The 221,714-nt window shown below is 42.6% G+C and overlaps 3 protein-coding genes, 1 long non-coding RNA gene, 1 other non-coding gene and 1 pseudogene across 20 annotated transcripts, besides 14 other annotated features; 1 reads left to right on the top strand and 5 right to left on the bottom strand.

The window, feature by feature from the left end:
• Positions 1 to 21,438: 21,438 nt before the first annotated feature.
• On the bottom strand, positions 21,439 to 30,478 carry RPS15A (ribosomal protein S15a). 2 transcript variants are annotated; one of them, NM_001030009.2, is made up of 5 exons: positions 30,454 to 30,478; positions 29,125 to 29,262; positions 28,207 to 28,286; positions 24,882 to 24,967; positions 21,439 to 23,246 (listed from the first exon to the last, which is right to left on the bottom strand). In NM_001030009.2, exons 2-5 carry the CDS (start codon positions 29,255 to 29,257, stop codon positions 23,153 to 23,155), a joined length of 393 nt encoding a protein of 130 aa, NP_001025180.1. In that variant the 5' UTR covers positions 29,258 to 29,262; positions 30,454 to 30,478; the 3' UTR covers positions 21,439 to 23,152. The 2 variants fall into 2 exon arrangements, with proteins under 2 accessions (NP_001025180.1, NP_001010.2); NM_001019.5 differs by having other exon boundaries at positions 30,388 to 30,478.
• Positions 29,431 to 30,148: an enhancer, noted in NCBI's record as "NANOG-H3K27ac-H3K4me1 hESC enhancer chr16:18800609-18801326 (GRCh37/hg19 assembly coordinates)". NCBI's record gives its function as "activates a minimal SCP1, AML or CMV promoter by ChIP-STARR-seq in naive H9 embryonic stem cells {active_cell/tissue: H9 hESC(naive)}" and the evidence as "EXISTENCE:reporter gene assay evidence [ECO:0000049][PMID:30033119]".
• Positions 29,431 to 30,715: a biological region, named in NCBI's record as "NANOG-H3K27ac-H3K4me1 hESC enhancer GRCh37_chr16:18800609-18801326".
• Positions 30,086 to 30,715: an enhancer, noted in NCBI's record as "active region_10518". NCBI's record gives its function as "activates an Ori minimal core promoter by ATAC-STARR-seq in GM12878 lymphoblastoid cells {active_cell/tissue: GM12878}" and the evidence as "EXISTENCE:reporter gene assay evidence [ECO:0000049][PMID:35858748]".
• Positions 31,811 to 41,693, bottom strand: ARL6IP1 (ARL6 interacting reticulophagy regulator 1). 2 transcript variants are annotated; one of them, NM_001313858.1, is made up of 6 exons: positions 41,343 to 41,514; positions 38,845 to 38,978; positions 38,069 to 38,188; positions 35,608 to 35,725; positions 34,743 to 34,827; positions 31,811 to 33,514 (listed from the first exon to the last, which is right to left on the bottom strand). In NM_001313858.1, the coding sequence occupies exons 2-6, from the start codon at positions 38,925 to 38,927 to the stop codon at positions 33,396 to 33,398; spliced, it is 525 nt and encodes a 174-aa protein (NP_001300787.1). In that variant the 5' UTR covers positions 38,928 to 38,978; positions 41,343 to 41,514; the 3' UTR covers positions 31,811 to 33,395. The 2 variants fall into 2 exon arrangements, with proteins under 2 accessions (NP_001300787.1, NP_055976.1); NM_015161.3 differs by lacking the exon at positions 41,343 to 41,514 and adding an exon at positions 41,575 to 41,693 and having other exon boundaries at positions 31,813 to 33,514.
• Positions 41,197 to 41,316: an enhancer, noted in NCBI's record as "active region_10519". NCBI's record gives its function as "activates an Ori minimal core promoter by ATAC-STARR-seq in GM12878 lymphoblastoid cells {active_cell/tissue: GM12878}" and the evidence as "EXISTENCE:reporter gene assay evidence [ECO:0000049][PMID:35858748]".
• Positions 41,537 to 41,616: an enhancer, noted in NCBI's record as "active region_10520". NCBI's record gives its function as "activates an Ori minimal core promoter by ATAC-STARR-seq in GM12878 lymphoblastoid cells {active_cell/tissue: GM12878}" and the evidence as "EXISTENCE:reporter gene assay evidence [ECO:0000049][PMID:35858748]".
• Positions 41,997 to 42,236: an enhancer, noted in NCBI's record as "active region_10521". NCBI's record gives its function as "activates an Ori minimal core promoter by ATAC-STARR-seq in GM12878 lymphoblastoid cells {active_cell/tissue: GM12878}" and the evidence as "EXISTENCE:reporter gene assay evidence [ECO:0000049][PMID:35858748]".
• Positions 45,004 to 166,552, bottom strand: SMG1 (SMG1 nonsense mediated mRNA decay associated PI3K related kinase). 14 transcript variants are annotated; one of them, XM_047433794.1, is made up of 64 exons: positions 165,823 to 166,031; positions 140,131 to 140,188; positions 136,937 to 137,100; positions 136,196 to 136,351; positions 132,362 to 132,498; positions 131,007 to 131,065; positions 129,516 to 129,729; positions 125,685 to 125,810; positions 125,234 to 125,306; positions 124,214 to 124,311; positions 122,309 to 122,482; positions 119,639 to 119,863; positions 117,275 to 117,376; positions 116,268 to 116,537; positions 112,638 to 112,768; positions 112,328 to 112,489; positions 111,508 to 111,626; positions 110,945 to 111,032; positions 110,754 to 110,855; positions 109,998 to 110,138; positions 109,248 to 109,447; positions 108,667 to 108,863; positions 108,334 to 108,498; positions 106,765 to 106,919; positions 104,146 to 104,288; positions 103,794 to 103,995; positions 100,811 to 100,920; positions 99,700 to 99,847; positions 99,166 to 99,325; positions 98,314 to 98,434; positions 94,800 to 95,048; positions 93,727 to 94,011; positions 92,462 to 92,606; positions 92,211 to 92,349; positions 90,381 to 90,611; positions 90,093 to 90,270; positions 89,361 to 89,522; positions 87,960 to 88,177; positions 87,597 to 87,751; positions 85,573 to 85,795; positions 82,352 to 82,598; positions 81,709 to 81,938; positions 79,842 to 80,090; positions 78,695 to 78,833; positions 78,501 to 78,610; positions 78,158 to 78,376; positions 77,397 to 77,587; positions 76,504 to 76,676; positions 76,077 to 76,356; positions 75,036 to 75,308; positions 74,348 to 74,582; positions 73,084 to 73,310; positions 70,363 to 70,513; positions 70,070 to 70,259; positions 69,430 to 69,899; positions 68,175 to 68,312; positions 59,646 to 59,798; positions 57,435 to 57,614; positions 56,446 to 56,673; positions 55,584 to 55,795; positions 55,319 to 55,425; positions 52,092 to 52,271; positions 51,905 to 52,011; positions 45,004 to 49,790 (listed from the first exon to the last, which is right to left on the bottom strand). In XM_047433794.1, exons 2-64 carry the CDS (start codon positions 140,142 to 140,144, stop codon positions 49,713 to 49,715), a joined length of 10,908 nt encoding a protein of 3,635 aa, XP_047289750.1. In that variant the 5' UTR covers positions 140,145 to 140,188; positions 165,823 to 166,031; the 3' UTR covers positions 45,004 to 49,712. The 14 variants fall into 14 exon arrangements, with proteins under 14 accessions (XP_047289750.1, XP_047289749.1, NP_055907.3 ...); XM_047433793.1 differs by lacking the exons at positions 140,131 to 140,188; positions 165,823 to 166,031 and adding an exon at positions 166,094 to 166,552 and having other exon boundaries at positions 52,092 to 52,268; NM_015092.5 differs by lacking the exons at positions 140,131 to 140,188; positions 165,823 to 166,031 and adding an exon at positions 166,094 to 166,552.
• LOC124903799 (small nucleolar RNA U13) lies at positions 110,310 to 110,413 on the bottom strand. Its single transcript, XR_007065244.1, has one exon. It is a non-coding gene; the product is annotated as a small nucleolar RNA U13 (small nucleolar RNA).
• On the bottom strand, positions 115,037 to 116,066 carry LOC100996247 (putative uncharacterized protein encoded by LINC00269; annotated as a pseudogene).
• Positions 151,589 to 152,090: an enhancer, noted in NCBI's record as "H3K4me1 hESC enhancer chr16:18922767-18923268 (GRCh37/hg19 assembly coordinates)". NCBI's record gives its function as "activates a minimal SCP1, AML or CMV promoter by ChIP-STARR-seq in primed H9 embryonic stem cells {active_cell/tissue: H9 hESC(primed)}" and the evidence as "EXISTENCE:reporter gene assay evidence [ECO:0000049][PMID:30033119]".
• Positions 163,526 to 163,585: an enhancer, noted in NCBI's record as "active region_10522". NCBI's record gives its function as "activates an Ori minimal core promoter by ATAC-STARR-seq in GM12878 lymphoblastoid cells {active_cell/tissue: GM12878}" and the evidence as "EXISTENCE:reporter gene assay evidence [ECO:0000049][PMID:35858748]".
• Positions 165,774 to 166,363: a silencer, noted in NCBI's record as "silent region_7237". NCBI's record gives its function as "represses an Ori minimal core promoter by ATAC-STARR-seq in GM12878 lymphoblastoid cells {active_cell/tissue: GM12878}" and the evidence as "EXISTENCE:reporter gene assay evidence [ECO:0000049][PMID:35858748]".
• On the top strand, positions 166,331 to 177,360 carry SMG1-DT (SMG1 divergent transcript). The gene is made up of 2 exons (XR_001752094.2): positions 166,331 to 166,418; positions 177,000 to 177,360. It is a non-coding gene; the product is annotated as an SMG1 divergent transcript (long non-coding RNA).
• Positions 166,394 to 166,733: a silencer, noted in NCBI's record as "silent region_7238". NCBI's record gives its function as "represses an Ori minimal core promoter by ATAC-STARR-seq in GM12878 lymphoblastoid cells {active_cell/tissue: GM12878}" and the evidence as "EXISTENCE:reporter gene assay evidence [ECO:0000049][PMID:35858748]".
• Positions 166,394 to 167,031: a biological region, named in NCBI's record as "NANOG-H3K27ac-H3K4me1 hESC enhancer GRCh37_chr16:18937597-18938209".
• Positions 166,419 to 167,031: an enhancer, noted in NCBI's record as "NANOG-H3K27ac-H3K4me1 hESC enhancer chr16:18937597-18938209 (GRCh37/hg19 assembly coordinates)". NCBI's record gives its function as "activates a minimal SCP1, AML or CMV promoter by ChIP-STARR-seq in naive H9 embryonic stem cells {active_cell/tissue: H9 hESC(naive)}" and the evidence as "EXISTENCE:reporter gene assay evidence [ECO:0000049][PMID:30033119]".
• Positions 167,032 to 167,645: an enhancer, noted in NCBI's record as "NANOG-H3K27ac-H3K4me1 hESC enhancer chr16:18938210-18938823 (GRCh37/hg19 assembly coordinates)". NCBI's record gives its function as "activates a minimal SCP1, AML or CMV promoter by ChIP-STARR-seq in naive H9 embryonic stem cells {active_cell/tissue: H9 hESC(naive)}" and the evidence as "EXISTENCE:reporter gene assay evidence [ECO:0000049][PMID:30033119]".
• Positions 212,433 to 212,933: an enhancer, noted in NCBI's record as "H3K4me1 hESC enhancer chr16:18983611-18984111 (GRCh37/hg19 assembly coordinates)". NCBI's record gives its function as "activates a minimal SCP1, AML or CMV promoter by ChIP-STARR-seq in naive H9 embryonic stem cells {active_cell/tissue: H9 hESC(naive)}" and the evidence as "EXISTENCE:reporter gene assay evidence [ECO:0000049][PMID:30033119]".

Consider the following 221,714-nt stretch of genomic DNA (forward strand, 5'->3'; position numbering starts at 1 on the left):
GTAGGTGGATGGAGAGATAGACGGATGAGGTACACCAACTATTCCTGTCCTTCAGCCCTCAAATCAACTCTCTTTTGCCTCAAGACTGGCAATACTTCTACTTTCCTTCCTCCTCCGTCCGGCGTCCTCCTCTTCCCCACGGCAAGTAAATGCTGTACCCCAGCTCCAGTCTGGGCTTGCGCTCAGGGACCAATATTCCAGGACATTTGCAGTCCTACCCTGCCACCTACAGGGAGCTCTGTGGTACTGCAGAGAGGAGCCCCTATTTGACTTCGATTCAGGGCAGCGTCAAGTATCTCACCCTATTCAGAAAGAGAAAGGGTAGCACTCAGAGTGCTTGGCAAGGAGTGGGCAAAGCCCACGGGGAACTGGGGGCTGGTTTCGGCTTAGAATCTTCTTTCAAAGGGTGAAAACATTGGGCTAATTCAGGTAGGCAGAACTCAGAGCTGTTAGGTAGGGAAGGCAGGCACATCAGGGAGAGCGGGGGAGGGAAGAGGAGGGAAGAGGAGGGAAGGGGAGGGAAGGGGAGGGAAGGGGAGGGAAGGGGAGGGAGCGACCAGGAGGCGCGAAAGAGCACCCGCCTGGAGTTCACGTCCCCACTCCCCTTTCACCCCTGACCGCCCGTGCGACCTGGAACTGCTCACTTCTCCCCTCTCTAGACCTCACTTTGTTCAACTGAAACACAGGCCAGAAGATTCCTTTTTTTATTTTTTAAGACGGAGTTTCACTCTTGTGCCCCAGGCTAGAGTGCAGTGGCACGATCTTGGCTCACTGCAACCTCCGCCTCCTGGGTTCAAGCGATTCTTCTGCCTCAGCCTCCCGAGTAGCTGGGATTACAGGCGCCCGTCACCATGCCCGGCTGATTTTTGTATTTTTTTTAGTAGAGACGGGGTTTCACCACGTTGACCAGGCTGGTCCGAAACTCCTGACCTCAGGTGATCCACCCACTCCGGCCTCCCAAAGTGCTGGGATTACAGGCGTGAGCCCCCGCACCAGGCCAGAAGATTCCTTTAAATCATTCACCAAGCTTTTCCACTTATGTGCTGGCTTATGTCACTTCACAACAGACCTGTGAGGTGTGGGTCAGGTTAGGGTTATTACTTTAACAAGATAAAAATATCTGTAGGAAGGCTACAGTTGGCCCTCTGCCTCTGTGAGTTCCGCATCTATGGATTCAACCAACCGAGAATTAAAAAAATATTCAGGAAGGCTGGGCACAGTGGCTCATGCCTGTAATCCCAGCACTTTGGCAGGCTGAGGCAGGAGGATCACTTGAGGCCAGAAGATCAAGACCAGCCTGAGCAACATAGCAAGGCCCCGTCTCTATAAAATATATATATATTTTTAATCGACAACAAAAACCATCTGTACTAAACACATACAGACTCCTTTTCTTGTCATGATTCCCTAAACAATGCAGTATAGCAACTACTTACACGGCATTTACATTGTATTCATTTTTATGAGTAATCTAGAGATAATCTAATGTATACAGGAGGGCCAGGCATGGTGGCTCATGCCTGTAATCCCAGCACTTTGGGAGGTCGCGATGGGCAGAACACTTGAGGTCAGGAGTTCAAGACCAGCCTGACCAACATGGTGAAACCCCATCTCTACTAAAAATACAAAAAGTAGCCGGGCGTGGTGGCACACACCTGTAGTTCCAGCTACTCAAGAGGCTGAGGCATGAGAATCGCTTGAACCTAGCTGAGGAGGAGGTTGCAGTGAGCCAAGATTGCACTACTGCACTCCAGTCTGGGTGACAGAGGGAGACTCCATCTCAAAAATAATAATAATAAATAAAAATAAAGTATACAGCAGGATGTGCATAGTTAAATGCAAAGACTACATCATTTTATATCAGGGACTTGAGCTTCTATGGGGTTTGGTATCCATGGAAAGTCCTGGAACCAATCCCCCATGGATACCAAGGGATGACTCCATTCGGAAACTCTCAGAAAGAAAACAGAGTTGAATAAACTGGCCTCAGAAAACACAGGAGCCGGCCAGGCATGGTGGCTCACGCTTGTAATCCTAGCACTTTCGGAGGCCAAGGCGGTCAGATCACCTGAGGTCAGGAGTTTGAGACCAGCCTAGCCAAAAATGGCAAAACCCCATCTCTATTAAAAATACAAAAATGAGCTGGGCATAGTGGTGCATGCCTGTAATCCCAGCTACTCAGGAGGCTGAGGCAGGAGAATCACTTGAACCCAGGAGGCGGAGGTTGCAGTGAACCGAGATTGTGCCCTTGCACTCCAGCCTGGGTGACAGAGCTAGACTCCGTCTCTAAAAACAAAGAAAACACAGGAGCCTGGACAGCTTAGAATATCCCAGAACCCAGGAACTCTCTCAGGGTTTCCACCTCCTGACCTAAAGGCAAATTTCTACAGTGAGGCTCTGACGGGCCCGGCCTGGATTATGTGGCCACCTTAGAGGTAGAATCCTGTTACTGGCAGATGTCAAATAAAGGCTGGTATCCCCAAAAAAGGGATGCTAAGCAGCCCAAAGCAAGTATACAAGGTAACATATATGTTAATTAGCTTGATTTAGCCATTCCATGCTGTATACATATATCAAAATATCATATATACATATAATTTTTATTTGTAATTAAAAAGTAAAATGAGTCTCTTGTAGACAGAATATAATTGGCTCTTGTTTTCTCAACCCATTCAACTTGTATATTTAGCTGTCCCCATTTCACAGGCAAGAAAACTGAGTCTCAGAGGAGTTTGATATGGGTAGTGTGTCAGTCAGATTCTTGTAAGTTGGCCAGAAAGAGAAATATTCTCAGTTTACATTATGAAAGCTGGAAGGCCAAAGTCTCACCACCCAGTCAGGGCTGCCAGAGGCTGGAACATCTTCAGGTTACACTCATCACTGACAGCAGCTCTGTAATTCAGGGGACCATCCTAGCTCTGCCCTCTAGGCTCCACCAAGATGGTGACGCAGCATCTCCGGGTCTTGGCCTATTCCTCTGCTATCTCCATGCTACTCTCTATCTCATAGTTTCTGCTGACTTGTGGCTCTTGCCACGACTCAAGTTTCTGCTGACTCATAATTCCTGTCAATTCATGGCTCCTATTCACCCATAGCTTCTGCTGACTCAAAGCGTCCTCTTATAACTTTCCTTCTCTGTGTTTCTGTTTCTGCCCTCAATACTGACTACTAATCCTTTCTCTGTGTCTCGTATTCAGATTCTTCAAAAGAAAGCAACTGAATTTTTCAGTTGGTCCTCTCTATTTGTTGGATTTTTCACCTTAGGTTCAGTGTCCACTGCTGTCCAATTAGCTGAATCCTGCACGTGTAAGTTGCAAAATGGGGTTTATCAGTGTGAATAACCTCTCAGAAGGGGCAGCAATGCAAATGCAATGGGATCCTTCAAACCAAGTAAGACCAAGATTTTGAGTCAAGGTTCTCTGGTTGCAAGTGTTTCCCACCGGAGTATCTGGGTTGCCCTATCCCACAGGATCAAAAAATAATAATTAACACTGGCTGTCAAGCACCATCCTAGCCTTACACAGACTATCTCAACTAATCCTGACCCCAGTCCCAGGAGGCGGCCTCTTTAATTGTGCCCATTTCACAGAAATGAAAACTCATTTAGAAAAGGTAAATAACAGGCTCAAAGTTATACTTCTACTAAGTAAATAATTTATCTATCAATAATAGATAGTAAATAAATTATCTATCAATTATCTATCAATAATTACTTTAAGTATAAATGAATTAAATTCCCCAATTAGAAGACATAGAGTAGGTGAATCGGTTGAAAAAACAAGATCCAACTATACTCTGTCTACAGGAGGTTCACTTTACTTTTTGTTATAAATAAAAATTATGAGCCGGGCACAGTGGCTCACGCCTATAATCCCAGCACTTTGGGAGGCCGAGGTGGGCGGATCACCTGAGGTCAGGAGTTCGAGACCAGCCTGACCAGCATGGATAAACCCCATCTCTACTAAAAATACAAAATTAGCTGGGCATGGTGGTGCATGCCTGTAATCCCAGCTACTAGGGAGGCTGAAGCAGGAGAATCGCTTGAACCCAGGAGGCGGAGGTTGCAGTGGGCTGAGATCGTGCCATTGCACTCCAGCCTGGGCAACAAGAGTGAAACTCTGTCTCAAAAAATAATAATAATTATATTTATGGTGTACATGATTTTTTGATATACGCAGTGTGGAATGGCTAAATAAAGCTAATTAACATATATGTTACCTTGTATATGGATCATTTTTGTGGTTAGAACACTTTTATTAACTAGTCACAATAGACCTCTTGAACTTTTTCCTCCTGGCTAATTGAAATTTTTTATCTTTTGACCAATGTCTCCCCAACCCTCTCACAGACACCCTCACCTTGCTTCTGGTAACCACCATTCTACTCTCTACTTCAGTGAGTTCAACTTTTTTAGATTCCACATATAAGTGAGATCATGTGGTATTTGTCTTTCTGTGCCTGATTTATTTCACTTAACATAATGTCTTCCAGGTTCATCCACGTTGTCACCAATAACAAGACTTCCTTCTTTGTTTCCTTAATTTTTATGGAGATGGGTTAAGGCTGAAGAGTATATATACCACATTGGTGTATGTGTATCACATTTTCTTTATCTACTCATCCACTGATGGACACTTAGGTTGATTCTATACCTTGTCTATTGTGAATAATATTGCAGTGAACATGGGAGTGCAGATATCTCTTCAACACAATGACTCCGTTTCCTTTATTTATTTATTTATTTTTAATTTATTTATTTATTTATTTTTTGAGACAGAGTCTCACTCTGTCACCCAGACTGGAGTGCAATGGCACAATCTCAGCTCACTGCAACCTCTACCTCCAGGGTTCAAGCTATTCTTGTTCCTCAGCCTCCCGAGTAGCTGGGATTATGGGCGCGTGCCACCACGCCCAGCTAATTTTTGTATTTTTAGTAGAGAAGAGGTTTCATCATGTTCACCAGGCTGCTCTCAAACTCCTAACCTCAGGTGATCCACCCGCCTCAGCCTCCCAAAGTGCTGGGATTACAGGCGTGAGCCACTGCATCTGGCCCAGGATGGCTATTTTCAAAGAAGCAAAAAGATAACAAATGCTGGCCAAGACGTAGAGATCTTTCACTGTACTTCTGACAAAAAAAGGGTTGTTATTTGTGTGTGTGTGATTTTTCTTCCCTGAGCAGCCCAGGCAGAGCACACTGGGCCCTGTGCACTGTCCTGTTACCTTCACATTTTGTCTCCACTGACTCCAGGCCCAACCCCTACTAGAGCTGCAGCTGTGCCTGTGCCCAAAGTCAATAGACTGAAGAGCAGAAAGAGGGAGTGGACTCTTACCCCATGGCTGGCGGACATTAAGATTTATCTCTAGGCCAGGCACAGTGGCTCACACCTGTAATCCCAGCACTTTGGGAGGCCAAGGCAGGCAGATCACCTGAGGTCACGAGTTCGAGACCAGCCTGGCCGACATGGTAAAACCTCCCATTTACTAAAAATATTTTTTAAATTAGCCATTTACTAAAATATTTTTTAAATTAGGTGTGGTGGTGCATGTCTGTAGTCCCAGCTTCTTGGAAGGCTGAGGCAGGAGAATAGCTTGAACCTGGAAGGCAGAGGTTGTAGTGAGTGGAGATCGCACCACTGCACACCAGCCTGCGCAACAGAGCGAGACTCCATCTCGAAAAAAAAAAAAAAAGAAAGAAGAAAAAGATTCATCTCTAGCTTGCAAAGCCAAAGTCTGCCAACTGCCATTGAGAAGCCCCTAATCCATGAATGAGGGGCTTTAGCTTCCTTCATAGCCAGACAAGGACAGAGGAAACAGAAGAGAGGAGACGGATCAACTACCCAGAGAAGCCAGAAAACCCTCTGCCAGGGAAAATACCACTTGTAAAAATAAGAGGATTATTTGGCTGTGAAATTTGCTTAATAATTGAATAGAAAACTTATTTTGATTCCCCAGGAAAAACCCAGACATTAAGTAATGTAAATTCCTGTTCAGCCAGGAGCCAAATAAGCAGAAAATATGAATTATTAGAGTCCTCCCCAATGCCAGACCCACATTCTATTTCACAGGAAATAAACAAAGAAAAAAATTCTCTGACATGGGGATTTTTCTCTAACCAGCAAACTGTCAGAATGGGTTGGGGAGGGAACTGCCCGCATTTTCCCATCCTCCTTCCCCTCTCTCTCTCTATACCACGGCCCCTCAGAATCACTCACAGAGGACTAATCATATTCCTTGTGTCCATTTGTGAATCACTTGGATCCTCCAAGGGCTGGCGGAGGAGTGGCTCATGACCAGTCAATGTCATGAATAAGTGATCAATGTCCCAGAAGGGGGAAGCCATCAAGAAGCTGAGAATGGGCCGGGCGCGGTGGCTCACACCTGTAATCCCAGCACATCGGGAGGCCGAGGCGGGCAGATCACCTGAGGTCAGGAGTTCAAAACCAGCCTGGCCAACATGGGGAAACCCCGTCTCTACTAAAAATACAAAAATTAGCTGGGCATGGTGGCGGGCACCTGTAATCCCAGCTACTCAGGAGACTGACACAGGAGAATCGCTTGAATCTGGGAGGCGGAGGTTGCAGGGAGCCACAATCATGCCATTGGACTCCAGCCTGGGTGACAAGAGTGAAACTCTGTCTCAAAAAAGTAAAATAAAATACAATAACAAAAACAATAAATAAACAGAGAATGGGGTCAGCTCACCCAGCCGCATGTGGAAGCAGGCCAGGGCAGGATGAGGGACGGCTTGAGCAAATTTTACCTTTCACATGGTACAAAAGTGTTTTTATTTGTTCCAAGTAAATATCCAAGAGTTCAAAAAATAGTTGCAAAACATGATGTTCCCCACTCTCCTTTAAAAGTGATTAAGGCCAGGCACGTAATCCCAGCACTTTGGGATTAAGGCTCACGCCTGTAATCCCAGCACTTTGGGAGGCTGAGGCAGGCGGATCATGAGGTCAAGAGATCGAGACCATCTTGGCCAACATGGTGAAACCCCGTCTCTACTAAAAATACAAAAATTAGCTGGGTGTGGTGGCGTGCACCTGTAGTCCCAGCTACTTGGGAGGCTGAGGCAGGAGAATCATTTGAACCCAGGAGGCAGAGCTTGCAGTGAGCCGAGATCGCGCCATTGCATTCCAACTTGGGTGACAGAGCAAGACTCCATATCAAAAAAACAAAAAACAAAAAACAACAACAACAAGTGACTGATTAGCCAGGCGCAGTGGCTCATGCCTGTACTCTCAGCCTTTTGGGAGGCTGAGGCAGGATGACTGCTTGAGTCCAGGAGTTTGAGAACAGCTTGGGCAAGATGGTGAGACCTCATCTCTACAAAAAATAAAAAAAAAAATATTAAAAAATAGCTGGGCGTGGTGGCACATGCTGTGGTTCCAGCTACACAAGAAGCTGAGGTGGGAGGATCGCTTGAGCCCAGGAGGTGGAGGCTACAGTGAGCTGTGTTCTCACCACTGCCTTCCTGCCTGGGTGACAAAGCGAGAACCTGTCTCAAAAAAAATTTTTTTCATGAAAAAAACAGTGGCTGATTATACAAGCACATGTGATGTTAGAGAGTTAGCGAAAGTCCCACCTGTTTGTTTGGGTTCTGAAACTGATAGCAGCTGTTAGGATTTTCTGAACATTGATCCTGTGCCAGACACTGAACTAAACACTGAGCATGTTCACGCGTTTAATCCTCATGATAAGCCCATGAAGCCAATGCAGTGACTAAGACCGAAGCCAGGGTTTGAATCTGCCTCCTCCACACACTAGCTGTATGATCAAGTGACTTGACTTCTCTATGCCTCAGTTTCCTCTTCTATAAAATAGGTATAAAAATAGTACCCATCTTGGCTGGGAGCTGTGGCTGACGCCTATAATCCCAGCACTTTGGGAGGCTGAGGCGGGTGGATCACGAGGTCAAGAGATCAAGACCATCTTGGCTAACATGGTGAAACCCTGTCTCTACTGAAAATACAAAAATTAGCTGGTATGTGCCTGTAGTCCCAGCTACTCAGGAGGCTGAGGCAGGAGAATTGCTTGAACCCAGGAGGCAGAAGTTGCAGTGAACCCAGATTGCGCCACTGCACTCTAGCCTGGCAACAGAGCGAGACTCCATCTAAAAAAAAAAACAAAAAAACAAAAACAAATAGTACTCATCTTGTAAAACTGCTATGAAAATTATACGAGTTATATGAACAATATCTGGAACATAGTATGTGCCATAGAAGTATGGCATCATCTTTATCATCATCGTCATCATCACCACAGGCGAGATAACTGAAGCTCAAAGAAAGAAGGCTACACTATTTCCCCACAGTCCAGTTGACTCTCAGGCTCATCCTCAAGCCCTCCTTCCCCACATTCTTACGCACATGGTTGCTAGGCTGCATTCTTCAAGCCCCGTCCCTTGGATGCCTTGGGAAGTTGGAACATCACCTCTTCGCTCTGCTTTTGGAGCCATCGTGCTGGAAGGACAGCAGGCGTGGACCTCCTCTCCCTAGGCACCTACCCACCACCCGCAATGCAACCTCTTCACCTGGCACGAGGCACTCCTAGGAGCTCTCTCCAGCTTCCTCTTGCCATATTGTGTGCTTTTCGAAGAGGACGCAGACATGCAACCCCATCCCACAGCAGCCCACAACTTAAACAACAAAAGAGAACGCATCAAGCAGTGGTTTCTCCGTGTCTTTCACCACACCTGGGCACACTAACTCAGAACACATGCCCATCCACTCAGTCCCAAAGACACGACTCTTTTTTTTTTTTTTTAACTCTGTGCCTATGCTTACCCAAAGACAATACCGTTCTTCTTTCTTTTTTTTTTGTTTTAAACAAAAAAAAAAAGACAAAGTCTCGTTCTGTCGCCCAGGCTGGAGTGCAGTGGTGCCATCTCGGCTCGCTGCAGCCTCTGCATCCCTGGGCTGAAGCGATTCTCCTGCCTCAGCCTCTCGAGTAGCTGGGATTACAGGCGTGCACCACCACACCTGGCTAATTTTTGTTTTTTGTTTCTTTAGGTTTTTTATTTTTATTTATTTATTTATTTATTTTTTTCTTGAGACAGAGTCTCACTCTGTCCCCGAGGCCAGAGTGCAATGGCATGATCTCAGCTCACTGCAACCTCTGCCTCCCAGGTTCAAGCGATTCTCCTGCCTCAGCCTCCCAAGTAGCTGGGAATACAGGCATGCACCACCACGCCCAGTTTTTGTTTTGTTTGTTTTTTTTTGTTTGTTTTATTTTTTGGTATTTTTAGTAGAGACGGGGTTTCCCATGTTGACCAGGCTAGTCTTGAACTCCTGACCTCAGGTGATCCACCAGCCTCAGCCTCCAAAAAGGCTGGGATTACAGGAGCGAGCCACACAGCACCCCACCTAATTTTTGTATTTTTAGTAGAGACAGGGTTTCACCATGTTGGCCAGGCTGGTCTCGAACTCCTGATCTCAGGTGATCCACTTGCCTTGGCCTCCCAAAGTGCTGGGATTACAGGTGGGAGCCACCATGCCCAGCAAAGACTGTTCTTCCTAGTGAAGAAAGGAGACAGGAGAAAGATATCTGCTAACTCAAGATAATTTTGGTTTGCTCTTCCTCTGTGCCATTGTTCCCATTCCCGCAAACCCCATCACAAGGAGGAAAAAAAAAAAAAAAAAAAGAAAGGAAGAAAATTTTGACTGCTAGAAAGACCTTACCCAACATAAAAGCATTATGGATGCATTTGTTTACTCTAAAACTTTCTTGAAGACCTAGTATATGCCAGACACTGTGCCGAGTTCAGGACTCCACCTCTGCTGATGGAGCCCTTGTGATACAACAAAGACTTCTTGTTCTCTGAGGGTTTTTGCTATTCATGTGATTTGAATTAATAATAGTAATAACTCAACATCTCACTGGCCCACTGCCCTGCTGGCTCTCAAGGCGCTACGACTTCTGCAAAGTGCTCTCTCTTTAGGACTTTGTCCATGGTTTCCTTCATCTCTTTGAGTATATTTAAGACAGTCAATTTACACTCATTGTCGGCTGAGCATGGTGGCTCATGCCTGTAATCCCAGCACTTTGGGAGGCTGAGGCAGGCAGATCACTTGAGGTCAGAAGTTCAAGACCAGCCTGGCCAACATGGTGAAACCCTGTCTCCACTAAAAATACAAAAATTAGCTGGGCATGGTGGCGGGCATCTGTAATCCCAGTTACTTGGGAGACTGAGGCACGAGAATCACCTGAACCTGGGAGACAGAGGTTGCAGTGAGCCGAGATTATGCCACTGCACTCCAGCCTGGGTGACAGAGTGTGACTCCATCTCAAAAAAAAAAAAAAAAAAGTAATTGTCTAGCCTGGCATTGTGGTGCACACTTGTAGTTCCAGCCTACTCAGGAGGCTGAAGCAGGAGACTCACTCGAGCCCAGGAGATAGAGGCTGCAGTGAGCTATGATTGCATCACTGCACTCCAGCCTGAGTGACAGAGGGAGACCCTGTCTCTAAAAAAAAATTAAATAAATAAATTTTTTTAAAAGTCATTGCTGGGCTGGGCACAGTGGCTCACGCCTCTAATCCAGCACTTTGGGAGGCTGAGGCGGGTGGATCACGAGGTCAGGAGTTTGAGACCAGCCTCACCAACATGATGAAACCCCGTCTCTACTGAAAATGCAAAACTTAGCTGGGCGTGGTGGCGCACACCTGTAATCCCAGCTACTCAGGAGGGTGAGGCAGGAGAATCGCTTCAACCCCAGAGGCGGAGGTTGTAGTGAGCCAAGATCGTGCCATTGCACTCCAGCCTGGGCGACAGAGTGGGACTCTGTCTCAAAAAAAAAAAAAAAGTCATTGCCAGTAAGACCAATACCTGGGTTGCCACAAGGACAGTATCTAGTCATTTCTTTCTTGCCACAAATGAGTGGAACTTTATTATTTCTTTCCATGCCATGAGGGTTTTTGTTGACATTTTCAATTTATGGCAACACTGAAAATCAGATTCTCCTCCCTCCCCAGGGTCTATTGTTGCTCTCTATCGTGGGTTGCTGTGGTTTGCTTGTTTGGTAAATTTTCCAAACTATTTTTGTAAAGTCTGTATTCTTTGTGTTTCTGTTTCTGTTTTTTTTTTTGTTTTGTTTTGTTTTTTCTGTTCTGTTCTTTTTGCTTGTTTCTGTCCTTTTTGCTTGTCAGTCAGCTGGTATTTTGAGAGCTACCTAAAATGGCTGAAGCCAACAAATAAAGAAGAATAAAAGGGAAGAAACAAGAAAACAGGAGAAATAAAGAGAAAGAAAGAGAGAGAGAAAGAAGGCAGGCAGTCAGAAAGGAGAGAAAGGAAGGAAGGAGGGAAGGAAGGAAGGAAAGAAGGAAGGGAGGGAGGGAGGGAGGAAGGAAGAAAAGAAAAACACTATCCTAGTCTTTGCAAATTGGATCTGTTTGGGGCACTCTCTCAACCCTTAACCAAGCCATTTATACTCTGCCTTAGCCTTCACTTCCTGCTTGCACAGAGACTGAAGGCCAGAAAGAGATGAAAGCCCAGGGTCTTCTTAGGCCTTTTCTTTTGTTTTTGTTTTGTTTTGTTTTGAGACAGAGTCTCACTCTGTCACCCAGGCTGGAGTGCAGAGGCACAATCTCAGCTCACTGTAACCTCCACCTCCCAGGTAAAGTGATTTTCTGCCTCAGCCTCCCGGGTAGCTGTCATTACAGGTGTGTGCCACCATGCCTGGCTAATTTTTGTATTTTTAGTAAAGGCAAGATTTCACCATGTTGGCCAGGCTGGTCTCAAACTCCTGACCTCAGGTGATCCAACCACCTTGGCCTCACAAAGTTTCTTAGGCCTTTTCTGAGCATGCAACTGACTATGGGCCTGCACACAGCTTTCTTGATTTCCTGGTTTATGTGGACACTTTTAAAAGCCTCTACAGACACACATCTCTTTTTCCAAACTTTTCCTTCCCAGGCTGCCCGGTCTGTCTATTGCTTGTCCCAAGTGTTGTCCCCTGCCCCAGGGTATTGAGGCCAGTACCTATGTCTTTCAATGCTTTTGTCTAAAGCCACCTGGGAAGCCATGCCAGCCCTGAAAATGCCCTGGGTAAAAAGCTCAGAAGCCTTTCTGCTAGTCCTTGGGGAAGTTGTCAGACCTATAACCCCAAATTTATTTATTTATTTTTTAAGACGGAGTTGCCCTGTCACCCAGGCTGGAGTTCAGTGGCACGATCTTGGCTCACTGCAACCTCTGCCTCCCGGGTTCAAGTGATTCTCCTGCTTCAGCCTCCTGAGTAGCTGTGATTACAGGTGCCCACCACCATGCCCAGCTAATTTTTTGTATTTTTAGTAGAGATGGGGTTTCACCATGTTGGCCAGGTTGGTCTCAAACTCCTGACCTCGTGATTCACCTGCCTTAGCCTCCCAAAATGCTGGGATTACAGGTGTGAGCCACCACACCCAGCCTACAACCACAATTCTTTGAGAGTAAATTCTGTGTACTCCCCCTACGCTAGCAACCAGCCCCAGAAGGGCAGGCTGACATCCTCATGGTCCCTGCTGATCTGGAGTTGGGGGGATGTTACGTGAGCAAGCAAAAACGCCATCAATCACACTCTCTTATCACAGGAGAGCTTTCTTTCCTTCCTTTTTTTTGAGACGGACTTTTGCTTTCACCCAGGCTGGAGGGCAGTGGCACTATCTCGGCTCACTGCAACCTCCTCCTCCTGGGTTCAAGGGATTCTCCTGCTTCAGCCTCCCGAGTAGCTGGGATTACAGGCACATGTGCCACCATGCCCAGCTAATTTTTGTATTTTTAGTAGAGCCGGGGTTTCACCATGTTGGCCAGGCTGGTCTCGAACTCCTGACCTCAGGGGATCCACCCGCCTTTGCCTCCCAAAGTGCTGGGATTATAGGCGTGAGCCACCATGCCCAGCCTCAGAGCTTTCTTTCTCCAAATTTTCCCGTAGTAGTTGTAAGTTTGTTTGTTTCCCTTTTTAAAAACTAGAAGGCTGGGTGCGGTGGCTCAAGCCTGTAATCCCAGCACTTTGGAAGGCTGAGGCTGGTGAATTGCTTCAGCTCAGGAGTTCAAGACCAGCCTGGGCAACACTGTAAAACCCTGTCTCTACAAAAAATACAAAAATTAGCCTGGCATGGTGGCTTGCGCCCATGATCCCACCTACTCTGAGGCTGAGGCGGGAGGTCAAGGCTGCAGTGGGCTGAGATTGCACAGTGGCACTCCAGTCTGGGGGACAGAGTGAGACCCCATCTCAAAAAAATGAAAGCTAACAAAAAGCTAGATCCCAGAGTACTTCAGAAGTTGATTCTGACAGTTTTTGCCACCTTATTAGTTGTGTTGGGGGAGGGATGGAGCCCTGGAATTCCCTACTCCACCATTTTGGGCCGCACAGTACCTTTAAAGTGCTCCTCTGTCTCCGGGGAAATTCCTGCACTGTGAGTCTATAGATCCCCTAGGTGGAGGCCAGGACTTGTTTTCCCCATCTCCCTTGCAGCCAGTAACCCCCTCAGTTCCTAGCAAGATTGGCTCTCGATTTTTTTAAATGGATTTTTCTTTTATTCTTTTCTTTTTTTTTTTTTTTTTTGAGATGGAGTTTTGCTCTTATTGCTCAGGCTGGAGTGTGTACAGTGGCGCCATCTCGGCTCACTGCAACCTCCGCCTCCAGGCTTCAAGCAATTCTCCTGCCTCAGCCTCCCGAGTAGCTGGGATTACAGATGCGTGCCACCAGGCCCAGCAAATTTTTGTATTTTTAACGGAGATGGGGTTTCACCATTGTTGGCCAGGCTGGTCTCAAACTCCTGACCTCAGGTGATCCACCTGCCTCGGCCTCCCAAAGTGCTGGGATTACAGGCGTGAGCCACCACACCAGGCCAAGAGGTTTTTTTTCGTTTTTTTTGTTTTTTGTTTTTTCAAACACATTATCTGTCTCAAATAGGCTGGAGTGCAGTGGCACAAACATGACTCACTACAGCCTTGACCTCCTAGGCTCAAGCCATCCTCCCACCTCAGCCTCCTGAGTAGCTGGGACTATAGACTCATGCCACCACACCCAGCTAATTTTTTTCTTTTTTGTAGAGACAGAGTCTTGTTTCGTTACCCAGGCTGCTCTCAAACTCCGGGCTCAAGTGATCATCCCACCTCAGCCTCCCACAATGCTGGGATTACAGGTGTTAGCCACCACTCCCAGCTCTTAAAAACAGATTCACTAATGACCACAAAGGTGTTCCTGTCCACTCAGGATCTTATGTTCAGTACTGGCTCAGCACAATCTGCAGCCCTAAACATCCATTTCATAACAAACACTGTTCAGGCCCCAAAGAATGTCTCATTTCTGCCCAGCGTGGTGGCTCATGCCTGTTATCCCAGCACTTTGGGAGGCTGAGGCGGGGAGATCACCTGAGATTGGGAGTTCGAGACCAGCCTGACCAACATGGAGAAACCCTATCTTTACTAAAAATACAAAATTAACTGGGCATGGTGGCACATGCCTGTAATCCCAGCTACTCGGGAGGCTGAGGCAGAATTGCTTGAACCCGGGAAGCAGAGGTTGCAGTGAGTCGAGATCACGCCATTGCACTCCAGCCTGGGCAACAAGAGCAAAGCTCTGTCTCAAAAAAAAAAAAAAAAAAAAGCATCTCTTGTCCTAAAATCTCAAAACAAAAGGCAACTATGGCCAGGTGTGGTGGCTCACGCCTGTAATCCCAGCACTTTGGGAGGCCGAGGCAGGCAGATCAGTAGAGGTCAGGAGTTTGAGACCAGCCTGGCCAACATGGTGAAACCTCGTCTCTACTAAAAAATACAAAAATTAGCCGGGCGTGGTGGTGCGCACCTGTAATCCCAGCTACTCGGGAAGCTGAGGCAGGAGAATGGCTTGAACCAGGGAGGTGGAGGTTGCAGTAAGCTAAGATCGTGCCACTGCCACTCCAGCCTGTGCGGCAGAGCAAATGAATGAATGAATGAATGCAACTATTTTATGTCAGGAAGGTTTGTGGGTTGCAGCCGCTACCAATGTTGGAGACACCCATTGCTTCAGAGTATGCAAAGGACTTGAGTGTTGAAACACTTAAGTAAGAGGAAGCAGAAATTAATTCTTAAATTCCTCTTCTCAGGGAGGCTGAATGCAGCAGATTCTTGTATAACAAGTATCATTTCTCAGAAGTGCTGAGAGTCCATTTATCTGTTTCTCCTCATGTTCCAAATTGTGCCTCCAGACATACTCATGAGTTAGAGAGTAATATGGGTCAGGCGTGTTAGTTCATGCCTACAATCCCAGAACTTTGGGAGACTGAGGCAGGAGGATCACTTGTGGCTGACCAGCCTGGGCAACATAATGAGACCCTGTCTCTACAAAAAAAATTAAAACTTTGTTTAAATAAAAATAATAAAAATTTTTAAAAGAGACCAATATGGCTACTCACTGTAGCTGAGGAACATTTAGCCATTTAAACAATTTGTATCACTCTCTAATTTGTATATAAGATCGAGACACAAAATGTATGTTGTACTATCAGTCCTTTAGATGAGCAATTAGACTGACATTGAACACTAGAACTGGGAAAAGTTATTTAATAATAATATGCAATAAGATTTAAGTTTTCAAAATATTAAATATAAATTTTTCAGCTTTTATTTTTTATTTTTCATTTTCATGTTTTTTGAGACAGTATCTCACTCTGTCGCCCAGGCTGGAGTGCATTGGTGCGATCGCACCTCACTGAACCCTCAACCTCTCCAGGCTCAGGTGATCCTCCCACCTCAGTGGAGTATCTGGGACTACAGGTGTGTACCTCTATGCTTGGCTAATTTTTGTATTTTTTGTAGAGATCGTATTTCATCACGTTGCCCAAGCTGATCTCGAACTCCTGGGCTCAAGTGATCTGTCCACCTCAGCCTCCCAAAGTGGTAGGATTACAGGCGTGAGCCACTGCGCCCACCCAGTTTTCAGCTTTAAGCAATTTTTATTTAAAGCTTTGTAAAAATATAAAAATTAGCCAAGCGCGGTGGTGAGCACCTGTAGTCCTAGTCTCCCGAGTAGCTCGGATTACAGGCGCCTGCCACCCCACCCTGCTAATTTTTGTAGTTTTAGTAGAGACAAGGTTTCACCATATTGGCCAGGCTGGTCTGGAACTCTTGACCTCAGGTGATCCACCCGCCTCGGCCTAAAAAAAAAATTAAAAATAAATTAGGAGGATCAGTAGTGCCGTTCCCAATTATCTCATAATTTCCACCATTTTAAAGAGACAACCCTCACATCTCCCAGGTTCAAAATATCCTAAAGTATCTTCAACCTGGGTTGAGTCAGGTGCCCCACCCCGGGACTAAACGCATGTGTCAGAGGGTTTGGGGTGGGGGTGAGTATTTAAGAACCATGTGGCTGGGCACAATGGCTCACACCTATAATCCCAGCACTTTGGAAGGTAGAGGCAGGAGAATTGCTTGAGCCCAGGAGTTTGAGACCAGCCTAGGCAAAATAGTGAGGTCCCATCTCCACAAAAAATAAAAAATTAGCTAGGTGTGGTGGTACATGCCTGTAGTCCCAGCTACTGGGGAGAGTGAGGCAGGAGGATCACTTGAACCCAGGAGGTCGATTTGCACTCCAGCCTGGGTGACAGAGTGAGACCCTGTCTGGGAAAAACAAAAACATGTGGAGGGAGGGGGATACAGGCCGGTCATGGAAGACAGGCATGTTGACAGCAGAGGGTGCTACAGATAATCTCTTGACATCCCCTAACTGACAAAGAGAAGGCTAATCCCTTTTATTACTCTAGATCTCATTCTTTTCTATTCTGCCACTGAATAAGCCCTTACTAAATATCAGAGGTTGCTCTAAGCATTTGTATCAGTCAAGATACGTTAGGTTATAAAAACGCCAAATTGCAGTTGCTTAATTCACAAAAGCGTCATTTCTTGCTCTTGCTACACACCCATTGCTGGGTGGCTGGATCTCTGCATTGTCACCCTCACTCCTGTGCCAGGCAAATGAAGCAGCCGCTCTTGGGCATAATCGCCCATCACCATGGCGGAAAGAAAGAGGAGCCATATCCACTCTGATGATAGTTTCTTTTGCTGTGCAGAAGCTCTTTAGTTTAATTAGATCCCATTTGTCAATTTTGGCTTTTGTTGCCATTGCTTTTGGTGTTTTAGACATGAAGTCCTTGCCCATCCCTATGTCCTGAATGGTAATGCCTAGGTTTTCTTCTAGGGTTTTTATGGTTTCAGGTCTAACATTTAAGTCTTTAATCCATCTTGAATTAATTTTTGTATAAGGTGTAAGGAAGGGATCCAGTTTCAGCTTTCTACACATGGCTAGCCAGTTTTCCCAGCACCATGTATTAAATAGGGAATCCTTTCCCCATTTCTTGTTTTTGTCAGGTTTGTCAAAGATCTGATGGTTGTAGATATGCGGCATTATTTCTGAGGGCTCTGTTCTGTTCCACTGGTCTATATCTCTGTTTTGGTACCAGTACCATGCTGTTTTGGTGACTGTAGCCTTGTAGTATAGTTTGAAGTCAGGCAGTGTGATGCCTCCAGCTTTGTTCTTTTGGCTTAGGATTGACTTGGCAATGCGGGCTCTTTTTTGGTTCCATATGAACTTTAAAGTAGTTTTTTCCAATTCTGTGAAGAAAGTCATTGGTAGCTTGATGGGGATGGCATTGAATCTGTAAATTACCTTGGGCAGTATGGCCATTTTCATGATACTGATTCTTCCTACCCATGAGCATGGAATGTTCTTCCATTTGTTTGTATCCTCTTTTATTTCATTGAGGCAACCTACAGAATGGGAGAAAATTTTTGCAATCTACTCATCTGACAAAGGGCTAATATCCAGAATCTACAATGAACTCAAACAAATTTACAAGAAAAAAACAAACAACCCCATCGAAAAGTGGGCAAAGGATATGAACAGACACTTCTCAAAAGAAGACATCTATGCAGCCAAAAGATACATGAGGAAAATGCTCATCATCACTGGCCATCAGAGAAATGCAAATCAAAACCACAATGAGATACCATCTCACACCAGTTAGAATGGCCATCATTAAAAAGTCAGGAAACAACAGGTGCTGGAGAGGATGTGGAGAAATAGGAACACTTTTACACTGTTGGTGGGACTGTAAACTAGTTCAACCATTGTGGAAGTCAGTGTGGTGATTCCTCAGGGATCTAGAACTAGAAATACCATTTGACCCAGTGATCCCATTACTGGGTATATACCCAAAGGACTATAAATCATGCTGCTATAAAGACACATGCACACGTATGTTTATTGCGGCACCACTCACAATAGCAAAGACTTGGAACCAACCCAAATGTCCAACAATGATAGACTGGATTAAGAAAATGTGGCACATATACATCATGGAATTCTATGCAGCCATAAAAAAGGATGAGTTCATGTCCTTTGTAGGGACATGGATGAAGCTGGAAACCATCATTCTCAGTAAACTATAGCAAGGACAAAAAACCAAACACCGCATGTTCTCACTCGTAGGTGGGAACTGAACAATGAGAACACATGGACACAGGAAGGGGAACATCACACTCTGGGGACTGTTGTGGGTGGGGGGACGGGGGAGGGATAGCATTAGGAGATATACCTAATGTAAATGACGAGTTACTGGGTGCAGCACACCAACATGGCACATGTATACATATGTAACGAACCTGCACGTTGTGCACATGTACCCTAAAACTTAAAGTATAATTTTAAAAAATTAATTAAAAAAAAAAAAAAAAGAAAGAGGAGCCATAGAGGTCTCCTGCCAGCCACTAAAGGCCCCCGCCTGAAGGAGGCACTTCTGCTCCCAGCTGACTGGCCAGTTAGTCACATGGACAAGGCACTCCCACCATGTGCCAACCGGGGAGAATCTGAATATTTGGTGAACAGCTCTAATGACCACTCCAGCAGGTTACAAACATTATGTATAATCTTCACAACCACTACAGGAAATGTTACTATCATCTCTCTACTAAAGACAAGGAAACTGACGCACAGAGGCACAGCAAGTGGCCCGAGATCACACAGCAAGCAACCAGTGAAGCCACTAGATTCCAAAGCCCATTCTCTTAACCCCATTTTGTTTTTTTGTTTTCTGAGAGATGGAGTCTTGCTCTGCTGCCCAGGCTGGAGTGCAGTGGTGCAACCTCGGCTCACAGGGCGAGACTGTCTCAAGTAAAAAAAAAAAAAAAGCCAGGTGGGGGATAGGTGTAGGGGCAGAACCTGGGTGTCCTGTCCATATCTCAGCCTATTCCAAGACTGATTTTTGGGTCCACGGAATTCTGTGAATGCAACACTGTGGCAGAGGCACCTAGATTGGATTATCCATTTTTTTTCTTTTTTTTTTTTTTTTAGACGGAGTTTCACTCGTCACCCAGGCTGGAGTGCAATGGCGCAATCTCAGCTCACTGCAACCTCTGCCTCCAGGCTTCAAGCGGTTCTCTTGCCTCAGCCTCCTGAGTAGCTGGGATTACAGGCACCTGCCACCACGCCCAGCAAATTTTTGTATTTTTAGTAAAGACGGGGTTTCACCATGTTGGCCAGGCTAGTCTCAAACTCCTGACCTCAGGTGATCCACCTGCCTCAGCCTCCCAAAGTGCTGGGGTTACAGGCGTGAGCCACCGCACCCAGCCGGATTATGCTTTAAAAGGCATGCTTTCCCATAGCCGTGAGGGTCAGGGATTATTTTTTTTACAGCATAGTGCCATGCCCGTGGAGAGTCTAGATGCTGGGGATACACAGGTGACTAACAGGGTTCTTGCTGCAGGGAGGCTTAGCCCTTTAGGGATTAACAGGTTCCAATAAGGGCACAGACTGTTTGTTTGTGCACCCTTGTGTCCCGTCTGCCTAACATTGTCTGGACACTATAGACATCTAATAAACACTGGGAAAGACCAGGAAAACGCAGTACAAAACACGCTAAGGGCCTGGAGTAGGCTGAGGCTTAAAAACATTTAAATGCTCACGTGACCACTTCCTAGCCTCTTGGACAAATGGCTTTCCAATTCTGTGCCTCACCTTTTTCACCTGAACAACTGGAGCTGGGCCAGGCGCAGTGGCTCACGCCTGTAATTCCAGGACTTTGGGAGGCTGAGGCGGGCAGGTCACCTGAGGACGGGAGTTCAAGACCAGCCTGGCCAACACGGCGAAACCCTGTCTCTACTAAAATACAAAAAAAATTAGCCGGGCGTGGTGATGTGTGCTGGTAGTCCCAGCCACTCAGAAGGCTGGAGCATAAGAATCGCTTGAACTCATGCCACTGCACTCCAGCCTGGGCGACAAAACGGACTCCGTCTCAAAAAAACTGGAGCTGGTAATAGTACCCATGATGCAGGATTGCTCAGATTAAATAATATATGTAACACTCTTAGCTCCACGCCTGGCAAGCACTAACAACCATTATTAGTCTCATTAAGGCTTCCACATTTTTAGGAGAAAGATGAAGTAAAACACATGTTCCTTTTGGAGGAAGATAAATGGAAGTGACATTTAACTTGGCTCTTGGGAACATCTTTGGAGAGAAAAAGGCATTCCAGGTGGGATGAACCGTGAGCGAAGGCTGAAGCGCAGCACGTATGGAGCCCTCTGAGGATTCGGGATTGCCAAGTATGTCTTTGGCAACAACGGATTAGACTGAAAAGCCAAGTGAGATTCAGAGTTTAGGTCTCCCAGAGCTTGCTTTCTCCCTGGCCAGGAGCTCAAAGTGAACTTCCTCGCCTGGGGTGAAGTCATCCTCTCAGACGTTGGTCCAGACCTAGCTTCAAACTCTGCCTTGCCCAGAGACCTGTGTGCTCTTTCACCTGGCACTCCTGACCCTGAGGTGAGACAATAGCCTCTAAGTGAGGACACGTGGCAGGCACGAGTATAGATGTGTTGCTGAATGTAGGGGTCCTTGGCAGTGGTTCCCTGGTCTTTTGAATGACACATTTCTTTCAGCCTCTGGTCAGAGGCTCCACGGGGTCTCTCCATGAAAATGCAGGGGTGTTAAGTTTTGCATGTCTTTTTGGACAGTGCATCATATCCCTGACACCTGCAGCTCCGAGGCTGAGCAGCGGATAGGTGCTGGGTCCCTTTTACTATGAGCCAAAACCACCTAGGTAGGAATGGATGATCCAGATGCTATCACCCTCTCCCCACTCCGGGGTCTCTGCCTAGCAACAGCAGCAGTATGCTGGGAGGATGCTGGGATCACCCCACAGAAATACTTGTCTCTGAGCCAAGACATCCTGCCAGCACGAACCTAAATTGTCTTCAGACCCTCAAACCCTGGGGTCTAGTCCCACACCAAGCAGCCCTGGGTCATGTTATAAAGCCATTTACAGGATCTGAGGAACAAGGGGTAAGGTCATCCGCTTCCTTGCCAACATAAAAGAACACATGTTAAATCCATCAGCCACACCACTCCTTCTTCCCCTGTCACGTTTCTCCCACTCCTGACCACTTCAAAGGACATAGGATCCCCACAAAATGGTGACAACAAATGGAGCCATTTTCATATCCTATTTTATTTTTGAAGTCAGTGTCCAGAAAGAAACCGACGATTCACTCAATCAACATGTAAGCGACTGAGGCATCCCTACACACCAGGTTTGCAGGCTAGGGACCAGAGACACGATGGTTAAACAAGCCAGAGCCCTGTGATCCTAGGGCTTACAATGCTGGCATAAGAAAATCCTTCTGGACTCACTGTCCCCATGCTTGTGACTGTCATGTGCCAAGTGCGCTTTACACAATCTCATTTTTCCCTCAACTTGGGGATAGGTTTTGTATCATTCCCATTACAGATACGGATGCTGAGGTTACTGAGTGGAAGAGGAAACCTGAATTCTGCTGCTGGACCCCAAAACTCATGTTAATTACCCACAGCCTCCCAAACATCAGAGGCCCCAAACATGCCTCCCAACTCACTTCTCACAAATGGGGGCCGTTATCTGCCCCATCTCTAGGGCCGTTCTGTAACATTCTCAGCGACTTCCCATATCTTACAGAGGCAGGCCCTCCTTTCAGGAAGCTGATCCATGCCCCTTAATAAGGTAGCTTCTCTCCCCACTTGGCACACCACCTAGCTAGCCAAGGGCAAAGCAGAGACTAGGGGACAGGCCCCAGCACCGGGTCAGCACCCACTACCTCCTCAGTGATCAACAGTGCCCATTGCACTTCAATGGGCACCTGCAAGTGGCACCAGATTCTCTTGGAACAATTCTTAAGGCAGGGCGTGGTGGTCACACCTGTAATCCCAGCACTTTGGGAGACCAAGGCAGGCAGATCACTTGAGATCAGGAGTTCGAGACCAGCCTGGCCAACATGGTGAAACCCCACCTCTACTAAAAATACAAAAATCAGCCAGACATGGTGGCACACACCTGTAATCCCAGCTACTCAGGAGGCTGAGGCACGAGAACTACTTGAATCTGGGAAGCGGAGGTGCAGTGAGCCAAGATCATGCCACTGCACTCCAGCCTGTGTGACAGAGCGACTTTGTCTTAAAAAAAAAAAAAAAAAAAAAAAAATTCCTAGCAAGTATTTATTACAGCAGTCAGTGACAAAAGCCAGATCTAAAATCCTATCTACAGAATAATCCTAGCCAGGCAAAACAAATTCATCAAAAACTAATAGAAAATACTGAAATATAGGCCAGGTGTAATGGCTCGTGGCTGTAATCCCAGCACTTCGGGAGGCCGAGGTAGGCTGATCACTTGAGGCCCAGAACTCAAGACCAGCCTGGGCAACATGGCGAAACCCTGTCTCTACTAAAATATAAAAATTAGCCGGATGTGGCGACACACACTTGTAATCCCAGTTACTCAGGCGGCTGAGACAGGACAATCACTTGAACCCGGGAGGTGGAGGTTGCAGTGGGCCAAGATCGCGCCACTGCACTCCAGCCTGAGCAATAGAGTCAGACTCTGTCTCCAAAAAAGAAAAAAAAAAAAAAAAACTGAAATACAACTAAAATATTTAGTGTCAAATACCTGGTTTTGGCAGACAGCAGGGGTGACTGTTTCTTAGGCATACTGGTTTCATAAGAACTTTTTCCCTTGGCTGTATTAGTCACTTCAGGGAATCGCATTCACCGATAAACGAAGCAACTGCATGCTGCCGCAGAAGCTGTGGCTACACTGCTGTAAAGGCTCAAAACGACCAAGTGGAAGCACCAGAGTCCATGAGGCATTTTATTTGTAAATATATGTATTACATCCCTAGAAAAAGAATCCCAGGATTTTCCCTCCTGTGTGTTTTCGTCTTGCTTCTTCATGGTCCATGATGCCAGCTGAGGTTGTCAGTACAATGAAACTATGGAGTGGAAAAAGAAAGTGCTGGTAAGTTTAATAGTTCAACATAGTGCCTTCTAGTGCAGAAAAACATCAACACTCATCAGTGGTTAAGGGCGCTTTCCTGTGGGGCACATAGGAACTGACAGTGCCTACATGAGCTGGTGCCTCATGTAGCGTATGAGCCATGACTCCTGCAACCCAAAGAGCCAAATCCAGAGAGCCCAGCCACACAATCACACAGCCCTGACTTCTGCCTACACCATGAAACAAACTGCACTGAAAACAAAGGCTGGGAACTCCTTTAAATTTAAATGTCACTTTCTGCTCTCAGGTAAGGAGACTTGAAAGTATTCGTATAAACTTGAGTTTGAATTGTGTTTCTGCCATGTACTGTATAATAGCTAAACTATTATATGGAGACGTTCATTTGTACAATGAGTGGCTGCTTCATGAGTTACTGTGGGGATCACTGTAACAAGCATATAGTATGCAAATGTGCGGCATTAAAATCAGTATCATAATTACAAAGAGAAATGATTTTGGTGAGAATACCGTACCTGTAATACAGCAACCATGAAGTGAGAATACTTTCAACCAAGGCACCAGACGCATAATTTGGAGGGTATAAATTCTTAACCACAAAGATACACATTTACTGTGTCAGCTCATAAAGTGCTTTACCAAAATTAAATCAGGTGATAAACAGAGGAACTATTACCACTTTTACGGATGAAGAAATCAAGGCTGTGACTTGCCCAAGATCTCATGGCTTTAAAGCAGAAAAACAAGGGTTTGAACTCAGATAGGCTTTTAAGGACAAAGACTCCCAAACTAAGTTTTCCCAAAGGCCTAGGCTTAGAACTGATTCTGGCCCTCATCTGGGATCACAGGGAACTATCTGCAGTGAGCCAAAAGGGCAGACATGAAAGTGGACACGACCCCCCTTTTCTGCCAGTCTAAGCTCTCATGTGCCTCTCAGAACCTGAAGCTCAACACATGAAATGTGGCAAATAGCCAGGCACGGTGGCAGGCGCCTGTATTCCCAAATCCACAAGAGGCTGAGCGGGGAGGACTGCTCGAGGCCAAGAAGCCAAGGCTGTAGCGTGTTATGACCGCACCTGTGAACAGCCACTGCACTCCAGCCTGGGCAACAAAGTGAAACCCTGTCTCTCTCTCTTTTTTCTCGAGACAGAGTTTCACTCGTTGCCCAGGCTGGAGTGCAATGGCACAATCTCAGCTCACCGCAACCTCTCTCCCGGGTTCAAGCTATTTTCCTGCCTCAGCCTCTCAAGTAGCTGGGATCACAGGTGTGTGCCACCAGGCCTGGCTAATTTTGTATTTTAGGTAGACACGGGGTTCTCCATGTTGGTCAGGGTGGTCTCGAACTCCCAACCTCAGGTGATCCGCCTGCCTCAGCCTCCCAAAATGCTAGGATCACAGGCGTGAGCCACTGTGCCTGGCCAACCCTGTCTCTTTTTAAAGAGAGAGAAAAGAAATATGGATAACACTTGAGCTATTAGGTCAAAATGGTTAAGAGTAGACAAATTACCACTGCTTTGTTTTAAACAGAAAAAAAGAAAAAAACCCTTAAGTCAAACTGCACCACAGAAATTCTTAGCATTAACTTCTTTTAATTAAGGAAAGGCCAACTTACCCAAACTGGCGGGATGGAAGCAGATTATTCTGCCATTTTTCCAGGTCTTTGAGTTGCACGTCAAATCTGGGGCTGATCACCCCACACTATAAAATAACAACAACAACAAAAACATTCTTCACTTTACCAATAACAGAAAAACTGAGTAACACAAGATGACATTCATAAATAAACAGTCCTCCAAACCAACCAACCCAGCATTCAGATGGGTACTTATTCTGTGCACAATGCTTGACATACTTTTCAAAAAATACACCTAAGTAAGACTACGCCTGCCTAGGAGAAAAAGCAAAGGCATGCAAAGAGATGGAACAAGGCAATACATGGCAGTGTCAGGCCACTGGCGTGCTCCCTGTTGGCTGGAGAGCTGTCCAGGATGATCAGATTTTACATAGCCTAGAGATCAAGTCTCGACAAGAGAGACTACAGCCAACCCTTTCTTACATAATAAGGCTGAAATAAAATCATAGGGTCTCAAATCCTGAAGCTCTACAAATTATTAGAATATCTAAGGAACACGCTGTCCAGGCACTGAACTAAGAACGCTGCTCCCACCAATGAAGTACCGTTACATATTTCCAAGAAACAATGTCCTACAGCCCCAGACAAATTTTTCCAAACAAATCTGACAGAATGATGGAAGGCAGAAAGAGCAAAGGGCCTGCAATTATCTCATCTCGTGGCTACTGGGACATGGCAACAATGATCCTCCCAAGTAAAAGCTCGCCAAGGGCTGCCATCACTCAACTACATGCCAGCCCTAAAACACTACTGAAGAAAGTCCACTAACTGATGTCCACTAACTGAAGACCCTCTGCTCACAAAATCTGCTCTAAAATCACAGGCACACTTGAAAAACACTTCCAAAAGCAGAGATTGACCCACAGAAACTGAAAATGGGCTTGTCAGAAAGGCCCAACTGCTCTACGCCAGGAAGCCTGCTTAAGTTCTCCTACTATTACCCCATCAGCTATGCTGTGACTTGACTAACAAGGACAATCTCACGGCAGATGAAAGAAATGCAGGGATAGGAATATGGGAAAACCAGTTTTATCCAAGCAAGCTATAGTGAAAGATCTTTCCAAAGTCTGCCGCACGCTGCATCCAAGTTTTATGTTGATTCCAGCAGCAAAAATTCTTCTCATTCTGGTAGAATTAAAACAGCATACCCTCCCCCAACCCAGAAGAATCGTAAGAGGATGTGATCAAGGCCAGAATTTTAATCAATCTAGTCTTTACACACTACCTTACTTCCAAGCTCAATTTCCACGCTAAGGGTAGGTCCATGTCTTGCATGAAAGCGATGGAGGGGGACGTTCTCTTTTAAATGGGGAGAAATGAAATTCCAAGAAACCAAAAATTGTTTGCTTTGTCGAAAGTCACAGAACAGGCCAGGCGCGGTGGATCACCTGAGGTCAGGAGTCCCAGACCAGCCTGGCCAACATGGCGAAACCCCGTCTTTACCAAAGATACAAAAATTAGCCGGGCATGGTGGCACTCACCTGTAATCTCAGCTACTAGGGAGGCTGAGGCAGGAGAATCGCTTGAACCTGGGAGACAGAGGTTGCAGTAGCCAAGATCGTGCCACTGCACTCCAACCTGGGTGAGAGTGAGACTCCGTCTCAAAAAACGGGCAGAGAGCAGCAGGGCCTGCATATCAACTGTTGTAGGCTAGAATTTTTCAAACTAGCATACCACAGAACAAGGGTGCCACAAATAAGTTCCATTTACAGAATGCTCTGTTCAAATTTATTTCTCGGCTGGGCCCAGTGACTCACACCTGTAATCCCAGCACTCTGGGAGGCTGAGGTGGGAGGATCACTTGAGCCCATGAGTCCAAGACAAACCTAAGCAACATAGCGAGACCCCACCTCTACAAAAAAGTTAAAGAAAAATCAGCAGTCACAGTGGAATGCACCTGTATTCCCCAGCTACTCAGGAGGCTGAGGTGGGAGGATGGCTTGAGCTAGGGAAGCTGCAGTGAGCCAAGATGGCGCCACTGCACTCCAGCCTCAACCAGAGCAAGACTATCTCAAAAGAAATATAAATAAAAATAAATCAATCCTATTTTGAGGTGGGGTTCTAATGGCTACAACTAGAACAAAACATGACATACTGAAAATTACCCTTGCAAGTTCTTCAAATCTTAGGGAGTCTTGCCCTGTTACCCAGGCTGGAGTGCAGTGGTGCGATCTCAGCTCACTGTAACCTCCGCCTGCCAGGTTCAAGCAATTCTCCTGCCTCAGTCTCCGGAGTACCTGGGATTACAAGCGCCCGCCACTGCGCCTGGCTAGTTTTTCTATTTTTAGTAGAGACAGGGTTTCACCATGTTGGCCAGGCTTGTCTCAAACTCCTGACCTCGTGATCCGCCTGCCTCAGCCTCCCAAAGTGCTGGGATTACAGGCGTGACCCACTGTGCCCAGCTAGTTCTTCAAATCTTTAACAAATACTTCAGCAACTCACCTTCTGGGTCTCTTTCCCCCCTATCTGTTGCAATAAACACAGGGGTGTCCAAGGGAGAGAATACAGTCATGGGTTCTTAGTTTCTGTTTCTAGTTGGGCCAGTAAGGCCCCTTCCTCATCCCTCTTTTCCATTTATCACTAGAGACAGAAACTAAGTACCATGGTTTCAGGCTGCTACAAGTCTAAAACAATACAACAAAATAAGGCAGGTTGGACAAGCCTGAACTAGAGGATCTGCCTCCTTGCAAATCTGAAAGCTACAAACCTGACAGGAAGCACAGTGGACACCTCAACCAGCTTAAGACACCTGCCCCCAAAACACACGCAATCACTTAAACCACAAAGTCAGTTTTACTTGGTTAAGGTGTTGACAAGTCAAACTGAAAAGCAGCATAGACCCCAAAGACCTATGCCAGCAAAAACAGAAAAAGTATTCATATTGCTATTTAGAAAGCCCCATTTACTCAAAGATAAAGATTCCATTCAAAAAACCCAACACATCACTGAGAGGAAGGACACAGCACCTTGGACAAAAGGCTCAATGGCCTTGAGCCACCCAAGTTCAAGCCAGTGAGGTGGGTAGCGTTAACATCCAAATACCAGTACCAGCGTTGGTTTCACCCCCCATCTCTCCTGAGACAGCTTATACCCCATAAAAACACTAGGTCAACTGACATAATCCTAGCACAATCAACCCAGGAGAGCAAATGAAGTTCCATGTGTCAATTTTTAAACCTTTTTAAAGTAACTGGATAAATCAAGTATGGCACCACTACTCAGTATTTCCAAAGGCAATTACAACATTTAACGCCACAGTAAAAAATTCTTAAAGCTTTGAAATGTGTAGATCACTCGTTCTTACCTTGTTTAGCCTGCCTGTGAGGTTCACAACAATTTTCCCAGCTCTGTGGTCATCAATGATTTCAAATTCGCCAATGTAACCTACAAAAGATAACTGACTGGATTAAATAAAAGACATCAACTTGAGAGCTAAACCTCTGTGCTCTAGCCTACTCAATTCTTCACTCTCCCATCACCTCAGTGACTGCTTCTCCAAAAAGTTGGGGGGAAGACAGTTGCTCTGTATCAGAACTAATTTTTACAACCTAACATATAAGAATTGGGAGACAATACCCAAAACAATCCACCTTGCAATTCTGAAAGAAACTATTTTCCCCTTGACCCTTCCTTCACTGCTTCCCATTCCCAAAGACTACTTTGTGCCAAAGAAGTGCAATAATCCAATCTTTCCTCTCAAAGAGCTCTGAGAAGATCTCAAGAGTCCTTTCTTTCTTTTTTTTTTTTTTGAGATGGAGTCTTGCACTGTCGCCCAGGCTGGAGTGCAGTGGCCGATCTCGGCTCACTGCAACCTCCACCTGCTGGGTTCAAACAATTCTCCCTGCCTCAGCCTCCAAAGAGCTGGGACTACAGGCGCCTGCCACCACGACCGGCTGATTTTTGTTTTTGTTTTTTGTTTTTTTAGTAGAGACGGGGTTTTGCCATGTTGGCCAGGCTGGTCTCGAAATGAGCTCAGGAGTCCTTTCAATGACTTAGATTCATTTAGCTCCCAAACACCTAGCAGAGCTCCTTTTTCCAGCAGTCCTACTCTAAGTGACTCTTCAGCAGTTTCAGACTATCCCCTCCTCCACAGCCCACAGGTCAATTGCATTCGTTCTCAGGTATGACAGACATACTTTGGTCCCCCATAATTAATTTCTACAGGACTGATTTCTTAGAGAGTCTCACATGAAAACATAAAACACAGCGGCAGCAGACTTACCATGCTTCATCATCACAGTGAGAAACCGGACGATGACTTTGGAGCACGGCCTAATAAGCACCTGGCGTTTGCCTCTCTTTTCGGCATTGTTGATACTCTTGAGAGCATCTGCCAGGACATTCATGCGCACCATTGTGGCTGTTCAAGGAAGACAAAACAGGAGGTTTTACTGGCATTGCCAACATCAACAGACACCAACCATTACACTGCGGAAGTATCCTTTCCTTTCTGGCCCCACCTTGGCGAAGTTTTCTCAAGTCTAAGCAGGCTGCTTCTCCATTTCCCACCACCCAGGAAAATTCCTATTTACTACGGTTGTTGAAAACAGGTTATCGGGACGTCAGCCTGCACATTTTGAAACTCATTCATTCACTAACCACTCTTCTTCGAATCGTGCCACACACCAACGTCTGGAGATAATAAAATGTGGGACAAAATCCACTTGACACAAGACAACGTGAGAACTGGCAGAAACTGCCAGCTACCGGAAGGAAAACATCGGGTATAGTCGATCAGTGATTCAGAACAGAAGCAGAGTATCATCGGCAACATTTTCCAAATTGCTGAAAATCAGCAGATTCCATACTATTAACATTGTACTTTAAATCAGTTCACTCTCACCTACAATGAACACATCTAACTATTAAACATCCATCTTCGTGCCATTTAAAATTGCGTCCAACAGCAAGAGCCACAGTGGCAAACAGAAACATTTTACATGCTTGTCAGACTGGACTCTCTTCTAATGGGCAAGAACCGCACACTACACTGAAGTTTTGAAAGACCAAAGTGCCAATAGTAAAGAGTAGAACTTAAATTCCTTAAGTTCAAAAGTGTCTAAAGAAAAACTCTGCGGCCCAGAAGATCCAAGTTGGCACCCAGCAAACTGCCAACCCCGGCACGATGCAGCTTTTACCTGCTGGGTGGCCTCAGCCTCCCAAGCTCCCAGCGCGGCCGCAGCAGTGAGAAGCTGCACGGCCCACCAGCCCCGATGTTGCCCGCCGCCCGGGGCCAAGGCGCTGCCTCAGCACTAAAGGGAGATCCAGACGCTGCGGCCCGAACCGGAGCTACCGCCTAGCTGGGCAGTCGAAGGCTCCGGCTCCCGCCCGCGCTGCGGCCTGCACCCCACGGACCGGGATCCCCTGAGTGCACAGTCTGGGGCGCCCAGCCATGGCTCTCCTCTATGCCTGTCCAGGAACCGGCAAGGCCAGGATCCTCGGCCAAGGTGGGGACCAGCCTCCTCGCAGGACACCGAGACCGAACCTTAGATTGCAGGATGGCGCCGATGGCAGACGGATGAAATTGGAGCTCTCAGAGAGTGCTACTCACCGGCGCGGAAAGATGGCGGAAAGAGGACGGGAGGGGAGAGCGCACGGAGTTATGGGAAGCGGGAGAGCTATCGCGAGACTTTCAAAGGCCCGGCAAAAACAAGGACCGCCTAGGAGAAGGACGAGGGTGAGGGAAAGGCGGAGCCTCCTCAGGGGTTGGCAGTTGAGAGTCGATGGAATCGACCTCCCCCGGTGGGGCCTGGGAGAGGCAAGGTGAGCCGTTCGTTGGAGGTTCGTCTACATTTTTTTTTTTTTTTTGAGACAGTTTCGCTCTTGTAGCCCAGACTGGAGTGCAGTGGCGTGATCTCGGCTCACTGCAACCTGCGCCTCCCGGGTTCAAGTGATTCTCCTGCCTCAGCCTCCTGAGTAGCTGGAACTACAGAGATGCGCCACCACGCCCGGCTAATTTTTGTATTTTTAGTAGAGACGAGGTTTCCCCAAGTTGGCGAAGATGTTCTTGATCTCCTGACCTTGCGATCCGCCCGCCTCGGCCTCCGAAAGTGCTGGGATTACAGGCGGGAGCCACCGCGCGGGCCTTAATTTTTATTTTAGTTTACTTTTGATAAGGAGTCTCGCTCTGTCGCCCAGGCTGGAGTCCAGTGGCGCGATCTTGGCGCACTGCAGCCTCCGCCTCCCGGGTTCAAGCGGTTCTCCTGCCCCAGCCTCCAGAGTACCTGGGATTACAGGCGCCCGCCATCACACCCGGCTAATTTTTGTATTTTTAGTAGAGACGGGGTTTCACCATGTTGGCCAGGCTCGTCTCAAACCCCTGACATCAAGTGATCTGCCCACCTCGGCCTCCCAAAGTGTTGGGATTACAGGCGTGAGCCACCACACCCGGCTAAAAATTTTTTTTTAATTAAAAAGTTAAGTTCAGACAAAAGTCACCCAACAGTTGTTTACTGAGCACCCATGTACCAGACGCTAGCAAGGCCCTGGGGTACGAGGTGCCCACACAGGCACCATTTAGCCAGTTCTGTCCCTGCCGGTTCTTCCAGCTTCGTCCTCTCTCACACGTCAATGCCCCTGCTCATTCGTTGCATTTCCTCTTCCCTCTAGCATGGTACCTGGATATTTGCTAAATAAAACTTAAACCTTTTATTTTTGTTCTTTTTTAAAATTTTTCCTAGACAGGGTCCTGCTCTGTTGCCCAGGCTAGAGTGCAGGGGTACACTCAGCTCAATGCAACCTCAAACTCATGGACTCCAGTGAACCTCCTGCCCAGGTCTCCCAAAGTGGTGGGATTACAGGTAGGGTACCTTATAGACATCTAAGGACCACACAGGGTACTTCATTAATCAGATTCATAAATCCAATCATAAATATTATATTGGCTAAGTTATAAAGAAAGTGAGACATGAAGATTCCAGCTTTTTTTATTTTTTCCCCTTTTACACAAAACAAAGTAGAAGAAATAATACAGGATTAAAACTGCAAAAGTAGTTAATCAGTAGAATATGTATGCACACAAAAAATCCAGATAGGAAGACAGGCTTATTTACAATGAAAGTAAGGTAAAATTAACGTAGTTTTCTTATGAAATAATAAAAAAAAATCAAACATATGCTACAATGGGCACCACTGTTCACAGCAATATTAAAGAGGAGAAAACAACACTTATTTAATAGGGACAGATATACCACAAGGTACAACATCAGTGCAATAAATTCACAAAACTATATTACAGCTAGTTAATCAGTTTAAGAATTGTTCCCGTCAGTCACATTTTTTGGCCCTCAGAAGTTCATTCCTAAAGATTTCAACTACTCTAAATTTCTAGCTACCAAGAAGTTAAGAATGATTATAAGAAGCTTTCCAAGGAGTTATGAAATCTTTGTAGACCAGAGGCCAACTATCATCACCTCAAGTCTGCTCTCACCAACAGCCCTTGTATTTTTCAGGGAGAAATCTCTAGGAAAAAAGTCAGACACCAGTGTAGTCACTATCTCCCATGTCAAACCTAGGGGACTAAAATGGTCAGTATTACCATAAAATGATAATTTTGAGGTTTACCTTAAAAGGCTTATTCTGGTCTCAAAAATTAGATAAGATTATCTTCTACTGAAATGAATATTGACTAAACATAGAAGACTGCTGTCCTTTTGCCAGTCTTAGAGTGAAAGTCATAGACATGAGTCTTAACCTACTGTATACTATAGCTAATGTCAGCTGAAAATCTGAAATTAAAAGCATGCTAGAAATCCTAAATGCAATCTTTTGGAAGTCTGCTATTAAAAAGCCTTTAAGGATTTACTAACTTCGAGTCTAAGTGCAAGGGGACGAAAGCTTAAGCCTGTCAGACATTCCTTTTCTTGGACAAAAAGATCAAAGTTTCCTACAAATTGCTAAGCTTTGCACAAGGGAGAAGCCTACATGTACTAGTGCATGGAATCAGTTTCATCTTATTTCATGGGGACTCTTCTCCCACTGGAAAGAAACAGAATGAGGAATGAATCTTAATTGGTCTCTTCATCAGAAGTGGTAAACTTGGTCTCTATATTCACGAAGTCAGACAGTTTTTTAAGCAGACTGTGGAAGCAGACAGAACCAGCTTCCTGTAGCCACAGACCACTACATGGTATCTAAGCTAAAGCAAAGATGAACAATTATCCAGATTCACTTGAACTGTACTAAAGGGCAAGGTTCACCACTACAAAAAGGAAGTTGTCTAAAAGCAAGAATTCAATTAACGCTGGGTAAGAAAAGTCAAAACACTAATGAGTTGTCCATGAAGCCAACTGCTAAGAACGCGCTCAACTATACGCGACATGAAGACACTATGCACGAAGCCTTACTTGGCGAGTCTGAATTTCTATTAACTAAGGGCAGAGTGAGGGAGAACAAAGAGCTACTTCCGTAACATTTTAGTATCCAGATAGTACAGCAGAAACGGTTCCCGGGGCAATGGGTGCTGCATTAATCACACTGATTAAAGCAGATGAATCATTCGTTTTTCTTTTCTTTTTGTTTGAGAAGTTTGTTTATCTCCCTCTTGGCCATTCCAATGTACTTCAAAATGATTCCATGTTGGTTTAGTCCAGGAAGCAATAGTAAGGAAGTCACTTAAAATAAAAAAAAACCCAACATTAAGGAGGCAGCAATTAACCTGCTAAAGGTTATTACTTTTTTTTTTTTTTTTTGAGACAAAGTTTCACTTTTGTTGCCCAGGCTGGAGTGCAATGGCGCAATCTTGGCTCACCGCAACCTCCGCCTCCCAGGTTCAAGCGATTCTCCTGCCTCAGCTACCCAAGTAGCTGGGATTACAGGCATGCGCCACTACGCCTGACTAATTTTGTATTTTTAGTAGAGATGGGGTTTCTCCATGTTAGTCAGGCTGGTCTCGAACTCCCAATCTCAGGTGATCCGCCTGCTTCAGCCTCCCAGAGTGCTGGGATTACGGGCGTGAGCCACCACACCCAGCGACAAGTCTCACTCTTTTTGCCCAGGCTGGAGTGCAATGGCACAATCTCGGTTCACTGCAACCTCCACCTCCCAGGTTCAAGCGATTCTCCTGCCTCACCCTACCAAGTAGAGTAGCTGGGATTACAGGTGCCTGCCGCCACGCCTGGCTAATTTTTGTATTTTTAGTACACATGTGATTTCGCAATGTTGGCCAGGCGGTCTCCAACTCCTGACCTCAGGTGATCAGAGGTTATTACGTGTGTATGGCGGTGGTGGGTGGGGGGGGTGGTGAGTGCAGTGGTGTGATCTCAGCTCACTGTAACCTCCACCTCCTGGGTTCAGGTGATTCTCATGCCTCAGCCTCCTAGGTAGCTGGGACTACAGGTGTGTACCACCACATCCAACTAATTTTTGTATTTTTAGTAGAGACAGGGTTTCGCCATGTTGGCTAGGCTGGTCTCAAACTCCCGGCCTCAAGTGATCCACCTGCCTCAGCCTCCCAAAGTGCTGGGATTACAGGCTGAGCCACCGTGACCAGCCAGTTATTACATTTTAAAGAAGGCAGGTTCCTACATTATTAAACTCAGTAATGGGAGGAAGCAACATGAAATCAATTACTTCCACTGGGATGTATCCCCAGAAACTTCTGCTCTCATCCCCTCTTCCACCTCAGAAAATAATCATTGCTTATTTTTACCTCTTGCACATTACTTTCTACCTTGGTTATTGCATTGTTTTCACTTTCTATGAGACCATAATAATCTTTCCATATTCCCACAGTTCCTTTTCGGTGTCTAAAACTTAGGAAGTATTCAGCTGTTTACTGACGAAGTTACAGTTAAATTTCACTGGCCAGGATGTGCCTGTAGTTTTTCCTCAAAGACTTACCTATCAGGTAGGTGAGAAGCAGGTTGTGGACTTGTTGTCCCACCCAAGCAACCGCAGCAAGGGAAACGATCATGGTCATGAAGTACTAGCAATGAAAACAAGAATTTAATATCAAAACTTCATGTGACACCATAAATATATGTAATTTTTATTTGTCAATTAAAGAAGAATGTGTTTCAAAGTTCGGGAAATAATTTAGCTTTTATTATCACTTTTCTTTAAAAATTCTTAGATTTAAAAACCTATTCCATTGGATCTACTTTATAGAATTTGGATACATTTCTTCCTAGAATTACTGCAATTCTGTATGTAAATATTTTATGATATAAATTATACGATCTTTTCAGTTAATAACTTCACGGAACAGCCTCACGACGTGAAGCTTACAGATAAGAGAACAGATGAACAGATGCTTTCCTTTTTTTTTTTTTTTTTTGAGACAGAGTCTCATTCTGTCACAAAGGCTGGAGTGCAGTGGTGCAAACAGCTCACTGCGCAAACACAGCTCACTGCAGCCTCGACCTCCAGGGCTCAAGTGATCCTCAGCCTTCCATGTAGCTGGGATTATAGGCATTAGCCACTGTGCCCGGCCTAAACAGATGCTTTCTAAGTATATGTCTTTTACTATTATTTCAGTAAGAAAAATGAAACAGAAGAATTTTGTTTTATTAGAATAAAAAATTAAATGCAAAAATGTAATTTTTAACTTTAAAATGATTCAGTCTAATTAATACAGGTAAACATTTATGAATGTACTTAGGAATTAACCAATGAATAATTTTCAAATTATAGCTATTAAGACAAAAAGGCGAATTGACTCAAATCTTAAAATTTTACTGTACTTAAGTCAAAGCAAAAAAAGTACCATCTTAGGTTTTTCTTCCTTTAGTGTGAAGAGGCGTTTCCACCAACCCACAGCTCTGCGTCGAGTTTTTACTAGATTGCTGCAAATTTCATGGAATCTTTGCTGTTGTTCAGTGGTCCTAGAAAAGAAATTTGCCTTTTGCTATAAACAAATCGTTACAGTAGACAAAAACATGACACCCTGTTCAATTTAAGAGCTATCTTCTAAAGAAAATAAAAATAAAAACAATGTTTCACCATTATCTTATGTAGGTGAAAAAATCCTTCCACCATTAAGACACCTTTTATAGCACAGGAGTAAGTATTTACATAAACTATGTGTGTGAGAGAGAGAGTGTGTGTGTGTGTGCGTGTGATAAAGAAAGGATCATCTCTGGCTCTGAAGCCACATTTATTTAATGGTAGTAAAAGACTCATGACTTCTATGGGCCATAAAGAAATCAGTATAAATTTGATTTTGCTATTCCTAAATATTCTTTAGATCCTAGTAAATGCTGCACTATACCTACCAGAATCCCACCGAACAACTGTATTTGAACACTCCTTAGTAAGATACTAACTACTGGCATTTAACACATAACACCCCCAACTGGGCTTCATACATCTGATGACAAGGCAGCAATAAACAGCTCAAATCTAAATTCTTCTTTGTAAATTTATCCCTAGGGAGGGAAAATATAATCAACAAACAACACAGCAGTAAAAATCCAACAAGAGACCCTCCAAGAAAACCTTTTATATTTATAATGTTTTTCTTGGTTCTGATTTTTTTAATTGCCTTTGCACTGTCTTCGCTACACAGCTATAATGGCTGCTATTATTGCCCTGTGCTGAGGGATGTGTTGCCTTCTCTTCTCTAGCCCTCATCTCTGTAAAACTGCAGTGATAGATAAAGTACAAGGATTTCTGCTGAGCCCTGGAACTTCTTTTCAACAATGAGATGTTATTTCTTGCCCATGGTCAAGGCTAGATTGTGGCTATGCAAAAGAGTATTCTTTCTTCCTTGTAAGATCAAAAAATAAACAAAATCTGCTCTATCAATAACTGAGTCACATCACGAAACTATCAGTGGTTATTTCTGCAAACTTTCCTCTAGGAGTTATAAATTAGCAGACTGGAATGTTATCTGGCTAATAAGGCCAAGGTCAGTGATTTATTTCCTTTGCTAACTCTGTTATACTGCACATTCAGAAACTTGCCCAAAAGAGCCAACAACATTGATTCATTACTGCAAGTGAAAAACAATTTGGACAGTTCCTAACACTAATCCATTCTGCTGTTGGGGGAAACACCTTTAAATATTGTCAATTATATCATAATTTAAGCAAACTTTGAATTTGTTCTTAAAGATCCATAAGGTACACATTTAAAATTCTTATATTTACAGAATTATTTTGCAATTTGCTATCCTCTGAGATACAAACAACCAAAGGCACAAGTAGAATACTAACCAAATAAAATAAACAGCCAAGGATAGAATAGCAGCTGAGAAGAAAATATCTATTCCAACTTCTATTTTGGCTGATTATTTGAATCAAAACTCAACATGCTAGAGAAAGTTAAAATACTTTTAATATGATCCTTATCCACTTAACTATATCTGAGGAGTTCATAAGCAACCTCATGGTATAAATAGGCCGGGCACGGTGGCTCACGCCTGTAATCTCAGCACTTTGGGAGGCCGAGGCGGGCGGATCACAAGGTCAGGAGATCGAGACCATCCTGGCTAACATGGTGAAACCCCGTCTCTACTAAAAATAAAAAAAAAAAAAATTAGCCAGGTGTGGTGGTGGGCACCTGTAGTCCCAGCTACTCGGGAGGCTGAGGCAAGAGAATGGCATGAACCTGGGAGGTGGAGCATGCAGTGAGCCAAGAGCGTACTGCACTCCAGCCTGGGCAACAGAGCGAGCCTCCATCTCAAAAAAAAAAAAAAAAAAGAGAATGGTATAAATAAAATCAGCAACCCATGTGTATACAGCTTGAACCTCTTCGGAAACACTTGGTATTCACTTTGTTAACTGCCATTCCACTGCCTCAGTGTCTCAGTATCTCAGCCTTAACACAAGATCAATCTTAAAAGTCAAAATATTTCACAGTACTTTACAGGGCCTGCCACAGTAGGCATTTAATAAATAATTGCTAAATGAATGTGAATGAAAATCTGCCAGTTTCCTTTTCTGTATTCATTCAAAAATAATTTGTGAAGTTATTATACTATCCTAAATATCAATGGAAATGTAAAAATGTATATGTGCATTTACCATAAAAGAACTATGGAGTACAGAAAATTCATAGTTTATATTCAAATCAGTTACAATATTCTTCACATAAAAGCAATAAATCTAATGCTTAGGTGTCTGATGGTTAGACAATTATCTCTGCTTATTTACAGCATACTAATCACAGCCACCAAGTTCAGTAACTACACAAAAATGAGACTGCCAAATCATTATGCTACCTACCATTTATTGGAGCCAAAAATTCTAGGCGCTAGAATGGGAACAAGGTAGTCAGCCAAGCACAAAAACATAACAAAACAGGAAACGCCGGACAGAACAGATGGATCTAGATAGTAGATAATCCTGTTAAAAAAATTAATAAAGGTTAGAAAAACATAGTCATTATTATTCCTAACTAAACATGTCTAACTTAACTATTCACTTAACTATTCACCGCCTCTCAGAGATATTTGCCATTTTTCTTCTAATTTTCTCACAAGTGGCTTTCCAGAGGCTTTGTGACATGCTGATATCATAGCTGCAGTGGTTAAGTATATATCAATGGACAAAAGCTCTTTGGAGTTCTCAGCACTTTTTTAAGAGTTTAGGGAGGTGGGGGACTAGGGGAGGGATAGCATTAGGAGAAATACCTAATGTAGATGAAGGGTTGATGGGTGCAGCAAACCACCATGGCACATGTATATATACCTATGTAACAAACCTGTACATTCTACACATGTTTCCCAGAACTTAAAGTATAATAACAAAAAAAGAGTTTAAGTGTCTGGAGGACAAAAAGTTTGCGAGTCACTGATTTACTCAAGTGCTTTAGGTTACCAAGTTTACAGAAGTACTACAAATTCTGGAAACTAGAAGTGCTTATGAGAAACATTCTTTATGGGTTCTTTATGGGTTATATATTACAGAAGACTTAAGGCACTCCCACAAACAGAAGCTATATATTAAAAAGTCTTTATTAATAAGAAGCACAACCCATAGTAATCTAATAGCTCACTTACAGAAACACCAAAGAAACCACACCCATGATGGCAGGTGGAAACCAGGCTCTTTCCCATCGGAGGACTTTATCAGCCATCAGCATCACTTCTCCCCATCCTTGCAGCTGTTCTTCCAGACTTGCAGTCTCTGCAGCCTAAATACCACCGACATTTAAAGTGATCATTTTACCACTCTCAACATTTTTGTGGTTCATAGACTTCAATTATTTTAAAGCTCCAAATACAAAAAATAACCTCTTAACCAAATTGCCAATTTTAAACTAGTTGGTTTCTGAAAAACTGCAATTTCAAAGATGAAAATACAATGGGTTTTTTTGTTTTTTGTGTTTTTTTTTTTGAGACGGAGTCTCGCTCTGTCACCCAGGCTGGAGTGCAGTGGGGAGATCTCGGCTCACTGCAGCCTCCGCCTCCTGGGTTCAAGCGATTCTCCTACCTCATACTCCTGAGTAGTTGGGACTATAGGCGCCCGCCACCACGCCCGACTAATTTTTTGTAGAGACAGGGTTTCACCATGTTGGCCAGGCTGGTCTCAAACTCTGGACCTCAAGTGATCCACTCACCTCGTCTTCCCAAAGTGCTGGGATTACAGGTGTGAGCCACCAGGCCCAGCCTAAATATCCTTTAATGGTCACTTTTCTAGTCCAAGCACTGGGCTATTCTTTATATACATGATGTAACTTAATCCTTACAGAGAGCCACAAGGTAGGGATAATTAGACTCAATTTACAATTAAAGAAAGTGAGCTCAAAATGGTTTACTTTCTCAAAGTCATGCGGGGAATCGTGGCAGTGCCCAGAGTATTAATAAAATGAAATAACTTTTTTTAAGTTTGTTTATTTCAGATGGTTAGAATTGATCCGTTGTTTTTGTCATCTTATTGATTTAAACCCTTCTAAATCCATTAGGAAAGACTTTCCCTGAATAGCATTCAATTTCTAAAATAGCTCTTTGTGTAATGGAATCACTCAGATGTTGACATTCATTGGACAATTAAGGAAAACTACTTTCACCAAATTAAGGTGGCATTTTACGGTCAATATACCTCCTCAATACAGTGTTTCTTACCACTCAGGATGTCATTTTGATTATACTTCAAATTTCTCTGACTCTGAACAGCCGAAAGTGGGCCTCTAGGATGAGCTAATGTGGCAAAAGCCCTTAAAGCTGGTTTTGGTAAAGGAAGAAAAATTTAGAATAAGAAACTCAAGTGTCTCTATGTTATCAGGCTGGATGCAGTGGATCACGCCTGTAAACCCAGCACTTGGCGGGTCGGGGGGGATTGCTTGAGCCCAGGAGATCGGGACCAGCCTGGGCTGAGACCTTGTCTCTTTGTAAAAGTCATTCACTGGAAATCATGCAAATGACAGAACAAGGCACTTAATCTTAACAAAGACGCTCGCTATCTGTGCCACGCTGAGCACTAGTGTGATCTCAATATTTCTGACTTTATATTCCATGCTTAATACTAGTGAAAGAGACTACTATGTGTGGGCACTCTGCTGAGCATTCATATTTATACTTCAATTAATCTTCCTAACAACCCTTAAAAAAAGGTGTTATTACTGTCCCCATTTTACCAAGGAGGAAACAGATACAGAGGTTAACTGATCTGCATCCAAGAAATCCACGACCAAAGGCGTTGCTTTCCTTAGAGTTATATTGCTCTGCTGGAAGGAGAGTTGGGAAGCAGGAGCTCTAGCCCAGGATTTGTCATTTCAACAGGGCTTGAGCTACTTCTCTGTGCTTCAATTAATCCTCTTAAAAAGATCCACGCTGAGAACTAACTATGCTAGAAGGAGCGTGTGTTTAAAGGAACAAACCATGCATTTCTAAAAGCAAATATAAAATCACGCACAATCAAAACTGCCCTGAAGTCACGTCATTGGCCAGCGTCTGGGGTCTTGGAAGTTCAAAAGCCCCTAAGTAAATTCTTTGGTTCCGTTTTTCATTGCTGGTATGTGACCTACAGTCACCAGGGAAGGGCAACTGAGAATATGCAAGGATATTTCTCTTGTTTTTTGCCCACAAGGTGCGCTTAAATTCATAACAAATAAAAATGTGTCCGCCTATGATACCATCTCACTGCAGTTCCTTCGGATCCCTGCTTATTACTCTAAAGCTGTTTCCAGTAGTCCTGTGACCCCACCCCCGCCAGACTTCCAAATTCCAGACAAACGCCAAGACATCCCATTGTCTGTTCAGCTGGACCCCGCTCCCGGTTCCCCACGGTGAGCTCGCAGCCTCCCTGTCGTTTTAAGTTGTACCAGCTCTAAGATAAATTCTGGGCAGTAGCCCTTTGACCCTCCACCCTTGTCCAAGTTTTAGGGGGAAAAGAAGGCAGGCACATCCAGGTTAAGATCAAAGACGGGGAAAGCCGAATACGGCTGGGGCCTGAGCCGCGAAAGCGCTGGACAGGCCCCAGGAGGCCTTCTGCCCCCACCCGCACCCCAGGCTAGTGTCGCAGCCCCTCTGCCTCCCACTTCCTCCTCGACTCCTACTCGCGGTGATGAATCACGCGCCCTCCTCGCCCCGTCGCGCACCGTCCCCAGGAAAGGTAAGGGTTCGACACCCAGGAGTCACCCAAGAAGCCCGAGGGCCAGGCATCGTCGCCTGCCCAGGGAGAGAAGGGCCGGGCCCGCGGCGGGTGACAGGGACGAGGCCGCGGTGTTTGAGCCCACGGACGTCTGGAGGCCTCGCTCGGCTCCCGGGGGACAGGCAGCCAGGACTCACCAGCAGGTTGGTGCTGCGATTATCTCCCTCCGCCATCGTCTCGGGGATGCAGTCTCTACAAGCGCAGGCCACCTCCCCAACGAGTCCTCCAACCGAAACCCGCACACCAACCACAACCCGAGGGAACGCCCCGCAGGCTGCTTATATGGGTCGGCCGCCCTTCCCGACGGCCCCCGCGACGCTCGCTCCTCATTGGACAGACCGAGCTTACGCCTCAAGGAAGCCGGGCCAACCGAAGCTCAGCGCATGGCTTGAAATCGAGGTCAAAGGAGACAGAGGCAGCGCCGGGCCGAGGGGGAGGGGACACGGAGTGCCCAATCAGCGCCCAGGGACTGCGCGACGCCCCGCCCAGCGCTGTGGGAAGCGGTTCAACCGCCTCTGCAGGGGGCGCTGTCCCTCAGTGGTTCTCCGGCTCTTGCCGCTGCGGTGGCTTTGGGTCCCTCTTCGTCTGGCTTTCGCAGCCGAGGAGACTCTCTGGAAAATGGGCTACTCGAAGAGAGATGCTCCGTTGCCTCAGGCGGAGGGCGGGGACGCCGGGCCTGCGACACTTCATCTTTTCCTGGCCCCGAGGTGGCTGGGATCCGTTCCACCTTCGGCCCAGTTCCCCAGCCAGGCCCCTGAGCCGTTTAGCCCGGATTTGCGACCCGTGAGGTTTTGAGGACAAGTGAAAAGAGCTCTTTGTGTGGATTTTGCTGCAATGTTTCTCTCCTACCCAGTAGGAATGAGGCCTTAGCTTGCGCGGAAAAACCCAGGCCTGGTTTGAGAACGTGTGAAAATGCACCGCCTTCTAAGTGGCTTTATTATACGTGGATGTTTAAGTTACTTAAACTACAAGCTCCCTCTCCAAAAGGATTCTTTTTTTTTTTTTCTTTTTTTTTGAGACGGAGTCTCGCTATGTTGCCCAGCCTGGAGTGCAGTGGCGCGATCTTGCTCACTGCAAGCTCTGCCTCCCGGGTTCACGCCATTGTCCTGCCTCAGCCTTCCAAGTAGCTGGGACTACAGGCGTCCGCCAACACGCCTGGCTAATTTTTTGTATTTTTAGTAGAGACGTAGTTTCACCGTGTTAGGATGGTCTCGATCTCCTGACCTCGTGATCCGCCCGCCTCGGCCTCCCAAAGTGCTAGGATTACAGGCGTGAGCCACCGCGCCCGGCCAGAATTGTTTGTTTGTTTGTTTGAGACGAAGGAGTCTCGCGCTCCGTGGCCCCGGCTGAAGTGCAGTGGCGCGATCTCTGCTCACTGTAACCTCCATCTCCCGGGTTCAAGTGATCCTGGCGCGTCAGCCTCCCGAGTAGCTGGAATTACAGACGCCCGTCACTACGCCCGGCTAATTTTTGTATTTTAATAGAGACGGGGTTTCGCTATTTTGGCCAGGGTGGTCTGGACCTCCTGACCTCAAGATATCCGCCCGCCTTAGCCTGCCAAAGTGCTGGGATTACAGGCGTGAGCTACCGCGCCCGGCCAAAAGGATAGTTCTTGACACGACCTTTCTTCCATTAGAGGTCAAGCTAAGAAAATATGTAAACCCTCTCACAAGCAGTAGAATTCCTAGGCAGTTTAGGAACTGTGTTGAGGCACTTGTACATCTTTTCTATCCAGGATTTCAAATGCAGTAACAAGTGCTTTGATCTTTTTTTTTTTTTTTTTTTTTTTTTTTTCTTTTTTTCTTGAGACACAGCCTGGCTCTGTTGCCCAGGCTGTAGTGCAGTAGCCACCGCGCCCGGCCGATTTTTCATCGTTTGATACAAACAGAATCATGCCAAATGTCCGGATCAGATGTTTGTTTCAGGTGAATTAACTATAGTTTTAACTTCCAACCTTTTATCTTTTTTACAGGTTTTAACTTCCAATCTCATGGTCATTTGTATTCGGCCATTGAATTTAAATTTATTTTTAAAATGTTCCTTAAGTAACCACCAGGTTCTTAAATGTTCAAGGAAGTCATAAATGTGAGAGAACATAGCTGCAGACCACATACTGCCCCTAAGAGAGCTGGGCAAGGGCAGGAGCATTGTGAATTTCATGGAAGGGTGTCAATTTGCTGTGGGTCTTTCGGGGAAAGGGGAGTGAAGTATCTGAATCAGGGAGAAGCACTTGAAAAAAAGTCTTTGCAAGGGAAGCTGACTGTTCAATAAAGTGCCACTTTGGAGAATGTTGGGGTAAAGAAGTTGTAAAGGCAGGATACAGCCAGTTGACAGAGACGCTATTTGGAGAGATTTTAAAGCTATGGAGTCTGAGGAGCAGGTTCTTCTCCACGCCCCTAAAAAAAAAAAAATACAAATGGGGAGGCAGGGAAGATCCCTTGAGCCCAGGAAATAGAGGCTGCAGTGAGCTATGATTGCACCTATGCACTTAAGCTTGGGTGACAGAGCAAAAAACCTGTCTCAAAAAAAAAAAAAAAAAAAAAAGTCAAAAAGATCGAAGCAATCAGCAGCCACATAATTAGTGAATATGTTGAGCACTGGGTATGTGATCTTGCTAGACCCACAGTAATAGCCACTTCCAAAAGAGAGGGTATTTTATTAGGGTTTAAAACTGACATTTCTACTTTTGGGAAATCAGCTTTTGCTGCAGAATATGCTTCTTGTTTTCACCCAAGTTTTCCATGCACAACTTAAGACTTGTTAACACCAGCTTGTGAAATGAAGGTAGGTGAAAAAAACAGAAGCAACTGAAACAGCAGTTTCTCCACTTAGTATTTTTTGTTACTTAACAATGTATTCCCATACCTATTTCTAAATGCACAGCCCTGCTATATGGTCTCTCACTAAATTTCCGATTGGTCTAATTATTAAAAAACACCCACCCTTAACATAGCTTTCTTTAGAGCTTTGTTTTTGTCCTACAGAGACAGGATGTGATCTTTTGAAATGTGCCAGATGACTAAGCAGTTAACACAAATCTTACTAACTTCATTTAGCAGCAACAAATGCAATCTCCAAGATATAAAGCCAAGCTGGACATTTTCTATTTTTTTTCAGAGGTTTCACACTCCAAGGAATGCACCTATCTGTCAATAATGATCTACGGGAATTTTGTTTTTAAATACTGCCAAAATTAAGCTTTATAAATTGGGCCTTAACACAAAGAATTTTATCGTTGAAGTAGAATTTCTACTGCTATTCAAAAATACAACAGATGTTTGAGAATAAAATAGTTACTTTTCTGAGAATTTAGGGGTCTTTTTTGAGGTATTAGTGCTATTCAGAAAAAAAAGACTAGGCTTGGCTCGGCTTAGTGGCTCAGGCTTGTAATCCCAGCACTTTGGGAGGCTGAAGTGGGAGTGTAACTTGAGCCCAGGAGTTCGAGATCAGCCTGGGCAACATAGGGAGACCCTGTCGTTTTGTTTTTTCAAGCTACCCAGGTTCCAAAAGGTTTCAAGTTTTCCAAAATCTATTTTGACCAATAAATTCAGAACTTAAATGCTGTATCTTTTGAGACTGAACCTTTATTTTCTGAAAAACAGGTATTTCATACAATCTTTGCCATGTTAATGCAAATATGCACAAAGTAGGCATGTATTTGTTTTCCAAAAGATGCATTATGAACATTTTCAGGAAGCTGGTGTGATTTATTCAACTTTTAAATACAATCACAAAATTATATCCATCAGGAGGCATTACAACCTTTTGTACAGAAAAGCCACTATTTATACATTGTTACTAAGACAAGGAAGATTCAGTTCAACTCAACTTGCTCTTAGAATAAGGGTAAAAAGTAAATTAACAAGTAAGTGAAGTATGATGTTGTTGCCACTGACATTACAGGTGGAAATATAAGGGAAATTTAAACCAGAAAAATGACACAATAACTTTAAAGAGGAGCTGAAACTTTGTCAAAAAAAGAAAAAACTATTAGCCTGTTTTCAAAGAAAAACATTCTAAAAGTGTGCATTTCAGAACATAGAATTCTTCTAAGTTTACCATCTTCAAAAATCTTCTAAATTGTATGACACTTTTACATTAGCACAACAAACAGCTTTTTCTAAGTCTAGCCAAGTTCCCATGGAAGGCAAACGACCCTAAGTAGTTCATATTTTACAGCCCTTGAACTTATAAAGCTTTTCTCATTAAGAGTCAGTTTTACCCTTCTGTAAATAAGGATGGTGATACTGTTATCCAGGCCTAAAAAGCAGGAAGTGCAACAAACCCTTAGGGTTTCATGATACAGTGAATTTTCCCCTCCCCAACGTTTGGAAAAAATTGGGACACTTGCTAGTTCTTCCCTGTGGGAAGAATCTTTCTAATATTACCCAAATATTGAAAACAAAATCTACCTTCTTTAACCCTTGTATTAGTAATTCTACCTCCTTGGCTTATGGGGGGAAAAGTCCTAGTTTTAAATTGCTGGCATTTTACAAGCTCAACAAGATAAAAAATTGAACACTGGTTTTCATACTCTAATTTTATGTAAAACAAAGATGCTTAAATGTGCGAATAGTAAAGCATTCACTGATATTTGATGTATCTGAATAGGACTAACAGGCTAATTGTAGGTGCTTTCATATGAAAATAATTGGGAGAAAAGAAGAACCAGCTCCTTTGATTTCAGTACTGCCAAAACAAGTAAGCCCCCAGAGTTAATTACAAAAATGTAGAGGAAAATAGGCCCGGAAGACTTTGCAATTTAAAGTACTGCCTATAATACCCCAGATTAAAAAGGACCGAAGATTGCACATCAAGTCTAATATTTGGCTGTACTTGCATTGCCCTGCTCGGCATTTTTAAAAAATGGCTCTTTCCTTAAATTTCACACGTCAGAACAACCACAATTAAAAAAACAAAAAACAATGCAGATAACACCAAACATTGGACAATATTAAGAAAACTACTTACTAAGCTTAGGTAATAGAGGCAAGGGTTAAGGGCAGAAGTGATGGAAGTGTTTCTTTGTATTACAAACCCTCACCCTAAACCTGGGGTTTGGGCTCTAAAAAAGTAATTTAGGGAAGCAGATCAAGAGCCTGATTATCAGTTCTCACATGGAAATCTCAACAGATTTCAAAAGCAACTCACCACAAGTGTCAGACACAAAAGAATCTTAATAATCATCTAGCAAACTACACTAAGAACTCAATGACCAAAAATAATCAATCAAACTTCAAGACACACCAAAGCAACAGTAAAAGAGAAATAACTACACAAGCTAAGCTCTGTAGAGAAATCAACTAAAAATTAGGCAATTCTAGTAAATTAAAGACAGCAAAAAACTTAAGATTGAACTTCAATTTCCAAGGGTACTTTGAAGAGGTTGTTTGTAGGTTATTCTGTACCCCCTGATTCTTAAAGAAAGTGGAGGAGAGGGGGAGGCGACAGAGGAATGGAGGGAAAGGGGGAGGCAAGAGAGAGAAACAGGAGAGGATCCCTGGTTTTCCACAGGTATTTTATCAAAAATGTATGACTTCATAACTACAGCACTCTAACTTTTCTCAGTCTAACTGCTGAGGTCTCTTACGAAAGTTCAAATGGCAAGTCACCTTGTAGAATGACTTAACAGAGGAAGCCAAACTATACAGACCAGGGCCTTGTCCAGAGTGCAGTAAGGAGCAGGCTTTTGAAGTCATCTATTACATCTGCCTTACAACCAAACCCACTGTGTATGCCACATTATTCTTGGAGGGACCACTTTAAAACAAAAGTGATGGATAATTTACCAGAGGCACATGCTTTTGAAGTAAAGCTGTTTTTTGTTTTTGCTTGAGTAAGGTGCCAGGTACCTCTGAAGCCTGAAAACACAGGCAATAAAATTCACCTATTTATCTTCTTTACCAAAGAGAAAGCAATTTCTGAATACTATCTATAGTGCTAAACTAATGTGAACTGACTATCATTGCGATAAAAGTTTTTCCTTATGATGACAATAAAGAATGTTGCTGAAAGACTTTAATCTTGAGAGAGCAGAGGTAATGTGATGAATGTAATTTGCTCCCAGAGCCTCTAGAAAATAAAGCAGTGTGCAAAATACAATATGGCATTATTATTCCAGCTAGGTTTTTTGCGAAAATAAGGTTCCAAATGAATGAAGAAAACAAAATTTGATGCGCTAGGTTCCTTAACTTGCTATTGGACACATGGGTATTTCAAAAAAATCCACCGTGCCTACAATACTTGTTAAAGTACCAAAAAAGCACTGATACTGAAACACATTCTTTCATGGGTACTTAACGATTACAGATTAACGTGGCAATCAGAATACAAAAAAGGCCCAGAGCTATGTGGAATTTTTTCCTTAATACCTTTCAAGTTTGTCTGTGAAGACGGCAACTAGAAAGTGACCACTGTCCTAATCTCTAAAATGCAGGGAAAATGTACTCAAACAATTTTTTTTTTTATCTAGTCATTTATTTTTGACACAGAGTCTAGCTCTGTTGCCCAGGCTGGAGTGCAGTGGCACAATCTCGGCTCACTGCAAGCTCCGCCTCCTGGGTTCACGCCATTCTCCTGCCTCAGCCTCCCGAGTAGCTGGGACTACAGGCGCCCGCCACCACGCCCGGCTAATTTTTTTTGTATTTTTAGTAAAGACGGGGTTTCACCGTGTTAGCCAGGATGGTCTCGCTCTCCTAACCTCATGATCCGCCCGCCTCGGCCTCCCAAAGTGCTGGGATTACAGGCGTGAGCCACTGTGCCCAGCCAACAATTAAGATTTTAATTGTGTTCTATTTTGTATTGATACTTGATTTTAAGAACCCTATTCTAGTCTGGGTTTTTATTTTGGATCAGCAATTTAGCTTACACAGTCAGTACTGAAATGCAATGCTAAATTTAAGGAAACCTTGATCATGAATTCACTATAATGTATTACTGAATAGCAAGCTATTAAAATTGTGCAAAAAGTAAAGCACTTCACAGACTAATAACTGAACTTAATAAAAGATGTTGGTGGATCTCATTTTCACTGTTTCATGTACATGTCCTAAAATGCCAAGTAAATTAAACAACTTTTAATTTACTAAGTGTAAATTAAAAGTATCAAATGAAAAACATGAATTAAAAAAATTTCAGTCTACCTCCACCAGAACATCACTTTATTGTTAATCTATCATCAACAATGTAAAACTCTAATAGATACTCTATCTTGGTTTTTAAAAAGGTAAAAGATTACACTGGATTAGCTACTTTCTATGAAAGAAACTACAGCTATCACAGAAGAGGGAAAATTTGAATGACCTCCAAAAAAAATGCACACTATAAGCAAAAGGGAGTGTACATTAAATCAAATGTCTGTTAGATTCATTACTTTTGAATGCACAGTGACAATTCTGGAAACTGTACATGATAGAATCACAGAAATGACTTAAATAACCGGAATTACATTTTGTGTGTGATCATCAGACCTTTAAACAATCCTTGAATTTTCCATGTTATCAGAAGTTGTTAACAGCATCGAGACGGAAGTATATGAAATATAAGGACTGAAATAAAAGTGAATTTGAAAGATGGCTAATCTACTAGATTAGGTAAAGGGGGAACGGGTAAGTGGTGGGGAGGAGTAGGGAACGATGGGGTGGTTTTTTTCCCTTCATTTCAGAAGTAAGTTCTTCTACTGTAGTGTATCTGTTACATAGCTCTCCATTTTCAGTCCATTTCTGAAATTCATATCGCATAGCCTTTAGCCTTTTTCTACTTACTGGTCAACCCAACCAGTACTGTTGCCAAGCAACAAGTGTTACACGAGAATCTGAATGCATCAAATCTTCCTTGGCTGTGATTTCTTCGCGACCCCAGTTTTCTCTGTTTCTGAGTGGGGTTTGTTTTTTTCCTGGATTGTACACACAGGGTCAGGTGGAATGGAGTTCCAAATCACTCTGTGCTCCGCGGCATCCCGATTTCTTTCCGCAGCTAACCTCCCGACACGTCTGCTGCTGTTCTGTGGCAGAAAGACAATCTCCGTGTTCAGGCGGTGAGCTTGCTTTCCTTCACCCTTGACCCTGGGGTTGCAGGCCATGGTGTTGGGCGTATCCCTGAGTGCAGCTGTCCTGCGGGATTCACTTCCTAGTGCACCGAGATTTCCTAGGTTTCCTCAGAGTAAGCCCCCAGTTGCATCACCACCGACTGTGGTGTGGCTTTGGATGCCTGAGGCTGAGTTGATTCTGGTGGATGTCTGACCTCGCTTAACCAGACTCATCTACTGTCTTGCCATTCACACCCAGGCTGTCCAACCTTCATACAGCTGAGCCAAGTTATCTAGATTAGTTGCTTCCTTAATGACATAGTCAACCTGTAAAAATAGGCAGGATAGTATGTAAAGTCATTTAAAGCTTTTCAATTGTCTGCTGAATTACAATCAGCAGACAAATTATGCCAAAAGTTAAGTGCAAAGGACTCTATACTTACCCTGCTCCTGTAAGCCCCTTAATTTTCATATAAAATGTAATAACTATCAGAATAAAAAGCACAATAACCAAGTATACTTTAAAAAGAGAGCTAAGACAGTTATAAAGATATGAAAAGCACACAATCCATTAACCTACCAGAACGTTTCTTAAGTAAAAATATCCCAAACTCAGAAAATCTCTCATGGTTTTTGACAAACTTGACAAAACGGTTTCTTAAAAAAAAAAAAATTCTTGCCCAAGAAGAGTTCAAGTCTAGGTCCTATACAAGAATATAATAGTGTTTAAAAGAAAAAAAAAATTCCTTGCTGATGTTAAAATTGAATTACGGATGCCAAACCATGGAAGAACAGGATATTCAGTCTCTTAATTTTTATCCCACAGGAAAAAAATGTACATTTATAATGAAGACATCAAGAGGATACCTCTCTTGACCAAATGATCTAGCTTATCACCACCAAAGATGGCACAAACTGACATGTGTCTCTTGATGTAAAATACTGAGAAAGAAACATCACTGATGTTGCATTCCTTCCAAAAAAAATCTTGAATGAATTGAATTATGAGGAAAATATCAGACAAATATAAATGGAGGCACATTCTGTAAACCAACTAATCTAGACAAACCAAAAATATCAACGGAAGAGAAGAGGGAAAGGCTCAGGAACTGTTCTAGATATTAAAGCAGATCAAGAAGTAGGACAAGGATGGACAGTCCCTGACTCACAGTGGATCTGAATGACCATTTTTTACCTCACCATGGGTTTATCGGGGTATTAAATGCATTTTAGACTTATGGATTTATTGGGATGTCACTCCATAAGGGGAGGACCATCTATCTATACACAAAATGCATGATGATCCTTGACTAGATCTTGAAGGTCGGAGGAACAGGGGGTTCAGAGAGGAGGAATAAGCAATAAAGGATATTTTGAGATAATTGGAGAAATCTGAATGTGGACTGAATGTCAGATAATAGTATTACAACAATGTTAAGTTTCCTGAGTTGACAATTATGTAGTAGCTACAGTATTATAGTATTTTGTTCAAGAGACACATGGTGAAGTTTAGGCATGAAGTGCTAAGATGTCTGCAAAGAACCCTCAAATTGTTCAGAAAAACTGTGTGTGCATACACACACAGAACAATGAAACATGGGAAATTGTTAACTGGTGAGTCTAGGTAAAACGTTTATGGGCATTCCTATAACTTTTCTGTAGCTTTATTCTCAAATTTATATATTCAATATTAGTAAGACTAATGAAAAAATTTCAGAATAATGACTTCAGACAAATGTCCCGATACCCAAAGATGCTTTACAAACATAGGTTGAGTATCCCTTATCCAAAATGCTTGGGACCTGTAGTTTTAGATTTTGGATTCTTTGAGATTTTGGAATATATACATGTATATAATGAGGAACTTGGTGGTGGGATGCAAGTCTACACACAGAATCCACTTATGCCTTATTATACACATAGCCTGAAGGTAATTTTATACATTTTCAGTGATTTTGTGCATGAAACAGGTTCTGACTAGATTTTCACTACTGGGATCCATCACCAGGTCAGGCATGGAACTTTTCACTTATGGCATCATGTCAACTCTCAAAATGCTTCGGATTTGGAGCATATGAGTTTCTAATTAGGGATGCTCCACTCATACTACACCTGCAACCCAAAGGGTCCTTGGCATTTCATTTGAAACCTTCAACAGTCTTCTTTAAATGGAAACTAACTGTAGTCTGGTGGAGGAGGATCGGACTTATATTTGGGTTAAAACAGGGCTAGGGGAAAGGAAAGTGCTCATAGGGAAGGGTCAGAGTAAAATGGTGACTACTTGACGACGCCAGAGCTGTGTTACTCAAAATCTTCTGAATCCTGAAAACACATTTAAGTTCCTTGATGAACTATTAAGGAAATCGATGAGAGGGATCTTTATACACCTCTACTTTTCCAGCAGCATTAAAATGTGTAGCCCAAGTTTAAAACACGGTCACCTGTTCAGCAACTGACATCCTCCTATTCGGATCAACATCTCGGCCCTCTAACTTGGCTTTCACTCTCTTCCACACACTCACTGCATAGGAGTTTCTCTCTTGCACCGCTATGAAGCAACAAAAACATACGTAAGTCAAACCGTCATTTTATATAAAAATTTAAGGCATCTTTATTCTAACTAATTACCTTTCCCAGTTTTAGGGTCTCTGACTGCCTTTTTAGGACTACAAGCAACACTCTTGCCAGTTCCTGGAACGGTGCTTGGTGGAGTATCAGCTGATGTAGCAAGATTTTTTTGGATCAGCTTTCTAGCATTCTGTGACATGACATCAGGCTGAGTCTTCTGGCCAGTGTTACTCCGGACTGCTACAGAGAAAGAGTTGGTGGCTCAATTTACATGTAAACAGAACATGGAGGGGGCAGAGTGGAGCAAGCACGGGATAGGTGGTAGTGGTTGATACCCCAATTAAATAATCAACTATAAATCCTTATCCTTGGACACAGCAATTGTCTTCCTAAAAATGTAGCCTAAAAACAGCCAGACATTCAGGTATGAATTTGTACAATTATGTTTACTAGGCTTGTGGCATCAAAAACCATAAATAACAGCCAGGCATGATGGCTCACGCCTGTAATCCCAGCACTTTGGGGAGGCTGAAGTGGGCGGATCAGTTGAGGTCAGGAATTTATTAAATTCAATAAAAGTGAAATATAAACATTAATTTACCAAAATATACAATGGTAATATGATATTTTGGGTATCCACGTGTTAATCTTTGTGAACTATTTTATATATATATACATATATATACACACACATATATATACATATATATACACATATATATACATACACACATATATATACACATATATATACACATATACACACACACACACATATATATATACACACACATTTACTATACTTCAGGTTCTAGGGTACATGTGCACAACATGCAGGTTTGTTGCATATGTATACATGTGCCATGTTGGTGTGCTGCACCCATTAACTCTTCATTTACATTAGGTATATCTCCTAATGCTATCCCTCTCCTGTCCCCCCACCCACAACAAGCCCCGGTGTGAGATGTTCCCCTTCCTGTGTCCAAGTGTTCTCATTGTTCAATTCCCACCTATGAGTGAGAACATGCGGTGTTTGGTTTTTTGTCCCTGCGATAGTTTGCTGAGAATGATGGTTTCCAGCTTCATCCATGTCCCTACAAAGGACATGAACTCATCCTTTTTTATGGCTGCATAGTATTCCATGGTGTATATGTGCCACATTTTCTTAATCCAGTCTATCATTGTTGGACATTTGGGTTGGTTCCAAGTCTTTGCTATTGTGAGTAGTGCCGCAATAAACATACGTGTGCATGTGTCTTTATAGCAGCATGATTTATAGTCCTTTGGGTATATACCCAGTAATGGGATGGCTGGGTCAAATGGTATTTCTAGTTCTAGATCCCTGAGGAATCACCACACTGACTTCCACAATGGTTAAACTAGTTTACAGTCCCACCAACAGTGTAAAAGTGTTCCTATTTCTCCACATCCTCTCCAGCACCTGTTGTTTCCTGACTTTTTAATGATGGCCATTCTAACTGGTGTGAGATGGTATCTCATTGTGGTTTTGATTTGCATTTCTCTGATGGCCAGTGATGATGAGCATTTTTTCATGTGTCTGTTGGCTGCATAAATGTCTTCTTTTGAGAAGTGTCTGTTTATATCCTTCGCCCACTTTTTGATGGGGTTGTTTTTTTCTTGTAAATTTGAGTTCTTTGTAGATTCTGGATATTAGACTTTTGTCAGATGAGTAGATTGCAAAAATTTTCTCCCATTCTGTAGGTTGCCTGTTCACTCTGATGGTAGTTTCTTTTGCTGTGCAGAAGCTCTTTAGTTTAATTAGATTCCATTTTTCAATTTTGGCTTTTGTTGCCATTGCTTTTGGTGTTTTAGACATGGAGTCCTTGCCCATGCCTATGTCCTGAATGGTATTGCCTAGGTTTTCTTCTAGGGTTTTTATGGTTTTAGGTCTAACATTTAAGTCTTTAATCCATCTTGAATTAATTCAAGCCTAGCCAACATGGCAAAATCCTGTCTCTATAAAAATACAAAAATTAGCAGGGCGTGGTGGCAGGTTCTTGTAATTCCAGCTACTGGGGAGGTTGAGGCAGGAGAATCCCCTGAACCCAGAAGGCGGAAGTTGCAGTGAGCCAAGATTGCGCCACTGCACTCCAGCCTGGGCGACTGAGTGAGACTCATCTCAAAAAAAAAAAAAAAAATTAAATTAAATTAAAAAAAAATAAAATAAAATAAAAATAAATAAGAAAATAAAAAATAAAAATAAATTGGCCATTAAGTCATTTTTAAAAAGATTATTTAATGACTGAAAAATTATTAACTGGAAAGGCAACAAAAATTACATTTGCATAATCATCCCAATGTGTTTGTGTATGTGTACATATGCACAGCAAGTAAATCAACAAATGCAGAGTGGTTTCTGCCTCTATTTGGAATGGAACTACAAATTCTTCATTTGTATTAAGTATTTTCCTATGTTTCTCTGATATATATATATATTTTTTTTAGCCAGGCATGGTGGCGAGCACCTGTAATCCAAGCTACTCAGGAAGCTGAGGCAGGAGAATTGCTTGAATCTGGGGGGTGGAGGTTACAGTGAGCCGCAACTGTGCCACTGCACTCCAGCCTGGGCGACAAGAGACAGTTTTGAGACTCCGCCTCAAACAAAAATAAAAACAATTTTTTTAAAGAAAACTATTCAAATTAGCAAAGCATTTTTACTCTCTCACGAGTTGTTTCATTTTTTTGAGACAGAGTCTTGCTCTGTCACCCAGCCTGGAGTGCAGTGGCGTGATCTTGGCTCACCGTAACCTCCACCTCCCGGGTTCAAGCAATTCTCCTGCCTCAGCCTCCTGAGTAGCTGGGACTACAAGCATCTGGCACCACACCCAGCTAATTTTTTTTGTATTTTTAGTAGAGACAAGGTTTCACCATGTTGGCCCGACTGGTCTCAAACACCTGACCTTAGGTGATCCACCTGGCTCAGCCTCCCAAAGTGCTGGGATTATGGGTGTGAGCCACCTCGCCCGGCCTTTTTTTTTTTTTTTTTTTTAATAGCTGTTTATTTATTTATTTTTAAAGAGACAGGGTCTTGAACTCCTGGCCTTAGACAATCCTCCCACCTTGGCCTTCAAGTAGCTGAGATTACAGGTGTGAGCCATCGTGCCTGGCTTACGAGTATTTTTAAGGATAAGCTAAAATCTGTTCAGTTTAAGATTATAGAATGACAGGCCTTAAGTGTTTAATATTAGACAGTTATGTATAATTAAACATCTTAGCATCTATGTGTAACATTAACAACAGATCAAGACTCAGGACTCTTCTCCTACCTGCAGCGAAGGATGGCTGATAAGTAGCAGATGACGTTGGACTCGAACATTCATTTGTTGCATCGGTGACTAAGGGTGATGCAAAACTCACTAAATTATTATAGATACTGAAATACAAAATAAAATGGCTTATTTACGAAATGTTTTACCTGATACTACTTATAAAAATATGAACAAAACTGAAAAATTAAATCAAGAGATAAACTTCTTATACCAGTAGTTTTGTACTTATGTTTTATAAATTCTGACCAGAAGGCATTCTTACCTCTGACTTTGTGTTTTCAGTTCTTTCAAGGTGGGAGTGATTTCCTGGAGCATTTCAACGTGTTCTTGACTTCGAACCTGACCCATAGCCTGGACTAATGTAAATAGAACTGTTTGAATGTTGTCTTGCCATGATTTATATTCACCCAAAAACTGCCTAACACTGTTCTCATAGGGAACATCTTCACCATCTGCCAGAGCAGCTTCTTCATCCTAGAATTGATAAATTAATGATTAAGAAAAATAGTTTTAGTATCAGTAATTACTCTCAAGACAGTCACCTAGTGATTAAGTAACAAATGTTTCAAATATGAGTGTGTTTAAACTGCTTAGTTCAACTCCATTTTTATAGGAACTTTGTTTCCACCATCAAATAAAAATTCAAAGTAAAAGTAAATTCTAAAATTAAATTATTTACTGTTTGTAATGATGAAGTAATAGCCTTTTCTGGAGGCTTAGTTTTCTTACTTACTAGACTATGTACAACACTGGAGGGAAGAGACAACATTTCATTCATTTTGGAGGCAAACTGTATGGGTTTGTTGGTATAGCTAAGAAAGAGAAAGACAAGCTGGATATCTGAATGCTCAGACTAGGTTCATATCTTGGTTTTATTACAAGTTATATCACAATAAAGGAATCTAATTAAGCCTTAGCTTCTCTGTGTATGAAATTCAAACTACTACTACTGGCTTTAAAAAATAGTTGATGAAAACACAAGTTAACTCAGTTACAAACAAATTGGAAGATGTGATGAGATAAATTGTTATTTACAAAATGTCACTGTTTTTCCTATAAATAAAACTACTTGTAAATTTTATAACAGAGGGAGAGTAAATGTGTGTTCATGGTATTAGTCTTACCTTAGCCATAGCTTTCAAGAGATGTTTGACATCTCCAAGCTGTCGGTTATGACCAGTGAGCACAGTCTTTATATTATCAACCAGATTCTGAATTGTTTCACAGACCGTTTCTATCTGCTGCTCTTTCTCTGTCTGAATTGCCCTCTGAGTAGACATATCCTGGGTCAACTGTTTGTGTGCTGACAAAAGCCATTCAGAGCTGCCAATAGGATGTTCAAGACCAGTGTCCTAAATAGAACAAGCATTTGTTTGACTTCGAGTATCAGCTGAAATAATGAGTTCTTTCTTCATTAACATCATCAAAAGATATTAGTAACTCAAGCTGACACAAAGAGAACCTCCATTGCTAAGTCATGAATTAATTACCTACAAGTTACTTAACAATAATCTCAATAATCTATGAAATATAGATGAAGATTTTTACTTTTCTGCATAATCATGCAGGCTTTAAATGCTTAAAGTTTAAGACCTGAGAAATACATTCGGAATCACAAAGATGACTGGCAATCCAGGTCCCTAAATTCTAAATAACTCTTCGAGATGAAATGTGAACTTCCTAACATACAGCTTTAAGCTTTCTGACAAAATATAAACGTCAAACTTACCAACTTGCTATTTCTGGCCTTCACTAACCTTTCCAGCATTCATCTTCCATAAGCCCTCTTTCTCCTGCTCTATTTTCAGTGCATTGGAATCATTTGCTACATATCGTCTTTCTCCTCCCTTCTAAACTTTCATAGTATTTTGGTTGTAGCTATGAGGATCCTTTACACTTCCTCATTTTTTATATTTTTAAACATATAATATGTTTCGGGGCGGGGGGGGGGGCGCTAAGAAAATAATTTAATCATCACTGTCCCCCCGCCCCCCTAACAACCTCTTACATACAGTATATGCTCAACGAATGTAATCGGAATGTATATATTAAATTGATTTTAATAGTATAACACTAGCCTTATTTAATCAAGTTTCTTTCCACCAAGACTCACCACTCTCTGTAATAAACGAAGCTCTAACTCAGACACTGAACTGTTAAACTGTGATGCAAACGAACACATCTGCTGACATCGCTTGATTAGTTCAAATAACGCCGCATCCAGGTTTAAGGCTTCTGCAGTTCTTGTTCGTAAACTTTCAAAATGAATGATATTGCTGCAGAGAAATGTGACCTGTAAAGACAGAAATGGAACCACAAGAGGAGATGGGAGGAAGGTGGGAAAGGGAGGTGGCAATTAATAACATGAAAAAATACTACTTCCTCATTTTGAGAATTCAGGACCAGAATTGGTCCTGAAAATGTTTGGGAAATAGACCAAAACCTTATAAAGGCTGTAAATAAATGTACATTTATACTGACACTGTTAGGTCTGAGATGGCCAAAAGCACTGACAAACAATTAGGTAAATTTATCTTCTACATTACTGTTTTTACATAGAATATTTACTCCACAATAAAGCTGTTATATTCAGCTGCAATTTGTGTTACAGCCACAATTCAGAAGACACTTCTGTCAGAATGTTCCCCTTCTGCTTCTATTCTTGCCTAACTTATCTGGCAGTATTAAGCTCATTTTAAAGGTATGATTAATATTGTGGTTAGTTTTTTTGTTTTTTCCCTTTGAGACAAGGTCTCCCCTGTTGCCCAGGCTGGAGTATAGTGGCTTAATTATGGCTCACTGTAGCCTTAAACTCCTGGGCTCAAGCAATCCTACCGCCTTAGTCTCCCAGGTAGCTAGTCTCCCAGCTGGGACCAGAGGTGCGTGCCACCATGCCTAGCTAAAAAAAAAAAAAAAATTTATTGGCCAGGTGTGGTGGCTCACACCTGTAATCCCAGCACTTTGGGAGGCTGAGGCCAGCGGATCACCTGAGGTCAGGAGTTCGAAACTAACCTGGCCAACATGGTGAAACCCCGTCTCTACTAAAAATACAAAAAACTTAGCTGGGCATGGTGGCGGGTGCCTGTAATCCCAGCTACTTGGGAGGCTGAGGCAGGAGAATCACTTGAACTCGGGAGGCAGAGGTTGCAGTGAGCCAAGATCACGCCACTGCACTACAGCCTGGGCAACAAGAGCAAAACTCCGTCTCAAAAAAAACAAAAAAAATTTTTTTTTTGGTAGAGACAGTGTCTTGCTATGTTGCCCAGGCTGGTTTCAAACTCCTAGCTTCAAGCCATCCTCCCGCCTCAGACTTCTGAGCAGCTAGAGCTAAAGGGACATACCACCATGCCCAGCTATGATACATTCTTAAATAGTTCTTAATAGGTATATACTGAAAAATTTATAGATAAAATTATGCACTATTTGGGATTTCTATTAAATATGGATAGAAAGGAGGATTAGGGAGTATGGGTGAAATAAGATAAGACTTAAGTTGATCATTATTAAGCACTGGCGACAGGTATGAAGTATGAGTATCATGTATTAGTCCAATTTTGTACTTAGTTGAAAATGTCCGTAATAGTTTTTTTGGTTCTCCTCCCCCTGCCCAATCCACAGCCTCTTGACAGGGCACAAGGTCCTTTTTTTTTTTTTTTTGAGACAGAGTCTTGCTCTGTCACCCAGGCTGGAATTCAGTGGCACGATCTTGGATCACTGGAACCTCTGGCTCCCAGGTTCAAGCGATTCCCCTGCCTCAGACTCCTGAGCAGTTGGGACTACAGGTACCCACCACCACACCCAGCTAATTTTTTTGTATTTTTAGCAGAGACGGGGTTTCACCATATTGGTCACGCTGGTCTTGAACTCCTGACCTTGTGATCCACCCACCTCAGCCTCCCAAAGTGCTGGGATTACAGGCGTAAGCCACGGCGCCTGGCCAACAGGGCACAAGGTCTTAAGACGTTTTATTGTCATGTGGAAAAAATAATATTCCAAGTACCTTTCCAAATCTTTGGATCACTTTAGTTGTATAAAAGAGACCCAGAGAACCTTAAACAGATATGAATTTAAGACCTCTTTATTTTTCAACAGAGGCTGAATTTATTTAATTAATATTTAAATGAGAGGCAGTAAAGGCCAAGGAAATAACCTGCTGTGGGTTCAACTTAAGGCATGTCCTGAAAGGCCCATCCGTCCCTCCTCCCAGGGCTGTGAGCCAGAACGTGGGCTCTCAAGCTCCCCTAGTTACCCCACATATAACTTCCAGCTACTCATCTAATCCTGTAAAAGTGAATACAAAGATGGTGCATGTAAGTCACAATACCTGACTTGCTCTTTGGCTCTCTTTAAGGACAAGATTTCTTCTTTCAGCTATCGTTGCTTCAAAATCTTGTAGTACAGGGGCCAATGCAGGGTTGGCACCACCTGCCCACTTGAGTCGCTGTTCAATACTTGATTCAAGTGCAGCTAGCTTCTCCTATAAAAGCCAGCAGAATCTTGGTGAAGGTATATGACATTCTCTACTTCCTATTTGTGGAGTATTTTATATAACACAATAAAGATTCAAAAGAACCAGGGTGGACACATGTAATTTAGAAAACAAAAGTTTTAACAATCACCTTTTGGAATTAACCTTGATTTCACTTTGAACATTTAAGGCCAAACATGTATGGAGAGAGAGGCAAGAACTGGCTTTCAGTTTATTATCTTAAAACGTACAGAAGGAAGTTTCACTTTCATTTTAAAATAAAATGATCTTTAAAAAATAAAAAATATGCTACACCAAATTCTTTTTTTTTTCTTTTGAGACGGAGTCTCACTCTGTCACCCAGGCTGGAGTTGCAGTGGTGCAATCTCAGCTCACTGCAACCTCTGTCACCTGGGTTCAAGCGATTCTCCTGCCTCAGCCTCCCGAGTAGCTGGGACTACAGGCACCTGCCATCGTGCCTGGCTAATTTTTGTAGTTTTAGTAAAGACGGAGTTTTACCATCTTGGCCAGGCTGGTCTTGAACTCCTGACCTCATGATCCACCCGCCTCGGCCTCCCAAAGTGCTGGGATTACAGGTGTGAGCCAGCACGCCCAGCTACTATCTTGGCTCACTGCAACCCCCGCCTCCTGAGCTCAAGCCATCCTCCCACCTCAGCTTCCAAAGAAGCTGGGACAAGAGGTGCGTGCCACCATGCCCAACTAATTTTTTGTATTTTCTGTAGAGACGAGGTTTTACTATGTTGCCCAGGCTGGTCTCAAACTCCTGGCCTCAAGCAATCCACCCACCTCGGCCTCCCAAAGTGCTGGGATTATAGGCATGAACCACCATGCCTGGCCAAGTTTATGAACAATGGTAAAAATCCATCCAGATTATCATGACGAGGAAAGTTTAATGTAACAAAGTTATTTGATTATTTATTCAACATTTCAGGTGGACGCATTCACATTTTCTCTCCCCAACTCCCTCTACTTTCCTGCATGTCCATGTCTCTAAAATCATAAAGAGGAAGAGTTCATTCTTGTAAGTTGAAAACACATCTTTTCTCTGACCAATACACTGTAGAGAAAGCTTATTTCAATCTTCAAATGACTGAGCTCCAAAAAAGCTTCATTAAAAAACTTTTAAAACATCACAGAATTATACTTGATTTTATACTGCTATTAATTTACAAAAACAAAAATGTCAGTTACTACTGAGTACATGAAGTATAAAGGACAGACAATATAAAGATACACATAACTTTCATTAAGGCAAGTTTCTCTTATGTAAAAAAATAAGTAGAAGGATTATGTACATAGCTTTCAATATCCAGTCACTATAATAGTTCAGAAAAATATTCTGCTGCCTTAGGCATCACAAAATTCCATTATCTATACAACATAAGAAATGCCCATGCTTGTTAGCTACTACTAATAAACAAAATAGAACTACTTATATACATTTCACAAAACAAATTCAGTATTCAAAGTTTTTCTAATCATCAAAATTTCCTTAATGTATTAAGGCACAGTAATTATCAAATTCATTAAAAACCTGAGATATTTAGTATGTTTCTTTTTTTTTTTTTTTTTTTCTTTTTTTTTTCTTTTTTTTTTTTTTATTATACTCTCAGTTTTAGGGTACATGTGCACATTGTGCAGGTTAGTTACATATGTATACATGTGCCATGCTGGTGCGCTGCACCCACTAATGTGTCATCTAGCATTAGGTATATCTCCCAATGCTATCCCTCCCGCCTCCCCCGACCCCACCACAGTCCCCAGAGTGTGATATTCCCCTTCCTGTGTCCATGTGATCTCATTGTTCAATTCCCACCTATGAGTGAGAATATGCGGTGTTTGGTTTTTTGTTCTTGCGATAGTTTACTGAGAATGATGGTTTCCAATTTCATCCATGTCCCTACAAAGGATATGAACTCATCATTTTTTATGGCTGCATAGTATTCCATGGTGTATATGTGCCACATTTTCTTAATCCAGACTATCATTGTTGGACATTTGGGTTGGTTCCAAGTCTTTGCTATTGTGAATAGTGCCGCAATAAACATACGTGTGCATGTGTCTTTATAGCAGCATGATTTATAGTCCTTTGGGTATATACCCAGTAATGGGATGGCTGGGTCAAATGGTATTTCTAGTTCTAGATCCCTGAGGAATCGCCACACTGACTTCCACAATGGTTGAACTAGTTTACAGTCCCACCAACAGTGTAAAAGTGTTCCTATTTCTCCACATCCTCTCCAGCACCTGTTGTTTCCTGACTTTTTAATGATTGCCATTCTAACTGGTGTGAGATGATATCTCATAGTGGTTTTGATTTGCATTTCTCTGATGGCCAGTGATGATGAGCATTTTTTCATGTGTTTTTTGGCTGCATAAATGTCTTCTTTTGAGAAGTGTCTGTTCATGTCCTTCGCCCACTTTTTGATGGGGTTGTTTGTTTTTTTCTTGTAAATTTGTTTGAGTTCATTGTAGATTCTGGATATTAGCCCTTTGTCAGATGAGTAGGTTGCAAAAATTTTCTCCCATGTTGTAGGTTGCCTGTTCACTCTGATGGTAGTTTCTTTTGCTGTGCAGAAGCTCTTTAGTTTAATTAGATCCCATTTGTCAATTTTGGTTTTTGTTGCCATTGCTTTTGGTGTTTTGGACATGAAGTCCTTGCCCACACCTATGTCCTGAATGGTAATGCCTAGGTTTTCTTCTAGGGTTTTTATGGTTTTAGGTCTAACATTTAAGTCTTTAATCCATCTTGAATTGATTTTTGTATAAGGTGTAAGGAAGGGATCCAGTTTCAGCTTTCTACATATGGCTAGCCAGTTTTCCCAGCACCATTTATTAAATAGGGAATCCTTTCCCCATTTCTTGTTTTTCTCAGGTTTGTCAAAGATCAGATAGTTGTAGATATGCGGCATTATTTCTGAGGGCTCTGTTCTGTTCCATTGATCTATATCTCTGTTTTGGTACCAGTACCATGCTGTTTTGGTTACTGTAGCCTTGTAGTATAGTTTGAAGTCAGGTAGTGTGATGCCTCCAGCTTTGTTCTTTTGGCTTAGGATTGACTTGGCAATGCGGGCTCTTTTTTGGTTCCATATGAACTTTAAAGTAGTTTTTTCCAATTCTGTGAAGAAAGTCATTGGTAGCTTGATGGGGATGGCATTGAATCTGTAAATTACCTTGGGCAGTATGGCCATTTTCACGATATTGATTCTTCCTACCCATGAGCATGGAATGTTCTTCCATTTGTTTGTGTCCTCTTTTATTTCCTTGAGCAGTGGTTTGTAGTTCTCCTTGAAGAGGTCCTTCACATCCCTTGTAAGTTGGATTCCTAAGTATTTTATTCTCTTTGAAGCAATTGTGAATGGGAGTTCACCCATGATTTGGCTCTCTGTTTGTCTGTTGTTGGTGTATAAGAATGCTTGTGATTTTTGTACATTGATTTTGTATCCTGAGACTTTGCTGAAGTTGCTTATCAGCTTAAGGAGATTTTGCGCTGAGATGATGGGGTTTTCTAGATAAACAATCATGTCGTCTGCAAACAGGGACAATTTGACTTCCTCTTTTCCTAATTGAATACCCTTTATTTCCTTCTCCTGCCTGATTGCCCTGGCCAGAACTTCCAACACTATGTTGAATAGGAGCGGTGAGAGAGGGCATCCCTGTCTTGTGCCAGTTTTCAAAGGGAATGCTTCCAGTTTTTGCCCATTCAGTATGATATTGGCTGTGGGTTTGTCATAGATAGCTCTTATTATTTTGAAATACGTCCCATCAATACCTAATTTATTGAGAGTTTTTAGCATGAAGGGTTGTTGAATTTTGTCAAAGGCTTTTTCTGCATCTATTGAGATAATCATGTGGTTTTTGTCTTTGGCTCTGTTTATATGCTGGATTACATTTATTGATTTGCGTATATTGAACCAGCCTTGCATCCCAGGGATGAAGCCCACTTGATCATGGTGGATAAGCTTTTTGATGTGCTGCTGGATTCGGTTTGCCAGTATTTTATTGAGGATTTTTGCATCAATGTTCATCAAGGATATTGGTCTAAAATTCTCTTTTTTGGTTGTGTCTCTGCCCGGCTTTGGTATCAGAATGATGCTGGCCTCATAAAATGAGTTAGGGAGGATTCCCTCTTTTTCTATTGATTGGAATAGTTTCAGAAGGAATGGTACCAGTTCCTCCTTGTACCTCTGGTAGAATTCGGCTGTGAATCCATCTGGTCCTGGACTCTTTTTGGTTGGTAAACTATTGATTATTGCCACAATTTCAGAGCCTGTTATTGGTCTATTCAGAGATTCAACTTCTTCCTGGTTTAGTCTTGGGAGAGTGTATGTGTCGAGGAATGTATCCATTTCTTCTAGATTTTCTAGTTTATTTGCGTAGAGGTGTTTGTAGTATTCTCTGATGGTAGTTTGTATTTCTGTGGGATCGGTGGTGATATCCCCTTTATCATTTTTTATTGTGTCTATTTGATTCTTCTCTCTTTTTTTCTTTATTAGTCTTGCTAGCGGTCTATCAATTTTGTTGATCCTTTCAAAAAACCAGCTCCTGGATTCATTGATTTTTTGAAGGGTTTTTTGTGTCTCTATTTCCTTCAGTTCTGCTCTGATTTTAGTTATTTCTTGCCTTCTGCTAGCTTTTGAATGTGTTTGCTCTTGCTTTTCTAGTTCTTTTAATTGTGATGTTAGGGTGTCAATTTTGGATCTTTCCTGCTTTCTCTTGTAGGCATTTAGTGCTATAAATTTCCCTCTACACACTGCTTTGAATGCGTCCCAGAGATTCTGGTATGTGGTGTCTTTGTTCTCGTTGGTTTCAAAGAACATCTTTATTTCTGCCTTCATTTCGTTATGTACCCAGTAGTCATTCAGGAGCAGGTTGTTCAGTTTCCATGTAGTTGAGCGGCTTTGAGTGAGATTCTTAATCCTGAGTTCTAGTTTGATTGCACTGTGGTCTGAGAGATAGTTTGTTATAATTTCTGTTCTTTTACATTTGCTGAGGAGAGCTTTACTTCCAACTATGTGGTCAATTTTGGAATAGGTGTGGTGTGGTGCTGAAAAAAATGTATATTCTGTTGATTTGGGGTGGAGAGTTCTGTAGATGTCTATTAGGTCTGCTTGGTGCAGAGCTGAGTTCAATTCCTGGGTATCCTTGTTGACTTTCTGTCTCGTTGATCTGTCTAATGTTGACAGTGGGGTGTTAAAGTCTCCCATTATTAATGTGTGGGAGTCTAAGTCTCTTTGTAGGTCACTGAGGACTTGCTTTATGAATCTGGGTGCTCCTGTATTGGGTGCATAAATATTTAGGATAGTTAGCTCCTCTTGTTGAATTGATCCCTTTACCATTATGTAATGGCCTTCTTTGTCTCTTTTGATCTTTGTTGGTTTGAAGTCTGTTTTATCAGAGACTAGGATTGCAACCCCTGCCTTTTTTTGTTTTCCATTTGCTTGGTAGATCTTCCTCCATCCTTTTATTTTGAGCCTATGTGTGTCTCTGCACGTGAGATGGGTTTCCTGAATACAGCACACTGATGGGTCTTGACTCTTTATCCAACTTGCCAGTCTGTGTCTTTTAATTGCAGAATTTAGTCCATTTATATTTAAAGTTAATATTGTTATGTGTGAATTTGATCCTGTCATTATGATGTTAGCTGGTGATTTTGCTCATTAGTTGATGCAGTTTCTTCCTAGTCTCGATGGTCTTTACATTTTGGCATGATTTTGCAGCGGCTGGTACCGGTTGTTCCTTTCCATGTTTAGTGCTTCCTTCAGGAGCTCTTTTAGGGCAGGCCTGGTGGTGACAAAATCTCTCAGCATTTGCTTGTCCATAAAGTATTTTATTTCTCCTTCACTTATGAAGCTTAGTTTGGCTGGATATGAAATTCTGGGTTGAAAATTCTTTTCTTTAAGAATGTTGAATATTGGCCCCCACTCTCTTCTGGCTTGTAGGGTTTCTGCCGAGAGATCCGCTGTTAGTCTGATGGGCTTTCCTTTGAGGGTAACCCGACCTTTCTCTCTGGCTGCCCTTAACATTTTTTCCTTCATTTCAACTTTGGTGAATCTGACAATTATGTGTCTTGGAGTTGCTCTTCTCGAGGAGTATCTTTGTGGCGTTCTCTGTATTTCCTGAATCTGAACGTTGGCCTGCCTTGCTAGATTGGGGAAGTTCTCCTGGATAATATCCTGCAGAGTGTTTTCCAACTTGGTTCCATTCTCCACATCACTTTCAGGTACACCAATCAGACGTAGATTTGGTCTTTTCACATAGTCCCATATTTCTTGGAGGCTTTGCTCATTTCTTTTTATTCTTTTTTCTCTAAACTTCCCTTCTCGCTTCATTTCATTCATTTCATCTTCCATTGCTGATACCCTTTCTTCCAGTTGATTGCATCGGCTCCTGAGGCTTCTGCATTCTTCACGTAGTTCTCGAGCCTTGGTTTTCAGCTCCATCAGCTCCTTTAAGCACTTCTCTGTATTGGTTATTCTAGTTATACATTCTTCTAAATTTTTTTCAAAGTTTTCAACTTCTTTGCCTTTGGTTTGAATGTCCTCCCGTAGCTCAGAGTAATTTGATCGTCTGAAGCCTTCTTCTCTCAGCTCGTCAAAATCATTCTCCATCCAGCTTTGTTCTGTTGCTAGTGAGGAACTGCGTTCCTTTGGAGGAGGAGAGGCGCTCTGCGTTTTAGAGTTTCCAGTTTTTCTGTTCTGTTTTTTCCCCATCTTTGTGGTTTTATCTACTTTTGGTCTTTGATGATGGTGATGTACAGATGGGTTTTCGGTGTAGATGTCCTTTCTGGTTGTTAGTTTTCCTTCTAACAGACAGGACCCTCAGCTGCAGGTCTGTTGGAATACCCTGCCGTGTGAGGTGTCAGTGTGCCCCTGCTGGGGGGTGCCTCCCAGTTAGGCTGCTCGGGGGTCAGGGGTCAGGGACCCACTTGAGGAGGCAGTCTGCCCGTTCTCAGATCTCCAGCTGCGTGCTGGGAGAACCACTGCTCTCTTCAAAGCTGTCAGACAGGGACACTTAAGTCTGCAGAGGTTACTGCTGTCTTTTTGTTTGTCTGTGCCCTGCCCCCAGAGGTGGAGCCTACAGAGGCAGGCAGGCCTCCTTGAGCTGTGGTGGGCTCCACCCAGTTCGAGCTTCCCGGCTGCTTTGTTTACCTAAGCAAGCCTGGGCAATGGCGGGCGCCCCTCCCCCAGCCTCGTTGCCGCCTTGCAGTTTGATCTCAGACTGCTGTGCTAGCAATCAGCGAGATTCCGTGGGCGTAGGACCCTCTGAGCCAGGTGTGGGATATAGTCTCGTGGTGCGCCGTTTCTTAAGCCGGTCTGAAAAGCGTAATATTCGGGTGGGAGTGACCCGATTTTCCAGGTACGTCCGTCACCCCTTTCTTTGACTCGGAGATATTTAGTATGTTTCTACTCCTGGTTCAAAATATACCTGTTACTATAAGATTCAGTTACCTTGGAGGGTAAGAAATAAAAAATATAGGCCGGGTGCGGTGGCTCAAGCCTGCAATCCCAGTGTTTTGGGAGGCCAAGGTGGGCAGATCACCTGAGGTCAGGAGTTTGAGACCAGCCTGGCCAGCATGGTGAAACCCCGTCTCTATAAAAATACAAAAATTAGCTGGACATGGTGGTGCGTGCCTGTAGTCCCAGCTACTTCAGAGGCTGAGGCAGGAGAATCGCTTGAACCCGAGAGGCAGAGGTTGCAGTGAGGTGAGATAGTGCCACTGCACTCCAACCTGGGCAACAAAGCGAGACTCTGTCTCCAAAATATATATATATAGGTATAAATATACCTATATATATATATTTTTATATATATTTGGTATAAATATACCAAAATATATATTTTTATATATCTTTGGTATAAATATACCAAAATATATTTTTTTATATATCTTTGGTATAAATATACCAAAATATATATTTTTAGATATATTTGGTATAAATATACCAAAATATATATTTTTATATATATTTGGTATAAATATACCAAAATATATATTTTTATATATATTTGGTATAAATATATCTAAATATATATTTTATATATATATTTGGTATAAATATACCAAAATATATATTTTTATATATCTTTGGTATAAATATATCTAAATATATATTTTATATATATTTTGGTATTTGGTATAAATATACCAAAGTATATGTTTTTATATATCTTTGGTATATATATACCTATATATATATATATATGTATAAATTAAAAGCAAAAGTGAAAAAAATTATGCTCTTCTGGCTTACAAGCCAAGGACACACAAATAGACACACTGAACAACAGAGCACTAACAATCATAGTATTGGTTATTTCTAAAAAGAAAATGCCCTGGAAGGAAGATCTGGCAAAACACACCTGAACTGTTGCAATAGAAGTTTCAATCTGGCTCAGGGTATGCAGCTTCTTTTTCATGCTGGTTAGGATAGCAGACCGTGGGGGAGGTGTGACTGACATGGCTTGTGGTCTATTGATAAGTAGATCTTCATGTTGCCACTGTTGAGAGAAAAAGAAATGTATTAAAATCAGCAGGAAAAAAGCGTTTAGATAAATAAGGGAAGGGAGGCGCAACCTAGGACTGGCGGAAGAGAAAAAAATCCCAGCTGCAGCCAATGGGAGGTAAGCAGGGAGAAGTAACAGAAAAGACACACTGAAAAAAATCACATCCAGGTGAAAGACTTCTTGAGGTAGAACATGGCTAATAAATTTCTTGGATCACTCACATGCACCATTTAAATAGTAATTCTGAAGATGTTAACTACAGTTAAGGAAATCAGAGCTTAAGGAAGTTAAGTACAAGTTTATATACCCAAGTCTCATTTGAATACAAATCCATCTCACCCCAAAGCCTGTGCTGTTATACATCCCCTAAGTAATTAAGGCCAAAACTAGGCTTCTAAAAACCATTTCCAAAATAAAGACAGATTTATTCCCAAAGCTGTTTATCACATCAATAAGGCATCAAGGAAAGAGAAACTACTTTAGAAATAAATACAGGAAGCATACCTACATATGAATGAATTCAACATTAAAAACTATATTTATGCCAGGCATGGTGGCTCACGCCTATAATCCCAGCACTTTGGGAGGCCAAGGCGGGTGGATCACCTAGGCTCGGGAGTTCGAGACCAGCCTGACCAACATGGAGAAACCCCATCTCTACTAAAAATACAAAATTAGCCAGGCGTGGTGGCACATGCCTGTAATCCCAGCTACTAGGGAGGCTGAGGAGGGAGAATCGCTTGAACCCAGGAGGCGGAGGTTGCGGTGAGCCGAGATCGCGCCATTGCACTCCAGTCTGGGCAAGAAGAGCAAAACTCCATCTCAAAAAAAAAAAAAAGCAATATTTAATACAGATCATGCTTATCATACAGCCTTGATGGAAAGAAATTCTAAGGACACAAACCATAAAGGATAAATGATCTCAACTATACAGAAGAGAAACGAAGTATCATTGGAAAGAAAGTGCCAAAATGCTATGGTGTGTTTGCATTGGGTTGCTGTGAGTTCAGGAAGTTTTAAAAAAATTTCTGTGTATTGTTTTAAATTAATTTCCCCCATTTTTCAAGTTTCCTACCTTGAGGAAAAACACATTATAAACAAAAACACTTACCTGAAACATGGCAATATGCAGCTGAACCCGCTGCAGGCTTGTCTTACAAGAAGAAATACTGGTTTCTAGCCTTCGCACCAAGTCATGCTTCTTCCAGGCAGTGTCGTAAGAACTTGCTAACACAGTTGCCCTGTTCATAACCAGCTGAGAGAACTTCCCTATCTGGATGTTATGTTCCACCGCTTTCTTACAGAGATCATCAACAGAAACTTTGCTTTCGGCACCAAAGTCCTTTGCCTCTACTTGAGCAATGATGTCTACACCCAGAGCACTGATAAAACTGCACAGTGTGAGTCCGAGGGCTTGGTTGGGTAGCCCTATCAAGAGCTGCCTCACAAAGTCAGCTGTGAATGCCTTGATAGGTTTGGCCATTTGGTCTTCACTGAAACAAGAGTTTCTAAAAAGGGTTTTCACATTGACAATCTGTACAGGCCCATTCACAGTATTCTGATCTTCAAGTGAACTTGATCCTACAAAAAGGAAAAATTTCTTGTATTTCATGAAAAAAATCAGGTAATATGCTGCTTATTTATAGTATTTAAGGTGTCATGAATGTATAATTAAATTAAGCCTACTCTATCCTGCCCCCTTCCATAGTGCTACATAGCTAAAGCTAGTATGTTTACAGGTAGAATATTACCTGACAATGTTTTAGAAAAGGTACCACAGAGCCTGAAGAACTCCTTAATAGTCTGTAGTCTTTTTAGAAAGAAAATCTCTTCTAGCACCTGCCGGTGATTATCATCATCAAAAAAATTAACTTGAGTACTCCTGGCTTCCCTTATGATGTCAATCTTTCGCCAAGCTATGGGAATTTCCATCTTGTTCAACTATGTAAATGAAAGAAAACAAAGTTCATTTCTCCACTCTTGACACAACTGAACAACTACTTTATGGCACTTGCATTATTTTTAAATCCAAGTCCACATTTACCTTTTCAACTAATAAGCTGAAAGCAGTTTCAACTTGAGCAAACATGCCATCGAATGCTACCAAAAGCATCTGGCCAGCTGACATTTTGGGTGTTTCATCAACTGAACCATTTCTCGGTTGGATTAATTCACCGTACTGAGCATGTAGTAGTCTACAGAAAAACAAAAGGAGTTAAAACCTTCGCTGAAAAGTAATGCCTTTGGTGGGAACATACAAAGTCAGTACATCTCACAGCTGCATGCTGTGAGAGTCTAGAAAGCCTTCTGGCATTAAGAAGAAGTGTTATTAGGCCGGGCGCGGTGGCTCACGCCTGTAATCCAGCACTTTGGCAGGCCGAGGTGGGCAGATCACCTGAGGTCAGGAGTTCAAGACCAGCCTGACCAACATGGAGAAACCCCGTCTCTACTAAAAATACAAAAAAATCAGCCGAGTGTGATGGTGGGCACCTGTAGTCCCAGCTACTCAGGAGGCTGAGGCTAGGAGAATCGCTTGAACCTAGGAGGCGGAGGTTGCCTAGGAGGCCAAGATCGCGCCATTACACTCCAGTCTGGGCAACAAGAGCGAAACTCCATCTCAAAAAAAAAGAAGGAATGTTATGATGATAAAATGGTATTTCATGTCAACCACAATAGGATTTCAATGATTCCAATTCGTTATTAATGACTGTTATGTGATTAAATTTTATGCAAACTTCAGTGATCAGTCTCATTTTTACACACAAAATATGAAATAATTTAAAATCCTGTATTGAAAAATGTCAGAAATCACACCATTCTAAAGCTGGCGGACCTAGTAAATTGTCAGGTATGTTCGCACTATTACTACAAGATACGATACAACCAAGTATACTTGCTATTTTGGGTATGCTTGGTTTTTATTTATGCACATTTTGAATGTAAGGTCTTCAGAAATTCACCCCTCACATTACCATTAAGACTTACATAGTGCTTATGTATCCAGGCACTATTTCTTATCACACACACACACAGAAACCATTCCAAATGGCTGGAACTATTAAGAATTTTTAAGAGAATTAAAAATGTTAAACTACCAGATAAATTTCTAATGGAAAAAGAGCTGTAAGATGGTATGAGATTTTCCTTGAGATTACCCAAAAAAAGCTTCTCTGAAACAAGGCACAGACAGGCTGCCATAGATCCAGGCACAAAGTTTGTTACCCAAAGTACACATTTAGGTAAACATTCCTCTGTATGAGGATAAGGGGAACCCAGATAAGATATTAAGAGAGATAAAATGAAGTCTGAAATTCAGTGCAAAACAAAGATGTACAGATCTAGCATTTAACTTTTTAAATACTGCTAAAAATTATATGATAAAGCTGTTCTATAAATAATCTAATATTTATGCTATTAATGATTATACTTTTTCTAGCCGGGCATGGGGGCATACGTCCATAGTCCCAGCTACTAGGGAGGCTGAGCCAGGAGAATCTCTTGAACCCGGGAGATGGAGGCTGCAGCGAGCCGAGATCGCACCATTGCACTCCAGCCTAGCGACACAGCAAGACTCCATCTCAAAAAAAAAAAAAAAAATACATATATATATATATATACACACACACGTACATATTTATGAATATATATGAATATATTTATTATTTTATGAATATAACCACTCCAAAGAAACATGAGAAACAGGAAATTTCTGAATGCAGGATAATTAACATTAAGGAATTATTGCTACTTTTTTCATGAAATAATGGCACCACAGTCAAGAAAAATAAGATTACATATATATGTATACTTTCTGCATTATTAATATTTAAGAATGAAAAAATATTTGCTTCTAAATAACTAGGGTAGTAAATTTAAACCAGACTAGCCCAGTGCAGATAATTACCAAAGGTGGTGGCAGGGGGTTCATTAGACTATTCTCTCTACAGTCTTGTATCTTTGAAATTTCCCATGGGAGGAAACGGTGCTACAATTCATTTCTACTCTCTCAATTATACTTCTTCTGTGAATTAGACATTGGAACGCCAAAGAAAAGAGGCCCTGAGTCACTAGGCACAAAGAAGCTTAGGGATTAGCTCTGAGTACAATGCATGTCTGCAGGAACTGCCCAAACTCTACAGATTCCAAAGTCAGATTGCTTTTCTGGACTAATGAGATGAAAAATACAATATCCAATTAGCTAAAACAAACTTACAATATTTAAACTAATTTAAAAGTATTCACCTGAAATGAGGTGTGTACTCTGTTAGCTAAATAAACTGTTTCAGGTGTCTCCAAGGGGTTCTACAAGATGGCTTAAAAATATCATGTTCGACTGTGTGTATGTACATGTACATAACTACAAGCACTAAAAGGATATATGTATGTATGTGACCGAACTATACACTTGCACACACACACACACACACACACACACACACAAATAAGTGCATGTATAACTAGTGAAATCTGAGTAAGCGGTGTGGACTATATCATTGTCGGTTTCATAGTGTTACTATAGATACTAACACTGAAGGAAGGATGAAGCATGCACAATACCTGCCTGCACTTTTTTTTTAAGCAACTTCTCGTGATGTATAATTATTTCAAAATAAAAAAGTTTTAAAAAGATACGTGTATGAGCATTTATAAGTAATTATACCTGCTCTAAAAACTAAAAGTAAACTTACGTTAAAGAGCTCAGAATCCCTTTCTCTGGCTGTCCCATCTCTTTTACAAGGAAACGGCACAGCCAGCATTCACTTGCCTGGCAACATCGATGTAATGAGCATGTGTTTCTTCTTCCAGTCCCATAGCTGCGTTTCTTAAGTAGGCCTGAAGAGATTCCACTAGAGTCTGCAGGGGAACGCCATCGGTGGTCTGCTCAATAAGACCGTCCAGTTCATGCAGCATACTTTCTAACGTGTATTCCCCTTTCATTAAACATCGAAGTGCTTCTGGAAATATGATTTGCCGGAAATTCGAATTCAATTCCTATAAATATATGAGAAAAAAACTTTTAATGTTTTTTGAGTTTAGCTAAGTTACACATTTGGAGACTTAGAGCCATACATTAAGAGCAAACTTATGTAACTATGCCATCAACTCATTCATGTAAGTACATCTTTTGTTTACTTTTTATTTCTACTTTTAAATATTTTCTTTTCAAATTCTATTTCATAGTCATGTGAAATTTTTCAGGAACTATTTCAAATGACTTTAAAAAGTTGTCATATAATTAAACATTCCTAGGATGATGTACCTTAAGAACAAAAAGAACTGCCCTAAAGTATGTTATATAATGTTATTAATTTTTAGGAATCATATTTCTGTAGTGATATTAGCATTGTTATTCTCTTTTTGGTTTGGTTATAAGTGGCTTCTATTTCCCTTCAAAAAAAAAAAGTCTTATCAAGGTATAATTTGCATATAATAAACTGCATGTTTAAAATATATAATTTGTTATACTTTGGTACTTGCATACACTCATGAAACTGTCACCACAATCAAGAAAATCAGCATACCGACTACCCTACAAATTTCCTCCTGACTTCTTAATCTCTCTCACTCACACTTCTCCATACCACCTCCTCCATCTCCAAGTAAACACTGATCTGCTTTTTCTCATATTATACACTCTCCATTTATAGGGGTAGAAATGTCTAGCTTTCTTTACTCAGCATAATTATTGTAAGTCATACATGTGGCTGTATGTTATCAAGGTGTCGTTCACTTTTATTGCTAAGAAGTATTCCATTATGTGGATGTACCATATTTGTCCATTTGCTTGATGAACACTTGACTTGATTCCAGTTTTTGACTATTACAAATAAAGCTGCTATAAAAATTCAAAAAAACAAAGAGCAACTGTAACCAAGTTATAGCTATAAATCTCACAATTATCTTCCTTTTAAATGACTGGTTGAGCAACATTCAAATGGGGAAGTCAAATTGCTTTCCTGGGTTAAAGAGATGAGAAAGACAATATTCAGTATCTAAAACAAACTAATATTTAAAATAAAAGTGTTCACCTGAAGTGAGGTATACACTCCATTGGCTAAGTGAACTGTCTCAGACGCTTCCATGGGGTTCGGGATATCTAAGTCCTGTGGCACCAGGTGGCACTGCTTCAGTAACTGAACCAAGCAGGTGACGTTTCCGCTCATACTGCAGAGTTCCTCCAAGAACCAGGCTCCATCCCGAGAAGTCAGATCAACCAGCTGTTCTCCAGCACTTGACGCTGCACCTTCCATCATCAGGTTACGCCTACAAGAGATAAATATCTGTACAGTGAAACTTAAATGTATAAACAAAACAAGGTAACTGGCCGGGTCAAGGCCATGCCTGTAATTCCAGCATTTTGGGAGGCCGAGGCAGGTAGATGACTTCAGGCCAGGAGTTCGAGACCAGCCTGATCAATATGGCAAAACCCCATCTCTACCAAAAAATACAAAAATTAGCCAGGTGTGGTGGCACACACCTGTAGTCCCAGCTATTAAGGAGGCTGAGGTTGCTGTGAGCCGAGATCGTGCCACTGCACTCCAGCCTCAGTGTCAAGAGTGAGACCCTGTCTCAAAACACAACCAAGATAACTAAAATCTGAAAAGCAAGTAAGCAGCTGTAACACTTGGCAAGACTAAGGAAAGTAAAAGAACATTTTAGGTTTGGGATTAAAAATAAGACACAGGAAATGGTCCAATATGAAGTTGGCTAACTTACCTTGTAAGGGTACAAAGGGCAGAAATAATAACACTTGCTAGACTCAAAGATCCTTCTTCTCCATTCTCATGAAGGAAAACTTTAATGCAACGTTCAATTTCTTTCAACTGATCTTCACAAACTGGCACAGTGACAGCTTCCTGTTTCAAGCGTTCCACTTGTCTAATAAGTCTGCTGTTGATGTCTGCTGCGTATCGCTGCAGGGTCATTTCAGTGGCAGTGATGAACTGACACACTGTTGGGGGTGGCTGGGGAGCATATTGCATTTCATATCTATAAAAATAAGGAAGAGGTGCTTGTTTATAACACAACCACCCCCAACATACAAAAGAATATTGCATTTAATCCTCAAACAAAACTTGAAGAGTAGAAATCATTATTTACATTTTACAGATAAAAATGTCTCAAGAGCTTAAGCAATTTCCTAAAAGGACTTGTTGATGACTGTGACAGAATCAACATTTGAGGCCAGGCACCACGGCTCATACCTGTAATCCTAGCACTTTGGGAGGCCAAGGCAGGAGGATCGCTTGAGCTCAGGAGTTCGAGACCAGCCTGGGCAACACGGCGAAACTCCATCTCTACAAAAAAATATAAAAATTGTTCAGGCGTGGTGACACACGCCCGTGGTCCCAGCTACTTGGGAGGCTGAAGTGGGAGGATCACCTGAGCCCAGGGAGGTCAAGGCTGCAGAATACAACTTTGCTTCCACTCCCAATAAGAAATACAATTGGCCAGGCGCAGTGGCTCACGCCTGTAATCCCAGAAATTTGGGAGGCCCAGGCAGGCAGATCACGTGGTCAGGAGTTCAAGACCAGCCTGGCCAATATAGTGAAACCCCGTCTGTACTAAAAAGACAAAAATTAGCCGGGCTTGGTGGTGTTGTAGTCCCAGCTACTCTGGAGGCTGAGGCAGAGGAATTGCTTGAACCTCAGAGACGGAGGTTGCAGTGAGCCAAGATCATGCCACCACACTCCAGCCTGGGTGACAGAACAAGACTCCGTCTCAAAAATAAAAGAAAATTAAGCACTATCAACTTACTTCCTATAGAGCTCTTGACAACGCTCTACTGTGGTGTTACAGATGAGCTCTTCCATCCAGGTCTTCCACTGTTCAATTCGATGTTTCTGAAATATGGCCTTCGGATACTGCAGGGCCACGGTTGCATAGTGATGCAGTTGCTCCAGACAGCCACGGAGCACGGAGCGCCTCTGCTGCAGGAGAGCACCAACCTCCCCCTCCAGCTGCTCGCACTGGCTAATCAAGTGGGCCTGACCAGCATTCTGCAGAAAGGCTGTTGCTGGCACGTAACTTGGAGGACCTTTTGGTAAAAGACATTATTAAACACAGTAAAACAGGGTCAAGTCAGCTGTCACTAAAAGCAAGCACAAACCAGGACCCCACACAAACACACATGACTATAAAACTCATAGTTTCACATGTGAATCTAAAATAAGTCAACCCATACCAAGGTCCATTTGTGTGCTTATCTCTTGAAGCAAGCTTGCAAGCTGTGTTGCTTCTAAATTATTGAATGCAGCCTGATAATGTGTTATCCATTGTTCAAATTCATTCAGCTTCACCTGGATTGCTTCCTGAACAGCTCTTTGCTGAGTCTGTAGTTGGGTGTGCTCAGAATACCTAATCAGGGGGACACAAACAAAATCAAAAGATTTATTGCTGTTTTCTTCCACATACTTTCCTACCCTGGAATGTGCTCACACATGGACTGTCTGGTACGCTCCTTGTTCACCTTGAGGGCCCTCCTCAAATGTCCCTTACTTCTCTGTTTTTCCTGACCCTGTGATTCCCTCAACCATGCTCATGACATTTTAATTAAAACTGCCACATCTGCCAAGTTTTAGGTTCCTTGAAGGTTAGAGACTGATGCTTGACAGATCTTTGTAATCTGAGAGCCTCACACAATGCTTGACACTTTCATATTCAACTACCCTTTTACTGAGCACCTGCTGTGTATAAGGTTCTTTCAGTTAATCATCTTATTTAATACTTAGTGAGGTAGATGAAGTAGCTGCCATTGTACAAATGAGTAAGGACTCAAGATACATAATGGTAATGAGAAAACCAAAACCCAGATTTTCTGATTCCAAGTTTTGTGTTCTAACCACTACACCCACCTATCTCCCATAATTAGTCATTCAAACATTTAAGTTAAATATAATAAAAGCAGACAATTTCAGTGAATTTTTGTTTACTAACACTTTGAAGTTGCAGTCACTGAGACAGCTTTTATCATTTATGTGATTTGTTACAATAATTCTAATCCATATTGATGTTTACATGAATATGAAAATTCTAATTAATGGCACATATTTAGAAGAATTCAACACTGTTTTAAACCTGTGTTGCAGAGTATGAGAAGGATGATCCACCCCTTCAGCTCCTTCTAGAAACTCTATTTCCTCCAGTAGTTTGCCCTGCAGTTTTTCCACATCTGTCAGTTGCTCTTGCAAGCTTAGGTATTCATCTAAGCTACCGTCCAACTTGGGAAGCACAACCAGCATCTCATCTCTATTCTTAAACCAGTTCACCTGTAAAAAGATATTACGATTAAGAAGACTCTTACAGGGCCAATTTTGAGACACAACAGTGTCAGAAGAACATTTTGCACATCCTACTTAAATCTCTACAAAACCCGAAAGGGGTGATGCGTTGCCTCCACTGTACAAAAACAACTAATGCGTTCAAGTTTACACAGGCATAAACTGACAGGCTCAATCTCATAATACCATGTATTAATAGTTGCCAATGTCACCCAGAACAAGACTGGCATCCCTGGCTACCAGATAGGGAAGGGAAGCTATCCAATTAAAGAACATTTACAGTCATCACTGGTAAACACATTTCAATAATTAAGAAATATAATTTTTTCAAATCATGAACCCACCTCTTAGGAGTGTGGAATGTAACTGTGCATGTTTGTGTGGAAGAATTACCTAATAAAAAGTTAACATCAAACTGCCATATTTAACTGCCATTTCAATATTATACATTAGTTTTGCCAAAAAAATTAGAGAAACAATTTGCCTCAACATTTTGATGAGCATGTTTACTCTATTAATAAAAAGAAGACAATGACTTATTCCGTCACTGGGCTTCACCTTAATCTCAGCTACTCTAGAAGAAAACAGGCTGCGGGTGATCTCTCGCTCCATCTCTCTCTTGCTCTGCTTGCTCTCGGCCTGCTGGCCACCTCCACCATAGACAGCACCAGCAAACCCAGCCTCGCCTCCTGCTGTCCAGTCCACCAGAGGGTCGTACACAAAGGCCTCCAGCAGCGTCAGCAGGGTCTCTCTGCCACGCCGCATAATGTGTAAAACCTGTTTTCAGGAGAGTTTTTAAAATAAGGTCTGCCACAAGTTTCATCACTAAAGTGTGGTTTTCATTCCACAGGTTTTGCTCATTTAACAAATACACTAAAAGGGAGAAGAGAAAACAGCATACCTGCTCACATGAAAGCCTAAATACACCTTCTACTCCAGTTACACCCAGTGCTGTTTCAATGTTTTGTGTCATTCGAAAAGGTACTTTCTCAGGAACTCTAAGGCTTTTACCTTGAAAAGACAAATCATTATATTTTTGCCCTTTCACCAAAAAACATTTGGCCCTCATAAATGTAAAGTCTACTTTTATATTACCTTTTTCAAAGCAAACATTGTAATCTATGTGAACAACTTCTCCAGTCGTCATATCTATAAGAACATTATCCAGATGTCTGTCTCCAAGGCCAATTATGTATCCAACCATAGACATGACTGCAGTAGATCTTGCATAAGACTAAAGGAAAGGAAATGGGGGCAGCAAGTGAAACACCATTAAGAAATTTCCCTCCAACATGGACGTGATACTATAAAATTTACAAAGCACCATTAACCTACTCCCTTATTTTAAAATAAATCAACAAATAAAAAGCATTCCTCAAGGTTGCTGCATGTGGTTATGCAGGCATACAACACTGTAGACCTGATTGGTCCTAGTTAATCAGCTATCAGGATGCTGGATTAAAAAAAACACAAACAAACAAACTTTTCTTCAGTCTTCCTAGTTTGTCCCTTTCTAAATTTTTTATTCTTTTTTTTGTTTTGTTTTGTTTGTATTTTTGGTTGAAACGGGGTTCAGTGTTGCCCAAACCAATGTTGGGCAGGCTGGTCTCAAACTCCCGACCTCAGATGATCCACCCACCACAGCTTCCAAAAGTGCTGGGATTACAGATGTGAGCCACTGTGCCTGACCTCTTTCTTTTTTTAAATTTAAATATTGATTTTATTTAAAAAAATTTTTTTCCTTCTAACTTTTAGGTTTAGAGGGACATGTGTAGGTCTTTACGTGAGTAAATTGTATGTCACTGGGGTTTGATGTACACATTATTCTGTCACCCAGGTAATGAACATAGTATCCAACAGGTATTTTTTCCTACCTCACCCTCCTCCTGCCCCCCACCCTCAAGTAGGCCCCAGTGTCTGTTGTTCCCTTCTTTGTGTCCATGTGTGCTCAATGTTTAGCTCCCACTTATAAGTGAGAACATGCGGTATTCAGTTTTCTGTTCCTGTGTTAATTTGCTTAGGATCTCCTTTTCATTTCCTCCATAACTCTTTCCCCATCCTGCCCTCGGACACAGTCATGTTCATGCCTTTATAACTGTAATATTAAACTCAAATATACGTCTCAAACTACCAAGTCTGGAGGGACAGAGGAAGGAAGGGAAGGAGGACAAACAAGATAGGCAAGAAGGTAGCAGGCAAAAGAAATACTACTACTGAGTATAGTCTAAAACAAAGCACATACCTGCGTAACTCTCCACCATTCATCAGGTGTTGTGCAAGATGACCAGAGCTCTTTGGCAAGGAGATTCGGGGGTGTGGCCTCCATTAACTCTTCCAATACTGCCTTCATTACATGAAGAGGCCAATCCCGACGGGACACATCCAGGCTAAGCCCAACTGTTTTCAAAGCAGGGCCAATTTTACTGTAATAAAGTTCACTAGGACGGGGTACAATTCCAGGATTCTGAGGAGTTTGGTAGGAATCTTGGGCCTTAAGAAAAAACAATTTTTTTAAAAAAGAAAAGATCAATTTTATATAAGGAAAAAGAGTGCCTTTTGTATGTAAAGTAGAATTTTTAAAAATGATTTTTCAGTAGCATTCTCTCATTACTCAACTAAATTTCATGTATTAATACAAAATAGCTAATTATTCTGGACTATGGATCTTTCTTATGATATATACCTTTTAATTAGGCCCATTCACTTTATTGAAAAATTGGTCTACTGTTTAATTTTCTTGAGGTTCAATTCAAAACTAAACACTCAAGTTACTTTCTTCTTTATAATACAGAATTCAGTTTTAAAATTATAGTTCATAATTTATGCACATACTTCATTCTTCACACACAACTTAATCGTTAATATAAAATTAACAACAGAAATTCAAAAACACATTACATGAGAATTTAGATAGCCCTTCTCTAATTACTATTTGAAATTACCCTTCAATAACAGTTCTGCAGTCTCCTGTGCCTAGGTTTAAAACTTGCCTCCTTTCAAACTCATGCTCTTTTCCCCTACCTACCCTTATCAAAAGCATTTTCTTTAGCTAGATGTGGGATCCTGAAGATAAGACTGTATAAAATTTATCTCAATATCCTAAGAGCTTAGTACTGTTCCTGGCATATATTAAGCACTCAGATACATGGCTAAAATATATTCTAAATTAAACTCCTAGTCTAAATCAAAGCATAAAATTCATAGATACAAAATAGGATGCCATGGTGATTAATTCCAAATTTAAAGTTGCTTCTTATTTACATACATAAAAGAACCTGGGTTTTAAAGCGATTATTTACAAATTTAATTTAAAAGCATGGTAAATCCAATAAAAACACTAAGATGTAAATTATCAAGTTACTGAGTGATGAACAACCACACATTCCCCCTCTCCAAATTTGTCTCAAGTTAAGATAAACCCAATGCCATCACTTTTGCCTCTTATATAACTATTTTTGGCTGGGTGTGGTGGCTCATGCCTGTAATCCCAACACTTAAGAAGGCTGAGGTGGGAGGAATACTTGAGCCCAGGAGTTCAAGGCTGCAATGAGCTATGATCATACCACTGCACTCTAGCCTGGACAACAGAGCAAGACCCTGTCCCTTTAAAAAACAAAACCAAAAAAAAGCAAACAACTTTATTTTTATAAAAGGTACCTCAAGGCCAGATGCGGTGGCTCATGCCTGTAATCCCAGCATTTTGGGAGGCTGAGGCGGGTGGATCACCTGAGGCCAGGAGTTCGAGACCAACCTGAGCAACATGGCAAAATCCCATCTCTACTAAAAATACAAAAATTACCCAGGTGTGGTTGTGCGCCCCCCATAGTTCCCGCTACTCGGGAGCCTGTAGCAGAATTGCTTGAACCTGGGAGGCAGAAGTTGCAGTGACCCAAAACCACACCACTGCACTCCAGCATGGGCGACAGAGCAAGACTGTGTCTCAAAAAAAAAAAAAAAAAAAAAGTACCTCAAAAATACTCTCCTAGGGACCTCAAGTCTTTTCCTTCTTTAACTGCTTATAAACATGCAAAAATGGTCCAGTAAGTCTACAAGTATTTCACATAATAACAGAGAATAGACTAATACACTGTGTAGATGATTTAATCAACCTTTTGTGCTTGTAAGGCAGCTTCCCGTTGTTGCCATCGTTTGTAAAGACCAAATAAGGGTGTGGCTCCATCTACCCACTGGATTAGTCCTGATCTTGTTCCTAGTGGTGTTACAGAATAGTGTCGAGCATGGAACCGGGGTGTTTCTTGGCGATTAATTGTAGCAAACATGGTATTCACAATAGATAGGAACTGCATTATTCTCTCATCCAGATGTAAATCCTCCAGTCCTATGAAAACAAAATTAAAATAGCTAGGATAGGTGATTAAACAGGGTTGGGAGCATACCACTCCTCTTTTTCAACTAGCAGTGGCAGTCAAAAACTGACAGTCCATGAGGCACACTGAGAGCATTAAAGAATTCTATTTTGGGACAAGATATTGGCAGTAGATATTAGCATTATTAGCTGTACCTCACTTGTCCTGCTTGTACAAGTTCATACACAAAGTGGGGGTGGAAAATCTTTCTGCACGGCATCCAATCACTGCCGTTCAAAAGCACATAAGATATAGGGCACTGCAGGCTAATAATGACATACAGAAATTCGCCTGAAATAATCTCCTACTATACACACCCACACTCACACAAAGCATTAGTAAGACTAATACTCTTCTGAAAAATGGAGGAAGTCTTAAATCCTACCTTTGAAAAGATAAGGATAGCTCTTCCCATCTGATCCAAGAAAGAGAAGTTTCTTTGGCTTGGTTTTAGTCGGTAAGATTGTGATGGTTCCGCCCACACTATGGATTGTGACAGTGTCTCTGGCTGAGACTTCCCCAGGAAGAGCAATTTCAGTGTTAGTCATGGCAGCCAACCATGGACTGATTTCTTCAAGACGCAAGATGTAACTTGCACGTTTCTGTGCTCTCTGTTGCAAACTTAGCATTATCTATATTCATAAGATGGGAGAAACAAATTTACATTACATTAGAACACTTATTTTCTTCCACATTCAATATGGCATAAAAGTAAATTTTAGGTCACGGCGGCAGCTCATGCCTGTAATCCCAGCACTTTGGGAGGCCGAGGTAGGCAGATCACTTGAGTTCAGAAGTTCAAGACCAGCCTGAGCAACATGGCAAAACCCCATCTCTACAAAGAATACAAAAGTTAGTCAGGCACAGTGGCTCGTGCCTGTAGTCCCAGATACTTGGGAAGCTAGGGCAGGAGAAGAGGATCACCTGAGCCCAGGGGGCAGAGGTTGCAGAGAGCCGAGATTACGCCACTACATGCCAGCCTGTGTGAGAGAGGGAGACCCTGTCTCAAAAACAACAACAAAACTAAATTTTAAAATCCACACAACTATCTGCTGTTCTTATTTCTACATTTAACTCAGTACTGGGATCTGGGCCATCCTGGATGGGTTAACGCTGGTGGCCGATGTGCATTACAGGATTCTTTGTTAAGACTCTTTCTTTTCCTCTGTCCAAACATGCAGTGAAATCACAGGAGATAGAAGGAAAACACTGCTGTGATCATCACCCAATTAGGGGCTTTTAGCAAACTATTAATAATTCCCCAATGTTGAGCTATGTATGCACAACACCAAAACAATCCAGTCCTTGCAATAGGTACAGCTAGCAGTCGGCTGTCAGGTCGACAAAACTTTAAAAAGCCACCTGCAAAGTTATTAACCTTAAATTACAAGAAAAAATGAGGCTCAATCTACTCTTATCAAACTGGAGTAGAGGAAATTTGGTGGATCTCTAAGAGACTTAACAAAACTGAAGAAAAGACAAAGACAAGTAAGAACATTTTTAACAGAGAAGTAACCATTTAGGTCTGACCACTTGAGGTTTGCAGAAAAGCCCTATAATACTTTCTAATAATCACAGGGAACAGACTGTATGTACAGTTGTGTTGCTACATGCAGCAAACTCAATAATATGCACCCAAATTAACAAATTCTGGACTCCGCTTCCATGTGAAAAAATGTAAAGCAATTTTTAGCAAGCTCTGTTCATAAAAAGAAAAAAACCAATTGGAAACACCCCAAGTGCCCAATGACAAAAGAATAAATTGTGGTATTTTCATATAATAGATCATTGTTTAGCTACACAAACACACACACAAAAATTGATCAATTATTTTAAAACTTAATACCAATCCAATATGGCAGTAAAAAGAAGTAGACGTACACACAATATGATCTCATTCGTAGAAGTTCAAAAACAGGCGGAAACTAAACAGTGTCATTTAGAAATGCATCTGTAAACAAAAACTATTTTTTAAAGTAGATAGTGATTAATTAAAACTCAGAAAACTGGTTGTGGGTGGGGAGATAAAATTAGGGAGAGAAGTGGGACTTCTATAAAGTTTAATTTCTTTAGGTAATTCCTTTTTTTTGAGCTGTACTATATCTAAAAGAGAGACACAGGTATTCTTAATTTTTAAAATTATTCTTTAAATGTACAAAATCATTTTAAAAATTTTCTATGATTATACACACACACACACACACGTGCGCACACAAACAGGGTTTACAGGGTTTCCTCCTATATCCTCTTCTGATTTTCTAATTTGATTTACTGAAAGGGAAACAAAGAAACAAGAAACTGGTCTTAGAACACAAGGAAACGCAGGCCGGGAGCAGTGGCTCACACCTGTAATCCCAGCACTTTGGGAGGCCGAGGAGGGTGGATCACTTGAGGCCAGGAGTTCGAGACCAGCCTGGCCAACATGGTGAAACTCCGTCTCTACTAAAAGTACAAAAATTAGCCAAGCATGGTGGTGTGTGCCTGTAATCCCAGCTACACGGGAGGCTGAGGCAGGAGAATCACTTAAACCCGGGAGGCAGAGGCAGCAGTGAGCCAAGATCGTGCCACTCACTCCAGCCTGGGCAACAGAGACTCCATCTCAAAAAAAAACAAACAAAACAAACAAACAACACCCCCCCCCCCCGCCCACCTACACACACACACACACACACACACACACACACACACACACACACACACGGAAACTCGAGTTTTGGCAAGAACACATAATAAACTTCATCCTTCTCTCACACACACACACGGAAACTCGAGTTTTGGCAAGAACACATAATAAACTTCATCCTTCATGTTAGTTTTCTTTCTTGTACTTCTAGCTATTTGCTCTGAATTTAGCACCTTGCATTTGCTAAAGTTGGCTGTACTTTTTGTTTCTACATGTATCTTTTAATAGCTTTCTCACTGCTCAAATTCAGTAAGGAAATCAGTTAGGAGCAATAAAGGTAAGAGACAGAGAAAAGAGGGAGGGAGAAGGAAAAGCTGGAGCTACAAAGTAATAAGCTCCCCCAACTAATGGTGTTATTTGCTAGAAAAGATAAAGACCTAAGAGAATATAGAATTAAGAAAACCAAAATATAAAAGATAAGGATTCTCAAATATGTGAATACACTAATCATCCCACGCAGCATATGTGGAATTGATTCCAGAACTACTTGTAAAACTTTATGTTGTTATAAGCGACTATTTTATCTGTTAGAAATACTGAATGCTCTCCTTGTGAAAAACTACATAGGCACAAAGTTAAATTTCTTATCTTTAATGAGGTAAATAAAGCAGGCAACCAATATTTAGCTCAGGGTCACAGCCCCTTCCTTGGCTAATTTCTTCATCTGTTGTTCACTGGTGTGAGCCTTCCATACATGAAAGATTGGGCACCTTTGCCGTCCATCCCCCTTTGCCCACTGATTTCCAAATTCTTAAACAGAAACACTTTTTTCTATGTTCCTTATAAGCAACTGGCCACAGGCTGCCTCCTATAGGCTTATAAAATCTCTTACATTCCAAGTAAGAAGTCCACTTATTGAAATTTCGTATCTCATGGGAACTGTGATGTGCCATTTCAGTAGCATGCTTGGGATTATTCTGTACCTCTTTAAATGGAATCCAGCTGCTCCCAGGCTTTGCAGGGTTCAATGGAGTCTTCAGTTTTTCTAGGGCATTTTCAATGGCATCACCATAGTTATCCTGAAACCATTTTTCATGAGGTGTTTCTGCAGGAGCCGCTGTGATACTCCTCACATGCTCCAAAGCAAATACGATGGGCTTCATCAAAGCTGTGTGCTTCTCCCTCATGATTGCAATTTTCTCTTCTCTGACCAAGAAGACATTTTTATTCAAAAACTTAAATGTGTACATTAAAGTTTTACACAAACATGCAACAATTTCAATATATCAATTGTTAAGTAAACAGTACCAAGGAATAAGTCTAAATAAAGCAATAACATATTCACAAAGTAAATTACTAACAAAGAATTTTTGGTTTTGTTTTTTTTTGGAGACAGAGTTTTGCTCTGTCACCAGACTGGAGTGGAGTGGTACAATCTTGGCTCACTGCAACCTCCACCTCCCGGGTTCAAGCAATTCCTCTGCCTCAGCCTCCTGAGTAGCTGCGACTACACACGCGCGACACCACGCCCAGCTAATTTTTTGTATTTTAGTAGAGATGGGGTTTCACCATGTTGGCCAGGATGGTCTCGATCTCCTGACCTCGTGATCCGCCCGCCTCAGCCTCCCAAAGTGCCAGAATTACAGGTATGAGTCACCGTGTCCAGCCAAGAATTTTTTGTTTTTTAAAAAAATGCAGCTCATAAAAGAGGCAGCTCCTCTTTTCAATGAACTAAATGATACAAGGAAAATGTGATATCAACATGCAAAAGAATGAAGCAATAACTCAAAATGGATCAAAGACCTAAACTTAAAAGCTAGAACTACAAAACTCTTAGAAGAAAACATAAGGGAAAGGTTTCATGACCCCAGACTTGGCAATGATTCCTTGGATATGGCACCAAAAGCACAGACAAATTAAATTGAGCTACATCAAAATTAAAACTTTTGTAAATCAAAAAATACTATACACTATGAAGAGAATGAAAAGACAACCCACAGAATGGCAGCAAATATTTGCAAATCATGTATCTGATAAGGGTTAGTACCCAGAATACATAGAGAACTCCTACAATTCAACAATAAAAAAACAAAAAACCCAATTAAAAAATGGGCAAAGGACTTGTAATGACATTTCTCCAAAGATAGGCAAATGGCCAATAAACACATGAAAGGAAGCTCAACATCACTAGTCATTAGGAAAATGCAAATCAAAACCACAGTGAGATACCACTTCGCATCCATCACAACAGCTATTATCAAAAAAAGAAAAGAAAAGAAGTGTTGCCAAGGATTAGGAGAAACTGGAACCCTCATGCATGGCTAGGAGGATTGTAAAATGGTGCAGCCACTGTGGAAAAGTTTGTTGGCTCCTCAGTAAGTCAGACGTAGAATTGCCATATTGCCATACGATTCAGCAAATCCACTGGATCATCCACAAAATATACATGAAATTCACAAAAAATAATAGAAAGCAGAGAGTCAAACAGATACTCATACACCAATGTTCACAGCAGCACTGTTCACAGAGCTAAAATGTAGAAGCAACCCAGCTGTCCATAAACGGATGGACAAAACGGTATAATCATACAGTATTATTCAGCGATAAAAAAATGAAATTATATCACGTTACAACATAATAAACCTTCGGGCCATTATTCTAAGTATAAAAAGCCAAACACAAAAAGATGGATAGTTTATGTTTCTACTTCTATGAGGTAGCTAAAATAGGCAAATTCATAATAGAGATGGCAAGTAGAATAGAGGTGGCCAGGAACTGAGGTGAGGGGGAAATGAAGAGATAATTTTTAATGAGTACAGAGCTTCTTCTGCTTAATATAATGAATAAGTTCTGGAAATGGACCGTGGTGATGGTTGTACAATATGGTGAATGTATTTAATGCCACTGAATTGTACACTTAAAAATTAAAATAGTAAATTTTATGTTATTTATACTTTGAAACAAAGTGGCAGCTTCACTGTCTCAGGACAAGTGTATGGAAACATACTTGCGTAAGGTGTTGTTGTTCTGGACTCTCTTCACCTCATCTTCAAGCTGCTGAATTCGTCTCAGGACATACATGTGTTGTTGCAGCAAAACTCCCAGCCAGAGCTCATCCCAGAGCACAGTGACCCTGCGCAGTTCAGCCACGAGCATCTGAACCTGCATACACAGCACACCCAAATAGCTCATCTACAAGCCTATGCACAGCACAGCTCTTCAAACACTGGACTTTGTAAGTTAAGTGTGTGCAATTGGTGCTCATTATACAATTGGAGAACCCTGACCAGTGATTGTCAATACAGATTGGCAAAAGCAATTTTTATTATTCTATAAAAAATTCTTCTACAACATGTGAGTTTCTTTGTACCTGTAATACCATGGTGGGGTTTGCAGAGGACAGCTTATCTACAATTTTGCTGTAACAATCCTGCATCATGGCTTGGTCTTCATTTAATCCACTTTTAGGTTCATCCTTATTGCTATCCTGAGATGCAGGAGGACTTCCTCCCTCACATTCAGAAACCAGCAATTCTTCTCCTTGAATATTGCCAAGTAAAGTTGGAATTGCAGTGGAAAATTTATTTCCTGTAATGAAATAGGAGAACAAGGAATATTTTGAACATTTCTCCCATGTGCATATGCTAGGTTAGGGAAAACACTGATAATCTATTTGACTCAAGAGCACTCATTGAACTCATTTGCCTTCCAGGCATAGAACTGATTAAAGATTGTGGATATTCTGCCTTTTTATAGGTTGAGCTTTCATATTTATTAATATTATAAGCTAATGGAAGATACAAAGGAGAAAGATAATGAGTGTTTAACAAATAATGTATTCTTCAAGCCAGAGTTCAAAACTTGGTATAATCCTTTTTTTTTTTTTTTTGGAAACAGGGTCTAGCTCTGTTGCCCAGGTTGGAGTACAGTGGCACAATCTCGGCTCACTGCAACCTGTCTCCTGGGTTCAAGTGATTCTTGTGCCTCAGCCTCCTGAATAGCTGGGACTACAGGTGTGTGCTACCATACCCAGCTAATTTAACAGAAACAGGGTTTCACCATGTTGTCCAGGCTGGTCTCAAACTCCTGGCCTCAAATGATCCACCCTCCTCGGCCTCCCAAAGTGCTGGTATTACAGGTGCGAGTCACTGCTCCTGGCCAAAAATTGGTATAATTCTTATCCATCAGTAACAGCTCAGTGAGCCTGGCAGAGGTACTCCATTTCTCCACGTCTTGGTGGATTACTGTCAAGGCTACAGATAATGTGTAAAGCACATGTCCTGGTGCCAGATACATAGTAGTTACTCCCTCAATAAATGCTAATTATTACTATTAAAAAACCTACAGCCGGGCACGGTGGCTCATACCTGTAATCCTATCACTTTGGGAGGCCGAGGCAAGTGGATCACGAGGTCAGGAGTTCAAGACCAGCCTGGCCAAGATGGTGAAACCCCGACTCTACTGAAAGTACAAAAATTAGCTGGGCGTGGTGGCACGCACATGTAATCCCAGCTACTCGGGAAGCTGAGGCAGAGAACTGCTTAAACCTGGGAGGCAGAGACTGCAGTGAGCTGAGATGGTGCCACTGCACTCCAGCCTGGGTGACAGAGTGAGACTCCATCTCAAAAAAAAAAAAAAAAAAAAAAAAAAAAAAAAAAAAACCCTACAAACTCTAACAACTCTGGAACATAAAGCTTAAAAACTTTGACCTCACTAAAATTATTGGCACAGTCATTTATACTCAAAGTAGCAATATTTGAATATTCCATACCTGAAGCCTGGGATTCACTACTAAGCGATATGGTACCCACTATTGCAGGATACAATATGAGATGTGGGGAATCTTGAGCCACACGGCAGAGAAGGTTACAAATACTTTGGCGCACATACACTTCAGGGTGGTTTAAGCGTGAGAAAAGTTGCGGAATAATTCCTTCAGGACAAGAAGAGAGAAAGACACTTTAAAGTTATTTAAAACTATGAAGAAACTATCAGCATCGTAGATCAAACAGATAAAACGTGATGTGTGTCGGCATTAGTACGGATTTTAAGAGTTCAAATTTCTCCCTGTGATAATAAAGAACCATACACAATAGTTCTTGATTCGCAAGTCTGGTTAAGGTTGGTTTAGATACAGAGCTGTAATCAAAGTCCAGGGCAGCTCAAAAATGTTACGGAGAAATGTATCTTCTGTGAATGCCTACAAACAAGGCAGGCACAGACAATTTTTACAGAGGGTATATAAAACCTTTTGAAAATTTTTCACCACCCTCTCCAAAACTCATTTTGTATATAAAAAGCTCCTGCCTTTCAGCTTCCCATTTCTTGGAAAGGTGGGAGGAAAAGTCCTAGTGATGTAACAAGCAGTGCAGGGTGTCCTAGGAAGTTAATCTGGCTATTCTTTTTACACATTCAAATAATAAACATAAGGAAACCACTTTTTGAAATCTTATATATCCTAGTGAGAAACTATTTTTCCTGAAACATTTTATGCAGGTCTCACCTCTCCATGGTGCAGTGGGTGTTGTCTCCAAGCCGTGCTCCAGATACTGCCGAAGCTCACCAGCATGCTTCACGAGCAACCGCAGCAGGCGCAATGTGGCCATCACAATCATGTCATCAGTGCTCTGTTCCACTCTGTGACTTAAATGCAGCCTAGGGTCATCCTCATCTAAAGGAATCTAAGAGTGAAAGATGAGGGGAATAAATAAGAAAATAACTCAGAACACTACTTTTGTTTAATAAGAAAAAGTTTCCAAAATAAATTTTCTTAGAACACTGTGCTACATACTTGACCAGCGTTGAGTTTAAGGAAAGTAAAGTATGCACTGCAAGAGAGTTTGTACAGGCTGAATATTCTATCTACAACTTTCCTCCACACTTTAATAACTCCTTCAGTTGCACTTTCATCAAGTTCTGAAAGCCATGGGCAGCTTGATATCAACTGACGCCAGATAACATCAACCATGTCATCTTCTTCGTTGTCTTCACTCTCAGTTATCTGAAGTGTTATATCTTCATCCTGAAGAAAAATTGTGCACAAAATGCTATTTTAAATACAAACTGAAAAGGGAAAAAGGTATGTAATTTGACTATCATAAAAAATTCTTCTCATATATAAAAGATAAAATTATCCCACATTTAGTGTTATACACAGTAAGTCAATGTCAGTATGCTTCTCTTTATGATATATTTACTAATATGAAGCCAGTGAAGAAGAATATAAGCATTTAGCAAAGACTAGACTTTTCTGGGGTTTCGTTGTACTTTAAATGCTTCCAAGTTACAATACAGTATTCTACCTGCAGAAATTTTTTTTTCCTTGTGACAAAGTCTCACTCTGTCACCCAGGCTGGAGTGCAATGGCACAATCATGGCTCACTGCAACCTCTCTGCCTCCCAGGTTCAAGCAATTCTCATGCCTCAGCCTCCTAAGTAGCTGAGATTACAGGTGCCCACTACCACGCCCTGCTGTTTTTTTGTGTTTTTAGTAGAGACAAGGTTTCACCATGTTGGCCAGGCTTGTCTCAAACTCCTGACCTCAGGTGATCCGCCTGCCTCGGCTTCTCAAAGTGCTGGAATTACAGGTGTGAGCCACCGCACCCAGCCTATGCCTGCAAAAAAAATAAGCACAATCTGCTCAAAAGTTTGAAGCTGAATGTACACAGAATACATATACTAAACCTCATTCTCTTCACAGTACTGTGCATGTATCAGACACCAGCTTAGGGAGAGACTTAGATACGCTGCTGTTTACAGCAAGAACTGATCGATATAGCTTAGCTTGGCAAATAAAATCCATGCCTTTGAGGACTGCAACTAAATAATATATTGCTTTGGCATTCTAGAATTGACGGAACTCTGAAGGGAGAGAGTGTGAATTATACAGATCATCTAGTCCATTTTCAACACTGGCTGCACATTAGCATCACCTAGTAAGTTTAAATACACACACACACACACGCGCACGCGCACACACGTCTCATTCAGAGTATCTGGGAGTAAGTTTCGTGCACTGGCATATTTTAAAAGCTCACAACCAAGGATTAAGAACTTACAATTTCTGATAAAAGTAATTAAAAAATAAATGTAATTTACCTAAAATGAACTTCACTTAATAACTTTTTTTTCTTTTGAGACAGTCTCACTCTGTCACCCAGACTGGAGTGCAGTAGTGTGATCTCACTGCAACATTCAAGTGGTTCACCTGCCTCAGCCTCCCGAGTAGCTGGCATTACAGGCATGCACCACCACACCCTGCTAATTTTTGTATTTTTAGTAGAGATGGGGTTTTGCCATGTTGGCCAGGCTGGTCTCGAACTCCTGACCTCAAGCGATCCACCCACCTCAGCCTCCCAAAGTGCTGGGATTACAGGTGTGAGCCACCGTGCCAGGCCAACTCACCTATTTTTAACAGGACTCTAAGGAAATGCCTTATTTTCTCAAAAGTATATTCTTCTTAGAAAAATATAACTCACTTTCATCTTAAAATGCAGAAGTTTTTATTTACAACAACAATTGGTAAGCCCCATTCAGTATTTTATCAAATATATATGATCAATTTTCTCAAAATCAATGATTTGGAGTAGCAATCTTGCCCCAAGCACCATGTTTTCCTTGCCTGAATCCCCGCCGGCCGACACACAGCCTGTCCAAGAATACCATATATTCTCTCTTTCTCTTCCTCAGTTATAGTGTCTGGAAGTAGATTCTGAACTTCAGATTTTTCTCTAGGCAGCAGACGAACACCTTCTCCCTGACTATAAAAATAAACAAGTCATCAGTATTTCAGCTACCCAAACTTTACCATATCAGCAGACATTTAAATATCTATTTATGCAATGCATAAATAAACTACACATTTAAACATACCTGGCATTGTCAACCACCTTTCTGCCCCACCTATAAGCCCAGCTGGCCAACGCTGCCCAAGATTTGGCTACTTCAGGTGCCTGTACTGAAGACAGGTGATACAACTGTCCCAAAATGAAGTCAGGTTCTCCAACTCCAATATGCACTGCCAAAATGGACAAAAAAATAATTATAATAAAAGAACTCAACAATGTTACATTCATAAATTCCTAACGACATTTCCATTAGCATTTTAGGTTTTTATCTGCAAGCAATCAAAAGTTCCAAAATATTACTGTACATAACTTGAGAAGGCACAAATATGAATTATGTTCTCTAAAAGGTTGGTATGTTGAAATGAATTCATTAGCTTCCCAAGTAAGATTATATTATCTCCTGTGGAAGACATCAATATCTTTCATGACACTGAACATTGTAAACAGTCAGGTGTCAGCTGTGCTGTAGAATGTCTTGCATTATGAATCGGACTGGCTATTTCCTCATGATCAGATTCACTTTAATCATTCTGGCAAAAATAATAAATAGGTGATGAGTATACTGTTTCATTCATACAGACTCATGAGGCAAACATCTTTATTCCCTTGTTAAAGGTGAAGACACTGCCTGCTATAGTGCATCTGACAAGATGAAGATTTATAATGACCACAAGACATATCCTTTATGAATATCAAGACTCTATCAAAATTATTAACACCAATGTAAGTAATTAAACTCTTAGGCTTCAGAACAACAAAATGAAGGTATATTCTCATGTTTCAGCAAAGAAAACCATCTCCCAAATTTTCTCTCAAATTTTAAAAACAGGGGAATTATGCCTTCCACAACAGGCACTCAAACATGGACAGAATCAACTACCCTATTTGTAAGGTATCTTTGTGTTACTAGCACTAGCACCAGAATGGGAAACTTGAATCTTTATATAGTTTCTGTGTTCCACCAATCAATAGGAACACAGGTAACTATTTTAAATCTTTGTTGCTCCTTCTATTGTGAGGTGAAATTTTTTGATATGAGGGGCAGGATCTTATTGCCAGCAAAAACATCTAAGTCCATAAAAGCAAATACCTGGGGGCAGAGTTCAGTGACTCCCAAAATGGCATTCGATCCTAAATATGTTTTAGTTATTTCCCAACAATAAAATAAACTCAACTTCCACAGATATACTTTTTATGGAAAATTATAGCCAGCATAACATTATAAACTTTAAAACAGAAAAAAATATAGCTTCTAAAATTAATATTCTAAAGCTAATAAAGCAACTCTACCTGTAGATTCACTCTCGATCCGAGGATACTCTTCTTCCATCGTATTAACAGATGGCAGTTCTATTAGAGTGAGTATGTTTTTAGACAAAGTAGAAAGACCTGTGAAGTTCTGTTGGTGCTGAGCTCTGTAAACCTGTTTCAGCTGTCCTGAAATCTCTTTCCATTCTGCCTGGATCCATTTAGCCAGTGTCAGAATTGATTTAGCAACTGCATATTCAGCTTTCACAGACTTGCAGAAAGATATGGCACAAGAACTCAACATTTCCATTGCATGTGTTGACTGGCCTACAGAAAACCACAAAGTCAGAACTTAGAACCTTTAAAAGCAAATGATGGAGGGAGGCACTTGGATTAGGAAACAAATATCAACATGGTGATGACACCACCATGTTGATGGTTTCAAACTCCTATGCTCAAGCATAGGAGGCTCCTACTGTCTTAGCCTCCCAAAGTGCTGAGATTGCAGGCATGAGCCACTATGCCTAGCCAAAATACTAAACTTTTTTTTTTTTTTTTTTTTTTGAGGCAGGGTTTCACTCTGTCACCTAGGCTGGAGTGCAGTAGCACAATCAGGGCTCACTGTAGCCTCAACTTCCCAGGCTCAAGCAATTCTCCTGCCTCAGCCCCTCAAGCAGCCGGAACTACAGGCATGTTCCACCACACCCCCCTAATTTCTTTGAATTTCAGTATAGCTGAGATTTCACTCTGTTGCCCAGGCTGGTGTCAAACTCCTAAGCTCAAACAATCCTCCCATCTTGGCCTCCCAAAGTGCTCAGATTGTAAGCATAAGCACCTGGCCCAAAATAATAAAGTTAAAAAAACATGTAAATTCAGTGACCAATGATCTCCGGAAATACTTCTTACTGTAATACATTGCAACAAAATTCTTTTGAAAGCACAGAATTATAAAGGTAAGTCAGTAATAAGCAACTTATTATTCAGGATGCAAATGTTCTGCAACAGCTGGAAATGATCAACTTTGCTATTACTACCTTATACCATACATACACAGTAACATTCATATACATGATTTTTATTATACTCATGTATTAACCATAATTAATTTTACTAACCTGCTGTATAAAGCAATTTGGTTTTTTCAATATCAAGTTCGGGCCCCCATTTTTCATCCACTTGACCTTGGGTTGATAGTTTTTTAAAATGTTGGACTAAATCCTGTGCAGTGGTGGTCTTTCCCAGCTGAACTTCACTGCACTGTGCCAGCAGTCTTGTTGCAAGGGACACATTCCCTCGTTTTCTAGCAAATTTTGCTGCTGTTAGACCTAATTCCATGAGATGGCTTCTAATTGGGACTGTTTGTTCTGAAGAGAGGAAAACGTTTTATTAGTTCCTAATTTGTCTAAACCAGACTGCATGGAAACATGGCCAAAAAATTATTCCCCAACTATCCCTCTTCTGCACCACCTCCTGAAACAAAGATAACTCATCCTCAAATCCCTAGCAGCTAGCACAGTGCTTGAGATACAATGAACAGGTTTTGCTAAATTAAATGTATACAATGAAGTAAAGTCAAGTCATTCATTTCAAGAAATTTCTTTTTAGTTTCTGAATCTTTGGCAAAAAGCCTGGGCCAACGGGTAGGGAAAGCAAGGAAGCAGGGAAGGCTAAACCATCCCCCCGCACTTCTTCTGTAAGTACTCTCTGCCCTTCCACCATTCTCCTGGTTTTCTTCCTATCTTGCTGAAGAATCCTCAGTCTCTTTCTCTTCCATCACTCATCCATTAAACACCAGTGCTCCTTGGACTCAGTCCTAGGCTCTCTACTTTTCCCACTGCATACTCTCCCTGGACATCATCATCTTTTCCTGTGTCTTCAATTACCACAGAAATGCTGACAACTGCTGAATCTTCACCCAGACCTGATATCTGAATCCCACCTGCCAACTGGTCATCTACACTCTATTTATTTCAAGAGTGCTTCCTCTAATGTCAGTCATGCCAAATGGAGCTCATTTTCCACCACCCTCCAAATCTTTTACTCCCTTTTTCCATTTTCCCCTTCTCAAGGAAGGGCACAGGATGAGCCGGCTGCCTGTGAAAGTACTTGGCCACCATCACAGACTTTACTTTCAACCCTCATGGCCCATTTGCTTTTTTCTTTCCCTACTGCCACCCTAGTTACCCTCTTTAGCAGAGACTTCAGCATAACTTAGGTCCCTTTGACCCCATTCTTATACTCTTCTAATCCATTTTCCAACTTGCAATTGAAGTGACATTACACAAGGGTAAATCTGAACATTTCACTTCCCTGCTTAAAAGCCTCTGATGACTTCTCACTGACATTCTGACAAATCCCAAACTCCTGAATTCAGCTTGTTACTGATGCCTTCCAGCATTCAATTCCAATCTCAATCTCATCCAGCGCTCCACCTCTTCCTACTCTCTCTTAGGTGAACTGAGTCAACTAAGAATCATTATTTTCTCTGGCCTGCACACGTTTTTTCTAACCAAGTCAGCCTGCCTTCTTCCTCATCTTTATCTTAACTCTCAGCTTAAATGTTACTTCCCCACAAGTCTTTTTCTGATTCCTAGGATTAAATCAGGTGCCCTCGTTATTTGCTGTTCCTTCTTATTTTTTGAGACCGGGTGTCACTCTGTCACCCAGGCTGGAGTGCAGTGGCATGATCATAGCTCGCTGCAGCCTTCATTTCCCAGGCTCATGCTATCCGCCCACCTCAGCCTCCTAAGCAGCTGGGACTATAGGCACATGCCACCACACCCAGGTGATTTTTTTTTTTTTTTTTTTTTTTTTGAAATAGAGTCTCACTCTGTTGCCCAGGCTGGAGTGCAGTGGCGTGATCTTGGCTCAATGCAAGATCCGCCTCCCTGGTTCATGCCATTCTCCTGCCTCAGCCTCCCAAGTAGCTGGGACTACAGGCACCCGCCCCCACGCCCAGCTAATTTTTTTGTATTTTTAGTAGAGATGGGGTTTCACCGTGTTATCCAGGATGGTCTCAATCTCCTGACCTCGTGATCCACCCCCCGTCAGCATCTCAAAGTGCTGGGACTACAGGCGTGAGCCACCGCGCCCAGCCCACACCCGGGTGATTTTTTAAATTCTTCTAGCAGAGACAGGGTCTTGCTATGTTGGGTCACCGTGTTTGATGTCAGTTTTCCCTGCCAGAATCTACAATCTCCTTGATCACCATTATATCACAACGTAGAGCTCAGTACCTAGTACAAAGCACATTTGATCAATACTTGCTGAATAAAGAAATAAAAATGAAGAGGCACTCCAGCCTGGGCAACAGAGTGAGATGGTCTCAAAAAAAAAAAAAAACAGGACTGGAAAGGAGATGAGGGTACTTGTGAAGCCATATTATATGACACGCTCTGTGCTAGGACTTTTATATACCTTGTCTCATCTCTTCATCTCATATAATCCTTACAAGTATCTCAAAAGTGGGGAAATCCCCATATAACTGAAGAGGAAAGCAGTTCAGAAGTTCACTGATTTGCCCTAAGGTTCCTCAATTTGCAAACATCAGGCCAATGATCCAACCCCAGGTATATTTGGCAGTGAAGGACCAGTTGAGTCACAGCTTCAAGTAACCACTCTGCAGTGGTCCCTATCTTGGCTGTTAGCTTACATTGACATTTAACACTCAAATTTACTCAGTAACACCAGCTATCATGTTTTCCACTAAAACTGCACAGCATTCTGGCAACTTTTCTATTTTAGAGCAATAAAGTAAATTGTTAGCATCCCTTTGACATATAAATATTTATACAAATAGTAATTCTCTAGCCATTCATTTGGAGTATTTAAAACTCAATATTCATAGCGCATTTTACGTGACAAAGAACTTAGGTTCAGAACACAAAAATAAGTCTTATGTCTTCATTAAAAATGGGTGAAGAATTTGAACAAACATTTGCAAACTAAAATACAAATGAAATACACTCAGCATCATTAATCAAGAAAATGTAAATAAAATTATGAGATAATCACTAATAATCACTACATATGCACCACAGTGATTAAAATTTTTTTAAGTTAAGCTACGTGACCCAACAAGGTGCATTCACTCGAGAGAAACACAAATATACGTCCACTCAAAGACTTGCACATGAATGTTGAGAGCAGGTTTATACTGAATAGCGCAATGTGAAAAAACCCCAAAATCTAGCAAAGGATGAAGGGAGAAATAAACTGGGGTATATACATACAATAGAACTCTACTCAATAATAAAAAGGATTGTATTCCTGATACATGCAATATGGGTGAACCTTAAAAATATCATGTTGAGCAAGAGAAGCCAAACACAAGAGAACATGTTGTTATGATTTCACGTACATGAAACTTTAGTAAAGACAAGTCTAATCCATAGTGACAGAAAGCAAATCAGTAACTGCTGACAGGGGCAAATGAGGAGATGATCCCAAGGGAACCTTCTGGGGTAAGACGGTGTTCTGTATCTCGATCGTATTGGTGGTCACACAAGTGAAGACATGTTAGAACTCATCAAACCATACACTTAGAATGTGTAATATAAACCTCAATAAAGCAAAATTTAAAAAAAGAACACCTTTAATTTTCTCTTACAAGAAAAAAAAACCACTTACCTTTAATTTTCTCCAACAACTGATTCTGGTACATAGTATACCTTAATGCCTGCATCCATGGCCTCACGTCATGCTGTTTACATGAACGTAAAGCTTCACTGAAGAGTGGAATAAGACAGTCCTGCCAGAGAAAAACCAAAATTACTCAACATAAAACAGGCTGTTGATATGTTTGCAGATATATAGCAAGTCTTAAGTCCAAGACTGCAATATAGTTTGGCTACTTCAGATTGATTGCAGTAGTTTTATCTATTACACTATACCCTTACATCATTTATCTTCTACTCACAAGAGGCAAGCACACAGTAAGAGAAAGCCTTTTGTTTTGAAGGGAAATCTTCTTCAGAATATTAAGTCTAATTTATCAGTATACTTAATAAAGCACATTACAAAAAAAAAAGTCACAGCACATTTACTATAAAGCAGACTGCAGAAAAACATTACAACTAATGCTTTATAATGAAGTTCTCGAAGATCATCATTCATTCAGAAGCCCCCATCTCTGGTTGAACTTTACCCCATTTAGGATGAAGAGGAGAGATCTTTGTTTGCAGCAAATCTAAAATTTACGTAATCCGCCTAAAGGAACTGTCTTTACATACACCACCTCCCACCCCGAAATTAGAAGGAAAAAACTGAGCAATTTGCCATCCTTGAGATTATCTCAGGTTCTTCCATCTGCCCCATGTACTTCTCAAATGAAAAACTGCCTGAAAACAGCATGTTAGATTTCTGGATCTACTAGCTTGCCCAGCTACAAATCCTATTTCAAAAAACTAAAAAAATAAGGTCTTTGTTCTACAGTAATGACCATTAATAGTCATAAGAGTGTGCTTGTAAAAATATACAGACCTCTGTTGAAAGTCTGTTAGAAACTGTGTTCTCCAAAGCAGATGAGCAATACAGCTGCAAGGTACTTAGAACTGGCAAAGACTGTGAAACTGTTAAAGTAGAAAGTCTCAGAGGTCCAATAGCGATGCGGGATGTTTGCTTCAAGTACTTTACCACATTTCTGAAACAAAATATTTACTGCCAATTAATAAAAATTACAATTCATAACCACTCAAAGAATAAAGCAATTGATAAGATGCTATCAAACTGACATCCAAAGTTAGGGGGCAGTAAGAGGAGCAGCCTGCTCTATAATAAAATGATATTAGCAAGTCAAGACATTTGCTTTTGGGGATTTTTACATTTTATTTCATTTCAACCTCAGTTTATGTTGGCAAGCAGCATTCATATATCATATGACTTCTACAACTAAAATGAAGCTATTAGCACTAGTATTTAGTAATCTAGTAACTCTCCTTCCAGCCCTCTTCACCCCATGTATGTTTATCACATGATATACACAATGTACATTTACCTCCGTAAGAGTAAACTTACTCAGTTATAGACTGCCACTTCTGATCTTGTTCTATCGGGTTTAAAGCAGTTGCCAAACAAACAGAACTTCTTAACAATTGAACTTCAATGGATTTCTGAAGTTCCCTCGGATCCGGACTTAACATGTTAGGAAGCAGTTTTTTCATGTCTACCAAAGTTAAATAAAACGTCATTAAGTTCATGTGCTTTTATTATAAATTTTGATTTATGTTTGGCATTATTAAAAACTAATCACCAATGAACAGCTCCTTTAATATTTAAGGCAGTTAAACACTATAAGCATTACTGAGAGCTATATAAAAATCATACTTCATACAAAATTACTGTACCTCAGACCCCTAAAAAGCAGTTGCCTTCAAAGGCCAAAAATCAGTAAGTCGAGGCCAGGCGTGGTGGCTCACGCCTGTAATCCCAGCACTTTGGGAGGCCAAGGTGGGTGGATCACGAGGTCAGGAGTTCAAGACCAGCCTGGCCAAGATGGTGAAACCCCGTCTCTACTAAAAATACAAAAAATTACCTGGGCACGGTGGCAGACACCTGTAATCCCAGCTACTCAGGAGGCTGAGGCAGGAGAATCACTTGAACTCAGAGGGCAGAGGCTGCAGTGAGCCGAGATTGCGCCACTGCACTCCAGCCTGGGCAACAGAGTGAAACTCTGTCTCAACAAAAAAGAAAATCGGTAAGTCAATCTACTATTTAAGGGGACAAATCTAGACCTGCATTAGCAAATCTTGCTCAATCCAGAATACTCATTAAACTTTTTAATAACATTTTATAAAGTGTTCTATTTGTGATAAATTAATGAGCCACATCAAGATGAAAATCAAGAAAAATATTTAGCTGAAACACTACTTTGTCCTTTATCAAACAAAATGGCTAGATAAATCTCAAAGTATTAAGGTGGTCATTTTTTTTATTTGACTTAATTTTAAGTGCTTTTCATTTCCCAAATCAAACATAAATAGGGCAGCCCTAAATTTGTTGCTTCACATGGGATTCTGCCCCCACAAAAATGTAAAATAACTTCCAGATTTTCCAGTAAAATATACTAAGCCAAACATTTTGAGCAACTTGTCCACTAAAATAACTTTAAAACTATTTTCTCAAATACCTATTTTTTCTTTTGATCCTCCAGCAAGTAGATTGATATTTTCTCCTGGTAACAATTCTAACTGCTCGGTACATTCAACAAATTTTCCAGACTCAAAGCTGCTTAATGATCTGTAATTAAAATATTGGTTAGCTTGTATTCCTATGCAGCCTGTGGAACCATTAAAAAAAAACAAACAAAAACAGAACAAATCCTAGGAAGACAGCAAAGTACACAGCATTTTTCTGACAAAATTCCTTCCACGAGGATGCCATTATTTTGGTTTTTATGTTGAAGATGTGACTACCACTTAATTAGTACTCAAATTGGAGTGGCAAACCAGAAAGTCACAGCTACAGACTTTCAGTGGAGCTGACTCGCCCCTGTGTCTCCTTCCTGTTTTCATGTGTTGCAGCCTGTTCTCTTCAGATCCTAACACACTGACAGTAGACCTCTGCAGGACAACTTTGACACCCAGTTCTCTCCAAGCTGCCAGTGAGCTCCCTGTGCAGCCTCACTCCTCACCTACAGCATGAGCCCTTGCACAGCTCTCCCAGCATCACAATCTTGTATCTCAGTCCTGGCTTCTTTCACTGCTGGCATCCCTCCGTCTCTCCCTTTTTCACCTACTTCTCTTTTTTCAAAGACTTCTTCTCTTTCATCTGCTTATATGAAAAATAATGACACCTCTGAAATTCTTTCCTGTAGTCCTGCAGCATCAATGCCAGGAAGACAGGCCTCATCCTCCCAGCTTCTATGCTGCTCCTTTCAGATCCCTTACCCTGTCCCCATTTTCATGACACGGGCTCTCCAGCCAGGAAGAAGACACTGTTTCTCACTCTCTCTCTTTTCCATCTTTGCCTGTCCCTCTCGCTGTGTAACTTCCCTTATAAATCAGCCTGAGGCCAGTGCTAGAAAGGCACATCACCTGACTTATTCTGTGCCTGATTCTACCTAGATCCGTGCAACCACTGGCTTCTCAGGGGGACCCTTGAGTACTGGGCACTGATGAACTGCTGCCAACACATTCATCATTTCTGCCATTAAAAGGTCCTAAGTCCTCTCCAGGTGGCAGGTTCCCCAAGTCCCCACTATGCTCTATAATGCCCTATGCTTTCAGCTAATGACTCAGTCCTCAGAAAAACAAACAAATAAACAAAAAAAGTAGGCTTTAATTTCCTCTACCCCTACCCCCAATCCACCATACACTGCCAAAATTCTGTCTATAGCAACTTTGACTGCTTTCCTTGAGGCAGAGAAAAGGTAAGGGCCAGTTAATCTATCAATGTTCTTTCTCCTGTTTCTTCAACCTCTGCTTTCTAGTGGCTCCTTCCCCTTGGCCAAAAGAACATAATCTCTCCAACATTTAAAATAAACATCTCATATTTCCCTCCAGCAACAGCTTCCTATCCTCGACTTCAAGAAAAACTCACTGACCAAATAACTTACCTCAAGCTTTTCATTTTCAAATGTCTCTACCACTCAATAGTATTCAATCTAGCTGCTTCTGTCTCTCTACAAAACTCTTTTTCCTTATAATCCCTAGAGCATCTGACAAGGCTGACTACTCCCATCTGGATGTCCTATATCTAGGACACTTCCCTTCTCAATGTCCCTGTATTTTTTTGAATGGCCTCCTCTTCTATTCTTTCACAAAAATGCTAAACTAGGATTCTGACCCAGGCCTGCCTTTCTCTTCACTCACTATTCTTCAGAGGCTTCTCTCTGGTTTGGTTGCTTACAAAGGCTCTAGAGTATAGAGACTGAAAAGGAAAGAGGGCCTTTTCTGTGTACTAATGATCTGCAAATCTCTCAAGCTTAGACTTTCTCCTTAGTTCCAAATCCAATTCTTAACAGCTTACCCAACAATCTCATCTGCACATTTCATTACAAATCTTAAAACATGGCTTGTTCTCTGTGTGCTCCTACTCCAGTTAATAGCATTGTTTCTCTTCCCTCTACCATTGCCCCCATAAATTAATGGTCTCCATGCTTCCATACTTGCCCCCCACCTCCAGTCTCTTCACCATAGCAGAATGAACCACCAAGTCAGATCACAACACATCTCTGTTCAAATCCCACCTGAAATTTTCAGTCTTACTAGAATAACAGCCAAAGTTCTTTTCTCAGTTCCCAGCTACTTCTCTGCCCTTATATCCTACTGTTTAAGGCACTCCTAAACACAGAGGCCTCCCAGCTATTTCCAGAATACTCCAAGCCCACCATTCTCACATCAGGTCTAGGGCCAAAGGGCATCCTGATGGGCATGCCTTGACCTTGTGTCTTCCCTCCCAAGAAGGTCAGCTTTACCTAACTGCTTTCCTTATGGCACAGAAAAGGTGAGTGAGGTTCAATTAATCCTTCTATCAATATTCTTTATCTAATCTTTGCTTTAAAAGGTTGGAATTTGTGTCTGTTTTATGTGCTGCCTGGGTCATAGTACATGCTCAGTGAAGCAATTACACATTAACCCATTTAGCAGTAGAAGGCAAGGGTATCAGACAAAGTCTAATGACCTTTATCTTCCCAGCCAAGTGTCTGCAGCAGAGTGAGTGCTCAGTTTTGAATTACAGAATAAAAGCACAGAGGAATGAAAAGAAAGTTTAATTTACAGATGTTCACAAACTGTCCTCATTAGAATAAATGTTTTTGATATATTCAGACCTCATTTAGAAACAAAGCCATCAAACATGATTCTTTCTAAAGCAGTACAAATTTTTCTTTATATTCACTCTGGCATAATCTTCAAACTGTATTAAGGTTTTAGAACAACAGGTTCTGAAAATTAATACCAAATGACTATCTCAGCAGTGTTTTCCCATTACACAAATACCTTCCCTCACCTCTGACGTCAGTTTCCTGTTGTCATTTTCATAATGGCAGTAAGTTAGATATATAACCATTTTGTATTACTACATATGACCAATTTTAATATTTTCTTGCCATAGGAAAAACATCATAGTTATTGGAAATTTGTTTTATAACTGGAAAAAGTAAGCCTTACTTTATATAGTTGAAGTCAGCTTTCAGGTTGAGGGAAGTGCTACTGGTACTCTTTTTCAAGTCATGGATAGCGTTCTGCCATTCCTGCACAGCAGCCCAATCGGCAATTGAGATGTAGCACTCACATGCTTTATTTCCTAAATAATTTATAACCTCAGGGGAAGAGTCAGTCGGTTTGGACAGCACAGTTTTTCTGGATTCACCTGAAAGTATTTTATAAAATAAGAAGAGAGAGATTCAGATCAGTTAGAAATATTTCAAAGAGCACAGAAACCTAAAAACATAAAATAAGATCATCAGTACGAAATATATTACTATAACTTTTGCTTTATTTAAAAATACTGAACGCTCACCATTCAGAGAATGTTTCGGGCTGGCACTGTTACGCCCAGCATTGGCTAAGGTGAGCACCGATTTGTCAAAGCTGGAGATGCAGCAATCAACACCTGTCATGGCACACAGGTGTTCCTGGTACTCCACAGAGGCCTTTTCAAACCTGAAAAGCAAATTGAAGCAGTCTTATTTATTTATCTACTTACTTTTTTTTTTTTTTTTTTTTTTTTTGTGATGAAGTTTTGCTCTTCTTGCCCAGGCTGGAGTGCAATGGCACTGTCTCAGCTCAATGCAACCTCTGCCTCCTGGGTACAAGCGATTTTCCCACCTCAGCCTCCTGAGTAGCTGGGAATACAGGCGCTCGCCACCATGCCCGGCTAATTTTCTTGTATTTTTAGTAGAGACGGGGTTTCACCGTGTTGGCCAGGCTGGTCTTGAACTCTTGACCTCAGGTGATCCACCTGCCTCGGCCTCCCAAAATGCTGGGATTATGGGCATGAGCCACCGCGCCTGGCCTTTACTTACTTATTTTTTGAGACAGAGTCTTACTGTCACCCAGGCTGGAGAGCAGTGGCATGATCATGGCTCGCTACAGCCTTGCCCTCCCAGGCTCATGCAATCCTCCAACCTCAGCCTCCCAAGTAGCTGGGACTATAGGCGCCCACCACCACACCTGGCTAAAACAAGGTTTTGCTATGTTGGCCAGGGTGATCTCAAACTCCTGGACTCAAGCAATCCGCTCACCTCAGTCTCCCCAAGTACTGGGATTTCAGGCGTGAACCACCGCGCCCAGCCCCAAAGGAGTCTTATTTTAAACACACATATCTCATTTCCCCCCTCCCACAAAAAATGGTGCAAGAATAAACTGAGCTAAAACAGTGAGTCGACTATGGTGGGGGGAGGTTTGATGTCTTCCTCACAACTATGAAACTAAATTTAAAAGTGGTTAAATGTTTTTAAAAAAATGTAAGACAGTATAAAAGAACTAGTGGAAAATATTGATAAGTAGCTGATGTCAGTGTGTGGAAAGGCTTTGTAGAAGGATAAAATCCAAGAAAAGATGCACAAGTAACAGATCTAGATGCATAATGCTGAAATACAACATTAAACATTAAAAACAAATTATAAATCAAGAAATTGGATAGCATCAACAATCTTAGTATTTCATAAAATTTCACAGATTAACACAGGAAAAATTGAGAGGCCACGAAGACATGATCCATGTTTTAAAAAATCACAAAAGGTCACTATATGGGGCAACTTCTACTATTAGTCATTAATAAATATAGAAATGTAAAGTACAATAACTATTTTTGCTGACGGTGGTGGCAGCATTCTTGTTTCTCAGTGACTCTCAGTATCCACAAAGATGAAGGGAAGGGGGTACTCTATTATTAAGGGTATAAACTGCAGCCACCTTTTCTGTAGAGTAGCTTAGCAATAGAATATATCATAAGACTTATGGTTTGGCAGCCTTTCTTCTAGTAAATCAGTTTATGAGAATGGATTCCAAGAAAGTAATCAGAAATATAAGCAAAGATATTAAGTGCTACGGTACATTTAGTAAAAAAAAATATCAGAAACAACCTTAATGCCCAACAGTAAGAAATATTAAATTATGGTACACTCATAAATACAAATCTTTATTAAAAATAACACTGTAGAATATTTAACATGGCAATTTTTTTTTTTTTTTTGGAGACAGAGTTTCGCTCTTGTTGCCCAGGCTGGAGGGCAGTGGCACAACCTGGGCTCACAGCAACCTCCGCCTCCCAGGTTCAACCAATTCTCCTGGCTCAGCCTCCCAAGTAGCTGGGATTACACGTATGTGCCACCACACCTCGCTAATATTTTTTGTATTTTTAGTAGAGACAGGGTTTCACCATGTTAGGCTAGTCTCAAACTCCTGACCTCAGGTGATCCACCTGCCTCAGCCTCCCAAAGTGCTGGGAATACAGATGTAAGCCACCGAACCCAGCCTAACATGGCAAATTTTTTTTTTAATATTGAGTGGGAAAAACAGATCATAAAACCATGTGCCTATGTACGCTGCTGTTTTGGTGAAGAGTGGAGAAAACGACATGAAAGAAAAAAGAATTACAAAGCATATGGATATGGAAATACAGAACTACAAAAGGACACACAACAGAAGTTACTACAAAGATATGGAAGTATGAGCAGTTCTTTTATTTTCCTAAATTCGCAAGATTTCATTAAACTAACATAAATGGACACAGAATATTATGGTACAAGCTCCTCTACCTGGAGGAAGCAATGAGTCTGAATGTAGAGTTCACAGGACTAATGAGCAAATACTCTGACAATAAAGGGTAATTTGTATCAGACTCTGAGGGGGAAGGAGCTCAACTAGGGATCAAGTTCAAAAGCATTTATAAAATAACTGACAGGTCTTGTTTTACAGTGTGATTTGCCACTAATTCTTCAGTAAGAAAGGCACTCAAGTATTGCTGCTAACTAAAGAACAAACTGAAGACGCCTCCTGGTGAAGTGATTTATAGCAAGCTTCAATGCTGAAAGCAAACAAAGCTGTTTTAAGATTTGGCTACAATGTCAGTGAGTAATACACAGAACTTAAACATAAAGTAATTCTATCACCCATTTCCTTCCCTCCAACCTACCTCCCTTCAGCCTGTTGAGCCACTGAGTTAATCCACAGAAGATTTTTTCCAACAATAGATGATGACCAGACAGCAATTCCCTGTATAGCTTCAGGACAATGAAGTTCACATAATGCTTCTACCACCATCATAATGGTTACTTCCAATTCATTCCCCTGAAAACGCATTCAGAAAAATTAGTCACCCAATACCATTAAAACATAAATCCCTATAAAATTTACAACTGATCAGTCTGTGCCTGCTTAAAGCCAAATGTATTTAACAATTATTTTCACAATTTTCACATTATTTAGCTCAGAATTCTTTAAAATGTTACATATAAAATAGCCACAAAGGGTGACTAACAGAACCTTAGCAGCACATGGATGTTTGCACCCCCACCCCAAAGTTACCCAAACATTCAACCTGTGACCTCTGTAGGAACAACACATGGAGTAAAAAGAAAGCAAAAATTAAATATAAATAAACAGGAATTAAGGAATGATTAACTTCATGTGTTTGAATACTGCTTGACATTACCTGAATTGCTAAACATTTTGTTATTTTTGGATTCCAGTTATTTATTGTGAGCCCACTTTCAAGCCAGGAATTACTCAAGCATTTGTCATACGTTATAAAAACAATTTCTCCTGGCCAAGTGCAGTAGCTCATGCCTGTAATCCCAGCACTTTGGAAGGCCGAGGTGGGCAGATCACTTGTGGTCAGGAGTTCGAGACCAGCCTGGCCAACATGGTGAAACCCTGTCTCTACTAAAAATACAAAACTTAGCCGAGTATGGTGGCGGGTGCCTGTAATCCCAGGGACTGAGGCAAGAAGAGGCTTGAACCTGAGAGGCAGAGGTTACAGTGAGCCGAGATCGCACAACTGCACTCCAGCCTGGGCGACAAAGTGAAACTGTGTCTCAAAAAATAAATAAATAAATAAATAAATAAATAAATAAATAAATAATTTATCCCATAAACAAATTTTCAGAACTACCTTTAAAGTTCTAAACTTTGCACGTAAGAAATATAGTTTTAACGTGTTCTAACATGAATATTGTTTTAACATAAACAAAAACATGAACATTATTTTAACTTCTTTTTTTTTTTTTTTTTTTTTTTTCTGAGGCGGAGTCTTGCTCTGTCGCCCAGGCTGGAGTGCAGTGGTGCGATCTCGGTTCACTGCAAGCTCCGCCTCCCGGGTTCACGCCATTCTCCTGCCTCAGCCTCCCGAGTAGCTGGGACTACAGGCGCCTGCCACCACGCCCAGCTAATTTTTTGTATTTTTAGTAGAGGCGGGGTTTCACTGTGTTAGCCAGGATGGTCTCGATCTCCTGACCTCATGATCCGCCCACCTCTGCCTCCCAAAGTGCTGGGATTACAGGCGTGAGCCACCGCGCCCGGCCTATTTTAACTTCTAACACTGTAACTCTGGCAGTTGTTGCTTTTACAAAATACAGGATCAAAACCTTTGAAAATGAATCCAAGCTTTAACTTATTTTATCCATAGATTAAATCATACCAAAGGAATTAAACCATGCTTTTCTTATTAACAGACTTAAAATGAATTTCAAACACACCACATTACCTGAGATAGGCTGGTTGTTTTCATCTCTGTAAGCAAGTCAAAGCCATGTCTCACTGTCACTGCAGGCTGGCCTGCCAACAATCCTACCCTCATGATGGAGAGTCGAATCCGCGTTAGCCAGTCCTGACAAGTTTGGCGATTGGTATAGAAAAAAGTTCTAATGACCTTTACGATAAGAGAAAGAAAAGCTCAGGACTGGTTCAATTTGTAGGTAAGGATGTCTCACCTATATATAAACCAAATACACAAGTCTACTGTGATTTCAGCTCTGCACATACTGCCAGCTGTGACCATTAAACTGCTATAAAACAACACTATCTCATGGAAACCAACCTTGGGAGGTGAAGTTAATGCATTAGCACATCCCTCGTATGCATTATACATTAATTTCTCCAGATTTTCCAGATACTGCAGAAGAAGAACAAGTCTAAGTTGGTTGTTACCATGGCCTTCATCATTGTCTGCAGTTGTCCACTGACTAACATCCTGATCAGGGTTTAATGTGTGAGCTGCGAGACTTCGAATGATACCTGAAAGCAAAGACAACATTCTGAATTTTTAAAAATCTTAAAAGTTCCTAGAATAAGTGTGAGTTTTTTATGACCAATTCACATTTATCAAGTATCCTCTGTCTACCCATCATTTAAAAATAAAAAATCCCAACATGAAAGATCTTTCATTTTAGGGGAAAGAAATATATATTTTTTCCACACAACTCCCTAAGTTTTGGGGAAAAAAAAACATATTTCCAATGCAATTATTCAATGAAAGCTTATTCTAACAAACATACCTGAAAATTATTGACTTTTTTCAAAAAAATCATATACTCTCAAATCTTTAACAAAGATTTAAGAATCCAGTATTTCTTAATAAGGCTTTGAAAGTATTCACATCACAAAGCTTGAGTGAGTTACCTTCAATTGTCTGGAAGGTGTCTTGAGCTCTGCCCAGTGGGGTTCTCAGCTTAGAAAGAACAGTGAATTGTGCAGCTTCCCATATGGCCCACTGCCAAAGGACAGCATCTGTCTTCAGGAGATTGCGTGGAATTGTTGACTGGTCACGCTTATCCAGTCTCTGGCAGCTATAGAACAGTCTTTCCAACCAATTGTCCTTCCTGGGAAAAGCAGTTTCATATTTAAAAGACAATGACAACTTCATTTTAATAATGAAAAAAAAAATGCAAGGGGAATAGGAATAAGGAACTGTAATTTTCCCTACTCCAAAAAAGGCAAAACCTATGAAATTGAGAAGCATTGTGTCCCCCCTCTCATTTTGAGGTCTTTTATAGTTAACAGGTTGAGGTACAGTGTGGAAGGATGATTAGGGTAAATGGCTTATGCCAGTCAGGAATGAAACTCACTCAATTCAACTAAGCATGTCTAGAATATCTCCACCCCCACCCCATTCCCCAAAGTGTTAATGACATCACATCAGTTAACTGTTAACCACATTTCATTACTCAATTTCAAAGCCCATTTTTGTTTCTACAGATGCTATCTTCAAAGCAATTTTCCTATTGATGAAAACTAAAATAACCCATATGAGAAGAATGTTACTTGATACTCTGCCACCCCCAAACATATTTTCTCTTCAAAACTGCATGTAAAGTCAAAAGAATCTTAAAATTATGTTTCCCAGATAAAAGAGTCAAAGAAATGCCTTACCCTGTTCTATGAGAGTTCCCATACAAAATAAAACTAATAACATCAGAGAAATCTTGGGGGTGGAATGTATTACTTGGTGCTTTACTCATGTGACTTCTTAATGCTAAAGAAATTTCTTGAATTTCTGTGTGATTGTTATTGCTGTAGACAGAAAATAAAGTTGTTATGCAAAATATTTTAGCTTAAAAGGTTAGCACATACTGTAAGTGGATTATTTACTTATTAACTCACTGGAGGTAAAAATATAGTAAAATTGAGACTTTCAAATGGATACAGAGATGTGATTACAACTTTAGATCCTTTTTTTATTCACCTCAGATGGGTAATGTGCTGACATCATAAGAGGATTTGAGGGAGGCATATCAAACATGTGAAAATAAAAACCCAATCATTATGCTTATGTATTACAAAAGGATCAAGTTTAGGCTCTTAAAGCTCCCAAATCAACTTGATCAAAAACAATAAAAGATTACTGTTTAGTTTTTCAAATATCTGAGCTACTAAGAAACATATTTTGGCACTACATGAGTTATTCTATACTAATTATTGTGAGCCTATAAAGCTCATTAAAAATTTTTAATTTTCTTGCAGACCTGCAAAATTCGATTATTTGACATCACTTCAATCACTGACAAACAGGGCCATAAAAGATGTGTCATTAATGCTCTAATAGGTGATCTGTCTTCTCCTAAAGTAGACAACCAGTAGAGGCTGTAAATATCACAGAATGTCTTTGCTCCAAAACAACTGTTATACCTTAGGACAACATCTAAAGGAATTGATTTCAACAGTTTTCCAAATGCTTGTCGAATACGAGTTCCACTGTGCACTAGTTGAACACGGCAAACATCGACACATCTATGAAAGAACGAAATAGACAAAGCAGGTGTGTTAACATTTCCAGGTTATTAGGGTTAATGTCAAAAGACATGATCTTAATTTCATACCTCTGTAAAAGATCATCTGGCAAGGAAGAGGACAGAGCATGTAGACTGCTGCATGCCTGCAGACAGATATTCACATCTTCAACGAGAGCTATTAAACATTAAAAGACAGTTACTTTCAGCTGGCCAAAAGAAATTATATCCCAGTTTGTCATAATTATCTGAATCCATTCATTCATTCAACAAAGAGTGAGTGCCTACTATAGACTAGGCACTACTCTTGTCCAGAATTCTCACTGACTGTCACATTTGTTAAAATGATACATTCAACAAAACCCACGTAATGTAACTGATGGGTCATCACACAAAACTTTTTCTGAGAGAAAATGTAAAAGTATATGCAAACTATAAACATTCACGTAAGCTTAAAAATGTGACAATCACTTCAAAACATTTTTCTAATACTAAGAATGAAAAAAAATCAAGACTGTGTATCTGTCATTAAAATGAGGATTACACATCTTCAGGTCAGGAAAACAGCTCGATTCATGACCATCTCCCATTACCAAAGACCCTTTTAAGGATTGATAAACAAAATAGAAAAAAAAAAAAAAACAGAGTCTTACTGTTGGCTAAAAGGCCTTTGCAAAATTTATGGAAAGACGGAAGAGAGAATAAAGGTGCGTATGTTTCAGACTTCTTCATTAAAACAGCTGCTTCCAAAGCCCAAGTCATTAACAGTTTCCTGAAACACAAAATATACAGTTGACTGTACATTAAAAAAAACAAAAACCAAAAAACATTAAAAGCCTAGTCTTCTTACATTGGTCTTCTCTTGGTTTTTCAAACATCTCAAACAATAAAAAATAAAAATAAAAAAATGAAACTATAGAAATTACTGTCAAAATTGTTGTGTGCCTTTTAAGAAAACCTCCCAACGCAGCATGATAATAGCAAAGAGGCCGGGTGTGGTGGCTTACCTGAGGTCAGGAGTTCAAGACCAGCCTGGCCAACAACATGGTGAAACACCATCTCTACTAAAAATACAAAAATTAGCTGGGTGTGGTGGCGGGCACCTGTAATCGCGGCTACTTGGGAGGCTGAGGCAGGAGAATTGCTTGAACCTAGGAGGCAGAGGTTGCAGTGAGCAAAACTCCGTCTCAAAAAAAAAAGCAAAGAATATTAAAAATCTATATATATTCTTCTATGAAACACTGGGGGGTGGGGGAGTGAGGTTTTTCATGTATTTCTTTTCAGAAAGAATAAGAAAGCCTAGATTAAATAATAAAACCAAATTATAAGGTGTTTGACAATAAAGAAGCTGCTCTACCTCACCTCTATAATCCACATTTTTAAAAATTTTTTGTAATCCACATTTCTTATTCTCAAATTATAAAGGCAAATTAACAAAGTTAGGAATAGTTAATACTATATAATATCTGTTACCTCGTGTCCTGGTTAAGGTTATCTTTCTTAAGTAATATTCCCAGAAGATTTAATATAATTGAGAAATGTTTCTTTGTAGCCGTAGTTACAGTGCTAATCACAGCTCCATCAAACAAAGAAGGAGAGGAAGAACTGAGGCTACTAGAGATAAAGTGATCATGCCTGAAAGACAAAGCACAGATTATCTTTTCATCTTTAATCAAAGAAAGCAAGCAAGTCCAAAGTTAAATCAACATACATCTTTAAAATCTATCCATTAAAAAAAAAAATGTTTTGTGGGGTTCTTAAGAAAAATTTGTAAATACAGTACCTGGTACAATGAGAATACAATGTGTAGAGCACAGCATACTGAATGGCAGGGAAGTGAACAGCCAGGTCACTGTGCACAATCATCAGATTCTTACTCAGAAGTGCAAAGACAGTTGGAGATAGCGCCCACATCTGATCATGTACAAAACAAAGTAAGTTTATGGCTTCTCCAAAATAAGCACAAGCATACAGAGTTTATCCTTCAAAATAGGGGTATCTGGACATTTTTAAATTAAAATTACAGACTGCAAGGGATCTAGTACACTAAACCTGGGACAAACACTTTTTTATGAAGTCAGTAAAGCCTTTGCGTGCAATATACCATCTCTATGCAATGCAGCAACTCCTCGTCTATCGCTACAGTAAGAAAACAGCCACAGGTCAGGTGTTGTGGCTCACACCTGTAATCCTAGCACTTTGGGAGGGTAAGGTGGGCAGATCACTTGAGCCCAGGAGTTTGAAACCAGCCTGGGCAACACAGCGGGACCCCATCTCTACTAAAATTACAAAAATTAGCTGGGCATGGTGGCATACACTTGTAATCCCAGCTACTCGGGAGGCTGAGGCAGGAGAATCGCTTGAACCTGGGAGGCAGAGGTTGCAGTGACCCGAGATCATACCACTGCACTCCAGCCTAGATGACAAAGTTAAGACTCTCTCTCTCAAAACAAAACAAAAAACACCAGCCACATACAAAACACAGGAATGAGAGTACCTGTGTTCCAAGAAAACTTTCTTTTTTGAGTCAGAGTCTCTTGCTCTGTTGCCCAGGCTGGAGTGCAATGGTGCGATCTTGGCTCACTGCAACCTCCACCTCCGGGGTTCAAGCAATTCTCCCTGCCTCAGTTTCCCAAGTAGCTGGGATTACAGGCGCCCATCACCATGCCCTGCTAACTTTTGTATTTTTTTAGTAGAGATAGAGTTTCACCATGTTGGCCAGGCTGGTCTTGAACTCCTGAGCTCAGGTGATCTGCCCCCCTCGGTCTCCCGAGGGATTACAGGCGTGAACCACTGCGCCCAGCCCAACGAGAACTTTCTTTACAAAAACAGGCGCTAGTGTTGTGATGGTTGTACACTTCTGTGAATATACTAAAAATCAGTGAATTATACATTTAAAATAACAAACAAAAAACAAGTGCTGGGCTGTATTTGGCCCATGGACCATAGTTTGCCGATCTCTGGTCTAAACAAAGCCCTCTGTATGTGCCTTTTGCGGAAGTAGACTGTATTTCCTCAATTTTCCATATACTGCAAATGGCAAGGTGCCCTGTTCAATAAGGAAACAAAGGCACACCCTGCCACTCTACACCTTTTCCATCCATCTTTTTCCTTTACACTGCCAAGACACTCCATTCCACCTGACTGCCCCATCCCCACCCACTTTCTCCTTATTTCTAGAGTACAGGACATAAACATCTCTGAATCTGTAAATAATGTGAATTCCTCAAAAATCAAGCTTTCGTGTTCGAAGAAGAATTTATTGTGACTTCAAACATAAGCTGTAACTGGTAATAAGCGAAGCAGCTATGGAATTATACAAGGCAATCCAATCAAACAACCCAGAGCACATGTAAGCGCAAACATCAAGTTTTACCTTTTTCCTCCTAAAAACTTTATTCCCTAATTATGTCCATTACTTTCTTTCTTTGTGTTTTTTTTCTTTTGAGACAGAGTCTGGTTCTGTCGCCCAGACTGGAGTGCAGTGGTGTGATCTCAGCTCACTGCAACCTCCACTTCCTGGGTTCAAGCAATTCTCCCAACTTAGCCTCCAAAGTAGCTAGGATTACAGGTGTGCACCACCACCCCTGGCTAATTTTTCTATTTTTAGTAGAGGCGAGGTTTCACCATGTTGGCCAGGCTGGTCTCAAACTCCTGACCACAAGTGATCAGCCCGACTTGGCCTCCCAGAGTGCTGGGTTTACAGGTGTCAGCAACCGTGCCCAGCCCACACCTATTACTTTCTATTAAAAAGAATGTTTTTCAACTCTGTGTGGTCCAATAGGAAGAAGAAATACACAAACCATAAACAATAAATACAAATCAAGAGCAGGGCCATGTCGAATTACTTAAAAAAAAAAAAAAAAAAAAGCAGGCTGGGCGCGGTGGCTCACGCCTGTAATTCCAGCACTTTGGGAGGCTGAGGCGGGTGGATCACCTGAGGTCAGGAGTTTGAGACCAGCCTGGCCAACATGGTGAAACCAAGTCTCTACTAAAAATACAAAAATTAGCCCGTCGTAGTGGTAGGTGTCTGTAATCTCAGCTGCTCGGGAGGCTGAGGCAGGAGAATTGCTGGAACCCGGGAGGCAGAGGTGGCAGTGAGCCGAGATTGCACCACTGCACTCCAGCCCAGGCGACAACAGCATGACTCTGTCTCAAAAAAAAAAAAAAAAAAAAAAAAAAAAAAAAAAGCCTTTTTTTTTTTTTTTTCCCCTAAAAGAAGGACTACGGGTTGAGTATCCCTCATTCATAATGCTTGGGACCAGAAGTGTTTCAGACTTTGTATATTTTTGGATTTGAGAATACTTGCATATATATAAAATGAGATATGTGGAGGATGGGACCCAAGTCTAAACACGAAATTCACTTATGTTTCATAGACACCTTCTATTCATAGCCTGAAGGTCATTTTATGCAATATTTTAAATAATTTTGTGCATACAACAGTTTGGACTCATCACATGAGATCAGGTGTGGGATTTTCCACTTGGGGCATCATACTGGTGCTCAAAAAGTTTCAAATTTTGGAGCATTTTAGATTTAGGATTTTCAGATTAGGGATGCTCACCAGTAAGTGTTATGAAAATACTCCAAAATCCGGCTGGGCATGGTGGTGCCCACCTGTAATCCCAGCATTTTGGGAGGCCAAGGCAGGTGGATCACCTGAGGTCAGGAGTTCACAACCAGCCCGGCTAACATGGTGAAAACCCATCTCTACTAAATACAAAAAAATTAGCCAGGCATGGTGGTGCATGCCTGTAATCCGAGCTACCTGGGAGGCTGAAACAGGAGAATCGCTTGTACCCGGGAGGCGGAGGTTGCAGCGAGCCAAGATCGCGCCATGGCACTCCAGCCTGGGCAACAAGAGTAAAACCCCATCTCCAAAAAAAAAAAAAAAGTATTCCAAAATCCAAAATCCAAAACACTTCCAGTCCCAAGTATTTCAGATAAGGAATATTCAACCTGTATGAATGTTCCTAGGGAAAAGAGACAGCCAAAATATAAGACCATGTATAAGAACTAACTTCAGTAGACAGAAAGAAAAAAGTACCAGGGGAAGAAGAAAGAGACCGCATTTTAAAACAACTACACAAATTTGAGCTGTAAGAAACACTGACATTTTCTATAAGCATGCTAGAGCAAATAGGAGAAATTCATAAGACATTTTCTAGAAAATAAAACTAATATAAAAAAACTTATCAAGATTTGTCAAGGAAAAAGAAGAAGAAAAGTTAAATATAATGCCAAGAAAACATTCCTACCAATTTTATTTATCCAGGCATGTCTTAAATATGGCTGTTTGTTACACACAGTGATTCTGCAGACATCTTGACATGACAGTGAAATACATAAATATGTAATGAGAAAAGGCTTAACTGTGGATAAAACAAAGTCATTACAATTAAAGACTCACCCCTATTAGTGAGTTTTTGGCATTTCCAATTGTAGTCAGGGCACTGAGGTCAAATATAACTACAAATTTTGCATTGTCTACATTGAACACATGATTCTTAAAAGCCTCATGTTTTATTTCAGAACAGGCCTCAGGAAGTTGTAGACTGTGTAGGAGGTTGTTTAGGGCACAAGTCATTTCTCCCAATATTAACTTATAGGCAGTCTCCAAAACAGGAATATTCTTCAAGCTGAGCACTGCTTGATAAACAGCATGGGCTACAGCAACAACCTGAAAAACAAAAAATTCAAGGAAGTGATAAATGGAAAATAAATCTTCTAAAATTATATGGAAAATAAATCACTATCTGTATTAGTGCTGACGATACAAATAAATTTAAGATCGATCAATTCACTGTCCGTAGCACTTAATATTTTAACTTTTTAAAAACCAGTCAGAAAACTGACACAGATCAGTATGCTATTTCAAGTCTATAAAGTTTTATCACAAATACAGAGTACTATAAATGAAAACTGTCAATATGAAATTTCCGAAATGGCCGTTTTTTTTTTTTTTTAAATAATCAACATCAGAAGACATATGCAAACAGCAGTTTAAGACTGGGTTTCTTAAATCTACCAGGAAAGTCTGTGGTGGATTTGACTAGGGGGTGGTTGAAAAGCCAGTCATTTTTGTTTACAAAATATACAGTACTTCTTAATTTATAACGTTATAAATGTGTCAACTTGTTTTACCCTTATGAAAATTTAAATTTATAATAAATTTATAATAAATTTAATAACAGCAAAAGATGCATAGTCTGAAAAGAGTATCTGGCACATCATTCATGAAAGTATTCAGTATGATTCTCAAGAAATACAAACTTAAAAGAACAAATACAATCACTATATTCTAAATCAAACATTTCACATTTCACTCAATTTCACTTATACAGCCTGGTAAGCAACATTAGGTCCAACTCTTCAGTGACTCAAGTTGTCAAAATTCATTATCAATGTATTACTTACCTCTTTTTCTTTATGATAACGCAAGAATAGTAGTTTAGATGATGGTATAAACAGTTTTTCTACAAATGATGATGGCAGTTTCGTATTTATCTGTTCAACAATCTAAAAGAATAAAATTTTTAAAAAATGAGCTTCTCCAATTACAAAAAGACATGGAGAAACCTTAAATGCACACTGATAAGTGAAAGAAGCCAATTGAAAAGGCTACATACTATATGACTCCAACTACATGGCATTCTGGAAAAGGCAAAACGACGGAGACAGTAAAAAGATCAGGGATTGCCATGGGCTTAAGATGGAGGGAGGGAGGAGTGGGGAGAGGGAACGAGGAAGGAGTGGGTGGAACATAAAAGATTTTTAGGGAAGTGAAACTATCCTGTATGATACTGGTAATAGGGGATACATGTCATTACACATGTTAAAGTCCATAGAATACATAACACAAAGTAAACTATAAAATTAGTTAATAATAATATATCCATATTCGCTCCTTTGTAATAAATGTACCACACTAACACAATATGTTAATGAGGGGGAAACTGTTGGGATGAAGAAGGTATATGGGAACTCATTGTTTTCTGCTCAATTTTCTGTATATCTAAAAAATAGTCTTTTAATTTAGAAAAATATATCTAAGCTATATTTTAAGGCCTTAATACTGTGACATTAAAGTGTTTAGACACCTAAATAGGACACACGTATTTTACAGTTATCATGGGCATTTTTTCACATTAGTAAAAAGAGGTGTAATTCTGGCAGAAATGCTCAGCAGAATGTCATCTAGAATTTGCTTTAAAATACTCCAGTTGGAGATGAAAGGATAGCAAAGAGGCCTAGATGAAACCAGATGGGCCATTTGTTTCTAATTATAGAAGCTGAGTGTTAAATATGTACAAATTTATTATACTATGCTCCCTATTTTTATGTGCTTCAGAATGTCCATAATAAAAGTGAGGGGAGGATATTTATGGTTAAGAAATTAAAGGAGGCCAGCCGGGCGCGGTGGCTCACGCCTGTAATCTCAGCACTTTGGGAGGCCAAGGCAGGCAGATCACGAGGTCAGGAGATCGAGACCATCCTGGCTAACATGGTGAAACCCCGTCTGTACTAAAAATACAATTGCACCACTGCACTCCAGCCTGGGCAAAAGAGCGAGACTCCGTCTCAACAAAAAAAAAAAAAAGAAATTAAAGGAGGCCAGGCATGATTGCTCACACCTGTAATCCCAGCACTTTGGGAGGGCAAGGCAGGAGGATTACTTGAGACCAAGAATTTGAGGCCAGCCTAGACAATGTAGTGAGACCCCTTCTCTCCAAAAAATACAAAGGTTAGCCAGGCATGGTGGCATGCATCTGTAGTCCCAGATAGTCGGGAGGCTGAGTGGGAAGATCACTTGAGCCCAGGAGTTTGAGGCTGCAGTGAGCTCTGATTGTACCGCTGCACTCCAACCAGGGGAATACAGCAAGATCCTGTGACAAAAAAAAAAAAAAGAAAAGAAAAGAAAAAAAAGAAAGAATCTGGTGCATAGAGCAATGTTTCCTCAAAAAACACAAGTAAAGCTACACTGAGACTAGCTATCAACCAGTAAAAATAGAGGCCTGGTAGAGTGGCTCATACCTATAATCCCAGTACTTTGGGAGGCCAAGGCAGGTGGATTGCTTGAGCCCAAGAATTCAAGACCAGCCTGGGTAACATGGCAAAACTCCATCTCTACAAAATAATACAAAAAATTAGCCAGGTGTGGTGACGCACGCCTGTAGTCCTAGCTACCTGGGGGGCTGAGGTGGGAGGATCACCTGAGCCCAAGAGGTCAAGGCTGCAGTGAGCCAAAATCATGCCACTGCACTTCATCCTGTGCAACAGAGTGAGACCCTGTCTCAAAAAAAAATTGCATTAAAAATAAAAGTAAATAGACACTAAAATGAAAGCACAGATTATAACTGATGAATGTACTCTAAGAAAATAATATAATAAAGCAAAGCCCTTATTTTTTTTTCTTTTTTGGAGACAGGGCCTTTTTTTGTCACCTTGGCTGAGTGCAGTGGCACAATCAGAGCTCTCTTCAACCTCAAGTTCCTGGGCTTAATCGATCCTCCTCCCTCAGCCTCCCGAGTAGCTAGGACTACAGGTGCACGCCACTACACCAAGCTAATTTTTGACTTTTTGTACAGATGGGGTCTCACTACATTGCCCAAGCTGTGCCAGAATTCCTGGATGCAAGCAATCCTTCTGCTTTGGCCTCCCAAAGTGCTGGGATTACAAGCATGAGCCACCATGCCCAGACAAAGCCCTTAATTTCTTACATATCGATTTAAGGGCCTGAATAAACCAACACATTAAAAAGGAAAAGAATAATTCACATACCAGCGTGAGTAAATTCAAGACTGAGATGATATAATCGGTACCACAAGTCTGGCAATTCTCCAGTTGGTCTAATCCATATGTAATGACCATGTCACAATGTATAGTCATGCTAGGATCCAAGCTGCCGAGCAAAACACCAACACACTCATTAGCAGCTGTCAACACAGCCTCAGAAAAAAACACCTGGTTTGCAGCCGTCACACATCTCATTACTCTGTACAGAACCTGTAAATGGGGAAAACAAGCAGCTTTTTAAAAAAATTCACGTGCTTCCACAAAGCAAGAAAATACTTTTTATTTAATGCAATTTCAACTGAAAATTAACTGCTTGCCTTGCCAGCAGTCTCTTAATATTCTAGTTCTCAGTAGTTGAATAATAATGATATCTTTAGTACAGTATGTAAACATGATCTTGGCTAAAAAATCCTAAAGTGCTATTATGACAGGAAATGGAATCTGCCATCCTCTATTTCCCATATACCCAACTTCGTTTCTCCCAATGTCACTAAATGGCGGAAGCTCAGAATCTTTATCATGAAATACACCACCACAACAGTAATGGTATTGACAGCATGGGAATAGCCTGCCCACACATACTACAAGCTAGCTCTTGGGCTTTTGGGAATCAATCTTTTAAAACTAAACAGACAAGTCACTTTAAGCTTATTAAAGTTTCTATCTACTGATGGTCTCTTTTGAAAGATAAGCACTCTCATGCTTACCACAAAATACCTTCAAAAATCATATTATTTCCAATACACACACAAACAAAATCCCCCACTTAACTATAATGGCCAATAATTGTGTACTAAATTTCTAATAAAATAGGGGAGAAAACAGAGCAAATGTTAAAAAATATTTCTATAATATTTAACAACCAATACATACAGGATTTTATTTAGTCTACCCATAGTTTTCATTAAAAGTATCCTTGGAGGTTAGGCACAGTGACTCATATCTATCATCCTAGCACTTTGACAGGATTAGCTGGAAGGTTCTCTTGAGTCCAGGAGTTTGAGACCAGCCATGTCAACATAACAACACCTCATCTCTACTAAATTTGTTTTTAAATTAGTTGGGCATGGTGGCTCGCACCAGTAGTCCCAACTACTTGAGAGGCTGAGGTGGGAGGATCACTTAAGCCTGGGAGGTCAAGGCTGCAGTGAGCCAAGATCGTGCCACTGCACTCCAGCGTGGGCAACAGAGACCATGTCTCCAAAAAAAAAAGGGGGGGGGCGCGGAGGGGGAAGCATTCTTGGCCATGCACAGTGGCTCATGTCTATAATCCCAACACTTTGGGAGGCTGAGGTGGGAAGACTGCTTGAGGCCAAAAGTTCAAGACCAGCCTGGGAAACACTGAGACCCCATCTCTACAAAAATAAAAAATTAGCAGGAGCTATAGTGGGAAGATCACTTGAGCCCAAGAGATAGAGACTGCACTGAGTCGTGATGGCACCACCCCACTTTAAAAAGAAAAAAAAAAAAAAAAGCTGGGTATGGTGACACTCGCTTGTAGGGCTGAGTGAGGTGGGAGGTTCATATGGGCCCAGGAGTTCAAGATTACAGTGAGCTATGATTGCTCTACTACACTCCAGCCTGGGTGACAGAGTGAGGCTCTAGCTCCAAAAAAAAATTAAATTAAATTAAATTTAAAAAAAAAAAACCACCATTCTACCATTCTCAAAGGCCTAAAAGATCCTCATAAATCAATATACACCTATCCTATAAATTATGTCCCTTTTATTTTATGTCTGAAGTAATGGCTTTTTATTTCAACTCTGTACAGTCTTCAAACAACCACCTTTTAGATATTAAAAATGAAGCAAAGATATTAAACCATTTTGAAACCATATTGGTTTAAAATACCAATATGCTGGTTTCATTTAAGTTCTGACATTTCTGCTCAAGTACGCAACTTACTAAAAATTTTATATATCTACATAATCAATATCCTATTTTATCTAGCAACGTGTTCAGCAAAAGTATATGCTCCTAAAAGCAAGTTTTATCCTAACAGTAAAATTTTCATCAGTTCGATTAAATCTTTTATGACTATATCACACATGCTTCTTTCTCCTTATTCAAAGCAGAGTACAATGCCTGGGGTTCATTTCTTGTGTCTTTTCCACTGAACCCTCATTGGATGTGCTACATACAGTGCAGCTAATGTTTGAGGCTGCTGAAGTGTGGCAAGCTAGCTACCTCATTTTTAATTTGTTTATGTTCTTTGATATCAGGCTATCAAAGAATATAAAGGTATACAAGTTTTCATATGAGTTCCATCTTATGTTCAGAGAAGATTACTTTCTGAGGCTTTTCCTATAGTGTGCTATTCGTAGTATGCTGAAAAACTAAAAGGAAACCCAATAATTTAAAAGTAAAATTATAATAAATATTATTTAAAAACGAAAGAATAAGATTTAAAAATTCAGAGTGGCCTTTTGTCATGGGAGGGTAGGGGAGTTGGATGAAAGGAGGATGAGATGTAACAGGATTCCCTACTTTTCTAGTTATTCAAGAAAACAGTCAGACAATATATACATATATACATACATACATACATGCTAAACAAATGAAGGATTAATAACAGTTCACCAGGTAAAGAGAAGCATTTACAGTGTAAAACAATTTTATTTTTGAATGACACTTGAAATGCCCAAAAGCACTTACATCTGTTACATATGCCTCAGTAATTGGAGGACCCCGAATTGGGCTGAAGCGTTCCCCAATGCTCCTCACCACAGTACTAAATACCCGGAGAAGTGCAGCCAGCTTTGGTAATGACACTGATGGAGGAGGGACATCTTCATCCACTGATTCCCCAGAGGCCACATGGCTGAGGTCCTAGATGTGAATTCACAGCATTCTTAATAAGTAGTACATTGTTTTAAATAAAAAAAAAAAAAACTCTAAAATATTTCAATCAATTCATTTTAGAATAGATTTTTAGGCTTTTAGAAAGAGAACTGTGGCCCATGAGAATATTCATGACTCTAAATATAAAAATGGGTTTTACCTAATTATTTCAAAAAGCCAACATTAAACCCAACAGACAACAAATTAAAGAAATAATCTCTTAAATCAACTCAGAAAGCTGTTAGGGAAAAATAAATTCTAGCACATATGCTCTAGTTATATGTAGGTATAAATGAAGACGGAAGCTTTTGCCACTCCTGAATTAGTTTTTGGCTAAAAATCTCATTCTAGGTATTCTTTGAGCCACTCAGCTCAACAGTAAGTCCTCCAAACCAAGAGCATGCACATGAAGAGCAAAGGGAGATTACAAGACCTGGTCTACAGATGTGTAATTGAAGAAGTACGATATATGAAAAGGACAAGATTCGCAAAAACTGGGATACTAGAACCAATGTATGCATCTACCTAAAATTAAGCAGCAAAATAACAGAAGAGAATGAGATCTTAAGGATAACAAGGGGAAGCATCTCTACAAACTAGAATGTGTGGCTTATGAGAGGTAAATCAGCTTTAAACGTGGGCTGTGAAAAAAAGACGTTCTAGGTGTGGGGGCAAAGAAAAAACAACACAGAAGCGAAACACTTCCTTGCTTTTCTAGGAAAGAGTAAACAAATCAGTACAGCTAAAGGTACTGAATTCCTGTCGACTACAAGCAGCAAAGATGAAAAAAACAAAATGAGGCTAAAATCTTTATGGGAGCCTTGATTGGTTGATCTGAATAGGGGAGAAACACAAAGAGATTCAGATAAGAGATGGCACAGAGTTAAGCCACGACAGTGGGGCCAGAAAAGCCAAGTGCCAGTAACAGAGGCTTCAGCAGCGCTCTTAAAGCTCCTATGCTATATTCGTACAGCCACAAAAGCTGGCTAAAGCCAAGGCTTGTCCTCCAAAGTACGATTCAAGATCTCCTGTACATATGTAAGAGGAAAATCTTTAGGGGCTTTTGGTGTTTTGTGTTTTTTTATAACACCACATCAATTTGCTTTAAGACTCTGAAGACCGGGAACAAAAAATAAAAATAAATAACAAAAAATGTCTTTAGAAAAATACCAGCTACCAAGAGTATGTAAAGCTTTGCGAAATACGAAGCTTGCAACGTTTCTTTTAGTCTCTCCAGTAATTCTCCTGGTAACTTAAACACATCTGAAATAAATGTTTAAAATATTGACTGGGCACGGGGGCTCACGCCTATAATCCCAGCACTTTGGGAGGCCGATGCGGGTGGATCACCTGAGGTCAGGAGTTTGAGACCAGCCTGGCCAACATGGTGAAACCCTGTCTCTACTAAAAATACAAAAATTAGCTGGGCATGGTGGCGGGCACCTGTAATTCCAGCTACTCGGGAGGCTGAGGCAGGAGAATCATTTGAACCCAGGAGGTGGAGGTTGCAGTGAGCCGAGACCGTGCCATTGCACTCCAGCCTGGGTGACAGAGCGAGACTCCATCTCAAAAAAAAAAAAAAAAATGTTTAAAATATTGCAATGGGCATGTAATTTCTGCTTAAATGTCAGGAGGTCTGAGCCATTTTAAAATAAATCTAGCACAATTTAAGATTTTTTCTTAACCAAAATTTTAAGAAACAGCTTTCTATATACTCACCTCAGCATATGCTTCCATGTCTTCCAGAAACTGACCAAGAAGAGTAGTAGAAAATGCAAGATCAGCTACCCAAAATGGCTCCAAACTCTGCAACCACCCTTGGAATCGTATAAGAAATTGTGAAAGGGTAGGGGGGAAAAAAACACCAAAAAATCCAAATTAAAAAAAAATAAGAGGCTTGTTTTAAGAGGTATCTGGTTTTCAAGCAGCATACCCTAAAACATGTCCTATATCATAAAATTAAGACTGTTAAACATGCTGATCACAATTAACCAATACCTCTTTAATTAATACCTCTTTAATTTCTGCAGAAATTAACAGGTAAATGTTATTTCCTTACTTTTTCAGTAAATTTCATATCTATATTGTCACTACACATGACTTAAGACTAAACTGCCACAATCTACCATTGGCCCAGCTAATCCCAGGGCCACATCTAACCATTAAAGGTGTATACTCATCTCCTCAGTGAAAATGAAACAGGCCACTATCACCTGAATATCCTATTTTCAAAAGTTTATTACACCATGTAAGTTACGAGAAACTATGACACTTGAAACAAACTGAAATGTGCAAATGAGCCACGTTAGTCATTCACTTAAACTCCAAAAAAATGGGAAACAAAACCATTTCTCATTTATGACAATTCTCCAAATTAACCCTGTATTTCCTTTTTTAAAAAAATTACCAGAAAAACAATAAAATGTGACAAATAACTTGGATCTTCCATTGTCCACTTCAGGGTATTGCCACTACAATATATTCTTACCATACACTTTCCTACCAGTACAAACTACAAATAACTTGGGTAAGTCCTGTCTGTACTTACTGTACCCACCTACTAGTAATTTCCTCTGAAAATACATATTTAGCTAACAAGTAATGTTCATTTACAATAAAACATTTCTCTGAATTAGTTTTCTTGCATTATTAAAGAAATGGTATTGATAGATGGTCACTGGGGGACCACTGCTCCTCCCCGACAGTATTTAAATAACTGGTATAGGCTGCAAGACTTACCAGATACCTGCTGCGTGAGCGAAGGTTTCTGAGTATGATCTATATGCCATCCAACTAATATATCAACTGTATCCTTGATGGAAACAAAGAGAGAGGGGGCCAATCATTTTAAGATATTACTGCCATTCACCTGTGGACCATTTCACAGCAAAAGATCCTAAAAGGAGCATCTATGTTCTACCTACTTGACATTCTAGAAACTTAGAAAGGGGAGAGGGGCAGGAAAATAAAAGAACTACATTTCTGACAACAATGAAATAGTTTATTTTCTTCAAATATTTTAAGGTATGAATGTCAGAAAGAAAAATGCGGTATTTAACCCTGGAACCTCAAATATCACTGATTATATTCAAAGGAGCTGAGGCATTGTTTTCCATCTGTTTCCTCAGATCCTCACACACACAACCATCCCCCTCACCCCATGATCTGAAAAGCGGAATGAGGAACTCACCCTAAAATTAGTGCTGAAAATATGAGGGTAACATCGAGCCACCAAAAGAATGCACTTAACACATTTACAAAGCAATTCTGGTGTATCCACATTTTCAAGAATAGACTGCAGGCTGGTCATTACAAGCTTAAAAATAAAAAGTTACAAACCGTGAACATTCAACAAAATAGGGAGAAAACAAGCAAATTAGGTTCATTATTTACTGACTACATAAAAAACTGAATATGAGACCAAGAAAAATAGATTCTGTAGTTTTAGTTAAAAAAAAAAAAAATTGACTTGTAAATCCCAACTACCTGGGAGGCTGAGACACAAGAATCGCTTGAACCCAGGAGGCAGAGGTTGCAGTGAGCTGAGATTGCACTGCTGCACTCCAGCCTGGACAATACAGCCAGACTCCATCTCAAAAAAAATAATAATTAATAAATAAATAAAATAAATTGAAAATATTTCACTCCACTAAGATGTTAAGCTAAAAACAAATACTGTTTTCTCTTCTTCAATGTTTGTTAATATTAGTCCTTTGACATCAGTTAACATTAGTCCTTAATAACATCTGTTTACAATATCCCTAAATGCTCTCTTTAAGATTCTACCTGTGATTAAATTTCAAATACAAAAAAGTAAAATGGATTTGGGAAACTTTTCTATAAAGTACAACAATTACTTTGCAATCCGAAATATAAAGCAAATTTTATATAATCTATGCTTTAGTATATTAGTACTTGCTTCATATTAAAATTAAAGAAGATCAGTATGGGACCACACATAAATAACATGCAGGCTCAGGTTACCATTATACATAAATTTTTAAAATAAATATAGGGCAAAAATAAAATAATAAATCATTATTTGTCATTCCATTGAAAGAATATTTATTTTGCAGCTGTTAGAAAACATTTTTCCCTAAAAAAGGAAAAGCTCTGCTTTACATAGCAATCTTATAAAAGAAATGCTAGAATCAGAAAACCATCATTTTAGGCTGGGTGCAGTGGCTCACACCTGTAACCCCAACACTTTGGGAGGACGAGGCAGGTGGATCACTTGAGGTCAGGAGTTCAAGACCAGCCTGGCCAGCATGATGAACTCCGTCTCTACTAAAAATATAAAAATTAGCAGAGCACAGTGGCACATGCCTGTAATCCCAGCTACTCAGGAGGCTGAAGCAAGAGAACTGCTTGAACCTGGGAGGCGGAGGTTGCAGTGAGCCGAGATCGTGCCACTGCCCTCCAGCTTGGACAACAGAGCAAGATTATGTCTCAAAAAAAAAGAGAAAAAGAAAACCATTATTTTGCAATAGCCAATGTTATAATCTACACAGGCACAGACTATCAATGCTAAAAATCATTTAAAAGACATCTTAGGGGTAATTACAGAAATTTGAATATAGAACACATATGTAATAAAATTCATTTACTTAGGTATGATTACAATATTCCTGTTATACAGAAGAAAAACCTTATTCTTGGGAGATGCATACTAAAACATTATGGGGTGAACTGTCATCATGTGTATGGTTTTCAGATGCTCAACAAAGTGTGTGAGAAAATAAAACTGTGGCAAAATATTAGTAACTGGTAAATCTAGGTGAAGCATATATTATGAAATTATTATCATATTTACAGGTATTTATTTAATACTGGTGCATCTATCTTTCTATGAATGTGAGAATTTTCACAAGAGCTGGGAAAATGTTCATAATTGTGCATGCAGAATAAGCCCGAGCTGGTGGCATTCTGTTTAGTTACAGGTAATTTTCTGAATCTTCCCTCAAATTTTTCTCAAACCTCTATAATCAAGGGGAAAAATGTTTTGTTTTGTTTTTTTGAGATAGGGTTGCCTATAATGGAGTGCAGTAGCTTGACCATAGCTCACTGTAGCCTCAACCTCCCAGGCACAAGCAATCCTCCTGCCTCAGCCTCCAAGTAGCTGGGACTACAGGTGCATGCCACCACGCCCGACTTATTTTTTTTTCCTTTTTTTTTTTTTTTTTAATAGAAACAGGGTTTCACCATGTTGCCCAGGCTGGTCTCAAACTCCTGGACTCAGGCGATTCACCAGCCTCAGCCTCCCACAGTGCTGGGGTTACAGGAGTGAGCCACCATGCCCAGTTAAAAATACACTTTTTATTTAAAAAAAAAAAAAAAAAAAAAAGAACATTCCTTATATTTCCTTTATATTTTTTAAACTACATACCCAAAATAAAGCATATCAAAAACAGTAAAAAAAAAAAAAAAAAAAAAAAAAAAAAAAAAAAAACCCTAATATCAGATATTCCGAACACATCAATACTATAATTTAATCACTTAAAATCTTACTCAAAACTAAATCAATGATCTTTTAGGCCAGGTGTGGTGGCTCATGACAGTAATCCCAATACTTTGGGAGGCCGAGGCAGGAGGATCACTTGAGGTCAGGAGTTCAAGACCAGCATGGCCAGCACAACGAAACCCCATCTCTATCAAAAATACAAAACTTAGCCAGGCTAGTGGCACACTCCTGTAATACCAGCTACTCGGGAGGCTGAGGCAGGAGAATCACTTGAACCTGGGAGGCAGAAGTTGCAGTGAGCCGAGATCATGCCACTGCACTCCAGGCTGGACAACAGAGCAAGACTCTGCATCAAAAAAAAAAAAAAAAAAAAAGGAATGATGTTCTAATATATTCAGATACACAAATGTGAAATAAAACTAAGTAGAGCTGGTATTCATTTACACATAATTATCTTATACCATTTGGAATAAGAATTTGGGGCACGTTAGCAAACCAAAAGGCTCAGAAAGAAGTTGTGATATTTAGTTCTTGTCTCCCTCTACAAATGTGAAGCACTCTTCTATCCAGCATTCCTAGTGGAGTTCCTATTTTCAAATTTGCAAATCATTCTGGTCCTAAGCAATCTCAAAAAAACATTTCTAAAAACCAAAGAGGAAAAAAATCCTTTTTTTTTTTTTTTGAGACAGAGTCTGGCTCTGTTGCCCAGGCAATGGTGTGATCTCGGCTCACTGCAACCTCGGCCTCCCAGGTTCAAGCGATTCTCCTGCCTCAGCCTCCTGAGTAGCTGGGACTACAGGCGCGTGCCACCATGCCTGGCTAATTTTTGTATTGTTAGTAGAGACGGGGTTTCACCATGTTGGCCTGGATGGTTTCGATCTCTTGACCTCATGATGTTTCCACCTCGGCCTCCCAAAGTGCTGGGATTATAGGCATATAGGCCACCACGCTTGGCTGAGGAAAAAAATCTTAAAACTAACTTATTTCAAATCTAACTTCAACATGTATCTTTTTTTTTTTTTTTTTTTTGAGACACAGTCTCACTCTGTTGCCCAGGCTGGAGTGCAGTGGCGTGATCTCGACTCACTGCAAGCTCCGCCTCGCAGGTTCACGGCATTCTCCTGCCTCAGTCTCCCAATTAGCTGAGACTACAGGTGCCCACCACCACGCCTGGCTAATTTTTTTTGTATTTTTAGTAGATATGGGGTTTCACTATGTTAGCCAGGATGGTCTCGATCTCCTGACCTCATTATCCGCCTGCCTCGGCCTCCCAAAGTGCTGGGATTACAGGCGTGAGCCACCGCACCTGGCGTGTAAGCCAATTTCTTAGAAGAAATCTCTCCCTCTTTCTCCACATATATGCATATATGTATGTAGCACTGATCCTTGAACAGTGTATCCTTTACTCAAACTGAGAAAGAGGAATTTTTAAAACATATTTCCTATCAGTAGATAACCCCTATTCTATGTTTCCCTTCTTCAAGCTCCCCTCCAAGGACATGTGTTAAGGGACAATTTTCTTCCCAAGTACATCATGCATTTTTCCCCCTTCATTCTTACCTGCATTACAGATGAAAAGGCTTTCTTTTCTCCTACAGTCTCTAGTGCTTTGTAGGTGGCACATAAGTAGAGGAGTTTAACTTCATCTTTTGCAGATGAGCTAAATTTGCTAAAAATCCACTTGAAGATCTTCTCAGCCTCATAGCTCAGAGAAGCACAAAGAAGGCCAAGACAGCAAGCTCCCTCCTGTCTCAACTCCTGAAGCAATTTGCTACTGTGTTTATTTTAATGCAAACAAAAAACACACACAAAAGGCTTAAGTTTTCTATGATGACACGAGTAATACATCTTACAAAAGAATGTCTTAAGTGGTTTTTTAAATTTCTATTCAAACTACATAAAAGGTTGAAATTTTCTCCACTCTAAATACTACAGTCTGTCTAGCCTGCATTGCCCTCAAGTATCTGTCTGATATTACTTTCTTTTTACAAAATCAATTATTTACAAACAGTGAGGGAAGGCCCAAAAATGCTAAATTCCATCTCAAACTGTATTAAATAACTCTCAGAAAAGGGCAGCAACAAATAATTAGATAAAACACACTATACATAACTACATTCTACATAATATCCAATATGTAATGACTATAAAATAAAAAATGGTAATAGTTAAATACAGAAACTTAAAAGGATAACAGTAATGAGTAACTCTATAAAATAAAACCATCAAAAGGCACTAAGGTTTATGACCAGCTGAGATAAATTTTGGGTACTTGCCAACACTGCAAATCTTTGGGAATCACCATAACAAGAAATGACCACACACCTCTGGAGATTCTAATAGCCAGAGAATATATGATTTGGATCCACTCTTACCCAAAGAAGGAAACTCCTTTTTACCTCTATTCTCCAAGCAGTTTCAAATTCTCTAGTTTACAAAAACTAATTTTATTCATTCATGCCTGCATCAAGAGTTTATGCCATTCCATAAGTCAAGACTCGGTTATCCAGTGAGACTAGCAAATTAAAAAAAATAAAATATTCCAGCCAGGCACAGTGGCTCATGCCTGTAATCCCAACACTTTGGGAGGCTAAGGTGGGTGGATTACCTGATGTCAGGAGTTTGAGACCAGCCTGGCCAACATGGTGAAACTGCAAGCTCCGCCTTGTCTCTACTAAAAATACAAAAATTAGCTGGCAGTGGTGGTGCACACCTGTAGTCCCAGCTACTTGGGAGGCTGAGGCAGGAGAATCACTTGAACCCGAGAGGTGGAGGTTGCAGTGAGCTGAGATCGCACCACTGCACTCCAGCCTGGGCGACAGGGTGAGACTCCGGCTCAAAAAATAAATAAAGTATTCTTTTCAAGTGGATTCCATTTGTATTCAACCGTAATTAACACATAATTAATGCAGATAAAAATGACAAGACCCACTGAAATGTCAATAGATGTTCATAAACAAAGCCAGTGGGTTTGTCTTCTTGTGTATTGTTAAGTAATTTCTAAAAATATATTTTAAAGTCATTTAAACTGAACCATTATTAGTTACTTACCTTTCATTAAGCACGTCATGTACAGCAGCCAAGATATTATCCAATTGTTTAACTAGTACCTTTAAAAGAAAACACATTTATAAAAACTTCAAATTCCTATACTTTTAAGAATAGCATTGTGTACTTTTTTACTTGTCTTCCCCTCCAAATTCTAATTCAACAGTACTTTAGTTTCTTTATTATTCCCACTCCCCAATGAGCATGTATCAGGAATGTCATGTTTCCTTTCAGACTATGAAAGAAATTCACCCACTGGAAACACAGAGCTGTGATCATCAACAAAAAAATAAACTCAAAAAGCTTGTTTTATTTACTTTGAAATCCATTTGAAAAATTGACTGATGGATGGAGGGATAGATGGAGAGACATGTGACAAGGCAGTATTTAGGGTAAAATGTTAACGACAAAAATTAGATGACGGGTTTAACAGATTCAATGTCAAATTCTTTCAACTTGCTATATATTTGAACCTTCTCATAATAAAATTTGGAAGGAGGAGAAACTTGCTTTGATCCAAGTGTCATCTGCCTCACTAGACCATTTTCATTAATTTTCTCCTGCTCATTATCAAGTTCTTTTTTTTTTTTTTCAAGATGGAGTTTCACTCTTTTTGCCCAGGCTGGAGTGCAATGGCATGATCTCAGCTCACTGCAACCTCCGTTTCCTGGGTTCAAGCGATTCTCCTGCTCAGCCTCCCATGTAGCTGGAATTACGGGCATGTGCCACCACGCCCAGCTAACTTTGTCTTTTTAGTAGAGATGGGGCTTCACTATGTTGGGCAGGCTGGTATCGAACTCCTGAACTCAGGTGATCCGCCTGCCTTGGCCTCCCAAAATGCTGGGATTACAGGCATGAGCCACCACACCTGGCCCATATCAAGTTCTTAATTGGTGTAAAGAAAGTGAAGAAAAAAATTTAACCCTTCCTATACTTTGTTACATTTCTGTTGTTGTTTTAAGAGACAAGGACTCCCTCTGTCGCCCAGGTTGACATGCAGAGGTGTGATCACATCTCACTGCAACCCTGAATTCCTGGGCTCAAGTGATTCTTCCACCTCAGCCAGGTGTAGTGGAACATGCCTGAAGTCCCAGCTACTCAGGAGGCTGCAGTGGGAGGATAGCTTGAATCCAGGAGTTTGAGACTGCAGTGAGCTATGATTGTGCCACTGCACTCCAGCCTGGGCGACAGAGCAAGATCTTGTCTTTAAGAAGAAAAAGAAATTACATATTAGAGAGCATTAAGTTCTCGATCATCATAATACAGACTTTCCCCATTCTTAAACTACTCAAGGTAGCATTACCTAGTTTATTATGGAAACACAAAAATCCTCATATTTCCAAACATACTATACTTACCAGCTTATTTTCTGGTTGCTGAATAAATTCTTTCAACTGCTTTACAGTAGCCAATCTTCGGTCTCTGTCGTCTTCCCGGGTGATCCTCCGAAGAAGATTCGACAGTCGAGACTCATCAGAATAAGACATCGATCTCTCTGTGAATATATAAACATTTTGTTGTCCATTGAGTATAAATAAGCAAAGATATTTTTAAATTTTTCAAATTAAAAATTATTTAAATAATAACTAAATTATTATGGTGGCTCATGCCTGTAATCCCAGTACTTTGGAAGGCGGGTAGATCACCTGAGTTCAGGAGTTTGAGACCAGCCTGGGCAACATGGTGAAACCCTGTCTCCACAGACATACAAAAAATTACATAAACTAGCCAGCCAAGGTGGTGTGCACCTGTAGTCCCAGCTACTCGGGAGGCTGAGGCAGGAGAATCACTGGAGCCCGTGAGGCGGAGGTTGCAGTGAGCCAAGATCACCCCATTGCACTCCAGCCTGGGTGACAGAGCAAGACCCTCTCTCAAAAATAAAATTACATCAAAAGTCACAGTCCACTGGTCAATAAAAGCTCAGGGAATATAGGTCCTATCACTCTTTTGTTCATCTCTATATTCCAGATCCCAGCAGAGTACCTGGCAAATAACAGACCCTCAAAAAAATATTTGCTGAAGGAAACAAGAAATGAATAACCCTAGGCCAACCGAACACCTCAATCCAGAGGACTGGCTGGGAGAGAAAAAAGAAAGGCCTTAGTAACAACTTTCTTTGGGTCCATTCCAAACTGTTTTCAACATGCAGGTAAAGAGCCCGGGTGTAGGTAAATTAAACAACTTCCAAGGGGTACGGATAAAGTCTCAATCAAGTAAAAACAGGATATAGGCTTCTACTTATCATCTAGGTATCCCACTGGAGGAAAGCCTCTTATTCACATTATCATCATTTCCCTGGGATGAAGTTTTCACACATTTAGTTCAACAAATGTCTAATTATCATCTACCACATGCAAGGCATGCCTCCACTAGAAAGGTAGCAAACCACAACTTTTCTCCCCTTATTTTTTAATCACAAGAACAAGCAAACAATAGTGAATACTATGAGTATAATAAAGATGCCTTTAAAAACTAGATTTTTGCTGGGCGAGGTGGCTCTTGCCTGTAATTACCCAGCACTTTGGAAGGCCAAGGCAGGCAGATCACTTGAGCCCAGGAGTTCGAGACCAGCCTGGGCAACATGGTAAAACCCCATCTCTACGAAAAATACAAAAATTAGCTGGGCATAGTGGCACATGCCTGTAATCCCAGCTACTCAGGAGGCTGAGGTGGGAGGATCGCTTTAGCCTGGGAAGCGAAGGTTGCAGTGAAATCACACTAGTGCATTCCAGCCTGGGTGACAGAGCGAGACTGTCTCAAAAAACAAAACAAAAAAAAACCTCAATTTTTGCAAAACATTTTCAACTGTGCTATTTACCATAATTAGCCAATACATACGTAAACAACAAATCACAAAGGGTCTGACAGTTTCATTTCTAAGGTATGAGAAAACATTGGTAAAAAAAGAAACCAGAAGGCTGGGCATGGTGGCTCACACCTGTAATCCCAGCACTTTGGGAGGCCGAGGAAGGCAGATCACGAGGTCAGGAGTTTAAGACCTGCCTGGCCAACGTGGTGGAACTTCGTCTCTACTGAAGATACAAAAAATTAGCCGGGCGTGGTGGCGCGCTCCTGTAATCCCAGCTACTCGGGAGGCTGAGGCAGGAGAATCATTTTAATCTGGGAGGTGGAGGCTGCAGTGAGCTGAGATTGCGCCACTGCACTCCAGCCTGGGTGACAGGGAGATACTCCATCTCATAAATAAATAAATAAATAAATAAATAAATAAATAAATACAAGGGGAACAACACACACTGGATCCTTTTGGAGGGTAGGGGGTGGGAGAAGGGAGAGGATCAAGAGAAACAACCAATGGGTACCAGGCTTAATACCTGGGTGATAAAATAATCTATACTACAAACCCTCATGACACAAGTTTACCAATGTAACAAATCTGCACTGGTATCCTGAACTTAAAAGTTAAAAAAAAAGAAACTACAATGTCTGAGAGAAGAATAGGGTTTTTACAAATCCCTAGCCCATAGAGTATTTCAATAAGGACAGATACCAAAAATGTCATCAAGTTACCAGCTGGGAAATTAGGCTCTACTTACAATTCTGTCACTAGCAAACTACATGACCCTGAGCCTTTGAAGAAGAGGAATTGTTTACTGAACTACTTTAGAGTCGCTGTTTAGCTTCTATAATATCATAAGTCTCAGGCTTCAAATACTCTATTTTAACAAACAGCATAGCCTTTGAATTCATTCCACTTGTGAAAACATAAAAAGAAATCAGTTTTTTAAAAGTTATATACCAACAATAAAAGCTACAGGCACAAAGATTTTCACCAAGATACACAAAGCACACACACAGTATTAAAAAAAAAAAAAAAAAAGTCAAAAACTAAATGTCCAAAAAGTAATTACATCTGACAAAGCCCCATAACTCAGCTTTACCGATAAATTTCTCTTTAAGGAAAAAAATTATCATTACCTCCAATCCTCTGAACTTTCTTTTTTGTTGTTGTTTTTTTGAGACAGAGTCTCGCTCTGTCGCCCAGGCTGGGGTGCAGTGGCGCGATCTAAGCTCACTGCAAGCTCCACCTCCCGGGTTCACGCCAGTCTCCTGCCTCAGCCTCCCGTGTAGCTGGGGCTACAGGCGCCCACCACCGCACCCGGCTAATTTTTTGTATTTTCAGTAGAGACAGGGTTTCACCGTGTTAGCCAGGATGGTCTCGATCTCCTGACCTCGTGATCCGCCCGTCTCAGCCTCCCAAAGTGCTGGGATTACAGGCAGGAGCCACTGCACCTGGCCAATCCTCTGAACTTCCAAGGCACTCACCTATACAGTGAGGCTACATCATAAGGCAGAAATGCTATCAGTGTATTTAACTTTAGAAAAGTGCCCACTCTAGGCAGGGCCCGGTGGCTCACGCCTGTAATGAGCACGCGTGATCACTTGAGGTCAGGAGTTCGAGACCAGCCTGGCCAACATGGTGAAACCCTGTCTCCACTAAAAATGCAAAAATCAGCTGGGTGTGGTGGCATGCACCTGTAACCCCAGCTACTTGGGAGGCTGAGGCACGAGAATCACTTGAACCTGGGAGGCGGAGGTTGCAGTGAGCAGAGATTGCAGCACTGTGCTCCAGCCTGGGTGACAGAGCAAGACTGTCTCAAAAAAATATATTGAAAACAACAACAAAAAAAAAAACCAGAAAAGTACCCACTCTAGGGGGCAGGGGGAAGGAGAGCATCAGCAAGAATAGCTTAATGGATGGTGGGTTTAATACCTAGATGATGGGATGATCTGTGCAGCCAACTACCATGGCACACGTTTACCTACATAACAAACCTGTACATCCTGCACACGTACCCTGAACTTAAAAGAGAAAAAAAAAAAAGACAGAAAAGTACCCCCTCTCTATATATATCTATATCCTCCACAGGCCCAAGAGTTCAAGGACTTGCTGTAGTAAGAGCCTACTATGCACTATACATTCAATATCCACGATAATTGGGTAAACCTTTTCTGTAAGATCTTATCCAGTCTTCTAATCTTGTTTTAAGAGGCTTCTCTTTTAAAATGTACTATAACCTTTCTAGTGGGAAATGAATGTAAACAATTTTTACCTGCACAGTAGGCTAATCAACTTATGCCTGTGCAAGGCGTTAGTAAGAGGCATCCAGAATAAGAGGAGATACAAGTCTTTGGAAGGTGTATGTGATTGGTCCCCGTTTTCCCAGCCTTACCCTGTGATTTCCTCATGTCTTTGGTGGCTAAAGCACGACTGCCATGCTGAACACTGGTGAACTCAGGGCTGGTCACATTGTTAACCCTCAGCTCTTGCCCCAACGACTTCCGACCATAAGTATTTTCCCCAGATCCTCCATTGACACTGTAGCCACCTACAAACAGCAATGTGTACGTTATTTAAATATGATTGTTCGTTTCATTCAGTCAATTTCCTGATAGCTCAGGATCTTATTACTCAATCTGCAGCTCAACCAGCCTTTGCTTCTCCTACCTTTTTCCTGTACTGTCTGCCTTGAAAATCATTTTGATTTCTTTTAATACACCTTTGAAGTTAAATTAATTTTATTTTGATCCCTTCATTGGAAAATAAGCAAAGAAATGAAAACTAAATTAAATCAAATTTTGTACCTTGTTTTAAAACTTTCTTGAAGTTTAGAGATAGTAGCCAAGAGGAACTTCAACCTTAGCTAAATATTTTTGAAAATAAAAACAAAAATAGTATTGTATCTTCCTTGTAAGAAAACTGCATTTATGAATTATGTATGGAAAAAATTTTAAATTTTAAAAATAATAAAGTGGATAAATGTCCTATGAGGTTTTCAGAAATAACACTGCATTTGTTATTCATATTTTAAATATATTAGAAGAAAGCAAGAAAGTTGGGGGTATAAGAAGGCAGGAAGGTGAGACAGGTAGGTTCAAAAAACATGCTTGTAGCAATAAGAAAATATATATACCCTTTTCGTCATTCTGTATGTCAGCGTGGACTCTGGTATCATCGTGCCTTTGCCGAGACACCACAGCTGAATTTGAAGGTTGCAGTCCATAAGAGGAAGAACCACCTCTATCTCTGGATGAAGAATATTTTAAATTATCTGGGTCGGCTGATGCACTATCAGTTCTATAAAAAGAGAAAAGTTTAAGATTAGAACTTTAAATAACATAAATAAATATTTCTTTATACAAGCCTCTCTTCTCCCAAATTTTACATTTAACCATTACTATTTAGTGTAATATGTACTATATATTATATGTAAGCACTCAGCTGTCTAATAAGAAGTCTTTCACTGGGAAGAGATTCTCAATGGATGAAATGCCAACTTTTCAGTCTCTTCTATTGTTCTAAAGACCCATTCAGAAATATGAACAACTACTGGGATTAGGGTGACTTTGCTGGTTTTACCATTGAAAGTCTCCTGTCCCAGGCAAAACAGAACAATTGGTTACTCTGGTCCAGTGTTCTCCTCACATGACTTGATAATAAGAATAATTCTTTCTAAATTCTCCCCCATGGAGAGGGTTAATCAGTCAAAAAATTTCAGCCTTTCCTGTCATAAAAATAAAAAACACTGGCAGCATGTCAGGGACGGGCAATGTCTTACCAAGTTATTTTCTAAGTACTGATTAGGTACTGTAGTATTGAAGACCCCATTGCAGATGCCTTAATTGTAAAGAGTAGCAATCAGAATTTTAAAAATTAAAAAAGAAGACATTTTAAGAAAATAAAAGGTATCAGAAATGCAATAAAGTGATATCAGAAAGTTGTAGTTCATAATCTATTTAAAATTCAGGTACTGTTTAGAATAATACCTGATGCTTATTAGTAAACAAGTAGGGTACAGCCAAGGGTAAAAGTGTGTCCTCATCTAAGTATCTGCTCTACGCTTCAACTACCTCATAAGTAAAACAGAGCTGAGTTACAAGACTTCTCATGAGTGTTACTCTTTCAGCCATCAATCATAAACTATCAAGAAAGAAGACAACAAAATAATCTATTATAGCATACGAAAAATCCAAGTAAGTTCTTCCCCTACTGATTTTCTCCTGAGAGGAACAACTTTGAGAAAAAAAAAAAAAAGAAAATCACTTCTATGATATTTACTAAAAATGCTTTCTCAACCTTTTAGAACCTGAATCTTTTAGAAAAGTTTAGGACACTGGCAAGGCCAGACACTAAGCTATTCCTCTATGCTTTGCCCCTCCCTCTATGGTGTAAAAGTGACAGCAGTGTTTGTATACTGTATATATTTCGTTTAGAGTTTATTAGTCTTTCCTTGCTTCCAAAAATACTAAACATAAAACTTAGCATGAGCTCAATCAGTTGGACACCTTGATCTGCACTTACTGCAATCACTGTTAATACAGAATGCAGACAACAGGTCCAATTAAACTTGGATATCTAACTGGTACAAGTCATTACTTATAAAGGATCTCAATCTGAAACTTCATGAAATTCAAAACCTAGCATACTAAAATGACTAAGGCTCCATAAGGAGTATCTTCTAATATTCAGAGTTCATTTATTCATAAAGCTAAGTACTTAGAACATAAGGGAAAATAAAATCTATGGAATTTCAAGAAAAATGTATGAGAATATTTTCTGAGTATACTAAGTCTATAAGCATTAAAATATTAACTCAATGGACCATAACTTTTTTAAACTAATGAAAAGACATTCCTTATGTACCTAAAAATAGCACATTTAACATGCATCTATATAAATCATAGCATACGATTACTTTCTGAAAGGAGATTGAAACATAAGAGAGCTTATAATCTTTTCTGACAGAGTTTGAACTTTATATGTATGCCACAGTAAGCTCTTATTAGATGAGCGAATAAAATAAGCACTTGACTAATTCGGAAACACAAAGATAAATGGAGTCTGCCAATATTTAAACATATCTTCACTTCCTGTTTTCATCATGTTTACTTATCTCCTATACTACCTTTACTATTAAGAGTTAAATATTTGTATCACTTTCTGGTGACACAGTAGTACCATAAGGCAGCAGAGAATACAAGTTAAAAAAAGATCTGGGCTCAAATCCCAGCTCCAGCACTGAAAAGTATGTGTGCCTTTGCACAAATTACTTGATCTCCAAGCCTTGGTTGTCTCTTGCATAAAATGAGGATGATACCTACCTAACATGCAAGGTTGTTGTGAGGCTTAAATAAGATAATGAATTATAAAGAAACGCTTAGTTTGCAGGGTATGTTAAAAGTTATTATGACCATAATACAAAATAAACTCAGTTTCCAGTCTAAAAGACAATGTACAAACAGTTCATGAGTATATGAATATAATCAAGACAAGTTTTTACAGTCAATATAGAGCAACTTAAATACTTCACTGAAGAAACCGGGTAATCTGTTGCTACCAACAATGTGTTTCCAACTACGAAGCATCTGATTTCAAACTAAACTGTAAAACCAGGAGCCGCTTCCCCGTTGGTTAGAAATAAGGTTTCTAAATCCCCTAAGTTATGAACACTGAGATTTTTTTCCCAAAAAAAATTTGTGTTTTCAGAAATATAACAAAAAAAAACTAACTGGAATAGAGCCACTGTCTCAGAAATACCTAAAAACTCCCTAGTTGCCAAATTATTTTAATACAAATTGATCAAAGCATCCCCAACCAGAACTCAGGTTGTAAGCATTCTGAACCTAAAAGCACAAAATGCTTTAGCATTTATATGAAATTTCTATTTTTATACAATCTTGACTACTTAGGTTTCAAAAAATGTCAATGTCAGGCTGTTAGCACCAACAAGATCATCCCAGTCCAATAAATAGAAAACTGTTAAAGAACGGAAATGAGCACTTAAAATGAGGCAATCAAAGCCACAAAATAGAAACTGCAGATTTGAACTCCAAGAAGCAGGCATGAATGTTAGGCTAGTTAGTTAGAAGAGCTGAAAGGGATATCATCTGCCAGAATTAGTGTCTCAATTTAGTGAAAAAAGAAAATCTATCTGTTAAGTCTAAGAATCCTAGCAATGATCCAAAAATACCTCTACAGCCCCTTTAATATTCTAAAAATATCATGGAGAGAAAAAAAAAGAAATGCATAAATTTCCCCACAACGATCAAACTGAAGTTAAAGCCTGATGTACATGCCACATGAGAGGTAAGTTTCTAAAGCTCATACCTCAAAAATCGCATACTGTATAATATGGAGCCTTTGTGATGTTTTGCATCAAGTCAATCTGTAAGACAGTAGTTACAATATTAGTGAAGACAGTGGGTTAAAACATTTGTTGTTCAAACATGGAGCAAATATCATTCATGAGTTAGGTGCCTTTAGTTGAACTATGGTCCCATTAGGGTTCATACATTAAAGCAAAAATTGAGGTGGAAAGCCACTCTGTGCCTTACAGGATAAAGAGGCTTAATGTGGCAACCAAAAAAATTTTAGTACATAAGAGAATTTAAATGTTAACTGTAACATACAAATCACATGCAAATATAGTTACCACTTATTTTAGCTACCTATTCTCAATATACAGAAAAATGCCACAAATCTAGGAGGCCATTCGTTTCAAATGACCAGAATCCTTAGACCTCACACCAACAATCCACCATGTGCTGGGGATGGTATCGCCTGACTAAATGTAGCCTTGCAGTCCATTCTTGTAAGTATTAGAGAGAAAAAGAGAGAGAGTGTCATCTCTGGAAAGTGTGAAGTCAGGGAATTCCCTACTAGGAAGTATTTCCATAAAGCACCCCAAAATGACTTGATGCAAACACCATACCTAGTGGTGTCACTGGAGTAAGCATCATATTACTTCAAATTGCTTTTACCTAGGTTTATTAAGGGATTTTGCTCTCATGGTGAGATCTAATTTATAATGGATATAAACCAGGAAATGAGATTTGCACTAAAGCCAATGAAGTAGGAATGTACTTATTCTCTAAAGTAGCAAAGATAGTCTCACTGTCACAGAGCAGTTATAGGATATGTTGCTTTCCATACTAATGGTTAATACCACTTGAAAATGATTTACCCTTCAAAAATAAATTCAAGGTTTTCCCCTGTAATGCCTCTTACCTGGATTCAAACATGCTTTAATGAGGAATAAGAGAAAGGGTGAAACTATGAATAACCCTGGGCCTTGTATCATTACATTAAAAACACTGCTCTAAATATGAGTCTATGGCTAAAATATTAATTTGAGAGGCTCAGGGAATTTATTATACAAATCTCTTCTTGCAGAGAACTTTAAGTTCAAATTTAATAGAACCATTCCATGTCAAAATTATAAATGAGTATGCATCAGTTTTGCAATACTGAAATATTAAATTAATATAATTTATCGGTAAAACTAGTTTAACTACCTCAGTATTAAGTGTCTATAATAACCAAATCTTAATTATCCATTTATGGGTGATTTGTTTCCTTTTTTGAGACAGGGTCTCACTCTGTCACCCAGGCTGGAGTGCACTGGCATGACCATAGCTCACTGCAGCCTCGACCTCATGGGTTCAGCCTCTCAAACAGCTGGGACCACAGGTGCATGCCACCCCATTTAGCTAATTTTTTATTTTTATGTTTTTTGTAGAGACAGGTGTCTGATTATGTTGCTCAGGCTGCTCTCAATTTCCTGGACTCAAGCAATCCTCCCACCTCAGCCTCCCAAAATGCTAGGATTAGAAGCATGAGTGACCACATCTGGACTGTCACCAATTTTTAACTGTCTGTCAACTAAACAGCCAATATAGACTGATAAGATATACTTAACTATTGTAAAATTGTAAAGAATTGTATCTTCACCAAGGAGAGGTCTGGCTTTTACCTGTGAATTCTGGAAGGTAATCTCTAAACTCTTGAAATGTCATACCTAATAAGAGGGTCCTGGCCAGAAGCAGTGGCTCACACCTGTAATCCCAGCACTTTGGGAGGCCAAGGCAGGTGGATCGCTTGAGGTCAGGATTTTGAGACCAGCCTGGCCAGCATGGTGAAACCTGTCTCTACTAAAAATACAAAAATTAGCCAGGCATGGTGACGGGCACCTGTAATAATCCCAGCTACTCAGGAGGCTGAGGTTTCAGTGAGCTGAGATCATGCCACTGCACTCCAGCCTGGGCAACAGAGCAAGACTATCTCCAAAAAAAAAAAGGGGGGGGTGGCGGTGGGGGGAAGGTGTCCTTGTTCATCTGGGGGTTTTAGGCCACAGCAGAGTCTAATAATGTGACTTATGGTGGGGGCTTTGAGTCACATGGATCAGCTTGACCTCCAGTGGGGCTGGAGACTAAGGTTAGCCACATGGGCATGCAACCATGGAACCCCAGTAAAAACTTTGGACATAAAAAACAGAGTGAGCTTCCCTGGTAGGCAATAATTCATGAGTATTGTCGCACACCAGTGCCACCAGGAAGGTATCATTTTTCACAACTCTACAGGGACAGGACAATTTGAAACTCCAACATTTGGAACTTCCCCGAACTCTGCCCTATGCACCTCTACCCTTGGCTCATTCTAATCTGAATCCCTAAACTGCAATAAACTCTAACCATGGGTATGAGAGCTTTCAATGAGTTCTAGTGAGTCCTCCTGGCAAATCATCCAACCTAAGAGTCGTCTTGGCCAGGCACAGTGGCTCAAGCCTGTAACCCCAGCACTTTGGGAGGCCCAGGCAGGCAGATCACTTGAGCTCAGGAGTTTGAGACCAGCCTGGCAATATGGTGAAACTGTCTCTAAAAAATATAGAAAAACTAGCCAGGCGAGGTGGTATGCGCCCATAGATCCAGCAACTCAGGTGGCTGACGTAGGAGGACTGCCTGAACCTGGGAGGGAGGAGGTCAGGGCACAGTGAGCTGTGATCATGCCACTGCACTCTCGCCTGGGTGACAGAGAGAGGCCCTGTCTCAAAAAAAAAAAAAAGAGTGGTCTTGGGAACCCCCAAACTTGCAACTAGTATTAGATGCAAGGGTCATCTTATGGACTGGACTCCCTCTTACTCTGCACTCATATTTAAAACCATTAAATATACTGTAGCTCAAAAAAAGTTGTTTGTTTGTTTTGAAACAGGGTCTCACCCTGTCGCCCAGGCTAGAGTGCAGTGGCGCAATCCGAGCTCAAGCAAACCTCCCACATCAGCCTCCCAAGTAGCTGAGACCACAGGCTTACTCCACCACGCCCAGCAACTTTTGTATTTTTTTTGTCCCATTCCCTACAACATTCCCAAAATGTTACCCAAGCTGGTCTCGCACTCCTGGGCTCAAGTGATCCACTCACCTCAGCCTCCGAAAGGGTTGGGATTACAGGCATAAGCCACTGCACCCGGCCATAAATTTTGTTTTTTAGTAACATTTCTAGCAAACATGATAAAGATTTGACTTCAGTGTTGCTTATTTTCCTTCCAAGGAACCTCTAATATTCTCTATTTTCAGACCTCCAATCAAATTAGCCAGAAGGAGCAAACGAAGCCAGTAACTCCAGGAGGGCAGTAGATCTGATTTTAACCTTTGTTTTACATGCATAATTGTCTTCAGAGAAAAGCTGAAGAAAGTACCCCCTCACATCCATGCCCCAGTGCTCCTTTTCTCTGACTTCAAGTGGGCCTCTGAAGTTGCCCACATTTCCCTCACCGGGTTTCTTTCCTTTCCAAAACATCTGTAAAACTTTCTGCACCTTCTTCCTTCTCCCACCACTACCAGTGGATGACCTTATAGATTTCTGCTTCATGAGAAGTAGAAGCCATTTGACAACACCCTCAGCAAGAGCTAACATTTTAGCTCCTAACAAGAGCTAGTGGGCAACTGATCCAAGCAGTTTACATACGTTTATCATGTCATTTCATGTTCAACACAATCCTATTAGTTATAACTTGATGACTAAGGTTTCATAACTGGCCTAAGGTTGCACAGCTTGTAAAAGGCAGAGCCAGAACTCAGACCCAGTACTGTCTAATGTTTGAGCTCTTCAACACTCCATCACTGCCTGTCATCTTCCTTCTAATATATCCACAAATTCACCTGCATCTGCACATACAGCTTTTCTTCCCATCATCTTCGCATAATGGAACAAATAAACCTCCTATCCATAGAGATCATCTGGATCTGTCTATTCCCCCCATTTTCCAAGGTATGTCTTGTCTTTTTTTTTTTTTTTTTTTTTGAGATGTAGTCTCGCTCTGTCGCGCAGGCTGAAGTGCGGTGACGTGATCTCGACTCACTGCAAGCTCCGCCTCCCGGATTCACGCCATTCTCCTGCCTCAGCCTCCCGAGTAGCTGGAACTACAGGCGCCCAACACCACGCCCGGCTAATTTTTTATATTTTTAGTAGAGACGGGGTTTCACCATGTTAGCCAGGATGGTCTCGATCTCCTGATCTCGTGATCCACCCACCTTGGCCTCCCAAAGTGCTGGGATTACAGGCTTGAGCCACCGTGCCCGGCCTGTTTCTTTTGTACGTTGCAAAATCTCCCATTTTACTACTGCTTATCACATCATCAACATATGAGCACTCTCAAAAGTCTTACTTTAAAAAAAACAAAAAACAAAAAACAAAAAATGGCCGGGCACGGCGGCTCACGCCTGTAATCCCAGCACTTTGGGAAGCGAAGGCAGGCAGATCATAAGGTCAGGAGATTGAGACCACCCTGGCCAAAATGGTGAAACCCCGTCTCTACTAAAATAGAAAAAATAAAATTACCTGCGTGTGGTGGCACGCACCTGTAGTCCCAGCTACCTGGGAGGCTGAGGCAGGGGAATCGTTTGAACCCAGGAGGCAGAGCTTGCAGTAAGCCGAGATCATGCCACTACACTCCAGTCTGGTGACAGAGCAAGACTCTGTCTCAAAAAAAAATAAAATAAAGGCCGGGTGAAGTGGCTCACGCCTGTAATCCCAGCACTTTGGGAGGCCGAGGTGGGTGGATCATGACGTCAGGAGTTCAAGACCAGCCTCGCCAATGTAGTGAAACCCCGTCTCAACTAAAAATACAAATATCAGCCAGGCGTGGTGGTGGGTGCCTGCAATCCCAGCTACTCAGGAGGCTGGGGCAGGAGAATCGCTTGAATCCGGGAGGCGGAGGCTGCAGTGAGCCGAGATTGCACCACTGCATTCCAGCCTGGGCAACAGAGAGACTCCATCTCAAAAAACAATAATAATAATAAAATAAATCTAAAAATTAAGAAAATAAGGCCGGGCACGGTGGCTTACGCCTGTAATCCCAGCACTTTGGGAGGGTGAGGCAGGCAGATCATGAGTTCAGGAGTTTGAGACCAGCCTGGGCAACATAGTGAAACCCCGTCTCTACTAAAAATACAAAAAATTAGCCGGGTATGGTGGTGGGCGCCTGTAATCCCAGCTAGTTGGGAGGCTGAAGCAGGAGAACCACTTGAACCCCGGAGGTGGAGGTTGCAGTGAGCTGAGGTCGCGCCATTGCACTCCAGACCAGGCAACAGTGTGAGACTCTGACTCAAAACAAAAAACAAAAAACAAAAAAACCCTTTAACTGCCTTTCTCCCTCTATCAATCTAATAGCCTGGACTCTTCGCAGACAAACCTGTTGAAAAATTTATCTTCCTTGCCTTCACTTACTTTTTAACCCACTTTAATCTGGGTTCCACCTGCAACACACCACTGAAGCTATTCCTACCAAGGTAGGAACTGCCACTCAAGACCTTCTTGGCTCTAAAATCCCATGAGACTTTTTCAGTTCACATTACAATTTCTCAATACCATTCTAAAGTTTATGAGTTTTTTAGTTAACTTTAATTCCAGTGACTCTTTCTACTTTATCCCAATCCAAGTATTCTCCTCCTTCTTCATTTCATTTTTTTTTTTTTTTGAGACAGACTCTGACTTTGTTGCCCAGGCTGGAGTATAGTGGTGCAATACTGGCTCACTGCAACCTCCACCTCCAGGTTCAAGTGATTCTCCTGCCTCAGCCTCCCAAGTAGCTGAGATTACAGGCCCCTGCTACCACACCCGGCTAATTTTTGTATTTTTAGTAGAGACGGGGTTTCACCATGTTGGCCAGGCTGGTCTCGAACTCCTGACCTCAAGGGATCCAGCCGCCTCGGCCTCCCAAAGTGCTGGAATTACAGGCGTGAGGCAACATGCCCGGCCCCTTCCTCACTTCTTTAACCAGCTTAGATTTCATTGTGTATCATTTCAACAACACTCTTGCCTATACCCTTAACTCTTAAGGTTTTCATCACACCCATCTGGTAAAACCCCAGTCCTGGATAAACTCAATGATCCATCAACAAGCACCATACTCCCAGGTCCTCCAGTGTTTACTTCCCATTCTATACATGCACTATCCAGACATTCCCATTCTCTTCAAATTCCAAAATATCCTATCACCTCCCCTCCCCATACACACATTCTACTTCACCAACAAAAAAAAAGGTACCAGCTGCGCACGGTGGTTCACGCCTGTAATCCCTGCACTTTAGGAGGCCAAGGCGGTGGATCACTTGAGGTCAGGAGTTGGATACCAGCCTGGCCAAAATGGTGAAACCTCATCTCTACTAAAAATACAAAAATTAGCTGGGTGTGGTGGTGCGCACCTGTAATTCCAGCTACACGGGAGACTGACACAGGAGAATCGCTTGAACCCAGGAGGTGGAGGTTGCAGTGAGCCAAGACTGCACCACTGCAATCCAGAGCCTGGGCAATAATAAGAGCGAAACTCCGTCTCGGGGTGGGGTGGGGAAGATACCATAAAATACCTGCACCTGATTCTAGACCTTACTTAGGATTCCATCTACTTCCACCTTACTGTAACTTTTCAAATACTTTCCCACTGAACTAAATCCCCCCCATAAACATGCAACACTTTCAATGTATCCCATTTAAAAATACAAAAACATATAAAAAGGAAAAACTCCATCAATCCCACATGTCCCTCCATCAAACAATCTGCCTTTACTTGCTGCAGCCAAACTAAAGTTGTCTAGACTCCTCTCTCCCATTTCTTCACTTCTTCTAGCTCCTTAACACACACTGGTCCAATTTCTGCCCCATCACTCTTGGCAAAATCCATTATGACCTCCAGGCTGCTAAATCCAAGATACAGTTCAGGCCTCAATCTGCTCATCCTTTCAGCAGCTTTCACAGGGCTGCTGAGTAGGGTTGAGCAGTTTTGCCCTGCACACAGGTGCCCTGCTGAGGAATGAGGTCGGCTGAGTGAAACTCCTTTTTTAAAAATTCTTGGCTGGCATAGTGGCTCACGCCTGTAATCCCAGCACTTTGGGAGGCTGAGGCGGATGGATCACTTGAGGTCAGGAGTTCAAGATCCGCCTGGCCAATATGACGAAACCCCGTCTATGAAAAATACAAAAATTAGCTGGGTGTGGTGGCAGGCGCCTGTAATCCCAGCTACTCAGGAGGCTGAGGCAGGAGAATCACTTGAACCCAGGAGGCGGAGGTTGCAGTGAGCCGAGACTGCGCCAATGCACTCCAGCCTGGGCAACGAGAGAAACTCCATCTCAAAAAAAAAAAAATCGTTTATGCCAACTAATTGTACACCTAAATGCACCAAGTTCATGACTTTCTCCTTGCATTTATTTATTTATTTATTTTTTAATTAGGTCTCACTCTATGTTGCCCACATTGTAGTGCAGTGTGTTATTACAGCTCACTGCAGCCTTGAACTCCTGGGCTCAAGAGATCCTCTGGTTTTAGCCTCCCCAGTAGCTAGAACTACAGGTATGGAGTGGCTCTCTGCCTTTATTTCTAACCCAAGCTAGCTTACAACCTTAAAAAGTGACCCTGCTTCGCTGGGCACAGTGGCTCTCGCCTATAATCCCAGCACTTTGGGAGGCCGAGGCGGGCGGATCATGAGGTCAGGAGTTCGAGACCAGCCTGACCAACATGGTGAAACCCTGTCTCTACCAAAAATACACAAAAACTTAGCCAGGCCTGGTGGTGCAGCGCCTGTAGTCCCAGCTACTCAGGGGGCTGAGGCAGGAGAATCATTTGAACCCGGGAGGCAGAGGTTGTAGTGAGCCAAGATCACGCCACTGCATTCCCACCTAGGCGACAGAACGAGACTCAAAAAAAAAAAAAAAAAAAAAAAAGAGACCCTACTTCAGCTCTCAATTGCATCACTTATCTTCCCCTTTTGTCAGTAAGTCCTGGAAGTACCCTAGAAACATATCATTTGGCCTGGGAAATTGCCAAGATTGAAAGGAAATATCTTACTCTATGACCTCTTTAATAGATGAAGGACAAAAAAGGCTGAAAATGTACAAAGATATGCATCCCTCCCCGACCAGTTAAATGCCAAACATAGGCCAGGCGCAGTTGATCACTCCTGTAATCCCAGCTGTTTGGGAGCCTGAGGCAGGCAGATTACCTGAGTTCAGGAGTTCAAGATCAGCCTGGCCAACATGGTGAAACCCAGTCTCTACTAAAAATACAAAAAAATTAGGCAGGCGTGGTGGTGCACATCTGTAATCCCAGCTACTCGGGAGGCTGAGGCAGGAGAATCGCTTACCCAGAGGCGGAGGTTGCAGTGAGCCGAGAGCTCACCACTACACTCCAGCCTGGAGAACAGAGTGAGACTCAGTCTCCAAAAAAAAAAAAAAGGCCAAACATAGCCCATTCCAACGAAGATTAAGAATCACTAAGAGTTACATTGCACCACTGCACTCCAGCCTAGGTAACAGAGCGAGACTCCGTCTCAAAAAAAAAAAAAAAAAAAAAAAGTTACACACTGCAGAAATCTAAAGAATCTCAAAAATAGACAGGGACTTTATAATCAAGGTAAAGGTGAAGTGATGTTTACCAATATAAGAAATGAATGGGCCAGGTGTGGTGGCTCACGCCTGTAATCCCAGCACTTTGGGAGGCCAAGGCGGGAGGATCTCAAGGTCAGGAGATCAAGACCATCCTGGCTAACACAGTGAAACCCCGTCTCTACTAGAACTACAAAAAAATTAGCCAGGCGTGGTGGCAGGCGCCTGAAGTCCCAGCTACTCGGGAGGCTGAGGTAGGAGAATGGCGTGAGCGCGGGAGGTGGAGCATGCAGTAAGCTGAGATCACGCCGCTGCACTCCAACCTGGGTGACACAGCGAGACTCCGCCTCAAAAAAAAAAAAAAGAAATGTATGCAACCATTTTTTTCAACTCCTGAAAATAGATAATAACTGTAGTTATTCTGATAAAGTTCCTTTAGCCAACAGGTTGAAGCACATTCCCAGGGAATGACATGTTTATAAGATTTTCTAACAATTACATATGTTAAATCTTCTCTTTAAAAATAATCCTGGCCAGGCACGGTGGCTCACACCTGTAATCCCAGCACTTTAGGAGGCCGAGGCAGGTGGATCACTTGACATCAAGAGTTCAAGACCAGCCTGGCCAACATGGAGAAATCCTGTCTCCACTAAAAATACAAAATTAGCCAGGTGTGGTGGTGCATGCCTGTAATCCCAGCTACTCGGGAGGCTGAGGCAGGAGAATCACTTGAACCCGGGAGGCAGAGGCTGTGGTGAGCTGAGACGGCGTCATTGCACTCCAGCCTGTGCAACAAGAGCGAAACTCCATCTCAAAAAAAGGAAAAAATAAAATAAAATAAATAAAAATAAAAATAATCCTAGGCCAAGCCAGCTGCAGTAGCTCACACCTGTAATCCCAGCTACTCAGGAGGCTGAAACAGGAGGATCACTCGAGCCCAGGAGTTTGAGACCAGCCTGGGCAACACAGTGAGACTGTGTCTCTAAAGAAAAAAATCATCATCATCATCCTAGGCCAGTCCACACAACACAGCAAGACCTCCAACTCTAAAAGAAAATGAAATAAAAAATTTTAAACGTCAATTTAATTAGAGGTCTCAAGTAATTCCAGAAGATATGGTCTCACAAATCAAATACTGAAAAAGGAAGATGCCTTTCAAGATAATCACACTATTAACTGTAGGAAAATGTATTAAATGAAGACAGCTTTTGCTAGCTGCTGAAACATACTAGTAAGAACAGGAAACGATGCTCCCACCATGCTCAGCAGTAGCCAGAAATTTACTGAGGTCTTTGTATTTAGCCTTAAGTATAAGACACCTAGGAAACTTCAAAATCATCACTTAAGCCACTTTAAACCCACAGTCTACACAAACCCTATCTTTTTCTTTTGTTACATTTTATACTAAACACACTTTAATCAGATTGACATAAGTGATTTAAAAGAAGTAACTTTTATAATTCCCTTTTACAAGAAAAAAAAAACAATGTTTCTAGATATTAAGTTCCTTAAGAGACAGCAATCATTTATTATAGATTTACAGTACTACAATTTCAAATAGTACCAGAATCTTTTTTTTTTTTCTTTGAGACAGTGGCACAATCACAGCTCACAGTAGCCTCGACCTCCTGGGCTAAGGCAATCCTCCCACCTCAGCCTCCCAAGTAGGTGGGACTAGAAACTCACGCCACCATGCCCAGCTATTTTTTTTTTTTTTTTGAGACAGAGTCTTGCTCTGTTGCCCAGGCTGGAGTGCAGTGGTGTGATCTTGGCTCACTGCAACCTCTGCCTCCTGGGTTCAAGCAATTCTCCTGCCTCAGCCTCCCAAATAGCTGGGATTACAGGCATGCACCACCATGCCCAGCTAATTTTTGTATTTTTAGTAGAGACGGAGTTTCACCAGGTTGGTCAGGCTGCTCTCGAATTTCTGATCTCGGTGATCTGACAGCCTCGGACTCCCAAAGTGCTGGGATTACAGGTGTAAGCCACCATGCCCAGCCAATTTTTTTATTTTTTGTAGAAACGAGGTCTCACTATGTTACCCAGGCTGGTCTCCAACTCCTGGGCTCAAGTGATCCACCCACCTCCCTGCCTTGGTCTCCCAAAGCACCACCATGCCCGGCCCAAAATCTTGTAATTGCTTAATACTGTATATACATTCTTATAATGATATGATATTTCCCATCTTTGCTTAGAAGATGCGTGTGGTTCTTCTCCACCCCCTCAAGTACTTAAAACTATCACATTGGCAGAATACAACCTTTCAATGTTTCTGGCATCCTCCCTCCTCCCATTAAAAAATAAAATTAAAATAAAAATATGTATATACACAGCCATACACACTACACCAGAGGGAAAAAAGCAATTCATCGTTCAACTGGTGTTCTTATAAGAATCAGTTCTTAAATTCCAACTGTGTAGTAAAAGGTAAGCAAGCTATAAGCTACCTTTTAACCTACCCTTTCTCTATATACATTCCATTTACATTGTACTTGCCCTCCAATCTATGCAAATAGTCACAAAGATTAGATTATGTTTGCTGGCTTATCATTTCAACTAGTAACAAATTCTTAAGGTGTGAATACAAGATATGGAGAAAAAATGATGATGCAGAGCTATGCTGAAATTTCTTATTGTTCAACTTGAAATAGGTTTACAGCCTAATGGGAGTACACTAGAAAATGTAGAAGGAGGGCAGGCATGGTGGCTCACACCTGTAATCCCAGCACCTTGGGAGACAGAGGTGAATGGATCACAAGGTCAGGAGTTCAAGACCAGCCTGGCCAACAAGGTGAAACCCTGTCTCTACTAAAAATACAAAAAAAAAAATTACCTGGGTGTGGTGGCACATGCCTGTAATCCTATCTACTCAGGAGGCTGAGGCAGGATAATCGCTTGAACCCGGGTGGCGGAGGTTGCAGTGAGCTGAGATCGCACCATTGCACTCCAGCCTGGGGGACAGAGCGAGACTCGTCTCAAAAAAAAAGAAAATGTAGAAAGAGAGCCACTCCACTGCGGAGCAATTAATTCTATCTCCACTAATATTTTTCTAAATATTCACTGAAACAGTTTTAAAAATAATTTCCTGAACTTTAACCCTCCCAACGTCTTCAAAAGGCAAAAATTACCCCCTCAGAGGGACACAGCTGGTAGTGCCAATACAAAAGATCTTTGTCTTCCCATTCTTAGTCCACAGCTTTTTTCATGACACCAGCCTCTCCCTAAGATAAATATCTGTGAAGGATTAACTTTTTAAAATACACACATTCTAGCTAGGCACGGGGGCTCACTTCTGTAATCCCAGAACTTTGGGAGGCTGAAGCGGATGTATCACCTGAGATCAGGAGTTTGAGACCAGCCTGGCCAACATGGTGAAACCCGTCTCTACTAAAAATACAAAAATTAGCCAGGCGTGGTGGCATGCACCTGTAATCCCAGCTACATGGGAGGCTGAGGCAGGAGAATCGCTTGAACCCGGGAGGTGGAGATTGCAGTGAGCCAAGATGGTGCCAACTGCACTCCAGCCTGGGCAACAGAGCAAGATGCCATCTCAAAAAAAAAAAAAAAAAACCATTCTTAAAAATAAAGACACTTAGAGAGGAATCTAAAACACACTGGTTCTATTTTTAACTTCACCAATGCTAAAACAGCGGGTGGATTTTTTTTTTTTTTGAAAAAGAAAAGGGAACAAATTTCACATAGGAGAATAGTTTTTGAAATCTTTGCACAACAGGGTGGCTATAGTAAATAATGATGTATTTATTTGCAAAGAGAAGACAGAGATAACAATAGCAATAATAATAATGTATTTCAAACAATTAAGAGTAAATTTCAAATGCCTCACCACAAAATATAAGTAAGCAAAGTAAGGTGATAGTATGTTAATTAGCATGATTTAATCATACTACATTACACACATATATATAAACATTACGTTGTACCCTATGTGTACAATTATGATTTTTGAATTAATATTAGAGTGGGGAGAACAATAATGATTAATTTTTACTTCTTCAGTAAGATTACAATGAAAATGTAGAGAGCACTACCATCATAGTAACTACACGATAGGCCACTTTAAATAAAAGGTATCTTTTACAAAATTTTTAGTCAATAAATTGATTACCACATACTTACGACCTATTTGCTATTAAGTGTAAGTTAATTTATAATTTTAGTATTCTCAAAAAAGGAACATATTAAAATCCTATCAATATTTCAAATAATGACAGAATTAATCATTTTTAATAGAATCCTTACTCAGGTCCTTCAAAAACAATATAAACTACGACTTCAGGTTGATTCCTTTAAATCTGACTAATGAATAAATGTTAAATCTCAAATTTCATAGTCCCAGTGCTGGAAAACCTATATTTTTATTTTTCTTCACGTTTATACAACGTTCGGACAGGCAAGAAATGTAATCAACCTTTTTAGGAAAGAATCCCAGGATTTGTTTTCTTTTCAATTAAATATATATGAATTCTGGGTGATATTGGTGATCATCTCTGGATCTTTTTACTCATCTAATGAGAAAAGGGTCTCATTATACAAAGAGGATAGTCAAAAAGCCTAATGATTTCCTCACATAAGTAGGTTTTTCTGTCTGGCAAATCTGAAGAAGTCAACGTAGAATCTGTCATTAATGCATTGAATCTGAACTTCCACTATTAAAATCAAATTAGGGCCTGGAAATTAAGTGTTAACACTTCAGACAAGAAATTCCAGGGTTTGTATCATCAGGAATATAAACCAGGGACACCCTCAAGAGGCTGAAGAGCAAGAGTCATGCACTGCTTCAGAGAATTAAATACTCCAAGATGAAAGTTAAAATTTCAAACACACGTATCACACATATACATCTTTTAACATCAGGTTGAAATGCTAAAGGGAACAGAGTAAAGGTACGTTTTTAATTAATAAATTTAAATGAGAGAAAACTTTAAATTCAAAGAGCTTCAGTAAAAAAAAAAAGAAAATGTTAGCAATGTTATCAAATGTGGACGAAAAGCTAATATATGTCACTATGTAATCCAAGACATATTCATTAGTGGAGCCTTTTTTCTAGGCTATTAATATATTAGATGCCATCCAAAAACAAATATCTAGTAAATATTAAGTTTAACAACTTCTTAAAAACCTGTAGGTTCCCAAAGACATATACATGTATGTGCAGTGAGGCCACTGCTAAGCCTCTAATAATATTCTTGTAGACTACTAAAGTTCTCTATGATGATAAAAAGGGTAATAAAAAAAAAATCTAGTGTCTCCCCTTAATAAACAAAGAATGAGCATAACTTAGGAAGTTCGGTAACAAAAACAATCTATAATTCTGGTACCAGAAATCCCTCTGAGGCTGGGCGAGGTGGTTTACGCCTGTAATCCCAGCACTTCGGGAAGCCAAGGCAGGGGGCATCACCTGAGGTCGGGAGATGAAGAACATCCTGGCTAACACAGTGAAACCCTGTCTCTACTAAAAATACAAAAAATTAGCCAGGCGAGTGGCACATGTCTGTAATCCCAGCTACTCAGGAGGCCGAGGCAGGAGAATCACTTGAACCCAGGAGGTAGAGGTTGCGTGAGCCTAGATCGTGCCCTTGCACTCCAGCCTGGGCAACAAGAGCAAAACTCCATCTCAAAAAAAAAAAAGCAACAAGTCCCTCTGAAAAAAGTTTTAAATAATAAACAAAAAAAGTCTATAATAGGTTTTTAAATAACCATAAAGTCCTACACATATTATATGAAAACCAACATAATAATAACATGAATATGAATATCAACAGGATATCCAATTCCTTTTTTGAAAAGGTCCGAAAATTAATATGAAAGAAGTAATTCAGTATGTTTAGAAATCTGTTGATTCTAGGCCAGGTGTGGTGGCTCACGCCTGTAATCCCAGGACTTTGGGATTTACAAAATGGGATTTCCTCCTCACCTAAGGTCAGGAGTTCAAGACCAGCCTGGCCAAGACGGTGAAACCCCATCTCTACTAAAAACTACAAAAATTAGCCAGGCGTGGTGGCAATCGCCTGTAATCCCAGCTACTCAGGAGGCTGAGGTAGGAGAATCACTTGAACCCAGGCGGCAGAGTTTGCAGTGAGCCAAGATCTCACCACTGCACTCCAGCCTGGATGACAAATAAAATAAAATAAAGAAATCTGTTGATTCTGGAATATTTGTGTTTCATTCCCCAATCAGCAGGCACGCAACTGACAAGAAGTGTGTTTCCCCAGGCATTCTAATGGGATGCCAGAAGGCTCAACCCAGTGCTTAAATTTTTAGTGATTACATTGCTTAAATAATGTAGACAGATACAATAGACCCAAGATAAGTCAATGTGTAAAAAGACTTTAAATATGTGCACAAGGTATTTTTCAAGATGGATAAAACATATGAATCTTAAATTACCATATTTTTTTTTTTTTTTTTCTGAGACGGAGTTTTTTTTCCTCTTGTTGCCCAGGCTGGAGTGCAATGGCATCATCTCCACTCACTGCAACGGCATCATCTCCACTCACTGCAACCTCCGCCTCCCAAGTTCAAGCAATTCTCCTGCCTCAGCCTCCTGAATAGCTGGGACTACAGGTGTGTGCCACCATGCCCAGCTAATTTTTGTATATTTTTTAGTCGAGATGGGGTTTCACCATGTTGGCCAGGATGGTCTTGATCCCTTGACCTCATGATCCGCCCACCTCGGCCTCCCAAATTGCTGAGATTACAGGTGTGAGCCACTGCACGTGGCCAAATTACCGTATTCTTTCTTCTGTAAAAAGATCTGGCCACTCCAGTCCATTACAATACTGTCCTTTTGAGCCTGCTCAGTTTGTTTAAGCCCTGCCTCAGGCTAACAGGGCTGCCATAAGAGGAACGCTTTCCCCAAAAACACATCCTACAAGAACAGTGTTGTAATCTCTGGAGTTAACACTAACTATAAAAACACAAACTTGCAGGATCTCATTTTCATGTATTTACTTGAGGAAGACACAAATATAGAGTGGATGCTATTTATTGATGCACTTAGTAGGAAAGAAGGGGATAGCAAAAGTAACAATTTTACCAGATCCATGCACATATGCAGGTTGTATTTTACTGGAGATGGCACACATAAAAATTCCAGATAGTGGTAAGGATATGAAAAAAACGTGGCAGGAATGGGTGTCATAGTGAAAAAGTCACTGCATATCTGTACCTTGACTGAGGTCATGGTTACACAGGTGTATAGATTTGTCAAAATTTACTGAATTTAAGACCTATACAGGCCAGGCGTGGTGGCTCACGCCTGTAATCCCAGCACTTTGGGAGGCCGAGGCAGGTGGATCACCTGAGGTCAGGAGTTCAAGACCAGCCTGGCCAACATGGTGAAACCCCATCTCTACTAAAAGTACAAAAACCAGCCAGGCGTGGTGGCAGGCATCTGTAATCCCAGCTACTCAGGTGGCTGAGGCAGAAGAATCACTTGAACCCGGGAGGCAGAGGTTGCAGTGAGCCGTGATCACACCATTGCACTCCAGCCTGGGGGATAAGAGCGACACTTCGTCTCAAAAAAAAAAAAAAAAAAAACCAGAAAAAAAAAAAAAACCACCACCACTTATACATACATAAATTTTATCTCAAAGAAGCACCACAATAGAATTCAAAAGAGAATTCAATCTAAAAAGGAAAAGTACACTTGATTAATACAAGATGGAAAAGAATAACATTATAGGCCAGGCACGGTGGCTCACGCCTGTAATCCCAGCACTTTGGGAGGCCAAGGTGGGCGGATCACGAGGTCAGGAGATCGAGACCATCCTGGCTAACATAGTGAAACCCCGTCTCTACCAAAAATACAAAAAATTAGCTGGGCGAGGTGGCGGGCGCCTGTAGTCCCAGCTACTCGGGAGGCTGAGGCAGGAGAATGGCGTGAACCCCGGGGGGTGGAGCCTGCAGTGAGCCGAGATCCTGCCACTGCACTCCAGCGTGGGCGACGGTGAGACTCCATCTCAAAAAAAAAAAAAAAAAAAAAAAGAATAACGTTATAAAACCAAGTATCTCTGCATGAGCAAACTCCACAAGAATTTAGTAAGTTATACTCTACATTAAAAAACACACACAAAAAAAAACACAGAATAAGGGAGCATTTCCCATACATATGAAACCACAAATTTCTGTACTCTTTACTGTTAGGCCTCTATACAAGGGGAAGTATGTTTCATTTTATAGTTCCAAAAATAAAATGGGCTCTGAAAAACTTCAAGATAGTCAAAGACAGGTAACCAAAATAATGACAACATGAAAAGATAACAAACAGCTCCTCTGAATCATCAAGGGTGGTCCAATGAAAGGAGCCTCAGGGATTTGTTTTAGGCGATTAGGATAAGGAACAAGAGTCAGGTAACAAAGGCAGAAAATCCTAAAGAATTGTAACAATTCAATGTTCCCAAAAGACACCATGGACCACACTCCATTTTATATGACACTTATATGACATTCCATACATGTGTCTAACATGAAGATTGAGCAGATAAAAAGTATCACTTTAGTAATCATCCTCAATCAACACCAGATAACAAATGAGGGGCTTTTGCTTATGGAAATTCTCACATATTGAGCTGAACACTTTTACCTTAATTAATTAATTTATTTATTTATTTATTTTTTGAGACAGAGTTTCGCTCCTGTTGCCCAGGCTGGAGTACAATGGCCCGATCTCGGCTCACCACAACCTCCATCTCCCAGGTTCAAGTGATTCTCCTGCCTCAGCCTCCCAAGTAGCTGGGATTACAGGCATATGCCACCATGCCCGGCTAATTATTGTATTTTTAGTAGACATGGGGTTTCTCCATGCTGGTCAGGCTGGTCTCTCCCGACCTCAGATGATCCACCCACCTTGCCCTCCCAAAGTGCTGGGATTACAGGTATGAGCCACCATACATACACAGCCTTATCTTAAATTGTTAAATATAAACATAATACTCAGGTCCTTAGCAGCCCCTTCTCTATATTGTTCCAATTAACTGCCTCCCACTGCGATTTCTCTTGCACATGCATGCACGCACTCTAACACACACACTCCATTTTTTTTTCAGATGGAGTCTTGCTCTTGTTGCCCAAGCTGGAGTGCAACGGCGCAATTTCAGTTCACCACAACCTTGGCCTCCTAGGTTCCAGCAATTCTCCTGCCTCAGCCTCCCGAGTAGCTGGGAATACAGGCATGCACCACCACACTCGACTAATTTTGTATTTTTAGTAGAGACGGGGTTTCTCCATGTTGGTCAGGCTAGTCTCGAACTCCCCACCTCAGGAGATCCACCCACTTCAGCCTCCCAAACTGCTGGGATTACAGGCATGAGCCACCACGCCCAGCCCACACACTTTTTCAAGAAGCAACTAGATTTAATCTTCCTAAATTGTGCCACTCTCCCGCAGCTAATATGATTCCCTAAAGTCACTCCAAATACACTTGAACTGGGCCAGGGTGGTGGCTCACGCCTGTAATCCCAGCACTTTGGGAGGCTGGGATGGGTGGATCACCTGAGGTCATGAGTTCAAGACAAGCCTGACCAACATGGTGAAACCCCGTCTCTAGTAAATACAAAAGATTAGCCGGGTGTGGTGGTGCGTGCCTGTAATCCCTAGAGCTACTTGGGAGGCTGAGGAAGGAGAACTGCTTGAACCCGGGAGGCGGAGGTTGCAGTGAGCCAAAATGGCACCATTGTGCTCCAGCCTGGGCAACAAGAGCAAAAACTCCGTCTCCAAAAACAAACAAACAAACAAACAAAGAAAAAAACACTTGAACTATGATTCAAGGCCTACAATAGGGTTCCCAACCCAGTGCTTCAGCTTCACCTCTTATTTGTATTACTCCTCAGAAGTACCCAATTTCTCTACACACTGACAATTTGCACCTGGTCTTATCCTAATTTTCTTCTATTTTGGGGGGGATTCTCCCCCAAATTCACAGTGAAAATTGTACAGACCAATTCCATCACCCTACCGCTCCATACTTAACTGTATAGCTTTCCCTCCTCTGACCCTCCAGGTTTTTGTTTTTGTTTTTGAGACAGTCTCACTCTGTCACCCAGACTGGAGTGCAATGGCATGATCTTGGCTCACTGCAACCTTCACCTCCTGGGTTCAAGCGATTCTCCTGCCTCAGCCTCCCAAGTAGCTGGGATTACAGGCACCCACCACTGCATCCAGCTAATTTTTGTATTTTTAGTAGAGACGGGGTTTCACCATGTTGGCCTGTAACCCCAGCACTTTGGGAGGTCAAGGCGGGCAGATCACCTGAGGTCAGGAGTTCAAGACCAGCCTGGCCAACCTGGCGAAACCCTGTCAATCATGCCACTGCACTCCAGCCTAAGTGACAGAGCAAGACTGTCTCAAAAAAAAAGAAAGGAAGGAAGGTATACTGAGAATTGTATCACAAAATCCACATGCTCTCCCCTTTACAAAGCCCTTTACTTTTCTCCCATAATAACTTATAGCCTCCTTGAAGACAGTGGTTTTACAAGTCATAAAAATCCTGGCCGTGGCCCAGTGCAGTAGCTTATGCCTGTAATCCCAGCACTTTGGGAGGCCAAGACAGGCATATCACTTGAGGTCAGAAGTTCGAGACCAGCCTGGTCGACATGGTGAAACCCCATCTCTACTAAAAATACAAAAATTAGCCAGGGGTAGTGGCACATGCCTGTAATCCCAGCTACTCGGGAGGCTGAGGTAGGAGAATCGCTTGAACCCAGGAGGCCGAGGTTGCAGTGAGCCAAGACTGCACCAGTGCATTTCAGCCTGGGCAACACAGTGAGACCCCATCTCTAAAAAAAAAATTTATGACCGGGCACGGTGGCTCATGCCTGTAATCCCAGCACTTTGGGAGGCTGAGGCGGGCGGATCATGACATCAGAAGATCAAGACCATCCTGGCTAACACGGTGAAACCCCATCTCTACTAAAAATACAAAAAATTAGCCAGGCATCATAGCGGGCACCTGCAATCCCAGCTACTCAGGAGGATGAGGCAGGAGAATGGCGTGAACCCGGGAAGCAGAGCTGGCAGTGAGCCGAGATTGCGCCACTGCACTCTAGCCTGGGCAACAGAGCAACACTCCGTCTCAAAAAAAAAAATGTGTGTGTGTGTGTGTATATATACACACACACACACACACACACACACACACACACACACACACAATCTCCCTAGAAGCATCAATATTTACTGAATTAGAGTATTTCATTACCTGTTATAAAAAACAAACAAACCTTCCATTATACTAATTTGTAAAGGAATCAAAACAAAAGGGGTTGGGGGGGTCCAGGCACGGTGTCTCACTCCTGTAATCCCAGCACTCTGAGAAGCCGAGGTGGGAACCTGAGGTCAGGAGTTCGGGACCAGCCTGGCCAACATGGCGAAACCCTGTCTCTAATACAAAAATTAGCCGGGCCTGGTGACATGCACCTGTAGTCCCAGCTACTCGGGAGGCTGAGGCACGTGAATCACTTAAACCCAGGAGGTGGAGGTTGTACTGAGCCAAGATCGTGCCACTGCACTCCAGCCTGGGAGACAGAGTAAAACTATGTCTTAAAAAAAAAGGCCGGGTGCAGTGGCACACACCTGTAATCCCAGCACTTTGGGAGGCCGAGGCAGGTGGATCACCTGAGGTCAGGAGTTCACGACCAGCCTGACTAACATGGTGAAACCCCGTCTCTACTAAATATAAAAAAGTTAGCCGGGTGTGGTGGCACATGCCGGTAATCTGATCTACTTAGGAGGCTGAGACAGGAAAATCGCTTGTACCTGGGAGGTGGAGGTTGCAGTGAGCCGAGATTGCACCATTGCACTCCAGCCTGGACAACAAGAGCAAAACTCCGTCTCAAAAAAAAAAAAAAAAAAGTTGGGGTGAGGTGAAGGTTCAACTTAAAGATACAATTACTAAGTGTTTCATAAGGAATGACTTATTTCATAATGGAGTAGGAGTTTGACACCAGCATGGGCAACATGGGGAGGCCCCATCTCTACAAAAAAATAAAAATAAAAAATTAGCGTGCCAAGCATGGTGGGTCACACCTGTAATCCCAGCACTTTGGGAGGCCAAGGAGGAAGGATCACTTGAGCCTAGGTATTCAAGACCAGCCCAGGCAGCATGGCAAAACCCCATCTCTACAAAAAACAAAAAAAAATAAAGTAGCTGGGGGTGGTGACATGCACGTGTGGTCCCAGCTATTGGGAGGGTGAGGTAGGAGGACTTACTGAGCCTGGGAGGTGGAGGCTGCAGTGAGCTGAGATGGTTCCACTGCACTCCAACCTGAGCAATGGAGTAAGACTCTGTTTCAGAAAAAGAGAGAGGAAGCCAGGCATGGTGGCTCACGTCTGTAATCCCAGCACTTTGGGAGGCCGAAGCCGGTGGATCACCTGAGGTCAGCAGTTCAAGACCAGCCTGGCCAACATGGTGAAATCCCATCTCCACTAAAAACACAAAAATTAGCCGGGCATAGTGGCATGTACCTGTATTCCCAGCTACTTGGGAGGCTGAGACAGGAGAATCACTTGAACCAGGAGGTGGAGGTTACAAGTGAGCTGAGATTGTGCCACTATACTCCAGCCTGGGCGACAAAGTAAAACTCTGTCTCAAAAAAAAAAAAAAAAAAGAGAGAGAGAGAGAGGAAAAATAAATAAATTAGCCTGGGACTAATTTATTAGTGGTGTGGTGGTATGCACCTGTGGTCCCAGCTACTCAGGAGGCTAAGGCGGGAGGATTCCCAGAGGAAGTCAAGGCTGCAGTGAGCAGTGATTGCACCACTGCACTCCAGCCTGGACAACAGAGCAAGAGCATATCTCAAAACAGAGGAAAGAAAAGAAAAGAAAAACATAAAAACAAACGTTCCTTTAGTTTTATTTTTCATTTTTATTTTTTAGTTTATTATGGCTGTTTTACTCTCCCCTCAAGTAAAATAGCCATACACAATTTGCTGAAATTTTCCTTAGTGTACTTTGAAATCCGTGGAACAGAACTGGAAATCACTGAATTCTATTTGACTCTAGTTCCATTTAATATTAGACTGGTGTGAAAGTAATTGCGGTTTTTGCCAAAACCGCAATTACTTTTGCACCCACCTAATAGGTATAAAATATGTAACTTCACTTAATTTTATCCTTTATGTATTTCCCCGTATTATGTACCTATGGACATCAAACTTAGTACAGACTGATAAAAGGCTGAATAGACAACTCTGGTTTCAAAAATCCAGCTTCTCACAACATCAGACATACTAGTATACAGCTTTTCTAATTTCACAACACATTTCCATTTCTTGGTCTTTCACAACAGAGAAGATGTGTGTACTTTTGAATACTTTAATCTGTCTACAATCTACCAAAATTGGAAGGTCTTTTTATTATACAGTTTCATCCTTTTAGAAGTATAGAAAGATCCTAAGTTTGGGCACAGTAAGACACTCAATATAGATCTACTACTAAACAAGTAAGACCAATTACACAATTAATGTCCTAAAACCCCGAGTGGAGAAGTAAAATCTACTTGTTTTCTGTTGACTTGAATGCCTTCTCTTCTTTGTTGAATTAATCAATCTATTTGACTCCAATGTCAAATTAATCAGTCACTTTAGAATATTAAAATGTACAATTATGAATTACACATTTAATTTTAAAACACATCATTCTGATCTCTGTCTTGATTGATACTAGAAGATTATCTTCCAAACTAAGGTGGAAAAAATGACAGACTTTAGCTATTGGCAATGATAGGTCATTTTTTTAGGGAAGAGGAGTAAAGAGGGCAACCTCCATAGGTCAGATATCCCTTTGTTCTAAGAAGCCACCACCCCTGTTTCTTCATATGAAAAAAACCAGAGGCATCCAGTGGTTCCCAAAACCTTCTCAACTTTACGCTTGAGGAACCCATAGATTTCAAATAATACAACTGACCTAAGACCACTCATTTGTTTAACCATTCTTTGAGAAGGAGTCTTGCTCTGTTGCCCAGGCTGGAGTGCAGTGGTGTGATGTCGCTCAGGACAACCTCCGCCTCTCAGGTTCAAGTGATTCTCCTGCCTCAGCCTCCCGAGTAACTGGGATTACAGGCATGCACCACCATATCCCGCTAATTTATTTATTTATTTATTTATTTTAGTAGAGACGGGGTTTCACCATGTCAGTTGGCCAGGCTGGTCTCGAATTCCTGACCTCGGGTGATCCACCCACCTCAGCCTCCCAAAGTGCTGGGATTACAGGTGTGAGCCACTGCCCCCGGCCTGCTTAACCATTCTTAAATGTCGGGTGCGGTGGCTCACACCTGTAATCTCAACACTTTGGGAGACTGAAGGTGGGCAGACTGTTTGAGTTCAGGGGTTCAAGACCAGCCTGGGCAACGTGGTGAAAACCCCATCTCTACAAAAAATACAAAAATGAGCCGGGCTGTTGGCAAGCGCCTGTAGCCCCAGCTACTTGTGGATGCTGAGGCAGGAGGCTTGAGCCTGGGAGGTCGAGACTGCAGTAAGCCAAGTATCTGTGCCACTGCACTCCAGCCTGGGTGACACAGCAAGACCCTGTTCTCAAAAAAATTTACAGAAGAGTTGACTGGGAGCACAGTGAATGAAAAGGAAGACTATAAGCCAGTGCCATATAAATGCTTACTGTTGGAGGTATGCTTCTATGGAACACGGGTTTGCTCTCTTGCCATAAGACATTCACGTATACAGCCACCTGCAACACTTCCTGTCAGTATGTGTGAAGTATCATGTGTGGTCAAAATGGACTCAACAGTCATTTTCCACACCAACTGGCAAACTAACACTAAAAGAAATCAACAAGTGTTGCTTTTTCAAAAGCCTAAATCGGCTGAGTGCGGTGACTTACACCTGTAATCCCAGCACTTCGGGAGGCCAAAGCAGGCGGATCACCTGAGTCAGGAGTCCAAGAACAGGCTGGCCAACATGGTGGAATCCCGTCTCTACTAAAAATACAAAAATTAGCTGGACGCCTGTAATCCCAGCTACTCAGGAGGCTGAGGCAGGAGAATTTTTCCTTGTAACCGGGAGGCAGAGGCTGCAGTGAGTCGAGATGACACCACTGCACTCCAGCCTGGGAGACAGAGCAAGACTCCATCTCAGGAAGGAAAAAAAAAAGGCCTACATCAAGGAAAACAGAACCAAAACACCAGGGACAAAATGGTACATAAGAGGCAAAAAAAAATTAATCAAAATTATTCAGATGAACCATAATAAATGTGCCTGCATCTGAAGATGTTCTAAACCTTCATTTAAGCAAGAAGCAAGATCAAGATCCGTTCTGTCAGTTACCTGGAGTCTGTCGTCTTTCTGAATAGGGGACAGAATCACCTCAAATTTAACTAATAAAAATTTATGACTTGGCAAACACCCCAGGTATTTTTATTGACTAACAAATCAGCTATGACAATCTTAGCAACAAATCAAGTTATGCTATGGGGTATGTCCACACTTCCCTGTTCCCTCTACAACAGGAGAAAATCAAATCTTTCCAACATCCTAACAAACTGTTACTCCCTATAACCAAATGTATATCACAGTATCGTCTACCAAGGCGTTACATCCTGAAACTTTCTTACAAAAAGCACAGCTTCAAAGAAACCTTGTAAGCTTTCTTGTAAGCTCCTCCCTTCCCCCATCGCCCCTCCCCAGAGCCAAGAAATAAAGCACTTGAAAGAAACAACATGGATAATATTTATTAATAGCTCATGTACATATTCCATAACTACATAAGCCATTTGGCTTCATACCTGTCAGCAATGAAGTCAGCTGGCCCTAGCACGTGGCTGCGACTCTTCTCTATTTATTTAGAACTACCAACTACAATTTACACTTTTCCAAAAGCTGTAGGACTATTTGGGAAGGGCACTTTATTCTTCTAAAAGGTTACTAAATTCTCTTATATACTTATACTGATCACAATACTGAAAAATAATAGAAAATCCATTGTCATTTATTTACCACCTAATTTGTTAGATGCCAGAAAATCAAATTTCACACATTTCAATAAAAAGGCAAAACTAAGCATGTCAATCATAGAAAAAAATACTTAATCAACTAATTTTATTTAAAGCACTCACAAACTCTTAAGTGGTACAAGACAAGTCAACGCTGTTTATCGAACAATATTTTTTTTTTTACGACTAAACATCTCAATTCTAGACTCAGGCACTAATTATTAAAGTCATCTAGTTATATACACCAATTCTCAACAGACACAGTATTTGGAAAGGCATATTAAATAGACTAAGATGTGTACCACCTATTAGCCAAAGATAATTTTATTGATTTTTCTAACGAGTCTTCAAATGTTACATTCTAACATCTTAGCAAATTATTTCCAAATACTGCTGGAATTACATGTAACTATCAGGAAACAAAAGGGCTTCCCAACAACTTGCGCGTTCTACATTATTTGGCCAGTTTCTGGACAATTATAACAATTGTGCTCCAAAGTAGGAGAGTTCCATGAATCAATTACCCCTAAAATATATTTCTGTATATTTAAGGAGTTCTAAGCATTGGGTTAAATTCCAAACAGACTCTGAATACAAGCATTTATTAAGAGAGATTAGAATAAATCAGTCCTAAATTAGGCACAGCTGCCCTCCCATTGATCAAAAAGACAGGAAACTACATTTATTTAAAAAGTTAATGTTCCTAATATATTCAAATCTCACTAAGCCCCAAAACGGTCTGAGATCAAATCCTCCATAAATGAGGAAATTCTCTAGACTTCTAAGTGGGTGCCCAAAGAGTTCACTCAAGTGTCCAGGTATGAATTACGATTCACCAGAGTAACCGGCCTTGCACTTAGGGAAAACTTCCATCGCCCAAGACCAGCGTGGGTCGATCCCATCAACAGTCACACAATCTCATCTCATGCTCCACTAATGAATGTTCTGCCTAGAGTCAGAGCAATGCCTTAGCTGGAGTTTTGTTTTGTTTTTTTCAATATTAACACGTGGGGGTCACAGAAAGGAACAGAGGTTAGAAGAGCTCTCACGTGGCGGCTGAAAGAGTGGGGAACCGAGAAAGTGAATGAGTAACAGGGAGGGTCCTGGACTCTCAGCATCTCCCAACTCGGGGTCAGGGGGAGGCTGTAACTGGAATGCCCCCCACCCCCACCCCCGCCTCTTTCTCACCTCCTGGTCCCGACCCCAGGCCAGTGCCACCGCCGGGAGCCCCGGGTCTCGGCTCCAGCCCCGGGCTGAACAAGCAGGGAGGGGAGGCACTTAGGCCTCGCCTCCCCGCGGCCTTCCTCCCCCAGCCGGGGCGGAGGAGACCCAGGAAGCCGCGCCCGGCTCCGAGGGGTGGAGGGCCTAGGCCGCGCCTCCCAGCCCCGCGGCCCTAGGCCTCGGCCCGCCCGAGGCGGAGCCCGGGAGGTCGGGGCGGGGTCCCGGGCCGGTCACCCACCTGGGTTGCCAGTCATTCCAGCTCCGCGGATACTTGGTGCCGCCGCCGCCGCCGCCGCTGCTCAGCCGAGACCCCGGGGCTCTGCGGCTCATTACCTTCCCCGACACGACATGGCCAAGCGCCGCCGCCCAAAGAAGCGCGAGTCGCCGCCCGAACCGGCCGCCGCCGACACCCCGCTCCGGCCCGGGGCTGAGGAGGAAGCCGAGAAGGAGGAGGAGGAGGAGGAGGAGGAGAAGGAGGAGGCGGCGGAGGGCGGGGGAAGAGGACGGCCGTTCCGGGTTCCGCCTGAGCCCGCAGCGCAGGACGAGGAGGCGGGAGCGGCGCGGTGAGAGAGAGGCGGATGAAGGGGAGGCGACGTCTTTTCCAGGGCCGTGCGCGGCCCACGTCGCCGGGGCCCCGGAGGACGAGGACGACGAGGAGCAGGCGGTGGCGGCAGCTCCTCACGCTCACACGGCCACTGCTTCCCCGCCTCCCGGCTCCGCCCGCCGCGCCGCCGCTGTCGCACGGCATGCTGGGAGCGAGGGGCGGGGTTGGCGCCCGCCGGGCCTGGGGAGAGAGGCGGGTCCTGTCGGCGGGGCGGAGCCGAGAGAGGCGGGGTCGATAGCAGGCCGCCCCGCCCCCCACGTCCCCAGGCCCTTGGGCGGCGAAGAGGTCTGGGCGTAGCGGTGACGAATCCTAAGACAGGGGATCTCCACTACTGCGGCCACACACTTTTCTCCCAAACGCTTCCCGGAAAGCACCGGAGGGCCGGGCAGTCAGGTGTAAACAGGCGTCCAATCAAGGACCTGCGGTGTGGGTGGGGGCTGGTGCCCTGCGGTGCGCGCGCACACAGGCGTGCCCTTGGATTCACGTGCGCCAGTTTTCCCACTTTCTACGGGGTGGGGTGGAAAGTGAAAATAGTAAGATCGAGAGGTGGATATCCACCTTCCCAACCTCCACCTGAAATGTGCCCATCGAGTCCTGGCACCTTTTACCATTTCTTCACAATGAAAAAAACTAAACGATGGAAGGGAAGGGAGTACCCACGATCACCAAACCCTGTCCTCTGCAATGTGAAATGTGCTTTGAAGTCCTTTCACCCTGAGGCTTGCCCGCCTTCTGCTGGTGAAAGAAGCTGGGGGCTAGGCGCGGTGGATCACGCCTGTAATCCCAGCACTTTCGGAGGCCGAGGTGGGCGGATCGTCTGAGGTGAGGAGTTCCCGACCAGCCTAGCCAACATGGAGAAACCCCGCCTCTACTAAAAATACAAAAATTAGCCGGGCATGGTGGAGGGCGCCTGTAATCCCAGCTACTTGGGAGGCTGAGGCAGGGGAATCGCTTGAACCCAGCAGGCCGAGGTTGCAGTGAGCCGAGATCAGACCATTGCAGTCCAGCCTGGACAACAAGAGTGAAACTCTGTCTCAAAAAAATAAAAGAGAGAGAGAAAGGAGGGAGGGAAGAAAAAGGAAGGAAGGAAGGGAGGAAGGAAGGAAAGGAAAGGAAAGGAAAGGAAAAAAGAAAAGAAAGAGAGAAGGCCGGGCGTGGTGGATCACGTCTGTAATCCCAGCACTTTGGGAGGCCGAGGCGGGCGGATCACGAGGTCAGGAGATCGAGACCATCCTGGCTAACACGGTGAAACCCCGTCTCTACTAAAAATACAAAAAATTAGCCGGGCGTGGTGGCGGGTGCCTGTAGTCCCAGCTACTCCTGAGGCTGAGGCAGGAGAATGGCGTGAACCCGGGAAGCGGAGCTCACAGTGAGCAGAGATGGCTCCACTGCACTCCAGCGTGGGCGACAGAGCAAGACTCTGTCTCAAAAAGAAAAAAAAAACAAAGCAGCAGCTGGGTAGAGGAGACGTACCCGACCGTCTACCCCATGACGTGTCCCATGCCCCAGGGAAAAAAGTTCCCTAAAGCATCTGATGCATAACGTGAATGCACACACGTTTTTTAAAAGTTGGGCCAGGATGCTCCTTAAACGAGTGTCTAAACCGTATCTGCATAAGGAGTCATAACCTATCATTTTATGTTGCAAAGAAAACGTCTTTATATATCGCTTGTGCAAATAAATATTGTTACCAAAAGTACTTGAAGATTACGAGGAGTTGACCCCTTCACACACATGCATATCCCCTCCACCTTGGGCTCCTTGCTTATGGCCACCAATCCCTCACTAAGGGAGGATCCTGCCAGTTCTAAATGATGGGGACTACAAAAATTACAAAAATTAGCTGGCGTGGTAGCGCGTGCCTGTGGTCCCAGGAACTCAGGAGGGTGAGGCAGGAGGATGACTTGAGTCCAGCGGGTGGAGGCTGCAGTGACCTATGATCCCGCCACTGCACTCCAGCCTGGGCTGCGGAGGGTAGGGAGGGAGGGAGGGAGGAGAAGAAAAAGAAAAGGAGGGGCACCATGGATGGCTGACTCCTGTAATCCCAGCACTTTGGGAGGCCGAGGTGGGTGGATCATTTGAGGTCAGGAGACCAGCCTGACAAACATGGTGAAACCCCATCTCTACAAAAAAATACAAAAATTAGCCAGGCATGGTGGCGCACGCCTGTAGTCCCAGCTATTCGGGGAAGCTGAGGCATGAGGATTGCTTGAACCCGGGAGCCAGAGGTTGCAGTGAGCCGAGATCATGCCACTGAACTCCAGCCTGGGTGACAGAGCAAGACTGTCTCCAAAAAAAAAAAAATCATTTAGGTGAAGTGATTCATGCCTGTAATTCCAGTGATGGGAGGCTGAGACTGGAAGATCCTTGAGCCTGGGAGTTATAGGCCAGCCTGAGCAACATAGTGAGACCCCCATCTCTACAAAAATTATTAAAATTTTTTTTCAGACACAGTTTCACTCTTGTGGCCCAGGCTGGAGTGCAATGGTGCGATCTCAGCTCACTGCAACCTCTGCCTTCCAGGTTCAAGCGAGTCTCCTGCCTTAGCCTCCCAAGTAGCTAAGATTACAGGCACATGCCACCATGCCCGGCTAATTTTGTGTAAAAATTTAAAATTTTTTTACATTAGACAAGTTAGAAATTGCTTGAGCAACTGGACACAATCTCTGGTACTACCTTTCTTTTTCTTTTTAATTTTTTTATTTTATTTTTATTATTTTTTGAGATGGAGTCTCATTCTGTTGCCCAGGCTAGAGTGCAGTGGCACAGTCTCGGCTCACTGCAAGCTCTGCCTCCCGGGTTCAAGCCATTCTCCCGCCTCAGCCTCCCGAGTAGCTGGGATTACAGGCGCCCGCCACCAAGCCCGGCTAATTTTGTTTTTTATATTTTTAGTGGAGACGGGGTTTCACCGTGTTAGGCAGGATGGTCTCAATCTCCTGACCTCGTGATCCGCCCGCCTCGGCCTCCCAAAGTGATGGGATTACAGGCGTGAGCCACCGCGCCTGGCCCTCTTTTTCTTTATTGGTCAAAATATTATCCATCTAGGCATATGGATATGGAGGCATGCCTGTGATCCCAATTACTTGGGAGGCTGAGGTGGGAGAATCGCTTGAGCCCACGAGTTTCAGGCTGTGGTGAGCCATAATGGTGCCGCTGCACTCCAGCCTGGGCAACAGGATGAGACCATTTCTTAAGGGGACGGAAAAAATCACTCTGGCTGTGGCAGATTTCCTTAGGATAGATTCCGAGAAGTGGAGTTATTGGGGAAAAGGCTGTTAATGATTTTAAGTCTTTGGATACAGACTGTTAAGTTGCTTTCCAGAAGTTTCTGCCAATGATAGTCTGATACTTTCTGTGTCCTCACACCACCCTTTGTCAACACTGAGTGTTTTTGAGGGTTAATTATTTCTATGAGAGAAGTTAAAAAAAAAAAGACAACAGAGAAATTGCTTCAGGTGGGGCATGGTGGCTCACGCCTGTAATCCCAGCACTTTGGGAGGCTGAGATGAGAGAATCACTTAAGCCTAGGAGGTGGAGGTTGCAGTGAGCCTAGATCGTGCCACTACACTCCAGCCTGGGCAACAGAGTGAGACTCCATTTCAATAAAATTAATCAAATGAATCAAACGTGAGCAACTCTCATAACTTCCAACATTTTTTTCTTCTTCCTGTTGGTGGTTCTGCCTCTCTGGTTCCATTAGGATTTCCCTACTCCATTTCAGTCATGGGAGCCGAGTTTCTGTTCCTGAAACACACCAAGCCTTTCTGGCCTCTGGATTTTTGTACTTGCTGTTCCCGCCATCTGGAATGCCTTCCCTGCATTTGTTCCCATCAGGGTTGGGACTAGCAACGTGACAGGTGATGGAGTTGCTGAGGGTGCAAAATTTAAGGAGGCACCTACTCCCAGGGTCATGCAAAAGCCAACTTTGCATTTGCACAATCCTGTGAGTAAGTCCCTCCTTAAATTTGAGGCTCTGCCGTAATCCCAGCTACTCAGGAGGCTGGGGCAGGAGAATTGCTTGAACCTGGGAGGCAGAGGTTGCAGTAGGCTGAGATCCTGCCATTGCACTCCAGCCTGGGCAACAGGGCGAGAATCCATCTAAAAAAAAAAATGAGGCTCTAGGCACCACATTTGCCCTACTCTGGCCCCTGCCCTGATTTTCCTGGCCTGTCTCATCTCCAGACAGGTTTCTTTGACGTCCCTTGCCCATAAAAGCTGGCCAGTGCCCTTTCCAGGTACTCTGTCACATACCCTATTTCTTTCCTTGGTAGTACCCAGCACCATCTGCAAGTATTGGGTTTCTTTGCATATTTAGCATCGGTCCAACCCTTAGGATATCAGCTTTGCAAGAGCAAAGGTCACATCTATCTCAGCCTACCTCCTCCATACTCAGCACACAGCACAGCACCTGACCATAGGAAGCACTCAAGAAATGGGAGGAATGAAATGGAAATTATCTAAAATAAGGATCAAGATTGATACAGAAGTATTCATCTCAGTTTTACTTATTAATAGCAAAACAAAAACAAAACACCTGGAAATTATACTAATGCTCAACAATAGGAAACTGATTAGGATGCAGTACATTCAGAGCTGAAATTTTCTGCAGCCATTACAAATTACATTTGTGAAGTTTTGTTTTTTTTTTTTTTTTTTTTGAGACAGAGTTTTGCTCTTGTTGCCCAGGCTGGAGGGCAATGTCTCGATCTCGGCTCACTGCAACCTCCACCTCCCGGGTTCAAGCGATTCTCCTGCCTCAGCTTCCCGAGTAGCTGGTATTACAGGCGTCTGCCACCATGCCCAGCTAATTTTTGTATTTTTAGTAGAGACAGGGTTTCACCATGCTGGGCAGGTTGGTCTCAAACTCCCGACCTCAGGTGATCCGCCCGCCTCCGCCTCCCAAAGTGCTGGGATTACAGGTGTAAGCCACTGTGCCCGGCCTAAAACAAAAATTTACAAAGCTAAAAGTAAGCATTCAATAAATAGGTGTTGAATGAATGAACAGAGAATGAATACTCTTAGAGTGTGGCAGTGACTCAGACAGACCAACTGAGTAAACTTTAGCCAAGACATCAAGTCTTAGCTCTAAAAATAGTGACCAACTCTACCTAATGTTTATTGAGCATTTATTTTTTATTTTATTTTATTTTATTTTATTTTGAGATGGAGTCTTGCTCTGTCGCCCAAGCTGGAGTGTAGTAGCAACATCTCGGCTCACTGCAACCTCCGCCTCCCAGGTTCAAGCAATTCTCCTGCCTCAGCCTCCCGAGCAGCTGGGACTACAGGCATGTGCCACCATGCCCAGCTAATTTTTGTGTTTTTAGTAAAGACAGGATTTCGCCATGTTGGCCAGGCTGGTCTCGAACTCCTGACCTCAGGTCATCTGCCCACCTCAGCCTCCCAAAGTGCTGGGATTACAGGCATGAGCCACGGCACTCGGCCTTTATTGAGCATTTACTAATGCAAAACCACTCAGTCAAATGATCAATATGAGTTGTTACTTCAAGGAATTCCCCCAAACCAAGCTAAGGTAGGTTTCAATGTGGCATTTTACACTTTGGGGCTGTGATACCAAGAGAAGCTAGCTCCCTGCACAAGGTCACCCAGCTGGTAGCAGGCAGGGCCAGGAAGGGAATGTCACAGGCAGAGACAGAAGGGACATTTGGCCCCAACTCCACATTCGTCAAAGGCGTCAGATTTAGACCTTTGACGTGATCGCCTAGTGAAGTTAGACCCAGAGTCCCAGAGACACTCGAACAGGAAGGAAGTCTGAAGTTAACAAACTATGTCCATTACCAGCTCACACACCTGTAGAGGCTGTGCATGGCATTCATACTTCCTAATAAATTATATTATTACCTGGTGAACATGTAATTACATCGCTTCATAGTTTGTTTCCCCTTGTGTTAAAAGTGTTCAAAACATAAAAAGGAAACAAAATATAGTACAAATTGTGAATGCTCTTTGTTATTTCTTAAATTTTTGATACACTCAGAACCTCAAAAACTGTGAGTAACGTGATCCTGTCTTAACTCCTAAAAGATCTTCCAGTAAGGATTCGAACACAAACCAACCCCAGGGTCTTTCATCACCAGGATTTTCCTAGAAATCTTCCAAACTTCCTAGAGAGACACTGTACTGACATTTATTCTCTAAGTAAACAAAAGAGAATTCTCTCTTTTGTTTTCTTTTGACCCTATGTCTGGCCCAGGATTAACCCCTATTAGGCACCAAGAATTGAGGAACTTTATTCTCAACCAGGAGACTCAACTTACATGGGTGATTTTTAAAATGCAATCTTAAAAGCAAATCCACATCATAAAGACATTAAAGCAGATTTTTCAAAAAGAAAAACAGCAGCCTTCTTGTTCCTGCTCCCAGCTAGGAAATCTTTGTCACAGGTCAGGCTCCCTCAGTAAGGGCTATTTTTATAGCGATTTTTCAAGCTGGTGCAGGAGGAATTTGGCTGAGAAACCTCATGACACATTTGAAATCTCCACTTGGGCAGTCTCAGCTTGAGGCAGGGGCCAAAATTCTATGAATCAGGGCACAAGAAGTGCTGCCCAGTGGCTCGTGCATTCTTTCAACAATAAAATAGGAAGCCGGTGATGCTCATCTTAAGCTATTTGTAACTTTTAAATTGGAGAAAACAAGAAAGTGAAATTCCCTTATGTTTGGTCCTGAGCTGCCCAAGGACTGGCATGGTGATTTTAATGGAGCTAACTCCTTTGCTTTCCCTGATTAATCCATTATTAGGAATATATGTAAATAAAATGCAAACTTATGTAAATAAAATCTCCCAACAGCAAGTTACTGCCCTCTATTGTTTATACAGTTATCATTTAACATGCTGGACGCAGTGGCTCATGCCTGTAATCCCAGCACTTTGGGAGGCTGAGGTGGGTGGCTCACCTGAGGTCAGGAGTTCAAGACCAGCCTGGCCAATATGGTGAAACCCAATCTCTACTAAAAATACAGTCTTGGCTCACTGCAACCTCTGCCTCCTGGGTTCAAGCGATTCTCCTGCCTCAGCCTCCCGAGTAGCTGGGACTACAGGCGTGATCCACTGCGCCCAGCAAGTTTAACTCTAAAGAGTTAAAGAGACTACCAAATAAGGGAAGGATAAATATTTCACTTCAGAACTTCTAGTTGAAATAGGATCATTTAGCTTCTTTGGGACACTGCTATCTATGTCTTAGCTGAAATGATTTCTTCATCCCATACCAGGGAAGCAAATGGAGGCTTATTCCATAAAGTGTTTTGTGCTGTATAATTTGAAGGTCACACTGCTTGGCATAGTGTTTTCACCATCCCCCAGGCATACCACGTCTCAGAGGACCCTCCCTGCTGGTCCCTGGAAGAGGCTTCTCAGATAAAGCAGGACTTAAGGTAGTTTTTAGATGAAGGGGAGCAGATGGCTGAGTATTACATCACCTCAGGTAAAGGAAACAGGGATATGAAAATAATAGGATTGTAGAAAAATAATAGTCTAATCTCCAAATTATCAACAAGTATTGGGGAAGTGTTTACTCCCAGCAAACATCAGGGATGGAAGGGGACTAATAAAAGCCTGGCCCTGTACTACTCAATTTAAAAGCAGATACCATCTTTTTTACCTTTGTGTCAAACTAATAACAGCCACTTACTAAGAATTTTATTTTTATTTCTTTTCTTTCCTTTCTTTCTTTTCTTTCTTTCTTTCTTTTCTCTTTTTCTCTTTCTTCTTTTTTTGATGGAGTCTAGTCCGTCACCCAGACTGGAGTGCAGTGGCACGATCTCGGCTCATTGCAACCTCCACTTCCCGGGTTCAAGCAATTCTCCTGCCTCAGCCTCCCGAGTAGCTGGGGTTACAGGTGCCTGCCGCCATACCCGGCTAATTTTGCATTTTTAGTAGAGATGGGGTTTCACTATGTTGGTCAGGTTGGTCTCGCACTCCTGACCTCAGGTGATCCACCCACCTCAGCCTCCCAAAGTGCTGGGATTACAGGCATGAGCCACTGTGCCCAGTCTCTCTCTTTTTCTTTCTTTCTTTTCTTTACTTTTTTATTTTATTTTTATTTTTTTTGAGACAGGGTCTTGCTCTATTACCCAGATTGAGTTGCAGTGCTGCAAACACAGCTCACTGCAGCTCAACCTCTTGGGCACAAGTGATTTTCTCACCTTAGCCTCCCAAGTAGCTGGGACTACAGGTGTATTCCACAACATACACTGGGCTAGTTGGATTTTTTTTTTTTTTGACGGAGTTTCACTCTTGTTACCCAGGAATGGAGTGAAATGGCGTGATCATGGCTCACTGCAACCTCTGCATCCAAGATTCAAGCAATTCTCCTGCCTCAGCCTTCCAAGTAGCTGGGATTACAGGCATGTGCCACCACACTGGCTACTTTGTATTTTAGTAGAGACAGGGTTTCTCCATGTTGGCCAGGCTAGTCTCGAACTCCTGACCTCAGGTGATCCAGTCACCTCGGTCTCCCAAAGTGCTGGGATTACAGGTGTGAGCCACCATGTCCAGCCTTTTTATTTTATTTATTAATTTTTTTTTTGAGACAGAGTCTCACTCTGTCGCCCAGGCTGGAGTGCAGTGGCACGATTTCAGCTCACTACAACCTCCACCTCCCGGGTTCAAGCGATTCTTCTGCCACAGCCTCCTGAGTAGCTGAGATTACAGGCACTTGCCACCATGCCCGGCTAATTTTTTGTATTTTTAGAAGAGAAAGGGTTTCACCATGTTGGCCAGGCTGGTCTCCATCTTCTGACCTCGTGATCTGCCCGCCTCGGCCTCCCAAAGTGCTGGGATTACAGGCGTGAGCCACCCTGCCCGCCCAGAGATGGGGTCTTTCTATGTTGCCCAGACTGATCTTGAGCTCCATGCCTTAAGCAATCCCCCCACCTCCCACAGAGGAGCTGGAGACCAGCCTGACCAACATGGTGAAACCCCGTCTCTACAAAAATGCAAAAATTAGCCAGGCATGATGGCAGGTGCCTGTAATCCCAGCTACTTGGAAGGCTGAGGTGGGAGAATCGCCTGAACCCGGAAGGTGGAGGTTATTATGAGCTGAGATCATGCCACTGCAGTCCAGCCTGGATGACAGAGCAAGACTCCATCTCACACACACAAAAAAAAAAAAAAAAAAAGAAGAAGAAGAAAAAGAAGAGAAATACACCAGCTGGGCCTGGTAACACATGCCTGTAATCCCAGGACTCTGGGAGGCCAAGGTGAGTGATCACTTGAGTCCAGAATTTCAAGACCAACCTGGGCAACATGGAGAAACCCTGTCTCTACAAAAAAAAAAAAAAAAAAAAAAAAAAATTTAGCCATGCATGGTGGTACACACCTGTAGTCCCAGCTACTCAGGATGCTGAGGTGAGAGAATTGCTTGAGCCTAGGAGGTGGAGGTTGCAGTGAGCCAAAATTGCACCACTACACTCCAGCATGAGTGATAGAGTAAGACCCTATCTTAAAAATAATAATAATAAAGAAAAGAAATAGACTTATAGCTATCTATATATATGTTATGTAATGTTATATAGATATAGGAAAAGGCTGGAAGGATATTGTGACAGTTAATTTTAATGTGTCAAATTGACTGGGGCACAGGGTGCCCAGATATTTGGTTGAACAGTATTCTGGGTGTGTCTGTGAGGATATTTTTTTTTTCATTACTTTTTGAGACGGGGTCTTGCTTTGTCAGCCAGGCTGGAGTGCAGTGGTGCAATCATGGCTCACTGCAGCCTTGACCTCTCAGGCTCCAGTGAGCTTCCTCCCTCAGCCTCAGGTGTAGCTAGGACCACAGGTGTGTGCCACCATGCCCAGCTAATTTTTTAATTTTTTGTAGAGACAAGGTCTCACTATGTTGCCCAGGCTGGTCTCAAACTCCTGGGCTCAAGCGAGTCTACTCCTTCAGATTCACAAAGTGTTGGGATTACAAGGCATGAGCCACCACACCCAGTCTGTGAGGGTATTTTTGGATGAGATTAACTTTTATTTATTTATTTGTTTGTTTTTTAAACAGAGTCTCCCTCTGTTGCCCAGGCTGGAGTGCAGTGGCATGATCTCGGCTCACTGCAACCTCCGCCTCCCGGGTTCAAATAATTCTCCTGCCTCAGCCTCCAGAGTAGCTGGGATTACAGGTGCACACCACCATGCCTGGCTAATTTTTGTATTTTCAATAGAGATGGGGTTTCACCATATTGGCCAGGCTGGTCTGAAACTCATCTCACGTGATCTGCCCACCTCAGCCTCCCAAATTGCTGGGATTACAGGCGTGAGCCACCGCACCTGGCCAATTTTTGTGTTTTTTATAGAGATGGGGTTTTGCTATATTGGCTAGGTTAGTCTCAAACTCCTGACCTCAAGTGATCCTCCTGCCTTGGCCTCCCAAAGCACCCATGTGTGCCACCACACCCGGCCCATAGTAATTCTTCAAACATCGACCAACTGGTGGTTCTTGGCTGCTGAGAAGCCAGACCGGACAATGTGTGTGCACCTGCTATTCTCCATTGGTCCCTGCAAATCTATTCTCCATCTTTCTCCATTCAGCTCTGCAACCCAGAGAGTGACCTGCATGGAGCGTGCCAGCTGAATCCCTTGTCCTGTGTCTTCTGGCTGAGTTCTACCATAGGAAACACCGCCACGTGGGAGAACAGGAAGACATTGATGTCTGGGTGCTTATTCCTAAAGCTTCCTCCCTGAGGTCACCTGGAGGTTGCTGCATCTCTCTACTGAAGGCCACAGTTCCTGTCATATGACTGTCTCCATCCAGCTGCCTTCTCTAAGTTCCAGCAACCACTGTCTCTCTCCCTTGATCTTTGAGCCTAAAGGTAATGCAGGCTCCCTGATGTTGCTAGCCCTAGGATACTGCAGCATTCTTTGTTAGTTTACTAAAACCCTCTGTAAATAACCCTTTGCTACACTTTCATCATCTTTCTTTCTTTCTTTTTTAGAGACAAGGTCTCCCTCTGTCACCCAGGCTAGGGTGCAGTGGCACAATCACGGCTCAGGACCGGTGCAAGAAGGGAAGGTTGCATTCATAAGTTAGCAAACTTCAGAAAGCTCTTTGAAAAAAAAAAAAAAAAAAGAATCTTATTACCATTTTGTTTTTGTAGAAAGCCCACTTGATAAAAGTATTAATAACACACATGAGAAAGAGCTCACAGTGTTTTCCAGAAAAAAACACTTTGATTCTATAAAAGAGGTCAGTAGACTACAATATGAAGAATCCTTCTGTTGGCTTAACTTTTAGACTATATGACAAGTTCTCTGACTATAAAGACACTGATCAAAAGAACTCAGTTTAGCACAATATCCAAAGTCCAAAGTACAAGCAATAAAAGAAGAATCAGGTAAATTAGACTACATCAAAATGTTAAACTTTTTGCCTCAAAGGACACCATCAACAGGGTGAAAAGACAAAGCATGGAATGGGAGAAAATATTTGCAAATCATATATTTGATAAAGGGTTAATATCTAGAATATATAAAGAGCTCCTACAACTCAACAACAACAACAAAAAAAAACCCAAAAATACAAACAAACAAAACCAACTCTTTTTACTTAAAAAAAGGGGCGGAAGTTTTTTGTTTGTTTTGTTTTTGTTTTGTTTTGAGACAGGGTTTCACTCTGTCGCCAAGGAGTGCAGTGGCACCATCTCAGCTCACTGAAACCTCCACCTCCTGGGTTCAAACGAAAATATTTCTTTTCGTTTCTGTTTTTGTTGTTGTTGTTGTTGTTGTTGTTATTGTTGTTGTTTTTGAGGCAGAGTTTCAGTCTTTTGCCCAGACTGGAGTGAAGTGGCGGGCGCAATCTCGGCTCACTGCAACCTCCACCCCCCTGGGTTCAAGCGATTCTCCTGCCTCAGCCTCCCGAGTAGCTGGGATTACAGGCACCCGCCACCACGCCCAGCTAATTTTTGTTATTTTTAGTAGAGACAGGGTTTTGCCATGTTGGCCAGGCTGGTCTCAAACTACTGACTTCAGGTGGTCCACTCGCCTCACCCTCCCAAAGTGCTGGGATTACAGGCGTGAGCCACGGCGCCCGGGCAACTTTGTCCATTTTCGCCAGGAAGGCTGAAAGAGTTCTGAGGTGCTGCTTGATGCTGTAGTAAATCTCTTCTCTGTTTCTGTTTGGATGAAAGGAGTATATCTATATTCATGGCGCACTTAGAAAATGTAATTTTCTCTTACAGGTAAACAAATGATGGAGGAGGGAAGCTTAAGGGACAGGAGATTATGTAGGTGATAGTTTCTGGGCCACTTCCTGTTTTAAGTACCTTTTTTATTCCCCGCTTTCCAATTTGTAAAACATTGATGTGCTCACTGACATTGGACAGGGCACTTAATCTCCCAAAACCTTCATTTGCTCATCTGCAAACTCAAGGGTTTGAGTTAGACCGTGGCTTAGTGGTTTTCCAACTTCATTTTATTTTATTGAGACAGGGTCTCACTCCATCGGCCAGGCTGGAGTGCAATGGTGCGATCTCGTCTCGCTGCAACCTCTGCCCTCTGGGTTCAAGTGATTCTCCTGCTTCAGCCTCCTGAGTAGCTGGGATTACAGCACCCGCCACCACGCCCAGCTAATTTTTTTTGTTGTTGTTTTTTGAGATGGAGTTTTGCTCTTGTTGCCCAGGCTGTAGTGCAATGGCGCGATCTCAGCTCACCGCAACCTCCACCTCCTGCCTCAAGCAATTCTCCTGCCTCAGCCTCCGGAGTAGTTGGGATTACAGGCATGTGCCACCACATCCAGCTAGTTTTGTGTTTTTAGTAGACACGGGGTTTCTCCATGTTGGTCAGGCTGGTCTCCAACTCCCGACCTCGGGTGATCCCCTCGCCTTGGCCTCCCAAAGTGCTGGAATTACAAGACTGAGCCACCGCCCAGGGCCAAACCCAGGCATTTCTGACTCCAGTTGTGCCCTCATGTCTTAAGATGTAAAATCTTCCCGGAGGTAGCACCAGAAAGTTCAGGATGCAGAGATAGCGTGGGGCCTCATGATCTTTTAAAAAATATATTGAGCATTTATTACATGCTGCACCCCGCACTTTAAATGACCTGCAAGTTTATTATTATTATTTATTTATTTATTTACTTTTTTGAGACAGAGTCTCGTTCTGTCGCCCAGGCTGGAGTGCAATGGCGCGATCTTGGCTCACTGCAAGCTCCGCCTCCCGGGTTCATGCCATTATCCTGCCTCAGCCTCCCAAGTAGTCGGGACTACAGGTGCCCGCCACCACGCCAGGCTAATTTTTTGTAGTTTTCAGTAGAGACGGGGTTTCACCGTGTTAGCCAGGTTGGTCTTAATCTCCTGACCTCGTGATCCGCCTGCCTCAGCCTCCCGAAGTGCTGGGATTACAGGCGTGAGTCACCGTGCCCGGCCCTCCTGCAACTTTAAATGACCATAAGGATGATTCATCTATCACCTGCTACCATCAGATAACTGATGGCAATAAATACCTGAGTTTGAAGATATAAATTTGAAAAGAGAGGAAATACTACTTGATTCCTAGGATCAATACTACCCTCCCCACCATTTTCAAAAATAATCTCATTCTGTGGTCTAAGAAAAATAAATAAATTATAAAATAAATCATTAACACTAATCTTTGAAACAGTATTTCCCAAATTATGTTTCTTAGAACATAGCCCCTCGAGGTATGAAAATGGGACTGGGTGTGGTGGTGCATGCCTGTAATCCCAGCACTTTGGGAGCCCAAGGTGGGAGGATAGCTTGAGCCCAGGAGTTTCAGACTAGCCTGAGCAACACAGCAAGACCTCCATAACTCCCCGCCCCTCCCCCTCAAAAGAATTAGCTGGGTGTGGTGATGAACATCTGTAGTCCCAGCTACTTGGGAGGCTGAGGTGGGAGGATCACTTGAGCCCAGGGAGTCAAGGCTGCAGTGGGCTGTGATTGCGCCACTGCACTCCAGCCTGGACAGCAGAGGGAGACTCTCTCTCAAAAAAAAAGAAAAAGAAAAAAATATATAATTTGAGCCACATATGTAATTCTAAACTTTCTAGTAGTCATATTTGAGGAAATTAAAAACAGGTGAAATTCATTTTAACAATATATTTTATCCAAAATATTATCACTTCATGTAATCAATATACAATTATTAATGAGATATTTTGCATTCTGTTTTTGATAAGCCTTGAAAGCCAGTGTGTATTTTACTTACAGCATATTTCAATACAAAGTAGCCACATTTTAAGTGCTCAGTAGCTATAAGTGCTTAGTGGCTACCATATTGGTTTCTGTTAGTCTAAAACTACCACTCTTGTTTATATGTTCTTTCTTCTAAAGAGTTTATTTTTATTTATTTATTTATTTAATTTGTGAGATGGAGTTTTGCTCTTGTGACCCAGGCTGGAGTGCAATGGCACAATCTCAGCTCACTGCAAGCTCTGCCTCCCAGGTTCAAGCAGTTCTCCTCCCTCAGCCTCCCCATTAGCTAGGATTACAGGCACCCACCACCATGCCCAGCTAATTTTTGTATTTTTAGTAGATACGGGATTTCCTCACGTTGGCCAGGCTGGTCTCAAACTCCTGACCTCAGGTGATCCACTCACCTTGGCCTCCCAAAGGAATGGGATTACAGGCATGAGCCACCGCTCCCAGCTGCTTCTAAAGAAGACCTCCCCTGAGGTCAGGAATTCGAGACCAGCCTGGCCAACATGGCGAAACCCCATCTCTACTAAAAAAATACAAAAATTGGCCGGGCGCGGGTGCTCACACCTGTAATCCTATCACTTTGGGAGGCCGAGGCGGGCAGATCACAAGGTCAGGAGATCGAGACCATTCTGGCTAACATGGTGAAACCCCATCTCTAAAAAAAAAACAAATATAGCCGGGCATGGTGGTGGGCGCCTGTAGTCCCAGCTACTTGGGAGGCTGAGGCAGGAGAATGACGTAAACCCGGGAGGCAGAGCTTGCAGTGAGCCGAGATCGCGCCACTGCACTCCAGCCTGGGTGACAGAGCAAGACTCCGTCTCAAAAAAAAAAAAAAAATTCAAAAATTAGCTGGGTGTGGTGGCAGGCACCAGTAATCCCAGCTACTTGGGAGGCTGAGGCAGGAGAATCGCTTGAGCTCGGGAGGCGGAGGTTGCAGTGAGTCGAGATTGTGCCACTGCACCCCAGCCCGGGCAACAGAGCTAGACTCCATCTCAAAAAAAAAAAAAAAAGAAAAGAAAAGAAAAGAAAGCTATTTCCCAAGTTTTGATGTGAGTAACCAGTGTGTTGGTGCCATTTACTGAGATAAGAAAGGCCTGGACAGAGGCAAATTGGAGTCAAGAGTTCTGTTTTGACCATGTTAAATCTGAGATGTGCATGAGATTGCCAAGTGCACATGTCAAGCCAGGAGTAGGGTCTATAAACATGTGGCCTAAATAGGCAAATTTGAGAATCATTGGCCTGAAGATGATACTTTAAGGATATGTGTGGAAACAATGTTACAGAAAATTGGCTCAAGGAAAAGGAAAGTTATACATTTTTAAGTGCAATTAAACAAATTTAAAAACCTAGACTCATCCCTCTTAAAGGCCCTTAAACATCCCTAGAAGCCTCCTTCAGAATCTTGAAGTGTGAACTCTTGTTCTTGGTCTTCTAATTAATCCTGCCTTAGAGTCTCAAGGGCCATTCACAAGCAAGAAGCCTTTTATCATCTCTTGTAAAAAAGAACCTGCAAGAGCTGCTTCTCCTGCTGTATTTCCATTATATCAGTGCTGTTTTCTGAGTTTTTTTTTAATTGCAGTTGTGCAATATTTAAGTCACCTTATAGTTTAAATAAGTGTTTCCAGATTTGCCTTGGGAAATAAGCAGTTGATGCTGTCTCTGTGGGAAAAAAGCTCTGAGGTATACACTTTTGGAACACAACCTGCTGCCTACAAGTTAGGAATTGCCACGTTTGGTTTTAATAAGACCCCACCCTTAACTCCAAGGAGTTTATAATGTAATAATAAACATAGTAACACCAGGGCTGGGTGTGGTGGCTCATGCCTGTAATCCCCACACTTTGGGAGGGTGAAGCAAGAGGATCACTTAAAGCCAGGAGTTCAATACCACCCTGGGCAACATAGTGAGACCCTATGTCTGCAAAACAATAAAAACAATAAATTAATTGAGCATGGTGGCACTCACCTATAGTCCCAGCTACTTGGGAGACTGAGGCAAAAGAATCATTTGAGCCCAAGAGTTCAAGGCTGCAGTAAGCTGTGATTGTGCCACTGCACTCCAGCCTGGGCAACAGAGCAAAGGCAGAAACACTAAATATTATAGCATCGATTGAGCATTGCTATGGTCTGAAAGTGTTCCCCACAGATTTCTTTCTTTCTTTCTTTCTTTCTTTCTTTCTTTCTTTCTTTCTTTCTTTCTTTCTTTCTTTCTTTCTCTTTCCTTTTTCTTCTTTCTTTCTTTCTTTCTTTCTTTCTTTCTTTCTTTCTTTCTTTCTTTCTTTCTTTCTTTCTCTCTGTGTCCCTCTTTCTTTCTTTCTCCCTCTCTCTTTCTTTCTTTCTCCCTTCCTTCCTTCCTTCCTTCCTTCCTTTTTTTTTTTTTTTTGAGACAGAGGCTCGCTCTGTCGCCCAGGCTGGAGTGCAGTGATGCGATCTCGGCTCACTGTGAGCTCCACCTCTCAGGTTCATGCCATTCTCCTGCCTCAGCCTCCCAAGTAGCTGGGACTACAGGTGTCCGCTGCCAAGCCCGGCTAATTTTTTTGTATTTTTAGTAGAGACGGGGTTTCACCGTGTTAGCCGGGATGGTCTCAGTCTCCCGTCCTCGTGATCCTCCCGCCTCGGCCTCCCAAAGTGTTGGGATTACAGGCGTGAGCCACCACACCTGGCCTTCTTTTATTTATTTATTTTTTTTGAGACAGAGTCTTGTCCTGTCGCTCAGGCTGGAGTGCAGTGGCGCAGTCTTGGCTCACTGCAGCCTCCACCTCCTGGGTTCAAGCAATTCTCCTGCTTAGCCTCCCGAGTAGCTGGGACTACAGGCACACACCACCATGCGCAGCTAATTTTTGTATTTTTAGTAGAGATGGGGTTTCACCACGTTGGCCAGGCTGGTCTCGAACTACTGACCTCAAGTGATCTGCCCGCCTTGGCCTCCCAAAGTGCTGGGATTACAAACAAGAGCCACCATGCCCTGCTTCCCACAAGTTTCTGTGTTAAAATCCTGACACTCAAGATGATGGTTTTAGGAAGCTAGGTGTTTGGGAGGTGATATGGTTTGGCTGTGTCCCCACCCAAATCTCATCTTGAATTGTAGCTCCCATAGTTCCCACGTGTTGTAGGAGAGACCCCTGGTGGGAGATAATTGAATCATGGGGGTGGTTTCCCCCATACTGCTCTTGCGATAGTGAGTAAGTCTCGAGATTTGACGATTTTATAACGGGTTGCCCCTTTTGCTTGGCTCTCATTCTCTCTTGTCTGCCGCCATATAAGACAAGCTTTTGGCCTTCCGCCATGGTTGTGAGACCTCCCCAGCCAGGTGGAACTGTGAGTCCATTAAACCTCTTTTTCTTCATAAATTACCCAGTCTAAGGTATATCTTTATCAGCAGTGTGAAAATGGACTAATACAGGAGGTGATTAGGTCACGAAGGCAGAGCCCTCATGAACAAGACTAGTGTCCTTATAAAAGAGGCACCAAGAAGCTGCCTTGTGCCTTCCACTATGTAAGGACACAACAAGAAGGTGTCGTGTTATCTGTGAACTAGGAAGTGAGCCCTCCCCAGATACCGAATCTACTGGTGCCTTGATTTTGGACTTATTCTCTAGAACTATGAGAAATAAATTCCTGTTGTTATATGCCGCCAGTTTATCCGTTTTTTTTTGTTTGTTTTTTTTTTTTGAGATGGAGTCTCACTCTGTCGCCCAGGCTGGAGTACAATGGCACAATCTCAGCTTACTGCAATCTTTGCCTCCCATGTTCAAGAGATTCTCCTGCCTCAGCCTCCTGAGTAGCTGGGACTACAGGTGTGCACCACCACACCTGGCTAATTTTTGTATTTTTAGTAGAGATAGGGTTTCACTATGTTGGCCAGGCTGGTCTCAAACTCCTGACCTCAGGTGATCTGCCCGCCTCCCAAAGTGTTGGGATTACGGGTGTGAGCCACCGCACTTGGCCACTATTTTTTTACAGCAGCATCCATGGACTGAAACAAGCATGTACCCCATGCCAGGTAGTATACATCTCAGCACTTCACAGGCAGAGCTCTAATCTTCACACATGCTTGATGGGGAGGTATTATTATTCCCATTTTACAGATTAAAATGCCAAGCTTCAGAATGATTGTGTGTATTGCTAAAGACCTGGACCCGCCTTATCTTAGACTTTTCAGCAAATGTAGTTGTTCACTAAGCCTTATTATTTATTGTGGCATGTGACTTAGCTGTCTCATTTGCTAACTCAAAGGTACAAACCCCTTCTCATTTTTTTTTCTGTCAACAACAGTTTCCAGCTTATAATGGGTACTCAAATATTTAGTGAAGGAATAAATGAGAGACACAGATATGACTACACACACACACACACAAAAATAACAGGCAACAAAGTGAGACTCCATCCTTCCAAAAAAATGTAAAAATAGCCAGGCATAGTGGCGTATGCCTGTAGTCTCAGCTACTCAGGAGGCTGAGGTGGGAGGACCACTTGAGCCCCAGAGACTGAAGCTATAGTGAGCTGTGATTGCACCACTGCGCTCCAGCCTGGGTGACAGAGAAAAGAGAGAGAGAGAGAGAAAAGCCAAAAGCCCCCAAGTGCATTGGAGGGGAAGAATTGGATCCTAAAAAAGTCCTGGGATATCATTTAATCTAGAAGTCATTACCTCGCTGGCTCTAGGGAAAACGATGGCCTCAGGAGTATTTTGTGTAATTTCCAAATTCTGCAAAATAAAGTTGTGTTAGTTCCTGGCATTTATAAATTGAGAAATTGCAAATGGAAATCCAGATTTTATTTTATTTATTTATTTATTTGCTTTACTTGAAATCTGGCAATTCTGGACCCACATTCCCAGAAGTTAACAAAGAAAGAGGGGCTGAGTAGGGGCCACGCTTAGTCCCGTTTAGGCTATTCCTTAGCTCCTGTAGGCATTGGAATTTGCGCCCTCGGGCATCAAATTTCCTTATTTTGGAAGTGAGAAAACAGAGACCCAGCATAGCAGAGTGACTTCCTCTAAGGGATCCAGGTATCCCAGCCCTAACCTCTTTCCATACCGCACTGCCCAGGATACAAAAGCATCCTAAAACTCCTGATTTGTCATGACTGCACATATGCGCACATATGTCAAAGCGAGTGTGGGTTTGGAGACTCTAGAGAAATGAACCAGCCATAAATCATTTTCAAGCTAAGGAAAAAAGACTTAAATATATGAATGGGATTAGTACAAAAGGATCTTGTCAATTAAAAAATTCCAGGACAGGCTGGGCACGGTGGTTCGCGCCTGTAATCCCAGCACTTTGGGAGGCCAAGGCGGGCGGATCACAAGGTCAGGAGTTTGAGACCAGCCTGGCCGATATGGAGAAACCCTGTCTCTACTAAAAATACAAAAATTAGCTGGGCGTGGTGGTGGGCACCTGTAGTCCCAGCTACTTGGGAGCTGAGGCAGGAGAATCCATCATGCCACTGCACTCCAGTCTGGGCAAAAGAGGGAGACTCCGTCTCACGAAAAACAAACAAACAAACAACAAACAAACAAAAAAAACCCAAGGAAAATGACATTTCTGTTGCGTTTGGTCAGAAGGCCCATTGCAATCTGGGGTTCTTATTCTACCTGTTCAGGGAAATACGAAGTCCAGATGAATGTGTATTCCAATTCTGACTCAGGCTTGGTTTCACTTTCTAAATTGCTCAGCAGGAATCTGATAAGATGCTGAGAAAAGAGTAAAAAGAAAAAATTGGAGGGTGGGGCGGGGAGAGCCAGAAATAGCTGGTTTAGGGGAGGCCTCCTGGGATTACCATGAACCAATGCAGTAATTAATAATATGAGGAACAGAATCTATCCGAATGTTAATTAAAGTGTTTCCTCCTCCCTTACTCACTCTCTCTAGGGCCCCCTGGAGGTGCTCATTGAATTTACTTTTCCCAGGCCATTCTCCGCTCCCCTAGACAGATCATCTGAGGTGGGGTGCGGGGGTTGGGCGGGAAAACAGTCTCTGTTACCAGAGAATCAGAAAAACAAAAGCTGGCCGGGCTCGGTGGCTCACGCCTGTAATCCCAGCACTTTGGGAGGCCAAGGTGGGTGGATGACCTGAGGTCAGGAGTTTGAGACTAGCTTGGCCAACATGGTGAAACCCTGTCTCTACCAAAAAATACAAAAATTAGCCAGGTGTGGTGGTGGGCACCTGTAATCCCAGCTATTCAGGAGGCAGGAGAATCACCTGAACCCAGGAGGTGGAGATTGCAGTGAGCCAAGATCGTGCCACTGCACTCCAGCCTGGGTGACAGAGCACGACTTCATCTCAAAAAAAGAAAAAGAAAAAAGAAAATAAAGCAACAACCTCTGGATCATTGATCTGTAAGTCAGACAGTTTCAGACACACATCTCAGATTGAGTTTTTGTATTCCAGGACAGGGCACCTCACATTTTAATGTGCTTAGGAGAGTCACAGGGCCAGCCAGGGTGGCTCATGCCTGTAATCTGAGCACTCTAGGAGGCTGAGGCGGGAGAATCACTTGAGCTCAGGAGTTAGAGACCAGCCTGGGTAACATATCAATACCTTGTCTCTATTAAAAATAATAATAAGGCCGGGCACAGTGGCTCACGCCTGTAATCCCAGCACTTTGAGAGGCTGAGGTGGGTGGATCACAAGGTCAGGAGTTCAAGACCAGCCTGGCCAAGATGGTGAAACCCCATCTCTACTAAAAATACAAAAAAATTAGCTGGTTATGGTGGTGGACACCTGTAATCCCAGCTACTCGGGAGGCTGAGGCAGAGAATTGCTTGAACCAGGAGGCGGAGGTTGCGGTGAGCCGAGATCATGCCATTGCACTCCAGCCTGGGTGACAGAGCAAGACTTTGTCTCAAAAAAAAAAAAAAAGGAGAGCTATTCTGCCCCCGCCGCCACCCCAACTTGTTAAAGTACAGCCTCAGATTCAGCAGCTCTGGGGCAGGGCCTGAGATTTCTTTTTGTTTTTTAAGAGTTTTTTTTTGGAGACAGTCTTGCTGTCTGTCGCCCAGCCAGGAGTGCAGTGGCATGATCTTGGCTCACACCATGCCTGGCTAATTTTTGAATTTTTGGCTGGGCGCAGTGGCTCACGCCTGTAATCTCAGCACTTTAGGAGGCTGAGGCGAGCGGATCACCTGAGGTCAGGAGTTCGAGACCAACCTGGCCAACATGGTGAAACCTTGTCTCTACTAAAAATACAAAAATTAGCCTGGCGTGATGGCAGGCGCCTGTAATCCCAGCTACTTGGGAGGCTGAGGCAAGAGAATCGCTTGAACCTGGGAGATGGAGGTTGCAGTGAGCCAAGATCGCACCATCGCCCTCCAGCCTGGGTGACAAGAGTGATGACTTTGTCTCGAAAAAAAAATGTATTTTTAGTAGAGATGGAGTTTCACCATGTTTACCAGGCTGGTCTAAAACTCCTGACCTCAAGTCATCTGCCCACCTCGGCCTCCCAAAGTGCTAGGATTACAGGCATGAGCCCCCCCACCTGGCCTGTTTTTGTGTTTTTTGAGACAAGGTCTCATTCTGTGGTTCAGTCTGGAATGCAGTGACACGATCACGGCTCACTGTAGCCACAGGCGCGCACCACCACTCCCAGCTAATTTTTTGTATTTAGAGACAGGGGTTTCACCATGTTGCCCAGGCTAGTCTCCAACTCCTGGGCTCAAGTGATCCACCTGCATAGGCCTCCCAAAGTGCTGGGATTACAGGCGTGAGCCACTGTGCCAGGCCTGAGGTTCTGCATTTCTACCGGGCACCCAGGGGATGGTGACGCTGCGCGTACTAGACCACACTGGTTCTCAAACTCTCCTGCCCACTTGAATCACCTGCGGGATGTGTAAAAACTACTGATGCCTGAGTCCTATCACCAGATTCTGATTTAATTAAGTGTGATTGAAGCCTGAGCATTAGAATTTCTCAAAGCTGCCAAAGAAATCCTAGTGTGAGGTAAAGTTTGAGATACACTGCCTTAGACTAGAGCAGTCACTCTCAAACTTTTGTGTACACAAAGTTACCTGGAGAGTTTGTTACAAAAAAACCCAAAAACCCACAAAGCAAAACAAACAAACAAAAAAACCACACAGATCGCTGGGATCCACCCTCCTGAGTTTCCGACTCATCAGGTCTGGGTAGGGCTTGAGAATCTGGCTTAGGCTATAATGCAGTGGTGCCATTATAGCTCACTGTAGCCTTGAACTCCTGGGTTCCAGTGATCCTCCTGCCTCAGCCTCCCAAAGTAGCTGAGACCACGGGCACATGCCACCATGCTAAGTTTTTATTTTTATATTTTTATTTTTTAGAAACCAGGTTTTGCTGTGTTGCCCGGGCTGGTCTCCAACTCTTGGCTTCAAGCGATCCTCCTGCCTCCCAAACTGCTGGGATTACAGGCATGAGCCAATTTTTTTTTTTTTTTTTTAGTAGAGACAGGATTTTACCTTGTTGGCAAGGGTGGTCTCACCCACCCAAGAATTTGTATTTTTAACAAAGTGTGGCTGGGCGCGGTGGCTCACGCCTGTAATCCTACCACTTTGGGAGGCCGAGGCAGGTGGATCACCTCCCCTGAGGTCGGGAGTTCGCGACCAGCCTGAGCAACATGGAGAAACCCCGTCTCTACTAAAACTACAAAATTAGCCAGACGTGGTGGTGCATGCCTGTAATCCCAGCTACTCAGGAGGCTGAGGCAGGAGAATCGCTTGAACCCGGGAGGGGGAGGTTGTGGTGAGCCGAGATCATGCCATTGCACTCCAGCCTGGGCAACAAGATCGCAACTCCGTCCCAAAAAAAAAGAAGTGTGGCTGAATCTGCCAGTTCTGGTGATCACACTTTCAGAAATACTTCCTTGGGCAGGTAAAATTATGTAATGCAGTGTTCAAAATGGGAGAACAATTATTATTATTATTATTATTATTTTGGCAGGGAGGACAGGTTCTCACTCTGTTGCCCAGGTTGAGAGTATTATAGTTCACTGCAACCTGGAACTCCTAGGCTCAAGGGATCCTCCTCCCACCTCAGCCTGCTGAGTATCTGGGACTACAGTTGCACACAACCTCACCCTGCTCTTTTGTTTTTCTCATTCCTTCTTTCTTTCTTCCTTTTTTTTTTTTTTTTTGTGACAGGGTCTTTCTCTGTCACCTAGGCTGGAGTGCAGTGGCGTGATCTCGGCTCACGCAACCTCTGCCTCCCAGATTCAAGCGATTCTCCTGCCTCCACCTCCCGAGTAGCTGGGACCACAGGTGTACATCACCATGCCCGGATAATTTTTTTGTGTGTATTTTTAGTAGAGACAGGATTTCACCTTGTTGGCAAGGCTGGTCTCAAATTCCTGAACTCAGGTGATTTGCCCACCTTGGTTTCCCAAAGTACTGGGATTACAGGCATGAACCACCACACCCAGTTTTGCCCTGCTAATTTAAAAAATGTTTTTGTAGAGATGGGGCCTCACTATGTTGCTCAGGCTGGTCTTGAACACATAGGCCTCAAGCAATCCTTCCACCTCAGCCTCCCAAAGTGTTGGGATTACAGGCATGAGCACACAGTGCCTAGCCTATTATTATTATTTTTATTGAGCAGACTCCTGAACCAGAATAGGTTCAGAGAGACTTTTTAATTTTTTTAACTGTATGATATCTCTCAGTTATGGCAGTGTAACTTGTGTCACTGAATTTCCAAAGTATACCTTTTTTTTTTAACTGTGCTTCAAATAAATAGAAAAATAGTTATAGGCTGGGTGCAGTGGCTCATACCTGTAATCCCAACACTTTGGGAGACTGAGGCAGGAGGGTCACTTGGGGCCAGGAGTTCAAGACCAACCTGGGCAACATAGCAATAACCCATCTCCAAAAAAAAAAACCAAACAAACAAACAAACAAAAAAACAAACACTAGCCAGGTGGGATGGTGTGTGCCTATAGTCCCAGCTACTGGAGAGGCTGAGACAGGAGGATCACTTGAGCCCAGGGGGTTGAGGCTGCAATGAGCCATGATCACACCACTGCACTCCAGCCTGGGTAACAGAATGAGACCCTGTCTTGTGGCTGGGTGCAGTGGCTCACGCTTGTAATCTCAGCACTTTGGGAGGCCGAGGCAGGTGGATTACAAGGTCAAGAGATCGAGACCATCCTGGCCAACATGGTGAAACCTTCTCTCTACTAAAAAAATACAAAAAATTAGCTGAGTGTGGTGGTGCGTGCCTTGTAGTCCTAGCTACTCGGGAAGCTGATGCAGCAGAATCGCCTGGACCCAGGAGGCAGAGATTACATTGAGCTGAGATTGCACCACTGCATTCCAGCCTGGCGACAGAGCGAGACTCTGTCTCAAAAATAAATAAGTAAATAAAATACAAATAAAAAAATAAAAAAAGAGACCTTGTCTCAAAAAAAGAAAAAGAGAAAGAAAAAGAAAAACTTAAAAAAGAAACACAATTATATAGATGAAAAAAAAGAACCACTTCCTGTGGGCTGATGAAGAGGTGAGGGACCTCATAGACAGCAGCTGTGTTACCAAAGGGAAGACCAAGGGGAGGCCACTGATCTTCACTTAAGAAAGTATAAATTGTCAGTGTCCAGACGCTGCATTGGCCATCCTTCTCTTGCCACCTGGGGAGAAGTGTCTACCAACTGTAGCCAGCCTGTGGTCCTCTATTTATGCCACAGGACTTGCCAGCTCTCCAATCTATCCACTCCACGTGGACAACTGCCTCCGCCATAGTTCAGGACAACTGCCACCTCTCTAGAGCAGAGGGTGATGGGGCTTGTCCTCAGAGGGTGGTGCTGATGGGAGGGTAAACTCCTGTGCCTGGGCATGCTGCAGATTTCCTAAGTTAGAACAGTGGTAGAACATCACCTTTATGTCAGTAAAATCCCATGACTCCTTTACAGTATCATGGCTTAACCACCTTAGTTTTTATCCCAAGGGTAGAAGAACTGAGCTATAGCTATAGAGACACCAAGATATGGTCCAAGGAGTAAGAATTTTCTTATGAGGGCATGGTGGCTCACACCTATAATCCTAGCATTTTGCGGCCGGGCACGGTGGCTCATGCCTGTAATCCCAGCACTTTGGGAGGCCGAGGCGGGTGGATCACGAGGTCAGAAGATCGAGACCATCCTGGCTAACACGGTGAAACCCCATCTCTACTAAAAAAATACAAAAAATTAGCCGGGCTTGGTGGCGGGTGCCAGTATTCCCAGCTACTTGGGAGGCTGAGGCAGGAGAATGGTGTGAACCCGGGAGGTGGAGCTTGCAGTGAGCCGAGATTTCACCACTGCACTCCAGCCTGGGTGACAGAGCGAGACTCCGTCTCAAAGCAAACAAACAACAAAAAAAAAAACCTAGCATTTTGGTAGGCCAAGGAGGGAGGATGGTTTGAGCCTAGGATTTTGAGACCAACCTGGGCAACATAGCAAGACCTCATCTCTACAAAAAAAAATTTTAAAAATTAGACGGGCATGGTGGTATGCACCTGCAGTCCCAGCTACTCAGGAGGCTGAGGCAGGAGGATTGCTTGAGCCCAAGAGTTCAAGGCTGCAATGAGCTATGATTGGGCCACTGTACTCCAGTCTCTACAACAGACTGAGACCTTGTTTTGTTTTGTTTTTTTTTAAGTGCCACTTAACTCAGGCTACTGGTTATGAAAATGCCCCTGAAAGAAATTAAATAGGTAAGTAAAGGAAATTTCCTGGGGGAAGATATTTATTTATTTATTTAGAGACAGGTTCTTTCTCTGTCACCCAGGCTGGAGTGCAGTGGCACAATCTCAGCTCATTGCAACCTCTGCCTCCCAGGTTCAAGCGATTCTCCTGCCTCAGCCTCCTGAATAGCTGGGATGACAGGCGTGCACCACCATGCCTGGTTAATTTTTGTATTTTTAGTAGAGCTGGGCTTTTACCATGTTGGCCAGGCTAGAAAATAAATATTTAAAAACAGCTTCTGGGCCTTACCTCTGCTTCATCTTGAAGCTTATTTGTAAATCAGCATGCTTTTTTCTTTTCTCCTTTTAAATTAACTAATTAATTAATTAATTGTTTTGAAACAGAGTTTTGCTCTTGTCTCCCAGGCTGGAGTGCAATGGTGCAATCTTGGCTGACTGCAATCTCCACCTCCTGAGTTTTAAGTGATTCTCCCGCCTCAGCCTCCCGAGTAGCTGCGATTACAGGCACCCACCACCACGCCCAGCTAATTTTTATATTTTCAGTAGAGATGGGGTTTTCTCCATTTTGGCCAGGCTGGTCTCGAACTCCTGACCTCAGGTGATCCACCTGCCTCGGCCTCCCAAAGTGCTGGATCACAGGCATGAGCCACTGTGCCTGGCCATCTTTTCTCCCTTTCTAAATGCAAAATGTGAAGTAAAAACTGGAGAAAACATTACGCTGATTCAGAAATAACTTTTTGGAGCAACAAGCTTGGTCTCTTTAGGGACATTCCTGACATTGAACATTCTCCCATCTGGCTCCCATAAGAATATATATATATATATATTTTTAAGAGACAGAGTCTTGCTCTGTCACCCAGCCTGAGTGCAGTGGCACAATCATAGCTCACTGCAGCCTCGAACTCCTGGGCTCAGGCGATCCTACCACCTTAGTCTCCCAAGTAGCTGGGACTACAGGTAAATGCCACCCTGCCCGGCTAATAGGTAGGATTTTTAAATAGCCCTTGAGATGTGGGAAGGCAACTACCATTTATTTATTTATTTATTTAGAGACACAGTTTTCACTCTGTCGCCCAGGCTGCAGTGCAGTGGCGTGATATCGGCTCACTGCAACCTCCACCTCCCAGGTTCAAGCGATTCTCCTGCCTCAGCCTCCTGAGTAGCTGGGATTACAAGCGTGCGCCACCATGCCCAGCTAATTTTTGTATTTTTAGTAGAGACCGGGTTTCACCACGTTGTCCAGACTGGTCTTGAGCTCCTGACCTTGGGTGATCCCAAGGTCCCGCCTTGGCCTCCCAAAGTGCTGGGATTACAGGCCTGAGGCACTGCGCCCCCGCAACTACCATTTATTAAGCACCTGCTATAGGTCAGGCATTCCACAAACCTCTTTGTGTTCATTAACTCATGTATTGCAGTAGGAAGCTCTGTTATCATTGGGATTATGGCTTGTCTGGAATATTTTCTTAGAGTTTGCAAAAATATTTTCTAAAGCAAAACAGTCTATTCAGATAAAGCATTCCCACAGAGAAAATTATGCAGATATTAAAGAATCCTGTAGGGCTGAGAGTGTATGCAGGTCATTAAGCCTTAAAAACTTTCTGGACCTCTTAGGCTGGCCATTAAAACTCCTGGTGAGAGCTGGTTATTTAATTAGGCTACAAACAAAATTTCAGCAATTGCTTCTAAATGGTTTTTCCAGCCCTGGAGGGAACCCAGGCAGGATTGGTGTGTGGTAAGGCTAATTTTTGCCTCCTGGCAGTTTTTAAATATTGCTTTCTTTTGTTTTGTTACATGTAGACCATAAATTATATAGCAAAACACCACCATATATTAGGCAAGGGACCAATTTTGTTTTCTCTCTAAAATACATGTCAAACATTGGCCTTCAAAATGACTAGGTTTGCTCATTTTCTTTTTTTTTTCTTTTTTTTGAGACAGGGTCTTGCTCTGTCATTCAGCCTGGAGTGCAGTGGTACGATATAGGCTCACTGCAGTCTCAACCTCCTGGGCTCAAGCAATCCTCCCACTTCAGCCTCCCAAGTAGCTGGGACTACAGGCACATGCCACCACACCTGGCTAATTTTTTTTTTTTCCCCCGAGAGAGTCTGGCTCTGTTGCCCAGGCTGGAATGCACTGCAACTTCCGCCTCTCAGGTTCAAATGATTCTCCTGCCTCAGCCTCCTGAGTACCTGGGACTATAGGTGCGTGCCACCATGTCTGGCTAATTTTTGTATTTTTAGTAGAGATGGGGTTTCACCATGTCGGCCAGGCTGGTCTCAAACTCCTGACCTCAGGTGATCCACCTGCCTCGGCCTCCCAAAATGTTGGGATTACAGGAATGAGCCACCATGGCCGATCCTAGCTAATTTTTTAGGAAACTTTTTTGTAGAGATGGGGTTTCGCCATGTTGCCCAGGCTGGTCTCAAACTCCTGAGATCAAGTGATACCATTTGCCTTGGCCTCTAAAAGTGATGGGATTACAGGCGTGAGCCACTGCGTCAGGCTGCTTTGCTCATTTAATAAATATGTTTTAAGGTACCTACTATATGCAATGGTGAATAAAATAGACATACTCCTTACCCTCAAGGAGCTTCAGAGCTGGCACAAGAAAGAGATAACTGCAAGTAAGTCAATGTATAACCCAAAGCTGTGTTATGAACTTGTCTCTGTGTTGCATATGTACAATCCCAATTGTGTATGTGAGAGAAAATATCTAGGGTATCATTTATAGTGGAAGTCCAAGGAAAATGACATTAGCTGGGTCTTAGGGGATGAGGAAGAAGGGGCTAGATGGAGATTTGGTGAGGGGGAAAAGATTATCAGCTATTATAGAAGCAAAGGTCCCTCAGCCAGGTGTGGTGGCTCACACCTGTAATCCCAGCACTTTGGGAGGCTGAGGTGGGTGGATCACGAGGTCAGGAGTTCAAGACCAGCCTGGCCAACATGGTGAAACACCATCTCTACTAAAAATACAAAAATTAGCTGGGCGTGGTGGTGCATTCCTGTACTCCCAGCTACTAGGGAGGCTGAGCCAGGAGAATTGCTTGAATCAGGACCCTGGAGGCAGAGGTTGCAGTGAGCTGAGATCATGCCACTGCACCCCAGCCTGGGTTACAGAGTGAGACTCCATCTCAAAAAAAAGGGTCCCTGAAGTGTGAAAGAATGTGGCAACATCTGAGAGCAGAAAGAAGAGTGAGGTGGCTCACGCCTGTAATCCCAGCACTTTGGGAGGCCGAGGCGGGCAGATCACTTGAGGTTAGGAGTTCGAGACCAGCCCGGCCAGTGTGGTGAAACCCCGTCTCTACTAAAAATATAAAAATTAGCCAGGTGTGGTGGTGGGCACCTGTAATCCCAGCTACTTGGGAGGCTGAGGCAGGAGAATCACTTGAACCCAGGAGGTGGAGTTTGCTGTGAGCCGAGATTGCACCACTGCACTCCAGCCTGGGCAACAGAGTGAGACTCTGTAACAAAATAAAATAAAATAAAGTGAGGCAGGAGAGAGGGAGTAATAGGGTTCTACAAATAAATGGAACCAATAGTTACACACAGCGGACCCTTGAACAACACGGCTTTGAACTGAGCAGGTGTCCACTTCTATGTGGATTTGCTTCCACCTCTGCTACCCCTAATGAAGCAGCCTTAATGTCTGGGGTGACACCCAAGGTTCTTGGTCTCATGGCCATAGAGATCAAGGACTTGAACACATACAAAAGGTGAGGTTTAGAGTAGAAATTTAATAGGTGAAAGAAAGAGAATAGCTCCCTGCTACAGAGAGGGGTCCTGGAAAAATGGGTTGCTGAAGCTCAGTGAATCGCAAGGGTTTTTACAGATGAGCTAGTGGGAGGCGGTATTTGATCTACACAGGGCACGGAAAACTGGTTAGGACCAGGTGTGCCGTATGCATAGGGCTTGAATCTCTGGCAGCCCCCACTTCAATTGTTTATTATGCAGGTGTATCCTCTGCCTGAGCTACTCCATGTTGCTTATTTCTTTCACACTGCGCATGTGCTAACAAAAAAGGGAAGGTGGAGCCTCCATGGTGGACCTGCCTGGCCCCAGGTCGTCTTTTCTATCCATGCAGCTGCCCCCACGGTGGACCTGCCTGGCCCCGGGTCGTCCTTTCTATCCATGCAGCTGCCCCCACGGTGGACCTGCCTGGCCCCGGGTCGTCCTTTCTATCCATGCAGCTGCCCCCACGGTGGACCTGCCTGGCCCCGGGTCGTCCTTTCTATCCATGCAGCTGCCCCCACGGTGGACCTGCCTGGCCCCGGGTCGTCCTTTCTATTCATGCAGCTGCCGGCATTCCCCCGTGCAAGCTTCCAGTTTCCCTATCTATGTTTGCAGCCTGATCTTTCAGGCTGCTCCTTTTTAGAAAGTGATTTCTTGGGCTTTTTTTTTTTGTTAGAAGGGAAGTTCTACTGAGGACTCTCTTGCCGTCATTGTCTGCCTAAATAATTTCTTTCTATCTCCTGTATCACTAAGACAGCGAGACCATCCCCTCCTCTTCCACCTCCTCTCAGCCTCCTCAATGTGAAGACAAGGAGGTGAAGACTTTTGTTGTTTTGAGACGGAGTCTTGCTCTGTAGCCCAGGCTGGAGTACAGTGGCACAATTTTGGCTCACTGCAAGCTCCACCTCCTGGGTTCAAGCAATTCTCCTGTCTCAGCCTCCCACTTGAACCCAGGACGTGGAGATTGTAGTGAGCTGAGATCACACCACTGCACTCCAGCCTGGGCAATAGAGTGAGACTCAGTCTCAAAAACAAACAAACAAAACAAAACAAAGCATGCATTAATTGGCTTTAGGTTATCAGTAAGGCTTCTGGTCAATAGTAGTCTATTAGTAGTTAAGTTATGGGGGAGTCAAAAGTTATATGGGAGGCTGGGCATGGTGGCTCACCCCTGCAATCACAGATTTTGGGAGGCTGAGGTGGGAGGATTACTTGAGCCCAAGAGGTTGAGGCCATGGTGTGCTGTGATTGTGCCAATGCACTCTAGCCTTGTTGACAGAGTAAAATTCTCTCTTTCTCTCTCTCAAAAAATAAAAAAGTTTTGGCCAGGCACGGTGGCTCACGCCTGTAATCCCAACAGTTTGGGAGCCGAGGCGGGCAGATCACCTGAGGTCAGGAGTTCAAGACCAACCTGACCAACCCAGAGAAACCCCATCTCTACTAAAAATACAAAAATTAGCTGGGCATGGTGGTGTGTGCCTGTAATCTCAACTGCTTGGGAGGCTGAGGCAGGAGAATCGCTTGAACTCGGGTGACAGAGGTTGCAGTGAGCCGAGATCGCGCCATTGTACTCCAGCCTGGGCAACAGAGCAACACTCCATCTCAAAAAAACAAACAAACAAAAAACATGGGCATGGTGGCCAGCACTTGTGAGGCTGAGGCACAAAGATCACTTGAACGTGGGAGGCAGAGGTTGCAGTGTGCCGAGATCATGCCACTGCACTCCAGCCTGGGTGACAGAGGGAGACTCTAGCTTGAAATTATGTCTTCAGGGATTCTAGCCACAGTTAGACTTGGCTGAAAGAGGCAGGTGCAAGTGAGCAGCAGCCATCCCCCAAGGCCACTGTGGTTAGATGTGGCAATAGACACAGATACCTGTGGGCTCCAGTTTGTCCTTGCTGTCCTCTGCATCTAGCTCTTCTCCTGACTTCTGACCCTGATGACCAACACAGCCCCAGGCCCACCACCAGGTGCTTGGTGGTAGTAGCTACATACAGGCACAGGTTACCATAGAGCGTTCCCTTGGCCATCCTCTTTCAGTGACTAAATGTGCCTGGCTACTCAGATGGACTGGCCAGTACCTCCTCTGAGCCTCCAACTTTCCTCCTAGTCTGTCCCTTCCCCAGCTTCTCCTATGATTCTGTAAGGTCTAATTCCTAGAGTAACTCTCTTATCCCATAGCTCATAGTATTTCTGCATTGAGCCCTGACTGCTGCAATGAACCAGGCTACGCAGACCATGGTGAAGGCCAAGAGAAGCTACTGAAGATCTCTGAGTTAGGTAGTTGGCTTATATCTGTGGGTGCGGCTCCCTTAACTATAGCCAGGTTCAAGATTCTGAACAGAATAGTGTGCTGTGTGGAAAAAATTGCTGTTGGACTGTTTTCCAAATCCCCACAGCTGGTTCCTGCTGTGTTCCCATCTTGTGGGCAAGTAGTTATTAGGATCTTGTCTCAGTCCAGACAAGAGGAAGTGTTTGTGTTGTCATCTGAGAGCCCAAAACAGACTCCTCTTGATTAAGATGGACCCTGCCGGGTGCAGTGGCTCACGCCTGTAATCCCAGCACTTTAGGAGGCGAGGCGGGCAGATCCCGAGGTCAGGAGTTTGAGACCAGCCTGACCAACATGGGGAAAACCCGTCCCTACTAAAAATACAAAAATTAGCTGGGCATGGTGGGGCGTGCCTGTAATCCCAGCTACAGGAGGCTGAAGCAGGAGAATGGCATGTGGCGTGAATTCAGGAGGTGGAGGTTGCAGTGAGCTGAGATTGTGCCACTGCACTCCAGCCTGGGTGACAGAGCAAGACTCCATCTAAGAAAAAAAAAAAAAAAGATGGACTTTAAGGTTAAGGAAACAAAAATTACCTACAGGTCACGGGTTTAGGTATTGGCTGGCATGAATTCCTTCCTAAATTCCTAAATTCCTATGGCTGCAAGAATAACTACACTCTTGCTAAGCTCCCTCACAATAGGAGATGTCAAGGCAAATTATCATACCCCTCCTAACTTTGATTTATACCCAGACTGCTACAACTCTGATTGGACAGAGGACTGACCTTATAGACATTGTCTTCTGATGAGCAACTGCAGACCTTAAGCAGTTTCAGCCGGCTTATAGAGACTGCACACAAACTGTCTTTGTGTCCTATAGCTCACCTTTTGACACAGAGAGCCAAATTCCACCTCATTTTATTGCTAAAACCCCACCCCAATGTGAACATGGGATGTATGTTACACATATGTTTACCCATTGTGCATGTACTTAATTCCCCTCATAAATATGCGTAGTCTTTTCCCCAAACCTGCTGAATATGTATGATTCCATTGTGTAATACAGGCCCTGTAAGGCATAAAACCCAGCCTGCCCTTTCTCCCGTCAAAGAGAGAGCAGCTTCCACACATTCAGGAGACTGTCTCTTCCTGGTTTGTGAACTGATGTCACCAAATACAACTCTCCTGTTACTTAGTCATCTTGGTGGTCTTTGGATGACAGTATCTAACACTTAGAAGGGTTCATGAACAAGAGAACAAACTCCAGTCTTTTGTGGCTATTTATAGTCAACAGCTCAGCTTTGTGGCAGGCACAGGAACAGATTAAGTGAGTTGACTTTCAGACTGAGAGCAGCTCAAAATCTACCATCCATCAGGAAGTGTGTGCAGTAATCCAGGGATAAATACATGTAATTTGCCAAAAGAGGCAGTGGGTGCTATACTTGGAATCAATGTGAAGGTTTTAGAAATATACAGATGCTTGAATTCTGCTGCAACTCATTTAAATCTGGATTTCTGAGGGTGAGGCCTAGACATCTCTACTTTTTTTTTTTTTTTTGAGAAGGAGTCTTGCTTTGTTGACCAGGCTTGAGTGCAGTGGCGCAATCTTGGCTTCCTGTAACCTCTGCCTCCCGGGTTCAAGCGATTCTCCTGCTTCAGCCTCCCGAATAGCTAAGACTACAGGTGCCCGCCACCACGCCCGGCTAATTTTTTGTATTTTTAGTAGAGACAGGGTTTCACCATGTTAGCCAGGATGGTCTCTATCTGCTGACCTCGTGATCCGCTCGCCTTGGCCTCCCAAAGTGCTGGGATTACATGTGTGAGCCACCATGCCCAGCATCACTACTTTTTTTAGTCCAATTTATCAATTTTTTTTTCTTATCTTTTCTGGGACAGGGTCCTGCTCTGTTACCCAGGCTGTAGTGCAGTGGTGCAATCACGGCTCACTGTATCTCAACCTCCTTGGCTAAAGTGATCCTTCTCACTCAGCCTTCCTAGTAGCTGGGACTACAGGTGCATGCCACCGTGCTTGGCTAATTTTTGTATTTTTTGTAGAGATTTGTTTTGCCATGTTGCCCAGGCTGGTCTCAAACTCCTTGGGCTCAAGCAAGACTCCCAAAGTGCTGGAATTACAGGCACGAGCCACTTGCACCCAGCCCTATTTTTTTCTTTTGTCATTTGTGTTTTGGTGTCATATCTAAGACGGCTTTGCTTCACCCAAAGTTACAAAGATTTACTCCTATATTGTCTTCTATGCATCACATTTTAGCTGTTACATTACTGTTTAGTTCTTGAGACAAATGTTCATTAATAAAATCCAAATATATTACTATAAAAACTGTACCTAAGGCTGGGTGCGGTGGCTCACGCCTGTAATCCCAGCACTTTGGGAAGCCGAGGCGGTGGATCACGAGGTCAGGAGATCAAGACCATCATGACTAACATGGGGAAACCCCATCTCTACTAAAAATACCAAAAATTAGCCAGGCATGGTGGCACGTGCCTGTAGTCCCAGCTACTTGGGAGGCTGAGGCAGGAGAATCACTTGAACCCGGGAGGCAGAGATAGCAGTGAGCTGAGATTTGCCACGGCACTCCAGCCTGGGCGACAGAGCGAGACTCCATCTAAAAAAAAAAAAATTAGCCAGGCATGGTGGCGCATGCCTGTAATCCCAGCTACTCAGGAGGCTAAGGCAGGAGAATTGCTTGAACCCAGGAAGCAGAGGTTGTGGTGAACTGAGATTGTGTCATTGCACTCCAGCCTGGGCAACAAGAGCAAAACTCCATCTCAAAACAAACAAACAAACAAAAAACAAAAACAAAAAAAACTGTACCTAAGAAGGGTCATGTCCCTTCTCTCCAAAGGATGCATCTTGTTGGAGGGTCAAAACACACCAGCATTTATCATCACTGCTAGCTGAGGGCCCCAGAGGCAGTCTAGGGCAGTGGTTAAGGGAGCAGATGCCACAGTCAGTTTTCCTAGATCAGCAGTTGGCAGACTTTCTGTACAGGAATGTCTTAGTCTGTTTGTGTTGCTATAAAGGAATACCTGAGACTGGTAATTTGTAAAGAAAAGAGCGTATTTGGCTCATGATTGTGCTGGCTGGAAGACTAGCCATTTGGTGAGAGCCTCAGGCTTCTTCTACTCATGGTGGAAGGGAAAGGGGAGCTCCTGTGTGCAGAGATTACATGGAGAGAGAGAAAGCAAGAGAGAGATGGAGGGTGCAGGCTCTTTTTATTTTTTATTTTTACTTTTATTCTTTTTTTTTGAGACAGGGTCTCAGTCTGTCACCCAGGATGGAGTGCAGTGGTGTGATCACAGTTCACTGCATCCTTGAACTCCTAGGTAGCTGGGACTATTGGTGTGCCACCATGTCCAGTTAATTAAAAAAAAAAATTGTATACAAAAAAAAGGAGCAAGATGGAATCAACTATATCAGATTTTTCTCCCTGTCATAATTTTTGCAAAGGTGATCTCACTGCTGCAGTCCTTCCATTGTCTCCTGCCTGGACACTCAAACCCACAGCACAGTCCCTGCTTTTATTCTCACCCATCCTCTCTCTAGAACTCCAGTTCTGCCCACACAGTGGCTGACTCGCCATCTCTACCTGGACATCCACAGGCCCTGGGACTCAGTGGGTCCCAGACCTAATGGTCATCTCCTTCTTCCCTCCTGCAGCTCCTTGCCTGGTTTCCTGACCCAGGATCCTCCCAGTGACCATCTAGAACCTGGGAATCAGCCTGCCTCCTCCTTCTCATGCTCCCGGACCTATGATCAATCAGTAAGTCCTGTCGGTTCCACCTCCATGTTCTGGCAAATCCATGCCTTCCTCTGCTCCTTTTCTGGGTCACGCCTTCCTTGCAGCAATAGCCCTGGATCTGGTCCAGTTGCCTTCAGTCCGGCCTCCTCCAAAGCTGCCAGGGGACATTTCGTGTTCCCAAACAACTTATTTCTGACCAGGAGCCTCCCTTGCCTAAGAGCATCTCGGTTACCTTCACGTAGAGTAAACTTATGAGAAGAGGCTTTCGTTTTTTTTGAGACAGAGTCTCAGTCTGTCACCCAGTCTGGAGTGTGGTGGCATGATCTCGCCTCACTGCTACCTCCCTTTCCCAGGTTCAAGAGATTCTCATGCCTCAGTCTCCTGAGTAGCTGTGATTACAGGTGCCCGTCACCAAGCCTGAGCAATTTTTGTTTTTTTAGTAGAGACAGGGTTTCACCATGTTGGTCAGGCTGGTCTCCAACTCCTGACCTCAAGTGATCTGCCTGCCTCGGCCTCCCAAAGTGCTGGGATTACAGGCGTCAGCCACTGCACCCGGCTAAGAAGGAGCTTTTTGGAAGCCCCCAGATCTGGTCTCTGCCCACTTTTCCACCTCTAACTACAGATCCAGCCTGCCCAAGCAGGGTGACACCTAGCTCCCAGAACTCGAGGGCACACCCCGCTCACCCAGCTGTACTCTGCCAGGCATTCCTTTCCTCTTTCCCTCACCTACTTGGCAGACGAGCTTCTCTTCAAGTCCCAGCAAGTCTGTGTCTTTGTGGTGAAGCCACTTAATCCCCCACGTACTGATGGCTCTGGGCTCGTTTTTACAAGAATGAAATTTGCTTGTCATTTCCCTGACCCCTCGTGTAAATTCTTTGAAGGCATATATATATATATATATATATATATATATATATATATATATATAAAATTATTTTTTTTTAGGTAACTTTTGTCTTCTTAGAATGCTTGGCACTTGGCAAATATCAACATGTAAATATTCGTTGAGCAAATAAATGTTTGCTAAGGAAATGAGCTGTATCAGGGCTGGATTACCCAATAGAGTTTAGGGCCAGTAGCAAAACAGGGGAGACCCCCAAATTATTTAGAAATAATTTGATATTTAATAGTTGGATAAAAGCATTGAAGCATCATAATGAGAAAATGAGAATTTTGGAGGATGTCTTTACATTCCTTTCACTGCTTTGTTTGTTTGAGGCAGGGTCCCACTCTGTCACCCAGGATGGAGTACAGTGGTGTGATCGTGGTTCACTGCAGCCTCAACCTCCGAGGCTCAAGTGATCCTCCCGTCTCAGACTCCCAAGTAGCTGTGCACCACCATGCCAAACTGGTTTTTTATATTTTCTAGAGATGGGGTCTCACTATGTTGCTGGTCTCAAATCCCTGAGCTCCAGTGATCCTCTTGCTTCAGCCTCCCAAAGTGCTGGGATTACAGGAGTGAGACCCTGGGCGCAGCCAATTTTATATATATATGTATATATATACATATATATACACGTATTTATATATGTATATATACACATATATATACATATATACATATATACATGTATATATACATATATACACGTATATGTACATATATACGTATATATACACATATATACGTATATATATATGTTTGTTTGTTTTGTTTTGTTTTGTTTTGTTTTGTTTTGTTTTGTAGAGACGGCATTCACTATGTTGTCCAGGGTGGTAACTCCTGGACTCAAGTATTCTGCCGGCCTCGGGCTTCCAAAGTGCTGAGATTACAGGCATGAGCCACTGCACCTGGCCTCTTCTTGATTTATTTACCTTTATTTATTTGTATTTATTTATTTATTTTTAGATGGAGTTTTGCTCTTGTTGCCCAGGCTGAAGTGCCATGGTGTGATCTCGGCTCACTGCAACCTCTGCCTCCTGGGTTCAAGCGATTCTCCTGCCTCAGCCTCCCAAATAGCTGGGATTACAGGCATGCGCCACAAGGCCCAGCTAATTTTGTATTTTTAGTAGAGATGGGGATTCCCTATGTTGGTCAGGTTGGTCTGGAACTCCTGACCTCAGGTAATCCGCCCGCCTCTGCCTCCCAAATTGCTGGGATTACAGGCGTGATCACCGTGCCCAGCCTTTACCTTTATTTTTCAAGCTGAATTATACTATTGTTTTTTAAATAGCAGACTTTAAAAAGAGCAATTTTACAGAAACAGCAGGTTTACAGACAATTGAGCAGAAAGTCCAGGAAGTTCCCAGATATTACTTTCACCCCCCTTCCTTTAGTTTCCCCATTATTGACATCTTGCATTGGTGTGGCACACCTGTTAAAATTGATGAACCAAATTGATACATTATTATTAATTATAGGTAATCGTTTACATTAGGGTTCACTCTTGGTGTTGTACATTCTATGTTTTTCTTTTCTTCTTTTTTTTTTTTTTTTGAGATGGAGCGTCACTCTTGTTGCCCAGCCTGGAGTGCAATGGCGTGATCTCGCCTCACCGTAACCTCCACCTCCTGGGTTCAAGCTATTCTCCAGCCTCAGCCTCCCAAGTAGCTGGGATTACAGGCATGTGCCACCACGCCTGGCTAATCTTGTATTTTTAGTAGAGACGGGGTTTCACCATGTTGGCCAGGCTGGTCTCGAACTCCTGACCTCGGGTGATCCACCTGCCTCGTCCTCTGAAAGTGCTGGGATTACAGGCGTGAGCCACCATGCCCAGCTGATCCCTATTTTTCTAGGGGTGAACATCTGTGGGTAGGGTTTGGCTGACACATCTGCAGTGCCACTAAGAATGGCAAGTTTCTTTATTAGCTTCTCAGTATCAGCTCTGGCCTGAGATTCATGGTCTGGTCATTCAGACCAATGCTCCGAAGTCCCATAAAGAAGCAAAAACCAGGTTAGGTGTATTGGCTCTTGCCTGTAATCCCAGCACATTGGGAGGCTGAGGCAGGAAGCTCTCTTGAGCCCAGGAGTTGGAGACCAGCCTGGGCAACATAGTAAGACTCTGTCTCAATAAAAAAAAAAAGAAAAAATTAAAAAATTAGCTGGGTGTGGGCCGGGCACGGTGGCTCACGCCTGTAATCCTAGCACTTTGAGAGGCCGAGGTGGGTGGATCATCTGAGGTCAGGAGTTCGAGACCAGCCTGACCAACATGGAGAAACTCCATCTCTACTAAAAATACAAAAAAAAAAAAAAATTGCCAGGCCTTGGAGGGGCACCTGTAATCCCAGCTACTTGGAAGGCTGAAGCAGGAGAATCACTTGAACCCAGGAGACGGAGGTTGCGGTGAGCTGAGATTGCGCCATTGCACTCCAGCCTGGGCAACAAGAGCGAAACACCGTCTCAAAAAAAAAAAAAAATTAGCTGGGTGTGGTGGCACGTGCCTGTCATTTCAGCTACTCAGGAGGATGAGGCAGAAGGGTCTCTTGAACCTGGGAAACTGAGGCTGCAGTGAGCCAAGATTGCGCCACTGGACTCCAGTCTGGACAACAACAGAGACCCTGTCTCAAAAAGCAAAACAAAACAAACACAAAGCAGGCCGGGTGCGGTGGCTCACGCCTGTAATCCCAGCTACTCAGGAGGCTGAGGCAAGAGAATCACTTGAACCCGGGAGATGGAGGTTGCAGTGAGCCGAGATTGCGCCATTGCACTCCAGCCTGGGGAAAAAGAGTGAAACTCCGTCTCAAAACAAACAGACAAACAAACAAACAAACAAACAAACAAACAGCAAAAACAAGGCAGATGAGAACTGTTATGTAAAAGCCAAGGGCTCTGGTCTGTGAGCATCCCGTTTCCTGTCTTTGCATCCTGCAGATTAAAAAGGCCCTTCTGCTTCTCGTAAATCCCAAAGTCACATCACTCAACACAGTTGTCAGGTTGCGACTGGTTGAAATGCGGACAGGATTTAAGACTTTGAAAATAGACAGAGATGGACACATCAGAAAGAACAGAAAGACCCGGGGACATCCTGCATCTCTGCAGATTGAAGGTATCTCATGTGTATAAATTAATACAAATATATGACTTGCTCACACAGCCAGGGCTGGGACTCAACCCCTGGGACTGCTGGGAAACTTCTTTTTATTTTTTCTTTTTTTTTTGAGATGGAGTCTCGCTCTGTCGTCCAGGCTGGAGTGCAGTGATGCGATCTCGGCTCACTGCAAGCTCCGCCTCCCGGGTTCATGCCATTCTCCTGCCTCAGCCTCCTGAGTAGCTGGGACTACAGGCACCCGCCACCACGCCTGGCTAATTTTTTGTATTTTTAGTAGAGACAGGGTTTCACTGTGTTAGCCAGGATAGTCTCGAACTCCTGACCTCGTGATCCGCCCAACTTGGCCTCCCAAAGTGCTGGGATTACAGACGTGAGCCACTGTGCCTGGCCACTTTTTCTTTTTTTTGAGACAGAGTCTCGCCCTGTCGCCCAGGCTGGAGTGTAGTGGTGCAATCTTGGCTCACTGCAACCTCCACCTCCCAGGTTCAAGCAATTCTCCTGCCTCAGCCTCCTGTGTAGCTGGGATTAGAGGCCACCACACCTGGCTAATTTTTGTATTTTTAGTAGAGACAGGGTTTCACCATGTTGGACAGGCTGGTCTCGAACTCCTGACCTTAAGTGATCGGCCCACCTTAGCCCCGCAAAGTGCTGGGATTACAGACGTAAGCTACCGTGCTCTGCCAATTTCTGGGAAACTTCTGCAGTACAATATTGCCACCTGGAATTTAGTCCCTTAGTATGTGTCTCCCTTAGTATGTGTCTGCCAGGGCAGTTTCCACACTAGAGCGAAACAATTTATTTGTCCGTCTCCCCATTCCCACCCCCACCCCCAACTCCCACTTTAGGATACAAACTCTAGGGGCCAGGCATGGTGGCTTATTCCTGTAATCCCAGCACCTTGGCAGAATCACTCGAGCCCAGGAGTTTGAGACCATCCTGGACAATACAGCGAGACCCCATCTCTATAAAACATTTAAAAATTGGCCAGACATGGTGACACGCACTTGTAGTCGCAGCTACTTGGGAGGCTGAGATGGGACGAGGCTGCACTGAGTCAAGATTGCATTACTGCACTCCAGCCTAGGTGACAGAGCCAGCCCCCATCTTAAAAAAATTAACCAGGTGTTACGGTGTGTACCTGCAATCCCAGCTACTCAGGAGCCTGAGGCCAGAGGATTGCTTGAGTCCAGCAGTTGGAGGCTGCATTGAGCTGTGATCATGCTACTGCACCCATAAGGGCAGGAATTTTTTCTTTTCTTTTTAACTGAGGTGAAATTCACATTACATAAACTGTACAATTCAGGACATTCACAATGTCAAACAGTCATCACCTCTATCTAGCTCCAAAATGTTTTCATCACCCCAAAGAAGACCTCATACCCATTAAGCAGCCATTCTCCATTCTCCCCTCCACCTCCACTGGCAACCACCAATCTATTCTCTGTCTGTGGATTTGCCTATTCTGGACATTTCATATAAATGAAATCACCCAATTTGCGACTTTTTGTGTCTACCTTCTTTCACTTAGCATTAAAGCTTTTGTGGTTCATCTACATTATAGCATGTAGCAGCACTTTATTTATTTATTTATTTATTTTTGAGATGAAGTTTTGCTCTTGTTGCCCAGGCTAGAGTGCAATGGTGCGATCTCGGCTCACCACAACCTCTGCCTCCCGGGTTCAAGCAATTCTCCTGCCTCAGCCACCCAAGTAGCTGGGATTACAGGTGCACACCACCACATCTGGCTAATTTTTGTATTTTTAGTAGAGATGGAGTTTCTCCATGCTGGTCAGGCTGATCTCCAACTCCCTACCTCAGGTGATCTGCCTGCCTTGGCCTCCCAAAGTGCTGAGATTACAGGCATGAGCCATCATGCCTGGCCTCTTTTTTATGGCTGAATAATGTTCCGTTGCACAAATAACCCACATTTTGTTCATTTACTTATTTATTTTTTGAGACAGAGTCTTGCTCTGTTGCTAGGCTGGAGTGCAATGGTGCAATCTCGGCTCACTGAAACCTCTGCCTCACCAGTTCAAGTGATTCTCTTGCCTCAGCCTCCCAAGTAGCTGGGATTACAGGTGTGAGCCACCACACCTGGCTAATTTTTGTATTTTTAAAATTTATTTTATCTTTTTTCTTTTGAGACGGAGTTTCACTCTTGTTGCCCAGGCTGGAGTGCAATGGTGTGATCTCAGCTCACCGCAATCTCCGCCTCCTGGGTTCAGGTGATTCTCCTGCCTCAGCCTCCCAAGTAGCTGGGATTACAGACATGCACCACTACGCCTGGCTAATTTTGTATTTTTAGTAGAGACAGGGTTTCTCCATGTTGGTCAGGTTGGTTTTGAACTCCCGACCTCAGGCGATCCGCCTGTCTCAGCCTCCCAAAGTGCTGGGATTACAAGCGTGAGCCACTGCGCCCGGCCTAATTTTTGTATTTTTATTAGAGATGTGGTTTCGCCATGTTGGCCAGGCTGGTCTCCAACTCCTGATCTCAAATGGTCCTCCTGCCTTGGCCTCCCAAATTGCTGGGATTACAGGCGTGAGCCACTGCACCAGGCTCATTTTTCCATTCTCTTTTTTTTTGAGACAGAGTCTTGTTGCTCTGTCACCCAGGCTGGAGTGCAGTGGCATGATCTCGGCTCACTGCAACCTCCGCCTCCCGGGTTCAAGCAATTCTCCTGCCTCAGCCTCCCAAATAGCTGGAATTACAGGTGCATGCCACCATGCCTGACTAATTTATGTATTTTTTTAAGTAAAGGCGGAGTTTCACCATATTGGCCAGGTTGGTCTCGAACTCCTGACCTTGCGATCCACCCACCTTGATTCCCAAAGTGTTGGGATTACAGGCGTGAGCTACCGTGCCCGGCCATTCATTCATTCTTTGATGAACATTTGGATTGATGCTACCTCTTGGTGATTGTGAATATGATAGGGATTCTTGTTCACTCCTTTTCCAGTGCCTAGAACTATGCTAACCTGAAGAATGAAAGGGGGGCCAGGTGTTATTCATTTCTGTCTTCCCCAGAACACAATGAGACCAAAGGATGAAGTGGGCAGAAAGTCAACAGTCAACAGTAAAACCCAATGTGAGGGATGAAGGGAGGAAGGACCTGAATGGGAGAAAAGCTATTTTCTATCTTTTGTACATGAAAAAGTGAATCGCAATGGCTACAGAGACATATTTATATACCCAGATCTGAAAATGTTATTTGTCATCAGACCACAAAGGCAAAATGATGCATTGATATGTTGAGAGATTCACGGCAAATCACAACTGGGCAGAAATGACAGGGCGAGCACCAGGGAGAGAGGCATTGAAATCCAATTGCTTCCCTGCAAACGACTTCATTAAATTGTCCAGATTACTAGGAGCCTACTGCAAAAAAATGCAAAGGGCAAGTGGAGTAATTTCTTTTTGACTGTTGATGCAATTTGGAAGAAATTAAATAGCAATTAAGTTTGTTTACTTAGGAGGAGATAGAGTGTGAACACCCCGCGGGGGCCCCCCCTGTCAGCCTTTGGAAAATAAAACGGCTTTTGGTTCGGGATGGTTCCCTGGGGACCGCCCTGTTCCTTAGCGAGTTTGGCTACTTCGGCGCGCCCTCTGGTGGCCACGTGTGGAAGGTCTGGCAATTGTGCTTTGTTCCCCATCAGAGAAGGGGGTGGCTTCAGCCACAACAGTGTGGATCTGCAAATTAATTCACATTTAAACTGCAAAGCCTGACTCAGCATGTGCTACTTAGGGGTGCAGGAAGAGCTATATAGATGAAGTGATTTTTTAAATTAAAATTATAACATTAATTATGATTATGATTATGATTTTATTTTATTTTTTTGAGAAAGCGTTTCACTCTGTTGCCTAGGCTGGAATGCAGTGGCATGATCTCGGCTCACTGCAACATCCGCCTCTGGAGTACAAGCGATTCTCCTGTCTCAGCCTCCTGAGTAGCTGGGATTACAAGAACCCGCCACCACACCAGCTAATTTTTGTATTTTTGGTAGAGACAGGGTTTCGCCATGTTTGCCAGGCTGGTCTCGAACTCCTGGCCTCAAGTGATTCATCTGCCTTGGCCTCCCAATGTGTTGGGATTAGAGGCATGAGCCACAGCACCCGGCTACTCCAAAATATCTTTAAGACCCCACAGGAAGAAATAGAAGATAACCATCTTCTATTCATAAGAGTAGAATAGCCTCTATTCATGTTCATAAGAAACCTGATCCCATGAGCCAGTTGCCTCCCACCAGGTCCCACCTCCAACAGTGGGGATTACATTTCAACATGAGATTTGGGCAGGGCGTCCAAACCCTGTCAAGCAGCTTTATTCATAATTGCCAAAACTTGATATCAACCAACATGTCCTTTAGTAGGTGAAGGAGGTTTTACTTCTCATACCACGCCTGACACCAAATGAGAGGTTTTTTTTCCCTTTTGACATCAAATATGTGGTGTCTGTTTTTTTGAAACAGGGTCTTGCTCTGTCAACCAGGCTGGAGTGCAGTGACATAAATGCGGCCCACTGAAGCCTTGACCTCCCAGACTCAAATGATCCTCCCACCTCAGCCTCCTAAGTAGGTGGGACTACAGGTGTGCGTCACCATGTTTGGCTATTTTTGTTGTTGTTGTTGTTGTTGAGACAGAGTCTCGCTCTATTTCCCAGGCTAGTGTGCAATGATGTGATCTTGGCTCACTGCAACCTCTGCCCCCCAGGTTCAAGTGATTCTCCTGCCTCAGCCTCCTGAGCACCTGGGACTACAGGCATGCGCCACCATGCCTGGCTAATTTTTGTATTTTTAGTAGAGACAGGGTTTTACCATGTTGGCCAGGCTGGTCTCGAACTCCTGACTTCAGGTGATCTGCCCACCTCAGCCTCCTGAAGTGCTGGGATTACAGGCGTAAGCCACCGCTCCCAGTTGCTATTTTTTTTTTTGAGATGTAATCTTGCTCTGTCACCATGCTGGAGTACAGTGGCGTGATCTCAGCTCACTGCAACCTCCGTCTCCCGGGTTCAAGTGATTCTCCTGCCACAGCCTCCTGAGTAACTGGGACTAAAGGCGTGCACCACCCACACCCAGCTAATTTTTGTATTTTTAGTAGAGAGGGGGTTTCACCGTGTTGGCCAGGATGGTCTTCATCTCTTGACCTTGTGATCTGCCCGCCTTGGCCTCCCGAAGTGCTGGGATTACAGGTGTGAGCCACCTTGCCCGGCCTCCGGCCCTAATTTTAAAAAAATTCTTAGTAGAGATGAGATCTGGCCATGTTGCCCAGGTTGGTCTTGAACTCCTGAGCTCAGCCAATCCATCCATCTCAGCATCTCAAAGGGCTGGGATTATGGGCGTGAGCCACCGCATGCTGCCATTATGTGATGTTTTTTCTAACACCACCCCTCCAATGCTGACAACAGCTTCCCAAAACAAGCTTTCTGAGTCAGATAAGGAAGTTTCTGAGAGATCCTCCTAATGCTTCAGAAAAGAGCATCAGAAACACAGGGTTTAATACAATCATTCTTCGTTTATGAACGTTTGTGTTACTTGTTGAAGGAAGAGCCATAGCAGACAATGTTGGTTGGATCACCTGATATTATTCAGAACCTCATTCTAGAGTCTAGAAAACCAGATCTTCACTTTTCCAGACTTTCTTGCATCTCTGGATGGCCATAATGCCAACTTCTGCTGGTTTTGTCCTTAAACCTTTTTTATTGTCTTGAACAGGGATATGATGTTTGGAGATGTGGCAGCCATCTTGTAACCATGAGGACAAAAACTCTATATGCTATGAATGTCATTAGGGCTCAGAAAACAATACCCCAAAAATATGGTGCTTTGTCCTTTTTACTGATCTAAAGAAGCAGCCTCGAGGTCCCTCTGTGACCTTCACTCACCTCCTTGTCTTTCTGATCCTCTTTCCTGAAGCAACAGGAGGGACTCTGTCCTTATCTAAGAACACTTATCTCCAAAGAAATGCAATTGTCTAAGACACCTTCCCTAGGAATCTCATCAAGTAACCAGAAGAGACTGGGAGTCGTCACCACATCCAGACTTTTCATCTGTTCTTCTGAGGGCAGCTCTAAGGGATTACCTGGAGGACTTTTACCTGCATAATAAGCCAATATTTGTTCCTGTGCAGTTCCACCCCTCACCTGGTACATCAAACCTGTCTGTCTCATCCAGCTTGCAAAGAGAATCACTTTCAAAATAATATCTGTCTCCAGGTCCATACATCTCTCCTATGAAGAGAGTTTTTTTTTTTTTTTTTTTTGAGACAGAGTCTTGCTTTGTCATCCAGGCTGGAGTGCAGTGGCACAAACTCGGCTCACTGCAACCTCTGCCTCCTGGGTTCAAGTGAATCTCCTGCCTCCGCCTCCCGAGTAGCTGAGATTACAGGCATGCGCCACCATGACTGGCTAATTTTTGTATTTTTAGTAAAGACGGGGTTTTGCCATGTTGGCCAGGCTGATCTTGAACTCCTGATCTGCCCGCCTCAGCCTCCCAAAGTGCTGGGATTGCGGGCATGAGCCACCGTGCCCGGCCATGAAGAGAATATTTAATTTTCAACCACCTGGTCTCTCTTCGAGTCTCATGCTTTGTGTATGGCTCATGTGTTCATAGGCACATGAATAAATTGTGGATCCTTTTTTCTTCATTGATCTGCTTTTGTCAATTTATTATGGAGCAAATGGGCTCGCTTCCTGATGTGCACAGAAGCCAATAACTACAGCACTGGCTTTTGAAAAAATGAAAAAGGTTTTATTGCAAAATCAGCCAGCAAGGAGACAGGAGTCAGGCTCAAATCTGTCTCCTCTATTTGGGGCCTGGGGCAAGTTTTAATGGACCAGAGGGCAAAGGAAAGGATTTGAAAATGTCGGCTTGGCAGAGTCTGATTGGAGGACTTCAAATTTGACCATTTACGAGGCCGGGCGCGGTGGCTCACGCCTGTAATCCCAGCACTTTGGGAGGCCGAGACGGGTGGATCACGAGGTCAGGAGATCGAGACCATCCTGGCTAACGTGGTGAAGCCCTGTCTCTACTAAAAATACAAAAAATTAGCCAGGCGTGGTGGCGGGCACCTGTAGTCCCAGCTACTCGGGAGGCTGAGGCAGGAGAATGGCATGAACCCGGGAGGCGGAGCTTTCAGTGAGCCGAGATTGCGCCTCTGCACTCCAGCCTGGGCGACAGAGCAAGACCCCGTTTCCAAAAAAAAAAAATTTGACCATTTACAATAAGGTATGTTGAGGCAGATCCTAGCCCTGGATCTTTCAGGCCAAGGGACCCCTCACTTCTGAAATAGTCCAGCATTCAGGTTTTGATCATGTCTTCATCTTCTTGGATCTGAGGGGAAGAATGTTTTTTTCTGGATGTTATCAGAGGTCAAAGCTTTTGAGATGGAGTCTGACTCTGTCACCCAGACTGGAGTACAGTGGTGAGATCTCGGCTCACTGCAACCTCTGCCTCCCGGGTTCCAGCGATTCTCCTGCCTCAGCCTCCTGAGCAGCTGGGATTACAGGTGCCTGCCACCACGCCCGGCTAATTTTTGTATTTTTAGTAGAGATGGGGTTTCATCGTGTTAGCTAGGATGGTCTCGATCTCCTGACCTCATGTTCCGCCCACCTCTGCCTCCCAAAGTGCTGGGATTACAGACGTGAGCCACCGTGCCTGGCCTGGATATTCTCTTAATTGCAAACGAAAACATTCCTAATACAAGCTTCTTATAAGAATTTATTTATTTTATTTTTTTGAGATGAAGTCTTGCTCTTGTTGCCCAGGCTGGAGTGCAGTGGCATGATCTTAGCTTACTGCAACCTCTGCCTTGCAGGTTCAAGCAATTCTCCTGCCTCAGCCTCCTGAGTAGCTGGGACTACAGGCAGGCGCCACCACACCCGGCTAATTTTTGTATTTTTAGTAGAGACAGGGTTTCACCATACTGGCCAGGCAAGTCTTGAACTTCTGACTTTGTGATCCCCTCCGGCCTCCCAAAGTGCCAGGATTACAGGTGTGAGCCATCACACCCAGCCCTCTTAGAAGAATTTATACACATTATTATAATTACTTTTTTTTTTTTTTTTGCAATCACTGAACACTTTTTCCTAATGAGGAAGAAGAAAGAAACCTTTACTCAGAATCTATGCCACAGAACTTAGTACTTTGTTAGTTAGGGATTCTCTTGGGAGAAGATATCCCGGTAGGAGCAAGGCTTAGCACTCTACAGCAACTGCTTATTTATTTATTTATTTATTTATTTATTTATGGAGACAGGGTCTCATTCTGTCACCCAGGCTGGAGTGCAGTGACATGATCTCAGCTCACTGTAGCCTTCACCTCCCGGGTGCAAGCGATTCTCCTGCCTCAGCCTCTGGAGTAGCTGGAACTACAGGCACACACCACCATGCCCAGCTAATTTTCGTATGTTTAGTAGAGACGGGGTTTCTCTATGTTGGCAAGGCTGGTCTGGAACTCCTGACCTCAAGTGATCTGCCTGCCTTGGCCTCCCAAAGTGCTGGAATTTACAGGTGTGAGCCACCGCACCCGGTCTGAATGCTTTATTTTATTCTTTTATTTATTTATTTATTTATTTATTTATTTATTTATTTATTTATTTTTCCTTTGAGACGGAGTCTTGCTCTGTTGCCCAGGCTGGAGTGCAGTGGTGCGATCTTGGCTTACTGCAAGCTCTGCCTCCCAGGTTCACACCATTCTCCTGCCTCAGCCTCCCGAGTAAGCTGGGACTACAGGCACCCACCATCATGCCCAGCTAATTTTTTTGTATTTTTATTAGAGACAGGGTTTCACTGTGTTAGCCAGGATGGTCTCGATCTCCTGAGTTGGTGATCTGTCCTCCATGGCCTCCCAAAGTGCTGGGATTACAAGCGTGAGCCACCACGCCCAGCCACTTTATTCTTATAGACGTACTAGCACCCACACAGATGTCTTCTACTCATGCGGTAACATATATGGGAAAATTCTAGAATCCTCCACGAAAATGTCTCCCAAACATGATTAAAAATATGAACACTGGATGGTTGTGGTGGCTCATGCTTGTAATACAAGCATTTTGGGAGGTGGAGGCAGAAGGATTGATTGAACCCAGAAGCTTGAGACCAGCCTGGGCAACAAATTAAGACCCTGTGTATATAGAGTTTTTTATTTTTTATTTTTTTATTAGCCAAGTGTTGTGGTATGTACCTGTAGTCCCAGCTACTCAAGAGGCTGAGGTGGGAGGATCACTGGAATCCAGAAGGTTGAGGCTGCAGTGAGCTATGATCAGCACTGTACTCCAGCCTGGGTGACAGAGTGAGACCTTGTCTGAAAAAAACAATTTTGCAAAAATGTGGATGGTGCTACAGTTCATAACTAATTTAGGAATTGCTCCAAAAAGCACAGGAAGACAGAGAAAGAGACTGAACAACAATGAAATCTGTTAGCTTTGTCGCCTACTGCTGTTGCCAGTCATTTTCTGCTGCCTGTACTGGAAAGTAGAAAGCCAGGACACAGAGAAGGAATAAGAAGCCTCAGAGAGAGGCTGAAAAGAGATAAAAGGAGAGAGCCACCGTCCTCGGTTCCCTCTGGTCCTCAGCTCCCATCTCCTTCTAAACTCAGCTGCATCTCACCCAGTGTCTTTCCAGTGAATGCCCACTATCTCTTAAGCAAATCAGACTGGGTTATCATTACTGGCAAATAAAAGAGCTGTGGTCTTTACAGCAACATTTTAGCAATCAGCAGGTACCAGGACTTTAAGATAAGTAAGGGGATGTGTTGGTGTGGTCTTTACAGCAATCTTTTATCAATCAGCAGGTACCAGGACTTTAAGATGAGTAAGGGAATGTGTTGGAAGAGGAAGAAAACATTTTGCCAAAGGTTTTGTTTAGGCAAACCAGCCAAATGGGTTTAAAAAAAAAGAAAAGCAAACAAATTAATAGCAAACTTCAATGATCTGTGAAAATTCAGAGAAGCAAAAACATCGGCTAATTCTTTTACTATAAATGAACTAAAATGACGTGTATGCATCTGTTGATGCATGTGACATAATTTAAAAAATATATATTTGGTCTCTGTCCTTGGTTGCTGGCAGACAGCTCCTAAAACCCTTGTAATTTCCTGAGTGATGGGGTGATAAGAGCATCTTTTGCTATGTTTAGTCTTTTTTTTTTTTTTTTTTTTTTGTGATGGAGTCTCACTCTGTCGCCCAGGCTGGAGTGCAGTGGCACAATCTTGGCTTACTGCAACCTCCGCCTCCCAGGTTCAAGCGATTCTCCTGCCTTAGCCTCCTGAGTAGCTGGGATCACAGGCACCCACCGCCACGCCTGGCTAATTTTGGAATTAGTAGAGACAGGGTTTCACCATGTTGGCCAGGCTGGTCTTGAACTCCTGATGTCAGGTGATCCACCTGCCGGGCCTCCCAAAGTGCTGGGATTACAGGCATGAGCCACCATGCCCAGCCATGTTTAGTCTTAATCCCTGGTTCCTGACACAAGAACTTTTAAGACCCTTGGAATTTCCAGACTGATAAGTCTCTTTTTGTAAGTTTATGAGCTGACTGGTGGCTGTGGTCCTAGACAGTTTCAGGATGGTGGCTGGTTGTCAGAGAAACCCACAACATGATTAGAGGGTTGGAATTTTTAGCCTCACCCCGATCCCTGGAGAGGGGAGACAGGCTGGAAGTTGAGTTCAATTACCAATGGCCAGTGAATTTAACCAATCGTGCCTGCATAATGGAACCTCCATAAAAATCCTAAACAATTTGAAGAGCTCCTGGATTAGCGAGCACGCGGAGGTGCTGCGGAATGCCTAGAGAGGGCATGGAAGGTCCAAGCCCCTTCCCCATACCTTGGCCTATGCCTCTCTTCCTCCCGCTGTTCATTTGTACCTTTCATAACAAACCAGTAAATGTAATTCAAGTGCTTCCCTGAGTTCTGTGAGCTGTTTAAGGAAATTATCAAACCTGAAGAGAGGGTCATGGGAACCCCCAATTTGTAGCCGTGTCGGTCAGAAGCACTGGAGGTGTAGGCTTTGCAACTGGCATCTGAAATGAGGGCAGTCTTGTGGGACTGAGCCCTTTATCTGTGAAGTTTGACTCTACTCCAGGTAGATAGTGTCAGAATTGAATTGAATCGTAGGTCGCCCAGCTGGTGTCAGGAGAGTTGAAAGACTGGTTGGTGATATGGTTTGGATCTATGTCCCCACCCAAATCTCATGTCAAATTGCAATTCCCGGTGTTGGAGGTGGGGCCTGGTGGGAGGTGATTGGTTCATGGAGGTGGAGGCGGATTTCCCCCTTTGGTGCTGTTCTCATGATAGAGTTCTCAGGAGCTTGCTCTCTCTCTCTCTCTCTCTTTTTTTTCTTTAAGATGGAGTCTCACTCTGTCGCCCAGGCTGGAGTGCAGTGGCGTGATCTAGGCTCACTGCAACCTCTGCCTCCCAGGTTCAAGTGAGTCTCATGCCTCAGCCTCCTGAGTAGCTGGGATGGCAGACTTGCTAATTTTTGTATTTTTAATAGAGATGGGATTTCACCATGTTGACCAGGCTGGTCTTGAACTCCTGACCTCAGGCGATCTGCCCACCTTGGCCTCCCAAAGTGCTGGGATTACAGGCAGGAGCCACTGTGCTCATCCTGAGATCTGGTTGTTTAAAAGTGGGTGGTACCTCCACATTCTCTGCCTCTTCCTCCTGCTCCTGCCACGTGAGACATCTCATTCCCCTCTTGCCTTCTGCCTTGATTGTAAGTTTCCTGAGGCCTCCCCAGCCATGCTTCCTGTGCAATGTGCAGAATCATGAGCCAATGAAACCTCTTTTCTTTATTACCCAGTCTCAGGTATTTCTTTATAGCAAGGTGAGAATGGACTAATACAGTTGGTGTGAGGAAAAAACCCACACACACATTTGGTGTCAGAAGTGTTGTGAGAGGAACTGATCGTTTCCTTTGGTGTGTCCAGTGCCCTCTCCTTTGGTCCATTTTGCAATCCCACAATTTCTTTTCTTTTCTTTTTTTTTTTGGGCGGGGGGGAACAGAGTTTTGCTCTTGTCACCCAGGCTGGAGTGCAATGGCGTGATCTCGGCTCACTGCAACCTCTGCCTCCTGGGTTCAAGTGATTCTCCTGCCTCAGCCTCTCGAGTAGCTGGGACTATAGGCATGTGCCATCACGCCTGGCTAATTTTTTGTATTTTTCGTAGAGATAGGGTTTCACCGTGTTAGCCAGGATGGTCTCCATCTCCTGACCTCATCATCTGCCCACCTCGGCCTCCCAAAGTGCTGGGATTACAGGTGAGCCACCGAGCCTGGCAACAATCCCACAATTCTAAGTCTTACATAGCCACGGCTATGGCATTAACATTTATTTAGAAGTTTACATTTTGCAAAGCATTTCTGTTGTAGACAATGTGTGGAATGACAGTAGGTGGGGGTGGGAGGAAGGGAAAAAGATGCGGGGTGTCCGGGGTCCCAGTTTGTATCAGGACAACCTGCATTAAGGCCAAAGATGATGGGGCCAGGAATTTACTTTTTTTTTTTGAGACGGAGTCTTGCTCTGTCACCCAGGCTGGAGTGCAGTAGCATGATCTCGGCTCACTGCAACCTCTGCCTCCTGGGTTCCAGTGATTCTCCTGCCTCAGCCTCCCTGGTAGCTGGGATTACAGGCATGAACCACCATGCCAGGCTAATTTTCGTATTTTTAGTAGAGACAGGGTTTCGCCATGTTGGCCAGGCTGGTCTCAAGCTCCTGACCTCAAGTGATCCACCCACCTCAGCCTCCCAAAGTGCTGGGATTACAGGCATGAGCCACTGCGCCCGGCCCATTAATATAATTTCTTAAAAAAAAATATGAGTGAGAGTGGCCCATGACAAAGCCCTCAGGAGGTCTTGAGAACATGTGCCTAGACCTCCTTTTCTGAGAGGTTTGCTCTGAGTGCTGATGCACAAGACTTGGACGAGGCAGGGAAGTGGTCAGGAGGCTGACCTTGCCTTGGCAGGGGTGGTGGTGCTGGGTAAGATGAGCCGCTGGAGGGAATTAGCAAAGAGGAGAGATTCCACTTTCCCTCTGAGCCATGGTCCTTTTCTCTATAACATGGAGTTGAAGGTTCCTACTGATGTCTTAGAGAGGATGAAGGTAAATGAAGGGGCACGTGGTAAGCGTTTGGCTCAGAGTAAGTTCTCAGTAAGTGACAGTTGTTGTTGTTTTTCCCCCTAATAGTAAAAGGGAGCCCTCACCAAGCTTATAGTCTACTGTGAGAAACAGATAGAACAATTGGCCGGGCGCGGTGGCTCACAACTGTAATCCTAGCACTTTGGGAGGCTGAGGCGGGTGGATCACAAGGTCAGGAGTTCGAGACAAGCCTGGCCAATATGGTGGAACCCCCATCTCTACTAAAAAACATAAAAATTAGCCGGGCATGGTGGTGTGTGCCTGTAGTCCCAGCTACTCAGGAGGCTGAGGCAGGAGAATCGCTGGAACCCGGGAGGGAGAGGTTGCAGTGAGTTGAGATTGGTGCCACTGCACTCCAGCCTGGGTGACACAGCAAGACTCCGTCTCAAAAAAAAAAAAAAAGAAAAAAGAAAGAAAAAAAGAAACAGAACAAATGGTAAAAATAAAGTGCTAGGATTGAGAAAGGCCATAGGGGGTGCTGTGGCGACATTTCTGTCTCTCCTTGAAATAAAGCCACACATGCCGGGTGCGGTGGCTCACGCCTGTAATCCCAGCACTTTGGGAGGCCAAGGCGGGCGGATCACCAGGTCAGGAGATGGAGACCAACCTGGCTAACACATTGAAACCCCATCTCTACTAAAAATACAAAAAATTAGCCGGGTGTGGTGGTACACGCCTGTAGTCCCAGCTACTTGGGAGGCTGATGCAAGAGAATCGCTTGAACCCAGGAGACAGGGGTTGCAGTGAGCTGAGATCGCACCACTGCACTCCAGCCTGGGCGACAGAGCAAGACTCCGTCTCAAAAAATAAAATAAAATAAAATAAAATAAAAAAGAAAGCAACACGTGAATTGATAATTCTGCCCGTCTTTCTGTCCTACTCACCATCCTTCTGTCTGAATTTCTTTGTATCCATCTATCTGCCTTCTTCCTCTTCTATTCCTTCTAACAGGAGATTTTAGTGACTGTTGCTTCCTGAAGAACTATCCTAACTATCCTATTTCTATTCCTGTAAAATTGTCTCCTGGGAGCAGGGAGTCTCCTTTGGGAGGCTGGCTCATTCTTCTGCTCCTAGAAAAATAACCGAGGTCTCTCTGGCTCAGGATGCAGAGCCAAGCCAGGGCCAGGTGCCAGGTGCCAGGTGCAGCCAGCAGGAAGTGCTGGATCTTCTCTCTAGGGTCACTGCACAGTCACCACTCACCTCCATCCCATTCCATCTTCCATATGCAGAAAAACTGGGTTCCTTTCCAGATCTGCAGGCTGGGACTGCGGGCTGGGAGGTGGCCTCCAGTAAGGAAGGGAAGAGGGAGGAATTGTCTCTCAGTAGAAATAGTCATCATTTCCTGACACTTCCCCTGTGCCACAGGTTTAAAGATCATTTTTTAACATTTGAGTATGTATCAGTAATATGTCTATGGAGTAAAAAAAGGGGTAATTAGTAAAAATTCCCCTGCCCTTGTCCTGAGATGTATGCTGCATTTAGAAACAGATACATATATATTCTTGCTTTTTTAACCCAAATGGTGGCTTACCTGATACACTTGTTCATCTTGTTTTTTTTGTTTGTTTTGTTTTTGAGATGGTGTCTCGCTGTTGTTGGAGGGCAGTGTCATGAGCATAGCTCACTGAACCTTGAACTCCTGGGCTCAAGCAATCCTCCTGCCTTAGCCTCCTAAGTAGCCAGGACTACAGATGTGTGCCACCACACCTGGATAATTTTTATTTTTGTAGAGATAGGGATCTCACTACGTTGCCCAGGCTGGTCTTAAACTCCTAGACTCAAGTGACCCTCCTGCCTCAGCCTCCCAAAATGCTGGGGTTATAAGCATGAGCTACCATGCCCAGCCTCCACCTTGCTTTTTCACTTAATAATATACCTTCTATAAATATAATTTTTGATACATCTCCATGTAGAGCTATGTAATTGCTGGACGGATGTGTCAAAATTTATTTAACCCCTCTCCGATCAATAGAAATTTAGGCTGCCCCTAGGCAGTTGTTGTTGCCACAGCCCTGGGACCTAAGCTCTAGTCTTATATCCCCATTTTACAGATGAGAAAACAGGCTCAGAAAGTTTGTGGCACATGGTCCAGCTCACATAGGAAATAATCAGAAACCAGGTTCCCATCCAGTGACCTTACCCTTAACCACAATAAAAACAGCTTTTATCAGCTGGGCACGGTGGCTCATGCCTGTCATCCCAGCACTTTGGGAGGCCAAGATGGGCGAATCACTTGAGGTCGGTGGTTTGAGACCAGCCTGGCCAACATGGCGAAACACCATCTCTACTAAAAATACAAAAATTAGCCGGTATGGTGGCAGGTGCCTGTAATCCCAGCTACTCGGGAGGCTGAGGCAGGAGAATTGCTTGAACCTGGGAGGCAGAGGTTGCAGTGAGCCAAGACTGTGCCACTGCCGCCAGCCTGGGCAACAGAGTGAGACTCTGTCTCAAAATAAATAAATAAATAAAAAATAGCTTTTATTTTGAGCCAGGAAATTACTTACCCACACACATAATTTTCTGTTTTGGAATAGTTTTGGATCTACAGAAAACCTTTGAGGATAAGATAGTGAGTTTT

Source organism: Homo sapiens, chromosome 16, assembly GCF_000001405.40.
Source record: "Homo sapiens chromosome 16, GRCh38.p14 Primary Assembly".
NCBI lineage: Eukaryota > Metazoa > Chordata > Mammalia > Primates > Hominidae > Homo > Homo sapiens.

What these genes read in the sequence shown, in the direction of transcription:
- RPS15A (NM_001030009.2), bottom strand. Translation starts at nt 29,257, where the DNA reads ATGGTGCGCATGAATGTCCTGGCAGATGCTCTCAAGAGTATCAACAAT. An exon ending in CACTGTGATGATGAAGCATG is followed by an intron (nt 28,287 to 29,124) that starts GTAAGTCTGCTG and finishes TATCTTTTGTAG; the next exon opens with GTTACATTGGCGAATTTGAA. An exon ending in CTTCCATCCCGCCAGTTTGG is followed by an intron (nt 23,247 to 24,881) that starts GTAAGTTGGCCT and finishes TCCACTCCATAG; the next exon opens with TTTCATTGTACTGACAACCT.
- ARL6IP1 (NM_015161.3), bottom strand. Translation starts at nt 41,610, where the DNA reads ATGGCGGAGGGAGATAATCGCAGCACCAACCTGCTG. An exon ending in ATCGCAGCACCAACCTGCTG is followed by an intron (nt 38,979 to 41,574) that starts GTGAGTCCTGGC and finishes GGTGGTATTTAG; the next exon opens with GCTGCAGAGACTGCAAGTCT. An exon ending in GTGGTTTCTTTGGTGTTTCT is followed by an intron (nt 38,189 to 38,844) that starts GTAAGTGAGCTA and finishes TTTTTTTAACAG; the next exon opens with GATTATCTACTATCTAGATC.
- SMG1 (XM_005255182.4), bottom strand. Translation starts at nt 166,185, where the DNA reads ATGAGCCGCAGAGCCCCGGGGTCTCGGCTGAGCAGCGGCGGCGGCGGC. An exon ending in CCAGATGATCTTTTACAGAG is followed by an intron (nt 110,856 to 110,944) that starts GTATGAAATTAA and finishes GTTCTTTCATAG; the next exon opens with ATGTGTCGATGTTTGCCGTG. An exon ending in AGAGCCAAAGAGCAAGTCAG is followed by an intron (nt 57,615 to 59,645) that starts GTATTGTGACTT and finishes CTGTCTTTACAG; the next exon opens with GTCACATTTCTCTGCAGCAA.